Source organism: Drosophila sechellia, chromosome 2L (genome assembly GCF_004382195.2).
Source record: "Drosophila sechellia strain sech25 chromosome 2L, ASM438219v1, whole genome shotgun sequence".
Taxonomy (NCBI): Eukaryota; Metazoa; Arthropoda; class Insecta; order Diptera; family Drosophilidae; genus Drosophila; species Drosophila sechellia.
The window spans coordinates 10,670,840-10,940,141 of NC_045949.1; the positions used below are offsets into that span (position 1 = coordinate 10,670,840).

Here is a 269,302-nt window from a genome sequence, read left to right on the forward strand (position 1 = left end):
GTAATTACTTTATTAAAATTATTAGTATTGATTAGAACGCAATTATACGGAATTCGAATTACCTTAATATTCTCACATATCACTTGTTAGCTTATGCTGGCCAAATTAATTATACACATTCATCTGGTTGGGCTAAAATGGCAGAGTTAAGCTCTTTTCCCCTTACATTCAATTATTGAAAGGTATTATTTAAGTTTGCTATACGAAGAGCTGTAGGAATTTTAAGAGCCTATCCCAACCTTTTGAATCCCTCAATAAACAATATAATCCAATATATTATAACATATTAGAGCACGTATATAGATTGTGACCTACCTGAATATTCTCGCTTACGCCTCTTGTTAGTCTAAGTTGACCAAATTAATTATACACATTTATTTGGCCAACTTCCTTCCAGCGACGAACGCTCTATTTGAGTAAAGTGTTATTTAAGCAGAAGCCATTCATTCAGCTGCAGATCGTCCTGTATCTTCTGCCCTAAATCTGAATCCGACCCAGGTAAATAAACTTAAATGCTTTCACTCCTGTTTGGCCAAAGAGTTCAGATTCAGTCTGCCGCCATGAATGCACCAGATGCACACATTTCCAGATTTTTGTGTATATTTTACTTATGCAAATGGCATGCGACTCACAGGACAGTGCTCACTTTGGGCCAACACACACACCACACTCACACGTACACATACACGTGAGCCTTTAGTGGCGCTGTTTTAATTAAACCAGATTCTGTATTCCTCGTTGTTGCAGTGCATATTCTAATGCCCCGTAATGGGACCCATGTCGCCATCACATATTTCGTCCTTTTTTATTATTTTATTAATCCCCGCAGTGAAAATCGTGATGATTTTCATTCAGGAAGTATACTTATAGTATTAGTGCGAATACGGATCATTCAAAAATCTAGTTAAGTGTGGTTATTATTTTGAGACATCAAAGAACCTTAAATTCCTGGCAGTACAGAATAGTGTTGGGTAATCCTAGTTCAATTTGAGGAATAAGTTCGTTCGTTCGTTTAAAATCAATGAACTAGGTCGTTCATTTAGTTCAATCGTTCATTTTTTAAACTTGCTTAAAGGTGCTTCAAAAAAAAAAAAAATGTTATGAATTTATTTCATACAATGCTGTCATTGAAAATTAATATTATTTATTCAATTTATGTCAAAAACACTTATACATAATAATAATAAGAAATAATAAAGAGTTTACAAACAGATAATATAGTAATTTTAATGCATTTATTTGATTTCTGAAAAGAGAATAGAGAAGTTTATTAGGGAACATTTTCAATAACATATGATAAAATTATGTTTATACCTGTGATCCATCTACATGTTGCTATGAAGGAACATTAGATTTTCCACTTTATTAGGTTTTAGTAGCATCCGTCTTTTTCGGATGATTTCCCCAGCACTTGAAAATAGGCGTTCGCAAGGAACTGATGTAGCCATAAGGCATAGTCGCTTAAGGCTGTAAGAATATAGATGCGGATACAATTTCTTTCTTTGTTCCCACCAAACCAAAGGGTCAGCAGTCCTCGGTATAAATTCCTCTTCGAGGTATTTTTCCATCTCTTTCTCGGCAGAACCGGTAGTGTTTGCAGCCTTTGTCGTGTTCTTGAACTCACTGTCAAAATCACACCAAACCGAACTCTGATTGGCTGAATTAGTTTCAAACGCAGGTGATTCGAATTCATAATTTTCGCTGTTGAGACGAATTGGAGTTACTTTCCTTTTAAGATTACAAACAGCTTTTTCGTATTCTTCTTTTGACTTGAACCAACGACCTTTAAATCGAGGATCTAAAATGTTACTCTCTGCGTAGAGTTCGTTACTTTCCAGCTTGCAAAATCGTCGATTCATCTCAGCTTTTAGAACTGCCACAAGTGCAGCAACACATTTATCCTTAGGCGTTTTGTTATTCAAACAGTTCTGTAGCAAAATCGCAAGAACTATAACCTTTGAAAGGGTTACATTCTTTTCTGCTGATATTTCTTCTGTTACCTCCATGAATGGTTTTAATATAGGCAGTAACTCTTCTTCTATCGCCCACTCATTCTGAGATAAGTTTAATTCAGAACGCAGAGTAGAAAGTGTTAATATAAGAGCATCTTTCAACACAACAAGCCTTTCTAGCATTTTAAAAGTTGAATTCCAACGAGTTGACACATCTTGAATCAATTTGAGATCGGGCAAGTTCAATTGGGTTTGAGTTGACTTCAGCTTCTTAAGGCCGAAAGTGCTACGATTGAAAAACTCCACAATGAGTTTGACTTTGTTTTGTACAACGCTGATTTCGCGGAGTCCTTTTTGCACAATTAGGTTCAAGCTATGTGCAAAACATGGTATATGTGGCCAATTTCCTGTTTTAATGGCATTGACAATATTTGCAGCATTATCGGAAACCACAGCAGATATTTTGTTCTCTATACTCCATCTTCCAATTCCAAACTTTGCTATGCTTTCGTTTTGAAGCCATAGATACGCACAAACTTGTAAACCGTAGTTTTAAATGTATGCGAAAATTAATCAGCTTATTCGATAAGCGAACTTTCGAACTAAATGAACTAAGACCAACCTATCGAACTAAGTGAACTCAGACCGACCTATCGAACTAAGTGAACTCAGACCGACCTATCGAACTAAGTGAACTCAGACCGACCTATCAAACTAAGTGAACTCAGACCGACCTATCGAACTAAGTGAACAACGAACGAACGATCAGGGTAAGAGATCAAAATGAACGACGTGAACTAAGTGAACTATATTGAACTAAGTGAACTAAATTGAACTATCGAACTATATTGAACTATAAAGGCAGACCTAGTTCGTTCGTTCAGTTTGGTGAATAGTTCAATTTAGTTCGTTCGTTCACGAACGACACAACACTAGTACAGAAAGAGCTTAAATACTCGGTTGCAACAGCTTAAAAGCCAAAAAGAACTACTGAGAAAGGATATTTAAGGATAACTTCAGCTGCCACTGCAAATCTGTCAGACGCCCTTTTCCACCGCTCTATCCACGTTGTTGCCCATTGTACAGTGTTACACCCTTTTATTGTCCGATTCAGATTATCCGCTTTTCTCGGAACCGGCCGCTTACTTGTTTATCGTACTGTCAATTACTTTTAAGGTTCGGATCTTAACGGCGAGAACGCAACTGCTTTCCAATTAAGAGTAACGCATTGCGGGTAAGTAAAAATAAAGTGAAACGATAGCAAAGGATGGGAGGATGGGAACCCCATTTTCTGGCCTGGTCAAACTGGTGGTGGGGATGCATACACATGTCGTTGGGAGCTTCTCGGGAGACTGCCCCTGCCATCCAGTCAGCGCTTATGCAAATGGATTTTCAGCCAAGAGCGAAGGTCACTGCGTCCTTTGCGGTTTTCGAATGCATGCCTGGTTGGCATCTCACGCCGCTCCGGTGATCCGCTTCCAGAAACTCATTAACGGCAGTGTTGCCTTTTAAGTCGGCTCCTGGCTCCCGGCTCCTGGCCCTCGACTCCTTGGCCCTTGATGGCCGGGCCAAAGTCACAATAATTAAGTGAAGACGTTTGCGACTGGGATTAAAGTAATGGAACGTTTTTTACTGCCGAAAAGGGTCCTTGTGCATTTACTTAATCCGCTCAGGTCCCTAGTAGTAACTCCAACTGAACGCCAGTTGTGTGTAGAGTATCTTTGCTTCGGTGCTCGAGGGTGCCATTGAATCGCATTTTCTTGCTGCCTTTTTCACATTTAAGAATTTTACGGCATTATATGTATGTACCCATGTTAGTTTGCAGCGGGAAAAAAGCTTTGAGTGGATGGGAAAGCCGCTTAAACGCAACTCGAGACTTTTTAATAATTTACGTCGACTGAGGCGCGAATCAAAGAGCATTTGGAGTGGCCCCTCCGTTGCCAAGGGGCAGGTGTACACAAATAGAGATACAAAATAAAAAAAGATAGCATTAGACGGTGGGAGAGTGTTTCCCATTAAAGTTTATGCAAATCCCTTAAATGTCGAATGGACGTTAAGCAATCCGATGGATAAGGATTACTAGGCCGACGTCTGCGTCTTAATGATCCGGTAGTTGCCTTTTTTCTCCCATTTCTCGCCACTTCTCTTCCGGTAGCCATCCACCGACCACCTGCCGCCACCCAGCTCCGAGAGCATCAGGAATCCGCCAATTTTGCAGAACAGCAGGGAAAAGTATTGTATAGATAGAAGCGTATCGTTCCAGCCCCACAACATGCTCCAATGATTGCTGAACACATCGTGGTATAGCAGGGCAACCACCGTCAAATAGGCAAACAGTTTGCAATGGAAGCCAAGCCAAATGAAAACCAAAAGGCCAAATGACACGATGCTGAAAAGGGTCTGGAAAATTATGAAAAATTAATTAACCATTTGTAATAGGTAATGGTGCAACTTACCTCCAAGCCCTCGTCTATCCAAATGATGTACAAGCTGGACAGGCAGAGCCTTCCTCCGAGCAATAAAATATTATACTTTGTCTGGAACCAGTCCATCTGATCCCTCAGATTGATTTTGACAGCCATCAGCAGCAGCAGGGAGCCCACATCCAGGCTGTCGTTGAAGAGGAAGTAGAAGAACATGGTCCATATCGAGAAGAACAGCCGGTGGACAACTCTTCCGATGAGCAGCAGGGTCACTCCGCTCGCCTCCTTTCGCGTGCAGAGAATGAGAAAGATGGCGCCAATGGTCAGCAGGACATCAAAGCATGTGTAGAAGTGCCCGAAGCACTCGGTCACGTCCATCACAATCGCTCTTTCCCTGCCCACAAGTGGTGTGTGGACCACTGAATAGAAGACCTCCATAAAGTAGTACGACATCACCAAGAACGGCATATACTTCAGAACAATGGACCTGATCTCGCGCCTAAGAGTATTGATTGTTTTCGATACCATGTTGAATTCGTTTTTAGATTTTAATTTGAAAGTATCACCCCTCTCGAACATAAATGAATTTTTTATGCACAGCAAACTTTGTTATTTGATTTAGTTGCCTAGATATTGATGTTTGGCAAACATGCCTAGTTATTCTTATCAAAAATATATAAACTTCATATCATTATTCTACCTGTTTCATTCTTTTCCAAGAATCTAGCATACCCTTCTCAAAAGCTATAAAAACAATGAAACACAAACAGTGCTTTATGTAGCAAATATAATATTATACTTATTATTTTGTATAATTAGTATAAGTAAAATTGTTTGAATAACTATCACAGCATAATCTCATCTGTCTTGTAAGCAATAATTCACTATCCTTTCTTGGACTGTCTAATCCTTTGCCGAACCTCCCCTTTTTAATTAGCTTGTCATTATTAGTAAGCCCCAAATATCTCGGAGGCGTAATATTCGCAGGTTTTGGCCCTTAGAGGAATCTTTTCGTGTGATGAGGGGCGTACATTCAATTTCGTGCCGCGCCTAATTGTCAGTAATTGTAGTCGATGCCATTGGCAGACCACAGGGTTATATTAGTTAATTAGCCGCCAGAAGGTAGAGTGTCCTTCCTTGAGAATCTGCCCAAGAAAATACTTATGCACGACTTGTGGCTATCAGACGACTTCCAGGAATTCAAACCTTCAAATATTGAAGACCTTAGTCAAGGGTACGGGGTGTGGAGCTCAAGATTATTTTCTCATCAAGTAAATAAGTAACAAACACACTTACATATGGTAGAAAGTTTAGAAAGTGTAGTTATAACTTCAAATCTGCCTAAGCCTAGTTCCCAATATAATAAGGTAGATTATAAGTATAGTTATATCGAAGCAAAATAAGCAGATTAGCTAACATTTTCATTGGTGCGAAGCAGGGAAATAAACGCTTCAATACCGAAGTCATAATCTGACTGCGAAAACCCAGACAATCTATAAAGTGTTTGAGTTCACTTCGCTCGCTGATAGACACCTCATCGCCACTTGTTTTCGCAGAGTAAGGGTGCGGCAAAGTGACTGGATTCCAGTTTGATGCCAATGACTGTCAACAACTTTCGACATTTTGCAATTTATCTGCTTACACAGCAGAAATTAATGCCACAAGTGGAAAACATTGTAGCTGGTTCAAGGTAATGAGCAGTTGAGTGGGTAAAATTGTAAGGGCAAAGAAGATGCTCCAAAAGAAGAAAATCAAAAAACCAATCCATGTTGATGACATCTAAGCGCTTTCCCATCCCTTTTCCTTTCGAATTTGGAAAATGTATTTGGCAGATATTACGCCAAGGTCCTTGGCAAAGACATAGGCACAATCTAATGGCATGGAATGTAAGTAAAACTTAGTCATCAAGAAAGAATAGTTCTAAAGTAAAACAATGGCAATGACATGTAAACAAGATCGTAACCCTTAAATTTGACCCAGAAATATTCATTATGGCCATTCTGACAACTTGTTTATACTGTAACCATATCTCGGAGCACTAATTACTACCAAGATGGCAGTGAAAATAATGACAATAGCATTGGCCTTGCCATGGTCATGGATTTGCCAGGAACTGTTCGCCACTATCCTTCGAAATAAATGAGCAGGATGGAAAACTTGGTAACCAGCCATTACAAGTTCCCATGCCTGGGGAAAGTTTATTAATTGAGCCTATTAGTTGCCTTCTTCTTGTTGCCAACAACGACGTGATGAACATTTCCCAAAGAAATTTGTAATAAGCCAGCGGCATCAGAATTTTATGGAATATTTGTATATACCTCATTTAAGATTGCAAATATATATTAGGGCGATGAGACGCTCCTAGATTACTAAAAAATTCACAAACTTTTAGCTGGAATAATTTTGAAATAATATACTGCAGTTATGCTACAACGATTTTTATTTATTACTAGGAAAAATCAGTTTTCTTACTAAGAATATAAGTAAGCACTTCAAGCGAAATTATGATATCATTTTTTGAAAATCCTAAGGTGCACAATCTTCGAATCACTCTTTTGCAATTTTTCACTTTGTATAGATATTCTGGAAAAGAGCATTTGAGATGCTCGTCTTGTGGTGTTTGCTTAAACATTTTGCTCGGCAATCAAATCAGCTATGGGACCTTGGGGCGTGAGGAGACTGAAGGATGGGGGCGGCCAGAAAGGGGGCGTGGCTGCCGAAGGAAGCGACGAAGATACAGTTCGTTGATTTTGTTACAAATAATTTAAATCTATGTCAACATTTGGAACGCATCGCGATAATAATTCATTTTTGCCTTTCGCCGCAGCTTCGTGACAGCTAATCACTAGAGAGAGACGGCGATAGACAGACAGATAGAGAGAGAGATATAGGGTGCGACTGACAGGCGGAAAGGCAAATAAAAATGGACAATGACAGCCATTTTGAAAAATGGCGTCATGGTTGCCCGATTTCCGCCGGCAAATTAATTTTCCCATTTGACGTCGTCGACTTTGTTTTGTGTGCTAATTTAACATCTCTTTTTCACTCGACGGTTAAATTAACAACAACACGAAACCAATAGGTCGCTCATTATGACTGGTCTAAAATGAGGGCTTTATCGCGAGGCGCATAAATTAAATAAAATTCACCATCATGATTATCGATTGTGTGCACATGCGCGACGCCATCAATGGTAATTGTTTATTTGTTTTTCGATAAAATCATTTTAATTTCATTAGTTTCCGCTTTATTGTGTATTTTGCCATCCGAATTCCACATCAAGTTGTGCGCATACATTTGTCCGAGTTTCAAAAATATCGCTTTATCTGTGACAAATGTCAGACAAGCGATTTAACCTTAACTGTTCAATTGTCATGCATATTGTTATGAATTCAATTAATAATGAACATTATGCAGTTTTGTTGAGCCTTTCGGTAAACTGGCTTAAAAAAGTTATTCTGATTGGGCACGTTTTTATTAGTACCTGCAAATCTGATTAAATTATGAAAATATTATATATTGAACGTAAAACATAATTGGTGTAAAAAATATATATTACATTTTTCAATTCCTCCAATTTAGGCGTCTATATTATCTTAGCAACCGTATATCAGCTCCAGACAAGTTTTTCGACGTCTGAAAGGACAATGGCCGACTTGAGCATCCTGTTTGGAAGTTATCGTGAAACCTTCGGGGTCTGTCCATAAAGCAAACAATGCAACCCAAGGAGACCCAAATGACGGCAAGAAAATCTATTATACTTGGGAGTGCATGCGCATATAAAAGGAGTACACTCTGGAAGTTTTAATGAATGGAAATAATGGCGCCGCAGGTGAATAATCCGACACCATGTTTGTTTCTTGGGATGCAGATATTTTTTTCATCCTTTGCAACCTGTCTGTTTTATATCCGAATTTGCATTGTGTCTTTTTGTTTTAAGACAATGGTTAAAATGTCCTCTGGCTTTTAGTTTTTGTTTCCCTCGATTGCTGTCAGCAAAATCAGTCACAGACGCGATTGCAACTGACAGCACAGCAGGAATAATATTCGTAGAAAACATTTCAATTACAAAATTGAGCATTATCTCAAATTTAAAGTTGTATTTTTGTCAATTCGAGTGGAAAATATCCCGTTTTTACCTCACTTATGGAGTAAATAAAAAATGGGTCAATATGACGGCATTCTTTAAAAAATCCTCTTTAAGCACTAATTTCTATTCTTTAGAAATTTCTTAAAAAAGCGCTCAATGGTGATAACCCACTTACAGTAAATACGAATTCATAGCTGCAAAACAGGAAGTATTTTTTTCAATTTCACCGCGAATCCTGGGCAGATGTCAAGAAGGATAATGAGCCTAGATTTGGGAATGAGGCAATGCCAGTGAGCTCGGAATTTGCCAGCGTGGAAAATCAGCTTAAGGCGTGCATGATATTTGAATATATATGCATAATTTGTGCGTCCCCCTTTTTGGGGTTTTCAATGACTTTAAGATGGAAATTCCGCATCTGACTAAGTAGTAGAAAAGCCCATGGGATTTTCAAGACAAATTGAAAGGCATGACAATAAGACCTGTAAAAGTGTCACAGACTGAAGAAGGCTCTCCCATTTTATGATTGCATTGAATTTTCAATAAAAAAATTGGGTACAGCTTATGGGGTATTATCATGATAAACACGCAATTGAATTTATAAATGCTTATATTTTATTTACATACTTTTTACACAATTTACGAGTACTAGCAACATCTGCGGCCGTTAACCTTGGCAAAATCAATTAAATGCGCAATTTTGGATTGTCGTTAGTGTTATGAATATTCACGAACTCTGCGCCACTGTATTAATATTTAAATAGTTTGAATATAAATGCCTCCCAAAGCTTCTGACGCCGAAACCTCCAGTCGCTAATGTATTTTGGCACGAGAGGATCCACGCGACACCAAACCGGAAAGTATCCAGCCGGAAAGAGTTTGCTAGAGGGTTGTACATATGTATGTAGATGCGCCTGGTCCTCGTCTAAATTAACAAATAAATTATTCAGTGCCAACACTTGTGTGGGCAATGTTTGGACTACAGCGATGTGAATTAGGTGCGAATGACCAGGCGGGGATTACCCTAAATGCGAAACGGTGTAATTTGCTAAAAAGCGTTGGTCCTCGGACAACACTTTAATGCCATGTTTGTATTGGCCACTCTCCATTGCTGCAGTTTCGAAAAAAAGAAGAAAGTTGATCAAAATTTAAGTTGCTTTAATTGGCGATGGCTACGTTTTGAAACATTTACATCACAATTTGAAATGAATTTCAAAAATTCAGGGTCACAAACTTTATACAGTTCTTCTTTGTTGCTTTGTTTGCTGTTTGATCCTTTCTTTCGTCCTTATTTTTCTGAAAGTTACTGGCACAGCAGCAGCATTTTGTTTTGTCATCACCTGACAGTGGAGCAGCTGTTGCCGAGCCATCCCAAATCCAGTTCCACCTCCGATTTTGTATGCTAAACGTGTCAACAAGATTGCTCTACACACCGCATTGCAGTGGTGTTTACTTGGTAATTTTATCAAATGCGGTTGAGAGAAATCGAAACGGAAATTTGGATGGCTGAACTGAAATGAAGTTGAAATTAGTTGAATTCAGAGCACCGTGGTGCGGAACAAGATGGTGAATCCAGCGATTGTGCAGAACATGAAAAGCGCCAGGATACTTCCGCCCAGCAACTGAAAAATCCATTGAGCTACACATATTTATATACATATATATCAAATCGAATTACTTACAAATTGGAAAGGTCTAACATTGCCCCAGCCGGCGATAATTGTGTTGGCCGGGCTGCTCACGGGCAGCAAAAACTGATTGTGCAACGCGGTGGCAAATGGCAGCGAAAAGGAATTTCCCTAAAATTAAACATAAAGATTAGTGAAAGCAAACGAATCAGAAATTCCACATGTGAAGGAATCTTATGTTGAAGTGACTCACCGCGGTTACCATGGTGGGCAGTGCCAACTTGGCCACGGTGGTGGCCGGCGACAGCGTGGTCCAAAGTGTTCCAAGCAAGGCACCGCAGATGAAGTTCTTCATATTGAATCCCTTGGTATCGGAGGACATCGAATCCGCCAAGTAGGTGTTCAATCCACAAACAGAGGAACTATAGCTGAAGCTAAAGGCGGCGCCCAACATGAAGATTTCCGCCCAGGGAGTATTGTTGTTAACAGCCTTCCAGCTCAGAAGTGAATTGGCAGGACCCTCCTTCTCCGGCTGGCGGCATACATAGTACCTGCAGAATATATAGTTGGCCGGAATCGCAAAGAAAAGAATGGACATGCCGATGCCGGCTACTGAGAGACCAGATTCCGCCTTATGGTTTATACTATCCCAGCCCGTAAAGATGCGCGGCTTGCGAGTGGCCACCAGCACGAACATTAATAGAATCAAGCTCAAGGCCAGGATGGGATATATTCCCCAGGGACCAAGAGCCTGTTTTCTTTCACTCGCCGCCTGTTTGAAGCCCGCCTTGGCCCCAGCCATTTCCGCCAGATCACGCTTCACACTGCCACCGAGGAGTCCGAGGAAGACGACTTGCAACCAGAAGATCATGACAACGAGACCCAATAGAGCTGGTCCCGCCATTAGCATCGCAATTTCCAGAACTTTAAGGGACCTGGAAAAGTGTAGGCAACTTTAACTTTCGTATCCTTTCGAACTTCAATTAAATCCATAATCACCCCCCAAAACCATCGCTTATCACACCATTGGGATTGACGATGGGCGAAAGACTTGCTGCCAAGGAGGCTGCGTAGCAACAGGTTAGGTAAATTCCGATTACAGGACGCGTGGGATATGGTTTGCTAGGAGGCGGATTATCAAATTATTTGGATAAGGGATAGCTACTGTTATCAAGAACTCACGCTCCAACTTCGTAGGGCTTTTCTTCGGAGTTTAATTGTATCAAACCAGCCTGTAAGAAGTATGTACTATAAGTTAAGATTCAGATGTTAGGTATTTCATACAGTATCGTATTCCACCATCACGGCCTGGGAAATCTTCATCCAAAAGGCAGCGGATATTGTGGGATTCACCAAAATGGACACAATGGCCGCGGCGATGGTCAAGAAAATCTGTAGACTACAGAACACGATATTCTAAAGTAACGTACAACATAGCCATTTAAGGACCTACAATTTCAGACTTCCTCCGACCAAGGAGATGACAATGTAGGCCAAGCGTTCACTCAATTTGGAACTGTCCATCATGATGCCCATGAATATGCCGGAATAAACGAAAAATATGAGATCAGTGTAGTATGATACACTGATCTCCTTAGAGCTCGCAATGCCTGCTATGGGTATAAAAACCATATAGATGAAGGCGGCAGCTCCTCTGGCCATTAAATTTAGGATATATATCAGGTAAAGACATAGTGTTAGATAGATGAAGCGGCAAATCTAAAGGAAATAGGTTAATCAAATGCCTTTGAAAGCCATCCCATCTCTTACCAGTACTGGAGTTCCAATTAAAATGGGTGCCAGTAAAATGGGTATGAACAGAAGTAGAGCTCCTTTGTAGTGGTATTTGCAAAATAATCGGCGATCATCTTGCTCCTCCAGGGGAATATCCCCGGGCTTGTAATCTACACTACTTGTTCAAGGATAACCTTTAGTCGTAACTTGTTTGATTTTATATATTATACTTACGCTGCCATTTGGTACGACTAAAATAGTTTTCTCGGATGTTTAATTTTGTCTTAATGACTCACATGGAAATGGTTGCTATGCACTGAAGTTTACTGAACTAAATCTGTTTTCCGGTTTGTATATATATATATTTAGCTACCTACCTATAGCGTTAAATTATTTTAAGTTTCGTAAAATATTTAACCTATTAGTTGGGAGTTTTTATTGCAAAAGTTTTTTTCCTAACTGCCAAGTTAACTCACGTAGTGGGTCAAGGGTTTTTCGCTGGCCAAAAACTGCATCGCGAACAGCGACAGGGGAATTTGGCCAATAAAAACTTTGGTCGGCCAAACTGAGATGCACTGCATTGTGGGTCGAATCCCGAATCCGGATGGTGATTCCGATTCTGATGACGATGGCGATGGCAACTTTGTGGGAACCCGTGGCGCGTAACAACGCGCGGTCGTCGGCAATTTTGCGTAACTATTCGCCGTTCTGCTTCGTTAGTGGCTGAGCAGAAGAACGATTCCTTTCGCAATGGAAACTGTTTAAAGTTGCCAAAATATAAAAAAACAAGCATGTCACTGCAGATAGTGCTGAATTAAATGTTGCACAATCGTTCACCTGTGTCAGCAAACTGGTCATGATGCGTCTCCAAGTTCCCAAAATGATAGTTATACATACTAAGCATCAAATTACTTATCGTTTTAGGAATTTTGTTCAAATATATGTTGGTTGGAATTTTTCAAACTATGACTATACTATGAAAATCATGGTAATATGGCACCAAGATTTAACTTTCAGCAAGTATTAAATTCACTCATCGTTCGACGAAACCACTCATAATTCGCTGTCTAAAGGGGCGCCAACTTGCCGTAGTCGGTTTTTCTCGATTGACACTCGGTTATTTTGGCGTTTTAGTGGCGATGGCAACCAGGCGGACCGGCAAAGGATGGAATCCATGTACCAACTGGCAACAAAAAAGGGCAATGGCTAAGCGGAAGTTGATTGACTCCTTTGGACACTTTTTCCCATACGGAAGGTTGATAAACAAAAATGGCCGACAACGTTCCTTCAGCTTCATCCGGCGAGCATTGTTGTCATTTGCCTGAGGCGCTGTGACGAGCCAACATGACGTATACATAAAATAACGAACCACTCCTTGATTAGGGTTAACACGAGTATATGATGGATGCTTGGGTTTTATGGCACGGCGAACTTGAGATCAACACAAAAATCTCGGATATACATATGCTGCCTGCCATTGTGTTCTTTATTTCAGTTAGCTACAAGGTTTGGAATATTTTGCGCACCTTAAATTCTAGGCCAACTTGCGACATCGTCCTGCCAGGAGTCCCCATCCCGCCCAGCAGCGCTTTTGAATCTCGAGTAGCATTTCGCCTGTCACGCCGAGCTGGTTGCTCAGAATGGCGGCACATCCAGTGTTTTGGAGCGATATCCGAAGATTCTGTTGCTGAAGCGAACGACAATAGGCCAACTTGTCCGGCTGCTCCTGAAGTTCCAGAGCGATTTGAGCCGACCAGTTGGCTGTTTGTGGGTCCTGCTGCATCAGGATCAGTGGGATGGACATTAAGAATCCGATGGCGATTGTGGTCGCTGTGTTCATGGCGACAAATAGCAGGCAACTGAGCTAATGAGCTACTAGCTGTTCATTTAAAGCCAAACAGCTGTTCTTGATTTGCAGAACAACTTTAAAAGCAGCTGAAAAATAACCAATTGAAATCATATGCATTCTCGAAAATTGCACCTCAATATGTCAAATTATTTTATTGGTTCGTTTGAATCTTGGCAGATTTTTAATATAATGTTTTAATTTGTTTAATAAGTAATTTATGTGTGTGGGTGTAGTGACAGTTTTGACAATGCATTTTTTATATAACACCATGCTACGTACACTACATGCCTTAAAAAGTATCAACAATCTATCTACTAATTTAAGCAAATATAAAAAATCTAATGTAAAATAGTTGCAAAATACATGTCTAAAATAAAGCACTTTTCTGTAGTTTGCATTTATGTCCTTCGAAGGATTATTACAGCTCGTTTAATTTGTAGCCGAGTGTTACATCTGCTTTAAAAAATTATTTCTTTCATTACCATTTTTTAGGCTGGCCAAATTTTAATCAATATTTTTTCGGCAGGACTGCAAAGTGAAAATAGCCTTTAATATACGATTCGCCTATTCCCATTTTAACGCTTTATTTGCGCCCAAAGTTTTCGTTTGTTTTTAGACCTTTCAATTGCTTGTTAGCGGTTTTTTCTTTGTTCGGCCCTTTCATTATCGCCACCTCTGTTTTTTCCGAACACCGTCATTCTTCTGGCTGAAATTGCATTCAGCGTCCTCGTCCTTTTGGCCACTTTGGCCCCGGTGCAGCATCGACCTCGAATGATGCGCGCAATCGAGTGTAAATTTCTCCGTTTTATTATTTAATAACGTGGCTGAGGAAGTAACTTTTCTGCTATCTATATGATGGTTACTGTCATATTTACGCGCCCATTTCCCATTTTTTATCCCTGCCCTGCCAGGCTATATAAACGAATTGTCTGCGTGAATGTAAGTGCAAATTGGACAACTGGAATGACACCTACCCGCCTTTTACAGGTAAAAAAAAGTGTATAATACATATTTTTTGGTACTCTTAAATTTGGAGTAACTTGAGAGGTTGCAACGTTCATTTTGATTGGCTTAAAAATGAAAGGATTAAACTCGTGATAGACAAATCTCAGCGTGAAATTCATTCGGACGCACCCAGAGGATTAGGCCAACTTTTTTGCAAAGGCCAGTATGATGGGCTGGCTTCCCCGGTCCTTGTTCTACACCGTTTGCAGCTTAAGTGGAGTCTGGCAGTCATTCAAAGTAAGTGCAGTGGGCGCCCAAAGCGTACTTAAGCATTTAAGTAAATTTAAAAACTTGTAAAGCCCCATAATGAAGCGATAGGGCCGCGATGGAGTCCAATACTGTATCTAGGTTTTAAGCAGTGATCGTAACTTTTATTAATTAGTCGTACTATTAAATCAAATGGCAGGCAAACGAGCTTAACCCTTAAGACGCCTTTTGGCCCTGCTAACGATGTTCGTCGGTAATGGGCCAAGCATGTGGCAAACATCTGTTCTAGCCCGAAAACAACTCCATTAGGGGCCAAAACAGGCACAAAGGGCTATGTTCAAGCCAAAGAGCCCACCTGCTGATATTTCGGTTTATTGTTGATGTGGGTAGCGGCTGGAATTAAAAAATTCTCAACAGAAAAATTCAATTAAGGCTTTCATTTCTGTCACTCAGGTCAGGTAGCCCGAGGCCATTGTTCGCCTCATTAAAAGCCATTGTAAAATATGCGGTAAATTCGTTTTCAGGCATGGTTTTACTCGGTTTCAATTTAAATACAAATTGAAATAATTAATATTAATATTTATAATAATATTTATTTGTAAATAAGTGCAACGTTCATTGCAGTCCAATACGAGTTAACTAACTGACTTAGACAACTAAAATTCTGTCCTAAATAGAGAACGCGATTGCCGAGCGTCGCGACTATAGGATACCCGTTAAAAAGAGAGTGAGTTCGAGATTAAGATTTATGAATTTTAATCTAACTTTTCATATGTTTCTAATAGCAATCCGACTTTTAATGCACTCCGGATCACGAACACCCCGGCTCAATGGCGCGAAAACTAATGACGCGCCATAATTACTGCCCTGCAAATTACTGCTATTATTTCCATGGAAGATGGTTGTAATCGCAGCAACTATCCGCCGGCACACACATGGTGTTGCATCCGTATGTACGTAGTATGTACGTATGTCTAATGCCCCATAAATCTTCATTCATTCGCTTCATCATGCAGAAGCCACGGGGGCGACAATGTGCGCGTCATCAACATCATCGTCGATGTCGACTTATCCGCATCTTGGCGTACATTTGTTTCTCTTTCGTCCATTGTGCACCCGGGGAGGCGTCATTTATCACTGGAGTCCCTTAGTTGTCATATTTCCACTGCAGCCAACTGGGTGCAACTGGGTAGCTGGATAGCTGGGTAGCTGGGTATGATGATTTTTCACTTTGCATAGACTAAAGTTCGCTCAACGACAGTCGATCGCCTCGAATGATTGAATGAAGGACCTTCGCCTGATAGAAATCAGACATTAAAGCCATGCTTACACGAATATGGTTATGGATATTTATTGGGAATCATGTCGTCGTCCCACTCGCACACACACACACACGCACACCATGTCGAATCTTAATTTCCGCCGGAAATAATCCCATTTAAAAAGTGCACTTTTGAGCCCCAGCGAAATGGCATTTCGCATAATAATAATAAAAAGGAAATGAGCTCGAAAACAACATCCTCATTATGATATAGTCATTGTTAATCGTGAAAATGTCAACACGCGCCTCAGTCTCACAATGCAATTTTAGCTGTAAATAGCACAATTCGTTTAAAACAATAATTAGTTTTCGCTTCCTTTGTGCGCATTCAAAGCCATATTGCAGGAGTCCTTGTAGTCGAAGAGGTCCTTTTGCTAAATGATGGAAGCATGTAAAATACCCTTAAAATTGTTCCCTTTTCTAACCCGAACATGCAGAACACACACACATATTAATCATTTTTACACATTGCTGCCGCCTGAAACCCTACTTATAGTAAATGAATATTGTGTACAATATGTTTTATTTAAGTGAATTTTAAATGCCATGAAATTTACCAGCCCACCCAAGGACTGAAATATATATTTAATTTTCTGTGTGCGGGTCCACTAGCTTTAACAAATTTATTTACCAATGTGCGTGGCCTAAAACGCCCACAAGTTGGTAAATATAGACAGACGAGCGAAGTGCAAACAAGTGGCGATATAAGTACGTAAATAGGTATATTTATGTGTTTGTCCAAACATGAATGCTGACTGACCCAGCCACACCAAATGGGTAAACAGATGTAAAAAACAGACGAGGACGATTTGAGCCAATACACTAGCAGCAATAGTGTATCAAAAATCTAGTAATTAAAATTTTAAAAAATTCCTTGCTTAAAACAAACAACATTGCACCTAGAAATAGATCCGGATTTTCTCAAAATTAAAATTCCAGCAAATTCTTTTGCTGACCAGTAATTATAAAATACTTTACATGGTTTTACAATAATTTTGCAATCACCTTTAACTTGGCATTACTCATCTCTAGCCACTTTTCTTGCCACTTACCACAGGACCAAAAATTTCTGCCCCAACTGAGAAGCAGATCTGAAAAGTATGGTCTACAAGTTTGTTTGTGTGTGGCTTTGCTGCTGATGTGTTTACCCTTTTTAGCATGAGTTGCTCTTTTTTTCAGTGGCTGAACGTGTAAATTTATAATTAAACGCCAACACTTTCTTCTTTTTTACCCAGCCAGATCCCAAAAATTTGGACTTTGCCAGCCGTTTCCGCCTTCGTTTTCAATTTTCGTTTACATTGTGTGTGCTTCCTGGCCATTCAATGGTATTGTGACCCTTTTTTGCTTTGAAATCTTTCGTGTAAGCACTTAATTAGTGGTAAAAGTTAAACAGAAACCGGCGCAAACATGCCACACAGAATGAAAAAGAGACCAGAACAATAACAGCAACTGGGTTGTTAGAGCCCATCCCGCAAATGGGATGAATTTATTTCATTGGACGCAGATTAGATTAAATCGTACAGGCTTTTGCATTTCGGGCGTCGAAGGTAGGATTTTACTAGGGATTTTCCACCCACCACCCACCCACACATCTGTGGTTTTCCGGCCAAGTGCCAACGTCAGTGGTTTTTGGCCATTTATTTATGCGATAGTGTGGGCCATTTTGGGAAGATACTGCCATTGGCTGCATGGGGGTCAGCAAACATTAATGTTAATAGATGGCAGTTTTTTGGCATGTAATTTATTTTTATCAAGCTAATAATGTTTTTTAATAAGTGCCTTGTTATGTAAAATTTACCCAAGTACATTTATGGCCCAAATGCATGAAGAATGGGCAGTAAACTGTGGAGCTGCATACTACTTGTGGTAAAATCCGAGCTATAGCAAACAAGTAATTTAATAATTAAAATTGCCTGGCAATTTATCATTTAATATGTATAACATTTTTATAATATTAATTAATACATTTTAAATATTAATTTATATATTTCAAATATTAATATACACCTTTTTTCCACTTTAGTTTCCTTTCAGTTCCACTGTATTGGCCATATCCGCCTTAGCTGGCACTCACACAATGTAATGATTTGTATCTCAAAGCCATTTGCACGCATGCAGCCGGGTCGAATTGCAAAGAAGGATATTTTCCAGCAGCACGCTCCTGTGCTCAAAAGAAATTATGCTCAAAAGTGACTGACAACTCCCTGTTCCGCCGTCTATTTGCTTGCCGGGTGCTTAATTAACTTTCGCACTGTAATTGCTCGCAGAACTTTAAAACGATAAAAGTTTTTACGAGCTGCCGTTTTTGGCCTCTTTGTCTGCCAGGGAATTACAATACGAAAATGTAGTTTCGCATACCGCCGAAATACAATTAAAGTTGAGCAAAACGCCCGCACATAAAGCCCGAAACGTCCGAGCATAAATGTTTTGCCTTTGATGACAGCAGGGCAGGACTAAAAAAGGACGAAAAAGCTGTGGGCAAAGGAGCAAGGATCTGCGCCCGACGGCCAGACAGGTGACGAGTTGGACTTTTTTCACCGCCCGTGTCTCGTTTATTGCCGCCCTGCGGTTATTTCTCCGCAAGTAAACAACAAACAATTGCAGCGTAACAACGAACAACGAACAACATCCATTGGACTGGGAAACTTTTTGACTTTTCGTGCTAATGGTTCAATTTATTTGGCCGAGTTACCTCGACGGTTTCAAAATATATGACGGCGACGACAATGACAGGCATTCAACTTGCCATGAAACTATTTTCAGATTTTAATTGCAGCCGCTCACGGACTGCCAGGCTAAATTAGCTACTAACTTTATTTGCCTTTCGTTTTAAATTTGCGCCAAAAGTTAAATTGCACGGCAAATGGATTTTTGATGGCCTACCTGCATTTAGTTGGCATTTTCCGTTTCGCATTCAACATAATTACATTAAGTGCACGAGTTTTCAGTGTCCTAAACCATTGGCAAATTAACAGCAAAGTCAGCTGAAACATGTATCAATCAGTGCGTATTGCGTTCGTCTGGAAAATATTTGCACACAATTAAGTGAAAGGCCGGATAATTTATGATTTCATTTAAGCGACTCAACTGCGTGTAATTATGGGGACTCACAGCACGGCACACACACACACAAACAGACACACACTTACACACACGCAATGTACACACGCTGTGGTAGCTGATAATCGCGCATACGCCCCGTGTGACTGGCGCAACGAATTAGAAAGCGTAACGTATTGTTGTTGACCGTAGCAACCTCAGCCCTTTGGCACCGATTGTTATCCCTTTTATGCCGCGCGAGCACCAGTCAAGTGGCGAAGGTGAGGTCAGAGTTCGAAATTAAGTATACGCAGCGGTGTACTGCCTGCCACTCCCTCTGGAAACTGATGATGCGTGGCGTTGGCTTATTACGAGATCCGCTCAATACGGAATGCTTTAGCTGCCGATTAGACTTTCCGTGTTTTCGTGTCCAGGACAGGGCACGAAATTAATCGAAATTAAATTAAGCCCACGCACATTATCGAGCATTTAACGATGTAATGATTAAACAAAGGGCATTTTCAAGTACGGTTTACTCACATAATTGCACATTTCTGGCAGCAGGGAAATTTAATTAATGTCCTGAAAAATCAATACAAACAAGCAATTTAAAAAATAAAGGCAAGTGCGCGTACAGGGTAAATGTGGTTAAAATCAAGTTTTTATTCCAACAAAATACATTTCATTGTCTCTCATTGAGAATTTCGATATATACGGTTACAAATCGTTCGTTCTGCACTCTGAATATGTGAAAATCTATAACTAAATCGAAGTGAAATTAGTTGTGGCCCTTTTTTGTGTGGCTGATAATGCAATTTCAAACATGATAATGAGCGTTGAATTCAATTGGTTTTCAAGTGCTTTCACAGTGACAAATATAATTAGCTAATTGCAATAACAGAAACGTAAAATAACCCGAATAATAATAATATTTGCATTCTAAAACTAACAATGCAATGCAGCTTTGTGTCTGTTATCGCGTTCGTAATTTCGTTTCGTTTTACATTCGATAATTACATGGGCACCATTTTTATTTTCATTACATAAATATTTACGCTAGGCATAAAAATTAGCATTAAATATAGTTATAGTTTAGTTTACGGTATGCCAGATGGGAAACCACTAAATGCAGACAGTTGGAAAGTTTCACAATCATTTTAATGTTGTAATAAACGATAAATAAAGTTTAGGATGACGAAGCAGTACGATAAACTAATTATTTCATACAGCGGCTTTCCCATCCTCTCCCCAGATTTCTCAGATTTACACAAATGAGTTATGCTTAACTATGAATTAAGTTTTTTATATACAAGATGTTTTTTATAATTGTATTTCCAAGTGGCCACCTCTTAATTATCATGATTCGACCGTCGATCCCGGGCCCAAACATCGATGCTGCTCCAAGTGGCTGGTGATTCTCGCACGCAGGTTGCAATAATTGATATGCAGAGTGGATAAATTCGAGCAGGAATCGCGGCAGCTGTTGCTCCCGATGCGTCCGCCACCAATAAGCCATCGCACAACGGAACTGGCCACCATGGCCAGGAGGAGGACCATCCGACTGCTCCGCATGCTGCCACTGGTCCGGATCGCCCTGCTCTTTTGCATCGCCGCGGGGCTTTCGTCTATGGAGGACAGAACAGGAAGACAAACAGAAAGTGTGTGGCTGCAGCAGATACATTTGGTTAAGTCCGGAGTCCGGACCGCTCTTACCATTGATGACATTGACCACAACGCTGGCCGCTTCCGCTGTGGTCGGCATGCACGTATAGTTTCCGGTGTCCAGCAGCTGAGCATTGGCAATGCGTAATCTGGAAAACATGGAAACCAAAGCACAGAGAAACTTAAGGCAAACGTGCAGCTTAATTGCGTCAACTTTGCCGCTACCACCCACGACCCACCCGCTCCCTGCCCACTCCTCCACCTGAGATTAAATCAACTCCATCGATCAAAGCTCGGCATGCCAGCCATGAGGCAACTGGAAAATCTCGCACCTGATGGCACGTTAAATCCCCTTCGGCATTCCGGCTGGCAAGCTGAAGGAAAAAATTCCAGCACTCGAGAGTTGCGCACTTAATCGCTTGTTGAATCATTATAACAACCAATTCAATGTGTTCAATTAAATGCTTAAGAAATTGAGCTTCTTTTTAACTATAATACGTATTGAAACAAATTTAAATAAAGAAACGTAAGAAAAAGTAATTGCAAGTCGCGCTTTCAAAGATCATTTGTTCTAAAAAACAAGGCAACAATCTACAATTTAATTCTCTAGTTTCAATGGACTTTTATATCTTATTTTGAAAGTATCTTTGATCGTTTTGTTACTGTTAACTATGAGATACTTTTACCACACTAACTTAAGTTGTCCGTATGTGAAAAAAAAACCAATAAAATAGTTAAATAATAAATATAAAATAGTCCCGCAAATAGTAGTATATGCATAATTGGGCTCACCTGCTCTGGAGCTTCTCGGCCAGCGTGGACTCCATGGAGATGCGCTGCAAATCGATGGCCGCGTCATTCGGATGGGCCACGAAGGGGGTGAGGATGTAGGGGCCGCGGTACCAGTAAATTGGCCCAATATCCTGCGCCGACGTCGCCGGCTGCTTCACGTGGCAAGTGAGCGTTACGCTGCTGCCCACTTTGACATAGAGGTCCGTCGGTCCGGCAATAATCGCCTTGGCATCTGGCGGCGTTACTGCGATTCGCCGCGGAACGCAATGAAACGAGCACGAAATTGATTAATAGCATTACTAGGCGCTCCAACACGCTCCACTCATGAGGTTAGATGGCCGGTCGGGAATGGGCGGGCCACTGCATCTAATCATGCGTCCGGCGAACGCAAATTCCACTGGAACGCAATTGATTGGGTTCAGTTGGGATGGGGATAGGGTTTGGGGTTGGGGTTGGGTCTTCTGGTTGGAGACGGGTTGAATTTAATTGGGTGAATTGAATTGCCTGCAATTTCAGCACACATGCTAGCCCCCACATTTGTGTGTGCACGTTGGCTGCTGTTGGAGCTCCATGTTTGACCGGAATACCTTGGAGCTGCCAGGCAGACAGCCCAGATTTCGACTGATAATGAGCACCTACTGTGTAAACTGAGGCCCGACTGAGTAGTCCATTCAGGCGGTTGCCTCCTGTTATTAACTGGAACCAGCTTCGCCTTCAATCTGACTATATTGTTTATGGCAATGCTAATCTACAAAGGCTAAGACTGACCTCCAGCAAATCTACATGCATATTGTTTGAGTCTCAAATTGAAGGCTTGATATTTAATTTCAAATGATAATTAACTTCTATAGAAAGGTAATTATTATTGTTGTTGTTATGGTTAAACACATTTAGATTTCTTTTGATAGCTGTAGGTTTATATTTGATCTGACAAGCTTATATTTTCCTCTTCATACTTTTAAAAACGTTCATTTATGCGCTTCATAAAAGCGGCTTGTTTATTGGAACAAAATCGATTCTAACTTTCAAAAATCTAAAACACTATTAATTTTTGTATACTATATGCCCTTGAAGTTGTAAAAATCGTTTGATCGAATCAAATTATCGTTCTCTGGTGAACAACAAATTTTATAGTAACCAAACGCCACTTTTCCCGAGCAAAATTAATGAAAAAACTAGCACATAAAAATTTGTTGTGCCTTTCTGATGGCCTTGGCTTTTTGGGCAACTTGCCCCGACCGCCGCCTTTTGGCCATTTCATTGACCCATTGTTTGTCGATGAAGCTGTTGACTATGGCTGCTGGTCCCGCATTTTACACACATTTTAAGTGTTGTTAGCCGGTTGTTATTGTGAGCCAGACGCTGGGCCATTGGCCGATGTATTAGGACGTGCCATTAAATGTTGTTCCCCATACGTACAGTATACGTGTATGTTTGTACGTGTGGCTTTTCTAATATTGGCGTTGGGTTTTCCGGGTGGAAATGGGCGATGGGTGTTGGGTGGACGGGCTCAACGGCAGCTGCCGCAGACAGAGACAAATGTGTGGGGAGGAACTGAACTGAACTGAACTGAACCTCCATAATCCTGTTACCACCACCACTTTCACGTTATAGGCACTGAAAATTGGTTTAATGTTTTTTCCGTGCGTCGACCGTCCGTTTTTGGCCAACACAGCAGGCAGTCAACAAAGTCAAATGTTGACGTTGTTAATGATGTGCGGGGGGTTTGGGGCAGAAGGCTGCAGTATCCACACAAGTCGACCAGCCAGTCAGTGAGGCATAAAAGCGGATTTCGTAGCACCCCAAACTAAGCACACTGCACTGGATTCGGTGGCCAGAGTGAGTAAGGAAGCGATTCGGTTAGTTAGTTAACTTGGCATTAGTGGATCCCCATTGACGCCCTCGTAGATAGCGTCTTAAATGCCATCGACTTTCACTAGTGGCCGAGATTGGAAAAAGGGAAAATAAACACAACTTAATATCAGATATTTTCTAGGAGAGAAGTGTGGATGGATACTTAGGCTCTAATAAAAATCAGAACTAAGCTTTATTTATTGATAAATTGGACAAATCAGCCTCTTTGCACTGGCAAACTATTGCACTAAGCAAACTATTGCACTAAGCAAAACTATTGCACTAAGCAAACTATTGATAACTTTAAATATATATACTTTTGAAGGCCATAAATGAATTAATCAATGATACGTGACAAACATAAAGTGGATATTTAAAATATCAGCATAAAAACACTATATACTCCTGAGTAATATTTCATGGGAATACATTTTTCGCTTCCACTGGCATAAATCAGTGAATAATATTTCCGTTGGCGCTCCACGTGATTCGCATGACGACAGCGTACATATTTTTAACGCGATTTCTGGGTTGCAAATGATTAGCATAAATTCCGCAACTTGCCGCCTTAACTTGCCCCCTTTAACAGGTAGCAACATGCCTGTGTCGGCTTCCTGTCGCCGCTTCGTCGCTGTCCAAAAGAAGCGCACTCAAGGATTACTACATCCGCAGTGCAGTTTGGTTCCCAGGCGGGCAGGATGTTTTGCGCCACCGGGTTGCAAGTTGCAGGTTGCAGCGAAAGCAACTGCGGAAGCTGAAATGCTGATACGACTTTGCCTTTTGAGGAGATCTACACCCTTCGACCCTCGACTTCGTTATAAACTGGAGACACACTGCATCCTGCCGGTGGCAGGCAATTTGCCCTAGCTGCCTTTTATCCTTCATCAGCGGGGATTACGCGCCCATTTAAGAGGGATTTTAAACCGATGATTAACTGGGTGACTGTGCTTAAGTCAAATTTAATCGAATTGAAATTCTAGTTAATTTCCTTACAAATATTTACACTTAAAAGAGGTGAAATATGATTTCAAATAATAAATATTGGACTACTAAATTATCAGAAGTATCTAAACACCTAGGATCAAACATTCAATCGGACATACTAATTGTATAAAGGATACACTAAAAGATAAATAATTAGTTAAAAAGAAACTACATTTTTGTACATATTAAGCTATTTGCTAGTAACATTTTCCCTCGTGTAGATTTACTGATATTGGCCATGAAAACTTTGAACTAGAAACTAAACCAATCACTGCCAAAGTAGCAAACTCCGCCCGATTATTTCAATTAACTTTCACGCTGGTCAAGCAAAACTTTCTCTCTGCGACGGTGACGACAAACGAGAAGACTAACTGCTTGAGATGACCGAGGGAACCGGGGAATCCGGACGAACCGAGGATTCCCCGACGCTGAGTGCTGCCTTGCTCGCTTGGCTGCCCGGGCACGGCGAAAAAGTTCCAAATCAATTTTACGTACATGAATGAAACATGAACGTGTATGCTTTGTGGAGCAATTTATAGCAACACACAGCCGCAAACAAACAGGGTATCCGTATCCTATCCCCCGTCGACTTCTCAACTCGCAACCGGAAATCCATTGTAGAAAACTTGTGAAATGGCAGAACAATGAGAGGGGGAGATGGGGAGCTCTTCCTCAAGGCTGGTGCAGATGAAGGGGTAGAATCAGCCCCCAAACTATCCCCCCCCCCCACACACCTCCCTTCCACCATTGCCCTAGTGTGTATTACAAACAGGCAGCATATGAATTTAGTATTGAATTTAAATGCAAATTGCGTTTGCATGCAAAGCGTGTAGAAAAATAGACAAACCGAACTTTCCGGTGATGGGGGCGGGGTCGAAAGGGGTCGAAAGAGGGGCGGATGTGGAGCGTCGGCGTTTGGGAGCGGCACGAGTAACGGTACTGGCAGGTGCCAACAGTGGTTGCGATTCCAACAGCCCGACCTACAGCTCATCCACTTCACCTTTAAAGCCTAACCCCCCTAACACTTGCAAATGCCAGCCTCTATGCATACTAAAAACCGGAATATTTGATCAATTTATTTGCGGTCACTTTCAACGAGTCTCTTCATCTTAGGATTTTCCTATTTTCTATTATTCAACGGGTGTGCTTGGTAAAAATATTATGCTGAATAGTTTAAGAAGATATATCATGGTTACATTAGTTTAAGGCTTTTGGAAGTAAAAGCAACTCAAATCCCAAACCTTATATATCACCAATACCGATTTAAAAAGGATTTCCTATAAAAACAGCATGATCACCTTGACCTGGCATAAAAACCCTTGAATTTATTATATTTAATCCGAAAGTGATGTGTTAGTGATTACCCAAAAATGCCTCCATGGCCAGGATAAACCATTATGACGAACGACCCATCCATTGCCGCACAACGAAGGAGTAACTTTGGCCACACCCTGTGTGCGCCAACCATAACCGTAGATCTTTGGCAGAAGCCAGGAGAAACTGGCAAAGTTTACGGCCAATTTACAAAGCTCTTCGCCGTAGAGAAATGCAGAGTGTATAAAAAGTTGCCATTTCAGGTCGTGCGAATGCCAGCAACTCGCTGACAATGCGTATGCAACTGAAATGGAGGAGGACTTGCTGGCTGGTGAGGATCCATGGGTTTGGTTGGGTGGGTGCCGGAGTAGGAAGTGGAGATGGGGGCGGAAACGGAGCAGACAGGGATGCCTTACTCACCTATGACATTCAGGCGAAATGCCATCGAAATCTTTGGCTCCGTATTCACTTGGCATTCGTAGATGCCGCTGTCACGTGGCTGGGCATATTTCACATGCAATGTCCAATCCTTGGAGTCAGCGGTCCGCACCACCTGCTCGGGCGAGAGAGGGACAGATAGAATAGTGGATGGGTGAAACAGGATGCCAAGATAAATCGTTGACGGGGATGTGGGTGTGGGTGTGCGTGTGGGGCCACCGAGTCCTTGGTAAATTTAATCAATGCATACAACTTGCTTGGCCCGAATTGCATACGCAATTAAGCTGACTTTGCTTACAAGCCCGGCGGACATTAAATAAGCTACCTGTGCTGGGCCAAAGGATGATTTAGGAGAACTGGGGTGGGGGAACTGGGGTGCAGGGGGTATAACTTTGGCACAGATTACGTATACGCACCTTGAAACGCTCATCAGATGTGTAGGTCAAAATGCCTGCAGTCAGAATGTGCAAATCGCGTTTTCTTATCCAGGATACCTGCAATGGGATGAAAGAAAAAAAAGGAAAGAGGGACACCAAATGTTGTTAGTGCCAGTGCTTAAGTCAATTTTGAAAATTGCCTCCGGTCCTGCCACTCGGCTGCTTGGCAACTCGACGAAAGTATATAGATACGAAAATTAAATAAACCAAGCGGCAAAATGAACCAAGCAGCCAACTCTTAAATCTGCTGAAGGTTGCTCCCAAATACAGTGGCTCCTCGCTATGAGCGAAGCAAATGCCTTCCCATCAAACATGATTACACTTTAGCGGATAAGTGACACAACTTGAAAGCTAAATAGAATTCGATATTTCAACTGAAAAAAAAAAAAAAACGATTGCCAAAGACAATCAAATCCGAGCTGTAGGATTAACACAAAATGGTTTAGCTCTAAACAGATTTCACCGTACATTTCTTATTCAGGCAAGCTAAGAAAAGAGCAGATGGGCAGGAAAAATGGAGACAAGTGCGTGCCCCAAATGTGAGCGGCTTAAAGTCGCCCCAAAAAGAAAAACCAGGCGAATTGAAAGGAGAACCTGCCGCTGCTGCAGCGGGCAAAAAAGTAATCTTCCAGACGGCCGCGGGCAAACAAAACTTTTCGCATTCCCAGGAGCCGCCACAAAAAAAAATGGTAAAATGAAGGCGGGAAAACGAGGAAAACCAGGCAGGGGATATAAACGAAACTAAAAGAGTCAAAGTGGCGAAAGGAAACACGAGCGGCGCGGATGAGCTCGTGGAAAATGGATGGACCCACGAGGTGAGCGATAGTAAATCCGGATCAGACTACGCTAGTGAGCACGAGATGGATGGTGATTGCGAAGGATGGCATGGCTCGGAATCGGAGGGAAAGCAATCCTGGAACGCACTTGGGTTCAAAATTAACACAAGCCCATTTCTAATTAACAACGCCAAGGACACGTTTTAGAAAGGAGTTGGTTTGGAGTTTATATCTTAAGTACTATAAAATATGATTAACTATATGTAAAAAGAATGTTTTGCATAAGCATGTATGTATGTTTAAAGAAATACAACAAAATCGAAAAAAAACCTTGTCAAAAACATTTTCCCAATATCTATGCAATTAAATGTTAAATGTTCGCCTCCAGTTTGTTAGTCCGTTTTGATTGAAAGCAGTGCGCAAAATAGTCCTAGTCAAAGGAATCCAATACAAAATACCCTAGAACTTAAAAAGCTTAAAGAAAAGGAAAAACGGGGGAAAACTGAGGGAAAACAAGACGAGTTCGCAAAGTAAACTCGGCATTGGTCAAAGGCCAGACTGAAGGTTTTGAGCGGAAGGCAGAAACTTTCTCATTGAACCGGCAAAACAAGGGTGGCCAAAAGCCGGGAAATGGGGAAAAGCGACGGGTAAGTTGAAAGTTGTGACTGTGGAGAGGGGAAACTGCATGGGAAAAGTTAGCGCTAACTTGATTTTCAGCTTGACTGACGATCCAAATATTTTGCTTAAAAATGCATTAAAATGAAAATCGTTAGGGGCGAAATCTATTCAATGATAAGCTGGTAAATGCAATCACTTGCCGCCTGATTCACTCACCGATTTATCACCCAGATTGTCAACGCGGCAATTGATGGCCGCCGTGTGTCCCGTCCGGGTTGTAATATTCCTGGGCATTCCGAAGTCGAAAACGGGTGGCGGATAGGTGGTCTCCTCGGGCTGCTGCTCCTCGGCCTCTCGTTCATCATCGATGGAGTTTCCGAACTGGGGAAATTTCCTATTCACCGAGGCAATGTAAACGTAGTCTTTATCAATGCTCGATGGGGCAGAAACCATGGGCAACAGGTTGTCATTGCCATCCACCAGATGAGCTGTAATGCAAGAGAAAAAAGAATCATAGAACTTTTAAATACCAAGTTGCATTCTTTCAAAATAAAACCAGATAGCTTTAAGGTCTTGATGAACTGATTTTATTGCTTATCCTGAAAGGAGTTGTAAACAGCCATATAATGACCTCTCCTCCTTTGGACAGCAGACAGGAATAGTTGAAAAGGGAGAACATTAATTAAATGCCACTCAATGCTCAGGGAAAATGCTCTTTTCCCCCACAACTACGGGTTGTACGATTTTACTGAGAGCTGCACACCACAGTTTGGATGTGCACACTTCAATTAATTTCAAAAATGCACCATGAGATGGCATTTCACGGCTCGTTGGGATCAAAGGACAAATGCCGAGGCAGCAATAAAAACCAAAACAATGGGGAAAACGCTCATAATAATTAAATATATCACACTTGGCAAGCAATTTAACGATTTCCTTACTATTTTCCAAACGGATGACGCAGCTAAACAATGGAAATAGCTTTTAATTAAAATAAATGAGTGAATTTTAATTGCCTAAGTGGATATGGGGTAGTGGAATCCATTTAGCACAGGAAATACTCGAAGTTGTCCCAAAACTCATATCTTATAGCATTAACAGTTCCGAAAGATCTTATTTCCAGCAGGAAGAAACCAAAAGAAGCATTAAACTATCGTATTTTTTTACAAGAAAAGAAGTTGCTGAACATTAAAGAATCCAAGTATATTTCAATTTGCATTCAAAGTTCAAAATTCTCATTGCCAGGCCGCAACGTGCGCTGTTCAGAGTTCAAAGTTCGCGTCAAGTAACGCGTATAAATTATAAATCACTCAGCAACTATGCAGCACGGACTATCTTTACCGTTAACTGCAATCCACACCTCGCACGTGCGAAACTCCCATGCACCTCGCACTTTGCACTCCGCAGCACGTGGCAAAAAGCGAAAAATCATGTTTTCTGCATTTGAATTTATTTGACATTTTAATGAGCGCATAATGGCAGCGGAGCAATCGCCAAAACAGCGACGCGACTTGGTTGCTGATAATGGCCCGATTGCACCACCCACAACTGCCACAACCCACCACCCACCACCCACAGCCATCGCCGCTCTGCCACCCCATTCGCCATGCAGATCCGCATCCACATTCACATCCGAGTCCATGTTCACCTCCATCTGCAGCTCCTCCATCCACCTGTCACTGCCTCCAATCTCTCTAACTGGGTCACTCACTTTTGCCGGCTGCACTTGAATCTTTTAGGCCATTGGGGTGGCACTTGTGCATGTTAGACACAAAAATCTAAATTATTTAAGTGCCCACCCCCCGCTCGGGCACACTCATGCATACATATGCGGAATGTGAGTAGATGGGGGTGGAATGGCCACACACACAGATGCAGCGATTTACAGTGGGTCACATGTTAGCAATGCTCATTTTTAAAGCTTTTTCTTGCTTAAATAGTATGTGTAGTTAAACTAAATATAATTAGGCCGAAATTATGAATACGTTTTATATTCCTATTATATAGATCCAAATAAGCCGAGACTGTGTTGAATGATTACTGATAGTTTGGCTTGGCACTTTTTAATATTACGTATACGCCCAGATGTACGAACTGAACGAAAAAATAATAATATAATATTTGCCCATAAAAAATCCTAAAAAATGTTTGATTATATAAAAAATTATTTAATCAGTTTAAACTCAAAAACCCACTGCAATACAAATCAAATGAAGTCAGAGTTTCGCTTAGACAATGCTCACTGTACAAAATATGCGGCAAAAGAACTCTCCGCTTTTATGGAAAAGTAGTCTAAACACGAAAAAAAAGCTAGCAAAAAAATAAAACTAGATACGAAATGCCAAAGTGAGTGCAGCACTTTTTGCAGCTGCAGCCCGCGCTTCTTTCATCTGCCCCCGCTTCTGTTGTTGTTGCTGCTGCTGTTGCACACAGATACACTTTCAGTTTTGGCATCATTTAGATACTCGTGGAGCAACTGATGCAAATTTAATTTGGACACCTCGCAAAAAAATGCGCCGCATGAGGCGAGTGCCTCAAAAGCCGGCAAAAAGAGGTGCGCAGATGGGCATGGGGCGAGTATCTGGTGGCATAACTTGCACTTGAGTGTGTGTGAACTGCAACTAATGATGTTGCAGGCACTCGCATGCGGCTTTTTGATTTAACGATCGCAGTTCACTTTTTGTAGTTCCTTTTTTTTTGAGTTTTGTTGTTCGGTCCCAAAAATGTTCAGCTTCTGGGAAGCTTAATGGTCCGCTTTGGTTGGTTTAACCGATTGCTGCGGTTGATGGCCGTCATCCTACGGTTTTTTCCACCCTTCCGTCATAAACTTCATGCTTTGTTTCCGCCGAGCTACACTTTTATTCGCTTTAACTGCTGCGAAAATATCAACAGCAGGCAAAAAAAATATTTATATTTCACCCTCTGAGAGGGCTCATAAAAACCAAATCAAGCCTTCAGTCAACTAAAAATAAGAGGCGCTGTTTGTCGCTGAAATCGGCAGACGGAAAATCGGCTTTTCTTTTGGGTGCTTAGTTTAATTTGGCACCCTTGTCAGCATAATGATTTCATTTTACGGCAATAGTGCAAATTTATAAGACGATTTGGCAATGATAGGATGAAATAACGAATACAATATGAAGAAAGGTGCAGCAGATAGGTTGAATCAGTGTCGATGAACTTTTATTTCGGTTAAAATAAAAGCTAAATAAATAATAGAGATATGATTATTCAGGAATTCAGTTGCTAGATTGCTAAACATTTTCATAGAATAACAAAAAAAGCTACTGCTAATCCCTCCAATCCGCTGTTAAATTTTAAAGATGCAAAGAATGTTCTAGCCAAACTTAAAGCAAAACTTAAAACCTTCAGCTGTCAACTTTGACCCCGAATAAATCCAGGAAAATTCCTTACAACGATGCAATTACAGCTCCTTAAAATCACTTGGCTCGAAACACTTTAAGTATATTTTCCTCGAGGGAGTTGGTAAAAACAGAAAAGGGCTTTTGAAAAATTCAATAAGCAGCCGGTGCCATCAATGTCCTCAAGGATATTTTCTAGTTGTCTGTCGGTCCCGGCGACTGGTTGTGTGGGGAATATTTATTAAAATCGCAGTTCACCATTTTTATTTAGCATATCAAAGGAAGTCCATGGACTGTTGCCTAACATTCTTGTGCGGAAACATGTCCCAAAGGTTTAAGGTTTTCTTCCTTTTTTGCTGCCTCCTCTTTTAGCCCTATCAGCGGCTATATTTGTTTAAGCGGAGTAACATTTCGCACTGGCTAGACGAACCTATTCGAGGTTTAGGCCCATTGAAGTTGGCTGTGGCCAGAGCAAACGAGCCTGCGGCTAGGGAATCTCAACAAAATGGATTTTGTTTGGACTGCAACATATCGACTCAATGTATGTACGTACTTGTACTCATACAACACATGCTCGCGCAAATTTCAGTCCATGCAGCATGTTGAAGTTGAAAGTGCAGCATGGCCAAAGGCTGTTGGCGAATGTCTCGCTCGCATGAATTTCTATGTGGCAGGAAGATTAATGTCCCCAGTTTTCACAGACAGCTGCTGCAAAGGCGTCGAACGGGCATAATGGCCCATGGAGGCGAAGTGGAGCACTTCATCGCTGGCCAATGGCTATTAATTGCCAAGAGTTATGGGTTCTCTGGAAAATTTGAGTTGGTGCTTTGGGAAAATTAAAAAAAAAACAGTAAAACTTCAAGAAGTATAAAGAGCAATATTAGTCAAGGGAAATTGAATAATATTTCAATGTTGTGCCAGTATTGGTAGTACTTTATTTAACTATCTACTTAAGTAAACTTTTTAATAGTTATTAAAGCCTTGTGATTTTTTAACTCTATTATATGTATGAACAGTCCTGCCATTAGTCCTTGAAGGACTCTAAGCACACATTGAAGAGAATTCCAGTACTTGTAATCCTTTAAATAACTATTACTTCTAAGTTAACTTTCCCAATCGCAGCCCATGTGATTAGACTTTCGAAATCCTTCAGCCAGACCAATTGGTTTGAGCCCTTATCCTTGCTCTGGCAACTTTGTCACAAATTCGAGGCCGGCAAAGTTTCAATTTAATTTCATTAGCAATGCAAAAGGGAAAAGATGTTTCTGCCGCCTAAGCCAAAAGTGGAAATTTGATAAAAATCGGAATACCGAGATTGAACTGCTCTCAGCCATTGCAACTAAGTCGCACACAGCTTTTTGGACACATTTCTAAGCTCAAACATTGGCACACATAAATATTTACGACTATTAGTTTTTACTCGAAGATCAAAACTTTTTCGATTTACTCGCAAGTCACTGGGGCTTGGCAAAATTTGCATATCGATGCGAACAGGCGAACAGCAAAATGTCGGCGAAGAGGCGCCAAAAAAAAAACAATTAAAATAAATTTTACATAAGTCTTGGCACATTGCTATTACTTTGCGTAAATGTTTTCAATATTTTATGCTAAATCTTTCCGAAAACAATTTTGCTGCACGACTGGAGTTTGGGGCGAAAAATGCAAATTGCAAATTAAAAGGCAAACGGCAAGAAGAGAGCACTTGAAGCATGAAGCTACGACTTGAAACCTTGTAAATCACAAAATCCAAAAAAAAAAAAGATACATCCACTAGATACAACATCGTCAGCTCGAAAAGGTCCCTAAACCCGAATATGTCATGTTCTGTGTATGTAGGCCAGTCCCTTCGCCTGAATATTTATTATTTATGTAGCTCAACTAAACGTTTTGCCGCAGGAATTATGGCATAATATGTCAAAAGGCAGGCAACACGGCCCCACGCCTTAAATAACAAAGAACGATGGCCTCCTTGGGGACCAAACCTCACTCCCATTTGTGAATACTCTTTCTTGGAAAACCAAGGGTTTTCCTAAGCTTCTAATTGGTGACCCGAAACCGAAAGCAAGCCAAGCAAAGCTCGCAGTAAAGAAAAAAAGTCTCACATTACGAGCTACCAGCAGTGGCGCCAAAACAGATCCAATGCTAAATAAATATTAAGTCGACCCACTCGCAGGGGCAATCACTTCGCTGCTAAGCCGCCTGGCAGTCCAAAAAAAAAAACTCTATAAATTTTAAAGCCGCTATTAGCCGAGACTTAGTAGCCCTAATAGCAGCAACAATTCATAAATGCCAACGGAGGCCGTGGAAAGTGGATTTTTGTTGTCCGCCATGAATTGAAATGTGTTAAACGAGCGAAACATCTAGCCTGGCTGGCTGTCCAGTGGCTTCGATATAAGCTCCTTAATTTGTGCAAGCGGAAAACCCACCTTTAATCATACGATTTCGAGCCATCATATAAGGTGCAGAAAAAGTTTGCATCTATAATGTGTATGCGTGTATTTGGACAGAACTTTTCTAGGCGCTGGAAAAGTTTTAGTTCACCGCCAAAAGTTGTGAAAGAGCGTAGAAGTCGGCAAAACTTTCCGGCCATTTAAATCATCGCCTGGCAGGAGCAGAACAAACGCACAATTGAAAATCCTCGGCACACCTGTACAGCCATGGAAAAAGGCAAATAAAATGAATTTACATATCGATACTCGCACTTGTGTGTTTGGAAATAAATGGCGAAAAGAGATGGTTCTCCAGGCACTTTTATTCGACTTGAGGTTCCAAGTACTTCCGGTAAAGCCTTTTGTTCCTACTGGTTCTTAAGGTGCGCAAATAAATATAGAAAATATGGAGTTTAAGCTTACAATATTATACAATTTAAATATTGCAAAGTTATAACACAGAGCGAATGAATTAACATCAAATTATGATAAGAACCAAATGAAAATAGCTGCTGGGAGCGAAAATGCAAGCACCTGGCAAAACATTGAAAGTAACAACTTTATCAAATTCAAATGAGAAAATACTTAAATTAAACAGAATAATAAATTTCAAGCTTAGGGATTAAATTCGTGCCATAATTGCGTGTTAATAATTTACGCACAATTAGTAAACATTAAAGTTCCAATAGAACATTGAAATTAGAAAGCACTAAATTGCTAAAGAGCTTAATCAAAAAAAATCCATAGAAGTTTTGTTATTTTTAGCTAAGTAATTAGAAAGTATTTTTATTAATGTATTCGATATTTGCACTCTTTTCTATTCTATATTTTCACATTTTCTTATTTATTCTAGTCTGGCTCCCATCTCTAAATTGCAATATATATCGCCAATATATTTTGGAGTATTGGCATAGGCGCAGAATAATGGCTGGCAATTTGTAGAGCCTACTTTTAGGCACTGCCAGACAATGAAATATTCCTTGGCAAACACACACGCGCATACGCACACGCACACACACGTGGCGCACGGTTGTGTTGGTTTGGTCCCCTAAGCACCATCATCAGTTGCAAGTGTGAACAATAAATTGTCATCAGCTCGGCTCGATTCGACTTTGCTTTATTTCTTTTCAGTCAGTCTGCGCTCACCAATTTATGGCGGATTTCAATTTGTGTGTGTGTGGGGAGAGGCCGCTCACATAAGTATGCTCTACAAATTGGGGCACACACACACACACATATGTACTTGCGCGGTGGAAAAAAAGAAGAGCGGAAGTTCTGGAACAGGAAGTCGAGGGTGGGAGGAAGAAAGAAAAACATGTGAAGTTTTCGTTTGTAGCTGACATTTATTGCGCACATGGCACTTGCCATTGATTTTTTATGCGCTTTTGAAGAAGTTCGAGGCACTCGGAGGCCCGAATAAGTGTGCTACAGTTTTTCAATTTCCATTCTATTGTTGTTGTGGTGGCTCCCCATTATCAGTTGTGTGACATACTTTGCTTTATGGTGTCGCATCCCACCCACTAATGTTGTGCCCTGCTGCCAAGTGCCTTTTAATACGGTTAACGTTCGGCCGGAAAACTAATAAAAGTTTGTTTTTTCTTCGCCGCTCGGGGATGGCAATTTCGATGTCAATGTGGCGAAAACACGAGCGCCATTGACAGGCCAAAGTAAATAGAATTTACAAAGTTGAATGTTGAATGCCCCGCCCCGGCAGTAGTAGTTGCCTATGAATTTCCCATTATATTTCACTGACATTTCAAAATTGTGTTCTCATCCAAGTTTGTGGCGCCCGGAAAAAGGGGGCGGGGATTTAGCAGAAGTTTGTACGCATATATTGACTTTTCCTATGGGCATACGATTGTAATCGAGGAAGTGGACTTGAACGAAAAGCATCCTGTAGTTTATTAATTTAGTTTTCCTAAGCTCCAAATTTCCAAAGCCGTTCCTTGTTTCTCAGCCATGCAATAGTTTCCTGTTTGCAAAAGCCTGAATTTCTTTTACATTTCATAGATTTCTTTTATCCAGTTCCAGTGCAGATGAAATATAAAATTTTTGAATTTCTCTGATGAATTTACTGGTGGAGAGTAAATGAAAAACTCATAATTAAACCATTAGCTTATATTCCGTGATCTTTCTATACCGCTAACTTGGGTAATCGCCTTTCAGGAGCTTAGAACCTATTCTCATCATTCTCAATCCAGCCAATTTGCATTTTCCTCGCTTTTGGTATCTCGCTCAACTAATACAAATGTATGGGCTTGAGGCACAGACACATGCACAGCCACGAACGCGAAAGGCGAATGGAAATCAACTGGGGGCAGTCATTATGCCGGCTTTCACTTTCGCTAATGTGTTATGAGAGGCAGCAGAGAAAGTAGAAGACGCAGCCAGCCGCTTTTCCGAGGGCACAGTTCTTTGCTCGGAGGCGTGGAGAAGTGGAAAAGCGGGCTGAGTGCCAGTTAGAGTGTGTTTAAGCAAATAGGTCGGCACACACAGAGTCACACTGCCACACCAACACACCAGTAGCCAAAACCACTGACACACTCACACAGTCGCACTTTAACGCGCTTACATTGTAATCTGTAGAACGGAAAAACCACAAGAAGTAAAAGAAAAGTCGCACATCGAGGCGCTGAACTCTCGAACACCCTTTCATTCTAAAAAGTTTGTAAAACTAAGTGTTTCTTGCTGTTAAGTTTTTCAATTTAAAACCCATCGAGAATCGAATGGATAAGAGTAACATCATTTATAAAATATGTTCTTAATTGATTAATGACCTTAAAGAAAGGCAGCTAAATATTTCAATTAATGTCGATTTTTATAAATTTACTTATATTTTTCATATATTTCTAAACATAGTTACACTAGCCCAATTAATACTCTTTTTGCGAGCTGAGAGTCTTAAATAAAATTATACAGTGAGATCACAAAACAAATTACTTCCGTTAAGTCGAAAATTTGTAGTTTTTTTATATATCTTATTATTTTTAAACCTTCTTTTAATATGGAGGAGCAAAATAGAAGCGAGTAAAGCAAGTCTCACATCTTGGGGATGCCACTTTCGGAGTGTCCACTGTACTCGGCGTTTTGAGTGTGCATTGCAAAAGTCAAAGCAGGAATTAAACTCAAGCTTAAGGCAAGGCAAATGAATTTTTTTTTGGGGGAGGTGTGGCCTGATCCCAAAGGAGCTGCAACTTCGCATCCGGTGGGGATAAAAGTCATATGGACAGGCCCCAACTCACTCATACACACCAGACACACACTTGTATTTAATCAGATGCGCATACATATGCCCGCATTTGAGTGCGTGTATGGGTGTGTGATTAAATTTTTGTCGTATTTACACTTATTTCATTTTGCCCAACGCTTTGTTTACTATTTGCTTTGTTGGCGGGGAAGGGGGAGCACAGGACATCTTTTCCTCTTTCTGTGACGTAAAATTTGTGTTTTCTCTGCCGGCGCTGAGGCGCTTTTCTTTGGCGCCACGGAGCGTATGAGTGATTAAAAGTTTTAGCATTAAGCAAATTGCGCCTAAGCCTGGTCTTTGCCGGCTTTCCTACCCATATATACATATATATGTGTACATTTCTTTTTCGTAATGCCTCTAGTGGCGAATCCGTGTCGATGTTATGCTAATTATATCACGCCTCAATAAACAGCTGACAGGGAAACGTGCCGGGCCAATCATAAGAGATTTGACTTCGCCAATCTGGCGTATTATTTCTGGTTTCCGTCTGCCTTTGGCGCAAAATCTTTCGCTTCGATTTGGCCCATTTGAAGTTGCCCACTGCCGCCGCTCCAATTATTATGCAACAAACAAATCTCATTTTTCCATTCCGGCAGCTGTCGACTACAAGTTTAGCTAGCTGATAATACTTGGCCAGGCCGAAAAGTTTTAAATCGATAAAAGTTTGGTGCGAGCCAACATCTTGAGTTTTGGCCACGTGATTTACGTGATTGAAGTTTAACTTCAGCCCGATTGACTACAACAGCTGCCCTCGAACATTTATCACACAATTCAATTGGATTGCTACTAATAGCTTGGTATTTATTAGATACTCAGCAATTTATACTAATTTAAAGCATATTTTGTATCTCAAAAGCAAAGGGCTCTTCAATACCCCTTACTTTCAGCAGGAGGTACGAAAATAGCTCGACATGTACCAAAATATATTATAGAATTTATTACCCCCGGGCATATGAGCAATTCAGCTATAATTTACTCGACCCGACATGCATATGGTAATAGCATGCCAATCCAAAGCAGAACTACTAACTTTTATCTGATGTGTCATATGTGCGCTTACGGATGATTCCAGGGACAGGCATTCAAGTGGATAATTACATGTAATAATTGTTTCGCACACACGACGATGAACGAGGATGATTCGGTGTCCCCCAAGGAAGATAAGCGAAGGATGCCACGCACACTGTCGCACAGCCCATAAATAATAATTAAATGCGTGACTAATTACTTGTGTAATACGGCTATTATTAGTGCAGGAAAGCTGGAAAGCCGCAGAATGAGTAGAAAACTGACAAAAGAAGGAATACCCATTAGGCACTAGACACTAGACACGCCCACATTCGCAGACAGACAGGCAGACAGGCGGGGTCATAATGAGCTGGCAATAAGTCGTGTTATCACCAGCAAAAAAAAGGAGTTGAAATTCCACTCCTGGAGGCGCTAGGAGTATCCTGAATGCGTTGAATGTGTTGCCTTGACGATGATTAAGTTGACATCGACTGTCGACTTTGCTTTGGTTTCCTTTGGCCTGGTTTTGCTGCACTGAAGCAGTCCAAATCGCAGATGGGCGCACAAACAACATGTGTCCTGTTCACCTCGAGGCCTCTAATGAGCCTTGATTTATTTCATTTCCCCTGCCAAAGACACAAGGCGGCTTATTGAGCGGATCCTCGATGGCAAATCGGGTTGCCGGTGGCATGTGTCAGTGCAACAATTTGGCTTACATAACTTCAGTGTGTCTAATGGAGGCAGGCATAATTTCTTAATTATGTTAATTTAAGCACACTCTCAGTGTTTCGGCTATTTTTGGCTTTGCTTGGGGAAAATGGGTATGCAAAACAATTTACTGGTGGCATTTTAATGCAATTAAGGACTTAATACAAGATACATTTTGATCAAGACAGTATCTAGTTACAATAAAATTTGTATAACTTTTAAAAGGTACGAAAGAAGCCAACTTAAATGCACTTTATAAACTTTTTACTTGGAGTTCTAACTCAGTTTTCTTAAAGTGAAACATATTATTTCAAAAACTGAAAATCCTTCTCAGAGCAAACACCACTTGTAGCTGAGTTTTCTTTCCTTTTGCTACTTACGCAGCTTATAAAAATAAGTTAGTAGTAGAATTCACAAGAATTTGAAGTTTTATTCGCCCGATATGCCGCTTTTCATTTTTCCCCGAATGGCATTTCCCAATATTTTCTGTTTATTTGTCTAAGCACCATTCGATGCTATCGTTTTATTTTCTGAGATTCTGTTTACACTGACTGGCTGGCTTGAATTTCACGTGGACATATCCACTTTATTGACTTTTCACTGAAGCAGCTTGAGCATGAAGCTCAAACTTTTGTTTGCCATTCAACTTGCTACCCGATGCGAAAAATCAAAATTCAACCAGATAAATATGTTACTCGAGTGTGCCCAATTTGATTCTGATTTATAGCTTGACTTTCTCATTTATTTGTTTATATTCCCCGTGAGCTGACAAATGGGTTTTTATTTTTTACCAAATTCCTGGAAGCATCAAGCAAATTGGCATCGAGTGTAAGTAAAGCTGAGTTAAGAGACAATTACAATTGTTTTTTCATTTGTATTCCCAGAAAAGGTAACCTTACTTAGGCAGGGTAAAGTGAAGCTTAGACTAAAAAGAATAAAAGCTTAAGCCCCATAAAAAAACGAAAAGGCCATAGTAAGTTTCATTTTATTTTTATATTTATTAAGAAAACTTTGCTGCTTAATTACCTTTTTTTTAATTTACTAACCGAAATCTTAATGTTTGATTTGCCAAACACTTTCCAGCTGAATAATCGCTTTTGTTTTGATTACGTGTCGAAACGCTAAACTTTAAACGCAGCTCGCGGGGATCGGAGCGACATCGATGAGTGGCAAGGAAAATAAACAAGTAAGCCCACATAGGAAGCCTCAGGGAAAGGGCTTCGTACTCGTACATGTACATGTACATGATATGAGCGAAGCGAATCCACTCACACCATCCATAATGTAAACAAATCGCAGGGCAATAAATAAGGTGACCGAAGCCCGAAGCTCCGACATCGAAGACAGTTTGCTCCAGACCAGCGACGAATCCGTATGCCAAATTGAAATCACAGCCATGGATGGCCTACAATATGCGGTCGAATTTGCCCACGATGATAACCTACTGGGTAGCAGGCCATCGAATGTGGTAGGTTCAGATGCGATTATCGATGTTCGTAGCTAATTGACCGACTTCTCCCCCTCAGTCTCAGCTCTCGGAATTTCTGGCCATGCTCACCCTTAACGCAGCCGAGGAAGGCCAGTATGATGCCCCAAACTTTCATGACAAACTATTACAATTCAAAAGGGAAGCCGATTTGCTGGCAACCAAATTTGATTCGCCCGATTATTATACCCAAAAGGAGGAATTAATCTTCAAGGTCGTGTGCGAACTGCGGGGCATTGACCACGAGAAGTGGCTCCTGGATGAAATGGGACTCATGGATGAAGCTGCATTTGGCGATTTTCTGCGGGATGCGTTCGTTTGCAATGGAGATTGAGTAACAGCTGCTTGTTTGATTCATTGTAATAAACATTTGCATTTTGGAATTATTTCAATTCATTGAATTCATTCAATTCAATTAACTTCAACCAACCAATAAATCTTGAAATGAAATCAGCACATCACCTAACTGTCAGCCAGTCTTGCTTTAAGCCCCTGCTTTTCCTTAAGCCAACATCTCAGCCCCAGGTGCCGCACAAATTGTTCTGGTTTAGTCAACAATTAATGTTTATCTGCCAAGGCATTTTAATTTGGGCTATTGCTCCAATCGCCCCCACCCACCTCCGCCTCCCAATCGTTAGTTAGTTAACCCAAAGCCAAGTAAGCAAGACCAAGGGATTCCAATGCGATGCGGGCTGGGTTGGTTGCCTACCATACCTTCTTGGCCCGATATTAATTTAAACTAATGCCACAAGACACAACACACGAATAAACAAACAAACAGACAGCCGGCCAAAACAAAAGGAAATAACCGAAGCTTCAAATCCGAGACGTGTAATTTGCCAAGCAAGACGGGTTCGCAGTCGGCTTGGCGGGTTCGCAGTCGGCTTGGCGGGTTGCTGGGCTGTTAAGATGTCGGTCCTGACGACACACTGACTTAACATGTCAGCCCGCCCGGCTGATTATTCCGTTGACAGTGAGAATATGCTGGAGCCGAATGGGCGGGGCTCATCAATGGCGATGCCAAGTCAATTTGGAAGTGCACTGAGAGAAACCAACTGTACTTAAATTCATGATTTCAGGCAAATACAGGTTTATTCCAAAGTTTGTTTAATATGTTGTGATATCATAGTATTTCTATCGATTGTAAAAAGTGAAGCTTAAAGCTTGGCTGATTTTTTTCCAGTGCATCAGCTCATGCGGGCTTGGCAACCTTTCGTAATTTGTCAGTTAAACATGATAAGGTGAAAAGTGAGTTCTTTCTCATTGAAATTTCCTTAAACTGGCTGAAAGACAGCAAGACGGAAGCGCGGTCTTAAGATGTCTATGAAATTAGCCACTAAATTAGATTCCCAACTTCATTACCATTTGGTTAAACCTGTATGCTTTGCGCATTTCAATGAACTTGTGGCCGTTGGAATTTGCTCTTATTTAATTAAGCCACCTCTTGCAACACAATACCATGCAACATTCTCCATGCCACTCGCCCATAAATTCCGATCGAATTTTAAGCAAATAAATGTAGAGCAGCAGCTCGTTGACATTCGAAATTAATTTTCCCTTTTCGAGAACTCCTTGGAAACCTAGCCGGCAACCGCACTGGCACTCGTCGGCTGTCTGCTGTGGATAAGCCGTGTAATTAAGCAAAATTCACCGTCATTTGGTTAGCGGTTTGGTTTTAGCCCCGTGCACGCCACTCGAAGCCCCAGCGTATTAATAACGTCAAAGTGTTGCGCATGAGAATTTATTAAGATGCCGCCACCGTTAAAAGCAGCCACTTCTCCACGACGTCCTCCGTGTCCCGTGTCCCCCAGTTTCAGCCAGTTCTTCATCCTTCGTCAGCTGGGATTCCGGCTCGGCTTCAACCCAGTTACCCAACTCGAGAACCATGCCAAGGCATTCTTGGAGGCCATTTTGGCTGACGGCTTCGCGTCCATAATTTGGGTAATTTATTAAGAACACGCCTTATGCGAAATATTTAAAGTTCCGCTTTTCAGCGAAAATGCGCCAGGAATGTTACAGGAAAATGGGAAAAGGTTTTACTTAGTTAGTGTTTTTAGTTATGTGTTAGTTATAGTTATTAATATCAAAGCACTTATTTGAGCACTTTACCTGCATCACATTACTCTCCATTAAAAGGCAAAGTCAAAAGGGAAACATGTGTGCAGTTTTTTTCGGCTTTTCACTTCTGTGAAAATCTGTAAAATGTTTTATGGCAAACATTTGGCTGTAAAGTGCAGAGACAGATACAGATGGCGATCCTAAACTTCTGGCCAAAAGGCTCTAAAACTTTAACGCCAATAAGTCAGCAGACGAAAGTATAATACCGGCTTGGGTGCTAAAACAGCTGAAAAGACTATAAAACTGTCCAAAAAGACGCCGTAGAAGTTTCTTGCTTGTGTGTGTGTTACTGTGTACTTAAATAAAAACATTTCATGGCTAAAAAACATCTAACAATTGTGCGCGTGAACAAAGCTCTTAAATCATACGTTTAAAATTAGCCCCAAGCAAATTAAAATCCCCGACAAGCTGGGCGAAAAAAAGAAGAAATAATTATTTAATTATTTTATTACTTTAAGCCGCATTACAAATGAATAGAAAGCACGCGCCAACAATTAACAATATAAACAAAACAAAAAAAAACGACAACTGCCTGCATATAAAAAACACAAAAGGGAGTCAACATCCGTTTACTTACTATACTTAAGTGCTGAAAACAACCAGCTAAAAGGCCATCTGGCGGTGACAGAAAGAAACGAGGGGCAATTTGATGGAGTGAAGACTCGCTGGACTTTTATAAATGGCTTTGTGATTTTACATTGGGCATTTAAAATGGAAAAAAATGTGAAAAATTATATTTTTAATATTTGAGAAGAAAGTCTTTGGTTTCTTCATATCCTTAAAAACTTTTACTCGTATTAAATAGATTTTTTAAAGAAGTTTAAATGATTATATAAAGCAAGGTATAAGAGTTATAAGTATTATTTATACCTCTATTAAATGTTTATATAAATATTTTTTTTTATTTATTATTTTGGCAGTGTGCTCAGTTGGTCTGTGTTCGTTTGCAAAAATGTCACAATTGCGCTACCAAAAGGCGTTGCCGCAATTACCCAGCCATGAACGCAAACATGAACACAAAGCGAGAACTTGGCGAGTGATTCTGTGAGTGCTCGCATACTTTTTGCGGGCACTGTGTGCGCTTGCTTGGCTATTATGCCAGGGAGCCACAGTCATCGCATGGCTCTATTTTCTATTTCTGTTTCTATTTCAATTTCAGCTCGGAATCGAGGACGGCAGCGGGAATCGGGTAATGTGTGTGTGTGTGTGATCATAATTGTGGGGCCAACGAGTGCGGCGTCGTTGGGAAATCACAAAACAAACAACACAGACTCTGTTCTAGGCTGTGTTTTCCTTCCACCACCACTCTACAAATTTCCCAGTGTATTACCCCTTCACGACAATGCCTACTCAAAATGTCAGAGCTGAAAACTCTGCCAGTCTGCAGTTGAAAGTGTAAAATTTGCGGGTTGAAGGAGCTTAGTTTTCTCAACTGACAGCATTGCATTTTATTTAAATGTGTATTTTCCATTGCGTAAATGAAAATCGAAGGATAACAGGCTAAACAAATTTAAGCGGAAATGCTAAAGCAATCCTTACTCGACAGAAACGAGAAAAATGTCCTTGCCAAATGCATGCCGATGCTTCAGGGTTACAGTTAAAGGAAAGGGAGCGAAAGGGTTTAAGTAAAACAAAAGAAATGTGCAGGCATTTGAATTTATTTATATGTATGGAAGAGGACCGCAAAGAAATGGATTCAGAAATTCCAACGATAAAGGCTAAAAGTTTTCCCATGTCGCAGCTAGACCGGAAACGGAAGTCGCCTGGACGTCATGTATGCGGAAAGGTCGCCAAAGCTCATAAATATTCCTTAAACCATGTGAATAAAACCACATTTTTATTTAAAAGCGAATTTCAAAAACCGAATGTTCATATTCATTCATATGTATATACATTAACGCAGCCATTTTAAATTTTTCACCAACCTTTTGAGCTTCTTGATTAAAAATATTTATCATTATTAAAAGAAGAACTTTAACAATGACTCAGATCAATCAAGTTGAAACATTTTTGGGGAAAACCCGATTTCATCGTTACTGCAGAATGGTCAGCAGGAGCCAAGAAAATATGGGTCAACCAGATCTATTCCGAATGTATCAATTATGAGCAGCGTTCAATCAAACGAACCCCCGCCAAATCGACCGAGTGGCAGACAAATGGGAGCGAGTTGCTGACGGTTAAATTGGGCCTAGAAACACCCACCAAGATGGCCAGCAATATATGCTACCACATACGCCAAATACACATACAAACCGGCAATATAAAATATAAAAGCTATTAATATATATACCGATGCGAGTCCAGAAGTTAGAAAGCAAATCAAAGTGTGAAGGGATATCAACGCTTTGCCAATCTTGACCTTATCGGTGTGGGAAGGGGGGGTTGGGGTTCTGTTGGCCAGGCCACAAGCAAATTTACTGAATGGGCCGAGGCATTTTATTGTTTGGCCACAATAAAACTCCGCAAAAAAAAGGGCGGAAAATCGTTCATTATTCATTATAAGCATTCAGGCACAGCAATAATTTTCCGCAGATGTACATAGCATAATATATATATATGTACATACTCGTATAGCATACGTACGTAAAAAGAAGAAACTCAAGTCATTTATCTTGACAGGAATTTTTCCGTTTGGGCTGCTGCTCACTTGATAGTTAGAAAACGAGAAAGCCAAAAAAAGAGCTCCTGGCCCGCAACTTTCATCAATCTTTCAATAATGCTTGAGGGGCTCCAAAGTGCTCCAAAGGGGAGCGGAGAGTTGGAGGAGCCGGCGGAGCAGGTGGGTAAACACCTTTCAGTTCAGTGTCATGTAAATTTGTTTGCGCAGTTGCACGTAGCCAATAAAATACTTGGAAAATGTGTGCGGAGGCCTCCAACCGAACCGCAGGTAGGGGTCAAGAGTCTGCCATGAAAGACATTCAAAAGTAAATAAATCATGATGGTTTTTTCCCAGGTCCTTGATCTGCTTACTCCTACCACGGCTCCTTTTCTTTTTATTTCACCACTTTCTTTTGACGCTGACTTTAGTGCTGGGTTTTTGGTCCAATATCCGGCGACTTATTGATTCCTTCTCGTGGAGCCACACTTGGGTACTTTGTCCCTTTAAGGATCTGTTATATAACGTCTTGCTTCGGCGAAGTTAATGAAGTTATAGCTGCTCGTTCTTTACAGCAATATGTTTTCATTATGCTCTGCTGCTGGTGGAGCTGGTCCCTTTTGTATTTATCTGCCTGCCAAGGCAGTGAATATTATTTTAATTTATTTAATTGGCTAATGGACGACCCAATGTTTGTATTCTCCGAACGCTTCATTAGCCTGAGCGAAGCAGATGGCGGCATAAAAATGAAATCGTTATTTCATTTTTGGATTGTAAATTCGCCGAATTATGGCATTCATTTACACAAGCTATTCTAGAGGCTCATGAAATCAACTTGTTGAAATTAATTTAAAAGAGCATATTTAATATTTTATTTTATGGATAATAACTCAGCACAATTACAAGATATCAACTTTAAATATTTCGACTATTAGGCTAATTAAGTACGAATTCCTTTCTTCTTTTTCACTTTTTTGTCTTGAACAGCATCTCCATCTCCGATCGCTCTGTTAATTCTTAAATGCCTCCAGTTTAAGGACATTCTTGGGTTTAACTTATGATTTGATTTTCTAGAGTGAGTAACGTTGATGTCACCTAACCAAATGCGTACTGACTTCATGCCAGTGGATCGGGAAACGAATCCACCAGGCGGCGGTCTTTCAACTGAAATCAAATTCTCAATGTACTCCAGGAATATTTGAGACGAACGATTCATGGTGACGGACGGGCAACAAATGGTGGAATCCAATGGGAAACTTCGGAATTTATACAAACAGTTGGTCGATATGGGGAAATCGGTTGCTCATTTTGTGATTGTTAAAAACTTCTGGCATTCTGATTGATTATTTCAACCACAACCTGTTTTACAAGGTATTTCTAGTGTTAATTTTAGACCAGATTTTATGGTAGCTAAAATCAACGCATTTTATAATATATGTATAGACTCTTTATGTCATGCTATGTTTTTATAATAATGAATATAACAAGCTTCAGTTTCCCATAAATTAAAACTAAATTCATAGATTAGGATTTCAAGTACGTTACGCAATCCAACTTTTAATGAAAAACCTGCACCTCTATCACCATTTATCGCGAACTTTCCACTCAGCTCCTGCAGCGAATTTGTGGCTCTTTCGCACATTTCCCACATTTTGACAGCTTTTCACCGGAAAATACCATGGCGATGCTTATGAAAATTTCAGACGAACAGCGCTCCAAATGTTATCCACTAATCCTGCCCGGCGGGTTCACTCCCTCGGCAAATGGCCAGATTTGAACAGCACCATGTGGCTTGCCCCTTCTCAACAATGCATACCAATTTGAAGCCAGCGCATCGCCAAATTATCTGGGTCCTGTCAGGACCTAAATGGGGCCACAGGCCCATCGAATGTTCCACGTTAATTTGCATCTAATTATGCTCAACGCGGTGCATATTCGAAATCCGTACAGGTTGATTGGCGTGATTGCAGGATACATGGTATCTCAACCATATGGATTTGGCCAAACAGCGACTGCCAGTCAACTGGGCAATTTAAGATTTATACCTTTTTCAACGCTGTTAATTTTTAAATATACCAAATATGCCTTATGATTTACTGCATTCTATTATTGATTAAAAAAAAACCTATAAATCTTTCAGAAAAGCAATTCCTTCTAAACGGACTTTTTAACACTATTTTTTGAGTGGGAAATAATAAAAGAAAATTACTGCAACATCTATACAATCGAAGACAGAAGAAAGTGGATACTTCTTTGTAAAACAAGAACATCAATAAACCTGCAAGCTAGTGTCGAATGAGAAGAATATGTTTTGAAGACACTCTCCCGGGCAGTGAGGAAAATGAAAATGATGAGCCCGTGTGTTGCACAAACAAGCACAGCATGCTCGTCTCTAATTATATTTCGTTGCTCGTGCAACTTGTTGCAGCTAATAAATGGCAAAACAAGCCAAAAGAAAATACCAACATCCGATGCATTACTCTCAACGAGCGAACTGGGATCTGTAATCGAGACCCGAGGAGCATAAACTGCAAATTAAGCAAGGCACGTAACAAAAGTTGAGTCCCCGGAACGGCTGAGATGAGTACGGCACGTAGTCATACATACGAGTACATATGGATGGATATCTAAACTAAAACATCTGGCTGGCGCCCAGTTAACCAGCTCCCTTCTAGAGTTTCCCGCAGCTTTTCTCCGAACGAAAATCATTCTGCTGTGAAGTTCACCCCCCTCCCTCCCTCGTCGACCATTTACCGTGCAGTGCTGGGTAGTGTCTTCAGCTCGTGGGTGTGTGTGCTGTCATATAAGCTTAGTTCTCCACTTTCTTCTGGCTTGTTTGTTTTGCAGGGCAACTAATGAGGCGCATGTTGCTTAAGTGTTGCTCAATTACATTGAGTGCTAAGACGCCTTTGACGTTTGAGGTATTTACCATGGGAAAACTGCTTGGCGAAGATGAGGACTTCCGCACAGTGGTTTACCAACACATCATGCCCTCGAAAATGAAGCAATAAAAGTGAAGAAAGTTTTTCTCTAAAAACGATTTGTGGCATTCAAGTAAACTGTATGCACATAGGTGCCTCTTTGGCTTTAAAAGTACTTGACTGAAAGTTTACTTAAGTTTTGACGCTTTTTATGCACACAAATTCATTATGATTGTAATAACTTACTTACAACAGTTTTAAAAGAAAATGGTTTCTTTGCTCATAGGTTAATGCATTTTAAGTTAAAAACTAAATTGGCGTTTCAAAACTTGCAGCAATAAACAGTCTCCTTTACTGCCCAGCAACTTTGAAACAATTTCCTGTGTTTGTCAGCCGCCAATTCACTCGTCAAAACTTTCGGTCCAAAAAACTAACACAGCAGCCAAAAATGGCTTTTAATTGATTGCGCCAAAGAAAACTTCCAAGGAATTGGCAACATCCGACAGGCAAGTAATCGAAAAGAAAATAGAAACACAAAAGAGGACGACAAAGCACCAGAATGGAATCATTTCTTGAGCCCAACTGAAATCTTATTTCATTTGAAGACCAAAATTCACATTTATAACGAATTAACATGGTGCAAAATCAAACTCTAAAGATTTAAATAGCTTAGACTTTCGTATTGAATTTCTTTCATAAGCACTTTTCGTTTCATTTGCTTGGGCATTTGAAATGTTGACACTGGCGACATGCATAAAAAGTTTTCCTTTTTAAATTGCTCAGCAATTGCAAAATGATTGCACTTCTCGATATTGATAAAAGTTGCCAAATTGATGGCAAGTCTGCAAGAGTTTTGGTATAACTTTTGCCTTTGGTTCATAAAAAAAAGGAAATATTAAAAAAAAGGCAATAAACAACTGAAGTGGACTAGCAAATGTATACATAGTTAATTAAACTAATATAATAAAAAAACAATTCAGTAAATTTAATTTTTTAAAAGAAAGGTGTTTAACGCATTCCTAAGCTTTCACCTTTCACGAATTTCGTCTGCAAAGTTTGTATTGATTCAAGTTTGAGTTGAGTTTATTTTCCAAAAAAAAATATTCGAAAATAATGGCAATAATTCGTTGGCCAAAACGCACGCTCAAGTGCTCGACAAACTTTCCGGCCGTGTTAATTGAAAATCGTCTGCCAACTTTCCGACAATACGCGTCAAATGAGACGAGAACAATCAGGTGGCTAAGATAGATGTAGAAACCCATAGATGATGGCTTGTCAAGGCCAATTTGTGGTGTTGATTTATACCAAGAGGCTGCTGGGTATGGCATAGGTTAGGAAGGATGGGTTAGGATGGGATGGGCTTGGATGAGATGGTTTAGAATGGAATGGTATGTCAACGGCACTGCGAGGCGCGTTCAATCACAATTCTAATTACCAAGCTCCCCGAGGTAATTAACTTTGCATGCATTACACAAATTACACAAACAGTGCGAGTGCGCCGCACCGAAAGCTTTATCAACTCAATTACGAACGAAGGGGGTTCCCCTTCATTTGCTCAGTCCGTACCCTTCGTCCTTCGTCCTGCCATTCCGCCATCCCTTCTGGCAAGTCTGCCGTGGCCTGAAAGTGTCACAGAGATGCTTTACACAGATAAACAACAAATAAGCATTGTTTGTAATTTAGCGAAATTGTTGTTGCTGCTGCAGCTTCTCCACTATGCTCCACCAGGATCCCTTCGCGATTTGCCCAACGCCGCCATTTCCCAAGCTCCCACTCCCACCACCAGGAGCTCCTCTTATCAGTCGACTACAATCGGGAGTTGGGAGTCGGGAGTCCGGTAGCGTGGTGATGGGTGATGGGCGATGGGACCGACAAAAGGTTACTGCTAGTTTGGAGCACTTCGGATACAGTGGGCACTGCCATCAATGGGCCATTACGTTTTATTGTAATTAATTTCTCTGGCTGTGATGTAGCAGGAGTCCCTTGGAAAATGGACTTAAGTTTTGTTTTATTATGGATAACTATTTTTAATTATTAACTAGGAATTTTAGCAATTTATCAAGTAACTTAGTAGTATAATCCAAGTTTCTATATATTGAGTGTTTGCCTAGTTGCAATGCGTGTGTGAACCTATTTTCATACCGTTTGTAGTTAGCTTGTTTGCTATCGTGTCTTGTGCACTCTGCCCTTCTAGTTTCAAGCCCAGTATCGTATCCCTGACTCTGAATAGTTTGTGGAAATTCTGTGATGGGGGAAATGTATCCGAGTGCGTATGTTACGATAGGTATATGAGGGTTTTCCTGCACGGGGGGCGTGGTAACAACTTCCTTGACAGTTTAGCTTAATTACAATGTTGTAACTTTTCTTTAATATATAAACGCGTAATTTAGTGCTCATTTGCATCACATATTGTTACAACTTGGCTATGTGTACAAACATAATAAAGAATGAATATATTTCGTATAAAAAATGAGAGAACGATATTAAAATGAAAAGTTCACAAAAAACGTTCATTTAACTGTTCGGCATGCAAAACACTAAACTAAAGTCTAGACCCGACATAAACTAAACCCACATATCTTGCCAAACACAACCAGAAACTCCAAACAAACCCAAACAAAAAGTTGCAACAAAAGTGAGAAAAACGGAAATAAATCTAACAGAACGGCTTTTGGAGGCAACTTTCGCCCCAAACCCCCAAAACAAAACCCCCGAAAATTTATACCCATGTGTGCCTTGCTTTTTGATTTTTTTTTTTTTTTTTGGCCTATTGTCACAAGCAATACATGCCCCTACATCGTATATATTTGTATATAAAAGGCTATATATGTGCATCGCAGCTTACATATGTCAACTTTTATGCCACGTAAGGGTAATGTTTTCACAGTGGAAAAGATTTGCTGCAGATTTGGCCACACCACAAGGAAATCCAGGACACAAGATGTTGAGCTAAACTCAGACGCTTTAGGTGAAACAGCACAGAAAGCTAATATTTTTTCGGCGGAAATTTATGCCTAACGATTATTTCAGCTGAACGAATACAACTCACTCCAGCGACCGCAGAACAAAATCATTATTTACACATGTATCGAAATTGGTTTTTAGTCTAGTACTTGAGTGAATGGATTTCATCGTAATTGAACAAATGTGGATCTTTAAGTCTATCCAGGAGTTTAATAACATAAGGTCCTTCTTAATGTATTTTTAGGAATATTTTGCTTCAAATTGAACTATTTTTTCAGAGACTAAGGAACGTAGAATGTGTTTTCCAAGTAAATTAGAATATTTTTCAGCAACAGTTTTATCTATAAATATTTTAAAAATTATTATATGTCACATAATTCTCTTCTATGGCCTAATAAATTCAAGCACTGCCATTTACCTAGATTTCCCTTATATTTTTAAACCGATTCAAATGATTTTCGAATCCAGTTACGAACATGCAATTACACGGGGCAGCAGGATGGGCACATCCTGCTTATCTGCATCTGACTGCAGGAGATATGTGTGCGGCACAGCTACGATATGTGCCACATGTGCAACTCGCATTTGTTTCTGGCCCCAGAATATGGCATCCATTTTTTTTTGGCCCTTCGTTAAGTCATTCAAATTAGATTGCATTTCGGCCAACGTGCTTGGCATATTAGGCGAAATTAAATGCAATATCTATCGAGCGAAGCATCATGGTACTATCATCCAGCAAATATCACTTTAGTTCTAAAATGATATTTGGCAAAAGGATATACGGAAAACGTATGGCAAAGTTCAAAGTTCGTACTTGCTGGTTGCTAGCAAATTGATATTTTTAACTAATGGTAAGAAGAAATAAAACCGCTCCAGTAAATACATCATAACATATTGGTAAATAAGCATGAAAAACATCTGGGCTGACCTAAAAAAAAAGAAAAAGTGGCGAACAATTGTGGGGGCAGGACTGCTAGCCACAATTCAACACACAAAGGACATGCAGCCATGATTTTTATGAGCTTGTATTTATATGGTTTCCTTATATCCACGCCGTAATAGCCAAGGGTCCTGATTGCAGGACAACATACACACAACAATGCCATGAAGTTGTGCCCCACCAAAGTGGAATATCGGATGGAAAATAAAATTGCTTTCTCGTGCACAAGTGTACATACGATTATACAATTGTTCTTGAAGTTACCTCACCAGGCAATTTATGATTATTAAATAGCATTCATTTGTATCCTTGAAGGAATAATTAACCATTGTTTTCCTGCTTAAAAGGAAAGGATTGCAGCTACATGAAATCACTTCCAACTAAATTGAATGGTCACTAATTAAAACAAATGAACATACATCAAAATAATTGAAATCTGACTTATTTTACAAAGCAAAGTTGTAAAATGATTTCCTGTAATACCACTTAAAAACATATTGCAGGAAAGCCTTTTTTTATGAACATTTTTATGCGTTTTCTTAAACGAGGCAACAATAGTCACAATCGCCACTCTGTAATCTCCTTTGTTGCTACAAAATAATCGTAACTTTTATTAATTGGCACGACAACTGCCTATGCAGCATTTTTGAATTTTATACAAATTCCCCTTTATGGTCTCAGGATTTCGCACAAATTCAAGTTTAATTGTGCGGCCAGGCTGTGAGAACAATAAAATTATTTAACGATCATTTTCCAGCCTGCCCTCCCGCATTTCTTGTAACGTTCTGGTCAAGTTGAAGTCGAACAAGTGAAAAGTTACAGTTGATTTTTCCGGACCCTTCTTCAGTCAGGTGGCTGCTGCAGGTCCTTCGGGACTGGCGTATCCTGCCCATCTTCGCCTGCACCTCGACTTCGATTTGCTTGTCTGCACTTTTGCGGCTGACTTTTGCCCAAAACACGACTAGGTGTGGAACAGCCGGCTGAGTTTACCTTATGACGCCTGTTTCCCTCTGGTATTGCCCACATCAGCAAGTCACTAGCCAAGAAAAGTCAATAGCCATTCAGCAGAAGCAGAAGGAAAAGCCGAAGTTATATGGAGAAGGGAAAAACTCAGACAAAACAGAAAAGCAAGCACGAATGCAGGTGGCTAACAAATAGAGCATTTGTTCCCTTTTCTGGGTTTATTGGGCAGATTGAAAAGGGGAAGTGAGACGAAAATCTAAGGAAAGCACTTTAAACTACAATTGCAATGCATTTAAGACGAAACTATTGCAATGGGAATAAAATATCAGATAACTGAGAAATAGATTTAATATTAATATTTTTCCATGGATGATAGAGAACTTTAGACCAAGATTTTACCTTTTTATTCGCCCACAGATTGCACAGCATTATTGTTTTTTTTTTTACCAAAAGTAAGCAACATGGCCAAGTAATGTCTAGCATAAACATAAAAATCCATGGTGCGTTGGCCTCCTTCGCCCGAAAGCCACAAACACAACAGACCCGCCTCCTGCCCACCAAAAAGGAGGCGAAGGATGTGCCCCGGCTGGGTGTCTGCAGATTAGGATGGTCGCGATGGCTCGTCGCAGTCGGAGTGTCTCCTGTAAGAGTGCTCACTCTGCTCTTGGCCATGATTTAATTAAAGTCTACATGTGCTAAGTAGATTTTATTCTTTGCTCGCTTATTTGGTTTATTTGCCTATTTTTTTGCCCTAGTCTTCCGTTTCGCCTGCTGGCCATAATTGATTTAGGCATTTACTGCATTAGGCCAAAAAAGGAGCTCATATGAAGGAATGAAGTCAGGAAGAGAAAGTCCAAGATACCATATTTGATTTATCAAGGAAAATAAGTCTTTTTTCAATAGTGACTTTTCTGGATATATATTATGCTTTATACCGTCTGCCCTAACTAATTAACTTGTGCTTCCTTCATAGTCAATTTTAGCTTACAATTCTGATTAGTACATACGTATGTACATAGTACATAAAATTGTAATAAACTTAACTACGGGCGTTGCTCATTGTTAATTTAGAGCACATGCATTCATAATTCATATCTCAGAGTTGCTATTGAAATATGCCTTTATATCTGCACTATTGAATTAAACATGTGTGAATACGAGTGAGAGCTACTTACACATCGATTTAACTGCAGGATGTTGTTGGATGGCAGGACTCAAGTGTTGTTGCTGCATTGTCCAAGTTCTCGAAATGCTTATCATTATTACGAGAATTGGCGTTGCGATGCAACCGAAGCATTTTCCCTCCATGGCCATGGTCCTGCGAGCCGGATTTTACTTATTTATATTTATTCACCTCAAAGGCGGTTAGATAAGTGTAATTTAGTCCAACAAGCTTACGTATTTTGGTTTTACATTACTGCTAATGGTTTGGTTCCACAATCGATTTTGGAGTGCATTCTATAAAGAGAGGGAGGAAACATTTTCATTAACGCTATTATTTGTGAAATATTAATTAAAAGCAGTTGAAATTAATTTGAATTATTGCAGCTATTCCAGTGTTGCCTAACTTAACTTGAATCGTTGAAAAGTTATAAATGTGACATTTTTGAAAATGATTCACATATCCAAGAATATAATTAAATAGTTATATCTTGCAAATTCAAAGGGATTCAAGTCATATGGATAGTTGGCAATAGTTGGTATGTGAGCAACCAATTTCTTCCAACGAATTCGATATTCGCACAGCATTTAACTGCAGCAAACATTGATATTAACCGTAGGCCTTCATTATAAATGTCCTCCATTCACATCATTTATCCTGTATCATATTGCAAAGGCATTAATTTATTTTCTCTTTTTCAGAATGTGTGCATTTGTGTTTGTTAAGCCCCCATATATTGTCTGTAGTGGCAAGTTGCTTATCGCCACCATGTCACAGGAGCAGTGTTAACCAACGCATTTTGTATATTTACAACCCGCAAGCCGCACTCAAATAGTTTTTTTATTTGGCCATAAAACACATAAATTGTCCAACTGAAAGGTGTGTGCAAGGCTAGGCTAGCCTTGATCACTCACGAAATGTGCAAGTGCCAAAAACCAATTAAAATTTTAATTTCTCCACAAACTGCGCTTTGTTGCACTTTACAATCGTGCTTTACGAACGATCCAAGAGATATTGTATTCAATAAATATCGACTCCATGCCCTTCGACCCTTCAGATATCATCACCACAGGAGCACTTAAATGATTTCATCCGTTGCTGCAGTTATGTAATGGGTTGTTGGTTGTTGCGATGCCAATCAAACAATGGTGGTAAAATTAACATGGAATCAGCTTAAAATGCGCACTGCAATTGTTATTTTCATGGCAACGATTGTTAATTGAATTTAGTGGTTTTCGGATATGTTTTGTTACTTTTTGGATGATTTAAAGCCAAACTAAATAAATTTTCATCGCGATAATTGTGCATTTATGATGTTAGACCAGCCCACAAAGAGTCTGATGTTAATTAATGGTATATATTGTATTTATATGGCAGAGTCACTCAAATTCAAGAAAGCCCACTTATCAAGTTGTGTACTTCAGGCATAAATTCAAGTTAATTAAACAAACCTGCTTGCACATTAATCACCTGGATACCCGGCCAAAAAGCCACAAAAGCACCTGGAGACCACTTGATCTTTAAGAAGAAAAGTCAAGGCATAAAGCTCGAAAGGAAAATTCAATTAGAAAAACACGAAAGGCGGCGAAAAGAGCGAGGAAAACGGTTCGATTTAAATGTCTTCTTTTTTTGGGGGCAGTCCCCGGACATATGTATATACGAGTATTCCCCATTCAAGCCATTCTTTATAAGGTTATAAGATTAATGAGAGACAAGCTCATCTACTTCTATTCCCTCAAGCGGCACTTAATTAATGCCGCATGCAAAGAGTCCTGCGAGGTCCTTGGCCTTTATCATGTCTTTTTAAAGGCAGCTGCCAAATTGTCCAAGAAGTTTTCCTTTAAATTTCGGTTATGGTCGTACTTAACGAGTTTGCTTAAATAATAAATGTTGTAATTATACTTTATTATATAGTATAATATGCGCAACAAATGCTTTAAATCAAAGCCAGTGCTAACAAATTGATGCACATGTTTGTAAAAGTTTTAAAAGTCCAAAACTACACCAATTATTGACTGTCTGTGGAAAGTTCATTTATTGACTGAACAACTTTGACCTTTCCGCATCACCTCATTACATTTTTTGTGGTTTAGTGAATTAATTACCTTCCTTACTTCATATTACCACAAGAACTCATTAGAAATGAGGACTCACTTCAAAGTCAATCCGTAACACACGTGCTCATTAGGTACTTCCAATTTTTCATTCTGCCCTGGATTTCAGAGGAAAAATGCGAGGGAACTTCAAAAGCAGATAAGGCGATGGAGAACTTGGAAAAACTTCCATCTCAACTTGGAAAAACTTTGATTTAACATTTATTTTTGCACGAAACTCGCTTGGTTGTTGACTGGATTCCAGCCAGTTCAGTTGAAGTCTGTGAAAAAATGTGTTTTGTTTTCTGTTTCAATCCTATCGCTAAGCGTATAATTTGCAAGAAACCTGAGTAACAAATGCATTTTCGATTGGCATTAAATCACGTCGCCCGTCCGAGTTCATTTCCGATGAGAAATAAATGTTTTTCTCTGATTTATCTGTGCTCCACTTTTCAAGGGAGGGAAAAACGAGCCACGTTGAATGCGATAGAGCAGTGTAGGTGGGTTAATATTAATGTACTTAAAGCTGTTATTCGACTCACTTTTGGTGTCAGCATCAGCTGGGCGATTATCTCCCATAAATTAAACCATTTAAACATCCAAAGTTAGTTTTTAACAGACAATTGATTCTTTCACTGGCCGCTTAAAGCGGCCTCCGATTCGAAACTTCACTTTTGCTTCAAGAGCATTATACACTGAGCGAAATCGAAACCGAACGATGTTAGTATCGTCTCGCGCACAAGTTGAAAAAACAGATGCGGCAGTTGAGAAAGTTGGGAAACCGCGACACCGCTATTGAATGCGGCAACTGCGAGATATCCTTTCGTGGCCAAGACCACAATCTGCGATAAGGAGTCGTAGTCACATCCGCGCCAAAGGACGAAACACGTGCGACGCGACTTGAAATTCATTTGATACTGCGGCATCCGAGGCCGGAGCTTTTCCGTATTGTTGTTTCCTACGCGCTGCAAGTAACCGTTCCGATGTGAACCGAGTCCTGCCAGCCACGAACAGGACGACGAGTTGGTTGTTATTGTCACTCCCGCACTCCGAAAATGGTTGACTTTGCGGCGAATTCGGGAAAATCCTTGTATTTGAAGGGGCGACTGTCTCCAAGATGACCGTCTAAAAGGGAAATTATGCGGGGAGAATTTAAGCAACTAAAGTTAGAACTCAACTTAGTTACAACAATTAGGAAATTCCATCCAATCATGCCATTTCATAAGGAAACCTAAGCTTATAAATGTTTTAGAATTATAAATAAAACTTCTTCAACTTTAAAAGTGCTATTTTTTAAAAATACGGAACGATTTATTGTGGTGTGCACTGCTTTGAATGATGATACACTGCTTAGGGATTTCTCGTCACTGCTTATATGGGCACCAAAAATTCTGGGGAAATTTTAGTTCTTCGACTGCTTGCAAAACATGAACTGCTTAGTTTCGAGAGTACTGTTCTAGAAAAATTGCCCAGGAAATAAATATTACTGGTCTAATTTCTGGTCTGTTTGGGGAAATATTAACTGCTTTCAACCCGCTTTTCCAATTTAAACAAGTGTGTAGTGTAAGCCATGATGCCAATGCCAACAGGTGTGTTCAGAATCTTACAATTCAAATATACATATACCCGAAAAAACGTAATAACGCACAGATAAACATTGAGAAATACGACTTCACTTCACATCTTTCAATTCTATTTTATTTATGCAAAATCGTGTTTTCCATTAAATATACAAATGAGATTTAAAATCGAATCAAAAGTAACGCGCTATTATGCAAGTATTGGGGAGTCTACAGAAATGTACACACAAATGCAAGAAAACTATGAGTAAAAGTATAAAAATATTTGAATCTATTGTTTGCCTTCAAAATGCAGTTGGAATTGTTAAGTTCAGTTAACACAATAGAGTTAACACCTCGCGTATCGCCACAAAAAAACGCACTTTAATAATTACAATTACAAAATTTCAATGATAGAACTGTTCACAAAACTCTCATGCCGTTGTAAACGAATTTAAAAATAATGTTTTCTCAACTTGGAGAAAAATGTTTAAACACATGTTGTACAACAGAAAATTTCTCGTGTCTTTCACTAATTTATCAGTATCGAGGTTGAATTTACTAGATTGTTAGTGTACACTATCGGCATCCACAAAGATTTGCTCGTATTGCTTTTTCTTAATTAAACTTAACGAGAAGTTGTTGATGAATGTGAATGGCTTCTTGAGTTTCGACTTATAGAACATTTTCCGGGTTTTTAACTAATTGCGAAAAATTAGGGCTTCCTTCACTATATGACGCGTATTCTGTTTGCATCTGCTGATGATGTGCTGTTCGAGAAGTAAGCGTTCCTGACGCTTAAAATCATTTGAGCTTGGCGTATGCGTCGACCTTTTTGTGAAACTGGTTGTAGTACTCCAGGGCGGCGTTGCGCGTCTGGTTCAGCGCCTGATTGATGTTCTCGGGGGAGAGATGGCCACTAAAGAAAGATCACAATCATAAGGGATGCAGTCTCGAAGACATCAACGGCCAGGCAGGCAGGCATACTTACACAAGCACCTTTTCCTTGATGAGCGCGGCAGCATTTTCATAGCTGCTGGCGGCTAAATCGCTAACGCCAGAGGCAAAAGCTTCGATCTTGCCAGACGAATTGGGCACGTATTGGTCAATCTAAAAAATAGATAGAACATATTAACAAGGGAGCCAGTAAATCACACAGAGATTAATTCAAAACTGGTTTGGCCATGACCTCATCTTAATGCCGACTAAAAGACACTTACGAACTTCGCCACAACGGGCCACTTGGCGCCAAAGTATCCCTTGCCGTTCTGGTAAGCTTTGCAGGCCGCATTCCTCGCCAGCTTCCACAGGTCGCCGGTGGTCTTGATCACCGGCTCGGCGTACGGCGGCACATTAACTTCCGCCCATTTGTAGCCCCGCGCTCCAGCGCCCATGACCGTGTACCAGGACTTCTGGACATGCGGCAGAACTCCGGCATTCTTCAGCACCTTGCCGGTGGCCGATTTTTCAAACACGCCCTTGCCGTTCACTTCGGTATCGTAGCACAGAGCTCCGGCAATCAGGGCGATGATGAAGATGCTACCCAAGGTCCACTTGCAGCATCCGCATTTCTTTTTCTGTGCCGCGGCATTCTGTTTGTTCTTCTTCTGCTGCGCGCTGGTCTTCTCCTGGACGCTCTACATAGCAAAAAATTATTAACAATCTTAATTGCTGGGTATAGTTGATGATATTGTGGAATCATTTGATTGAGTTAAATTGTTTACCTTTTTTGCGGTCGGCGCTGGTTTGCCGCTCTGTTTGTTACTTTTCGGTTTAACCTGAGCCATTTCCTAACTTAATTTCAATGAGTTTCGATTATGAAGAGTATTTCTAGTTTTCCTCAGCTGTTCGCAAAAGATGTTTAATTATTGATTGTGATAACATTGCAATTGTGTTTGCTAAAAAGAATGACGAGACTTTTTGAGCTTTTAAACCGAGCTTTTTTTTGCAACTGAGCTCGATGACCTAAGATTTGAGAGTAAGCTAAAACCGCGAGTGGGGATAATTAAAAATTTTAAATACGTAGTTATAATTTCATTTTGTCCAGATCAAAACAATTAATATCCAATATTCAGCCTATGCCTAATACTTTTTAAGCTAACATTGTCATTTTATTTTAATTTTTTAATACATTTAAATTTTGCACAAACTTAATGCAGAAAACATGTTTTTATTCAATGTGATGCATTCCTGCTGTCCTCAAAAATATATATATTTATTGATTACTTTAAACGTTAAAAACGAATTTCTCAATTTAAAGTAGTATGAGTATTTTTATAATAGTTATGAAAAAATTAAATCTTTTTTTTAAATGTTGAAATGCAAACTTTCAAATTTATTGAAAAATAACACACCTTGCCTCTAAATAAAAGTATCATTTACACTCATTCTTTAAATTTCTGTGGACAAAAGAGTTGAATGAACTACGGCTTATGCCCTCTAAATTTCGTCTCTTTTATGCTTTCGAAATGAAAGAAAGAAAGAATGATGGAAGGCCAGCGAGAATCAGGGTCACAGTGGACATGCCACGTGTTGAAGCAGCCCAAATCTTCAAATGGTTCTCTTTCGCCCCCCTTTTTTGGACCATGGGATTGGGAATCGTGGCGTTGCGAGATTTTCAGGTGAGCGTGCGAAACTGCACCACTGTGCAATAATGAGAGTGAGAGTGCGGAGGAGAGGCGAAGAGAGGAGGAGAGTGCGCACAAGCAGGATGAGCGAGGGGAGTGGGTGAGGGAGCGGAAGGCGAGTGGCCAATCGCAGCTGGAACACATCAGTCAATAGGAAAATAAAAATAAGCGTCAGATCAGCCGAAAATTGGGTGTACTGATAAGAATGTTACTGATAATGCGTCAATTTATGATGCCCGATGGCCATGCCCACTCTCATTTCGAAAGCAACACGTCTGCTCTGCGCGGAGAAATTTAGCGGCAACTGGAACCCGCATGGCAACGCTATGGGAAAAGTGCAGCTATAGCTGCCACCAATACCAGTGCAAAACGGCGGAATACACAACCGTTAAAGATGACACGCACACATATGCACGAAACGCACTTTGCACTACTGCAACAGCAACAATAATTGCGACAACGCGATAATTAAGGTGCGGGCCATTAATTTATGCTCACTCCAGGCTTCAAAAGCCAGTTGAATTGCGGAGAAATTTCGGACGAACGCCGGCTAGCGCTTTCCATCTCTTTCCCGCAGCGACGTCGCGTTGGCAGCGTCCCCCTACAGAACTCTAACTTCATTACCGACTAATTGGACGGCTACTACTACGTGAAGAGTTTTACTTTTGTTAGCTGCAGTTTTATAAGCTCAAGTCATTCTTTTTAACACCGATTGCAATTAATTATTCACTTTTGGACGGCAGTTCTACAAGTTTATACCTTCGTTTTTCTTTTCACTAGAGCAATGTGACCAGAGTACGCAATGTACCAAACCACTCAACTGAAATAGTGTTACCAGAGATGTGCACAAATTTAAATTTATATACAGTCTTCCTGATTTCACTTAAGTTTGGATAAATGGTTTAAAACGGCTAACAAAATAAGTATATATGCTATATACTAGTTTTCTAAGAAAACTATGCGAGATAAAAGAAGACACATTCATCATTCAGCTTTTATCGAACTGAGGTCAGAGCCTTTTGCTTGGAATTGTGGGATATACTTAAGTCGCACTCACCAACAAAACCTCCTTTAAGTCATCTAGGTGACCTTCGTTTCGCTTGCTTCCCTGCAGTTCTTCGTTCAGAGCCGCCACATCTTGTAGAAAAGAGTGATACACAGTCGACGTAGCCAACTCATGGGTAGACGTGGTCCAATTGTCGTCTGGGAAAAGTTAGGAATGCGATATTAGATAACACATTAACGATAAGCGTGGGTGTTACTGTTAAACAAAACTCCAATTAAATGGCTTTTCACAGCTGTAGATCGTACCTATAGCTTTCAGTAGCAGTAGACTGGGCAATTGTTGCTTCTTGTAGTTCATGCGCCACACCCTGAGGCAATCGTCTCTGCCGCTGCTGAGCAGACAACTAATACAGCCTTCGATCTCATTAGTCTGCTTGGAGCCGGCGCTTATTTCCCGTAAGAGCGTAAGGAATATGTTGGCATGCCTCACAGGACTGTTGATATAGTTTTGCTACACACAGGAGGAAGGGAGGTCAGTGAAACAATGGGATAACAAGCAATGGTTTTCATCCTTACAAGCAACAAACGCGCACTACGCTTCAAACTTTGCTGCCATTCCTTCGGCAGGTTGTTATATGGTGCATTCAGCGCATTGTAAGTGGCAAAGAACTCCTGCTGGTTGATCTGCAGAGGATCCGCCGTCTTCCGAGCAGCAGCTGCATTCAGAGCCCGCTCCATATACTCGACCACAAACTTGGTGTACTGCTTTAGCTCCAGGTTGGGCAGCATCAGGTTCTGCCACACGCGAACACCCTCGTTTAGCGACTGATAGCCACCTTGTCCGATGGCCCACAGGATGCTCAGGCAGATGTTGCTGCGGTTCTGATAGGAGTTCCTTAGCAACGCAGTCTTGGCCAGGTTCCTAGAGCAAATGTTCGGCCAGTTTTGACCGATCAACTGTAGGATGAGCTTGTAACCTGCCACCGTCTGATTGTTGTTTAGATCCGTTGACATGCTATCCAGCAGCGAGTAAAAGAAATACTCCAGGTTTTGCTCGCCCACACTGCCCAGAAACTCCACAATCGAGTACTTAAGCGAGGCGCTGGCCAAGTTGCTGGGATACTGAGCCGAGCGGCCGGAGAAGATGGGATCGCAGTCATAGGACAAGGCTTCATTGAAGTATAGCGCAATCTGGGGAATAACGATAGGTGAGCAAGGATTTAGATAAATTGCCTTAGGAAACGTACATGGCTTAACCAGCGCAGCTCAGAGCCAGGACAACTGAGCTTCACCTGCTCCAGTTGGGCAGCAAAATCATCCCGGGTGATGTTCCTCAAGGCCAGCTCCAGGGTCTTTGGCTTAGAAGCGGCTGACGACGTGGTCCTTTTCTGGGTCGAGGTATTCTTTGCGGTATGCTTTTTAACTGGCGACTTATTGGCTTTTGAGGAAGATGAGGCACTTGAACTAGATTTGGCTGGGGAATGGGACTTGCTATTGTTATTGTTGCTGCTGCTGGTGCCGCTGGAGCCGAACAAATTGCGATACCGCTGAGTTGGCACTGCGAAGGGAATAAAAGGGCAGGCACAAACATGTAATCGCATTGCCAGGTGCACTTTTTGAAAGATTCTTACACAGCTCCTCCAGTTTGGGTAACTGGGCCGCGATGCGCTTCTGCTCGTTGTGCGCAGACACCTTCTTGTCCAGGTTCTTTTGCTTGCGCGACTTGGTAACCACCTCCCATTGTTCCGACATGTTGCGAGCAGTCTTTCAATCGATGGTATTAAATGAAATCGGGAAATGCAAGTGGCCGGCAGAGTAAAAAGCAACAAGCCAAGAGTGTGGCCAACGCGACTTTAAAATGATGTGGCCTACTTTCAGTGGTTGAATTACCGATAGCTTTTTAATGTGATTTTAAAGCAGCTGCCTGCTTTTTGTTGTAATACATATATTAAATAACTAAATAAATGTAGCTATGTTTTAAATGTGTTTGTAGAGCTGCCAATTGCAGTTAAATTGCAGGAAAAACAATTTTTCTTACCAGGGCTGCAACTCATACCAAAGTTGTAAGGCCTCTGCGATATATACTACATTTGCTGCATTGGTCACACTGTTCTGCTTGTTTACATTTACAAATAAAATATAACTAAACTAAAATATAACTAAATCATAGTTTCTATATATAAATAACAAAAATGGCTGCCTCGCGCTCACGGCGTAATAATGCCGGCAACAAAATAGCTCGTTTGCTCAATGAGGAAGAGGAGGACGACTTTTACAAAACGTCCTATGGTGGATTTCAGGAGGACGAAGAGGATAAGGAATACGAGTGAGTACTTATCATTTTAGGAAATTTGAGTGCACAAGCCATATAAAATCCACTCTGCAGGCAAAAAGACGAAGAGGAAGATGTGGTGGACTCCGACTTCAGTATCGATGAGCACGATGAGCCCGTTTCGGATCAGGAAGAGGCGCCCGAGAAAACAAGGAAACGCGGTGGCGTTAACACAAAGGCCTATAAGGTGCGAACTATACTTAAAATACTTAATAATCCTGTGATTATTTGGAGTTGTAATGATTTCCACAGGAAACAAAGCCTTCAGTCAAAAAAGACACAAAGGCAACACCGGCCCTGCACAAGAAACGACCTGGTGGTGGGGTAACGAAACGGCGGGCACGTCCACGCTTCACGGTCCTCGATTCCGGTCGCAAATCCATACGCACTTCCACGGCCATCAAGACACAGGCTACCAAAATACGCCTCAAAGAATTGGACGATGCCCGCAAGCGCAAAAAGAAGAAGGTGCGTGTGGAGGACTACATGCCCACGCAGGAGGAGCTGCTGGAGGAGGCCAAAATAACCGAGGAAGAAAACACTAAATCTTTGGGTGGGTATCTAAAGCAACCAAGGAAGCAGCTATTTTACAATCTTCTGGGGCATTCACAGAGAAATTCCAGAAAATGGAGCTGGAGAAGAAGAAATCACGTCCCACCAAGCGCACGTTCTCCGGCCCCACGATACGCTATCACTCACTAACCATGCCAGCGATGCGGAAGCCCACTCGCGGAGCTAACCCTGCGGTCGATTCAAAGGATCTTGCTGGGAAGTGCGAACGCACATTCGTCACCATCGAGAACGATTTTAATGACAAGGTGTTTCAGAACCTCTTCCGCCACAAGGCGCCTCCCAAAGCCAGCAATGGCATCTGTCCAATCACCAGGCTGCCAGCCCGCTACTTTGACCCGATCACACAGCAGCCATACTTCAGCATCCAGGCTTTTAAAATCCTGCGCGAGGCATACTACATGCAGCTGGAACAGAAAGGCGGCGGCAGCGAGCAACCCGAGCTGGCCAAATGGCTGGAATGGCGCAAGCTGGTCAAGGAGAATCGTCTGAAGGCTTCAGCAGCTGCCAACAAAAACGGAGATAACTAATAATGCTACCAATTTTATATTTTTCGAATAAAAAGTTATACGAAATTTTCGAAACCTTCTCAATGAGAAATCACAAACTACTCTTTGGACAACCCTCGTCAATTTCAGGCAGTACCAAACGATTACCTAATATATTTCATACAATTGCGACAATGGAAAAGTAGTACATAGGGTATTTCCCAAAACGTTATCTTTGAAAAGTATTTATAATCAACGCACAGTCTGTTTTGATTTTATTTATCAGCAGCATCCGGTTTATTGACTTAAGATGTTGATAACACAGTTTAACCAAAAGAAAGTTTATCTTGCTAATCTAATTTATATAAAACCCATTTATTACTTTTTAGTATCTAATTTTAATTGCCGCTCTATTTAAAAGTTTAGTTGTCTTAATAATAAAAGCGTCGCAGTCTTCTATTAAGAGTATTTAAACGAATTTTTTCGCTTAATTTGCGTCAAATTGATAAGCACACAGTCTCTCTGTGCAATATATAACAAAATCTGGAGGAAATGAGGTTGTTCCGACACCTAATACGTAATGCATAAGTATAAGTACTTGCTTAATTTTGAGACATTACATTACATATGTTAATTATGAACCCATTTTATTCTCTATTTATAATCTATTGGCGAAGTATTGATCATTTCCGAATGAAATTGTTTTTCAATCCGAAACTCTTACAGGGAATTAGTTCAGTGGACCCTGCCGCAACCTTGTCGCATCTGTATGTTTTCGTCGACTTATCAAAATCAACGCACGCGCTGGCTATTTGAATTGTTTGAACGGGAACGGGACAAGGTATTGTGTGAGCAAGATTTAGTCATACCCGTGAGCTTAGATCAAACGAACGTTGTGCGATTAAACGGAGAAATGAAGAGCTGTGCGGCGATTGGAGTCCTCCTGGTACTGCTGCTCCAGTACGAAGTGGTTCGAACGGACAGCGATAGCAGCGACAGCAGCAGTGGAGAGAAAAAGCACAAGCACTCCAAGACGGAGCACAAGTACAATTATCCTGCATATCCCAGTCCGGGCTATCCTCCGTATCCATATATGGGAGGCTATCCTACATATCCCTACAATACGTACATGCAGTATCCTCCGTATCCCCAAATGGGAGGCTATCCTTCATATCCCTATAATCCGTACATGGCCCCACCACCACCACCACCGCCACAGCCGCAACAAGCTCCGCCACCACCAATGTATCCACCCGTCCCGTCCGGATATCCAAGCGGCTATCCACCGCAGGGGGGTCCCGGACAAAATCCCGGTAACAACCCAAATGCGATCCCCAATCAGCCCCAGCCTCAGCCACAGCAGCCTGCTAGCGGCCCGGGATCAGGGCCTGCCCCGAACTATCCTCCAGGTGGCTCGAGCGTTATTAATCACTCCCTTAAGGTCAACAAGGAATACAACGAGGACGGTCACCACCAATCTTCAACGTAGTCGCAGTCGAGATACAATGTTACTTCAAACTTTAAACGTCGGATTGGGCCTCAAGTTTCAAGTCGGCCTTCAATACAATGTAGCAATGTCGAATTAATTTAAACAGTACTTGAAGTATCACAGTCTTTGATTAAATAAAAGATAGAAATGTTCTCTTACCATTGTAATTAAAGACATAACTGAAAAGGGGAAACGAGATATTTTAGTATCACATATATTTCATAATATAAAAGGTACTTTGTTATGTTTTATACCAAAATGTACAAAAGCATGTATGTACATATTGGGCAGTCTACTTTTCCACTATGGTGCTGTGGTTGTACAGGTGCACATGGTAGACGTAGCTGTTCATGCATTTCTGGATACTGAGCACTAGTGGGTCAAAGGGATGCCAAATAAAGGCGCACAATTCCCGTGGTGCCAGAGGATTTAAATGTCGGCGGGCCGTGGCGTGCAGTCTAAACTTGATCGAATCCGTGGCACGGTCAATAAACACAATAGGTTCGTTGGAGCAGCGATGGGGTTGCTCCAGAGGAGACACGTACCGACTGTCGTATCTAAATTCGTTGAACTTTAGATAGGGCGACGAGGAGAGGCTCTGGGAGCTGAGTGGAACGCTGGGGTTGAAGCGCAAGGCCGTATGTCGATCGACGGAGACCGATTCATTGGTATCCGCAAATGTATGCCTTAGGAAAAAATGCATGGGCAACGAAGGTGCATCACCGAATTGCAGCGATCGATCATTGCTCATATAGTCATTGAATTGCAGTAAGATGTGCAGCAGGTTGATGGAATATTCCGGATAAACGCCAACCACTTCCTCGCCAGTTATGGTGTAGAATACATATAAGCGGCGCGGTGATGTAGCCATGGGCATGGTATCGGTATCTTTTGGACGCTCTTCATAGCGCAACATCAGAAGTTCATCGTTCACCAGATGCATTCTCTCCATGATCATGTGCTCTATCTAAATAAGGTGTGTAAGGATGTGAAGACCGTTGTCACTCTTTATGAAGTTACTTACATACTCAAAGTTTTTATAAAACGACTTCTGACTATCCGTCGGGTTGCCACTTTTATCATTAATTTGGCGGTACTGGAAACTAAGGACGCGCTGTTTAATGTGCGTTATGGGCAAAACTGTGGTGGCGTCTAGGTTGTCAAAGTCTGTGGTAGCCTTCTCGATAAAGTCCCTCGGCCGGGGACCAATCGTCTCCTGCTGGTGGAACTTACCGTCATTCACCCAATAGACGTAAACGCACTGATGCAGGCGGGACATCATCATCACTGTTGAGCCAAACACGGAAATCCCATGATTGTGGGCAATGACGATGGAGTCGTTGGGCAGGATTAGTCTATCTGTGACGACGCCGAGCTTCAAATCCACCAGAAAGAACACATACGAGAAGGCATCCACTTTGTCGAACAGATCTGGGTACCGTACGTAGTCTTCGACCGGCAGAGCGCCGCGCACAACGGTCATGGCAGCCAGCATGGCATAACGACCGTCTTCCAGGAACACACTGAACTCCCGATGCAGATAGTAGAGGCCAAAGTCGCCCTGGCATAGATTCAGCGTCTCTTTTGTGGGAAATAGGCGTTCAAAGATCTGGCTCTTGAGTATGCTGTCCTGGCTACTAAAGAACTCGCCACTGCCCACATCCGCCTGGCGAATCAGTTCTCCCACCGCCGCACAACTGGAACCCCCGTAGCTGTATATGAGCAGGCTGCGCTGATCCTGCGAGAAGGCCAGCAATTTCCTGCCATCCGGCGTGAACTTGCGCAGGTAGATCGGCGGAATGGTAATCGAGTCAATGGTCAGGCAAGGTGTGATGCACTTGTAGAAGAGACGTTCGTAGGCCAACAGCGGCATTCTGCCCGGCTGTTGGCCCACGTTGGTGTATCCGGACTCGCGGTTCTGCAGCAAATGCACGAGGTTCTGCGATTTTAGGCGCTTCTCGTAAGCCATTCTCACAGATCTTGGGAAAGTTCTGTCGAATTCCTATTCCTATGTCAGCCGGCTTCTTCTTCCGATCGGAAGGTAACTAAAGTGGAGTGTGACCGTAGTTAGATTACAAAAATATACTCTGGCTACAAAAGTTTAGTTGTTAAACAAATAGAAGTATAATAATAATAATAATAATGCTTTTCAAGATTCAAATAAAAACGTTATTTATAAATAAAAGAATGCAATACACTTTACTTTACTTTGTCTTAAAAATGTGTGAAAAAACAATCCACGAAAAGCAAATTTAGATTTATTTTGTTTTAAAACAAAATTTTTCTTGTGTGCTTTTAAATACTCTAAGTATATTATGTATTTCTATACGATTAGCCCCTTTAATTACGACATTGTTTCATAAACATATTCATATTTGATTTACAATATTACATATATTCTTTAATTTTTATAATTTTACCCAGAAAAAGCTTGTTTACTAATACGAAAGTGCTGCAAGAAATCTGTTTAAAAATCGAAGATTTCTAGATACTGAAAATCGTTTCTCAGTCGTACACTTTCAAAAATGTCCTTTCAACAAAGCCGAGCAAACAATTTTCGTTTTAGTTTCGAAATTTCGATTCAAAGCTAGGGTTTACATTACCTCATCTTTAGCTTAAACTAATACCGCGCAAACGTTCTAACGGTTTTCAGAAAACAATGCATTTTTTCGAAAATTTTCGGAATTTTAAATTACTATTTCACTTTATTCAGAGTCGAAATGTTCGCAGACATATAAATATACACATCTGTGGGATTACGTTGCCCATTCCAGTGACTGCCAAGTGGAAACTATAGTAAGCTTAGACATTGTAGCCCACAATGTGACGCTTGCCGATGCACTCGCCGATGTAGAACCAGAAGATGACCTCGGCGGTCACCAGGGTGTTAAGCCAGGCCTCGCGAACGGTGAGGTTCTTGTAGGCGCCGGTCTTGGCTCCCTTGATGATGTTGCCCAGTCCCTGGCGGATGGCCGGAATATCGGCGGGCGTCGGGGGTGTTAGTTCCACCTTGGCGTACTTCAGGAACACGTCCAGTTGGGGCCTCGCCTGTGTGAGGAGCCCTGCAAAAAGTGATCATTACATAATTTTGCGATTGACAGGCGCCGAAGTTGGTGTAGCCATTCGATTGCATTCGATTCACGACACTAACTGTTCACAAGTCCTGATCCCTTGGTAGCCAAACTCGCCATCTTTTCAATTTGGTTCTGCAAGCAGTTGGAATTATACAAGAGGAAATCAACGAAATGTGCGGAAAACTTACCTATTCAGTGTGCGACGAAACAGAGATGTTATGCATTGGGTCCAGGGCTGGAGCACTAGTTATCGATCGGCGAATAAATACCAAAAACTACCAAATATTCATTTATAAAGTTAATACAAGAAACTGCAACCAGTAAATTTTAAATAACGTTATTAAACTAACTGAAGCTAAGGTTAAAATAAAACTGAATATATGTTTATATTTTAAATATTCCTTTCTATACAGTAAATAAGCAATATGAAATGAGTAACTGAAAATTCCGTTGCTTAATTTATTGAAATATCGTAATTAAAATAAATATTACGTTAATATAAAAATACCTTTTTTCCCACCGAATCGTGCAGTAACAAGTATATTTGTCTGATTTTCGTCTATGATGAATCCCTGTGGTTTTTTCGAACCACAAAGCTTCGGTCACACTGCAAAGGTGTGGAAATCTTAGTTTCCACAAAACGAGCAAATATTTGCAGTTTTCAAGCCCCAAATTGGCTAATTAGAGTTCGCATCGGATCGAATTTGCCACCGAACCCCCGAAACGGAAGTGGCTGCTTAATGTTTGTTGTGGTCCCAGCCGCCAAACGAAAAGTGTGACGGGCGGTGAGTGTGCGAGGTGCTGTAAAGTGAGGTGGACTGTGTAAAACTAAGCTGCGCCGTTCAAAATCAAAATCGCAGCAGCCACTACGATTAGAAAGTGTGAGAGATACATTTGTGTGCATTGTTGCGTTTTAGTGCGAAAATCTGAAAGAGTCAGCCGTTCCGTCCCACACATATGTATGTACATTTACTTGGGTGCTGCTGCTGCGGTTCGTGCGTGTGTGTGAGTGCGTGACGGTATAATTTGCGTTGGTGGGAGGCCCCCGACCGATATACGTATATGCACCTATGGAATAGGTGCCCACGTAAAGGCCCCAGGTCGTAGCACCCAGAAACTGCCACCGAAAAGGGGAGCATTATCGACTAATCTCGCCGGAACTGCAAGGTGCATCTTGAGGGGGTGACTTGGGCGTTACGCCCTTATCACCTCCCTGTGGGTATCGTTTCCGTGGGGTGTGGTCCAGACGTCGAGTTCGCCAGTCGCGCATATCGCAAAACAATTCAAATGGTATTTTGGTGATTGTAATTAACACGTCTTACATGGATACGCGTCTCGTGAAATCTTTTGCAATAACTATTCTCAGTCTTATTCATAGACGGATTAGTATAGTGATGACAAAACTTCTTTTAAACGAATTTTGATAGATCCAATGAACGTTTTAAGCGTCTACTTTTACGAAAATTTATAAACAAAGCGACAAACGACAAATTGGGGACTAAAATTTAATCGGTGCCTTCAATTGATAATAATCATAAAATTATTTAAAACCTGAACGTTATTTTTATTATTGATCTTAATTAGGCATGAGATTATATAGTAAATCAGTGAATAAAGGGTTTTATATTTTATTAATTTTTAATGCATTAATTCATATTAAATCAATATTGATTATTTATTAATTCCGTTTTCAGTCGATGAGGACGCGCTAATTTACGGGTGTGCCAAGTTGGAGATAATTGTCAATCGCGCCCGACCATGCCGCTGCCCAAACGATCGATAGAACCCGTACATGTGGCCCGCTCCGTGTATCAGCAGGATGAGCTGCAGTCCGTGGAGCTGGAGACGGTCACCAACACCACGCTGACGAACATCATTCGCCAGCTGTCCTCGCTGTCCAAGCACGCAGAGGATGTGTTCGGTGAACTGGCCCGCGACGTGGGCAACATCGGGGATCGGGCTAACTCGCTGCAGGCGCGCATCGATCGCCTGGCTATCAAAGTGACCCAGCTGGACAGCACAGTTGAGGAGGTGCCCTTGACGGACATTACCCGAAAGAAGGCCTTCAAGTCGGCCAAGGTGTTCGATCAGCAGATCTTCTCGCGCGCCACCATGCCGGCGCCCATGATGGACACATATGCACAGTGCGACAAGCCGCCGCCCCTCGACAAGCTCAACGTCTATCGGGACGATGGCAAGGATGGTCTTAAGTTCTACACGGATCCGAACTACTTCTTTGAGTTGTGGCGACAGGAGATGCTGAAGGATACCGAACGTGTGATGCACGACAAGGGCAAGAAGCTGAACAGACCGCGGCAGGAAGGTGGAGCCGGCGGAGCGGCTGGACGTGGCAATAAGAAACAGAAGACCAAAATAAGGGTGCCGCACAATACGCGCGAACAACAGCGACAACGTGCACTGGTGCACGGCGAAACATTGATGCCCAACAACGTCATCTACCGCACACCGAATTCCATGGTCAACGAAGAAGCTGGATACGGAAGTAAGTACTTGGCGAAAGGGATTGGTCTCCGTGTGAGCCAAGTATTCAGTGCGAACCAAATTCATAGGCTGTTATTGGAACGTTCGTTTCGCGCACTGACTATTTGCACCTGTCTTGCTATTGAATGGTACATATATTTTAATTATCAATTATGTCCTGTCTGCCCGTGTAGTTCAGCTAGTCAAAATACAGACTGTGGGCGAGGCTGACATCGATTTGCGGCATAGCACTCTCGATGCGCACCACCAAGTTGTCGGTAATATCCAAGACGTAGGTACGATGATGGGGCCACGTAGCTTTCATTTCCGCCCGGCTGACATCCCACGATACAGATGTACCCGCCATTCATTCACCTACTTCACTCAAAAGCTCGCTAGTTTTCGATGCGCCTCAAAACCCAGTTCGAAGATCACTAATTTGTATTATTTTGAAGTTGCTGTTAATTGAAATTAACCCACACAATCACGACCCAGAGAAAGGTGACCGAAACAAAGTTGCCAGAGCTTAAAACATAAATTAAATCCATGTTACTTAACAAGAATTCAATCCAAAGGTTGCTTAAAATCTCAGATACAGGATATATTCGCTTTAATTTATTATTATTACACAATTTTGCTGTCAGTCTAGTTCTCCTCTAGTTCTCCTGTAAGTTAGCAAGACTTGCGACCTTGATTTGTCTCTAATTTGAATTCAGTGACTTTTTCGCAATGAAGTTCGCCTTGTTGATGGTAAATACGGTCAGAGAACCTTAAAGTTTCATTCTCCGAATGGTCGATTATTATTCGCAGCTTTTATTTATTTGCATGTTGTTTTTATGAACTACTCTTTCATTGTTTTTGGTTATGATATTAATAAACGTGAACATAAATAAGCATTGTAATTACGAATGGATCAATCGCGCATAACCATCTCATTTACAGATACAGTAAAGCCTTATAATATGCTTTCGCATTTGGAGAATAACAGTAATGTCACCAAGCAAACCGCCGTTGCGATTGCAGGTTAGACATCCACACACCTTTTAGCAAGCTCAGTAAAGACTGTATATGTTCTTTCACACGCTTCTATACCCATTACCTTTTACTAGCAATCCTTTTTGAGTTCCTTTAGCATTTGTGTGTACAGAGAACACTCTCTTTTTCAAACTATCAGTCGGAATGGCGATGATTTATGAGTTTCATTGGTCATGCAAAGTGCAGATTAATTATCTCAAAACACTGTAAACTAGTCACCTTCTTTCTAACTTGCAATTTGAATGTAATGTGTGTGCACATTATGTTTACGATGCATCTGGCATTTTGCATAATACTTTAATTCATTTCATACTCGCGATTCGTGATTGAGCCGCAGTTTTTCTTTAGGATCCTCCTATCTTTCTGTTGTAGTTCAGTCAATTTCCATATCTACGTCTACATGTCACTCTGCAGCTTTACTAATTCCTTTCTGTCGCCACATCTTATTCTACGAAAGTATCTCTAAATTGATTTCTGTGCAACGAGCTAACAAAGACTTTTAATCGGATGTTTGTATATTCATCAAAATTTATATTCGAGTCCAGCGGCAACAGCGGTCTCAACTGCACAGAATTTTGAAATTACTTGTAATTACATATATGTCTTATTGTTCCTCGAGTGTAATTACAAAATAATTGGCGTGTTTTTAAATGAGATGTGTGTCCTGTAAAAACGTTAATTTAAATGGCTCTAATATCTCACATTCGTTTTTCTAGATATGGGAGTGTACGATACACGTCCGCCTCGTCCTAACTCGATCGAATTGAACCGAAGCTATCAGTCCGAGCAGATCGATGGTAGCACCTACGAGCAGCTTCCTCCGCAGATGGGCAATCAGTATGCTGCCACCTTCGGCAACGGCATGGGTGGCCCCCAGCAGATGCACATGCAGCATCAGCAGATGTATGACGCCGGGATGTATCAGTCGCATGCGCTGTACGGCCAAACTGGACAGGGTATGATGTCGCCGGAGCCCATCTACGGACCGGGAACACCGTCGCGTAACAAACCGCGTCCGTCGCAGCCGCCACCGGCTCCGCCGTCGAATGGCAGCGGTGGTGGTACGCCCACAGCCTCCAATGCCAACACTCCGACAAGAGGCAGAAGTATGTCGACCAGTCGGGATGCCTTGCCACCGCCTCCACCAGTTCCAGACGTCATTTCACCAATGTCCGGCATGAACGGAGTCAACAGCGGGCATATGGCGGCCAAACTGCTTGGCCGGGCAAACAGTTCGTCGGGAGCTGGATCTCCGCAGATGACTCCCAACAGCGTCCAAAATGCCAACGATATGGTCATGACGCAGCTGAGCAATACTTTCCACAGCATCGGTATGGCGGGCAATCAACTGAACTCCCTTAGCGACTTGCCGCCACCGCCGCCGGTTCCAGATCAGGTTTGTTGCTCACTGATGGCTGTTAATAAATCACAATTTGGTTTAATTTGTGTCAAAACCTTGCAGCACTCGCCTAAGATGTCGCCACCTAATGCCGCGCCACCACCGCCGCCGCCACCGCCTCCAGTAGAGGAAGGCATGGGCAGTGGCAACCAACACACGCTGCGCCCGCACCAAATTCTTCCCAAATCACTGGCCAATGGCGAAATGCAGCAGCCCGGCCAACAAAATGGTGTGCCTCACATTGTCGCACCCAAGAAGATGCTGCCTCCATTCCATGACCCACGCAACGACTTGATGAAGGCCATTCGAGATGGTAAGTAATTGCAATTTTAGTTTCGAATGCAAAAATATCATCAAATTAAAATTAATCTTTCCAGGTATTACTCTACGCAAAGTTGAAAAGTCGGAGCAAAAGGAAATTGAACGAAACGCGGCGCCATTGGATGTGGCTTCAATCTTGGCCAGACGTGTGGCTATCGAATTATCCGAGTCCGAGGATTCGGATAGCGAAGACGACAGCGAGGGCTGGATGGAACCGAACGAAACATCGGCTTGATCCCTGATTAACTCGTTAAAGCCTGACATAATTCTAAAAAACAAAAAGAAGAAGTAATTCCAAAGAGAATTAATCCATACGATGGTCGAAACCAAGCGTGGTATGAAATTGGATTACACAAAAGCACCAAAGCTTTTCTACCACCCTTTATACAATATACACCTAATCCTAAATAATATGTCTAAAATCAAAAGTTTAATTGAATTGTATATACACCAACGAGTAATTATCGTTAAATTAATCGCTATAGTGAACGCATTTGCATTTTAAGCCTAGACGACAATCCATTGAAAGCGATTTAAACGACTTGCTAATTTTGTTCACTTCTTTGGAGTCAAGGTCTGAGTAGAAATGGGCTATTGTATCATAGTAGTCGGTGTTTGGATATTAAATTATAAATAATCGATATTATCACTGAACTCAATCCTACCCCAACTTGCAATCGATACGATTAATATAAAACATTTATCCAAAATGAAAATTTAGAATTTTGTAAATACGAATACATTAAAATATATCGAACTCCGTAGCATTTCAGTATACTCAACCAGCTATGAAATTGTATTATCCTTGTGAAAGTTAAATACCTGTATAATTAATAAAATATGTTTCACGAATATAAGCAGCTATGGATGTGTGGTTAAGTAAGCAAACATGGATGTATGTAATTTTTCTTTACATAAACTAAAATATATAATACAAATAAAGTAATTATATTCAAAATTAATGAGCATGTCTTGATTGATAACTTTAAATGTTTGCTTGGGAATTTAACAGGTTAGTCCTTTGGTCTTATGCTTAAATACCAGAATCTTAATCCTCAATTTGGATTTTGTTAGAAAAAAGAGCAGTTAAGCATTTCAAATACGTAATATTCAGCCGTAAATGCTGAAGTGCTTAGCAAAAGTAAGAAAGTATTATAAAAATAAAAATGTCTGGGCTAGTTTCATATATGGCCTCTTAGTAAGGATTAGTATCCATTCTAAACTATATCCAATTATAGATAATAAAACTTCTTTTCGAGCGCGTTTTGCGGAATAGAGTGCAAGTTTGTACCCACGAGGGTAGCTAGCTTCTTAGCGTACTGGCAAACGGCGGGCACTCGTGTGGTGCCTGACCAATTGTAGTACAAGTGGCACATCTTGTACGTAAGTTTTTGCATTTTCTCCGGGGAGATACCCATGCTGCTGTAAAGAACGTTGTAGCTGGTCGGCGACACTGTACCCTGGCGAACTTGTTGCGAGACCAGATAAAAGTCGTATCGCTCGGGCAGAGTTATAACGTCATCAACTACAGTACCAGGCGGAGGATTTTGACCGTTGAGGAAGAAGCGCGTGTTCATCGATCTGGTTACCACAATATAAGCTAACTGCGGTGGGTTTAGCTGCACGCGGGCGTATTCGGTTTTTAGCTTCTCAATAATGTCCTTCACTTCAAATTCAAAAAGCTGCTTTAGAGAGCCAGAGCTCACCCCGTCCCGATAAAATACGATTCGAGATGGCAGCTTCTTATGCTCTAGTTGATATTGGCGCAGGGCCTTTGCTATCATAGGCCAAAGGGTGTTTGCGAGCACATCAAAGGCACTGCACTCCGTGACCGTGCTGAAGTACGTGGAGTTTTGCTGTAGATCCATTGAGGCAATCAATGCTCCGTAGGCCCTCTTGCGATCTCGTGTGCTCTTCGCAATGTCAAAGCCGATCGTCATTAGCCCGGACAAGGGCAATTCGATCATCCAGGGTGTATATCCCAACTTGCAATTCAGTTGTATTGCTATTTTGGTGGCAATGCTCATAAGGCTGCGGTTCTTCGCCGTTTTCATTGTCACAACTTGAGTTGGCACCGCCCTGTCAACGTATCCTCTCTTTTTGATTGATGAGTATCTAAAATAAAAAGGTTTACTTTAGTCCTAGCATTTATATTAACTTAAATTTTCTAAAATTTAAACATTTTTTCAAGAAATATAATCATTAGGTTTAGATTTGTATATTTAAAAGGAAATAAATACCTTTCGGCGTTATCATTGGGTACCAGGCATAATATAAGTTTGGGATCCGAGCGCACACAATCATCCATTGCTCTCACATAAGTTGCAGTGCGATCATCATAAATTATGAATCTGTTTATAAAACGATAGTTAAAGTGGATATGTACACAGAAAACAAAGCACGAAACCTCTCTTTACGAACTAAGTAAAGACGTAAGGTAAGGTACACGTGTTTTTTCATAAAATCTCACTCCTGGGGGCTTCGAATTCGAAGACCCATTCCACTAGCTGCTCTATACAAAGAGTCAAGCAAAGTTCGGAGTTCATGGGAATTCCTTTGCGGCGCGATGACAGCCCATCGATCGAGGCCATCGCTCGGAGTGGTGAGCATTCTCTGGCCTCTAAAGTGCCTTTGCCAATCAGCGTTTTCTCCAGCAGGAACCCTGAAAAAATTTGTAAGTATAAACTTGCAGTGCTAATTTCCATCAACTCACTTTCCATTCTGAAACACGATGTTCTGCTGTCCAATTATCCGGCCTTGTACTTCTGTGACGTCCTTGTCCAGTTCCATGTTCCAGTCTCTCAAGACCTTCACACTTTCTGGAGTGTTTTGTAAGCGGTGGTTAAAAGTACGCAATCGATCAATGCGTTGTTTGGGGTTCATTCGCGTATAACTACTCATGGCACGCATAAGCCTGTTAATTAAACATTAAATTTTTATGGGCGTGCGCCTTTATAGTACGTATCACCAAAATCGAAATGGCCATGTCCGCCTGAACGCCTCGATCTCAGGAACTATAAAAGCTAGAAGATTAAGATTAAGCTCACAGATTCTAGAGGCATAGGCGCTGCGCAAGTTTGTTGACCCATGTTGACACGTCCACTCTAAAAACTGAAAACCGCCCTAAACTGCCACGTCAACACTTTTGAACAATACTTAGATTTTTCTTCGTTTTATTGTTTGTCTGGCCAATTTTTATCGGTACGAAACGCCAAAAACGGTCACGACCACACTTTTAAACAATTTTTGAAGTTTTTCTCATTTCACTCCTCAATATCTATCAATATCCCAGAAAACTGATGCAATTTAGGGTTCCACTAGCTGTCTATCTAACATTAGTATTATTAGTTATTAGTTCTAATAATATTAGTCTACTGGAATAAGGAGGTAATGTCAGGTTTGCAAACAGTAAGACGTTTTTGTTTTTGAACCTATGTGCGTGAACTCGTGGACTCCAAACAGGTCAATCATACTCAAGAATCGGACGGACTAGCCAAATTAATATAGTTTTAGTCATGCAAGGATAGGATACACAATTCTAGAATATAATTCTTGGGTAAGAAATAGATTGTTTGCGACACAAGAGTTTGTTAATTATAGTTTAAAAATGGTTTAGTCTTACTGAAAGTTTGAGCGCATCTCGGCATTGAGCCCAGTCACTCGGCAGAGCTCAGGAATTAGTATCACTAATTCGCTGGCGTTAGTTTTTAGAGCCTTGTCTCTGTTTTTGGATATCAGCAGCGGCTGATTATGGTCGCGAATGCGTATGTTATATTTCTAAAGAGAACAAATGTTGGTAGGAACAAGACGCCGATGTATATCCGTGGTAAAAATTAGACTTACAGTGAGATAGTATTCCACGAAACTGATATCCCTACCCTTGCAACTGAATGTTGATTTCGGAGTTTGTCCAAAGTCGACATCATTGATACGATAAGTTCGGTTATTGTAATCTGTAAGGACAATCAAGTCCAAAACATTTACCCGTACTTCGTCCTGATGACGAGCCGGATTGTGTGAGCAACGTCGCATTATGTCGTAGATCGTCTCGGTGCGCATAACTTTGTGAGTTATTTCGGTGCCCAATAAAATATCTTTTTCGTGCTGGCGAATCGATGTCTCGTAGCCCGGCCATAGCTCCATTTTGAACTCCCTTATTTCTATCTAAAATAAATCATATTTGATCAAATAGCACTTAAAAGGTAACCAAAAGAAATTACCTTAGCTCGGGGATCAAAGAGATTACGGCCAACTAATTCTAAATTTAGTCCCTTCATGGAGCGACGCAAAATTAGATTTAAGACTTGCAAAAAGCGAGGCTCAGCACACGATATGAATCCAACGAACTTTATGGATATCTTGTATTCAATGTCCAGCTTCGACTTTCCGCTGAGCACCGTGATTTCCTGTTCGAATTTCCTGGTGGTGAACAGTTGCAGCCCGTCGAATACATAGCCTGATCCCAGAAGGTTAGCATGATTGGACAAAACTCCCATTCGGACACGAGGATTCTCAATGCTCGGCTCGAACTCCACGTGATAATGAACGATCCGCCATTCCGGCTTGGTTTTTAATCGGAAAAAGTTCGTCTGCAGCTTGACCGGGACGCCATCGTTTCCCTTCTTGGATACCAACTCAGCCGGGCGGGTATTCAGGTAATCATATTGGTCACCCCACGGCCTTCGCTCTGGCGGGCCACCTTTACGCCTGGGGGCTACCTCGTAGGCTCCTCTCTCTCTTGAAGCCTCTACTCGGGGATCCACTCTCGGGTCCCCTGATGAAGAGGCTCTAAATACTTTCACCCGCTGCATGAAAGCATTATTAAATGATACATATGAATATATAAATTTCTTTTTTATTTTAAATTATAAAAGTAGATATAGAGGACGCTGTCTGCTAATGGAAGAATGACTGCACACGAGCTCCACCTAGCGGCAGTTATGAATAATTGACGCCGATGGAAACAAGAACATAGAAAAAAGAGAGAGATCGTGCGAGAGTCAGCAAGAAACACGAGACAACAAAAAAAAAAAAAACACAGAAAGACTCAACATTCTACATTGAAAACAATGAATTACCTTTTTAATATTTATTATTAAAACAAAAAATATTAAGGGGTTTAATCAAATATGATTCCTAAGGTACGACTGATTTCGAGCAATGTTGATTGATATGGATTTACTTATGTTTATCCAACAACAATTTATATCCAAAGCATAAAACTAACGGTCAAGCTACGAAAATATTGTTACTCATATCAAAGATGAAGCCGAAAAACAAGATGGCCCAACATAGTTTTTGTAGTATGCTTCGTCTGAATATGATAAATATCGGAGAAATACCCGTTACTCGTAGAGTTTCTAGGAATCAAATAGATAGATATATGGTTCTAGGAACCATATAAACGTCGAGCATGCAGATTCCAAAGACATAGACGCAGCGCCACGCCCACTCGGACGCCCACATACACATAAAATAGTTTTGTAGTTTTTTAAAGTCACTAATGCAAGGGTATATAAGACTCCGCTTGCCACAGACACCTTCCAGTGTCAGGTAGAGTTTCTAGGAATCAAATAGATAGATATATGGTTCTAGGAACCATATAAACGTCGAGCATGCAGATTCCAAAGACATAGACGCAGCGCCACGCCCACTCGGACGCCCACATACACATAAAATAGTTTTGTAGTTTTTTAAAGTCACTAGTGCAAGGGTATATAAGACTCGGCTTGCCACAGACACCTTCCAGTGTCAGGTTTTAAATTGAAATTCGTCCACGCAGGTGGACTTTTATGAAAACTTTTAGTGGTTATACTAGCAGTACATTAAAAAAATAAATAAGTGAAACGAAACAGAAAATGCTATGCATTTACTTGGAAATTCAAATTGAAGGCGTTTGAGGAAATATAATAGATTCCTTTTGAAAAAAGTGCTTGGTCGACAAGAAGATTTTATGCATTCGAGCTCAAATTCATAGGGGTTTTTTGTTTGTTTATTCGACTTTTTGTTGTAGTGCTTCCATTTGGTGTCAAATTCCAAAAAAGTGCACACATTTATGTTTATACACAAACACATTTACGATTTAAGCACATGGATGTATTGTGTGTGCGACATAACGGTATTATAAGGAATTTGCTTTACCGCAATAATTTTTTCCTAGCTTGAATAAGTGTTTACATACCGGCCCATCACCACTTCCTCGAGAAGTAGAGGAACCATCTTCGTTAAGTGGACGCCTGCGTCCACGTCCCTGATCATCAGCCATGGTTACTTTTTTGCACTCGCGATCGCTTTAAACTTCCCAATGGAAACTGAAAGAGAACGTTGAAAACGACGCCTTGGACTCAGTGTGACCAAAAGATCGGTAAGCTTTTGGGATGTATCGATATCAGTCTGCACAACTGAAAACAATTGTCTTTGCCTTTTATTTATTTTTTGGTTTTTCGAACTTTGCAATACATACGTATACAAATACAAATACATATATATATCTTAACTCTAAAAGTACATAACGTGCTTATAAAAATAATAGTGTTAATTTACTTATTTTAAAATTATAAGTCATACAACCCCCCTAAAACAACTAATACATTTTATTAATTAACAACATTTAAAACGATTTTTATTAAAGTGTAATGTTTTATCATAAAAGTTCAACCGTTGCAAGAGCCTTAAATACCGTAAATACTATATAAGGTATTTTCTAAAATATAGAAAACAGCCACCATGCTACGCAAGTAAGCAAGTAAAAATGAAAGATATACAAGTATTTCAAAGGTCTCTAAAAGACTTTGATTATTTCAAAGACTTTCAATGTTTTCTGAATATCAAACACAATGCTCGAGTGCGTGCCACGCATATAAAGAAAAGGAACTCAAGGTTTAATCCATTGACTGACCTAAATGAGCATAAATTTCGACTAAAGTATCGATACACTAAGGAAAACCTTCGCAGAATTATTGAAATTGTGCGGGATGACTTGGAAATTGAATATTTTGAGCCGTTGAAGAGGGAGCAAGTTCCAATAGATCTGCAGATTCTATCCGCCATTCGCTTATGGGGTGGCACAGAGGTACAGTAAACATTTCTGTATGCCAGACTCGCGAATTTGTATGTACATCAAAACCGTGTGAACTGACTTTCAAAAGTGCCCGCCAAAAATGAAAATTAATATTTGTTACTGCCTGTTTTTTACTTATTTAAGCACCCCAAATTAACTGCAATGGCCCATGGCGTAAGTTTACGCACTTTGGCAAAAATAACTAGGCGCGTGGCCTCTGTCTTATCATCGAAAGCTTCTAGGTATATCCGAATGCCGGCTACTCTATCGGAAAAGGAGCGATCAGGATCAGCGTTTCAAGCCATTGCCAATATGCCGCAAGTCATTGGTGCTTTACTACAGACAACTGTGAGGTTTCAACCAGAAAACTGTGCCACTGATCTAGATGGAGAGGAGCTATTTCCCGCCTTTACCACCAAGGAGGAGGAGCTTCACATCCAGATTGTTTGCGATGCGGCTCATAAGATAAGGGACCTCGACATCCGAATGATCGATGAGCAGTCCATGCTCACCGACACCGAGATGTTCGGTCTGTCCAAAATAAAGGATCGATTCGAACAGAACGAGTTCCGGGGTCGTATTTTGCTGGGCAACGAAATGGTGCGCTGCTCCTCCTCCCTGTTCACACCGGTTCGATTCCCGAGGAACCAATCCGAGGAGCTGTATAACCACGCCCACGCGGTCACCTACGCATCGGCTAGAAAGTGTCTCAATCTGCTGATGAGTCGCTTCGGTATCCTTGGCACCGAAATCCAGGGTTCGCATGGATCCGCAAAGCAAACGATTACGGCGTTGGCCATACTCCATAACATGGCCATGGAGTGGGTCGATCCAAGCATTGGTAAGCTAACTAATGCTATAGATCCTAAAGTGCTCATACTTTATTGATTTACATTTATCTTTTTAGATACGGAACAGAACATTTCACCATTTAATTCCACTTTTTTCAATTCCATAGGAAGGTCACCAAAATCCGGAGAGGACAACAATCGAAGACAATTCATTAAAACCCATTTTGCTTGCTAATAGAGTTCATACAAATATTTGTACTCGCAGTATTGCAATTATTAAAAATAAACTATTTGTCGATTTTCCTCAAGTTTTTTTCCGATTTAAAATCGGGCTAAACGGGTAAAGCGATAAAAACGGGTTATTCGGGAAGTCCCCTATTGGCCGAACAGCTGCTGCGTGCGCAATCGGTATCTATCGCGAGGTGGCACTTTGAGAGGCTCACGCTGCCATCTCCAAACTGTGCACATGGATATTCTGTTCAGCAATAAAACAGTAGTTTAGTTTTTTGTTGTCATAGGCTGTGAAAAGTTTTAGTGAACGTTTAAGAATTACACGCTTAACTGGAAGCTACCAAAAATAAGCCAATATATTTATTAGACAAAATTGTGCATTTGCTATTAGTTATATTGTAGGTATATTGTGCCTCCGCAAGCATTATGAATATAAAGGATGTGTGATCGATTTGCATTTCAGTTTTTGCCTCCATTTTACATACATTTACACCTGGTGCATTTTTCGTGCTGGCAATGTAATCACACCGAGCTAGCTGACGACAAGTGCCAGTGACCTAGATTTTGGGAGTCCTGCGCTTGGGTAGAGTAACGACACCACCACCGCCACCGTAATCCTGCTCCGTGCCCGTTAATCCTTCCAGCTGCAGCAACAAAGTAAAGGTCACAAATCGCGAGGCAAGTAAGTTTTTGTACATATGACCTGGTTTACGGAGTGGCAGCTGCTCGTTGTAGCCCAGGGGGATGGCGGGGTTAATCTATATTGTATATTCACCGCCAGATTGGCATACTATGCATACTGGCTTCTCTCTATCTATCCACCAGATATGATTAAACCGCATCCGTAAACTTACGTCCAAATCCGATCAGAAATCATTCACAGCATTTAAAACCTGTTTGTAGGCCTTTTTTTGGGTTAGCGGAGTCAGAGATCACATCGAGCTTAGTACGTACCCCTCAACAAATATATGACTGGGTGACCAGGATCTGACATGCGTAACAACAGCGGCTATCATATCCCAGCCAGCAACAGTCTGAACAACAATGGAGCCCCTTCGCCACGTTACTGCAATGCGGACAATACGTTTTGCTGCTATAGCTACGATAACTGCAACCTGATCGCTCCAGCGTGGGGCAATCGCCAGAACCAGAATCAAAATTCAGTGCCCAACCAGAACCATAATCTGCCGACAAAGAGAATTCCCACCAAGCAAACGGCCAGATCGAGCTACCTTCAATCGGCGGCCAATTCGGCACCGGACTCATCATTGTTTACCGATGCATTTGGCCAGCCATCGTTGGTCAGTCAGCGGATAGCTGGCAACAAGAGCTGCGAGTACGTCTATCAGACGATACTGCGATCGGAGGATCTGCATTCCAATAGGAAGTACAAGCAGGCAAGGTCATATGCCGCTGACAAGGAGCAACAGCAGCAGATGTTGTTGCAGCCATCCATCGTGTACTTTGATGCGGAGCTAAAGAAACGGAAAGACCGAGGGGGACGCGTGTCCACCGATTATGTGGACAATAGTCCGGACCGATATCGGCCACTCAATTCTCCCTCTCCAGAGCCGACCTGGGATAACATACTGTAATTTTGCAAATGCCTTTTTGTTAATTGTCCTGCTTGTTGAAACTACATACCTCCAGTACACGCACACACACACGTATTTTGTTGTTGTTGTGTTCGAGTCTTAAAGTTACAATTTGGAAAACTACCGATAGATACCACACAACACTCTAGTTGCGAGTACATAACTATATACCCACAGACACTCATTAAACATACATAGATGTGTAAACAATAAACAGATTCCTTTGTTCACCATGTTGTAAATAACCGCTTTCCATTCTCGTTTTTCAGTTTGGAACGCCCGGTCCAGTATCATACGACGAACCAGCACTATCAGCACTATTTTTCGTACTTCTACAACCGTGGAGCGGAGAAACTGTCCAAGCCAACATTTGCCGCTGCCAATAGCCGCAAAATGCCAATGAGCAAATTCCAAAAGGCCGGCGCCAGTCACAGGGATTCGCGAGAAGTCGATGGACGAAGGGACAATTCCGAGGACAGGACCTGGCAGGGTCAAAAGTATGAGAAGCACGTGCTAAAGGAGAAGCTCCCAAGCAATGATTTAAAAACCGATTACCTAGACAATTGCTGGGGAGACCCTGGAAGCGGAGATGAGTACAGGGACATTAAAGATAGCTATGACCCCGTTGTTGTTATTGACAATGGGCTGGAGCAGGTCGGAGTACATCGGCGATACTGCAGAATAACCGAAAAGACGGTCCTGGATGGCTCCGGAGACACGCTGATTAATAACAACAATAATGAATTAAAGGTTATGCGTAAGTCGACGGATCAGCCCATGCCACGGTTGCCCATGACGCCAAAAAGGGCCAAAGGTGGGGCCGTGTCTACCAAAAAGCCAATGCCCACGGTTCACCGAGTCCTGCTGTACAGCACTCAGAGTCCACGGCTGGGCCGCAAGCAGCAGTTCAGCAACCAGCGGCTAAGTGCAAAGCAGCAAAACTCCAAGGCACTGGGTGCAGGTGACGAGAGACAGACGGTCCTATTGCTGGAGCCGGAACACAAACAGGAAGACCACCGCAGTGCCATTGACTTCGATCGTAATGACGACTTCGACGAAGATGATGATCTCGACAATTGTAAGAATAGTTAACCTAAGACCTAATTGTTTTTTATTTATTACTTCATTGTTTTACCAAATAATAGTATCAAATTTCGACGAAAGCGACACGGCGAGTGTTTTGTCAGACACTGAGGACGGTTATCGTGCCCATGCCTTCAAGCTCACACACTCTGTGGATCGATTTTCATCGCCCCAAAGCACGCCCAGCTTCTTGTCTTCGCAGTCGTCGGAGGATGATCTGAAAAATCCGGATTCCCTTCTGGTTCCCAGTTTGTTCCCCTACGTGCCCCCTTATTTGTCTTTTTCGTCGAACACAAAAAGAGGTCCACACGTGCCGCCGGATCTTCATCGGGTTTTGAAGTGGCGCATTACAAACATAATGCCAAAGGTAGTTCGCTTGATTCTGGCCAACAGCGGAATGCGAATGCTAAAGAGTGAGTTTCTACATAATAATCAGAAAGCAATTAATATGTATTTTCGCAAGTAGAAACCAACGACTGGATGGGCGTATGGGGCAAGCATTTAAAGTCACCGTGTTTTAAGGCAATTCGTTCGTATCAGAAAATCAATCACTTGCCCGGTTCATTTCGCATCGGGCGAAAGGATTCGTGCTGGAAGAATCTGCAGAGGCAGATGGGTAAGCACAGCAACAAGGAATTCGGGTTCATGCCACGCACATACATTATTCCCAATGATCTGGGAGCCCTGCGCCGGCACTGGCCGAAATATGCCCAGCGAAATACTAAGTGGATTATAAAGCCACCAGCTAGTGCTCGGGGTGCTGGCATCAGGGTTATCAACCGATGGGGCCAGATACCCAAGAGAAGGCCTCTTATCGTACAAAAGTATGTAGTATCTAAGGATCGAAAGCTTCGGAAACATAATTTAGCATTAAAATATTTCAAATTTATTTTACATAGGTATATAGAGCGACCGCTTCTAATAAATGGTAGTAAATTTGACCTGCGTCTGTATGTCTTGGTTACATCAGTGAATCCCTTGCGAGTGTTCATGTACCACAACGGATTGGCACGGTTCGCTTCAGGTAAGTGAATATATATCTTAAATCGAGTGAGCCGTATATTAACCCATAGGAAACTATACTCTATGTATGTTCAGTGAAGTACAGCGCTAAAACGGACACTTTGAATGACCGGTGTATGCATTTGACCAACTATAGCATCAATAAGTTTTCCTCGAACTATTCGAAGAACGAAGACGTCAATGCCTGCCACGGACACAAGTGGACTATCAAGTCGCTGTGGACGTATTTGGCGAATCGTGGAGTGCGTACCGACTGTCTGTGGGAGGCGCTGAGGAGTTTGGTGCTTCGGACAATTCTTGCTGGCGAGAATGGCATTAATAGCATGATTAGAGCAAATGTTGAATCAAAGTACAGCTGCTTCGAGCTATTCGGCTTCGATGTTATTCTGGACTCTGATCTGGTTCCTTGGCTGTTGGAAGTCAATATTTCGCCCAGTTTACACTCGGAACTGCCCCTAGATGCTCATGTCAAAGCGCCTTTAGTGCAGGGCGTTCTTAATACAGCGCTGTACAACGTAAGTGGTGGCATTTTACAAATGAATTTAGAACGTATAATTATATATATGATATGATACATATTTTAAGGTACCTCCAAAACTATCGCTGGATAAGCAAAAAGAACTGGCAGCAGAATTTTCCTTTCCCCCGGGCACACAAATGTGCTACGACAAGCGGCTTTACATTAACTATTTGTCGCGCGAGGAAAAGATCAAACACAACACATTTACCCGAAAGTCTATGGAAGACCGGAATGAGGTACGGCTTAAATTTGATACTCCTAATGGATTTGTTGCTAATCACACTATAACATTTAATACAACAGTATGTGGATGCGATCCTGAATAATCTGACCCCCGATGATGTGAGGTGCCTTATCATAGCCGAGGATGAACTAGCGCGATGTGCACCGCTGGAGCGCATCTTTCCAACAGATCAAACCCATAAGTACCTTAAATACAACGACACTCCGCGGTATTACAATCGCCTTTTGGATGCCTGGGAATCGCGCTACGCTAACAATCGCACAGAAGGGATAGCGTTGTTGCGCGATTATTGTCAAAACAAATATCATCTTCAAGTCCCAACACCTCCAGCCAAAAAGGTGAGATCTTTATTCATCAATAGTGCAGAAGCTTTTCACAAGACCCATTTAAATGAATCGTAACCTATACAAAACAAATATGTAGGTCGGGATATTTTTTTAATAATACTACAAGTATCTTAAGTTATTATCCTATTTTGTTTATAATATACCTAATTTGTGAAAGCAAGTGCATATTGCACTGTATTCTATACATACACTAAGTATTTGTCCACGTTTTAATTATTTTGTACACAAAAATACTGTTCTAAAAATCAGTTAAAATACTCATAAATTCTCGACTACTTTTGTTAAATTTTGAGGGCTGTTGGAGATTTATACAATCGTTCTTTTGGCGGTGCCGCGCTCTTTGCCATAGTAAGTCTTATCTGTTGACCACGCAGAGTCATCGTAAAATAAAATCTCGAATATTAGTAGATAGATGAAAACCAGTAAGCTTGCTATAATATTTGTACTGTCTTTATTTAAAATATATCCAGGACAACAAAGTGTATTTGTCATCTCTACCGGTTAACTACCATAACGTAAAAATCTTTTGTTTTCTTTACCAGTAATGCATAGGTAAATAACGAAGCTTAAATTAAATTACAAGTAGAGGGATGGTCAAATAGTGATGTTCTCTTTTGCCGACAGGCCCCATATGCTTATAGTTCTAAATCCAGATGTTCTATGTAATTGAAATGTTCCTATAGCAATAACTTTAAACCGAAACTGCTCACCGAATTCATATGTATTTCATTGCATTGCGTTGCCTTCTTGTTTGTGTTTTTCTGTTCGACGTTACCATCACTATAATTTCTTTTTATGTCTCTGCGTATATGAAGTATATTGAAGGTGATCACACTGAATATTCCTTACACCTGAGTCCAGAACAAGACATTCTTCCAGCGTCAGGTGGGTCTTTAAATGGTAATATACCTCAATCGGCTCTCCATAACTAGCTTTTCCAACGCGCCGACCTCAAATCTTTCACAAAAAAAAAAAAAAAAAACATTCTAATAAACATATTTATGCAAATTTTCCAAACCGGACCATCGCAAAGAAAACTGCGCCTGAAGATTTAAATCCATAGCGAATGTAGTGTATTTCGAAGAAAATTTCCATATAACTATTATATTATACGGTTAATAATTCCACGGACTTCTTACCTTTATTTCGAACTCATTTGACCAATAGTTAACTCACGAAAATAATATATAAAAATGCTTATACCTTCGTTAATATTGATTGGTAATGCAAAATATGTTTTTTCTTTCCATCTAGCGAAAAACGTATAGTTAGAAATTTATCGTTCAACACTAATATGCAGAGAAAAACATTTTAAATATTCCTTTGTTACCATTTTTTGAGTTGCCCAGTTTATAAAATATAAAAAATACAAAATAGCTCAAGTTTAAAAAATAAAAGTATTTTTGATAGAACATTTAAAAACATAAACATTACTGTAAAACCTAAAAAAAATATTTATTTTAAAAAACGATATCAGGCATTAAACATTCTTATTATTTAAGTATACCTGCAATGTTAGCTTTCGAAAAGTCAAAGATACACTGCGCATTTTCTAAATGATTTGCCATCTTGAACCATCACTCATTTAGTGGAAATCACGATCACTTTTGGAAATCCAACATTTGTACATTGCTGCTGCAGAAAAACAACTCAATACTCGTGTATTATTTGTATTTATCAAAAAACTTTCCCACATTTCGATACCTTGCAAATCATGTCAATGTAATCCTTTTCTTTTCAATTTATAAAGAGTTAAACGAGTTTTTTATTGTCGAATTGTTGATGCAATTAAATCAATTTGTTTTGCTGTAATTGTAAATTTGCAGGATTACTTCATCAAGTTTATGAGATGGATTTTAAAGTGACAGTCGCTGCCATCGTATTATTGGTAGTCATTATTGTTATTGTTAGTGCAATTACCTTAGTCTTAATAACACATGTATATATTTGATATTTAATATTAATAAATTCAGATGTACTTGTAAATAGGCTATTCAAATACTTAAATCAAAATGTACCCTGTTGGGACATTACCAAAATTGCATAATTCGTAACTAAATTGTGATCTTTTTTTATAATAGATTGGACTAGTGTTATTGCTAATACTGAACTTAATATATAGTTCTTAGTAATCAGTAAATATGTTGTTATTGATTAATTATAGTGAACTGCCAATTATTTAAATCAACAATAAATGAGGTGTTTACAAAGTGAAATATTAATAAAATCCAGTAAAATCGCGGTTTACCTTATAAAGAAAAACAAAAATATCCTTTTTATTGACTATATTAAATGGATTATGGTCAAGGATTAAATAATCTGATGAGTGGACTGTCTGCAGTGGGTATCCAAAGAACTAAACGCCAAGTTCTTAAAAGGCTAATAATAATAGTTCGGGTGTTCTTCGAAAACTTTTGAAAATTATTTATTATTATTTATTTAATTTAAAAAAGTGATTTTTATCAATACAGTAAAAATCCAGTAAGGGTAGTAAGGTTTTCTATTCAAATGTAAAGATTCTTTTATTACATTTTGTGAAAATAATGAAACAGAAAATTTGCTGAAAATTTGTAGACGACATCTTGAACAAGGTTGCCTTAGCAATTGCTAAAACTATAAAATAAATAGTCTCAAAACAATCTGTTTTCACATTAAGCATGTAAAGAATCGCTGGCTAGAATCAGCTTAATCCATCAAATTTAGTATAAAATATAATAGATATTTTTAAAAACTATGATTAACTTTATATATCGAAGGGTAAGTACATGTTAAAAAGTACAAAATCAATTCATCTAATTAAAAAAAAAGAAAAGTTGTTTTCGTGAATTTCTTCTATTTTTGTATTGGACAGTACTTACATGTAAATAAACAAGTTAATAAACTTGCTATAAGTATAATTTCTTAATTAAAAAATGTATTTGAATTTAGTGTGTAAACGTAGTACATAATTGTCAAATAGAGAAAAATCAATCCGATATTATTTTGTATTTTATATAATTTATAAGTAATACATAAGATTACAAAGTGATATACATATGTATCCCTTGTAAAATCTTAGGTGCACACCTAATTTTATTACGACTGTTTTAATTCTATATAGTTTCCCTTTGCTTGCCACTTTTTGTCATGCATGCCTGTGATCCTATGCACTGGCCGAAATTTGCGTCTAAATTATTATTTCAATTGGTCGTTTTGTATAGTAGTTGACAATTATTGATATCAGAACTTCGGAAATCCGATTGTATTTTATATTCGCTTTTCTCTATTTAAAATTACCCCTTCAATCTATGTATACATTTTCGTTAACTGTTCAATTTTTAATTTAGGACTCGAACGATGAAGAAACAAACCTAGCGACGCCAAATACTATAAAAGATGAAGTCGAGTCCTAGCAGCTGCATTTAAGGCGATGACCAGGTGAGCCGAACCTCTTTAAAGTTCGTTTCCTCCTGCAAGAACTCACACAGAATCTCTCTTCTTTTATTAGACTTTGATGGAGTGAATGTTGAAATTCCATTAGAAGGGATCTTTTCAACTGATCAACACTCCGTTTGGTCCGCAACAAAACAACTTTGATTTATGAATTCATTATGAAATGAAATATTAGGATTAAAACAGCATTGCACGTGTTCGGAAACAATTGAAATTTATATGTAATTGTGCATTGGAAAAAGTTGCAGTGAATTATTAAATTGTATATTGTGTTAATTGTAAATTGTGTTAACTTATTTACTAAGCTCTTTTCATACGAATATGCATTTTCCAGCAACGGAACTTTATAGTCAAAAAACATTTACATATTTAAAAGAAACAAAGATTATTTCAGATTGGTAGAACAATGAATGTGCAATACCTTTATTAAATTCAAATGTCAATATATCAAATCGTAAAATTGTTAGCGCATTTAATGCAAGTCATAGTTTTACAAAAAGTACAATTGATTCTGCAGTCCTGCTGAAGGCGCGCGATTAATGCTTTCGGCTACGAGGAAAGCCAGTTTGTGGGCGTACTGGCAGACAGCGGGGACCCTTATGGTCCCGGAGTAATTGTAGTACAAATGGGTCATCTTATAGGAGAGCATCTGCAGCTTATCGGCGTCTAGTCCCATGTTGTCAGAAATAACGTTGTAGCTGGTAGGCGACACTGTTCCTATCCGAACCGCCTGGGACACTAGGAAGAAGTCGTAGCGCTCTGGCAAGGTAATAACGTCATCGACTACAGTGCCCGGAACTGGGTTGCGATGCCCAGTAAAGTAGCGAGAATTAATGCGCTTGGATACAATAATAAATGTCAGGCGGCAGCCCTCCTTTTTGCCAGCTGTTTTGTAAATTTCGTCGAGACTGCTCTTTAGGGTGTTCACCTCGGTGTTTACCACCTGGTAGAGCTGACCATCGCCAACACCGTCGCGGAAGAAGAGAATGCGCTCTGGCAAAGAACGGTGTTGCTCCTTATACGACCTCAGGGCGCACGCCATGTTTAGCGACATCTGCTCGGACAACTCTTGGCCCTTCGTGTGTTCGTTTACGGTGGAGAAGTAGCGGAACGACTCCTTCTGGTCCATGGTTGCAACAAGAGCCCCATATGACTTGTTCTTGTTCTTCGGTGAATGGCAGACATCGAAACCAACAGTCATCAGACCGCGGAGGGGGATCTCTATCTTCCAGGGAGCTCCCATCAATTTGGCGTTCATCTGAATAACCACCTTCGTGGCGACCGACGACAGCCCAGCTGATTTTTGCTGTCGAGGCGCGATGACTTTTAGTGTCACCACCTGCGATGGCACCGGTCTGTCCACGCACGTGCGTTTTTTAATGCAGCTATATCTGTGGAATACGAGGGAAAGTAGTTAGTTGGGGTTAATCTAGCAATCCTAATTACTTCTCTTCATTCGGAGTTCTGATGACAACCATCACTATCTGTGGATCGTTAGCTGCGGCGTTGTCGATCGCTTGGGAGTAAGTGCCGTTGCGGTCATCCGGAATTTCCTCACTGCAAGGAATGGCCAATTATATTAAGCATTTATCATAGTTAGTAATACATACTATATTGGTTTGGCGATGTTCATCTTCATTTTGCTGGCTATGCTGATGCACATCTGCACGAATTCCTGGGTCTCGCGCAGATTTCGAGCCGGAGTGATCACGTACCACCTATTGATGTGCACGTTTCTAAACATCGAACAGTTGCGAAACTCCTGGGTCCAATCGGCGCGATTGTCGCATACGAATATTTTGTTGCCGAATACTATTTTTTCCGGTGGCAACACGCGGGCTGGAATCTCCACCAAGGCGCTGTCAAGCTCGATGTTCCAGGACTTAAGGGTCTCTACACTCTGTGCACACGACTTTAAGCGATTGTTGAACATGCGCAGGCGTTCGATGCGGCGATCTGGAGGGCTCCTGGTATGTTCATTCATGGCCCTCAACATCCTGACGATCATAAAAACGGTGATTTAAAAGCATCCTTTGGATCACAACAGATTCCATTAAAACATACCTAAAGTCAGCGCGCATAGCGTCCGTCATTCCCGTAGCCCGTGCCAGCTCGGGAATGATCATTATGGGCTGGTCATTGCCACCACGAATGTTTTTATCTGTCGGACGAGACATGACCAGAGGTTGCTTGAAGTCGCGAATGGTTATGTTGTATCGCTGAAAAAGATTTTTCTTATAGAAAATGTATTACGCTTTTGGTTCGGATATTACCTTCTTATAGTAATCCACGTACGAAATTTCACCGTCATTGGTTTGAAATTTGCACAAGGGCGTCGATTCAAAGTCAACATCGTCAATGCGATAGGTTTTGTTATTGTAATCGGTTAGTATCACCATACCTTTTATGAAGTATTTAAATTGGACTATACGAAAATTGAAAGAACCATAATCATACTCACCCATTACTGAACGCTTAAATGCACTTTGATAATCGTCATTGTCACGAATAGCATCGGATAAAATATTGTACAAAGTTTCAGTTCGCATCACCTTGTGGCATATCTCGGTACAAAGTAATATATCATTCTCGTGCTGGCGAATCGAAGTCTGATAGCCAGGCCATAGTTGCAAGCGGAAATTCTCCAAATTAATCTAGTTTTTTAAAATTACCAAAGTGAGAGTGAGGATAAATGTGAGTGCAGAGGGCAAACCTGAGCTCTAGGATCGAAGTAGTTGCGCGAGACCAGCTTCAAGTCTAAGCCCTCCATGGCCCTGCGCATTATGAGATTAAGGATCTTAAACTGCTGGTCATCCGTAGATTCCACAGATCCAACAGCCTTGATCTTAATTTCAATGTTTTCGCCAGCACGACTCTTCGTCACCAGTTCCAAAACATAGGGGCTACCTTGTACAGCTTTGAACTGATTGTTGCAGAACAGGTTGCTTCCGTCGAAGATATAACCACCCAGGAGTCTTTTATGTTCATACAAAAGAGACCGACGCATTCGTGTAGTCTCCACATCGGGCGTAAAATCGACGCGGTACTGGTAGATGGTCCAGTTTGGACGCGTTAATAACTTAAAATAGTTTGCCTGCACGGTAATATGAGTGCCAACCACTCCTTTCTTGCTGGTCATCCCTTGAGGACGTGAATACACCAGATCCGTTATTAGCCTACGGCCGCGCACGGAGCCACGCGGATCGCCTGAATTAAATTAATTCGTAAAACGCATTGAAAAAAATTGAGGAGAACAACAGTTTCTTTGAGCTGAAGAAAAACAAATAAAACCACTCACCCTCGGAATTGGGAATTTGCACCTCCCTCATCGGGGGACCCACTTGAGCATCACCGCCACCACCATTGCCTCCGGATGCTTGATTCCTTTCCGTGTGGGAAGAGTTCGACGACTGACCCTGCGAATGAATTGGTTAAATAATTTATTACTTAATTTTATTACACTTATTTTGTAACAAAGTATTATTTAATTAAGTATGTATTTGTTTTTATTGTCACATGCATATTAGAAATCTATGTTATTAACAAATCATGGCACAATGATGTACATGCTATTCCAACTTAACGTGTTACAGACATTTTTGTAGTTCTTTTCGGCCACTGTTTGCATTACATATGCTTCACATATACAGCTAGTATGATACCGTTTTGTAATGTACAGGCAATGTACGTACAATTATGAATAACATTTATGAATAACCTTGAATGGCCTCGTTCTTATTTGGTTTATTTTTTGTAAAATGCATGTACATATGTATTTTTTTTAACCAAGAAATACCAAACAAATAATAAGAACTAGCATATTTTTATATATAACTCATTTCTAAATATTCACTTATGTATGTATATTGTATATATAAATATAATGTGCATATGCATGTTTTCTTCATGAATCATTAATAAAATATGCAACTTTTCACATACATGTGATTAGCATGCTGATCTTACATAGACATCGAAATGGGATGCATATTAAAAGACATGGCCAAGCTTATTTTCCACATGGAAATAATAAAATATGAAAATGCCTACCAGCAGAGGAGCCAAGCCGCGATTCGCCTCTTCATCGGGCTTTCTTCCACGACCACGTCCACGTCCACGAGCAATTCCAGGGTTTGGTGGTAAATTCATCTTTACACTAATTACAGTTGCACTTTCTCACGACCTACTCGTCACAAATGCCGTTCAGTGAATAAGAGAACAGAACAGTTTTTAGACGCCCAGGGATGTGATTTATTCCTTAAGTTATCGATCGTACTTAAAGCGATTATTTCCAAATTTTCGGACACATTTGCAAAGATCTAGCTTATTAGATGCAAATACTTGCTCTTTATTTATATATTCTCTATATATCAAGGCTTAAAACAAAAACAAAATTAACATGAAATTATTGATTTTAACGTTTTAAGGCTTGACAGGTGTAATTCCATAATTCCACTATTTTTAAAGATCTTTCATATTAAAATGATAAGCGTTTTCTTATGTTCCTTTGTGCAATTTAAATGTACAGTGGCGTAGACAAGTTCACATTCGGCCGTTATTTCGGTATGTCATTATATTGTATTAAACTAAATACAACAAAATGTTATATTGATTGTGCACAAACTTGCAGAGCTTTTAGCAAACAACTGGAAAACGACACATAAATACTAAAAAAAGGGGCGTTTTTTCCTTCGTCCAGATGGCATAGTAAATTAACAGACTTTGAACATTTTGTAATAAATTCGCAGTCGTTGTACATAGTTGCCATTTTCGCACTGATTCCCTTAATTTGCCTAAGATAACGTTATGAACTCATAATAAATATTAACTCCCTGCTGCTCGCAATAAAAAATCGGTCTCTGCCGAGCGCTTAAAAGTCGCTAGCATTCAGTCATAACAGTTGGACCTAAAACATGAGCATGTGCATCAAAGGGTCTTTTGGTTTCCTACTCGTAGCTCTGATTCTCGAATGTGCCAATGCGCATACGTGTCCGTTGCCGTTTAGTCTAGTCGGAAACAAGTGCTACCACGTATCCTTGCAGGAGGTGGGTACAATACATCGTACAAGCATTTTATTTAGACACAACAATATTATTTCAGACCAACTGGCATGTTGCCGATCGAAGCTGTCGAAAACTTGGTGCCGAACTAATGGTGCTCGACAATCAAGAGGACAAACTCCTTACAACCAACTTCCTAAAGAGTATGGGGCTATCCTTCACCCAAAGCTGGCATCATTCCGTTTGGGCTGGCATCAATTGCTTGGGTAACCGGCGCACCTTTCTACTCGCCAGGAACGGCGAAACTGTGCCGTACCTTAATTGGGTACCACGGGAACCGAACAACGCTTCTCCCGAAGAGGATTGTGTTGGATTCGCCAATTACAATGGAGCCTTTGGGTACCACGATATAGAGTGCAAGGTTCAGTTTCCATTTGTGTGCCAGAGGACACCAGCGGAGGAATACCTCTGCCTTAAGCGGGATATCTTCGTAGAGGTCCTTTTGTAGTGCTTTTCAACTCAAGTTATCATGAACTTATGAAACCTTGCAAATAAATAAATAACAATCTTACCTACGAATTTTCAGCCAATATCACCACATTCATCACTTTTTTTGTTGAGCATTATGATATATTACAAAAGTTTAAAGACACTAAATTTCTTATTGAAAGTTTCGGCCGTTGGTTTTTTTTATTAACATTTTAGGTTGAAACGCATTCTAAAAGTCTAAGACTCTAGCTTCACAACGGTCGTCTTCTCGGACACGTACAGACCGTCAAGGAACTTACGGATATCCTTGTTCTTGACGGTCGTGGACTGCTGGATGAGGGCGGCAGATCCGGAGACAGACTCAATATCGTTTCCCTCCACGATAAGCTCGTCCTTCTGGGCAGTGGAGTTGACCACTGTGACGCCAGGAGCCATCTCCACACGACGGATGTACTTCTCGCCCAAGAAGTTACGGATCTCAATGACCGTGTTGTTCTCGGAGGTGACACAGTTGATGGGGAAATGGGCGTACACAGCACGCATCTTGTACTGGAATCCAAACGTGACTCCTGGTGAGAGAGAAATTTCAATTAATTGTATGGTACTTAGAATGCAAATGTCTTTAGGAACCTAATGCCAAATCTATTTGTCCAACACACACTGAAAATATTCACTAACTATCTAGCATTTTAAAGCAATTTGTAAGAAAATGGATATGTATGAATGGAATTTAGTAACTTAGTTATTATTATTAAATTCCCGTGTGGTTGACAAATGAAAGACCTGGCTATGAAGTGTTCCTGTTGTGTTTACCCTAGCAGTACGCACCCTTGATCATGTTCTCGATGTGACTGCAGACGGTACGAACGGCGGCCAACTCCTTCTTGGTTCCGAACCACTTCTCCACCTTCAGGGTGCGCTTGTCGGGCATGTACATGTCCAGAGCCAAGTGCTTGAAGCTGCGCTTCAGGGTGCCGCGGGTGCCGGTGATGGTCACCACACGGGCCTTCACCGAGGCCTTGATATCCTTGGGGATCTTCACGCACTGGTTGGAATTGATGGTACGCATCTTGATGACACTGTCGGCAAAAACATTAGTTATTAGTTTAGCAAGGCTACAAGTGCTTGTCACAGAGCATTCCAAACACCGAATCGCAGAGTTCACATCGGGCTAGTAAAACATTCGATGCATATTGTTTTTCAATTTGTTTATGGATCATCCATCCCAGCGGAAATGGAAAAACGGCGGCTCTTCAGTGCCACACGCCAATAGCCGTTTCAGTGGATCACTCGATACGATGTTTTGGGACGCCTTTTCACACAAAACTTACGCTCCGTTAGTCCCTCGTTTGTATGACACAAATTCTGGATGGACTCCTCGCTGAAAGGGGTGGTTTTGGAGATATTTTGGGTTAAAATTTCAATAAAAATATAACGCGGAACACACTACTCACCGGAAACGGGGAAAAGAAAAGAAGGGAAATTTAATGTGGCTGTGTGAGGCGCACAAAATGAGCTAAATTTTGCGCGCCATGTGCCGTTGGTGTGCTGTTAACGTCTTGCATTGTGCTGTTAAGCGCGGCAGTTTCTGTGTTGAGTTACAGTAGTCTTGTTTATTTATTAAGTTTTATTTGAAAAGAAGGCTAAAATCAAGTCAATTTTGGGAAAGCGGCTATAAAATCCATTGGCAAAGCAACGAAATGATGAATTTAATCAGTAGTTTGTGTTTTAGCCGATTTTAGAGAATAACACACCTGTTGCGCTCAACATAGTGTTTTTCTTTTTATTCAAATCTTTTTATATTCTAAATATTTTTGGGAATTGGTATGACCTTTTTTATTATACTTGAATTAGCTCAGTTACTGTTTATATAAAATTATCAACGTTTCCTAAAAGCCACTGAATATCCCTACTAACCGTTGCGATGGTTGAAAATTAAATGTTCTAATAAAGTTTTATTGTCTCTTTATCAATATACGCGATCTTATCGTGCAACGTGCATAAGAAGTAAAAGAAATTATAATAAAAATATTACTTACATGCATGTTTTCAAATGTTTCTTGTGACAGACGATTTCGTAATACCCCGCCAAACCGAAACATACCAAAAGAATACAGAGAAAGTGAGATTATCTGGTAACACTTAGCATATGGCGGGAGCGTGGGTATATTAAGCATCAGTCGGCCAAATCTGCAGATTTGTTTGTAGTTTTATATCAAAACAGTGGCAGCATTTTAAGTTAGCATTGCACCCGAGTTAGCCCGCCCCAGCACAGTTATCAGCACGATGACTCTTCCGCAAGCACAGCTAGACTTTTTCACGACGGCGACCAGTATGCTGGAATGGCATTACAATCTGGAGAGAAATAAGCCGGGTCTGCTGGAAGTATGCACTGGATACGGATGTTAACCAGCTTCTCCTCCATGTCTAATGATACGTTCTTTCTAGCTGACCGGCGTTAGCCAGCATGGGCGGGCCACGATGAGCGGACTCAATGACTACGATTACCAGACCCTTTCGTTTTTGAAATCGGATGGAACACATAACCTACAACAAATGCGAACGGTGACCAAGTCGGCTATTCCCAACGAGATTCTGGAGCACTTTAAACGTACGTATCCTGGGCATCAGCCCATAGAATTATCCGTTCCAATCTCCGATCCTACCCGTTGCAGACATAAAATGCCACTGTACCATGGGCCTCTTTCCGGAAATCGGACGTGCCTGGCTAACTATCGATTCAGAAATCTACATCTGGACGTTCAATCAGACGAGAGATGTGGCGTACTACGACGGCCTGAGCCATCTGATCGTAAGCGTTGGCCTGGTGAAACCAAAACCCGGCGTCTTTGTGCAGGACGTCAAGTACCTCCTGCTCCTCACTACGCCCATTGAGGTCATTGTCCTGGGCGTGACATTTGGTGAGGGCTCGTACAACGAAATGCAGCTGATGAACCGGCCAGTCTTTGTGATTGCCACCGACAACGTGTCCATCAGCGTCATCAAAGGAACGGACGACGGCCGCATCTTTTTGGGCGGTCGCGATGGCTGCCTGTATGAAGTTTACTACCAGGCCGAGTCCAGTTGGTTTGGCAAGCGATGCAAAAAGATAAATCTCTCCCAAGGACTGGTCTCCTATATGGTTCCCAGTTTTCTGAAGGTCTTTTCGGTAACTATTGTTTTTTATATTAAAAAATGTCCGTAACTATTTAGCGCGATTTGTTTGCAGGAAGTAGATCCAATCGAACACATTGAGATCGATAACAGTCGCAAGCTTCTCTATGTCCTTACGGAAAAAGGTGCCATTGAGGCTTGGGACATAAGTACGAGTTACACGACAGCTCGAAGACTTGGTCGGATCACCCAGAACGATATTACGAATCAAGCAGTTAGTCTGATCACGTAAGTGCTAGTTTCGCAAAGAATTTAACTGTTGTATGGCTAATAATTACCCATTATATAAACTTTAGGACTGTGGACCCGTCCATTTTTAAACGTGTGAAAGCCATCTGCCCTCTGAGCGCCGACGATGCCGGCAAACTACATCTTGTGGCCGTTACTCAGTGTGGTGTGCGGCTCTTTTTCTCCACAACGTCGCTAAATGTGAAGCAACAATTTGGTCCCGCGGTTCCTTGCAGTCCAGGTGAGAATACAGGACTTGGTCAGCCAGCAGTTCAGTCACCACTGTCGCCAAATGCCGAGGCTCCCAATGGACTTTATCTGCTCCACGTGCGTCTACCGCCCGGCTACACCCCAAATGCCACCACCAACAAGCCCAAGCAGGTGCATGCCGCTCACTACACGGAGGGAACCATGTTGATGATCACAACGCAACAGCATGAGCAGGATCTGCTCTGGTCGCTCAGCTCTGCCCCATCGGTTAACTTTACCTACCTGGTGGAGTCGACGGCTCTGGAGAGCCTGGATGGAGTTGTCTGGGGATTGGCTGAGGTGTATGAACCGTCGTCGCCACTGCGGAAGTCACCCCTAAACAGTGCCCGACACTCCCGCAAAGTAGCCCTGCTCACCAACCAAGGCACACATATCATAGAGGTGCTTAAAATGGTGGACGTACTGCGCCAGATCCTTATGTCGTGCAATGGCCCACATCACGAGGAAGTGAAGATGTTCTTCCAGTCGCAGAATCAGCGAGAGGCATGTGTCACGGCTCTGCTGCTGGCCACATCGGATACTTATCGTGGCAGTAATATTGCTTTGTGGGCCGCTCAGGCTTTTATGCTGTACGGTGGAGAGCCATGCTATCAGCATCAAAAGTTCCTCAACGCCAGCAACCGCAATATGGCTAATCAAACACTGGGTCCGAATACGACGAATGTTAGGGAGCGTCAACCTATGTTTATGTCCACGCCAATGCCAAATAGCGTGGCAAATAGTCCAGTTGGTTTTCCTGCATCGCAGTTCAATCAGCCCATAAGTCCAAGTGAGTTAAGCCCTTCCAGATTGCGAAAAAATAAACACATATATTTTTTTATATTTATAAGTTGGAAATATGCAGCCACCACAGGCGGCGGTTAGTAACGAGAACTCACCAATCGTTTTCTCGGCCAAACACGACGGACTTTACATGTATGTCTCCCGCATGCTGCATTCTGTTTGGCAAATGCGCTGTGTAAATGAGCAGTTTTGCTCCAATCTAAGTCAGAGTGATTGTGCCCTCTTGCTATCCGATCTGCGTTCCCTGCGCAGCTTTCTGGAGGTGCATTCTGTGCACGACATTTCCTGTAAGTCGAAAACTTTTAAAAGCAAGTTTAGGTACTTAGTTTTTAATTATACAATTGTTCCAGCGACTACTACTCGAGTGTCATTTGATAACCATTTGGATAGAACCAATTCATATAACACCATCATGATGGGCAACACTTTACTGCCAATTCCTGAGCAACGGGTATTGTCCGAGCAGGCTCAAGTAGAGGAAACACGTTCGCTTTCCGCTCTCAACCTATTTGTCAGTAAGTAAAGTTCGGATATTAAATCATAAAGCTTGAACTTATCTACCGTCGTTTCTAGAACATGCCTGTGAGGTTATATCCCTGTGGAACATTCTAAATTCGCATTCCTTCCAACTGATATGCGTGCAACTCAGTCCGGAGCATCAGAAGTTGTTGACATGCTCCACCTTCCGGGATCTTCTGATTACACGTTCCGAGGTCTGCGCATTCTTGATCATCTCGCTGATCAATCTGTATCTGAAGGACGCGGCGGGGGTATCCGATGTGTCCAAGAACTTACGTGAGAACTGCCCCAACCTATACAGGCATGAGGATGACGTGACCTACAAGGCCACCGAGTTGTTGATGAATGCAAAGAATTGCACTTCGGCCAGCGAAAAGGAACATATGCTGCGAACCACCCTGCATATGTGCAAGGAAGCTGCTCCCACATTGCCACTGCATAGTATTTGCCAGCAATTCATATCGGCTGACTTCTTTGAGGGAGTGATCGAGCTTTCGGCTGTTTGTGCCTCAAAAAGTGATCCAGAGGAGGTTGGTGTTCATTACTATAAAAATGGGGAACCCGCCGAAGATCGCGAGGGTTACACTTGCTTTGCTACAAGGTAAGTTCTTTAGAGGTTTCTTCTTTTTTTTTTTTGGAAAAAGTAAATATTTCCCCTTCTTAGGATGGCCTACTACAAGGAAGTGCAACTTATGCTGGACCATATCTACCAGAGAGTATGCAACAAGTCGCACGTTCAGGATAAATCGATAAATCTACTTAATGGTATGGCTAAAGCATCCGATGCGAAAAACGGTGCTACGCAAAGGATTCCAAAAATAGTGGCCCAGACCCTGAAGGTGAAAGACCCGCTCATTCATATAACACTCTACGAATGGCTGCTGGCCCACGACATGCTCAAAGAGCTTTTAGACGTGGTCGAGCCGTCGTTAGGAGAGTTCTTGCGGCGCAGTGTGTCGCAAAACGTGGATAATGTCGTTCTTATCGATTTGCTGTGGAAGTACTACGAAAAGAATGGCCATCATTCCCAGGCAGCCCATATATTGGACAATTTGGCTATGACACGCAGTGATAACATAAATCTGGAGCAGCGCATTGAGTACTTGGTGCGTGCTGTTATGTGTATGCGAAATGGTAACGTTGGCTCTTCACTAAACAATGGAATATTCCTGAAAGAGCTGGAGGATAAGGTACTTTATAAGATCTTTGGAAAGATGTGGTGACCTATATTTAATAACATAATTTCAAAATTCAGCTGGACATCGCACGAGTTCAAAAAACAGTGCTTGCCGCAATGACAGAGCTGGCTAGAGATCAGCTGAATGCCGCTACGGCTGTTAAGGAACTAAACTATGCGTTGTACGATATAACTCAGCTTTATCAGCACTTTGCGGAGCCCTACGACCTCTGGGAGTGCCAATTGTCCATACTCAACTGCTCGCATCACAACGACCCCCTACTGATCGAGTCCGTTTGGGGCAACATTATCAACAGCGTTGTGGATAAGCCGGGCACAACTAGTGAGCGCAGCAATAGGTTATTCACGAAAATCGAAATCTTGGTAAAGGAGTACGGCGAGTCTGGAGTTTGCTTTCCGTTCGCCTTTCTCATACGGGAACTGGAAGTTAAGGCCTGCCAACTGCGATTGCCCGGGGGTATAGTGCCAGAAAAACTGGTGAGCATGAATCTGGACATTGAACTGCTCCTGGAATACTATTCGAGGTACGTATTGAAGGGTTTTCGCAGGAATAAAATTGTTTCAAGGCTAAACTTCTAAAAACTTTTAGAATGATTTCAATGAACGAACGAGTGTGGGCCAACGAAGGTAATGAGTGGCATTTAATACAATCCGTCATACGAGTGGTTTCGCTTCTGGCAGACAACTCACAATCTATTTGGTACCGTTCAAAGTAAGTGCAGTGACCTATAATGCAAGCCGATTCGATTTACTTACACTCACATTTGACTTGCAGACGACGAATTGTTGGCAAGGCTCAAGACATAGTGGCCGGCTGCCTGAATATTTGCTATCAAAAGCCCGACACTAATCGTCTTCAACATTCACTCAAGGAACTTCAGAGTCGGCTGCAGCGGTTGTTGATTTGAAGCCGGCGCCCTGCGTAAAGTTATTTTAATTACATTTTTGAAAGTGCTGGACTAGACGTTAAGTTTGACTGAGATATATATTGTATTTGTATTAAACATGTTAAATAAATTGATTTCCCCACAGATCGTTGTTCGGATTCCGAGATGGCATGTAACTCATGAGGTGTCCATCATTTTTAGATGAGCTTCCGTCAGAATGCACTTCGTCATATGGCAGGAGCAAGGCACTGGATGCTCCTCTGTGTTGGGGTCTAGCAAATCCACCTCCAGATTGTATTTACGCATATCGGCAGCACTGCGCTTCATTGTGATTTGAAATGCAATGGGTGACTTCTCCTCCAGATTTTCGCAGGATTCCTCGGGCAGGACGACTACACACTGCTTCCAGTGCGTTGGCGGGGAGAGCGGCGATGTGCTTAGAACAAATTCTTCGCCAGGAAACCGTACATCGAACCAAATGCAGAAGCCCTGGTGATTGCCCGCCTTCTGGGCTGTTATAACCTCCTTGAACTGAATGCTGTCCAAATCGCTGGCCTCCACATCCAGCAGATTCATCCAGTGAAAGACGACGCCCTCGTGCAGAAGATCTTGCGGATTTAGATGTGTAATCTCCGGCCTGGATGACTTTTGGGTTCTGAGTTTTCTGGCAAACGTGTCCATTTTGATGCCGTCCACGTTGTGCCAATCATCGAAGAGCGATGGTACCGAGCAGGGCGCCACGAAAATGGTGCACTCGCTGGGGAACAGGAGTCCGCCCTCCTTGAGGAACTTGTCCCGGGCCAGGAGAACAGAGTCCAACATGCCCTCGTGTAGCAAGTAGAAGCCCATCCACTCGGACACAATGATGTCCACCTTTTCCGCCTCGGCAGGCAGTACGAATTCCTCAACACGTGATTGGATCACCTTCACCACGTTCGTCAGGCCGTTATCCTCAATCAAATCGAGGGCAACTTTGGTGGCCACATTGGATGCCTCTACGGCGTAGACCAAACGGGCGCCGGCTTTCGCACAAAAGGCGGACAGAATCCCCGTGCCGGCACCAACATCCATTACGATCTTGTCCTTGAACAGATCCTTATTCCCCAATATCGCATTGTAGTAGGCTTCTTGCCGAGGACGATCCTTCAGCATGAGCTCGTGGATCTGCAGTTTGGTCACTATGAGTACAGTTCCAGAACATGTTTTATAATATTATTTACCTCCAAGTTTTCATACTCATCGAAATAAGCGTTCGCCATGATTTAAAGTTGCAGTTATCAACACATTAACATTAACGCATCAAGTGAATTTTTCAAAACAACGTGCTAAATAGAGGTGTGTAAATCAACTATAATAGTATTGATATATCGATAAATGCTTCTAGATTTCAGATTTTTTGGTAGATTTTCGGTGACTTGTACTTTCAGTATTTTGCAACACTGGAAGTCCGCCAATTTTCCGACGCTCTATTTAACCGCGTCATTTTCAGACCAGAATTCTGCAAGTAAGCTGAATAAATACTGTGGACTTTCGAAGCATTCCTGTAATACCTCAATTTGCACCAAATGCCATCAACCGATTTCGCCGACATTCCAGCTGCCAAGAAGATGAAGATCGACACGTGCGTCTTGCGATTCGCCAAACTCACCGAGAATGCTTTGGAGCCGGTGAGGGGATCCGCCAAAGCGGCGGGAGTTGACCTGCGGAGCGCCTACGACCTGGTGGTGCCGGCACGCGGAAAGGCCATTGTCAAGACCGATCTGCAAGTGCAGGTTCCGGAGGGCTCCTACGGACGCGTAGCCCCACGATCCGGGCTAGCAGTGAAGAACTTCATTGATGTGGGCGCCGGTGTGGTCGACGAGGATTATCGCGGCAATCTCGGCGTCGTCCTGTTCAATCACTCAGATGTTGATTTTGAGGTGAAGCATGGCGACCGCATCGCCCAGTTTATTTGCGAGCGCATCTTCTATCCGCAACTGGTGATGGTGGACAAACTGGAGGACACAGAGCGCGGCGAGGCCGGATTCGGTTCCACCGGAGTCAAGGATCTGCCGGCAGCCAAGGCGCAGAACGGCAACGGAGAAAAGGCTGCCGAACCGGAGGGAGCTGCTCCGGCTCCTGTTGCCACGTAAACGAGGAACTATTGCCGCATTCCTAAGTCCTTCACGGTCACTATCAAAGAGTTTCATTCTGTATCCTTAAGTGAAATATGTTAATGTATGGGTAATTTGTATCTATTAAAACCGCAAATATACGAAGAAATGTTTCCAATTGTGTCCTCAGATTGACTGGTGGATGGTGGTCACTAGATTTCCTGGATATGCATTGCATACTCTTGGCGTGTTATTTCTAAAAGGCTTTTATTTTTCCTTATTTAAAAAATGTGAGCTGGGTTATTGTACTGCTACCTTCAGGCAGCTTAAACATTTCAAACAATAATTGGTAAATAACTTTTAAATACTTTTTTAAGAAAGGTAACTTCTAAGTAAACATTTTTATAGATTTTCATCAAGCCAACCAAATATAATTAATAATTGTATTTACATCGCATACTAAAATGTCTTTACTAAGGACCTTTTACTAAAATGTATTAGGATGAATTTATAAGCCATTCCTATATTTAGGACATAAATGGGATGTGTCTTCATTTTACTGACCATCCATCCAGATTTATGGATACATATGTACATATGTATAGCTGTAACTTGTATTGCATATTTAAGTAGGCATGAAGTGCCGCGAAAGGTTAACGCTTGGTGCTAACTATATTCTAGTAACTAGAAGTACTTACTTCCAACATATACAAACCGCTCAGATCTTCATAAAAAAGGAGTTTGCTGAACAGCAGAAGTCGAGCAATTATGTTTTTGCAAGAGGAAGCCGACTTGGCTTTATGGGCTTTCTAGTGGCTAGGGATACTTGAAGCAACCGGACAGGCGCAGTGAGTTATGACCGAGTAATGAGAGCCAAGAAGCGCCAACCGTCGATGGCCCACAATATCAGTTCGCGTGTCTCAAGTGCATTGCTGCACAATTTACGCGGCCGATTTTAATAAATTCAATGACTCCAATTTTTAATTAGACGCTGGAAGGTGCGCTGCGTGCTATTAATTGTTTTGCAGCCATCCTTGGTTGCCTTTTGGCGCAACGGTTCCGCTTGACCCGCGACGCATCGAGCGCTCCGGAGGTCAGCCGCGTGCCCATAACGCCCCAGTTGGAGGCACTCGCCGCCCACCGATCGGCACTGTGCAACATCCAACCAACATGCAGCGCGAGTCGCGTTTGATTTTGTATGATAACTGGTATAATTTATTTGCTTCAGCTTGTGAAAAATAGCTATAGTTCATTAAATGTATAAAGTAAATCAAGTTCATTCTCATCGTGCCTATTTTGTAGAAATATGCTTCTGTTTCTTTAAGTTCATCATTGCATACGGCCTAGGTGTTAGAACATGTTTTTGTGTGTCTCTTGCTAAATCGCTTACAACTAATTAAATAAACAATATGTACAATGGGAGCTATATACTACGTTTTCTATTTGCTTGTTTCGTGTGGTTGTTTTTAATCTTTTTTTTAATTCTTGTATAGTGTTGTGTTTGTGTGTTGGTTTCAAGTCTTGGAGCTCTTAAAAGGATGCATAGTTCTAAATGTTGAATTTTGAATTCCTCTGTGCATGGCCGCAGATAAAGTAAACATAAATTAATAAAATTTGAACAAAGCAATGGGGGCGCGTCCAACAATTCTGCCGTATCGTAGGATATTATATTAAAATAAATAGCCTTTTACTTCGATTTGCAAAACAATAAAATTGAATTTTTAAGTTTGCTTCACATTTTGCGGAATTCTATTAAATATACATTTACTGACTAGCAGTTAAAAACGAAAAAAGTCATAGAAATAAATAAAATCAATGCAAAATTGCGCTTTGCACTTAAGTACGTAAACGAAAACTCTCTCATTAAATTGACTAATAAATTGATTAATGTTATACAATTATGATTTGTGTGTTCGTGTGTGTGTGTGTGTGTGTGCAAATGGAAGACTTTGCGATTATTGTTGTTTCTCACTTAAAGTTTACAACTTTAGCTAGCCATTAAATTACATATTTATCGTTTAATTTATACAATAGGTATTCTCTCCCAATCCAAGGCGCCTGTCAGCCTGTCTATTTGTTATTCTCTTATTCCTTTCTTAATTGTTGAAAGCTTATTTGGTTCAGCATTTTAGCAGGTGAAATGCAATTTAGTTAGCATAAATACGTATGTGGACGGGACCGCTGCTAACTAGCTGGCGTCCTGCAGTCCGCTGCACGGCAACACTGGCAGCAACATGTTGCTGCTGGGCGAGCTGGCTGCTGCCGCCGGCGGAGCTGCAACATCGCTGCCCTGATTGCTGCTGCTGCCGCTGCTGCTACCGTTGCTGCCGCCATTGAAGATCTCCGACTTGATGCTGCAACTATTTGTGGCCGATTCCGTTCCTGCTCCTGCGCCTGCTGTTGCTCCCGTTGCTGCTGCCCCACCCGTTTGCAGTGCCAGCATTTGTTGCGCCTGCGCAACGCATGCAACACACGGGCACGGCCCGCCCAATTTCTTCGCCAATATGGAGCGCAGCTTGAGAGCCGGCCCCAGCTTCATGCCCAGCGAGTTAACCAGGTGATCCTCGGTTAAGAGCGGCAGGCCAGTGCCATCGATGGACTGATCACGAAACGACTGCAACGAGAAGAGAGTCAAAGAGAAGAATTAGTGGGGTGTCTACGGAAGAGTCGGCAGATTTATGGTGGCCATGGTCACTTGCACAGTGGTTCGTGGCTGGCAAAATAGACTGTATAATTTAATTCCCTTTTCAAGTTAGCTTATAAAATCTTTAATTTGTTTAAAATATTAAAATAAATTAATAAGCACTTCATATGAATATCAGATAACGGCTATCATAAGATTAATCATATACTTATACTTATTTATGCATATTTATGAAATAAATTAGTTCTTTTGATCCACTGTGCTAACCACGATAAGTCGTGGGCACAGGGCATCCTGTATTGCATTCTGTATTCTCTATGTGTGTGTCTGTGAACTTGTGATTAATGCGCGGCTTTTAAAATTGTTAATGAAAAACGATTTTAGCCAAAGCTGCCTGACTTGGCTGCCGCACTCGCTGCAGTAGCATTTTCATATTTGCAACGCACGATCGATCGAAAGTGGGCAGAGAGTGGGCACCCCATTTACCCCTCGTTCTCCTCCAACTCCTCATCCTTCGCCGAGCTGATACCCACTGCCACGCCCCCTGCTGCTGCTGCTGCTGCAAACTCCCCTTTGGGCAAAACGAAGCTCGCGCCACATGAGATTTCTATTATAGATTGGCCCTGATTGAATTCCACGTAGCTCTCTTCAACAGGGGGCCAACCTGTTTCCGCGGCAGCTGCTGCTTCAGCCGCTGCACTGCAGCAACATGGACTAACAACTGCCACTGTTTTTTCAGCTCCCCAGCATATGCCCCGTTTGCTGCAGCACTGCTTTGGACACGCCTTTATCGGACTGCCCCTTTTTAATGGGTGAGAGCAGCCACGGCCACAGTCAAATCGATTCGATTCCGGGCAACGGCGGTCATCTCTATATATAAGGGAGGTTCGGACAGCCCGGGCAGCTCAGCGTTGCAGCGATGTGGCGGATGCGGATGCGGCTACTCACTGGCTACCTGGTCCTGCTGGCCCTCGGCCAACTGCCGGAGCATGGCGCTCTGGGCCAGAAGTATTACATGAACTTTGCCTTCAACAACAATAATCCGGATGGCGAAGGAGGCACCGGCGTCGATGGTGGCGGTGGTGGTGCTGGTGGTGGTGCCGCTGGTCCCGGCGGTGGACCCGGGGATCATTCACAAGATGGTGACGGTAGTGCTGCGACGGATAGCCCCAATGACGACCACGCTACATCTGCTGATAATAGTTTGGCTACTGATGGCGATGCCATTGGTAAGAAGGAAAGCGGCAATGGTAGCGATGGCAAAAGCGACGCCAAAGACTCGAGCGGAGGCAATGATGCCACGCCAGCGAATGGTCATGACGATGACAACGATGACAGCGACAGCAAGGATGCCAAGGATCGAAAATCGAAGGAGGAGGAGGCCGGACAGGAGGGGAAGCGCAACGATCACAGCCATCACAGTAGCTACGAGATCAGCATCGACGACAGCTTTGGCGGGCGGTACGTGCGGTCCATTTACGAGAGCAGCGAGAGCCACGGACATTCCGGCAGCAATGCCGGCTCCAATCAGCGGGACAACGGAGCCCGTGAGAGCAGTCAGGAGAACCAGGAGGCCAAGGAAGTGGTTAGCGAAGCGCCTGCTCAACGGGCAGCTCTCGCCGCTGGCAATGTGCCGGATGGACCCGAAACTGGAGCCAAGGACGATGACTACGAGGAGATGTAACACCACCGGAAGATCCTACCGTAAGTCCCTCGGTCGTGGGAAAAAACGATCTACCCTAATTTTGTCCTTGTCCTTACCTTTGGCAGGTTCGTTCGAGGATCTTTGGAAGTACGCAGACACTTCAATTGATTTTATCATTAAAATGCCAATAAAATTGTAATATCAAGACTGCTTTTTTTAATGAGTAGCAAGTGGAGGGATATAGTTAAGGCACTTTGAATCAAATAAATAGAACCTTATTGGATTAAAAGTACTTTCATATCGATTGCATTAATAGCAAGCTTGTAAGGCCAAGTCAAAGGGGTTTTATATTATATTATTAACATTATATTAAAGACATTTCTGGTCACCCGAATTCAAAATCTAAGGACCTGTTTACCACACAGGTTCACAGGATCCGTTTATATTATGATTAAATATCTCAATTTATTTAAAAGATCTGAGTTTCTTTGAAGGTAGAATTAAAAGCTTCGACTTGAATTACATACTATTATTTTTAACTGTGACATCAATTAAAGGTGCCACCGGCAAAGTATCCAGAACGAAACTAATGGCAATCAGGCAAATCAGTCAACACATTTAAAATTATAAATTTTAACAAGGTTAGTCACGAGTCAACAGAGCGAGGGTATATAGGGAACCCAACTACCATATAGAAACCTTCACTTCGGTTCCGGTGGTGCCGAAGAACGCAACTATGCTGACCTCCTGCCTGTGGACAACTCTGCCGTGGATGGTCCTGGGCCAGACGTACTACATGAGCTTTATTTTCAACAACTATGGGACATCTAGAATAAGCGCGCCACAACTTGGATTCAATGGTACAGCAAGAGAGCCCATTGAGGGGGGCAATCTGAAGATCAGCTCGGAAGAACATTCAGGCGAGGGAGATACTCTGGAGGTCAGCTCACTGGAGCATTCGCGGGAGACCAAACATAACTCAAAAAAGGACAAGGCAATGGAAACACTTGAGTTGAGTTCAGAGGATCACTCGCGGAAGAAGATCGAAGCCAAGAAACCAAGCGTAGAGGACAAGGACTCCAGGGATTCGGGTGAGACGATGACCACCCGGTCTACTACCACACAGATAAAGTCCACAACAAAGAGAAAAACAAAGGCCACAACATATGAAACTCCCGAAATGGCCAATGAAATCACCACAGAATCCACAATGACCACTGCGATTGACAAAGAAAAGCCAACTGTAGAAATTTACACGGAAAGCCCCAAGGATAAGTTTACAGATCCACCGGGAATCGGAAAAGAACCACCAGATTCCAACACACCAGGTTTTTCCGTAAGATCTTGGGACTCGGTAACACCACACCCATCCGCATTCTTCGATTACCCAGAGGCCACATGCAGCGAGGATATGGATCTACACGAGGTATTTGGCATTAGGCTGGAACGAGATAGGGGCTTGCCCACCAAGATCTTGTGCACATTCAAAAACAGATGGGGAGGTCCTTGGCTGCTGATGACGCGGATAGAGCTCCCAGTTCGTGTTCACATGCGTCACTGGTTCTTGGGCTATCTAACTGCGGACTACAAGGACATGAACATTAATTTCTTGGCCCTGGCCCATATCATGAACTCCATGCGCACAGCCATGTTAATCCTTGGCCAGGATAAGGACAACAAGTTGGTCTATAATCTGTACGATGATGTGGTCATATCGGCCTTCAATGATCTCTTCATGATGCGAAAAGCCGAATTGGTGGAGGCCAACACGACGGAATTGCTATTTGTATCCGTCGGCAAGGTATTGAGTTCGTATGCGGGCCGCAATCGATCGTGTCCTTTGCAGGTCCTTGGCAGCTGGTGGGGTCACCATTCGGTGCAGGATATGTACCAGGGATTCTTTTGGTGAGGATTTGGAGATCTTGATTTACTTACAACAAATAATTAATTCAAATAAATCATATTTTTTAGTATTTTCCCCAAGGATCGCATCATAACCAAGCCCGGCTATGTGGCAATTTTTATAAAACCCAGCCTTTTCCCGGCGAATAACACAGCTCTTTACGATCATCCCATATCGACACGACGTCCCTGGTCAAACAGCAACTATAATACTAAAATTTTAAATGAAACAGAAAAAAATTCGAAGGCATATAAAAAAGAACAGCAATTGGAGTGGGAACGAAACAAGATGGCTGTGCAAAAGGAGCTGGATCGTCGAGCCAGGATCTTTGAAGCTATTGACAGGCTGAGGATGGAGGAGGCCCAGCGGCACAGGGGGAGGTAGCGTAAGTAGGGGGTTTTGGATATAGGGTCAGAAACTAGGTAGGGGTCATCCCCATTACTCAAGAGAGCGAATATATAAATTAATGTTTAAGTTCTACTCATTAGATTAAGCTTATAAATACAAGTCCAAGTTGTGTTTGTTTGCGTTTTATTTTAGGTTTTAGCTTTGTAAATACATTTAGTATCTATTACTATATTTCTTCAGGTGACAGTGCGTATACTAACCTTAATAAGCTTGTCTAACTTTCCTTTCAAATGAAGTATTCATTTCTATTCGTATCCGTATTCCCACAAAGCGTTGGTCAAAAGGTAAAGAAGAAATCTAAACGAGCTGAAAAACGAGCCAAAGACCAAGAGCCAACCGGAAATTGGTGGCTTTTACTCCTATGGGCAGCTCTTAGACTCTGTCATAATTTAGCTCGGACAACATAAAAATAAAAAAAAATGAGGGGAATCGGGAGGAGCAGAGGCTTTGATTTGGGTGGCTCTGTGGTCATGGTTATGGTTAGCCAAGTGGATTCTAAATTCTGTGCCAATAATTGACAGAGCCAACAATAGCAGCAACAACAAGTTGGCATTAACTAGAGCCCAGGAAATGGCCAGAAAGCCAGCAAAAAAAAGAGCACAACTTGGCCATAACAATACGGGCCAAAAACAGATTTGAATTGTGGGTCTCTCAGGCTCTCGGCTCTTGACTTTGAACTCCTTGGCAGAAACAGAAAAAACAGCAAAAACTAAGGGGCCGAGGCCATCTGTAGATCCATACACGCAAGGTAATTGGACTCCAGGTCTCTGGTCTCCATTCGGTTGAAGGCAATTTAAGACAACACAGGCCAGGAGGAAAATGGGCGGAAAATATGGAAATATGCAAATCATTTGGCTGCATCAAACAAAAGACTTTGTTAGCGTTAGAAGACCCAGTTTAGTCTCATATTTTGCTGGCCAAAAAACACGGTAAGCGGTAATATAAATGAATGCAAAAACATAACTCTGAACTTTAATGGCTTTCGCAGCTCGTATCTAGTTGACAGACACAAAAGATTCAAACTAATTGATTGAATATTTACATACATATGTCCAAGAATTTGCAATATTTGCCATGAAATCGAAGAGTTCACTTGAGATAGGCATCTTACGACTCCACCCAAAACCCAAAACCCAAATCAAAATCAAATTCTTGGTCTTTTCAATCTAAATAAACTTTATAGTTCAAGTTCGGCTTTTTGTCTGACTGTGGTTTCTTTCTGTCTCGGAAAGGGAAGCGTTGGTGACCCAAGTTGACCATGGACAGATGGGTTAGATATCAATGAATGTCCAAGATCAATTTGCATACGTAGTCGAATGATTCGTCAAAAGTTCGCTTCGTTTTGATTTCAAAGTCAAGCCAAAGAACTCGTAAATATTTTCTCGTTTTATACGACTTTTGCTTTGGCTCGGCCCCTTCATTCTTTAATAGAGCTATAAAGTTCAGGTCCAATAAAGTTATTTTGTTGTGCAATATTTACATAGAATTCAAGTGGGTTTCAATCATAAAGTAGGCACATAAATTGGTTCTTGTTTTGCTTAAAATATACAGATAGGAAAGAGTTATCAAATATACGTTTTGCTAGCGAAGGACTATTGGATGCGTGTGATGATCGAGATTGGGCTTATAAAGAATGATGTTATATGAAGGAGGTTAAGATCTAATAATATTGACAGAAATCAATTAATATTAATCGTACGAATTGAGTACTGATACGAATTCCTAGTCTTAACGATATTCCAATCACGCACCCATCTCCAATATGCATATAAATGGATCCATATTGAATGAACGAGCATCTGGGGATAATCTCAAGCTCTGGAATTTTGTTGCTTGCAAAATAAATTAATAGCAGGGTCAGCGTAAGGCGCGTCAAATGTGAAACGTGCCAGGTCTTCATCCGCGTCCTCCATCACCATCGCCATCCACACTCGCCTTCAGCTCGAGCCCAAAAAGTAAAGCCCCGAAAAACCCGAATCTCGAATCCCGAATCCGACGACTTTTTGCCCAAAAGACACATCACACTAATAAGCAGCTACAAAAGTGCTTCTGGCTGCTTCTGGTCACCCAGCGGACGATCTTCTGCCCTCCCCCTTTTCCCAATTTTTTCGCTGCCCGCCAAATACATTTTAATTTGAAGAGCCGACAGTGCAGTGCGCAAAAATGAATTCTACCCCGGGTTGAAAGGGGTCTTCTGCTCTGCCCAATTGTATTTTCTGGGCTCAATTTAGTTGTACGGATTTTGACCTGCTTAACCCTAAAGCCAGCTATCCAACCAACCAGCCAGCCAGTCAGCCATCCAAACAACCAAGCCGGGCAAATGGTGGGGCTGCTGGAGAAGGAAGGATGGATGATGATGATGAGGGGAGGGAGGATGACAAGAAGCGAAGACAACAATTTGAATTCTAAATTGAACAGCTTTTTGTGCTACCTATGCCCGGGAGCTCGCCCAGCCGCCAGTTGAGTGGAGCGCTGATCGCAGAACGTGGGCCGACCTGCTGCCAACTTGCAGAGGTTGAAGCTGTTGTTTCTTTGGCTTTACCAGAAATCCAAAGTCGAGGCTTCGACTGGGGGGGGGGAGTGGGTCTAAGACTGAGGCCGAGCCTGAGCCTCGCCGTCAATTGCGCCCAACTACCTACTCATTGTAATTCTTCATGTCTGGCCACGTCCCGGGCCGGGCCAAAAGCAAAAGCGTACCGAAAGAGCTGGCCAAGAATCGGAGCCGGTCCAGAAACGGCGACCTGATTGCCGGCAGTGCCAGCAAGTACCCAGTTCCAGTTGCCCATCAGCAACCTTTGGCTCAGTTCGGTCGCTCGTATCGGTGGCTGGCCGGCCGCCTCAAGCAAAAGAGAAAAGTGACATTGCAAGGGGGTATGCTCGACTAGCAGATACCGCCTTATATTTGATTTAAAATTTTGCAAGCTAAAAATGCATATTTTCATATAACACATTAACGATCTCTTCTGGCTACTATTTTCTATTCAATTTAACATTAAAATAAAACTAAGCCTAAATAAATGTTGATAGCACCTATAAATATGATCATAAACTTTATTATCAAATTATTGTCCGCCTTACAGGGTATCGAATAGTTGACCTGTGGGCTAGTAGCAACGTGACTACACTCACTTGTGTCTTTGGCTTTGATTTTGGTACCGAGTATTTAATGATATTTTACTCTTTTTTTTTTATTCAGCCCAGCAAACCAACAATTACGCTTAATGCCAAACATCCTCTGCCAACCAACAGTTTGCCTGCCCCAACAACCAAGTTCCAACTTCAAACTTCCAAGTTCCGAGCTCCCGAGTGCGGTGGCTGCGGTTTGATCTTGTTACGCATTCGAGGCACTCTTTAGTTTGTGTTCTGGAATCTGTGTGCTCTGTATTCTGGGATCTGGGATCGGGATCTGCAATCTGAGGTAGCATTTGATTGGCATGTAGAGCAGAACAGCCTCGACTAGCTAACTTTTTTGTTGGCCAACTATCTAGCTGGCCATCGAAGATTGGTGAAGGGCAGATGCTAAAAACCCGCGCTGCACTTTCCACCGAAAGTGTTGGAAATTGCCAGTCTATGCCATTTATCCTCTGATTGATTTACCAGCTAACTATTCATCTTCGATCGAAAAGAACTGTATTCTATATCAATCAGACAACTGTTGCAGCAACAACAGGCGACTCCAAAGTGCCCGCTTATTATTTAAATAATTTAATAAATTATTGAACACTTGCCCACAGGGCGAGCAATGAAGTCGGGCTTTGGATCGCGACTTAGACCGATGTAATAAATAAGTTTTATTTTTATTTCACAGCTACTGCCGCTGGCGAACCAAAGTAGCAAACGGGACAGTGGGTGAGTTGTGCAAATTGCTGATAAATACATGGATAAGAGCTGTTTTTGGTCTGGTTAGGCTAGATATTTAGGCTAGACTTTTAGGCTAAATGCAAATAAAAAGAACAAGGTCAAATTGATTTAAAAAAACATGTTTTCTTATTGTATGATTTCAACTGTTTTTCACACTGCTGTTTAATATCCCAAACGTGAAACTTTGTCCCACTGTGCACAATGAGGCCAGCACAGATATTACATCTTAAGGTCAAAATATTAGCAAATTTCATGTGACCCGCTCACCGAACAAAGCCTTTGGCTAAACCAAAAAAAAAAAATAAAGAAGGCCAGCCAATCCAATCCAATCCATCGGGGGGAATTCAGGAGAAGGATTGCAGGTCCAGAGTAGATGGGGCTGTTAATTTCGCTGCAGAGAGCGGTAGGCACATAATCAGTTTATTTTGTTGCATTGGTTTTCTTTGGGCTCAGCAGTAGGAGCAGGAGCAGGAGCCAAAGCAGAAAGAAGAAGAAAAAGTGCCCCGGGTTACACGCCAAAGATACAATTTTAGATTATATGGCCAACTGCGCGCATGCGCATAATAATAATGCATGCAACAAGACGAAGACGACGGCGACGACGATGGCGATGGCGACGAGTAGCCAATTGCTGGCAAGGCTCAGGCAACTCCAATCCACTCCAGTACACTCCACCAAGCCGCTCATGACCGAAAGCCAGGTCGTCTTTACGTTGGCTTCCTGTAGGGGCACAAAAAAGGCGTGCAAGTGGGTATAATCATCATCAGCTTTGATAACACACCACGAGCGACGTTGGCTGCAACGACCTGCCTGGGTCCTAGGTTTTGAAGACCCGGGACCCAAGACCCCAGACCCCAGACCCTAGACCCCAGACCTTAAACACCAGACCCACAGACCCGGCATGATCTGCTGCTTGGCATTTGACTTTCGGGCCGACTTCTCTGCTCTTTCATTTCTTGGTTGTTTTATTTCGGTTTGGTGTGGTGTGGTGTTGTGTGGTTTGGTTTGGTTCGGTTCGGTTTGGGTGCTTCCAGTCATGCGCTGGCTTCAGCTGCGAGTCCGAGTCTTGACTTTGGTCCCGAGGTCCCTGGGGTCTCAATGGGGCTGCTGCCTGAGTTTGCTGACTGTCAGTTAAATGGCAGCTCTGTTGCCGTGGCCACCTTATAACCTCCGCCTTCTGCACATTTCATCTAACCTCTGCTCCAGTCCGGCGTGCACAGTGGTTAAAGGGTCAGCCAAAAGGGCCACGATTATTATTCTGCCTATCTACTTTAAAAAACACAAATGGCTCAAGATTGAGAAGTATTCCAAAATATGCCCAGTGTTCAGGGTAACTTTATAGCATAGTAAATACAAAATTTCCAATAAATGGTACCCTACTGTGCCACAAAAAGCTCCTCTCGATTGCGATCATTTGCTTTCGTGCTGTGATTTCTGCCCCCAAACCCTAGAATGAATTCAACTTTTCCTGGATCCTGGTTCAGTTTGGTTTTCTTCTAAGTGCCACAGCAGGTCGAATTCGCTGGTTTCAAGTTCCAGGCCCAGCAGCAGCAGCAACATCATCAAACAGACGACATCATTATCGTGCAACATTATCAAAAACGAGGGGAAAGAAAACGCCAAGCGCGAGGCAAGAAATTGCTTGTCTTTGGCCAATTTTTGGCTCGTACATTTCGTAGGCGGCCGAAAAGTGGAAGCCGGCAAGAAAAACCGCCAAGGAGAAAAAGGGGGAACAAAAAAAGGAAGCTCTGCGAGCGAACCAATATATTGAAATATGGCGGTAAGCGGGCAATTTAAATGTGGGCCCCTCAACGCTTCCACCCGCCGCTGCACGGAATGTGGTTTTAAGTAATTCATGGATTAATGGTAGCATATTGGTCTTGTGGCCCGCGATTGAGCTGGAGAAGTTGCAGGAGTTGGAGGAGTTGCATGAGGCGGATGAGGAGGAGGTGGCTCCGTTGCCGCTGTCTCTTGAGTGAATGGTCGTGTCTGTGGCCGAGACCAAAACTGCTGTCTGTTTTTCTGTCTGCGGGGCCTTGGCCGTGGTAAGAGTAGGAGTTGCATGTTTAGCACGTGCCTTCGGTTCCTCTTGTTGCACACTGATGTTGCTGCTTTTGCTGCTGCTGCTCGTGTGCGGTAGTTGCTGCCGTTATTGCGCTGCTGCAGCAGTGGTTGTTGCTGGCTGATAATGCGTTGACCGCCAACGCCGCAAACTAGATTGTTACGTTTATAATCATTAGGCAAGTCGGTGATTTGTTTTCCTTTGCCTACATTTTTTTCGTAGCACTGATTCTTTGGGCTATGAAAGTTTTTGGTTTTTGCCACTAAAGCACCGTTAATATGAGGTTGCTATTCTAGGCAAAACGAACTGGAGGGTACTTTTGAGTAGCTAAAAACTTTTGAATTTCATAGAATTATAATAGAAAATGGCACATCTATGGTATAGGTGTTTGTTTTTTTAGGGAAAAGATCTTTGAAAGCGATATATTTAAGTAATTACATATGTGAATTTATGACACGGATTCAAATTTGAACTCAGCTAATTAAATTAGATCCGAATTCCGAACACTTCCTTACTTATCAAAAATAAAACTTAATCAAATCCTCTTTAGTTAAGTAACAATTTGAAGATTTCTTTCACATCCCCGTCATTCGGCTTAACCGAAAATGAATTTACATTTTGGTTTTTGTATTTGGCACATAACGCCTAGTCATACTTCCTGTACAAAAGAAGAAAAACCCCAACTCATTGGCCACATAACACATTTCGCCGCACTCTCCACACGCACACAGCAAACTCGAGAAACCAACAAATTGCATTTTAATGCAACTTTCCAAATCAATTTTCAGAAAACCAAACACAGAGACCAAACTGCATTTCCCTTTGAAAAAAAAGTAGGAAATGTGAAGGCGAAAGGGGAAAACTAGAGATATGGCCAGAGGGATATATCGGGAACTTGGGTCGCAGTTGGCCAAAAGGCCAATATAAAAATAAATAAAACTTAAGTCAGCCATGTGACAGTTATGGATGAGAAGGCTGCACAATCCACTCCACACCAAGCCACTCCACTCAACTCTACTCCATTCCAAGCCTGGGGAACCCAACTCGAATGTCAAGATCCGGACTTGGGGACCCCGGCCTGAGCCAAAGTAACGAGTTGGTTGGGCAATAAAAAAATCTAACTTTAATACGAATTAAGATAAACAAATAATGAGAAAGGGACCGGATTGGTGGTGGTGCAGAGGGGGCACCATCTAATCGAATGTTTGTAGATGGCAATGGAGACCTCCAGGCCCAAGCTCAAGTGACAAGTGCGAGTCTAGCCTGGGGGCTTTTGACATTTGCTGAATCTGAATCTGAATCCGAGACTGCGACGAAGACGATGATGATGATGATGACTACGTGGATTTGCAGTCACTGTTTGTGTTTACGCGAACGATGAAACCTTATGCCTAATAATAGGGTCGACTTTGAAATGCATACGAAAGGGGGAGATACTGGCATTGGTATAGTTTGCCTCGCTTTTTTCTGTTTTTTTTTTTTTTATTATTTGTCGGGGGCGTTAGCCACGGTGCAAAATGTAGAGCTACGGAGTTGATCTCCATGTTGCCGATGCTTGACATTTATGTGAACCCAGTGCAACAATAACACGTTGGTGTACCACCAGACAGAACGACACGAAGCCAATCCAAACCAAACCAAGAGATCCCAGCGCGATCGTCGTGGGCTAGAAGGCAAAGTCAACTCGTTCGAGTCATGAATCTTATGACGCCTACGTGTACTTTTGGCATTTGGCATGTCAAATACAATAAGTACTAGGGGAGCCCCAGTGCCAGAGATCAGAGTACTGCGAGTACATCTCGGTACCCAAGATGGAGACGGAGACCCAAATGCGGAGCCTGGCGATGATACTTTGTGTTCAAGTCTGCGTTGGCCGCTGCGTTGACTCTTTTTCTTTCTGACAGCTTCGATTTGGGGCCCAAAACACGTTTTGCAAGCCAAGGGGAACATTCCGGGTCTGTCATTAACCGACAGAAACTAATTCGCTCCAAATAAGTTCAAGGCGGAATGCTGATAGATTGACAAGGCGAATGGGTTTGGAGATGTTTGCCCGGGTTCTTGCCACAATTGGCGAATTCGTCATCTTGCGTTTCTTGAGAAGTTGGATGGAGATGTCGGTAATGACTTGATTGTGAACTTTGATTGTGGGGTCAAAGTTGTACACTCATTTAACGAAGTTGTATTGGAAATCAGTAGATCTCAATTATATCAAGGTATCTTGAAAATTGTTAAGGCATTCGACACTAACAGGTAAAATATTAGTTTGCTAAATACAATAGTTTAGATTTTTGTGAATCGAACCGAGCAACGATTTGAGTCCCACGACTTCCAAATCTGCTCCTCTGATCTGACCATCTACTATTGATCGAATTTCTAACCTCCTCTTGGGTTTCCACGCATTCCAGGCATCCAACCCACCTGCTCTACCTGCTCAGTGCACTTAATCAGCGAATTATTCATGACAAACTGAGGAAGGAGGGGTTTTGAAAAAGGGAGGCGGGACACCCTCCCGTAGCTCGTGTCTCTGATCACGCATAGAAATTATTATTGTGCTTTAATATAGCCATAAATCTGAACATTTAAAATGCAGAAAATATCGCATCCTGCTGCGTTTGGCAAACCAGAACTGGAAAATGCAGAGGATCGCTAAACTGGGCATTGGTTGGGTTGGGTTCGGCTCCAACTTATGACTTCATCTGCATTTTTATGGCGAATACCCTGGCGATAATAAACCCTGGCAGGGATCGCAAAAGCCACCCATGCGTGCTCCTAGAAAAAACAGGGGGGACAGTGGGGGTTCCCACTTGAAGGAGGAGTTCCACCGAGGCAATATCAATAACACTTGCAACTCTGTCCGTCGTAGGTACGACTGCAACATGATGCGACAACGTTGTTGTCGTCGGACAATGTCACTGAACCAGTTCTCAATGTCTTCATATAGATTTCCACGGCCTGCGAGAGTCAACCTCTGCACTAAATATTTACAACCTCCACAATATCTCAACGACCGACAACGACGACAAAAAAGACTGAAAAGTCTGAAAGAAAATAAAAAAAAAAGAAGGTAACAGAAACGAGGCTGGTCTTTTCTATCGCCTGGCCTGGCGGAACAAGTTCATGCAACTGCAGCAGCCGCAGCAGCTCCAGCTCCAGCTTCAGCACCACAAAAGGTGTTCAGGCGACCAAGACCGAGCCCAAGAGCAAGACCAATACCAGCCAAACATCCAAACATCCAACTACCAACGACCAGCGACCAGTGTCGTTGTGGCCATAAATTCAATTGAATATTACGCCAATTGCCTTTTTGTCTATCGCCAACGTCGCGCGTCGGGGAGGAGTCAACATGACGGCCTCCAAACTGGTTCCATCATCATCAGTGTGGACCGATATGTTGTATTTTAAGCAGATTTAGTTCATCTTTGAATGCACGCTAAGCCGCTTTCGGCGAGCTAATTAGACGACTTTGAAGGCCCCATCTCCGCCAGCTAATATGCATCAAAATGTGTCAACACCTGGTGCCGCGTTGTCCTGCCGACCATCTCGACCGGCTTAATTGTTGGCTCTCCTCGATCCAAGCGAACTCCAACCGCACCGTACCGAACTGAACTGAACCTAGGCCATGTTTTCACTCCATTAACGCGTTGTGCAGTCGCCGCAGAGTGCAGCCAGATCCTGAACTGGGTCTGGTAATGATGCCTGACGTTGACCGATCGTCGACCGCAAAAGCCAGTCGAAGCCATCGCCAGAAGCCGGGGGAAAAGCCAGATCCAGAGCAACAGCAACAGCAATAGCAAGAGCCGGCCCAGGCTGACCGAGCGATCAAAAGTCGTTCAACTTGCCGGAACTGGTCGTAAAGATCACCTGGCCAAGAGCTGCCTATGTGGAGCATTTTGCTCTCGAACTTGGCCAACGCAGCTCGTACCTGGGGATCTGGAGTGGAAGTCAAGTAAAGGCTGAATCTCGCATGGCACAATATTAATGGCCGCCAGAGAGTTCATGCCGGTCATGGTGAGTTCAAATCCCAAAACGTAGTTAATCTTCCCAGTTTTTTATTGATTATCGACAGGAAGTTCACAACCACAGAAGATTCATTGGGCTTTGACTCCTGCGATGTTGTACAGCATTGAAACTAATCATTGGATTCCAAATAATCTACAAGGACTAGCGAATTAGAGGATGTCATATGGATATGAAGCAACTAGTTTCAAAGACAGGTTGAAAAGAAGTTTTAAGAGTTAAATTTTTTTTTTTTGAAGAGACTATCATTCCTAAACAATTTCCTTGATTAATGCCTTAGTTGTAACGGGTATTGTTTAGTAGTTAACTTTCTAAGATCCGATTTATTTACCCCTGCCAGCTGGGCCATAAAACTCAATTAGTTGATGCAGAAAGCCTCCTTTCTCCATCGAACCTCCTTGCTTAATCAACTACAAATGGGTTAAAAGGGAGAATGTTATGTTTGATTCGGTTTTGTGGGCCTACCTGAACGTATTCGGCGCATATATCAATTCCGCCCACAAAGCCGCACACATCGTCCACAGACCAGGAGTTAACCTCCTCGCTCTGCGCCTGACATCGTCTTCGGGCCTTGGCAACTCCTGTACCGGCTCCTGCTCCCGATCTCGCTGCAGAACTCTCACCCGTTCCCGATCCCGTGCCTAGTGTCGCGTTGGCGTTGCCAGAATTGATATCGTCGTGCTGCTCCAACGGTGGCGGGGATGGTGTGGATGTGGATGAGCCTGTGGTGCCTGTTGTTGCTGTGGTGGCCGTGGAGCTGGCACGACGCTCTGCCTTGAAGCGCTTGGCGGCCGGCGGCTGCGAGCTCAAATCCAATGGCGCCGCCGACGCAATCGAGGAGCCACCGCCGACGTCACCGATGGGCGCCACCGTCGTGGAATCATTGGTGGAACGTGGACTAGACTGCCGCGAAGCGTGATGCGATTGCTGCTGCTGCTGCCGTTGATGTTGCTGCTGCTGTTGTTGCTGTTGCAGCTGGGCCGAGTAGATCAGAGCGGGTGTTACAAATTGGGCTGCCTGATGCAGTGCGGCATTCAGGGTGGAACTGGAACGTGGCGTGCCCGCCGCACTCGCACTCGGCGACGAGGCATTCGAGCCGGAGCGCTGCTGTTTGCTGCGCAGAATCTCCTGGATTTCGGCATCTTTCACAGCACGCGCCTGAGGAGATCGGGTTGAATGAAATGGTACAGAAAAAGAGAAGGGATTAAGTAAAACAGAAAATAATTACTTGGATTAACGAAGCTTAGTGGGTGTAGTAGTAGTAAGTATTTCTTACTTTGCCGTTAATAAAGCGGTACTACCTACAGGTGGCAAACAAAATATCCCATTAAAGAGGAACCCCCATTATTTGGTAACACTTTTTGTTGGCCACCAATAGAACTACTTTTTAATGCTACTCACCAGTGTCAGCAGTGCCTGGGTGCTGCTCATGTCTATCAGCGGCGGGAAAATACCAGACGAGAAGGGCAGAAAGTTGGTCATAAACGGCGAAACACTCGCTGCTGCCACCACGGCGGCCATTTGGCTCTTGGCCTGCTCCGTGGGCGATGGAGCGGTGGGTGGTGGAGCCAGTTGCGACATGGACGAACCACCGCCACCACCACCACCGGCTACTGCACCACCCACACCTGCTCCACCGGCCACACTCACTTTGGCCTCCTTGGGCAGACTGACGGCAGCACTGTTCGCCGCCGATGCGGCCGATGGAGAGAGCTTCTTGGCAGTGGTCGCAGTGCTGCCGGCGGAGCTGCTCGTCGACTTGGGGGCGTTGCTTGGGGCAGAGTTTGATCCTCCTGCTCCTCCGCCTCCACCGCCGGCTCCTCCAGTGGCTGTTGTCGCAGAAGTGCTGCCGTCGTAGTAGGAATTGCGTCGAGTTGCGTTATTGCTGCACGGAACGAAAATTTACAACTTAGTTAATAGTTAATAATAAAAATGCATCATCATTTTAATATTTTTACGCGCTTTAGAAGGTTCTTCTCAGTTTCTAAGTATGTTTTATCATATCATATTGATCTTAAGTTGAAATAGAGTTATACACAACATTCCCACATTTTTTCTCTGTGGGATTATTGCCTCGGAAAATATAAAGTTATTTCAGGGCGAACTCGAAACTTACTCATTGGGATTGGAATTGTTGTACTTGGCCGCCAGGCATCGCATAATGTCCGAATAGTTGCGGGTGGAGAAATCCGTGGCATTCGAGGCGGCACCACCGTCCGATTTGGCGGTGTTGCTGCTGCCGCTGATGTTGCTGCTGCTGTTGCTGTTGCTGCTGCGCAGTTGCTGCTGGCTGGCGGCAGCCTGCTGAATGCTATTTAGCAAATTCGTTGACAAATTGTGCAGCGGCATGTGTGTGGCTGCACTTGCTGATGCCGATGCCGATCCCGATGATGATGATGATAATGATGATGTAGTGGTTGCTGTTGCCATCGATGGGCCACTGGGCGGACTAAGGCGTTGTTGCTGCTGCTGGGACTGTTGTTGTTGCTGCTGGTGGCTGGGTGAGACACCACCACCAGCACCACCACGATACGATGACGACGAGGGCGTGGCGCTGCGAGATCTGTCAGAAAAAAAAGTGAAGAAATATGCCAAAAATTCATATGGATTAGTTATGTTAAAGAGAACATTTAGCAGGTTTTGCATAAGTGGGAGAGTGTGACATCAGCATAATATATTTACTATAACCTAACCCCATGATTTCTTGTAAATTTGCATTTTTATTTAATTATCCCGCCAGAAAAGGTGTCGCATACAATTGGATTATTTGTCATTCCGCACAGCATCCGAGCCAAGTTCTCTTGGCTTATTTGACATGCTAATGAGTGGCTTCCGTGAGATCTTCTCTCCTATGCATCCTATAAAAGCACCCAAGTCTTTCAGGCAGCTGCGACTACGATTTACGTCTTGTGGAAGTTTGATATTTAGTTTAATTCTTTGGAGAAGTGGCAAGACTCTGGTCATAATGCGATTACAAATGCGATTTGACATGGGAACTGTTTTGCAAGGAGTTCTCTGGCGAAAGGAGTCCAATAACTGGTATCCAGATGAGAAGCCTGGGAGAGTTCACACTTGGTTTTAATTCCAACTGGTATACAGTTGTTGAAAAGAGTGGCTTATAGATTCCATTTATAAACTATTTAAATTGTAAGTACAATTAATGGAAGTGGTAAATAAGGTAAATAAGTTATGTACAATTCCATTGTGATTATCTTTTGCAGAATTAAAGAAGAAACACAAGAATCAAACTATTTATTCCACTACAATGTATCTTCTTTACAACCTGTGTATCTCTCATAATTCTTTTCAGTAACGTTCAATATTGTTAGGACGATCACGGAACATTTCCCAAACAATTTCATTTCACAGATGCTCTCGGTTCGAAACGAAACATTTCATGTTAACCAATGTTGAGCATTTGTGGACTACAATCTGGCTGGCATGGCCATAACTCATATGCAACTACCATGCCACCAGCCAGGCGCAGTCGAATACACCACCTTGCCCCTTGCAGCAATAGCAGCCACCCATTAGCCATTCCCAGAGCACTGCAACACGAGCCAAGCCAACTCAATGCTGGCCGAAAAGAAAATAATCAGCATAGATTTCTGGCCAGATCCTCAGTGGCGGCAGCGGTCACCTCCTAAACCGAACCATGCCGCAGCCAGTGGCAGCTGCAAGTGCCTGCTTCTATTTCAGCTTGTCGATAGCGCTGTGCTGCATGCCACCAGAGCTGGCAGTTGGGCTTTTTAACTGTTAATGTCAATAATATAATATATGAAATATTATTATATCGAAATAAGAACGCATTCTTTTATAATAGATTCGTTGTTTATAAAGTTTATATAATTTATAACCTATATTTTCCTTTCTTTTTTAACTAATAAGTTAAGTTTCTTCTGGCTTCCAGCTCCATTTTGGCTAGGTGTTTTTGGCCACCACTGGTTGCTATGGCAGAGTAACTCGTGCTGCACGTCGTCGTCGTCGCTGGTCGTTGGTCATGTCGTGTCGCTCTTTCGGAGGCTGCGGCACCAAATTTATATATAGCAGCTTGCCGCCTAACTTGCCCCCTCGTACCGCACCGCTCCGCCCCTCCCCATCCATCCCCCTGCCCCCTCAGCTGGCTCCCTGCGTTGTTGCTGCTGTTGTTGTTGCCATTGATTTATCGTGATCTGTTGGTTGTCGATTTTTTGCTGTTATTTTGTTCGTTTGCCGGTTCGGCGTTGTTGCCTCTTTCTGCTTACAACAACTTTTTTTTTTTGTTGCTCTTTTTTGTCTCATTTTTTTCTGTTGTATCTTTTTTAGTAATTTTTTTTCGGTTTTGTTAAAAATGTTGATTATTGCAAATTGCTTTGGCGATTGGTAGCAGCTACTTAGTTGTGTTTTGTTGCTTGTTCTTGGCAATTGTTTGAACAGCAACCAGAACAAACCAAAAAAAAGTAGTGGAGGCAAAAAAGCATTGCAAAAATGGTTTATGGTGGCGATTATGTTTTGGCTACTGCCACCGATCGCCCTCCCAGTTCCGACTTCACCCAATCTATCGATGTGTGCCTAACGGTTTGGGTGCTCTGGTTGTCTAAGATCTTTAGATCGGTGGCATGCCTAATTGGTTTTTATTATACAACCGGCAACATGTGCCCGCCTCGGTATGCAAATGGTGTCTATTGTTACGCCTACACAAGACCCCAAAAGTCCCTAATAAAAATAAATGTATGTGAATACGCTGCGGTTCGAAAAGAATTTGATCCAAAGTTACTAGACCGACCTGATATTAATACCCTACAGTCAAGATCGCATATATCAACAACTTTTTAAACTTTTATATTCATTACATTTTAAAATGTAATACAATTTTTACTTCGAACAGCACATATATTGTTTTGAAACGCACTGTATGCATGATGTCGCATATGTCCAAAGAGTATTTGTTGACGTGAAGTTTCGCATACAAAAATAGCAACAAAAGAACTTAAAAACCCATTGGACCAAGCCTAGGGAAACGTCTAGCCAAACCTTTTAGGACTTCCAATTCTTTTAAGAACATCTATTAAATATGCAAATAATGTTATAAATAAAAAAAAATACAAGCTGAATGAAGCAGACAGACATCGTATTTCTGTCAATGGGCACCTAGCAAAATCAAGTTATGTCTATAACTATATTTATGTAGCATTCGTGATTTTGCCAGTGGATACATTTAATCAGTTGTCTTCGACAGGTGAGAAGAATTCGCATCGAATTTACATTAATTCTTCAAAATTCTATAGTCTCATGGAGTATTTATGATATAAACACAGTCTTCAAACCAGTTATTTGTCCGGCCCTAAAACATTCATTTGTCATATCGCATTAAAGCTGGCTTAATAAGCCACTCTAATTTGAGTATAAACAATTATAAATTGTGAAAATGATGCGGCTTATCCAATCTTCTTACATACGACCACCACAAGCGAATTGAATCGAACTATCGACTATGGTAAATCCGAATCTGTCGTGGTCGCACCACTCAATTTCCACACCCCAGGTGCCGATAGACTAGCATGTCTCATTAATATTAATATGGTCAGCGGTTCGCCCAAATCATATAGCCCAACTAGTATCTTTGTATCTATGTATCTTTGTATCTTCCTGCTAAGGCCTAAGGCTTGTTAAGGTATTTCGTTTTGGTTTTTTTTTTCATTTTTTGCGCTCGGAAGATAAATTGGCTTTAATTATATTAGTTAATATATAATCTTTAACACCATTAATTTAGTTGCGCGTATTAATTGCTGTTGATTTCGCTTGTCAAATCACATTTAGTCGCCGTCTGTGCCTTATTAATTTTTTTTTTGTTTTCGTCTTATTTGTTTTTAAATTCAAGTTTTTCAAGTTGTTTTTCTTTCCTTTTCTTGGCGGGTTCTTTGTTATTGCCTCTTTTTGACAGCAAAAGCGTGCTCTTGTGTAGACACATTCGTGTTGGCCGCTTTTTTGTTTCGTGGTTTTGATTAATTTACCATTGGCGGCTGCGAACAGAAGCCGCATCGGTTGGGTTTCTCTTCGAGGCATTAATTTATTAAAATGTTAATTAATTTGTCAGGCGTTGAATTCGCTTGATAAATAGTCCAAAATAGTGGCGAGTTCGAATGGGAAAAGTATCTCTCTTGACTTTTCCAAATCAACATGGCTTAGAAATTTACGTATCTTAATAGCAATTAACTTTCCATGTAAGTCTCCAGAATATGTCTGACAAGGATAAAAAAGATGAACCGGAACAGTTGGATGATGATTCCAGTGACGACGATGCCAACCAGACCGATGCTAGAGATCAGTATTCCAATCCTACCATCAGTGCATCACCCTCGATTCTGCGACACCCTAACGCTCCCCGGCCTGATATTTCGAGTGCCCCCTCGGTGGTCATTGCGTTGCCAAGTAGCGAGACGGTCGTCGCGACCGAGGAAACACCGGAGGAGCGACTCCGGCGAAGGATGAGGTTTCTCGAGTTGCGGCGTGAGCACTACAACTACGTCAGTCACAGCGAGCAATGCAACATGGCGGACACGGAGGATGAAGATCACGCGGAGAGTCACCCAAAGTATGAAGAGAATTGCAAGCCCAAATAGATAATTGGTTTTAAATTAAAACTACCGAATTGAAACTACCTTGCAATTAAATTGGCATTAATTGGCATTAACTCACTTTTCCTAAATCTCTCCCTATAATCACTATGAGTGGACAAACCAATTTGTTGTGCGATTGGTTGAGCGCTGCTCTAATGAATCATTTCGCACAGATCACATGGGTCACGGTTATATCACGAATCAGTGATGCAATGAATCAATGATTCAATAAGCCATGTCTGTCCGTAGTACCCCCTACTTGTGACTCCCGAACTTCCACTTCCACTTCGACTCACCTGGCAAATGAGCTGACGGTGAGTTCGCCGTTGTGGCTACTGCTGTTGCTCCCTGGACTCAGCCGCTCCCTCTTGACGCTGTGGCCCAGACTTGGTTGACTCGATTGATGGTTGTTGATGATGCTGCTGCTGCTACTGCTACTGTTGTTGTTGTTGATGGTGTTGTTGTTGTTGTTATTGTGTATGGTGACCATCGGTGCATCCTTGTGATTGTCCATCTTCTCATGCTTGACCTTCTCCAAATAGAAAGCAGCATAGGCGGCAGCCACCGATGCCGTGTTTGCATTGGTGGTGCAAGTGCTGCCGGCGGAGGAGAACGACATGGATGAGGAGGATGTTGCGGAGGCGGGTGCACTTAGTTGGCTGGTAGTGGGCGTGGCAGCCTGACCGGCTGCACCAACACCACCCGCACCACCGGTCGCCGCTTCGCTCAGCTTCTTGGCACTGCTCTCGATGGCTCCATATCCGCTGAGCAGCGATCGTTCGCTAAGCATTCTGGCCGTTTCCGCAACGGTGGGATATCTACTACAGGGACTAACCGAGCGACTCCTCCTGCCCTTCTTGCCCAGCTGCCGCAGATCGCTGGCCAACCGCTCGAGATGCTTCCGCTTGGTGGCTGTGGAAGCAGTCGTGGCCGCTTCCTGGTCGTCGTGGGTCGCCGGTTGGGCTGCGCTGCGACCGCCCACAATGGCGGTGGTGGCCTTGGCTGGCTTCTGCTGCAGTATGTCGGTGGGTGCGTTACCTGCAGGGAAAAAGTGTAGGGTTAGTTACTCGCAAAGTTACTTGCTTGTTATTGGTATTTAAGAAATACAAAAAGTATCTTTTAATTTGTACTTGCTATAACTGGAATATTTCTTACCCAGCAAAAACCTGTATATTAACTTATTTATTTAGAAACAGGAATAACCAATTTGTAACCGTGCACGGAAACCAATAAGCACACACAATAATACACTCGCAATGACACGCACCCATAGACTGAGCCAAATACATGGTGGTGTAAAAAGCTCGACGAGGCTTGCGTCGCATGCAAATCGGCCAAAGGTTAAAATAACTTATAATATGTTAACAAAACCATTGACCTGCATCGTTGAACCCCTAAGCTAATTATCGGGGTGAGCCAGGGGGCGCGAAGTGCACCTCAGCGCTGCGTACAGTACAACACAGTGCGATTCGACCAGTTACAATGCCCGGAAAAGGCAATCATTAAACAAACAAACAGCAGCAAACCCAGACAGTCGCGGCAAATCCCCCAGTCAAATGGGGAAGCTAAGGTGTCAGCAACAATTCTAGTTGGAGTAGATAATTTGGATTCATCAGGGGTGAAATTGGAGTATTCATCAAAGTCATATATTATATTCATGGGCAAAATATTCTGATGTATCTTTAAATTCTCAATTAGTTCTTCTAGTTCATAGTTCGACTAACAGATACCCGGTTACTCACGTTTAGCAACAATTTCAATAAATAGGGTACCATGCATAATAGCACACAACCACTAATAAAGATATCCAAAGGAAAAAAATATATATTTAACTGGGCAGGGCAAATAAATTGTGTATTTATTTACATATTTATTCTCAATTTTTGGATCCGCAACAGTTGATTATTTACATTGCTTCGTACATAAATAATATAATTGCAAGTTAACTGGCAAAAATTAAAAAGCAAATACGTGTATCAATGCGTGCACAAGCATTGACCTTTAGCTACACGATGGATCAGGTGGTGAAGCTATCGGTTCTCTGCCCGTAGGTGTAAATTGATGGAAGCCACACCATTCCCTTGTTCCAATCCCAGACTCAGACCCAGACCAACCAGACACCAAGCCATACTCACACCTAGGCCCTGATTTGGAGCCAGATCCATTCGGTCGCATGTTTGGGAGCCAAAAGCACACAGCATAAATAATTAAATGAAATATTTACAAGCGAAATTAACAACAATTTGTAGTTTTAAACTCGTTACGGATCCCCGCTATCGGAACCCGAATCCAAACAGAACCAGAATCGTGGTTCTAAGTTGCATTGGTTTTGGTCAACACAACGAAAGCTCCCCTGCCGATTGCCACCATATCAAATTTCACCCTTCATTTTGGATTTCGTAATGTGCGTATATATATGCTGTTTAATAATTTGCCTGTGCGTTATCATAAAATTAAGTTTATCATTGGTTAGCATAGAAATTAAGTTGCGGGTATATAAAGCCAGCATAGAAAATACAATATACAAGCGCCATAAAGTGGTTGGAAAGTGGAAGACGAACGTGTTTGAATAACTATGGTTTTTTTGCTTGGCGATTTTGAAAATATATAAACTTAATATTAAAAGAATTTAAAATCTTCATTATGAATTTAATTCTTATGGTACAATTTTGGGCTACTTTCGTACCACTGTGCGCTCGAACGCTTGCTCGTTCCGGTCGTTCGGTCAGCGTGCTCCCCATAGACCCCTGATTGGCATCGCTTGGCTCCAATGGTGCTAAGTGCCGAATGTCGAATGGTGAAGATCATCATGACTGCGATGATGGAGGAAGGCGTACCCGAATAGGGCAGTGCGAGAAGAGGGCGGGCCAAGGACGGGCGGGGTAGAAACCTCGACCCAACATGTGCCATGCGCGACACTGTTGACTTTTTCCACTTGGACGTTATGTTTCCTCCCCACCGTGCCCATACCTGAGTGTATCTGTATCTGAGTATCTGAGCGATCCGCACGGTGACAGGCCGCATTTCGGTTCGCCGTTGGGTCGACAAGTGTCAATAGTACTAATAGACGGTGCCGACATCGAAACTTAGGACCGAGCACGTTCGCACCATAGAAAGTGGCGGAGCGCGGGTGCACAGCGATTGGATTTGGGCTTGGGTTCGAGTTTGAGTTCTGACAGCGGTAAAGTTCATTGCCATTGGGTGCGATACAAGTACTACGTATACGAAGTGCTGGCAAACACAGCTGCCGGCCGACCCGTCATGTGACCATTTTTCATGCGCCAAATAGAAGTGCGAGTGTACTGCGCCGCATGAACTAACAACTACGACAATTTGCAATTGATTTCTGACCCGCACACAGCTGCCGATGAAGGGTCACATATTCGTCCGTCTAGACCTTGAGAAAAAGTCCACAAAAATCGAAATAAAAAATTAAATCGAAAAAAAACCCTAACCTCGCTGATGCAAACAATCGCTGTCGATAGCTAGATTTCATGTCCGACTGTCAGCGTGGAGGATCCGATCCACAATTGGGGAGTGCGGCTTATCAGCCGAATTTTATTGTTTCTTTTGACCTCATTTGGAAACCAAATAAGCGCCAGCTGACTGCTGGCCCCCCTTTGCCCTTTATGCAAACTCTGCTCCGTTGTTATCGGCATAGGGTTCAACCTTTGTTCCCGACTTTGTTCCGAAAGAAGAGTAAATAAACCGAATATATATAAATATATATGTATACGCGAGTATCAGTAAGTCAAGAAGGTAATACTAAAGCACACTGATAAATAGGGTCTTTCTGGACGTGTGGTACGGGTTGTCGTATCAGGGCAGCAGCGGGAATTGGGAGCGATTCGGCCTATCTACGGCACAAGGCCCTGAACCGATTTCGTGTCGAGTTCGATTCGATTTAGCCTCTTCAATGACTGGCTCTTTATAACCCCTATATCAATATTATGTGCCTCGTTCTATTCTATTCCCTATATCAGACAATCGTAGTTAGCTAGCTTTACTGGGTAAGGGAGCAGCAGTGTGTATTTGGTTAAATTCAGTTTTGTAACCCTTAAAAGTCGTTCATAATACAAAGTTCATTTAGAAACAAGCTTATCTCCAAAGACTTTCCCAATTTTGGTGATATTGTTCTCAGCTTTCTAGTTCCATAGTCTCAGCTTTCTTTTAGTTTGTCTTGGTAACTAGCTACTTATACCTATGGCTAGTAGTGATTAGTGTAACCTTAGTGCTCCAACTCAACCGTTTCTATTCGCTCTATTTTTGTCACATTGCTTATAGATAAACATTTATGGTGGCCTATCAGTATCTGTATCTGCATCGCTCTACTCTGCTTCAGTTTCAGCTCGAGTTCAGTCAGTTTCAGTTTCCTTTTTACGTGATTTCTTGTATCTCAAGTGTTGTGCTCTGGTCGCGGGGTCTTATCGCCTTGTTTGTCCAAGTGCCAGTTGAACTATATACATATGTATGTATGCTCGTAATGCTGATGATCATGATCGTGATGATGATGATGATGTATGTATTCCTATATAGGGGGCTTAGTACTCGTATATGGCCTTCTCATGGTTCACGATGTTTTCGTCAGCGTGTGTTTTCCCCCTTGCTTTTTTTTTTGTCGTTCTCAATTCTTTGGTACGTTTTTTGTGGTTTTCGAAAATCATGTCGCATTTATTAGATCATCAAAAGGTGTTAAAGATTGTGGGGCACGTTTCAATGATAATATTTGGCCTGGCCTTTTGTACGGCATTCTGGAGCTCTATTTCAATTGTTTGTTTGTCGCACTGGGTGAAAGTAATTCAAAGTTCATTAGAGATCTTCCATCCAACTGTTTGCCGGGCTTGCACCGAAATGTAGCCAGTTTGTTGCCGATCATATACCTTTTTCTGATTTGTCATATCTGTTGGACGAATCCCTTATCTTTATGGGATAGCAGTCTAGGTGGAATTGCAATTTGCGAAAACAATAGCGTGTGGAAATTAACCGAATACAAATGAAAACAAAACGTCCAAATCTGTTCAGATACCAAAATTTTCATCGGTTTAATGGCCTTTTAAGTGGTGTCAGTGTGATTCAGTGGTTCAGTGATATATTTCAAAAGTTCTTGAATGTCTTTTCCCAGCTTACCGCTATTAATTGATTAGCCAGTCAGCACCATATCGCCAAGTGACAGACCTAGGATTGGCTTAAGGAAAATCCAATAATAAAATACACAGATAGCGAACTGGAACGGACGCCAACTGAAACCATTGGACAACCGCAAAAAAAAAGTAAAGCGCTCTAACGGTTCATAACACTGTGTTCCCCACAGGTCCACGCCAAATTGAAATTTCAAATCAAATCAGAGCGCGGCGCAAGACGGAAATGGCAAATGATTTTCTTCCAACATTCTGCGACTCCATAACGGACAGCCAAAGCGAAAAAAAATAGTACAAAAAAAGTGGTCAAGAACCGAGGGAAAAATTTCATAAATTATTAACACCTCTGCCATTTGAACTGGACAAACTGGTACCCGTTTCATGGATATGTGCGAGTGTGTGTGTGTGTGAGTGTAAGACGCGCCTCTCTTTGGGCTTCTCATTGAGGTGAGCTGGTGCCTGGGCCATGTCTTCGGACTGCATAATTGCTTTAATGGAATTTGATTTTACCCAACCTCTCAACACGATCGACTACAGACGAGTGTCAGACCTATCGTACCGAACGGAAGGCCTTGGCTCTGAAGAAGAGATAAATGCGTGAATCACGGACTATATATCCCCTTATATGGTGGAGTTCCCGGAGTTTCATGCCCTCATTTTGAAATAATCGACCGACTTAAAAGGATTGAACTGATTAATCTTCAAACGCTCATAACTAGCTAATTGCAATATTAATTCTTGAAATAACAAAGAATTTCTTGGAAATTACACTAATAGGGTTAACCTTTTAAATGTAAAGAAGTGCAATTCAATCGATCCTTTAAAGTTAATTAGCTTAAATAGTACACCCATATTTGCATCGTGTCACGGAGGCACCACTAGACCCCACCTTGTCGTTTTTTGGTCCATTGCAGATGATGTACAACCACTATTAGCATTAAAGTTTATTATCGACAACGACGCTGGTTCTGAATTCCTGCAAAACAGGTGCACCTTAGCATACACACACATGCCGCACACATCTGTGCACTCGATTGCACAGTGAGGCCATCGGAGGAGGCCTTTCAACTTTTAGCTAGAGATTTCTCCACCTCTGCCATATCGCACTGGCCAAACGAAACCAAACCAAGCCAAACCATACCCGCACCATCCGATCCAAACCGATCGGAACCCAACGTCCCCTACCACATGGTTGCATGCAATGCAGGCGGCGGCGCAATGCATTTGGCCGCTAAAAGCGCCTTATTTGGTTAAATTGGTGCAGATTGCTGCCAGGCCAGCTCTAAATAATAATTAGCACAGGTTTCTTCATCTACTTCTCCTGCGTCGTCGTCGCTATCTCACTTTGCCCGCTTCTTGTTCGCCTCGCCTTGCTGCGCTTTTGGTTTTGGTTTTTCGTTTGGTTTTGGTCATTCACCACCAGGCGCACCGCAAAAATCAAAAACTAAGACAACGACAAGAAAAAAAAAACTAAACTAACCGAGAAAAAAACATCTTGTTGCATGCCACATACGGGGTGAAATTTCCTTAGAAACTTCGTGCTTGCCTGCTCTGGTTTTAATTTGATTTTTACTTGATTTCCCCGCCACTCTCCATCACCATCACCATCGCCATCACCATTGCCAGCTTCAACCTTCCCGAGCGCCTTCGTCTGCATCTGGTGGTGGCCGAGGTTCAGGTTCATAAATTTACTAGATGTTCGCCCGATTTCTTGGCTCCGCGTTGCATGTTTAATGTTGCTGCTCCGTTGCATATTCGCGTGTGCTGCATGCCTCCGTGGGTTGCACTCGCAGCCCCAACAATGTGGATGGTTCTGCTCCTTCTGCGCCACCCCATTCAAACCATCAGTTCCCTTTTTGCTAATAATTATTTTCCTGGTCTGCGGATTTATGACGCTGAAGGATCACTAGCTATGGCTTAACGATATGTTAGTGTCTTAAATCAATTACTATCTCAAAAAGGATTATACTCTTTGTCCTCTTTCTTCTTTAAGATTTGTGCTTAAGTAATTTTGTTTTAGTGACAATAAGTAGATTTGAATTGTATTTAAAACCAGTCCTTGTTCGATTCTCATACAAAAACATCACTAACGTTTTAAAAATAAAATCATCAAAGTTTTAGACTTGGTGTAATTAAATATATACCAGAGGAAATGGGGAGAAATAAAAAACAACGTATAAAACAATTTGCCAATTGATGCCGATATGATAGTTAGAGCGAGACCCCAAAGAGGAGCAGGCGGGTTGAACGGGAGGCGAACCAGATGTGCGCATGCCTCAAAGGCACCTGCCAAGTCGGGCCGCATGGAATGGAGTACAGTGGAGTGTAGAGTGGAGTGGGGTGGAGTGGAGTGGAGTGGCAGATCGGCTTGATTCCCGTCCAAGTCTGGGGCTAAGGCGAGGAAATCAAGTGCAGATTAATTAAATTCGATAATTAAATGAACGGGCCGCGCCGGGGCTAGCAGATCGTGTCTGCCGGCAGCATCGTAGTGATGTGTCTGTGTCCGTGGCTGCCGCTGTTGGTTTTAGATGAAAGCTGCAAAAAGAAGGCCCCAAACAGCAGCAGTGGTATAATAATAATAAAAAAAAAAGAAACATTTGCACATTGGCTGCACATTTGGGATTGAGGTTGAGTCTCTGGCGACGGGTGATGATGGCGTTGGACCAGCCACGACCAGCGACTTCTTCTCCTCCACTTTCTTGGCTCTCCGTCTCCGGCTAATGCACTTCTGTGATTTTAGGCGCAGCGAATTAATGCGCATCGCTCTATAAATTTGTCAGCAATTAAACGATCCAGTCGCCCGACTGGGCCACTAAAACTGTTTGCCCAACTTTGGCCAATCTATCAGGGTTAGAGTTGTGCTCTAATATGCTTATCGATGGGGTCGAGGTTATGTAAAGTAACCCCTACTAAAGCTGAATTACCTAATTCTCTTATTTTTGTAAATTCCTTAACGTAGAGTATCCCAAGAACAACTTCCGTCAAAGAGAGACAAACTGCTGAAGCTTACTTGTGTGATATTTTATGGATTTCTAGTCGATAAAAGCCACAAACTTCCGAACTTCATCTAGTGGATGGACTTCCATGGTCGCAGAATCCTCGAATGTGCAACGAATTTCTGTGGACTTGATTGATATTGGGCGATAAAGAAACCGCTAAGGAGCCGCTCTCAGAGTCTCTTTAGACTCCTGCTCTCTGTCAGCATCCGTCTATATGTTTCTCTATCTCCATATAACATGTGTAGCAGTTGTAATGTATAGCTGGCAAAATCGGTGCATGTTGCACATAAATTTCATACGAGTTCAAGCCCAGTTCGCCACAAATTTATGGCCCAAGCGAATGAGGAGACGACTGCGACTGCGACTGGGGCTTGGACTTGATCTTGGTTTTGGCTTTGGACTATGGATCGGATATGTTTTTGGTGGGGAAATGAGTGCTCTTTGGGGCGTGTTTCCTTGTGCTCTGCTGTCCTGTTAACAAGTTCTGAGTGTTGCAGCAGCATCCGCATCTTGTTTAATGTGTTTGTGGTGGCCATACGTAAGGCCGTTGAAAGCTAGTTAAAGGCCAAAGATTGATGGCGCAAGGTTAGAGCGCATATAAAATGGCCATCGACTGGAAGTCATCAAAATAGTTGAAAATGTGTACTCTTTAAACTTGACACTAATTTGATTCTATTCCATGGAAATCCATTTCATATCAATTTCGTTTTATTAGGACTTTGCTAAGTGTCGCATTGATAACGCTGCGTATACGTAATGTGACTTATTGCGGAGGTTTTTTGTAAAGTGTGTCGGTTTAGTTACTTTGATGTATTTTGTATTAGGATGTATTTTGAGTTAGTTTAAAAAAGTGTTGATTAAACTTGCCTTTTATTTAGTTGTGTTTTTTTAACGGCTTACTTGGCGTATGCTTAATTTTTCGCCCAAGATCACCCTTTAGAAGCAATTTATTTATGAAATATTTCCTTTTTATTAAACCACCTGGCGCACAACATCTACAATCGTTTGTCTGAACGACTTCAGCACTTATCATTTCACTTCACTCCCCCGCCGGCTGACTTGGCGTATACTTAATATGCAATTATAAATCTTAAACACGATCGCCCAGAAGGCAGTGAACAGTAATTTCCTGCTCACCAAGTATATGGGTTATTCTGTGCGCATATTGTACGTCGCTGTGAAGGTTTACATATGAAAAAAACATACACATTTGCTGCCGTTTTGCCAGTAGAATGGTGTGTACCAACGAGTTCAAGCAGTTCAAAACCTTTGCACGCGAACTTATCGCACAAGGCGACTTCGTCTGGTTAGAGTGAAACCAAAACCAAACCGAAAACAATGCTGTTCATGCAATTAGGATCGGGTGGGGTACGAAATAAAATGTTGAAAATGTGAGATCATAAAAAAAAACTTGTAAATTAAGGATTTCTGGCTAAAAGCAAATATGGCAATATTTTGTATTTTTTTTTTTTGACTTTGTTAATATTGTACATTTTTGACTCCTTTACGAACGTGTGTTCTTCTTAGTTTTGCCATTCTTTCCTTTTTTTTTTTAATTCATGTGGTATGTTCCCATTTTGCCCCCGAGGTGAGATTGGTGTATATACATATTTAAAGTAAAACGCAACGATCGCAGAGCAAAAAGTCAAAGCGGCAAAGCGGCGGTCGACGCGTACAAAATGCGAAAGCAACAGCAACATATAGTACACATATAGTACACAGATCAGCCGCAACAACAACAACAACAGCAACAACAGCAGCAGTGGCAGGAACAACAAAATCAGCCGTGGAGAGTGTATACACAAACGTCAAAAAAGTCAACTGCGCCGCTGCCATTTGATAAGAGGCCACAAGTGTAAATATAGACGACAACAACAACAGCAAAACCAAAGCGACGATGTCCACGACCGCTGACTCTCCTTCTCACTCTCGCTCTCTCTTTCTCGCTCTCTACCCTCTCAAGAGGCGGAGAGGTGGGTACTCTTTTTTAGATCTCTTGCATCTCCCTCACTCGCGCTACTCGAATTGATTGATATTGCCATTTTGCCTTTGTCGCCATTTCATTTTTGCTTTCAGCAGTTCACCAGAGTTCATACATACATAAGCACACACACACATATATAGTACAGATATATATATGTAGGTGCATGTATAATGCGTGCGTAGGTGGCAGAGGATTGGGGGGGCATATATATACTCAATCCCAACTACGTGCTGCAATGCCACACGAGGTGGCGATTAGGGGGGGAAAGGCGTGCCGAAATCGCCTGCATTTAGCATTTAGGGTTAACCACAAAATGGGTCAACAACATACACACACACTTGTCGATGGGGACGACTGAACCCTGTGAGTCAGATAAGAGTTTGCCGTAGATCGACAGCTCCGGACGGACGATGAGTCAGGGGTATGTCAGCATGCCAATAATCAGCTGGTGATTAAGAATTAATATCAACATATTTGTATTTCAAAATAAACATATATATAGCCATTATAAGAGATTCGGGGTGAAGCCAGGGTTACACGAGTAGCTGCGTGTGCTACTATGTGCAGGTGCAGAAGCCGCTTAGTTTTTTTTAGAAATATTTTAAAATCTGCTAACATATAGAGGTAACACTGAACTTATATTACATACAGTTGGTTCTATGCATCAAAATTTCAAATTATAATAGCTGCTTCTCAAGGTTATGCACTCAAAAGAAGTGCCGCATTATCTTCAATTTCTTGTCCTTATATAACCCCGGCAACGTATCAATTGAATTGCCATTTCTGCAAGTGACAAAAGATTGAAACGCCGTAATTTATGCAACATAAATGGCCATAATGACAGCGACGTAAACAATCAGCGATTTATATGGTGTCTTCAATTTTCTTTTTTGTCGATTATTTTATTTTTTTGTTCTCTCCCCAACACCTTCGACCATAAAGACCTAAAGAATAAATAACGCGTGCACCATACAATTTAACAGCACAATATTTGCATAATAGCAGCGCGTGACAACAACAACAATAAAGGCGCAATGGGGTATACCCCACAGTGGGGAAATAAGTATGTAAGTTCGTTCAGACAAAAGATCGAAAAAATGGGAGTAATGGAAGCGATCATCAGAAACAGAGAACGGCAGTGGCGAATGCAGTTGAGAACTAATTAGTTTGATTAGTTTAATATCAGGGATTAACTATATCAAGTATTAATATAATCAATCAAGTGTTTCAATCTAACAATATATCTTCAAACTACAGTACAAAATTCCTTTTAGCTAATGATCCTTCAGCTGGAATTGAGGAAGCGCGGCAAGGAGAAGGACTCCTCCATAAATTGCCAGTCCAAACAACGGCGCTTCAATGACGGATTGACAAATCACACACACACACACAACCAGACAAAAACCCAAGGCACCCAAGACTTGGGCAGACTTTATGTAAGTATATATATTTTTGTGACAAATTTATTACTGACTTTGTGGTTCCCCCCCTAGCCACTCGATTTTGTTACTGCCTCTCTGATCATCATGATGATGATCGTGGCACGTGAAGACATGCCAAAATGTTTATGGCTTTGGCCAAGGTAATAATTTGCCAACAACAATTTGGCGCGCACAGACTGCAGATGGCAGGAGGCTGTCGCGCGATGATCATAACGATGATGATGATGGGCACGATGATGGCCCATCATAATGACGATAATTTGCATTTTAAATGCGCGACAAACTGCCAGAAGACAACGGCCACCACCACCACTCCCGCTCATCCTCATCCGCATCTTTTGGCTGGCCATTTGAATATAGTCGCAGTCAACTCACATATCTAGGCATAAAGTACTCCCATCGGTGCAGGTCTCCTCCTCGTAGAAGGAGTCACCATATTTGGCAACGCACACAGGCCGAAAACGAATACCCCAAAGAAGTCACAAAGAGATCGTTTGCCAACTGGCAAGCTGGCAAACTGGCGAGCCATACAAATTTGTCACACGAAATTGGTGTTTGTGACAAATAGAGAAAGGTCCGGAGAATCCGGCAGGGTTGGACTAAGATGAATGCGCTTTCGAGGCGACAAGTGATTGAACTATTATGCTGCAGGCCCAAAATCACCAAAGGCAAACAGGGGATAATAAACGTTTAGGCCTTCTCTCCTCATATGCATATTGTACAGTTTCGTAGGTTTTGCATAATTCCCCCCATGGGTTCAAGTCGGTTTTTAGAATTTGGACTGGGTAGCCAGAAGTTACTCCGCCTCCTCCGATGAAAGTTGCTCGTGTGTGTGAACTATTAGTGAATGTCCTCAAAAGGAGTGATGGCTGAGGATCCTTAAAGGGAAGTTGGACTAAATGGAGGAATGCCTTGCGGATCTCAGTTGAGCGGAAATAACAATATAAGTATGAATACGTTCTTAAAGAATATAACAATGAATGTTTCATTTCTTATGATATATTAAGCAAAATGATCTAATTTATATAATAACGCTTTTCCTTATCAATTTTCAAAGAAATGTTATTAATAATAGTGATAAAGAGAAAGACGAATGAGGCCATATAAATATTTATTAGCCAAGAGAGCTGACCTTTGACAAAGCCTATAAATCACGTAACATGGTAAATGTACATACCATACACAGCAAACTTTAACTAGCCAGATAGCTGGCCCGAAGATCACTTACGAGAAGCCAGATAAGTGGAATGTGAACTTAGACGGCACAGCCTACAATGATGCACGAGATACACAAGATATCATTATTATCTGCTAGATAAATCACTATGCTCGCAATATCCGGCCAAAGCAGATAACGATCCCCGTGAAATGGCAAAGTTGTAACCATTCACACACAGACACACACACGCGCGAACATTTTTAATAGTTTCTGCAGCTCTTGGGGCAAGCCACAAAAATCCACAGAGACCAACTAATTGAGACATCATCAGCAGATGCAGCAAGTGGCCAAGGGGGAGGAGCCACAGGACTGAGAGGAGGCTAAGTAAACATAAAAAAGAATACTTCTACTTCAACTCCAACTAAAGGAGGCAGAAGTCAAAAGTGTAAATAGCACAGAAAGCGCCAGAGGAAGTCGAAAAGCTCAGCCAACTGCACTGCAAAAAAAACTTGTTTAAACAATAACCCTATTCTTATATGTGTTAACAGTTTTTTAAACCTGTAAACATTTACTATAAATGTATTTCCCTTCTTCTTATTATATTGATCCCAACAAATTCCTTTAAATTTGCAATACTTCTTATTTTTCTTAGTGTAAGAACCGAGAACAAAAAATCAACAGGAACGGCAACTATTTAATGGCAATTTTACAGCCTGCCATGTTCTATCCTTGAGTCAGCCTGCGCATCCCAACTGGTGCCCTCCGTTTGCAGTCCGATGATGAGGATTAGATGCCAAGGCAGGGGCCAACCGAAATGCCAAGGTGATCGCGGATCTGGAGTCTGTTAATTTTTTGTCATTTGCGGTGGCAAGGACAAGACAGGAAACCATCTGGTCCGAGGCCGTAGAATCGTTTAACGATGGCACTCTGTGGCAACTCTGGCAGCAACTAATTTGAGGTTACAGACGTTTGGGGTCGTAAAAAACGAAGGGACCGAGTGAAAACTTCATTAGAGGCCACATAAAAACATTTTGAAGAGGGGCCAAAAAATAAAAAAAAAAACGCTGGCAGATAAATAATGTGTCAGAAATTCAATTTGGGTAAGAGATTTTTGGCCAAGCTGACTGGCGACTGACTGATTGACAACTCTGACTCCGAGCGTTGACCTCTGCGCACTGGCCTGTGCTCACAATTCGGTTGCTTCGAGTACGTGATCGCATAATGAATAACTTTCAAATTGAATAATCAAACAGACTCGCACACACCCATCGAGATCCGTCTGTGTGTTGGGTGTCATAAAGCCAAGTCGAGGCCGGCACAAAAAACATGGCCCAGAGTGTTTGCCCGAGTCTGGCTCGCTTGTCTTGGGGTCACGCGCATCGTGAAGGAGGCAAACAAAAACAGAACGAATAGCAAACGAAACGGAAAAATTCTTTAAAAGCCGTAAAAAGTTTGACAAGATCTTAACTGCGGTTTCACCAGGAAGAGAGAGAGAGTGCGATGTTTTCAAAATTTATAGATTCTGAAATATAAGATAGGATCCAGTGTTGGGTACTAACATTTAATTGAATTCTTATGCCATGCTCATTAAATAAAGTAAGTAACAACAAGGAGTATTATTGCTATCAACATCGTAATAGTATCGTATCCCATTTCGTACTAATAGGGTAATTAGTAAACCCTATAGGGTATACCCACCTGCTCATAACTTCCCGATTCGAGCTCAGGGTTTTTGAGGTCGCTTGCGTGTGCCACAGCCGCTCTCCAACCTCCCGTGCATATCCCCCTTTACAAATTGCTTAAAAATGTTAATAAGCAAAGGCATTTTGGGATACACACAGCACTGGCCGATCCCCGATCCAACCCGATCCTATACTATATGGTGTGTCGCCCTCTCCCTTTCGCACTTACGCACGGAGCGTTCGTTCTTTTGTTTCTGCTAACTCATCAATGATTTTGCTCACGTTGCGACATTTTGTCAATATCTGCGCCAATGATCGTCGCCGTTTGGTCTGACCTACCCCTAACCCCCCTGGACACCCACCATATGTCCCCCGATCCCCACCAGGCACTATAATTTCAACTTTTGCTGCTTCTTCTTGCCACTTTTGAGCAGGGCGCGAGCGTCGTTCAATGATTTTTTAATTGAATTCTAAAAGCGTTGTCGATCCTTTGTTGTTTTTGTATCTTGGTAGCTACGCTTTGGTATCTTTATATGTGTATAGTCTATATGGGTTTAAGTGAAGAGAGAATCAACCTTGTGGTATGTGACTTTTATAAAGGAAAAAAAAAAATGAAAATAAGTAAAATTAAACAAAATCTGCTTTTTTAATGGACAAGGCGCAAACTTTGCATGGTGGTAATGTTGTTGTTGTTGTTTCGCTGATTTTATTGAGCGGCAGTTGGTGTGTTATTTTTATTTTTGTTTTTAATTTTTTCGCGCGCTCTTGGACTTGACAATTACATGGACTTTTTTTCATGGCATTTCAATGACGTTCGTTAAATTTGTTACAGTCATGGTTAACACAGACACAAACACACACTCATGCCGATAAAGAGAGACAGATACACTTGAAATTTATGGGCGCCTAACGTTTTTTTTTTTTTTGTTAACGTTTGTTTTTTCGTACCTCGTTTTTGTTTTGTTTTTGCCCATACGGCAGCAGCTCAGTTCAAGTTCAATTGTTAATGTAAAAAGCTGCACACACACTTAACAGCAACAACAAACAGGCAACCCCAAATGCCATTAACTTGTACGTTTTTTATTTGTTATTATTTAATTATTATTTGCCATTTCGCTTGACCAGATTGTGTAGGCAGGTATTTCACGAACTATGAAACAAAGAAATGAAAAAGAAACCATCGCAAAGCGGAGACCCCAAAAGCAGTAGAGACCTTTTGATATCGCTTAATTAATATCAATTACTATGCAATTAGAGATCGCTAAGCTAAGCAGTCGGCATTCAGCAAAAGGTCACTGGAAATTGATGAACTTTTGGCTTTCTACCCTAAAAGGTGCGGTGGGATCAAATACTTAAGATTGGTCGAAACCGAAACATTGATGGGGCGGAGATGCTCAAATTATGCAAACAAAATTAACTTATCATACTTGTAGATATTTCATAGTTTTTAAGCAGAATTGCTTAATCATTTTGGACCCCCTACGTTTAGAATATAAACGTAGCCCCAACAATACGGAAAAAATCGGTAATTATCGTGTAAAAATTTTTCTTTGTATTTAAATGTTTTCTCTTATTTGCTTTTATTTATGTAATTAATTTTGTAATAACAAAAGTTGGAGAACAAATATGATATGATACAATTAGACAAACAATCGTTCTTCATTGCAAAATATCATATATCTCACTTATCTTCATGGATTGCAATTCAGAGTTCTAAATAATCGTATCGATTTAATCGATTTTCCACTCTGACTTATCGATGATTATCGTCAGTAGTATCGTCTCCAAAATCACAAATTCACCGATTGCTGGTAGAAATGTCGATTGTCTCTGTGCGCGGGTGTGTCACCCAAGCCAATTGAACACTTCTGGATGACAACCACTAAGCTGTGAGCTCGACTTTGACTGAACTCGGCGCTCCAAACCTGAGTGGCAGCCAATAATCAGTATCGCTGTTTGTAAGTACAAAGTAAATACTGTCCTTACTTCACTTTGGGTCGCAGCCAGTCGGAATTTTTCGATTTTTTTATTTGCTTTGGGCTGTGACCGCGACGCGTATAATTTACACGTTTTGCTCATTTGCGATTCTAGACTCGCAAGCTGCGACCGAAACAGAAACAAAACAAATGAATTTAAATCCACACATGCCCCCCAGTACCGGGTACAGTGAAGTCTTGAACATAAAGAAGTTACATTGCGGAAGCTTTTCTCGCCTTCTCAACCAAGGGCCTTATATTAATCTGATAATTGCTGGTAACTGTCACCAATGTATCTTAGATACATTTATTTTATTCAAATAAGTATAGATCATTCAATGGCCACTGTTCTTCGTACTAACTGGTTACTGGAACCTTAACCGAATTGAGGAAAGAGGGATAGCTACTGCGTCGGCGCGACGGCTGCTTTATCTGCTCCTCCTCTTCTTCTTCTCCAGTCTGAGTGAAATTCCGACAAGTGGCATAATTGCGCCCTGCGGCGGCTACCGTGCTAAGAGGGCATGGGCATGGGGGACTCGGGAGGGGCGTACCCAGGCCAAGTGGCCATCGATATGCGGGAAAAAATCGCAAATCATAACCACGGCAACAACAAACAATAAAAAAGTGCAGCAGCAACTCGCAACGAGCAACGTGCAACGTGCTATGTGCAGTGTGCTTCAGCTTGCATGCCACGTAAGGCAATTCCAATGCCAAAGAGCAACAAGTGTGCGTGTCCCAAGTCGTTTTGACTTTGCTCCGAGTGCAAAGTTGAGCACACATAAAAAATACCGGAGGAGGTTGATGGGGAGGTGGAGGAGATGGCGGATCACAGAGGGCAGAGGGTGAATCTGCTGCGCAGTCGCCTTTAAAAGTCATCGGCGACTTACTGCACGCCATCCATCCGCATACAAAGCGTATATAGGACCTAAAAGCATTATTTAATTCACATAACTGATGCTCTACCAAAAAGGATATGCTTGTCATAAAGTTTTTACAGAGTATAAATGAAATTGTTGATTTGTACTTCCGCTCTTACGAACTCATCATCTTAGCTTATCCGAAGATATTTGCATTAACCCCTCAGTAATTATTATTATATTCATTCACCAGCGAAGTGTATTTACGGTTCGCATTAATGCAATTGTTAGCTGCTTATTAACCCGACTTCATGTTGGGCTCCCTCTGATTTCTGCCTGACTGCGACTCATTCTCGTTCGCCATTCTCGGCTCCAGACAGACAGCAAGTCAACATTCCATGGCCACTCGCAGGGCATAAGTTCGCGTCAAAGGTTTCGGAGTCAAGTCAAGCAAAAGCAAAAAGAGGTCCCAGCCAAAGCAAAGCAAAGCCAAAGCAAAGCAAAAGCAAAGCGAAAGCATCAAGTTGAGCGGAGTGCCAACGAGTGAAAAGCGCAAAAGGCAAACAAGAACACGGCGGTTGCGGATCGGATCGGCAGCGGAGATGGAGATGCATTATAACCTTTGCCAGCAGCACGGCCAGTTCATATTGATATCATGGGGGTACAGTGAAGCCTCGCAAGGTAAGAAAAAGTACTTACTCTTTAAATTGCGTTCATATCTGCAACTCCTGAGTACTTTCTTTACCCTTTCTGCATGTATAAAAAGATTTTTTTTAGCAAGATGAAAATCTCTTTATCGAGCTTCAACATTATCTTGCACCAGCATTGGTATTAGCCTGGCCGCCGTGGAGATGCGAACGGGTCGCTTCTGTATTGGGATGGATGGTTGCCCTTTCCACGGCGACTTGCCGACGTTGGGACTGTGTGCGGTGCTGACTCGTTTTGCATTTTAATTTTGCCCGGCAAGCGATCTTTTTCATCATTATCATCATCGGCGACGTCGTCTTCGCCGCCGCTGTTCGGCATCAGTTGCTTGTTTATTTTTATTTCTGATTATTTTAATTTTAAAGCTGCTGCAGCTCGATACGTTTCTTTATTTTTTATCGCCACTTGTCGGCCATTTGGGCGTTCATTTGTGCCCGCATACGTCCCTTAACGTTTGCCATACGTGGTGGAGCTGGAGGAGCCGGGAGTGCCAGCGGAGCCGGTCAAAGTCAAGTCAAATCGAGAGACGCATTGAAATTGCGGTTGCCTTTTTTATTCTGGGAGGGGAATTTAATTTTATTTAATGAAAATTTGCATGCTGAATGCTTAATTTGCCGCTCACAAATATTCGATGAACTCGTCGAATTCAGGAGTGCTTTCGGCCATCCTTTTTTTTTTTTAGCCTGGTCAAAAGGTTGTCAACAACTTGAAAAGGGAAACCTCAGGTACAGTTTTTCTGAAGTATATAATACAAGATCTTTAAACACGTTTTCGATTAACCGTTTTCTATCGATAAATAAATAAAACGATATCTCATTTATTCCCGAATTATAAAGATTATTCCAGTTTAAGGAATTTGAAATAATGCTAATTAGTCCAAAAAATTATACAGACATGACCAAACGTATTTCTAAATGATTAGCAGTATAATGATAAATTTGACTTTAAAATCAAATGTTGAGGGAAGAAAACCATCAAATAACTTATGTGACGGGGATAAGATCCACATTAAGCATAAAAGCAATCTTAAGATCCAATTAATTATATCAATTTAACAACCACAATCTGACGTCACAAAAAATCCCAAATCTGCGTGCTCAGGTGACTGTTGTTCGATCATATTTTTTCGCTACTTCAAGTCAGCCTTTTACTTTTTACCGATTCTGTGTATATATTGTTGTTTCGGCATTATAACTCTTTGTGTTTCACAATGTGCATGTCGAACAGAAATTCTCGTTTTTGCATGCTGCCTGCGACTGACCACCAAAGCAAAAGCAAAAGTCAAAGGTGAGACCAGATACGGAGCCATGACATCATGGCTCATATACTTGACTTCCCGGCAAGTGAACAACCGAACCGACCCAACACTGGTCAATCTAATTAATCTATCACGGAGTAGCAGAAAAATGTCACACGCCCATAAATAATGTCCGCTGAAATAAAACAAATCCCGAAAGCAAAGGCAAAGGTCTGGGTGAGACAAATTTACGGCAGCGACAGCGTTGAAAAAGTAGTAATAAAAACACACAAGTTGGCCCGAAACCGAAACCATTTGATCATAAAATGCAGCAGCGGAATAACAGAAACAGTAGGCCACAACTCCACAACTCTTTTGGCCAAGGCGTTGACAGCCACCACAATGGCCATCGGCCTTTCGGCACAGTGTCCAGTACGAAATATAAGAAATATAAACTATCAAGTAAAATAAATAAAAACAAATGGATTTGCTGCAGGCAAGTCGTTGGATTTGGTTAGTTTCTAAGGTACCCTGTGACTCATAACTGTCTATTAAAACGGCTTGTTGTTCTGCTCATATGCTTAAAGCAAATATTGATATTGTTTTGACTTCAGATTCTTGCTCAGTGGCTCAGCTTATAAACCCAACAGTCTAGTATTTATCACAGGGTACTAAAGAGCTGCCCAGAAATAATAGCGTAAAGCGATAGCTAAACTTTCAACAGCTTTTCCCCCAATCCCACTATTGTTGTCATAATACTACGAAACACTCCATTTTGGAGTTGGGAATAAAAAGGAGGGGGGTTGGGATTTGTGAGGGGGAGGAGCATGACTTACCGGAATAACACCAGGCTGGCCATACTACTGTTGTCTCCGTATCAATTTCCTTCATTATGGGGGCTCAACATATTGTCAAACCTCCGCCGCCGTCAACCGATTCGATTTGCCCTCTCTTTCTGGCGATCCGCGGCTATCTCTTTCGCTCTGCTGGCTGCTGCAAGTGAAGTGAAGGCAGGAAATAAATAGTGGTAGTAAAATACAGTGAAATAAAGAAAAAAAAAACAGAAAAAGATAGATATGCGGTAAAGACAAATCATGGGGTTTATAAAGTTATTTTAACACTTTACGCTCGACCACTTCTTCAATTAAGTTGCCAGGTTTTGTTAGCCGTTTCACTTGTTTTGACCATTTATGCTGCTAATTTATCTCTGTCCGTATTGTCCAAGTCTCGGTAATCATTATGGCTCTATGTAGTTTTTTTTGTATCTATGTATCCTTGTGCGATTGCTTGTCTTTGGGTGTTTGCTTAATTAATTTGCTGTTTGTCAAATGGTTGTTGCTGTTGTAACGTAATGTCCGTCATTCTTTTCTTTCACAAAAAACAATGTGATGTGGGTAATCAAATTATATTAACTGCTGCCACAATCAATTTGTCGATGGTCTTATGTTTGGCAATTACAGGTATGACACGAGAGGTAAATTGATTAATAAAGGTTTAAGTTTGGAAAATAGGTCGTTAAATGTAATATATCATAGTCTTTTTTTGCCGTGAAAGAATAAAGATTTAAAATAAATTATATCAATGGATTATGTTTTGGAAATTTCATCATTTTAAATTCTGCCTATAATTTGTGTGTACAAAAACAACAAGTTAAAACACTTATGTTCAGCACCTACCAAAAATGACAATCAAACTTGTTTCGAACCTGGCTAAAACTGTATGGGAACTTTAACCTTTTCGGTTTGAACAAAACAAAGAAAAAGTTTAAGGTCGCTCGGTTGGCTTTATATTTAAACAGCTTTTGCATTTATATTATGCATTAGTTTCTCGTTCGGCTTCAGCTTCTATTTCTTTAAATTATTTGATACGAGAATGTATTGTGGATTTTTTTCTTAAACTCAAATTGAGATTAGAATTTACCTTTTTGATTGTTTCGACGTTGATTGTGGCCCACCAACTAAGTGAAGTGACAGACTGACTAATTGTGTTGTCAACTTGTCGTTCGTTTGGAAAAAGGTGAAGTTTTTTTTACGTTTGCTTATATGCAATTGAATTGTTTAATTAATTTTATTTATTTGTTTAGTGTTTACTTTTGAGCTTTATTATGAACTGTTAGAATCGTATAATTTATAAACTCTTGACGAGGCGTAACCAATATTCTCTATTTGTTGTATCCTATATTTGGCTATAAATGATTTACGTTTGCTAAATTTCAACTTTATAGCTTTGCTTTTAATTTTCTCCACAATTAAAATGTGTGGCTTGTAGCTTTGAACTTTTAAAGCATTGTTTATTTAATTTAGCTTGTGACTTTTGACTTATAAACTTGATTTTTTGCGTTTCACTTTCTGTCGCTCAATTAGCATAAGATTCGGGATTTCTTTCTTCGCGGCCTTATCACTTATCTCGCTCGCACTTTCCGCCCATCTCTTTCATGGCTTTCAGGTGCTGTCTCATTCATTAATTGGCGGTCACGTGCACAGCTTCCCAAAACAGATTTGTATCTCTGTTGTCAAAGTGTCGTTAGACACGTGAGTTTGTTGTAAAAAAGGGAAAAGCCACGAACAAATGTCACAGTGATTTTTTATCTCTTCACGGACTATTTTTAGCTGGGATTAGTTGCGCTGTATTTGTGACATTTTCCGGCCCGTTTTTCCTTCGGTCAAAACTGATACCGTTACGGTTATGTGGTGCGCTTCCACCGTAAGCACTTTTTCCGAACTTTTTTAATCTTTCATTTACACAACGCCCCCACACACATTTCACCTTATTCGCGTTCTATACGCTTTTTTTATCAATCCTCTTGATTTGTATTTTCTCTATTTACGCGCGCTTTGCGCTCGCGATCATTGCTCGTTGATCTTGCCGATCGCTGAAATTTCGATCACTGATAATACCGCGGCTCTTGTTATTTATATTCGCATTCGCACGAGTTGCCCGCCGCACGAACGAAATCGTACTGAACGCAAGTTCGAGAGAGCATGAGAGCGCCCCCCAACAAAAAAGAAAACAAAACGGGAAAAAAGAATTAGTCATCACGCCGACGACTCAATACTCTCGAAAAAAGTAACTTTGATATACATATATAAAATAAACAAGTACAATGAACAGCCAAATAAATTATTAGTTAATATTTGGATTAAAGTTATACAAAAAACAAAACAAAACAACAAAAAATAAAAATTAATAAATAAAATTATTAGCACAAAAAACAGACGGATCTACCCTATAACCCATATTTCTATGTTCGATAATTCAAATTGAAAGTGAATATTTTTTTCGAAAGATGTAAAAGATTTCCTCCTTACTACATTGCAAACAGTTGGTCAAAGTATAAATGCTCTTTAAGAAGTGTATAACAAGCATAGAGGCAACAACAAAGCAACAGATACTCCTACTTCAAGCCCCAACGTCGGGGAGCCGGAAAAACAGCTGTGTAGCAAAACAAACGGAACGAAGAGAGCGCAAGCTAAGAGAGCGATGGGGCGCTTTATCAGTACAGTAAGCGCTGTGCGCATGCGACAGGTGCTTATGCTTTGTATAACAGTGTTTCTTATAAATAATATCATATAAAATAAAGGATGTCATTAATCATTGAAATTCATCAAAGAAGTCAAATAATCTAAGTTAATATTAATTTAGGCGATCCGCACTAATACATAGAATATCTTCTCAGCTGCTTTCTTATGTAAAACTGAACAGGGTCTTATCAGTACAGTGAGTACTGGATCTACAATCAAAATATAGATTTCAGTTTGGTCTCCACTGAGTATTATGCTCTTTGGTTTCTTTTGCTATTCCCCGCTCCCTGACCGATCGGCCCCAGTCTCTCTCTCACACACACATCGAAAAGGGTTCACTGAAGGTCAGCTGGTCAGAGTTCAAGTGGCAGTGGGAATGAGCGAGCGAAACGCAGCGATAAAGTAAAGTCATAGAACGAACAACATCAGCGACTTTACAACTTCGGAAGACCTCAAAAAGGGTCGAATGTGGGGTGGGGAGGCGCGGCCGGTGGGCGGAGGGGTTTTTTTTTCTACTGATGGATAACAAAGTGTAGGCGTGTTTTGTAACTGTATTTGTATACGGAGGCATATCTGTGTCGTCGCTGGCCATTTGATACTTTGGCCTCGTCACTCGTCAATCAACACAAAAACAAAAAAGGGGGGGAGGGAGGTGGGTGGATGCAGTGGGGGGGAGCGGGACAGGGCGAGAGTGCAGCAGACATATTGCAGTTGTTCGCATTGTCGTGTTGTTGTTGTTGTTCTTGTTGTCTGGCGGTGTTGCGTTGCACTTTCCTATTTGCCCAGTTGTTGTTCGATTGAACTTCGCAACAAAACCAACAAACGGTCGAATAGGAAACATATGCATATTAATTGCCCATATCGCATTATTCTAATGAAAAAATCGCAGTTTTCTTTGGTTTTATCGCTTCGAAAACGTTAGTTATCGAAAGACAATTTCCAATGTAAATCGAAATCGATTCGCCTCCAAACTGAACGACCTGAACAACCTTAAGAGTCGCCGACGTCAAACGAAGGGATCGCATATTGCGGACCGTATTTCCAGTTTCGAAACGCTGAACACCTAATAAAAGAACTAGGAGAAAGGTTCCCTAATACAAGCCTTAGATTTTGGAATAGGTAATATGAACTTGGTATATGTATTAAGGTATATAATTTGTTTTATAAACAGCACTTTTTTTCAATTTCCTTCTTTTGGGTTATATGAAAGTGATTTCGGTATAGGATAAGTTGTTTATTCGGTATTTCAAAGTAGCTTTGTGACATTTATGGAGATGATTATGTAGAATATATAATCTTAACTTTTATATATGTTCAATTCTTTATAGAAATCAGAAAAGTTTGAGGTACTTATAGGGTGTACCGTCTCCCAAGCTTGTGGGAGAAATGGCAGTACCCTGTGCCAGGGTATATTAAGAAGTATATGTATATATATATAAATATATAGGCATGGACGCGATCGCATTTATGTATATATAGCCAGGCTACAGATGCGAGATCCGCACACTTAACCCAAAGCGAGACCAAAAAGGCGAACAGAGGCGACCGGGCCATGACGGGATCTCGGCGACGACCGACGATGCGACCTGAGTTGGCGGCGAAATATTTTTAGAACTTTGCGACCGACGGCGACGACAACGGCAACGGGGGGTGGGCACCGGGGGAGGGGGGTGTTGGGGCGGCATGGGGGCAAAGGGGACATGCATATATTGTGGTACTTCGGTATCTGTATCTCTGGCAGCCGCAGCTCAGGTCTGTTATTTTTTGCTCGTATATTTATTTTTTGCAGGGCGCTCGGCGAGCGAGCGAGAGGTCAGAAGGTCTGTGATCTTTTGCAAGTTCGCTTGAGCGCAAGAAAAATTCTCCGAACTGCCAAGAAGAACAAAAGGCAGCCTGGCCCGTCCAAGTATCTGTGAGATACATTTCTGCCGCTCATATGTACGTATATACCTATATATGTGTGATATAAGCATCGTATATTTTGGCCAGGCAAAAAGTCAAATGACAGCAAACTTTCGGTTAGATAAATAGGTAAATAAATATAAGATATGTATCTCTATATCCGATGGATATGCGCAGACCACAATGTACTTCGGCGTAAATTGGCAAATTTTTCTATAAACCATTAAAACCCATAAAGATGTACAATATTTTTGCAGGTCGATCTTTCACGGGAACTGCACAGTTTGCTGATACCTAACCCGACTTGATATGTATTTCAGTTCAGACACAAGTGTTAGCCCACTTTTGTTTTTGACACATTTCAGATTGCACTATTTGCCCAACTACTTGTCAACCACTTTTTATTGCACTTGTAAAGCAGCAGTAAATCATCGATATTCAGTTGTCTGGAACACACACTGTCATTTAAGTTTCAAAGTAGAAAGGTGTTATTATTTGGTGGGGGTTCCTAAATCACATTCTTATGAGCAGCAAATGCACAGCGTCTCATAACGATATGAATAATTTTGCCACAATTATATAAGCGGGGCAAGCATACATATAACGTTCGACATCCACGCAGTACGTCAATGAATCAAATATTTGAAAATGTGAAGAAAAAAGTTACAGGTCGAAGAAGGTACATATATCTCAGGCAAATAATAAAATAACAACTTCGACTACAGTTGACAACTCGAGGAGAGAGATACCACAGAGTGCCGCCGCCAGGTTGGCTGATGAGGGGCAAGTCAAGGTGTGTTGAAGTATTGCCCATGTCTTCTGCCGTATTTGTGTGGGACGATCACCAAACTTTGCCAAATCGCAGGCCCCTGAAAGAGAGGTAAAATCCACGGCGACAGAGATGGATGCAGATGCCGCTTTTGTGGCACAACAAATAAAGGGAAAAGACCAAAAGACAGTTCGACAGTTCAAACCAATTGACTCGTTTGCCAACACGCGTCTCCAGAAAAAGAGGCAACAACAACTATCGCCCAGAACTTCCAACATCCACATATTGTGACCACAGAAAATTGGTAAAAGCTGCACTGCATATGGACAGAGACCAAATATCGGGGATAACAGGTTCTTAACCTGTCAGCATAGCAGGCCAGTAATCTGTCTTTTTGGGTTTATTTTATTAGCTATTGGAGGGGGGATGAAAACGTGATCACCAATATGATTTGTAGGAAACTAAACTCTTTCATTTTACGAAATTAGATGTTCTTTTGTTCGAGCTAAACTAGCTTAAGTCGCTTTAACTCTTATTTGATGACTTGATTTTCAGTAATGAAAGTCCTGGAAAGTCTTTACTAGTTGAACTGCAAAAATTGAAGTTTCCGGGATCACATACCCTAAGAAGCAGAACCTCAAGTTACTCGCAAGTTACTTTGTGTCACTGCTGGTCAAAAATGTCATCAGTTTGGCACTCCGTCAGTCAGCCAGCCATTCAGTCCAACAGTTCGTCAGTCAGTCACCTCCGAGCTATATAGAAGACACATACAACACACGGGCGGCACACACTTCCAAACGCAGACACTTGCAATTTCTTTTGCGTTTTTGTTGTTGGCTTTTTTGCGCGCATCTAAAAATAAAGCAACACTGAAAATGCTAATGCCAAGCGACCGACCGATCGACACCGACATCGACCGATGCCCACAGACCTCAAAAACGAACGCCCGTTTGCCCTCACACAGATACACACACGTGCAGGCGCGCACACACAGATACGCGAGCGATCGGCGACACACACACACTCACACATGCAAGCATGTCCCCAAAATGACAGCGACATATTGTGCGCCTCGAGTTCACTTCATTCGAGAGTTTGAACCGATCTGAATATAGTCAGCGTGCCAGGGTGTGAGTGCGAGTGGGGGTATCTGGCGCACATACGTGGATATAGATACATGTAGACTATATACTCAGATGCGCGGCACACGCTGTTCGGTATCTTGGCTAAGTCTGTCAATTGCTAGGATATACAGTGCGTACCGGCACATTAATGCAACTGAAACATTCACCGATCCCGGATGTAGAACTAAGTGAAAATCTTACAGATCCCGATGCAATGCACATCTAATTATAAATTTATTAAATAATGAAGCTATTCATTCTTTTTCTTTAGTTCCTGTTACGTCAGTGTATCCCAACTAATGAGTATTAATTGTAGTTTATGTCCTGGACAAATGGCCGTAGCCCGCATTGCTGTGGCATACAAAAAGTATTTATCTTTTAGTCATTTTCATTTTTTGTGAACCAAAACTACAACTCAACTCTGTCAGACGACAGACTGACTGCAGAGTCGTTGGCTTTGGGTTTGGTCTTTGGGCTTTGGGTCTTGGGTAGAGGGACCTGAGACTGAGACCTGGGATCTGAGACCAAGTCAGGCCAAGTCAAGTCGATGTCGAGGCGTGTGGGCAGCATCAGCGTGTTGGGTTCACTTCAGCTTGATATTTTTTATTTTTTTCGCATGTTTTCTTCATTTTTTGCACCAGTTTAGGCGAAGCCTGTCGTCGGCGATGAGAACATGGCAAAAACATGGCAGCTACAAAATCCAGCGACGAACGAAAACTTTTAAGGCGAAAAGTGCTGGCCGAGACGAGGCAAAGATCGTTGTGGTGCAACCCAAAGGGGTCAGGTCGGTCGGTCGGTCGGTCGTGTGGCAACTGTACACGAAAAGTGACACCTGCAAAAGGCCGAGTGAATGGAGGTCAAATATAAACGAGGCGGAAGCGGACAACCAAAGTGTTTATCCTCATGACTGACATGTTGGTTGCGTGCTGCAAGATCGGAAAGTGAAGAAGTGAGGGCTCCAAAAATATCCTTCCATACTTGCACTGTTTGTCACAGCAAGTGGGATACGTGGTTACTTGAAGATACTTTTTATTGAAATTATGTTATTTATATTGGTGGTTTGGTAGAAAATACCATAAGAGGATAGCATTTCATAAGTGTCATTGCTTTTGAAGTATTAAAGTTTAGCAGTACGACCACATCACCAAGAATTCCTCCTTTCTAAAGCCCCATTGACCCCCATCACAGCGAACTGTATATTTAAGCAGTTAAACAAGATCACACCTCACCCACTTATCGTGAGCCATCTTTTAACTCTTGACCTACCAAAGCAAACACGCTCAGATTAACGAAATCAATTCCTCAACCTAAACAAAGCAAAACCTGTAAGCCATTAAGAGATAAAAGAGCCTAGGTATAAATATTTATATTAAAAATCAAAACAAAATCGAAAATTATAGAAACATATGCAGAGATTAACACGTTTCTGCTATAAAACATAAAAGAAGCGAAGAAACCGCAACAACAGATTTGTAATAAAATTAAGGAAAAAGTAAATGAACATTAAACGGTTTAGGTTTGGCTCGGCGATTGGTCAATCCGAATGATAATTTATGCGACTGTAACCAAAAAGTTTAGCTCTATAAAAAAATGATAACAACCATACGACGTCAGACAAAATTGGAGTAGACTAGATTGAGGCAAAAGCACGCACAGCCCTGATGGAATATGATGTTCGCCTAAGATATAGCTCAGTTTTCTATGGAATAAAACATGAAGATCGAGGCTTTAAGTCAGAATTTGTGGAAATTCTCGAAAATCTTTCTGACCTTTTGGGAAGTCTCAACTTCCGTTTAGCCGACGATTTGTGAATGGAATTTGCCGGCTCATTGAAAAGTGTATCGCAAAAAACACGCCGATGGTGAGAACTGGCTCAGGTATCATCATATAATCAGGCACATAACTGCTTGCCTCACAAACTTCTCTTGTCACTTGATAGAGGACCAGCCAAAAAAAAATAAAATAAAAACAAAATGTGGAAAGAAAATCCCCAAGCTGGCATCATAAAATATATACAAAAATAAATGCTAATAATAACAAATTCAACAGTTTCCTGCGGCTCACATCACAATTTCGCCGTTTCATGTCATTAGCGGACTCCAAAGTAAATATTTGACGAAGACAAACAAACCTCTGCCGCACAGCAACTTCATCATCGCCTCGTAATAACCCGTTCTCCCCGAATTAAGCAGGAAAAATAATAATAATAAAAATAATAATAATGAAGAGCAAGTGACGATCACTTTGAGGGCATTGAGGGCGTTTTTAACTTTTATTTTTCTTTGCTAAAGATCGGCTCCCTCTGCTTTCGTTGTGAGATGAGTTTGGGAGTTGAGTAAACCGATCGGCTGCGGCTTTTTTCTTTTTTTTAATTTTTTTCTTTTTTTGCCGACTGTGACATTTTTGTCACAGCAATCCTCGACCGCCGCGATCTCAGCAATCCTCGACGAGCAGGGGTAACTTGAAGTTAACTTTATGTACTCGCCATTATATTCCGTCAGCGAATTCGCGCTGCGAAGATCATAAGACCATAATTGAACTGATTGGCAGTGTTTTGTTATGGTCCCCGATTTTTTGTACCTTTTTCGGATTTTTTTCTGCTCTGGGGGGACTTGTAGTAGGTTTTCATAATTTGATCTTTTGACAGATCAAAGATCGCTGCTTGAACCTAAGGTTAATCACTGACCGCAGCACCGCACAATATGGCTGTTATTTCTGCTTGGATTCGCTATTTGTTTGATTCGAGCCGCCGCATGAAATCATATTTCTCCATAAAGCATCCACTTTGTCTGTCCCAGCTTCCACAGATGATCGAGTGCCGATCTGGGCGCCCACACTCGATCGCATGTGTGCCTGACTATATATATGTATATATACATATGAACATATATATATTTTTGCGGCTGTGTTAATGATCGCAAATGTCGTGATTTTAGTCGAGTGGGTTGAGTGAGGTGCTGAACTTTAATTAAACGCGCACCGAAATGTGTTTTTTCACATTCTGAACTTTGAGACATCAACTGCATCCACAGGGCAAAATGCATTGCAATCGCTGCGAGATCGGTTAATCAACAGATGGCCTGGCCTTATGCCTCCTATGGGGGTTGTGAGACTAAACGAACCCAAGGAGGACCTTCAAAAATTGACACACATCAGAGATGGAAAAGTATTTTGATTTAGTTGAGACAAATGTCATATTTATCGGTTATAATTAAAAAGAGATGTCTTGTATTGAACTCTTGAATTTCTTTAATTAACTTAAGGTGCAGCATGAGCACGATAATTAATGTTAATAATAAATGTTTTGAGTTCAGCACTATTCGGATGAGCATAAAAAATCGATTCTAAAAGTAATTAGACCAAAAGCATGCGTACTTAAAAACCTCTCAATTAAAAACTTATAGTCTTACTAATTTAATTGAATGAGCCACCTCTAAACTAAGTGAGAACTTGACTAAAAAGGTCTCTAAAGAAAACATGCCACAATAAGGCAAACTAACAAAGAAATCAATTAGACATAGGCCAAGAACACATGGACATTACCAGCAATAAACTTTAACTGAATCACAAAGGTTTGGAACCACTCAAAAATCGAAGAGGTAAAATCGAAATGCGAATCGGGAAAGAAGAAAAAGTGGAAGCGCCTAAAAAAATAATGTAATCAAAAATGCGAAATGCAAATGAAATGCAGGTGGTGTGCACACTTAAACACACACCTGCACTTACGACGACAACTGTAACAATAACGGCCATCGGAGGTATGTACAACAACAAAAGGTGACCAGAGATTGAAGTGGGTGGCATTTGGAGTGGGCGAGGGGGCGACGAAGGTGAGTGCGCTTATCAGGCCCAAAAGCAAACGCAAAAATGAAAAAATAAAAAACAGCAACAACCACAAATGCCGGATATGAGCGCCACTTAAAAACTGTAAAAACAATGAACAAGCAACAAGTGTTCGAGACGACTACACCGAAAATAAAGCATCTACACTTTCAGATTCGACGTTTAAATTGATATTTGCATTTTATAAACTTTGATAAGTGAACAATTAACAGGGATAAACTACAGCATTGATAAGAGGTTTGCTTTTATTATTTCTTTTTGAATTCGATTGCAATACTCTTACGTTATTTTTAGTTTTATAGTTCAATTTTTCTCTTTCATTCTGTGTGACCGTTCAGTTCGATACCTTGCAGAAGCTAAACAAATGGATCATCTATTTGTTCCGCGTGCAGACAGACAGACAGATGAGTACAAACAGACCAGCAAAGAGAGCGTTAAATTTGCACTTACCGTTCCGCAGAGAGCCACAATCGGACAACAACGAAGTCTGCAAGAGGGAACAGGTAGCCGATTCACAGGCAGGCCAATTAATGAACGCGACAAAATGGCAAATAATACTTTGGAAAATGTCCACGGCATGACCGTTAAAGTCAACTAAACAAAAGTACGGGCTGGCCTGACACACAAGCTTTACATTCCCTATTAAGATGTTTAGAATAGCTTATGATTTATCTAAAAGTTTGCAATAACTATTGCGTTTTTTACAGTTCTTCGATTTGTTCTTACAAAGTTATTGTCTCTAAAATATACATTTTTTGAATGACTTGAAATTAAATTCTCATTGATCTTAATTCAAATTATTAGGACACCAAATTTTAGTATTTACCGAATTCTTTTCAACAGCACTTCAAAACGTATTTTGACCACCCTGTAGAGGCTTCACTGTGTCCACGCGGGGGAGTAGCAAATCAAACGCACAAAGGGAGAAAGGAGAATGATGAGTGCGGGAGCGGGAGCGGAGCAGTGAAGAAGAAGGTGGACCGAAACAGTTACCCACTAATTGCAAGCATGCGTCGCCGCAGCTTTTTGTCACCCGTCGACGGACGACTGTATGTGGTTGTAATTGTAATTGCGCCTGTATTAGAGTTGCGGCTCAATCAAATGTCTCGCTGCGCAGCATTTACAGTTGCTGCTGCGGACATTTGCTGAATCATTTGTTTATAGCCGAATCAGGAGTGTGTGTTTGTATTAATTACCGTTTTAAGCTGCCTCCTCTCTGCTTCTTCTTCCCCTTCTTCTGCTTCTTCTTCTTGCTAAATGGGAATTGGAATTCTTTGCTGTCAAACACTTCAATGAAAACTTTTATGTGGAGCAATTGATAAAGCCGCGCTCACGCACACACTGACGACACGTTGCTGCCGGAATCTACGCACACACACACACTGGCATTTGTACGTTAAAATTAAGTACAATAATTCACTTGTTGTTGTTGCTTTTGGCTTGGCACTTGTCGACCGTTTTTTGCGGCTCGCTTGCAATTAAACAAACAATTTCTCTCCTGCAGTCGCAATAACAATATTCATCGATCGCCGCGTTTTGATTAAATTGTTTGCATTACGTTTTCTATTATTATTATTATTCTTCGAATGGACTGCAAGCGCAAGAAAGCTCCCGCATCGAACCGCACTCGAGAGCTTCGGAAAAATAACTGTGCAGCAGCAAGCGATCGAAATCGACTTTGGGGCCTATTTTTTCCACAGCGGAGCGACAAGTGGCGATTACAGCAACAACAACTGGTTGTATGAATGAATTTCTGCTTTAAGAGAGCGGAAGAGAGTCAAAGAGCGGCGCTCTTTGGATTTCTCTTCAGCGTGCAGCAGGTTATTTTATTTATTTTCTGCTGAGTGATTATTATCATTATGAAGTGATCTGATTTGCTGCTGATATTAAAGCAAGACCGGTCAATAATTACACTGGCCAACACACGCTAATGGCTTTTTGAGTAGTTATTGAAAAAATTACTCATAATGGTATTACTTTTATACTCTTGGTATGCGATGTTTTGAATTTATGTTATACTAAAAAACAGTTATGCACAAATCTTTAACTATTTTAGTCGAGTAGTGTTCGATTTCTTCGTGTCCTTAAAACTTAGCCGTGTAACCCAGTGTAATTATAGATTTTACTAGATGAATTCCAGCGGAAGACAACTAAAATGCTTGAAATAATGATATGGTACGTGATTAAAACAAGAGCAAATCGTGTTCCCGATGGGATCATCACAGATCCGCATCCCCCATTAGGGCGACAAGATGAAGATATCGTTCAGAAGAGGCACAATGTATGAGGTGATAATTCACTTGTACGTCACCCGCTCGCATTTGCATTCGCCATTCGATTCCACCATTCCCGGTCGACTAACTACGGTTATCCTCAATCAGCTAATTTATTTCCCTGGAAAATATCGCCCCCACCTCGAGAAAGGCGAACGATTTTCCCTGCCAAGGGGCTCCACCTCCATTCAAATGGGGGAAACCAAACAATTAAGCAAACAAAACGACAGCGACCACGGCTGCAGTCTCCAACTGCAGCTTCAGCTCCAGCTCCAGCTCCAACTTCAGCTCCAACTCGCCAGCTCCGACTTGATAGCCCCTCCAGATAGAAACTGTCAAACAAAACAAACTACACGATAGAAGCCAAACAAAGCGAGGCTTCCAAAGTGTGCTGCGTTTTAGTACCCGGTAATTGCGGGGTATATCATTGTAAAGCAATTTAATTTAGAACCCTTCACCATATATAGAACGATATATTTAAACTAATATATTTAACCAAATATACATTTTGAAAACTCTTGAAACACAATTTCAAGTTCATACACGTTAGAAAATACATATTCTAACTGCTAACTTTCAAGCCCAAGCCCTTGACCATGCATACTAAAAGGTATCTGTTAGTCTAATTTGCCATTTCACAAGCTTTCTTGTTTATTTGTTGCCTTGCCTTAGTCTTTTGTTTTAGCCTGGCAAATGGTAGGCTAAGTACAAGGAAAGGCGTCAATGACGACCGACGAAGACGACTGACGTCGACCTTCGGCAACTACGCCATCAAAAAGGAAGTTCAAATGAGAAAAAAAGAGCTAAGTAGAGAACACTAAAAATCGAGGCCCCAAGAAAAGGACCGGGAGATGAATCGAATATAAATTAACTGCCATGAACGAGGTAATGGAGCAACAATAACAAGACTAACAGTGGCAGCAGAGAGCGAAAAAGGATATACTGCAAAAATGTAGCTTACCTATTAAACCTAAAAAATGTTAATATATATAATATAATAACTTGTTTTAAAGGATCATACATATTTATTTACTTACCAGTAGCATTCCAATGAAATACTCTGAATTTCTAAACAAGGTAATTACTTTTCCGAGTGCATCGAAGAGAAAAGCTACAATGAAGGCTCCACAAAAAGCCAGAAAGCAAAACGACAACGCGCCGATGCTAGTGGGCGTGTACCGCTCCCCATCCGCCCACAGCTGCCGCTCCTCCTCCTTCTCCTCCACCCCCCTTTCCGCCTTGCAAGCCAAGTGCAATCTATGGCAGCGATCGGCCAATTACAAATGGTTAGGAGATGCAACAGTAACAGCGAAAACAGCAACAGCCACAATGGCTGGCGAGGTCAAACAGCAATCAATAAAGGTCAGCGACTACCGCCGGGGCACGCCTGAGTGCCTACCGTCAATGCCGCTTTGCTGGATTGCCGGATTGTCGGATTGCTGGATTTCCCGATGGCCAGATGATCGGCAGAAGGGGTAGGCTCGAGGTGCAGAACCAGCTCCCAGCCCACACCCAATCCTCCCTGCCCCCCTTTCGCAGTCACTTGCCCATTCATGCGGCCCACGATGAAGATGCTTTATGTTGCAAATTGAAAGCTGGACATCCAATCGACTGAAGAAGAACAAGACGAACACGGCGAAGAAGACGAGGAAGAACAGTAGACGTGGAGGCAGTGCCATGGGCAGTGGCAGCAGGAAGGTGGGAAAGAGAAGGCTGGCCGACAAATGTAGACAGTTGCGACTGCGCAGCCGCAGCAGCAGAAGCTCAATTCGCTGAGGTTGCTGAAGAAGCTGCGTCAGAAGCCCAGAAAGGTGGGAGCGAGAAGGAGCTATGCTGAGGGAGGGAGAAGAGCGCAACGGTGGAAGATTGCTTAACCCATTATGGCCTACGAAAGTATGATTAGCTGAATTTATAGTATAAAGTACATTTTATGAAAATTAGTATGTACGTTCTTTTTTGAATATTTTAGAGGTCCTTGATGCTATTATTAGCATATTTGAGATATTTTTAATACTTGAAAACTCTTTAAATATTAAACAAATATCTTTGCCACTTCGAATATGCTTTATGGCCTAAAATACAATGACGATATTAAAGAGAAATTAATTAATAAAGATATTTGTTGTTTCTAACAACCCACCAGTGGGATTCCCTTGGGCATTATTGGGATAATTAGCTTAATGGCGGATGTCGATGACTGTGGCATTAGGCGTATGTTTCTTGGCTATTCCTTGGCTGCCCCCTTGACTGTCGGTGCCCACCGACCGGCCAACTGAGCGACCAGCGACCCTGTCCCGCCCCCGCAGCTGTTGCTTCCGAGGTTGCACAGCTCCCGGTTCCAAAGCCGCGACTAAAGCCATCGGTGATGATGATGACAATGATGATGATGATGAGGATGCTACCAAGTGGCCTCTGCCTTTTTGAATGCATCTTGTGGCGGCTGCTATCTGCCTGGCCGTGGCATCCACAAGATATTTTTAATGGCCCAGCTTCCTTTTTGCAGATGCTCTGCTACTTTGCTTCTGCCGTTTATTTGTTGGTCCGATTTTTGTGAATGAAGTTGTTTTAGATACACACACACACTCATACTCCACTCCGCTGGCAGAGAAGTAGCACCATTATCGCACTGACATGTCTGCTGGATGTCGCTGCTGCCCACCACCCCCTTGTTGCGACCGCCAGCCCACCGCCAGCCGCCCACTTGGCGGTGTGTGTCACCTGTTGATGGATTTCGTTGTTTGATTAACATGAAATGGCATCGCATCCAATCCCAGCCGATCTTGATGCCTTGAGTGGAGTAGAGTGGATTGGAGTGGATTGGAGTGGATTGGATTGGAGTTGAGACGCCGACTCTAAGTGACTCCGTCCCAGTTGGATCGCCTGGCGGATAGTTAGCCAAATGTCGGAGATTGATGAGGTGGATGGGTTAAGTGATGGCCCCAAGTGGAATGGCCAAGGAAATTGTGGCTTTTGATGGATTTCAATGTACTTACTCCTTGGAAGCGTTTATCTAAATAGCCCGCAACCTTTGCGGCCAATGATGCATTCATTCCAATAAAAACGAGTTAACATTTTAGAACTTGTTCACTAGTTGTTACAATTTGTAACCAAAAAACATGTTTAACTTATTTTAATACCTTACATGTTATAGATTTAAATATAAATTCAAGTAAATATAATTAAATATAATTTAAAATGTAAAATCCCACACTCAGTTTTGTAGACATTTGTTGACAATAAAAGTAGGTAAAACCAGGTACGACAAACACATGGCATGTCATAATTATAAATTACTTAGGGAATACGCCTTTTAGGACTACCTGTGTCGCATCCTGGCCACTATAAATTCCCTTCGACCCAAACGCCATTAGTACATTCAACACCAAACTGCCAAGCAGTCAAGATGTCGAGCTCTAAACTGGCCCTTCTTATTCTGGTCATTGCCTGTTTGATCCTCATCGCATGGGCACGACCCAGGTCGAGATCTTCAATATTCAATGAGGTCACATCGCTGCCGGCGGAGAGGAGAATGAGCAACGAAATCATGGACCAGATATCGCCCATGAGAAGGCCACACAGAAGGGACTATTTCGTAACGAGGCGTCCGCTCATCAGCTCTAGGATGATGATGTCCAGAAGCCCCTTCCACGAACGTCTGTACACCGATCCAGTGCCGGAGATTGCACCAGGTGGAGCCAACTACTTTGGCAATGACGTCCTGCCGCTTTCAACCTACGAGATCCTGGAACCAGAGTCATTGTATTAGCAATAATCTCTAAGCACTAAATATGTAAATGAATTAAATTAAATTTAATTTTACAACTGACAATTTGTTCATATAAAGAATGAAAAATATAATTGATAGTTTGATAAATAAAATTCAAGATAACCCACATTTATTATAGTCGGATTTATGGACCTGGGAAAACCCCACTGAAGCTCTTATGTTACTTAGTTTCAACTAGTTTCCCAGCGATCTCTAGAGGATCTGCCATTCAGCTAATCGAAGCCAACAGCTCCGAGGGACGAACCCATTTCGCTAACAACAATCAACACTCGTATCATCAACAATCCGAACAAACTACAACAACATAATCAACGGCAGCAACAAAGCGCTTAAATACGCAACGAGCAGAGAGGTCGAAAAAAAGTAAAAATAAGAGTCCCTGTATCGAGGAGGTGCATCCCAAATGCCATGTAGGAATCCATGTAGGAACATTGGGTTGGCGTGTGTATCTGCGAGTGGCCATATCCCCCAAGGAATTAATGTTTCTGGTTGTCGTTCTGGCCAGAGGACAAATCTCTATGGCCGGAGGCGGAGAGCGGCTGGCCGAGCGACCGAACGCAACAAGTGTTCCAAATCAAATCGGAAGCACAGGCCATGGCCATGGTAGCTCCGGCTGGACAGGCCAGGCCAGGCCAGACCAGGCCGCTCCTTTATGCCGCATATGTACATGGCTTTTTGGTTCAACATGGCAAAAGCATTTGGAAAATGTAATTTACAACGCTCAACGCGAAGCAGCGACCACTTCGCAGGCACATATATATATATATATATATGTAGGTATATATATTTGCCCGGGGAACTGGTCAACTTTGGTCGGACTCGGTCGCATCAAGAGCCACTCAACCTCAAAGTTGAACGGCATCGGCATCACCTGCCACCGATCTCACACCGGCTCTCATAGCCACCGATTCGCCAGCGAATCGCGCTCGGATTGAAATCCAAGAAGCTAAAAAAAATAAAGGAAACAGGAGCCTCCGGGCAGGAAAAGATTGATCGAGTTGGAGATACCCTATAACCAGTAACGAAATGGGTGGCATATTAGCGGGGTTGTGATACTGATGAATTGCTAAAATTCGCTGCTATCAACTTTTTTCTTTTCCCAAATCCTGAACTAGCCCAATCAACCCATCGATACAGGGTATTCTGAATGAAAAAAGTGCTTAACTAAGAAGAACAAGTGAGCGCAGATTTTAATTTTAACCTTTTTGGTCTCGTTCTTTCCACTCCACCTCGATGGCTTCTGTGCGCCCAACTTTTCCTGGCTGCTACATCAGTTTCTTCGTACTTTTTTTTGCTGTTTTTTAATTTGCTGCACCGCTTCATAGAGCATTTTTCATTAAATTCCTGAATTAAGGCATTCCTCCGTGGCCTCCCATTGGACGCTGGTCATGTTCTGAAATAAGAGCAACATAGCAACCTTGTCCAAGTCCAAGACGACGACATGGTGACGACGATGCCGGCAATGGCGATTGTTTAGGCCACGGCCAAGTTGCCAAGTGGCTTTGGCCACGACACTGGCTACCGGTTACGTTGGGAGTTCGCCACACAATTGGATCACACGTTGAAAAATTGTTTATTACGTTAATGGGCTACTACAAATTATTTGGAAAATAACACCATACACTTATGATACTGAAAACATTGCAATTAAATCAAATTGCTGGTTTATGGCTAAGATGCATTTAAAGTTTGAATTTGCTATTATGTATTCCAAATTGCTATTTTACTTGGAATAAATATCATAATTGAAATATATGAGCAGTGTATTGTTGTTTGGAATTTCATATTTATTTAGTTGCTATTTGTGGTCTCTGCCCTTTTGAGGCATTTTGAGTTTGGAGTCACCATTTCCGAGATTAAGATCTCGTAAAAGGATTGAAATTAAATCAGTGTCAAAAATGCTTTATGATTGTCGAATATATTTGGTTTTCCATTGAACAAGGGATGTGTTTGAAAATTAATTAGATACATTGCCTGTTGCTTTGAAAATATAGACATAAATTACATTTATATTTATATAATTTAAAAAGAATATACAAAAAGTTGTAGTTAAAGTACTCTCGCAATGTTAAGCCTATTCAATTTACGAACTTTCACTGTTGCTAACTGAAATCCATATCGCCGGCTGCAGAGTTCCATGACATGAGGCCAGAACAAATCCATGTTCGGATTCCCTTCCCGAGATCCCCAGCCAGGCCCAGCTGGTATCCAGCACAATTCACTTAAGGCCACCGCTTTGACTGGCCCCCAACCAGTGGCCCCACGAATCCAGAGCATTTTTCTAACTTCCTTTTACCAATAGAACAAAACCAGCACAAAGCGCCGCGGATAAAGTGGAATGACAACAGGAGGGCTGGAGGAGATCGGTGGGCCGGCGATCGGCTAGATGGAGCAGGAGCCAACCGGTGGCGACCCAAAGCTATGCGAGAAAGAAACGGGCGCGAGATCAAGCCAGGTGAAGTCAAGTTCGAGTCACCGGTTGCATAGTTGACCAGATCGGGAGAAGCGAGAGCAGGAGATCTTAAGACTTTGCCACTCCATTGACCAGAGATGAGCACGAATCGTGACTGGATGATGGCGGATATGGATTTCAAATGGTCAATATATGGGAAACAAAGGTGGTTAATATAGATATTTTAATGGTAATGGAAATAGTAATCCAAATAGCAATAATTTGTTTTCTTTGAAATGTTTTCCTTTCCTTTTCTTTTGGAACAATCTTAAAAAAAGAATTTATATCAAAATTTGTATTGAATAATTAGTTTTTTTTTATCACTTATGTGATCGTGTCACGCGGTCATCTCCAGTTGGAGCCACCAACTAGATACAGATATGCGCAGGCGCAGCCAGCGGCAACTGGACTGCTGCGCTTCTGCTGCTGCTGCGGTTGCTCCTGCTGCTGCTGGTGCTGCTGCTGCTGCGACTGCGCGGTTGCAGATACACTTTAGGGGCATGACATGACTCGCATACGAATTATTATAAACGATCTGGCGCAAAAACTAACAAGCCATGGGGCCGGGACTGGACTGGAATGGAATGGACCTCGCCGGCTGCTCTGTGGGATGTGGATGTGGATGGATGTGCTCTGTGCGGAGGCAGAGGTGCATGTGGATGTGGATGTGGATGCGGCGACCAAATGGGCGGCAAGGTGACGGCGAAGGCATCGGGAAAACGGGAGGCGGTCGGTCGGTCGGGTCGGGAAGGTGGAGCGACGGACGAGTTATGGTGGCCAATTGCAAAGTTAATGGAGTTTGGCTACTCCAGCAGTGAGAGGAGCAGATGGAGCAGGGGGATCGGACTTGAGCTTGGGGTTGGGCTTGGGATCGGGCACGGGCACAGGCACGGGCTCGGGCGACTTGAGCGGATGCTGGCCGAGAAGATACAGCTACTGGTTCGCGACTCGGTAAAGATTGAACTTAATTTTGCACAAATGCAATTTATAGAAAATTGTTGCCACTTGTTTTCACGTTGATGGCACTCGGGCACCGAGTAGATCATCGGGCGGGGTGGAGCCGGCTGGAGATAATAAATGCAGGTAGCCATTGGATTCCTGGATTCTGCCCGATGCCTGCAGCTTGGCCATTATTTAAATTTTTTCCCCTCCGCTGACCATGCTACGTTTTGCAAAAATTAACAATTAAAATGTCTAATGGTAGAAAAAGTGAGGCGCGATAGAGAAGGAGAGCCGGGCCGGATCATAAAGACGCCCATCCAGGTAGGTCGACATAGGTGACTCCTTCTTGGAACTTCCACTCATCAGGCGGGGCAATTAGTTTTCCCTTTTTTGTATCGGGCGCAGTTCATCTGGGGGATTCGCGTAGGATCGATGGAATCCGAGCAGAGGAAGTGGAAATGAGCGAATGGATTAGCGCGGTATGGTTTATTGGCGAGTCGCGGCCATAAAACTGCGTCCTAATCCATCAACGAACTCCTGGAATCTTCTCGAATCAAGGGTCCCGAAGGACAGGTAACCGATACCTTGTTACCTCTGCATATCGAGCTATAAAAAGACGCACTGCATCCTGTAACCCAAACAGTCTTGATTGCTCGCAGCATTTGTCACAATATGCTAATTGTTCGCTATCTAATCGCCTTGGTCTTTTCCATTTTCATGGTGGCCACATCACTAAAGATCGAGGAGCGCTACCGGCGGTGCAATGGCTACAAGATATCCACTCCGGATCGGTTGGTCATCAAAATGGAACGACGCGGCGGAAAGTGTCCAACCACGTTCCTAGAAAAGAGGCGTCTAAAAGTTTAAGATAGATTGCAGGATGGATCCTTAAGACGTAAATCAGTGATGGAAAATTAAAGCCTCAGAGGCAATTCACAATGTATCAAATTCAGTCAAGTGAAATTTAAAAATATAATTAAGATTTACTGAGATCACCTGCTAAGCAAAATTAAACAAAAAGTAAAAATATAACTTTGCAAAATTGTAAACTAGTGATTGGCAAATATATATATTGATATTATAAGCTCCAATAGTTTTTAAAAATAATTCATAAACATTTTGAATAAAAATAAAATGTTTTAATAAAAAACCAAAGTGTTTTGATTGAATTTTAGTAATATAAGTAATACTGTTAACCAGTAAATGTTTCTACCCAATTATTTCTTAAAAGGAATAAGTTTTAAGTCATTTTTTTCAACATTCGGGCGCATTTAGTTTATTTATAACGTTTATTTAGAAAGGTATTTTACATGTATAGTTTTGTGTAGGTATTAGATGACACCAAGTTTGCAATTCTGTTTGTTGTTCTAATTACTTGTATTATACATTAGCTGGGACACTTAAATTTACAAAAGCACATACATTAAATAATGCAGTTTTAATATATAAATAGCTTATCGAAGCATTGTATTTTATTTTACCACACCATATGCAAAGCGTAAATCAAGAAACGAAATATTTCAATTTCAAACTTTTGTGCTAATATTCAAATAAATAGGTACATCATTTATTTGTTTTTTTTTTGGCAACTACAATGGAACATTTTTTCATACGTTTCGTAGACATTCAAAGGATAAGTTGTATATATATTTATATATATATGTGTATATGGATATAGTTGAGTCTTAGCTTTAGTTTAATTGCACTAAACATTTGCGTTTATCCATTATGCTAATCTTTGTGTTTGGCTTATTTTTTTTGGTTTGTTGAAATGCTTGAATTGTTAGTTTAACCAAGAGCTCTGGGTTCCGGATAGTCTTGCCGCTGTCCGGGAACTTACTTCCTAAAGCAGGAGATGGGATTAAAGTAGCACTGCCGGTATCTAACTTGACGTTTGCTCTCGGGCAGCCGATAAAGTTCATTCACATTGCCGTAGGTGGGATTCCTCAAATAGGCGCTGTAACTACTATCAAAGTTAATCACAATTTGTCATTATCCGCAATGGTTAATAGTGCTATCGCCTTACGTGGGTCTGTATTGGGCAAAGAGCATCTGCAGCCGGTCCATGGGAATATTGGGATAGATGGCCTGGGCTGGCATATCGTAGCCACCACCGTAGGCGCCTCGCACGTCCTCCGCTTCCTGGCCATCCAGTCCATCGGAGTCCTTAAAACCGATCGAATAAGCCACATTTGCTACACGTTCTGCCAGGATATTACTCACCGGTCCTGTGTCGGCACCCGAAGGTCGTGCCTCGCTGAGGGCAAAGAGCAGGGTGAGGAGTAGGCCGTAGCACAATAATATCTGCACGAATTTCATCATTTTTAAACGCTTCTGCACTGAAAGTATTAAAAAAAACACTAATTCAATTATTGTAAATAATTCAATGTCCATATAGTTATGAACTGTTGTAGCATTCCAATTAATGCAAATGCTTGCAAAACTTCAAAGAGAAACCTCCAGGACTTTGTGCCCGGCTAATGCCGATACACAAAGGTTGTCAAGTGGCGAGTGCAGGTAAAAAATCGCCATGAAGTTCAGCTAGCCATAGTTTTAATTAAAAGGTCGTCGGTATTCAGTGGAATTGCCTTTATACGCATATTTATTATTTTGTAACACTTTAGACACCGTTCAACCTGAAACAAAGCAACAAAGCCAGATGGCAGTTACTCAAAACACTTGCTGCCACAAACGTGACGTGCATTTGTGCCTTTCTGACGCAGATTGCAGTCCTCGGAGTACTGTTTTTCACCTTAGCCCAGCTTAAGTGCATTTCCGCAATTAAAAGCGGATATGGAGCTGCAACTTAAGCGTTGCAACAACCGCACCCACACGGTCATCCACTTATGCGTTGCATCCGTAATACAATGGTCGATAGTGCAACGTGTGGCAGCCACACAATGGCCAGGGTGCATGGCCAAACTTTAATTGATTTCATCAGAAGCTGACAAAAGACGTGCTGGGGTTCCCTTCATGTGAGTGTATATGTATTAAAGAACTTTCATGGCCAGTTTCGTAACGTGTTGTCAACTTGGTAAAAGTGATTGATCAAACAAAGGGTTATACAATCAATTCTTTAAATCTATAAAGGGGAAAGGTCAGAAAGTATGCAACAAAACATATAGCACAGTATCCATTGCAAAAATCAAACGGATGTCATTATGTAAGAAATTATGAAGAAATCAGCTTTATGATGTAATTCATCAACAATTCTCTATGTGCATACTAAGTACGATAGTACTAATTAGTAAACAAATTGTATTTTATTACATTACCCCCTACCACCTTATGAATTAAGCATGTTAAGTATTTAGATGAAAGGTAGAAACCAAAGCAATCTAAATGACAGAATATCCCAAACACGTTTACTAAAACTGCAATCAGCAACTAATTACTTGAATTACATAAATTATGGCATCATGGTAATTTAAGTGGGTGTGAAATCAAAAGGAAAACCTCTCCCGCAGGACATGAATACATAAAGAGCCCCTGTTTTGAACATAAATCGCCGCTGGGACGGGGAAAATGAGGTCATTAAATGACTTTCAGTATCGTCATCATAAACATCTGCATGCAACAGGTAAGCGAGAAAGCCAAAACCATCGGCGTGGGCATAAAAAGCCATATAGACATGGCCCATCGAGGACCTCATCGCTGTGTCCCGTAAACGTTAACGACTTGTCTCATTTGCTTGCTGCAGCTCATAAAATGTTGCTGGCTCCTAGATGGTCCTTAAATTTCAAGCTGCCGGTTATGTGAATGCATTTTGCGACGGAGTTTGTTATGGTTTCCCAAATCTAAATTGCAAATTAGCTCTTTGTTTCGCAGAAATGATTAAACAATTTCACATTGACTGGAAAATGTAGTCAAGCAGTTTGTAAATGGCCATATTTCCTAAACTATGACATTTATTATCTGCTGAGATTATAATTTCTGCTACTTAAAACATTGATAAATATTGGCTCATATGCGAACATTTTCGTTTATAAATTGGCAAAAGTGCATGCGAATCGCTTAAAACACTTTACGCAGAGTTAATTACAATGCCCACAAAGCGGCCAACTAAACTTTGAGCTCATAAAATATTTGTTAGATTAAGCAGCTAGTGGGTGATAAATAAAAACTAATGACCAGGTGTCCAACTTTTGCCCACCCAACGCAGTGGCTTTAGCTGGATCAAATGGAATAATAAAAAGGCCAAAAGCAGACGGCCCAACCCTAAGCCAAACATAATCAGGACACATTTATTGCCACCGATAAATAATGCTCGAATGTTAATTGGAAATTTAATCTCGCCGCCGTGGCAGCCAAAGAGTTGCAAGTACTAAAATACAAAGCGTTGAAAAAAAAAAATAAGGAAAGTAAAGTGCAATTTCACGTGGCACTTTAGACTCTACATTATTATTATCCTGCCAAACTTAATTCCGGTTTAATTTCGAGTTCCGTTCACTTTTTTTGTCAAATTTTTAGCCTGTGGCAATGGAAACTTTAAAATTAGCCAAGACCGAATGTCGTTGGGCAAATATTTGCCGGAAGGACCTGGCGTGGGCTTCATTAATGTGTGTGTCTGACAGGAGCCGGCAGGACGATGGCCGTGTCCTTGGCCAAGTGATTTATCTGGTCATATGATATTTTCGAGGCGGCAAATTAAAATTACGTCAGTCAGTCACCGAAAACTGGAAACTTCAGACATCTTCAAATTTACGTATCAAGAGGTTTGAAATGTTTCCTCTTTCCCTTCCAGGGATGTGGAGCACTTGAAGTTGTATCGAGTTTCTGGGGGGATCTGTTTTTTGTGGTTACGTTCCGGATTTGCGGAAAATGCGGTTCGATGTTGAAGAGTTATTTACCCAATTAGATTTCAAGTTTAAAAGCTGCGCATTCTTTTGAAGTGAAACGTTTTCGAAAATATGTCCTAAAGAATTTGTGGTTAGGAATAAATTTAGAATAGTTCAATTGCCGCAGGTCTTTGGTTGAATTTTCTAGTACTTTTTGTTTGCGCTACTTAAATATTAATAAAAAGATGTCTATTTTTGTTTATTTAACCTGATTATCGTAGCACGAAGCGTCTTAAGCAAACAAGTAGCTGGCGCTTCTCCGCCAGATTTCCCCCCCTCACATTTCAGCGGAAAATTATCTGCCTCATTGATGCCCTTAACCCGCAGGAAAATAGCCAAGAAATCCGTGTGCGTATTCTAATAAATATTAAATGCAATTTGATTGCGGTTTCGGCGGGAATCGACCGAAGCCAAACCAGAGCAAGTCAACTGAAGTTATTTATTATCAGAAACTCGAATCGAGATTGAAGTTCAAATCAAATGAGGTGAATGTTTTGTGCGCGCTCCTGATTTTTCTACGCTTCATAAATAATTCACATAATTTTCAATGAGCAGCGGAAGCAGTTCCTCCTGATTTCGTCTGTCATAAGGTGGCTCTGGGAAAGTCCCTGAGGAAATTGATGCTCTGGCATATTCAAAACAAAAAGAAAAGCCAACAGGGTGGTAATATATGGCCTATGAATTGCACATATATGTATGTCAAAATGTGGCAGTTTTGCAAGGGCAAAAAAGCAACCTTTCTTTACCTTCAATGCCGTAAAGGCCTATCAATTTGCAGCAACTTTTATGAACTCAATTTAGGAAGAGCACCTTTGACTCAATTTAAACGAGAAACAAGCAAATTGACTTCAATCATTCATTGAAGAGATTTTTTAAAGGATATTCCAGATACTGGGTTGCACTTTTAAATTATTAAGATACCTATTTATTTAGTTATTGTCCACTAATATAGAAAATGAGTTCTAAATATTTTAGTAATAACAAAAAAGGTGGGACAAGAAATTATTTAAATAAATTTTCATTGTATTAATATTTTACTATTTAAATTGTCCAAGTTTTCAACCTTATTATTTTTCTATTATTATTATTTTATATAATTTTAAAAACATCTAACATAAGGATTTATATTTCATTGATATTAACATATTCGAGTGTAAAGAGTGTAACTTGTACGATATGATAACAGCGGCTATAATTCTTTTGCCCTGCGATATTTAACCTGTGGCACAATTTCCGCGCCCACAAATTAATTGTGGCAGACACATAACTGCCCAATTCAATTAATCGCCGAATTCCAATTGGCGAAGGTAAATAGTACAATACTCACCGATACTTTTCGTCTGGATGAGATTGGGAATCGCCGACAATGGAATTGACGTCGGTAAATGAGAAAAATCTGGCTCCAGGAGATTCGTAAATCGGTAATTTGCAAACTATTTGTGTTAGTTTTTTGGCCTGGATGTGAAGTTTCGTTTGGTGGGATCTGATCCTATGGTCGCGCTAACTTGTTGCAGCTGTCGCTCTATTGATGTGAACGCCAAGAAGGGAAATTGGTAACTCGATGTTGGCGATGCCTGCCACTGGGCTTTATATACAAAATAGCAAACAGCACCCAGGGCAGCGACGCCGGCAGCGGCAGAAGCAGCAGCAGCAGCACCAGCAGCAGGAAGCACGAGCTGGCGGAACAGCCAGGAGGCTGAGGTGGCGGCCCACCGGGTGGGGGTAATTCGTTAGGGGGCGTCTGCTTAGCCAAAGCTTTATGCCTCATGTCAAGCGGCACTGCAGTCAGCAGGAATAACACTTGTTTATAGTACCTGGCAGGCGAGGAGGGTTGATGAGGTGCACAGATCCTTGAGAAGATTAACACTATATGGACGCAACCAAAAACAAGATAGTCGAATAAAACATTATTCAGGATCGAGGTTCATTTTATTTGCATGAATCGTAGGGATGCAGAACTACCAAGGATCGAAATTTAAATTCAAGTTAACTTAAAGCAGCACAGGAAACTTTTAAAATGCCTTCAAATAAACCAATTAAAATGTTATAATACGGGCTTGAAACTTTGCTAGCAAGAAATAATATTCTTATGTACTTATAACCATTTCGTTTATAATTTCCCATATTTTCTTGAATTTAAAACCTAAGAGGAAAAAAACTAAATGACATAGAGCATCTCCCAGTCGTATACGCCGTCAAAAAATGCCAACAATGGGGCGTATGAACAATGTGCGTCTTATTAATTCACCACACGGACATGGACACTGTGGGTTGAATACGTGGACCACCCGAGGGCACCCCACCATCCCCCCATCCGCTTGGCGTGGTGAGTAGCAGCGAGTAACGGCACCTGTTGCTGATTAACCCGACTCGTACGAAACCTGTTGCATACTTAGCAGCGCAGAGCACAGTATCTATGACGTTGAGATTACACACATAAAACGAGTCGAAATGCATTTGGACAGTAGGCGGAGTAGGCCTTACATCCGCCATTGATTTATGGCCATTGATAGGAAAATCGCGCCATGTGCGAAAGTGGCATTATGACATAAACACACATAAAAATAGATACCCATCGGCGGTAATCTAATAATATAAGGTTGTATAGCATTCGTGGAAAATTAAGCACTTCCGCCAGAGAAAGCAGTGCACGTTAACTTTGTAGTACTAAAATTAAAGTAATACAGATGAAGATTCTCATTTCCTAAATATGCCAACAATATATATTTTTTAATTCGTTAATACAATTTTATCGATTACCGGGTATCTGTTAGTCGAAAAAATGAATGTGTGCTTTTTGAAATCGACTTTTGCTCCCGATTCCCATCAATTGACGCTGGCAATTAGATGTACATAAAAGTCTATTAATGTGTGCTCCAACAAACTCATTAATGGCCACTATTGGCCAATAAAACTTTGCCTATCAACTTCGCAGCCAAGGTGGCTAGGCAATAATCGTGCTTTGCACACTTAAATCGATAGCCCGTTTAGTTTAACTGTTCATTTATAGGAAGACTGTTGGCCTACAGATAATAATATGCATTGACTTTCAGTTTGATAGTTGGCAAAAAGTTCAAGCAACTGATTTGCATTAAAAAGGCGGAAAGGTTGATTAAGGAATTTTGTACCTTGAAAAATGAAAAGAGTACCGAAAAAAATTTAAAAAAATGATAAAATCTTAGATAAGTGAAGTAAAACAAAAAAACCTAAAAAGATAATATTACGTATACGAATGTTAGTTATTTATACGAAACAACGAAACAACAAAAAGACAATATTACGTATACGCATGGTGGGCATGCCAACCTTAAACTTTATACGCAGTAAAGGCGGTACAATCAATGAACCCCTGATCTTTACATTTAAAGAGATAAAGCTTCAGATATCAGTTGATAGTGAAGATACTTCCGCTTGGAGCACGCCCACAATTTGCACCCGAAAATAGATCGTAAAAGAACACGAACTGAGCGCATGCGATGGATTTGCTGAGGATTGCGATTTATGATTATGTCAATCAGCATTAGTCGGGATAGCTAGGATTACCTGTCTACCTGAAATTGCCCTCAAATATACCCACAAAATTTATACGCCCGTACGAGTATGGGTGTTTGAATTAATTTATTTATGAATGCCGTTGGACTTATCGCTGGTGGTTTATTTATAACGCAGATTCACAGTGAGTTACAAGTGCACAGATACATTTACAGATACAGATACTAGATACAGATACCGCTAGATACAATTACAGAACTCGAGGATTTCAGTTAATGGCGCGAACAACTCTCACAACAGCAGCGCAGCAATATCAAAACATATATTTTTGAAAACACATCTCTAACGATCAGTTGGGATTTGAAATGTTTGTGGTTTTTAGTCCACTCCAGAGACGGCTTATATGCTGTATTTTTATGGGTGTTTGTTCAGTGTTTCTTTGTTTAAAAGCAGCTGACGGCATTGAAATAGCAACGCCAGTAGGCTCGGCCACCGCCGGATCCGGATGGTTGGATACGCCGGGTGCCAGCTGGGGAACCGGAATGGGTGGACGTTCCAGATCGCTCTGCGCCCGCTCTTCTCTGAAAGCTCTTTGGCATTAACTGAAATTTTCTTACATATCGCGCTGCTAATTTTATGTCTTATATTGCAATTTAGGTTTTATGTTCCAACTTACTGTTTCGCCAGTGGCGCGATTGATCTGGTTCAAATCTTTGAAATCATAATCCAACAGTGTTCCCGCATCGTCGTCACTGTACATGCCTAAAAACATACAACCTTTCTTAGATCTAATCCTTGTGTGGATAAAATAACCATCACATACCATCCTCCCTAGCTTGATGATGCTCCATTCCGTTGTGGGTATCGCCGAATTTGCCACTTAAAATGTTTCTATCTCCGAAGAATTCGCCGATTCTTTGTTCACTCCTCTCCTGTTCGAGGGCATGATGCAAAGCAACCATTAGACGATCCAAAAGTAATGCTGCGCGCTTGGGTACCACCATCTAAAAGTGTATAAAAGACAAAATACCAACAAATATTAACCAATATATTATTTGGAAAATGCGACTTGCTTATAATTGAAATGTAAGCTTAGGCAATTCTGTCTGCACTACTGTAATTTTCAATTAGTTAAATGTTTTTTTTTTCGAGGTCTTTAAACCCACTTCCCACGCATCCCAAACCTGAGCCCACGAAATATTTAATTTCTGGATAAAAGTGCTTTGGCCACAGTCTGTCCTCGTTAGACGCCAACACCAAATGGTGTGCACCTGGCATAATCAAAGTGATGTGACGTCAGCTCGGCTTTCAAGGGGAAATGTAGCTAGGGGTCATAGCCGAAAAGCAATCAAATGGAAAATATACAATTACAAATTGTGTGTAAGTTGATAGGGATTCAAAACAGACAGTGACCAACACGACCCACGCGAAGATTCCTTCTTAATTTTTTCGCTTTCTAATTTTCGGAGATTTTGCTTACCGGATACTCGTCGTAGCCCTCGTCGGCTGGGGCACTGAAAATCTCCTCCGGCTGACTGGGGGCCGACCTGGATCCGCCCGCCCGCTTGTCATCCTCCGGAGTGTTGGCCTCCGGCAATGTCACCACTCCGGCTGCACTGCCGCCGATGGTGAGCAGCTTGTCGGGGGATCGTTTGTCGGTGGCCGGATACACCATCAATTGCCGGCACATGTGCAGCTCAAAGTTCTGGATGAGGACGAGCATGATAATCAACGTGGCTGGTAGGTGATAGGTTCGGCATGGCGGAGTGCCCTCCTTGCCGGCAAGACTCGTGCAACTTCTCCGCCTCCTGGCAGTTTGGCGACCAGGTGGTTGATGCATTCTTGTGTCTACGGGCGGGAAACTAATTAATGTCAAGCCTGTCCTGCGTTGAACACTTTTGAAAAATCAACTGAAGCGTTGGCTTTATGCGTTCGACGCTTTTATAGCAGCCAATTCCTTGGCAAATCACTAGTTTTTTTTTTTCATTTACTTTTTTCGTTGTGCTACTGCTTTTTTACAGTAATGAAGCATTATAGACGCTTGTTAATCGGGATGGAGCTGGTCCAACAGTGAAATGCTTTTTTCATACTTTGATTTACGATTGCCGCACCCACTCGGCGTCCTTGTTGTTGCTCCTTGGCTGCGGCTCTTGCTGTAATTACTGAACATCAAAATCCATGTCCTGCCTGCAGCCAAGTTATTAACGCACACACACATGCACACATATCGGCCATAAGTGGGTGGCATAATGTGTGTGTGTGTGTGCGTGTGTGTGTTGGTTGCAGCCTGTTGCGCTTTTTCGGTAGGTCGGTTTAATGAGCGAAATGTGAAAGTCCTTTTTCGGCCCAATTCGCCAGCCCACTTGTTGCTCGTTAAGCCCGAAAAAATGAGATGCTGGGCGGAGGGATTGGAATGGCCACGAACTCGGTTGACTCCTCGCTGCATGTGTCCTTTCACTTCGTCCCTATGTGGGCGCCACTTAAGTGTTTTGCATGCCAGCCTTAAAATGTGGTGCATCCTGATTTAACGAAGGATTCTTGCTGGATTACTGCCTCCACAAGTACAAAATTAACCTTTTGCGATTCGTAAGTCGTTAACTGATTTTATACTATTCTTAAAAATTACAACACGGTAGGCTTTAATGATGGAGCCACACGGTTTCTAAACATTTCTATGACTTTTATATCCTATATTATACAAATTAGCTTTTTACATTATTAGATTTTTGAAGTTTTCCTTAATTGTATAAAGCACATTGTGAAGAAGAACAATAAATTAAAGCTTAGCTCCACCAAAACAGCAGGATATATAAGAATCGGAGTTCATTGGCCATGAAACATTTCTAATCTATTAATTGCCTACTGTTGATTTCAACATGCAAATAGTAATAAAACTCCGAAAACAAGCTATAAATTTTGTTATAAACATTTTTTATGTACAACATACTTAAAGACTTAAGTAAGCTTGATTTAGTTTGAGTGACCTTATAATAAGTAAAGGTACCATTTTTAGTTTACGTTTCCTTAGTTTGAGTGACCTTATAATAAGTAAAGGTACCATTTTTAATAAATTTATTAAAGTAAAATGATTTATTGTTTTATTTCCTATGTAATATTTTACATTTTACAATAATATCCTACTATAATAAATATTACAAAAAAATTATCATTTTAAATACAAGTTTTTATCTTCAGTAAAAGGTTCCCACTACAAGTTCCACCAGATATTTTCTTAGCTTATCCAAATTGCAACCGAATTCTATTCCGATTTCTCAGAGTGTAGTTTTGCCATCGCAGCATCCCTGGAGCATCTGACACTAGCACGCGCATGCGTCCAAAGCACCCACCCGAGTAACGGGACTGTCAAAACACTGGGAGAGCGGGAGAGAGAGCCAGTAACCCAGTCAACTAGGAGCCTGCAGCCTCCGAGTCCTGCGGAAATCCAGTGTGCGATGAGAAGCCAACTCAAACGGAAATAAGTCTGCAGTAATTCGGCGTCGCAAGCGTGGCAATTGTGAGCTCGAACAAAAACAAAAACACCAGAAACGCAGCAAAAAGGACGCGAGACGAAGGACGAAGGAGATGCAGGCAGCCGAGCGAGGCAGTCGTGTGAAAATTGTTGTATCGAAAGTGCATAAAATGTGGCCCACAAACAATTAGCGGAATAAGCAGAGCACGAAGAACAAAACAAAAAGTCCGACTAACTAGAAAGCAAACAGGATGTCAAGGACTTGAGCACGAGCGCGAGGGGGAGCACGAGCGCGGGCGAGACTATCAACAGGACTTAGGGCGCATCAGGACACGCAGCAAGTGACGCCAAGATGCGTGCCTACTACACGGCAAAGGATATGCGAAAATACGGCGATTTGAGCTATGAGTAAGTACCAAAATGAGCAAGTCCCCCTTTCTACATCAAAGGATTCCAAAAATGGAATGGATCTGGATGGGGGTGATGGCGACAGGTTTGGGGCAAGGGACAGGTGTGTCATCCGGCTTGTTTGCTTGGAGCTTTCAAGCCGAATGCCATTTCAACGCTTATCCTTATCCTTCTGCCCCCCAAAACGTTCGATTCCTTTGCTTGCCCGTGTGTTTTCACGAGAAAAATGCAATTGCATGTGTCAATTGAAAATTTGTTTTTTTTTTCCAAAATCGTATGGATGGGAAAGAAAATTCGTTGAATGAGATTTATTCTGGCCCCGTAAAAGTGGGTTATTCTTCTCGTGAAATGGGATAAGTCATTGATATTTATTTTTTAAGCTCATTTATTTGCCTTCGATTTAATAATTTAAGTGGTATACCAACGGATTGGTTTTTACTTATGGTATTCCCATTCTGTATCTTTCGCAAGGACACGGGTACTTGTTATGGATAATCATTTAAAATCTTTTTTAACTATTTAAAGTTGTTTTTTCTCAGTGTCTCCTATATTTCCTACACTGCAACACCTTTTCGTATGTTCATTTATTAATGCCTTATTATTCATTATTTATTATATTATTATTATATTACATATATTCATTATATTATTCATTGAGCATTCCGAGGATTAATGAGATCGTCCTGGCTTAAATTTAAAAACACTGACAGCATCACGTTCTCCTGTATTTCTTGAAACGGGAACCAGACTTCTGTGGGCTGTGATGGTGGCTCGAAGGACCTAAAGTGGTTGGGGCTTGGTCTAGGTGGGCAGCGGATTAAGGACTTTCGGCTGAGTGGCTACTCAGAGAGCATCCTTTGCCTCGGGCAGTCATTATATAGTTTGTTGCCTTAATTAATGGCTGACAGCATACAAAACTGCTAAGCACTATAGAGAATACAATGAACCTAGCAGAAGTTTGCGGCAAACATAGAAAGGTCAAGGGGGTGATGGGGGGAAGTGAATTAAGAAGGCAATGACCCGCATTGACTAAGGAAATTATTGAAAAGGATTATTGGAGAGATTTTTAATTAATGATAGTATACTTACCAAACATATGAATCACAGCATTCAAGTTCTTTCTATAACATTTCAAACACCTTTCCTAGGCTTTTTCTGTTAGACATACAAATCAATCTAATCGTTTCCTTGTTGCTATTCAACAGGAGCAAGTATCTGCTGGATCCGAAGTTTATGACCAAGAGGGATCTGCAGCAGTACTATCGCTACTACAACATGAACAAGAACCGTGGACAATTCAAAAAGGTTGTGATTGTGATCTTCGCCCTCTGCGTGTTTTCCTACCTGTGTGTGGACTACAATCTGAGGACGAAACTACTACGTTTCCGTGATGGATTCGACTTTATGGCCCGCATCGAGGACCACTATGGAGGAAATGTGACAACGGCCTATTTCGTTGACACGACGGGCTGCCGGATGCCGCACTTCGAGGTCACCGACGACACCATTGCCCAGTTCATTTTCAAGCCGCGTCCGTACAGCTGCAACAGAGCTCTAATCCGGACCAGCGACACGATTCCCGGACAGCTGCACCTCAATCTGGAGGCCAGTGAGCTGCTAGCATTCTACAACATCAGTGACCTGTCCACCGTCAATTGCAACTATACGGAGGTTAAGCGCAAAACCGATTCTAGTAACTCCCACAGTCCGGCAATGAGTTTCAAGCTGGACAAAGTAATGAAACTGCCTCTCAGCTCGGAGTTCATTTGCATGTGGTGCTATGATACTTTGGACAAACTCTTCTACAAGGACTGCCATTTTTTTGCAGTCGATAAGCCAAGGATTAGGCCCCCACTTAAAACTGGAACCGAAAGGGTGAGCTTCAACAAGAGCAAGGAGGAGCAGGAACGGGTATCCGTTATGATACTCGGCATGGATAGCCTGTCGCATCTAAATTTCCTGCGCCAGATGCGCCGCACAGCGAACTACGTCCGTAAGCATCTGTCCCACGTGGAATTTTGGGGCTACAACAAGGTGGGCGACAATACGTTTCCCAATGTCGTGCCCCTCCTAAGTGGCCTGGATGACCAGGAACTGAATCTGGCCTGTACGCCGAAGACATTGCGATCCTATGATAGATGCTCATTCATTTGGAAACGCTACCAGCAACTGGGTTATCACTCCATTTTCGCCGAGGATGTGGCAATGCTCTCGGCATTCAACTACAATCAAAATGGGTTCCGAAAGCAGCCAACGGATTACTATCTGCGACCCATGATCATGGAAATGGAAAGGACTGTGGCTTTCAAGAAGGACCTCAACATGCACTTGTGCATGGGCAGCCGGAGGACGGCGGATGTGCTGCTCGAGTATATGAAGAAACTGGTGCCACGGCTGAGCAGGGATCTTTACTTTTCATTTTTCTGGACGGTGGCCCTAACCCATGACTACTTTAATTTTCCTTCACTGCTGGATGAGGCCATGTTGCAACAGTTGATGCAGCTGCAAGATTCGGGAGTGCTCAATCGCACGGTGGTTATGTTGCTATCCGATCACGGACTGAGATGGGGTTCCTTTCGTCGTACCTACCAGGGCATGATGGAGGAGCGCCAGCCCCTAATGATGCTTTTGTATCCGCCATGGATGAACGAACGTTATCCGGAGGCCATTGCCAATCTTAAGTTAAATGCCCGCCGGCTAACCACACCATTTGATGTGCACGCTACGATGTTGCAGCTCCTGAATCTTCACAATCTGGAGGCGGATCAGTTGCAACGCAGATCCGCTGAGATGGACGAGCCGGATAGCACGCTGCCCAGAGGCATCAGCCTATTCCTGCCCATCCCGGCTGCTCGGACCTGCGAGCAGGCGGGGATTGCCGCCCACTGGTGCACCTGCCACCAGCGCCAGGAGCTGCAGACGAACGATCCACGTGTCCAGCGGGCGGCGCGTTATCTGGTACGCCTGATTAACAACCGACTGAAGGATAGCTCCCAGTGCAGGACCCTATACCTGAACTCCATACTCCAGGCTCTGATTGCGGCCCCCCACTCGAAGATTGTGAAGAACATTTCCACGGACTACGCTGTGGACATCACCCTGCGACTGCAGACAAAGCCCGGACTGGGTGTGTTTGAGTCCACGGTGCGGATGACGGGCTATACGACCGTACTTACGGGCACCATTAGCCGACTGAATCTGTATGGAAGCCAGAGCTACTGTCTCAACGATCCGGCGCTAAAGATGTTCTGCTATTGCCACAGATAAGGTGGCAATATAACTGGGAGCTTTCGGGGATGGGGAGGATGTGTTTAACGTCAAAGACTTGAAACCCATTAACGTAGCCTTAGTTATAAAACCTAGTTTATTTCTATGAAATAGCCAATGTTTGTATAAAAGTACTTATCCAATTTTAGCCTTTGCCGTAAGGAGTTCCCAGTCTTAGGCACCTACGTAGTCACGGTAGTTGAGCGGAATTTGTTTATTTCCCACTAACTTAGAGGACAATAAACTGAATGAACTAATAATCGTAATAACCGCAGAATTACTTTGTGTATGTAAAATAAATGATAAGCTATTACTGACTAGCGAGGGAAGTGATGAGCATATAAATAAATAATAGTAACCAAAATATGTAGCACTTAGCACATTGTAGAGAATAATTGAGTTGTTATATACATATATTATGCACTTTTTGTTTAGTATCTCATGATTTATAGCCTTATGCTGAGTTAATATATGAATAATAGGATGAACTTTTTATAAATGAGTCAATTAGGAATATCGCTTTCTAGTTACAAATTTATTTAGATGCTAAATTATATTTAGACACGTACTTTAATAATTTTCATAACATTTATGAACCAATGCACATGTATATTTTTTGGTGATTGACAATTTGAAAAATGTAATAAATCTATAAAAAAATCTAACGTTTTTATTAAACAAGACAATATATATGAAACAATGAATTGTGCTCTAAACTACTTTACCTATTTTATTTCATAAATTCAAATCCCGATAGCAATAACTACGATATTATCGATACTATCGAATAAATAAAATTTTCAGCTATAGTTGCTACAGTGCTGTCGTTATTCCAGCTAGATTTTTGGGGGCAACAATTTTTGCGACAAAATATTTAAATATTAAATAAAATTTTTGCATATTTATGTTCGTTCGAGTTTAATTTTGTACTCATAATATTATCAAAAAACAGTTTTTTGCAAGAGAGCCAGATTAACGAGCTCCTGAAAATTCCTTTGTCGGGAAAAATGCTTAATTGCCAACACAGACGCCTGTTGTTATTGTCTATCGTTCTTATCAGTTCAGTTTCTTCGTTTAATTTTTGTTTGTTGCAAAAATGGTTTAAATTAGCAGTTTTTTGCTTTTTGAGCACTCATTAGAGTAGGACAACATGCCGCCCACGGAGACACTGCGTCCGGGAGAACGCGGAACAGCCGGTGGACCGGGAGCAGGAGCACCCGAACAAACCTACATCGTCAGGCAGAGCAACAAATACTATGAACACCGAGATTCCCAGGCTACGGCCATGTCGGTTGATTACTCAGGTCAGTGGGTGCTCCTCGCCGGCCGTGGTCACCTGGCTCTGCAGCGTTTGGGACAGGACGATGGGTCTCTGCGACGACATGAGAGACAGTCGAAGTACGAGGTGTCCGTAGCGGAGTTTGCCATATGTCCCAGTCGCAAAGAGTACTGCGCCATAGCGGTAAGTATATGAAAATATCTACGTATAGGCGGCGTTTATCCCAGTTTGCTCTTTGACTTTCAGACTAGCCAGCACATAGACATCGTTCGCTGGGGCACTGCGGAACCGCACTACGAGATGTCCTTGCGTGGACATACTCGCACAGTGACCGACATTGACTGGCACGGCAAGGATCCGAATCTGCTGGTCAGCTGCTCAATAGACACCTTTTCTCATATTTGGGACTTAAGGGAGCCCAGGAAGCCAGCCCTGTCCTTGAATGCCGTGTGCATGTGTAAGTTTCTATCAAATTTTTTAATCCTTTTCATATCCAACTTAAAATTCTTGCAGCTGGTGCTACCCAAGTGGGTTTCAATCGCGTTTCGGGTAACCTTTTGGCTGCCGCCCATGATGGAGATTTACGGATCTGGGATATTCGCAAGGGTAGTTGCCCGACGCACTACATCACAGCACATTTAAATAGAGTGCATGGCATCAATTGGAGCCACAAAAGGGAGACCTGCTTGGCAACCGCCAGTCAGGATGGAACAGTCAAGTACTTTGATGTGTGTAATCCTCGCAGGGCCGAGAAGATCATTACAACCATGTCGCCCGTGTGGAGAGCAAGATACACGGTAATTTATATAGGTTTAATAATTTTGTTATTTATTTTAAGAATATTTTTTTTCCATACAGCCTATTGGCAACGGCCTGGTTAGCATTGTGGTGCCACATTTGGGACGCGGAGAGAATAGTTTGCTGCTCTGGAGCAACAGCAAGCAAACAGACCCTATTTGTTCCTTCGTGGGGCACACCGATGTCATTCTTGACTTTGCCTGGCGTCCAAATCGTGAGAGTTCCAATGAAATAGTAAGTATTTCAAGGATACCACAATGTTCTTACTTATGCATTGAGCTTTAATTAGGAACTGGTCACTTGGTCCAGGGATCGCACGCTTCGGGTGTGGAAGATCGATGATAATATGCTAAAGCTTTGCGAACCGTCTGCGGAAGAAATAGAATCCCGTTTTGAGTCCGATCTCAGTGAGTTAAGAGTGCCCACTCCTCCAGAATTCCTGCATCCACGATCGATTTTGGTTGCCGCATCGTTGCCCATATCCACGGGTGACGGTGCTTGTAATACCTTGCCCATGGCTCGTTCCCCGAGCTTTGGAGGCGGCTACTATCGCAGAGAGGAGCCCCACATAGCCAGATCTCTGACAGATCAACCCACGTGTTCGCTGCACCACGAATTCTCGCTGCTCAACACAAACATGCCTCATGTGGAGGTAGACACACTAGATGCCATAAAGCGGTATGCCTGCTTCAAGATTTGCGCCGGTGGACACACGGTAATTTTACAAGTGACTTTCACGACATCGTATCCAAGCCCTAGTGCTCCGCCGGACTTTCAGCTTTGCCAGGGAACCACTCTGTCCAGTGAGGTTAGTGGCGTTCTGCTAAAAGTGCTCCGTTGCAATGCATTGCAACGGGTCAAGAAATCCCGCACCTGCCTGGAACAATGCCTACGTGCTTTGGTGGCGGCTATGAAGAAAAAGGTGGCCGCTGTAGGCGGAGCGGATCGTAGCCAACTGCTCCTACAATCCCCTCGGCTGGAAGGAGCTTTGTCAAGCACCCTGCACGATGCCTGCATTCCATATCCGCGGACGTCAGGGGTCCATTTCAATGCCATTGGTATGCTGACCACTTTCGCCCAGCCGGTGAACAACAAAAGGCTGACCCTGCGGCAACACACAGCATTGACTCCGCGGACTTTCTCATCGATTAATGGTAGTGGATTGCTAGGCAATGTGATGGCCACCGCCCAGCGGGAAGCTAACGCCTCATTTTACCTCCAGGAGAGGATGATTTCGGGAAAACCGGGCAAGCAGCGAGCCATCCGGCAGATGAATGGAAGTCCGGTGGTTCACGTATACGACACAAGTAGCTTACTCCACATTAGTCGTAGAATGGCTCGGGAGTTCTCCCTCGATAAGTGCAACATAGCAGACACGTGTCGTAAAAATGGTGAGATCTGTCGCCAACATGGGCGCGTGGACTTGGTGCCCGTTTGGCTGTTGGCGGAACTGATAGCCACACCCCAAGTTCCACATGAAACACTCAACGAGCTTCTGTTCTACAAAGATCCCTTCAAGAAATACCTGCTGGAATCACTAATAATGCATTATGCTACCTCCGGTGACATACAGACAGCTGTGCTGCTGGCCTGTTTGTTTGACAAATGCCCCACGGGTGGCGGTGCCATTATGGAGAAGACAGTTCGACTTCCGCCGCAGCTTAACTCGCAAATTTCACCGTATCACACGGTCCTTCCGCTTGACATCAAGTCATCTTCTTCATCGAACACGTGGCAGCAACTTAAGCAACTACGCAGCAACTCTTGGTCCGACTCCCTGGATTTGGAGATTAAGCAAATCCATACTGATGCATACGCTTGCTCATTGATTAGACGCACTAAGATGCCACTGTTTGATCAATTTAAGCGCGCCTATGCTGAAATTTTATTTGGCTGGCAGTTGCTTTCGAAGCGGGCTTTGATCCTCAAGCATACGCAGAATACACCGCCTCCTATCCAGGGTGTGGAATTCGTTACCGAGTGCAGGAAGTGTGCCAAGCCCAAACGGACGCCCAAGTGCGAGCCCTGCAAGCGACCCGTACTCTTCTGCGTCCTCTGCCGTTTGCCTGTGAAAGGAGCAGCCAATGCGTGTCTGGCTTGTGGCCATGGCGGTCACATCGATCACATGATGCAATGGTTTGAGGTGGGTATCTATCACATAGCAAAAGATGTATGGATTTAAACATAAATTTATTATGTTTGTCCTGTTTCCCTTTCAGAAACACAAGGTGTGTGCTACCTGTGGCTGCAAGTGCTTGGAGCGCACCTCGGAGCTGCTGGCCCTACTCAGCTGATTCAGACCTTCAGTGTTGTGCATTCCTTTCAGAGATAATCTTACTTAACTTTCTTTCGTCTGTGTGGATATCAAAATAGTTAGGTGTTTTTTAGTCATTAGGCGAACAATTTTTGTACGATTTGCATACCATTGAGAAATATATGACCACTTACTAGCCAAGCTAAGGGTAAAAGCTTTATGCAACACATGACCAAAATAATGTGGTTATGAGAATTCAAAAAGAACTATTTCTAGATTTTTTCAAGTACATACATTTATTCTTTTTTATTATCGACTTTTGCTTTCTGTTTTTTTTTAGCTTAAGTTCTAAGATTTACTTGTAGTTTTTGCATTTGCAATCTAATAATTTTTTTGTTTTGTCCGTCATAATAAAGTTTGCTTTAGTTTTGAAAATCATTTTTAAATAAGTTTCTACAGCTCCTATTCTTGTATTTGTGTGTTTTCTTTTGTTCATTAAGCGTCATAAATATAAAAATGAAAATAAAAGGGAACGCAAAAATAAAATAATAAAAAAAAACAATATTGCAATTTAGTAGGCGAATCATTCTAAAGATAATACATTTTTGATATAGGGACATAAACATTAGATATACGGCCTTACTATAAACAAATCACGCACAAAACAAATAAACAATAAAATGAAAGGCATATATTCAATTTCAACTCTTTAAGGGATGAACTTGGCTGAGAGCTTTTTAGCAGACTAACTTCTTTTTGGACTTAACTACAAGCGTGTATTTATAAATGTAAAATGTGTCATAGATTAACTATCTTGGATGGGGATCGGATGGGTAATCTATCAAAACCAGCCACTGGCCAGGTTGTAGTTCTCTTGATATCATTTCAGCTGATCGCGGTACGTTATGATTGCCTTCATCAGCAGACGGACATTGCTGAACTGCGAATTCTTGGGGCTGTTCTTAATGAACTGCTGACAATTGCGATACAGCTCGGTGAGCACTTTAGGAGCGTGCTCGCGGGTAATGGGATCTGCCATATTGATGGCCAACAGTGCCTCGTTGAGATATCTACAAATGAAAAGGTGCATCATCAATGCAATGTAATGTTTTGTTACTTGTTTTGTTCTCCTAGCTCACCTCTGCTTAAGCTCATTGTGATTGGTCATGTCAGCGGATATTTGCTGAATGAGCGACAGTAGAACCTTTTGCTCCAGTCTACATCCCTCTGGTGCGAATGCCTGGTTGCTGTCCGTGTGTCGGAGAGTGAACTCCACTAGGCCCAAGTCGTTGGCCAGTAGAGCCTGATGGAAGGCCTTGTTGATTTGTCCAGCCAGCAAAAGCTGCTTGATGCTGTCCCTGAGGTCGTAAGGTGGTGCAGGCGTAGCTGCCTGCGAACGCATTGCCACGTTCTGGGCTTCCATGTGCTTGCGTAGCTCTGATCTGATCGTTTCCTGGACCTGACGCGCCAGCAAAATCTCTAAACTCTTCACTTCTCTTTGTGTCTCGAGCATGGCGTCCGTGAGTTCAGTGCGGTGCTTATGCAAGCTGCTCTCGACCAACTGCTTAAGCATGGACAACTTATTGTTTATCTCCTCCGTATTGCCACTCCCGGCTTGGGGCTGTGGCATGTGCTGCAGGTAGGTGTTGAACTGGACCATAACTGGAATTCAAAAGAAGGAGCTTTATGTATCCCTTATGATTGTAATGATCATATACTAACAATCTTTTATGCCCACGCTGAAAGCGTCATGCAGTTGTTTAAACATGTTCTGCGAGGATTTCTCATAAGCTGGAATCAAGGTGCTGCTCATGGACTCAATGAAGGCGGTTTGAAGGCTGGTTTGAACACCAATCAACACGGACTTGCCAAAAGTGTCCAGAAATTGCTAATAGAAATGAGTTAAAATTCGAATTATAAGCATCTTGGATGGACTTGGAGATTGCTTACCTTGCTCTTGCACACCTGGGCAATATTCTCCTTCACCGTTTTGTCGAACACACTCAGCTTCTGCACAATCTCCACTTGCATTTGGGCTTGGAGCTGGTCCATGTTGGCATTCACGCGAGGAATCAGCTGGCGCTGCAGTTCCATGTTGAGAACGTTGCCAATGATGTCCGTAAAGTGATTCATGACGTACTGATTTAGTACCTGCAGCACGGAGTCGCGAAGCTCTCGGTTTTGACTCTCACTGTAAAAAGTATACTTGGATTGTGCCCCGGAAAATTTGTTATATGTATCTTACCGCGCCGCCAAGAATTCCGTCAGTTTCTTCTTATGCTCGTTTTCGTATCGCTTGAGATACTGCTCCATTAGCTTGGAAAGTTGCATCTCAATTTTATATGCTAGCTGACTAAGATTTTTGGGCTCCAATGAAGTGTCTTGTTTGCTATGCAGGGCCACCGCCGCTTCTTGCTGCTTTTGTAGCTTGTTGACTTCGTTCTCCAATTTGTTTATTTGTTTGGACTGGGCCTTTACTAGATCTGCAAATAATTTATGTGAAAATTGTTATTATTTGAAGTACGTTTTAAACATAATGTTACGCTACATCATGCGATAACCTCTTTTTAATATAAAATATTTAAAATTTCTGATTGAAGACCTGAACCACTCACCTATGAGTAGTTCCATTTTGGCATTGAGCTCTTCAGTTCCACTTGAACCATCGCATGCTCCGGCCGCGTTGTTGCTGCTGGTGTTGCTGGTGCTAAGAGTTGTGGCCGTGTTGTTGTTGCTATTGCTGCCTACACTTGTGTTATTATTGTGACCTCCACCTAGCGTAGGCGGCACATTGCCATTGTTGGTATTCTGCACCGCTTGGGACATGATCTGGGCAGCATTCTGGAGCTCGGCTGAGTGGGATGACAGCTTGACAATGGGCCATGTTCCGTCAACAGCTTCTGGGAGCGGTGATGAATTTGCCAGCTCTTCTTCCTCATCGTCATCATCGTCGTCCAGATTCTCTAGCTCTGCTTCGTAGGCATCGGCATCGTCCTGTGTGGCCATTATCTCCTGCACCTCTCGACTCGGACTCGAACTGCCGCTGGCCAAGTTCTCAGCCACATTCCGCTCCGGATTGCGATCAATTGCAATGAACTTCTTGCGAGCGTCAAGCTTTTCCTTCAGCTTTTGTTGCTCCCGATCTTCGATGAGGGTGTTGTTCATTAGGTTGAGGAGTACCTCGGCATTGGGGTTTTCGGAAGTCTTGGACGTTACCGTGGCCAGCATGCGTATGGTTTGCAGAACCGCTGAATCAATGGATCTATCCTGACCGCTGCTGGTGGTAGAGCTATCAGTTCCTATGGAAGTTGTGGTGCTGGTAGATACAAAGACAGCTGCTGCCGATGCGGTTCCGCTTGCACTGAAGGCATCTGGAGTCATGAGATTAACCTGCTGCGGATACGCGCTGCTTAGTTGCGGGGACTCTGACTTGACCGTCTCCTTAGTGGCGTCCTGCAGGATGGCTGAAGGTGCAGCAGCCGCGGCTGCCGCCACGGCCACTATGGCAGATGAACTGCCCGTTGAAGCTCTCTTTGCGGATTTTGCGAACAATGCATCCAGCTGAACAGCACCCACAGTTCCGCTGTTGGGGGATTCCGGCTCCTCTTTGATTAGCAGATTATCTTCTGGCGTCTGTGATCGCTTGCTGCTCAGACTGCTCCGCTCCGGCTTTTCAGCCACGCATGGCTGGTAGATTATTTGACATTCCTGCAGGCTCTTTGCCTGCACCACAAACATGTGCAGCACAAGGGCACTGGTGGAATTGGAATCGTCATCGAAGTCATCGGGCTCCTCAATAGGATAGTAGCTCTCGATGGAGTTCTTGACGCGACGCATACTAGCGTTTACAATAGAAAAAGAGAGAATCCCCGAACTCAGCTTAAATTCGGCAACATTCTGAATGCGTTTGGAAGTGTCGCAGCCTTCTCCTTCGCTATCGCTAACTCTATTCTCGGAGTCTGCGCCGCCAGTACTGCCAATCTGCATTACATACACGGCCAGAGAGTCCAGGCAAGACAACACCAAGTAGTTCGCACTGCGATCTATGCCCGCGATAAAGTTTCTGGGCTGCACAGATGACGGACTGGCCACCACATTGATAGTTTGGAGGCATTCCCATAGCGAGCAGTTCCAGAGCTTGATTTCGGTATTGGCATCGCTCGTAGTGATCACGTGCTGCCAGTAGGATCTAATGGGAAAGTTTAATATAATAATTATATTTAATTATATTATATAATAACTACTTACTCTTCTACAGGTTTGTTGATATTGTCGAGGAAAAAGAGTGAGCAGACCTTCTTGCCATCGTGTGGCTTCCACTCGTGCAGACAGCGATGGTTGCGCACATCGAACAAATAAATTTGATAGAAACGAACCAAACCATCGGCGCAAGCAGCAGCCACAGTGGTGCCATCCGGGGACAAAGCGGCGCACGTGATCAACGAGTCCTCCTCAATCTTCAGATATCCAGATTCTAGGGCTGCAGGTTGGATCTTGCCGCGCTGTTAAGGTAAAAGCCATTAATGATATGTTTGGCGCAGAACAGTAGCACAAACGAACCCCATGTTCAGAGACAATCATCTTCACTTGAAAGCATTGAAATTGAGAGCTTCGCGACCAAATGAGGAGCTGATTCTCATCGTCATCGTCGTTGATGGGAACAGTGGCGCTGCTGCTGCAGACATAGGGACACCAGGAGACCATATCGTACTCCGGCACATAGTTGGCGATGGGGTCCTCCACCTTTAGCACTAGATTGCAAAGCAGGTTGCCTTCGATTTGATCGACTTTGTAGACAAACAGGGAGCTGACATCGATTACAGCTAATATACGCTCACAATCCGTATGGGCAAACTGCAGATCTAAGACCTCGCCGCTCATGCCCTTGATCAAGGCTCTCATGCTGGTGGCTATGTTGCAGACGCGCACCATGCCCTCCATGCCGGTGGCTTTGTTGTTGACTGGGAGCATAATGAAGTATTGGTTAGTCACGGTTATGATAACATAGCTTCTAAATCAATTTTTAAATTAACACAAGGTAAATAGGTTCATAGATATACATAATTATTAAGCCATTATTCCCAGAAAGCTTTATAAAATATTGATTGATAAATTCTAGAACCATTCCTTATTCATAAAACTCAAGAATTGCGAGAAAAAGTTGACATACATAAATAAAATATAATTGGACATGAAACTGCCATGGGATATAAATTACTTACCATTAATGGCGTACGCCAGGTGCTTGCCATCGCGGTGGACAGCGACCAGGTGACCCGGATAGTAGTACTTGCGCTCCCACTTGTAGTCGACGATGTTCTTTAGCTTGACCTTGGAGGAACCGCGTGTGTGAACGCCGCCGGATGTGAGGACCTTGGTCTTATTGGATCTAATAACGCGGCAGCACTGCTTCTCTTGCGCTTGGAAGTGTCTGTTAAACACAAAAAAAAAATAATTAAGCAAGGGCCTTCTGTTGGATAACCGGTGGTACGCACATGACTTCCATCTCCTGAGGCTCCGCCGCATTGCCGTTGGCGGCAATCGGCTTGTCCTGGTCGGCGCTGTTGCTCATCCCGGATGCTGCGTCAATGGCTGAAGCAGTAATGCGGATGCAGGCGTCTGCTGGCGGTGGATGGTACGCGGTACTTGCTTTGCCACACCTTGGCGACCGGTGGACAGACGGCGGCGGTGAGGAGGAGGCTGACAAAGGCGTCTTACGAAAGATTGGCAAGTGTGCAAGCGCGAAGAGCGCGATTAACATTGACACATCGGCTGACTGCAAGTGGGAGGATGATACGGCATGGGGGTACACATTATTAATTTCGCCAGTTGATGAACAGCAACGACTCGCACACCAACCTGCCCTATCAATACGCAGCATTCAAATGGTCTCCTTTACTCCTGCTAAATGCACCCGGCCGGTACTTGGTAAAACTGGCCTCCAGCAATTGATTGTCTAATTTGCGAAACTAAACCATTTAGTTGGCTGCTTCTCGTAAACTCACAAATTTTCGCAAAATTTTTTTTTTTTTTGCCGCAAAACTATAGAGGTGTGTAGCGGCGTGTGCTAGGGCAATCGATGGACAGCGTCTGTTATCGGCGACGCGGATGCCAGGGATGGACGCTCAGCGAAACGTTCTTTTGAAATCAAGAAAACGCGTTTCGGTTGCACTTTCGTTTTATTGCATTTTAACATCAACTTAATACATTTATCTTTATTCATAGAGATGTATATCCATCAAAACAATACACATTGATTACGCAGCGACGTAATAATATGTTTACATAGTGTTTCAATATCACTTTTTCTTTTCATATTTCATTTTGTTTCGTTTCTCTTGTGTGATTGTGTGTGGGTAGGTCTTTGAAAATGTATAACAAGTTGAAGAAAAACTCATATATCTAATGGTTTAAGTATGCAAAAGATGTGATATATGCCGGTATGTCTGATAAATTCGAAGTTAGCATATACATACGTACACAATCAGTGGTCCGAGTAAATCAAATTTGTCTTCTGTTTCGGTAGAAAGAAATTTTGGTAATTGTAGATAATATCAAGTGTTATTGTGTACACTATACAGATAGAAAATGTATTAAGATGTATATACTTTTTGAAAAACCTAAGCTAAGCTTTCAAGGAAATGAATTTCTTTATCGATTTTTTACCTTTGACTTTTCTAATACTTAAACATTAAGCCTGGCTTCTTTTTAGGTTCGTTTTTTGTAGTTCTTATTTTTGAGTTAGTTTTTTTTTGTTTTTCATTTTCATTGCCGGAATGAATAGAAGGGACATTTTCGAGGCATACACAAAACATTAATAAATAGCAAACGGAGAAGTAAAATGCCTTCGCAGCAGGAAATATTACAGCTGGGATTGGACCACTTTGTGGCAGTTTCATTAATCACTAGGGTGAGGGTGAGATACGGAGTGCGGAGTGGCTGTCAAGCGAAAGAATTGTGTGTCATTTACTCGTAACAATTAGGAGAAGCGCATATACATATATCTTTAAATATACATATACATACATATATAAATCGATCTGCATAAATATCTATAGAGGCGGCATTATTGTTGTTGTTCTCGCATGATTTGTTTTGTGTTCTTGAGATTTAACTAGCCTACAAATTAAATTAGCAACTTCAATGCATAAACGGACGAGCTATCAGATCCAACTCTGGTGTTTCTACCCGCCTAAGACTGAGCAAGCTCTTGGGTAAGCAAATGGTAGTACATAGAAGCTGTTGGAACTTTCAGATCTGGCGAATATTTATCTGCAGACTGTGTAAATATTTTCACAACGATATTTTACGAGCCTACTCAAAGATTTGCCCAGTCTTATCGCTGTGTAAGCACCTCAAATCGTAAATTGTGCTTGCAACATACAGAAACAACAAAATAAGTGTTTAACATAATGGTGAATCGATTTCTTTTAGTGCATGAACAAATGAATTAATACTAATAGCATGAATTCATTTCAGCTATTTGCCGTAAATCCGAGGATTTCATATTAAACTTGGTCGTTATAAATTTTTCCTCCGTTTTTCAGTTAGTATTCAAATTTAAGGGAAACTTATTCGTAGTTTTCTGAAATTTTCTCGACCAATATGTATTTAATGCAGTCTAATGTGCAGAAAAGAGGGAAATATACTAATAGCTTAAAGAAGGTATAAAATAGTATAAGGAATGTTAAATTTTGGTTCGAGACAATTAAAATGGTTGCAAAAATACACAGGCAAACGAAAGTCATAAATCGCAGAAAAATAAATCGATTCACCCTCATTCACATGATCATTTTCGCTGCTTAAACGTTGGTATAAGCAGCTCCTGCCGAACCAGAGGATCCGCCGGTCACGTTTGCTGTCACCGGTGCGCAAATCGAGGAGCTCGTTCGCCCTGTACTATCACTGGCATTAAGTCCCTCCAGCTTGAGACGCATCTCCTCCTTGCGCGTCTGGACGCTCAGAAGTTCGTCACTTAAATCGTTGCAAAGGTGGAGCAGTGAGTTGTTCTGCTCCCGCAGCCGTTGCAGCACTTCCGTGGTATTGGCCTGACCCTGCTTGAAGGACACGTGGCGCAGCGAGTCACTGATGGCGGTTACCCGCTTCTCAAAGCTCTCAGCACTGGGCAGCTGACCAGTTTGGGTGGTCAAACCCACAGCTGGAGCCGGCGGTGGCGGTTGCTGGGGCGGCGATTGCGATCCACGTGGCGTTTGCGGCTTTCGGTAAACCTCGAACGCAGAAACTCGCTGCTGTGCCTGCTGAAGAGTGATTCTTGTGGGCGGCACCACTGCTGCCTGTGGCGGTGGTGCTGCCGGCGGCAATGAGTGTAGCTGCTGCTCGTCCACCTATAAGGAGTACAGAGTACAGATTAGTAAGACAGTCATACAAATGGATGCGTTATTTATATAAGCTACTGAATTTGGACACATGACACTAGTGGAGCTACGGCCAATTGTAGTGGAATGCTTTACGAGTTGCATACATTTAGGATTGGACTTACGACGTTCGCGGCGCCTTCGTCGGCAAAGTGCGTGAAATCGGCAAACCCCGTTGAGGTTTGCATATCGAAGCTGGCCTGCGCGGTGATCTTAACAAAAGGGGTTGCATATTTATATACATTTCACAGGTAGGTAGTTACGCAAAATCAAGCAAACAAAAAACACAAAACAATATAGGCAACTTCGGTGGCCCGAAGTTTATGGTTGCCTTTGCAAATGCTAAACAATTTTTCAGACTCTTAAAAGTGACTGAATTTCCATTTCAATGGATTAATTCTGTAGCAAAAACTGTATTCGCCTTCATTTGCAAAGTACACCACAAATATTGAAAACAGAGACAGGACACACGGAAAGTTTTGGAAGTTCCTTAGTCTGTTATAGCATTGAAGGGGATAAGTGAAGGTATACGAAATACTATCCCCTACAAGGCTTTAATGACCAAAGCATATAAAACGACACAGATTGAAATACGCAGATAAGATTGTAAATTGTTGGTCCATAGGACATAACATACCTCCGCCTGTTGGGCACCGCCCGTTGCGCCTATTTTAAACTTGTTTAAGTCCAGACTGCTGCTCCGCGCATGACGATGTGGCCTCGGCGGTGGCAGGGGCGGTGGCTCCTTCTTCGACGCCAAAGACGATGCCACGTAGGCAGCCTGCGGTTCCGGCGGCTCACTTGGCCCAGTGGATCCGATACTGGGCTCACGTTGCGGTGGCGGTGGCAATGCACTGTTCTTGGCCGGCAGCTTCTTGGCTTGAGGCCGTTGGATGGCACGCAGATCGCTGCTATCGCGGTGGGAGGAGCCAGCGACTCCCGATACTCCGGGTAGAACAGCAGATGACTGATTATTGACAGTAGTCGAAGAGATGGCCTTGGGACTATCCTCGCGCTGAGCCACCGCGCTCTCATTGTCGTTGGATGACTCAGCTGAGGAAGCGATGGCGGTGCCTACAGATGGGATAAGGAATAATTACATATATTTTTAATACATTAGAGTTCTAAAACAACACTGTATCACCAACGCACATAATGGTGCATAAGAATACATTTTATAGAATAGGGTAGTTCTTCTACTCACCTATGGGCGTCACTCTTAGTGGCACTGGGTGCAGGATCTGCGGATTGGATACCACGTCTTGGGCCGAGCGTTTCATGTCAAACAGGACTGGCTTAAGACCAGGACTAGAGGCGCCAGGAGCGGCTGCTCCGGCAGCTACAACAGGTGCTGCCCCAGTGGTTGACTGTACCGAAACAGCACTTGTTGTTGGAGATTCGCTAAACTTTGTCCACTGACTGGAGACGTTGGTCGAGTCTACAGCGTTTGCCGTAGAGGAAACAGTTCCCGACACAGGTTTTTCCACATTCGGCGAGTTTGAGATGCTTCGGTTCTTGCCCAAAGAATTCTGCGGTGTTGCCTCACGTCTGGAACTGTTGCTAGCCTGCGAGGACGTAGAGATGCTGCTCAGATTCATGATGTTCTTGTCGCTGGGCACATTGGGACGCGGTTTGCTGGTTGCACTGCCGCCGCTGAGATTGCCTGCTATGATTGTATTGTCCGTATGGTCGTCCTCATCCTCATCATTTAGGTGCAGGAGATCAGCCTCAGGTGGCTCCTGAGGCAGCGCCGCCGATGACGAGGATGTCACCCCCTGCCCACTGCCGGACACAGCCGCTTGTAGCACGTTGGGATGCAAACAGTGGGGCAGACTTGTGGGCAAGGGAATGTTGTTGCGCCTTAGGACCACCAAATGCATGGCGGCCGTGAACTCAGACAGACTTAGCGCTCCATCGCGGGTAACATCACACAGCTGCCAGATGTGACGCAGCTCCTCCACAGGAATGCGGCTCTTTTCAAAGAAATTTCTAAAAAAAAAAAGTAATAAGAATAAAGCTATAAATGCTCCTCAAGCAAACTAACCTTGCTGCCTGGCCGGAAAGCAGACCATGCGGATCCCTTTGTACCGTCCTGAACTGCTTATTATAGTACTCGCGCTGTTCCGGGGTTATCTGGTAAATGGTCACCAATTCGCTCTCGTTGTCTTCGTCGTCGCTGCTGTGGCGATCGGAAGACTCTTCCTCCGTGCCCAGCAGCTGGCGATGCTCATCGCCCAGCAAACCCTGCCAGAGGGTGTCCTGCGCCCAAGGCCGCTCAGCCACGCTGTTGGTGGGCGTGGGGCTGTCACTGTTAGTGCTCCAGGCTTCTGGCGATCCACCAGCAGTACCGGCTCCTCGTCGACGCTAAAAGAGATAAGGCATGGACGGGGATCGGTCAATGGTAAGCTTATTTACAAATGTCACAAGATAAGATAGAAGTACAAACCCCGACATTTTCGCGGCTGCTGCTGCTGACGACCCCACAGCCATCCGTACCTCGTCCATGGCCTGTCGCATCGTCCACTGATTCGTTTTGCTCAACCTCGGAGTCGGTGCTGGGCACATCAGAGGTGTCTTGCAGCTGCTCTTGCTGCGAGTTACGACGCAGTGAATTTCTGCGATCTGTGGGCGGTGGTGGTGGCAAGGCAGTCAATCCATTTTCGACAGCCACTGGAGCTGTAACCGCCTCCTTCCAGCTAAAGTGCGGTAATGGAAGCGGAAACGTGGCCAAAATCAGCTCCTGGCGCAGAGGCATGGCCGCCTGATGAGCAGCGATTAGCTTCAGGCATGAGTAGAACTGTGTCCGCGAGATGTGTAGCGCCGTGGAGGGTATCCCCGCCAGACCGGTGATCTGTAAGCCCAGACCCAGATAATTAATCACTCACGATCACACAAATTGGACCTACCTCAATCACTGTCTCGTTGGCGATGTCCGCCGAGCGAAAGAGCTCGGTGGCCTTAAGCATGGGCACCTTGCCCGTCTTCTCCACGTCGCAGCATTGGAACAACTCACTGTAGAAGCGCGTCTCCGGCTCAGTGAGGGACACGTCCATGCCTGTCGCCTACTTGTTGCCGCCTCTGGTTTCGTTTACCAAGCCGCTGGTTAACGAGCCACGCCCCGTTCGTCCGTCCTGGACCCGGAATCCAATTCGTTTGTTTACTTCCACGCTTAACCCAGCAGGCCAGTGCCGACCCCGCTGCCCCGCGCTGCTTACAACCAGAAGTCTGATGATTTTCTGCCTTTGGCCCCCAAGACGGAGTTGGAGGAGGTGGAAGCTGCGAGAACTGCGGTGGCGATGGTTTCGCTAACTTCTTGGTGCCGCCACAACCACGGTGGTTAGAGGCTCCACGGCACTGGTCGAAGAGGGTACACCTAGTGCCTCAAGCTGCTCGGCTCACAATCAATTTGGCTTTTGTCCAGGTTTTTTTCGCAAACTCTTTTGCACTGTGTGTGCGCTGGCTCTCGATATCGATACGTTGCGATATCGATTCGATTAGACAGCTGTCGCGGCAGCCCTGTACCTGTTAGCGTTTCGCAGCCCTAGTTCCCGGCAAAAGATTGGTTCCGCAGGATTGATGTTTTGTAAGGTGGCTTACCATGTTCATTTATGTTTCAATATGGATTAACTATAATATAATTGAATGGTGTTAAATGAAGACAAAATCATGTCTTTTTTATTTTAAACGATCTTTTTTTTGACCATCAACAAATTTTCTGTAGCCCTGTGCCACTGACGTCACCAATTCGCAAAGACTTTCCTGCGTCACCTTTCGTTCCGTCACAGTGATCCCCACTCTGTTATTGTTGTCCGCGTCTGAACTGTTGCGACGCAAAAATTTAAAAGGATTTAAAAGTTTTTATAGACTTATTTTAGTTAATAAACAGTCTCTGCGCAGTCAAGGATGTTCTCCAGGAAGAAGCCAGAGCCAGCGAAAAGAAGGCAACACGATTTATCGCAGGTGAGAGGAAAAACAAACAGTCTAGATCCGTCTATTTATTAATTATGAGTCATCGTTTGGACTGTCACTCTTGTTTCTTGTTTAGTTCGGTCTTACGGAAATCCCAGATGATTTTGATCCCAGCGCTGGATATGGTGAGGACGATGGGGGTGACAGCGATTTGGAGGCAGAGCTTGCGGCCATAGCCGGCGGAGGAGGAGCCAAGCCAAAGCCCAAGCCCAAAGCAAAGCTGTTACCCGCCAGTGATTTGGACAAAATGATAGCCGACAGCTTGCGTGATGTCAGCGATGATGATGATGATGACAATTTGGAAAGCGATCCGGATCTCCTAGGCGAGCTGAACGGAATTGGTGGTCTAGAGGAGGCGGAGGAAGAGGAGCCTGTCGCACAACCGCCAGCTGCCACTGAGGAACCCGTTCAGACCTTTCTGCCCACTACGACTGTGGACACATTAAGCATTATCAAACAGCGCCTGGAAATTTACAAGCAGGCTGAGGCCAATGCCAAGACTGCCGGCGATGCTGGCAAAGCAAGACGTTTTGGAAGAGGCCTCAAGACTCTACAAGATCTGCACAAGCAGGCAGCGGCTGGCAAGTCTATCAACGTGGATGACATTCCACCTGAAGTCAGTGTTAAGCCAATTGGCGGGCAAGCTCCTCCAGCGCCTGAAGAGGAATCACCAGCTCCTTCCACACCTGCTTCCCCTCCGCCTGTGCCTAGTCGTGCAGCTCCCGCTCCTCCGACGCCCAGCACCCCGGTGGAGCCCACTACATCTGTGGCTCCCACAACTCCCCCTAATCCTCTCGTGACGCAAATGCGCAGTCGCCAGAACGACTACAAAGCTGCTGCACTGCAATCTAAGCGCAGTGGTGACACAGCTACAGCCCTTCAGTTTCTCAAAGTGGTCAAGCAATTTGACGTTGTTATAAAAATGTGTGAGGACGGACAGGAAGTTGATTTGAGTGACATGCCACCTCCACCAGCTGAGTTCCTTGAATTCCTAAAAAAAATGCAAGAAGGAGCAGCCGCAGAAGCTGTCGCAGAACCTACTCCTGCCCCAGAACCCACACCTGTTGCTCCTGCTCCTGTTCCAGCAGCTGCAACAAATATGTTGGAGGCTCTCCAGCAACGTTTAGAGAAATATCAATCTGTAGAAGCGGCAGCCAAGGCAGAAAACAATAGCGGAAAAGCAAGACGCTTTGGAAGGATTGTGAAGCAATACGAAGATGCCATAAAGTTGTACAAGGCAGGCAAACCAGTGCCTTACGATGAACTGCCTGTGCCACCCGGTTTTGGACCTCTGCCTACGGCTGATGCTGCTCCTTTTGCGCCGACACCATCGCTGCCCACTTCGCCTACATCTCCACCGCCAACAGCAAGTACTTCCGCAGGAGGAACACCCTCCAGTTCCAGTGTGACGACACCTACAGCTCCTCGGAAAGCGCCTTCGCCTCCTAAGCCCAAGGAGCTAACCACACGCACGTCTGGCAATCAGCAGAAGAACAATATTGCCGAGCAACAAATGAAACTGCTCCTCGAGCGCCAAAAGGAGTTTAAGCTAGCTGCTATAGAGGCCAAAAAAGCGGGAGAAATAGATCAGGCGAAGGAGTACCTAAAGATCTTCAAGGGATTCGATTCCCTTCTTAATGCAGCTAGTAGTGGATTGCCAGTGGACCTCAGTACTGTAAGTTTTGCATTACATCTTCTTCTTGTATGTCTAACTATTTCATTTTCTCCAGCTTCCCGTTCCGCCCTCACAAAGAGATAATCTAGAAGCCTCCTTTGCGATTGTATCCGCTGAGGAATGCGATCCGACAGATGATATCTGCGAAATTGGTGTTCGCATGGAGGAGCAGCTGGCAAAGCAACTGATGATGTGCAAAAATACCCGAGATCATCACAAGGCTATGGGCGATGTAGCAGGCATGAATCGGTTTGAAAATTTAGCCTTAACTGTGCAGAAGGATTTGGATTTGGTGCGATACTCGAAACGAAAGAATGAACCACTGCCAAAGTTTCACTATGAAAAGCGTAGCTTTAACATTGTGCATTGCAACACAGATCTCACAGACAGTGAGCTTGAAATTGTAGTGGTCCGGGGAATCAGCTACAACGTGGCCAATCCTAAGGACGTGGATACTTATGTGCGCGTAGAGTTTCCCCTGCTCAATGTAAGCTAATGACCTACATTCATAGTTTCACCAATAATTTTTATGTTTTCTTTTTAAGGATGAATCTTTCAAGACTAAGACCAATGTTATCAGAGACACCAGCAGTCCTGACTACGATGAACGCTTCAAGGTTGACATCCAGCGGTCTAATCGCCAGTTCCAGAGAATCTTTAAGCGGCATGGCGTTAAGTTTGAAATATACTCTAGAGGGTAAGTAGCCCGTAAAGAAAAGAACTAAGCTAGCACAATTATTTAATCCGTACTAAGAAGCTTTCCATGCATATTAATCTCAACTAACGGAGGCGGTATATGATCTTATTTACGCGTATTAATTTCCCAAGGAATGCTAAGTAATATCTGATGAGCAGTAATCTGCCAGATTATGCAATAGCTTTAAAGTAAATAGGGGTATTATTATTATATATATATATTATTATTATATATATAATATATATATTTGACATAGATCATTTTGCGAAAATTTAAAAAACTGTTGATTAGTTACATACCTACTACATATTTTTATTTTGAATAATTTAATTTTTCCCCGTAGTAAGCATGTTCCTTTGGTCCTGCTAAACAGTATCGTACGAGTCACGGCTTCAAGCACACATATATTTCACCGTATATGTCTACCCATTGATCTTCATTGATTCTCACAAGGAACATTTTAATGAAATATTTTTAAAAATCTTTACGCCTCAATTCCCAACAATTCAAACCAAACAAAAATGTCATCCAATGCTACGCATTTAACATAAATAGCTGCAGTATAGATTGTTGTGGACTAAGTCGTAAACTGCCCCTGTGTTGTTTCAGAGGGTTTCTGCGATCGGATACGTTGATCGGAACCGTAAATGTCAAGCTGCAGCCATTGGAGACCAAGTGCGAGATACACGACACATACGATGTAAGTGATAACTACTATGACATAATAATAGAAACAAAAATTTAAAGTTTATATTCCCAAAAACAGCTAATGGATGGTCGCAAGCAAGTGGGTGGAAAATTGGAAGTCAAGATACGCGTTCGCAATCCTATTCTCACCAAGCAAATGGAGCACATCAACGAAAAGTGGTTGGTCTTGGATGCCTAGGGCTAGTCACAAAAATTAAAAGAAAATACGAACGCGTCCCCTTGCGGTTCTTCTCGATTAAGTCACTAAGTTATTTGTTTGTAAATATCCCTCACGGAAAATTCAATTTATCTAAGTATGTACGCTTTTGCCGATTCCTTCGCAGGATGAAGGCATATATATATTACGAACACAACACATATAATGTACTATAAATATCTTTATATATAAATAATATATGTATATATGATATTGCCGGCTTTAAGGCGAAGGCGCAAGTCCAGAAGATTGTGCCGGTGAAGTCAGTCCATTCCAAGAGAGACAGATTGAGAGTAGGAGCGGTCCACTAGCGCCTAGCCGAAACCTGATTATGTTAGCTTTCACTTTGCATAAATATGTTCTTTTGATTCATAAACTGTTTGTTGAACTACAACTCCAGATATTCGACTATTTGTGAGTAGGGGCTGGTTTCATTAAACACATCCACACCGCGAACTTTATAGAAACCTGCCGACAAAAATAGTTTCAGTTATGAAAGATGGGAATTCTGTAGATTCTTCTCACCATTAACGGATCCCTTGTCGCCGGGCATATACTGAAACGACGGATACGGCAGGTGCCAGCCTTGTGAAATAAGCATCCAATCGGCAGAGCGGCCCAGGTTATCGCGTTCCTTGAACCACACCTCGTAGCTGAGAAGGCACTGCGTGGATTTGGGGTGTTCCATCCAGCTAATGAATACCTCACGCTGAGTAACCTCTACGATGGAAAGTTGCTGCGGTCTTCGCAGTTTGGGCCAAGATGCGGAACACACCCGGAGCAGCATTGCCCATGGCAGTGGAATGCTGGCGGAGTTGATAACTAGCTCGCTGTTGTACTGCCAGATTGGTCCCGTCTTATAGAGTCTAGGTGTTTGCGATCTTCGCATTGCTTCCCTTAGAGTGGCGTTTGGATAGGCCGGACTTCCCGCCTGCCGCCATATGTAGTACGGATCCGTTTCCTTTGGTACCAGGAGCTCGGTGACGAAGGCCGACTCATTCGCTATGGACATGTTTAGCGTGTACTTGTGATGGAAGGCTGTCATCTTTGGACCCGCCTCCTCGGGACTCAGAAATATTGTGGCCATGTACTGACCAGGACCGCCCAATCCACCGGACACTGTACGCAGGACCTGGACGCTGTGCTTAGTGTCCATATTGACCAGTTCCACGTCCGCGGCCCGGCTGCCCAGCTTCGCCATCATTCCCAAAGCAGCGTAGACGGGTTTCTGAACAAGCTGCGAGTGCGGTGGCTCGGTTTCGTTCATCCTGAAGTGGGCTAGAAGGGTGCGCTGTGTGAACTCGTGGGGATGGTAGCTCAGGAAGGCGTTGTCGTGACTAATGGACTCCAAGCGACTCAGTGGATCACCGGCTAGCTTGGCATGCCAGAATTGCATTACCGTAGATATCACCGTGATTCCATACCGCACATCCGCCTGAAACTCCCGGGAGGTGCTCCAACCGGCCACAGGATCGGCTTCACTGGAAAAGTAAGGATTTCAATAAGAATAACCATGTATTTCTAGCATATCTTTTAAACTAGACTGATAACTAGGCTGTTATTTCTTACTCATTGGCCACCGGCAGTTGCTTGAGATTGGGATACTCCTCATAGATTTTGGCCATCAAGGAAAGCGAGCCATTTACGATTTCCGTGGCGGTGCCTTCGATTCCCTTTCGGTGGAAAGTCAGTATGTCAATAGGACAGTAAACCACTCTTTGGCTGCATAGCTCCAATAGATTCCAGCAGAGCGGATGATTCGAGTCCTTAAAGAGTCCTGCAGGGCCACGCAGGGAGCGATACATGGGCAGCGGGACCTTTCCATCCTGGTTGTCCAGGTTTCCAGCTTTACTCAAGCCCCGACGCACAGCTTGAACGTAATCCAAATAGGTGTGTGCCGTAAAGTTTTGCTTGTTATAAACACGAAGGTCCGGTTCATTCCATGTCTCGTAGCGCCAGTTGACCAATCTGGAGGAGCCATGTCGTGCTAATGAATACACAGGAATCTGTAGGTACGCCACCTGAAGTAAATGTGTGAGCATTACTTACCAATCTGGTGGTTAATCGTGGTCTTAACCAAGTGCTCCCAGTAGAATGATTGCTGCATGGGGTTTTCCGAAAAAACCCCACCCAGATTGCCCATCCACTCCAGAACGGGGGACAAGCGCAGTTCCTCGTGCAGGAAATCAATGAAGTCATCGAACTTGGAGAAATCATAAATCGGTATTCCGCTTGGGTCGTACTGCCAGAATTGAATCAGCTCCAGTAGCCAGTGGATGCGAATGTGGGTCACCGCGCCCACCGGCAATGCTGCAATCTGGCGGAGATTAAGTCGAAGGGCTGGATCGCCCAGGGCGGCGCTAATCCCCTCGTGATCGATCCGTCCGGCTGGACAGAAGCCCACGCCCGTCCAGAAGTGCGGCATTGTGTGATAGACCACATCTCCGCTCGTGTAGTGGGCGTGGATCCTGGCGAGCGTCGTCAGAACCAGGAGTAGCGACAGCATTCCGTGCGATGAGCGATGCGCTCGACTTTCTCTGCGGGATTAATGACGGCTTTTGTTTTGTCTTCGATTTGTCGATGCCGCTGCTGATAAGAGTGGCTCTCTCACCTTCCCTCCTATCTCTCGGTGTGTCTGTATCTGCCGGAGTGAGCTAAACCAAAAGCTAAAGCCGTGGCCGTGACGTCACGGGCAGTGCGTCACAGTGGGTTCAGTTGGAGCACAAAGTCATGCTTAGCCCAAGAGATATGGGAAATGAAAATGATTCCATTAAACCATGTCTACTTTTCTCTCTCATTAAAACATTTAATAGTTTAACTAATAAAACATGTTAAAATTATTTTATAAAACTCTGATTTAAGCTGAAAACTAACTAAACTTCCTAGTACGCTTAAATTATTATATCATTAAAAATATAATTTTTTGACTGAAGAATCGGCAAGTCTGTTTCCTAAGCTTCCGGCGAACGATTTCCTTCCTCGACCCACAGTGAGGCGTGTGCCGAAAGCAACAGCGTGCCCGTTTAGCACTCTCTCGTCACGAGTCTCTCTCCCCAAAAGGTAAAGGAAGTAAAGCTGGGGAATGACACAAAAAAGAAAAGCAACAGCCCGAGCCGCATTGAATTGCAATCCCTCATTGGGGGTGGAAAATAACGTGGATGTGTGTGTGCGAAATGGAGTTTATCCTTGTGAGGGTGCTATGGGGGCGGAAAAGCGGAAAAGGTGTGACAAAGATAACATTTCACGCATCCCAGTGATAATACACCCATAACACGCTCATGTTACATATTACATTGGAGGGTGAACTGGTCCTGCAATTGGTTCGCCATTCAATTTTATATTTATGGGATTTGTTTTGCGGGGATTACGCAGGACTTAAGGGAATCCTTATATGGAAAAACCCCAATGTCGCTGTAGCGAAATTGAATAGGATTTGAGAATCTTATGGATTATGGGAAATAAAACAATATAATTACTTATGAATAGGAAAAGGCATCATTAGTCTTTTAAAAATATTAAGAAAATAGTATTCAATAAATAAATAACTCTTTCTATAAATTAATAAAAATTCATCCATGGAAAAATTGATTCATCCGTTTCCCCTCCATTGGCAATATTCAATAATCCACAATGGCCAAGCAATTACTCTAATGGCAAAGTCTGACCCGTGACCCCAAGTGGGCCCAGGACACAATCAGATAGCTAGGAACCCACTTATATGAACGCTGGTCAATCCAGTGAGTGCAATCCTTTCGTCCTGTCAGTGCCACGTTGGCCATGTCCCCGAACACTTGGGTAATTGAAATGCCCACGCAAAAAGCGCGATCACATCCGTATCCGCGAAGAATCTCGCCGTACCGGATGCCCGTGCTAACCCGGGATGCCTTCAGTAGAGATGCACCACCTATGCCAGCGAGGAGCCATGATCATCCCGTTTTCGAGGACATTCGCACCATTTTGTCCGTGCTCAAGGCCAGTGGCTTGATGCCCATATACGAACAGGTCTCCGACTATGAGGTGGGTCCTCCGACCAAAACCAACGAGTTCTACTCGTTCTTCGTAAGGGGCGTGGTCCACGCCCTGACCATCTTCAATGTCTACAGCTTATTTACACCGATATCGGCGCAATTATTTTTCTCCTACCGCGAGACGGACAATGTGAACCAGTGGATTGAGCTGCTGCTCTGCATCCTGACTTATACCCTTACGGTTTTCGTTTGTGCCCGCAATACCACGAGCATGTTGCGGATAATGAATGAAATCCTTCAACTGGACGAGGAAGTTCGTCGCCAGTTTGGCGCCAATTTGAGCCAAAATTTTGGGTTCTCGGTGAAGTTTTTAGTGGGAATCGCCGCTTGCCAGGCTTATATAATCGTGCTCAAGATATATGCCGTACAGGGTGAGATCACACCCACCTCCTATATACTATTGGCCTTCTATGGCATCCAGAACGGTCTGACCGCCACGTATATCGTATTCGCATCGGCTTTGCTCAGGATTGTGTACATCCGGTTTCATTTCATCAACCAGCTACTGAATGGATACACCTATGGGCAGCAGCATAAGCGTAAAGAAGGTGGAGCACGAGCGAGGCGGCAGCGTGGTGACGTCAATCCCAATGTCAATCCTGCTCTAATGGAGCATTTCCCGGAAGACTCACTCTTCATATACCGCATGCACAACAAATTGCTGCGTATCTACAAGGGCATCAACGATTGCTGCAACCTGATTCTGGTCTCGTTTCTGGGCTACTCCTTTTACACGGTCACCACCAACTGCTACAATCTCTTTGTCCAAATTACCGGCAAGGGCATGGTGTCGCCCAACATATTGCAGTGGTGCTTCGCCTGGATATGCCTACACGTTTCCCTGCTGGCTTTGCTGTCACGTAGCTGTGGTCTGACCACCACGGAGGTGAGCAACTACATCGCAGATAAGATCTCAATAATCATGAGTGTTTTTATTTCAAGGCCAATGCCACATCGCAAATTCTGGCGAGGGTGTATGCCAAGTCCAAGGAGTATCAGAATATCGTAAGTTATTGGCAAACTAAATGAATCAAAGTAATTCGCTAAGGGTTTCCTTTCCAGATCGATAAGTTCCTCACCAAGAGCATTAAACAGGAGGTGCAATTCACGGCGTATGGATTTTTTGCCATAGATAACTCTACGCTGTTCAAGGTATCTTATTGATTATCAGATATCTCCAGATATAATTCAAGTATCTCTTATTTATTATTATTAATGTACTGCAAGTTCACGGCCACTGAGTTCTTTGTATTTTCTGATTATTTTCAGATATTTTCGGCCGTCACCACATATTTGGTTATCTTGATTCAGTTCAAACAGCTCGAAGACTCGAAAGTTGAGGATCCTGTACCAGCACATACTTGAATGTAACCTATATCAAAAATATTTGATAAATATGCATCGCGGCTATCGAACTTTTCTCTATTTTTATTAGCATTACAAATATTACGACAATTTCACTAATCGCATATACGAGAGAGTCGAAATAAATCGAAAGATCTCAATTTGTCAAATTAAAATGATATAGGCTGCCCGATAATACACTTGCCTGATAATACACTGTAAATGCATTATGTTGATTCTTAAATGAAGAATTTCAATATTTATGAAACCGACGCCATAAAATTACGTTTAGTTGTTCACCATTAGGGGGGTACAAATAAAAACAAAAATGGGTTTCTCTAGTGGAACGTAAGGCTTGCGCTGCTTTCACATTACTTTTCTAGTACTTAGTATAAAATGGTCCTAACAGTTCAGCACTTTAGACTTGCGACGCGTTTCCCCGAACAGGAATGAGCAAATACGGTCCAAAAGAAAAGCCCCGACAATATCCAGGATCAGGGCGCCGAGTAAAGTTTTACGGAACTGAAAATGATAATATTATACAGTGTTTAAGAATAAAATATACTGAAGTACTTACATCCGCTGGGAAGTCAATTATCTCAAAGAATTCCGTCAGTTCGGGCGCCAGGCCCGTGGACAAAAGAATGACCAGTGTAGCGGAGGCTCCGATGGCATACATCAGCATGCGATTGGAGCGCAAGCTCTCCATGAACGGATAGCCCTGCGTAAGTTTAAGTTTAGTATTTTGCATTGCATGATATGTCAGGGAGCGTACCTTGTAATTCACCGCAATGGTAGCGACTTGTAATGATAGGCAAATTATGTAGACCGTGCTGCTAACAATGTTCGGATCGTATTTGGTCTTCTCCTCGGCATCCATGTCAATGTACAACTTCACTTTGCCCTCTCTGCGAAATAAATTATCGGTTGAAATGCTTTCTTTTCTTAATGTTCTAGCCAAACACACCTAGGCGGTGCCAAAATGTTGGCTTGGCTGGTCAGGTAGTAGAGCGTTCCAAAATGCACAGCAAACTGACTGAGAATGGTTGATATCGTGTAGAAGTTGAAGATATTTGGCAGTGGCGCTACCTTGGATAGAGTTTTCAGCGGCTACATAAAAAACAAATATATTTTTTTTTAATTATTCTAATTAAATTTAAGCGCTGTTTTACTCACCTTTGCTCGTGTGATGAACAGGAAGCAGGCGGCAATGAAGATGCCCTGCATGGTGGCTTGTGTATCGCTGAACTTGATTCCATCAATGTAGAGCACGGACTGACAGTAGGCTTGAATGAGGGCGTTCAGAGCAAGGATCTTAAACATTTGAAGTGTGGTGACCAACGTGCAACGACCCTGCTTAATGATGTGGTTAACTAAAAATAAGAACACACTAAGTCGAAAGGTAAATATAAAATAATTCAATGATACCCACCGCACATAATTGAAGAAGACTTGCTGGTGAATGGCGCCGCAATAGAGGCATCACCCAACTTGACCATAGTTTGTTCTTCCATTTCGCGGAGTGCATTTTGGAGGCGAGCCTGTGTCTGATTGAGATGCTCCTGGCGCCGACGCAATGCCCGCTCCCTGGGCGTCAACTGTTGATTGGCATTGGCTTGTGCCTGAGCTGCTAAAGCAGCTGCATTGGCCGTCGCCTGCTGCTGTTCCTCCTCGGTGCGTTTGCGCTTCACTGGAGCACTGGTCAGTAGTGAGACGCCTACGTTGGCGTGCTTAAGGGCTCCCACATCGTTGGTGCCGTCGCCGCACATCAACGTGCAGTAACCCAGCTGCTTTAACTGTGTGATTACCAGCTCCTTTTGCTTGGGTGCGAAGCGCGCACAGACTGTAATCTGTGGCAGTAGTTGGCGCATATATTGCGGCTGATTCTGTTGCAGATACTGCAGTCCCTCTCCGGTAATGCAGAGATCATGCGTGGCTAGCAAATGGGAGAGCTTTTTGCTACCAGGCTTAGTGTCCAGTTCGTAGGTTTGATCCCCGTCAATAGATACCCAGCTCCAGTTGTTCCTACGTTCCTGCTCAGGCGGGGTGAGAATGATCAGCTTTTTGCGGGTGAAGCGCAGTTCGCGGGCCACATGACAGGCGGTGAGCGGGTTGTCGCCCGTAATCATGACCACCTTGTGTGAGGATTGAATAAGCTCCTTGATCACAGATTTGGAATCGGGCTTCATGGGACATGAAATAATCAAGAATCCGGCAAAAGTCAGATCACACTCCACTTCCTCACGCTTCATTTCCCTAACTCTCTGAGCGCCCAGGGTCCCGAGATCCTTAATTCCCAAAGCCAGGACGCGTGCCCCACGACGAGCATATTCCAAATAGACCTTAAAATAAAATCTAGTTGAAAGCTGTTATGTTTTATGAGTTTCGATTTACATACCTTCTCATAGTCCGCGGGCACCTCGCGCAGCATCTTTTCAATGACCTCAGGAGCTCCCTTTACGGCTCCTATGTGTTTCACCTCATTGGAGTACGGAATTAGATGGCCAGCTAGCACAGACATTCTCTTAAGTGCCGATGAAAAGTGATAGCGCTGGATGATCTTCAAAGGCTTAAACTGTGGTCGCTTTGGGATGACGCTGTCCATCTTGGTAAGCGTCCAATCTACAGCTGCTAGAGTGGCTTTCTCAAGTGGATCTCCGACTAGTCCGTCATCAAGCAAAGCCAATGAATGGCAACAGGCGAGCACCTGAACCGTGTTTCCCTCCGCCTGCTCAATGGGGACACAGGCACCATTGGGAGCCAGTCCTGCAATACCTTCCACCATCAGATTATCCGTGGTCAGTGTCCCCGTCTTGTCGAAGCAGCAAATCTGCACTTTTCCCGCGAACGGAATCCGAAAGGGTTCTGTACAGAAGACGAATAACTTTGTTAGCTGGATCAGTGATGTGTTTACAGCCAAGGTCAACTCGATGGGCAAATCGGGTGGAATTATGGACGTCAGAATGAGCGTACACTCCAGGAAAAGTTTGTAGCGATTGCGCTCCGGGTCCTCGCTGCCCTTAACCCACACATAAGATGCTGCGGCTACGGCAAATACCATAAGGAATGCGATAAATGCGAAGGTCTCAACGTTGTTCTCCGTTGCGCGATTTGCGCCGAACAGGATTGTCCGCAGAAGTTTGCCCTGGGATGTGTTAAATCCAGTACGGATGACATAGCCGATACAACCACCGTCTGGAGCACGAAGCGATTCTTTTGTCGGGGCAGTGTGCTGGACTACTTTGGTGCCACCAAACAGCACAAACAGCTTCCCATCTCCTTCGGCGTCCATTTCAACGTCCAAATTATCTAGGGATTCCAATGATTCCTTCATTAGTGGCACCGATTCGCCAGTAAGCATTGATTCATCCACAATGCAAGAGCCTCGAAGAATGACCAGATCGCAGGGCACTATGTTGTCGTTTTGGGAGCGCGTTATAGACACCAAGTCTCCGGGTAGCAGCTCATCGGATCCAAGGTGACGCCACTTGTTTTGACGAAAGGCGTATATCAGGTAGGGTTTGTTGCCCATTTTACGGATCTCGGACATGTTCCGCAGCTGCTGCTTAACAATAGTGCACTCGAAGGCAATTAGCATGAAAAGCGTGAACAGGGAATAGTACCAGTAGTCGTCCATGCACCACAGTCCCACGGAGAACACTTGGAACACAAAGAACGGCGCAGTGGCGCGTTCTATGAAAAGTTCGTGGAACTCAGGAACTACCATTTCCATTTCGTTGTTTCCGTAGGTTTGAGTAGCCCGCTTGATGTCCTCCTCAGTTTCCAAACCTCTAGATGAGGAATAGGTGCTAAGTAGTCCGTTTACCGGGAATTCTACGGCGCGGAATGTCTTCCGATCCTCATTCCAAACGTATTTGGTCTTTTGGAAAACGAAATAATACTGCGTTGAGCCATCCTCCAGCTTGGAGGACCTAATGGGGACTATCTTCGAGTTGCCATTGTTGGCAGTGGGTACGACTTTGGCCAGCACATTGGCGCCGGGGAGCTTTACACTTCGGCAGGTGAGAAAGGCCAGCACGTGAACGCTCCAGTAGCAGAAGAGCAGCGTCAGAATGTGCAAAAAGGCAATGGCCAGTACGCCGATGAATCCCACGTCATTCCAAGTTGTTAAATTATCCGTGGTTGTTTGGTTATCGGAAGTTATCACATTGTTATTGGTGACTTCGTTCTCCTCGCCACCAGTCACGTTAATCCACAGGTAGAATGCCGACAGGTAGAGTGGCACGAAAGGCAGCACTACACCGGTCAACGGCGTGGGTATGCGCACATGGAGGCTCACATATTGCACCAGGTCGTCCAACTTGGTTGTCTCTTTCGGCCTGCCGGACTGCAGAGCCATTTTTGTGCCGTACGATTCCCCGTCTCCGGCGGCTCCTCCTGGGTTGGCTGCTCCAGCTGCCTCTGTCATCGGTTTCTGGTGGGTACTCCTACTACTGCGCGTTTCCTGTGTGTGGTTTTTAGAAAATCTAAAGCACTCTTTATAGTTGTAATGTCATAGCGGCAAAAAAAATTGTGAAAATTTAAGCAACGTTGACAGGCACCAGCTGTTGTCGTATGCTATCGATAGGGCCGATTCAGTGTTGGAAATCCAGTGTCAGCGATATGTTATCGGATTTTTAAATTCAAAGTCATTTTGTTGTCTGTAAATTAAATTCTCCCGAACACCCAATCAGCATAATATATTAATGTCATATGTACTAAATATCTAAATATTATATTAACTATTACATTTTTGAGTAAAATCTTTTGTTTTACTTAGACCAGGTTAGTCTCTAAAACAATTTAGTATAGCTTAATAAATTACAATTAATAAATTACAATTAATAAGCATCTAACCGTATTGCAACGTTTTACTTTCCCAAACTAAGAAATTAAAGCCATCTAAAGTGCTAATTCAACTAAAGCAAACACCTGTAGATTTATTTGATGCAATAATAAAATAGGAATATTAGCACAGTCTCACACGCATGCACAAATTGACATGAAGCGCTTATTCATCCACACTCTCCATCGGTGACTGGACATTCGCATTGGGTCCACCGGCGGCGGCATACGCCTTCTCCATGGCGGCCTGCGACTCCCGCTTCGGCGTGGTCCGCTTATGCTGTGTGGTGAAATTTACGTTGATCCGTCCGCTGCCACGAACGGAGCTCATGGGCGGACGCATGATGGGCGTGGCCAGGCGACTGGCGCCCCCCGACGACGGCGGATACTGCAGTGTATCTGGCTTGGGCGCAGCTTTCGCCTCCTTGCGTACATCCACCACCAGAGCTTCGCGCACCGAGTTCTCCTGAAACTGCTTAACACGCTCGCGCATATCTGTCTCCCGCTGGATCTCCTTCTGGATCTCCGCCCGCCGCTTGTTATCGTAACGTTCAAGTGCCTTCTCATCCCGCTTCTTGTTGCGCTCCACAATGAGGTCGGCGATCTCCAGGCGCTTCTGCATGAGTGCCTCCTTGTCCAGCTTCTGGAACATCTCAGGCCATAAGCCCTTCTCCTTTTTCACCAGCACAATGCGGGCTTCGTTCTTGAAGATGCGACAAAAGCTGTAACAGATAGTTACTCCATAATATGTGTGTCCTTAATTACAGAAATGCTATAATGCTCATCCTCACATCATGCTGAATCTGATTAAACTCTACTAACTCACCTGGCCATCTCGTCGATCTCCTGGGCCAGATGACGCTCAAAGAAAATAGGTGGATTGTTGAACTTTAAGTACTGCGGAAGGAGAACAACGTCCGGCTTGCGGGTCACCAGACGATTGAGTTCGATGGAGATCTTGATGTCCTCCTCCGTCTGCGAAATCTGTACCATGATGAGTTGCTTGGCTTCCCTGTTCGTTTGCGCTGCTATGGCCGTGGTTCTTCTGCTGCTGTTCTGCGACTGACAATAGGAAGGAACTTATGTTTTTGAGCTGGCCGGAACTGGGGACTCTACGACGACAACTACGACAGGGCAAACTACCCGCCCGACTGTTCACTTGCAGCGCATATTGGTCGTATTTCCCCTCGATTTAATTTGAATATTAACCGGGCTTCGAACCACCGAAACGAGCCGGCTGCGTTTCCCATCGACCAAACAATGATTGGTTGTTTGGATCCCCCAGGACTCGCTAAGCTCCCTGCCCACCGATCCACCTGTAACTTTCCCTATGCATTTGCATTTCTTCGGCAAGACAAGACACGGTGGCCTAGTCCCGGAGCAGCTCATTGCTCCAGGCTGCCTGCTCCCGCTCCTCTGATTGAATTAGTCGCGGCTCCTGCACGCGAAACGAACTTCCATTTGCTATTTGCATAGGAATAGTCATCCATCAACAACAGCTCCCAGCGACATTGATTGGCAACGGGCTACTGGTTTTTACGCCTCTGACGCCTGAGCCTTTATAACCTTCTATTTGCCTTTATGATTCTTTTTTTTTTGGGAACACGTGCAATTGCATGATATTGAAATTCAGATTACTTGGAATAAGTACCTGTCGTTCACCCTAAAAGTTTTTATGTTATCAACCTATAAAGTGCATGTGCCTGCATATATTTGTATTACCTTGTATGTATGAATTATTTTAAGCATAAAATGTGACGTTTTGTTAAGTATCTTGAACAAATTACCGCCCGATTTCTTTAATCTATTCGCATGACTTTTAGATATATAGAGATACTTTTAAAAACAGCAATAGCATGACGATTCAATATTAAATTCTAATCTCTTGTTGAATCATTATAACAAACCAATCATGAATAAAAAACAAATATAAAATACTCATCAAACATAGAAGATAAACTATGGAAACCAGCTTTTTTTTTTTAACTTTTACAAATGACTATTTCTTTTCAACTTAAGTGTAGATTTATTTAATGATTTGAAATAATGTAAAATGTCAACGTTGCTATGGGGATAAAATGCTAACATAAACTTGTATCCATTTTCAGCGTCGTCTGGTTGCCAAGACATACAATTAATTGGCTAATAATCATTTACTAAAACATTTTAGTTCCGCAAATGAATTTAGGCGTCTGATTACCATGCGATTGACCTTATTTCACAGCATTTATTGAACTCTCAGGCAGAACTTTGGCCACTTTCCGTGGCTCCTTGATCGTGGTCTGGGGGCACTGCATCTCGCTCCAGCCGACCGGAACCATGGGCACGCGGGTCTTTCGGTAATCACTGGCATAGGCGATGACCACGCCTAGTTCATTTTCGGCGGTGGTGAGGAGGAAGGTCTGCTCCAGTTGGTTGATGACCCTCGCCAGGATGACATCGCCCGGTCGGAAGGACTTGTAGATATCGACGCGATCTTTTTCGGTCTCCCGGACATCCTCCTTGCGCAGGAGTCCACGGTAGCTGCTTTCCAGCAGCACATTTCGTACACAGAAAATGGCACACTTTGCGAATTTTGGAGTTGTGACGAGAACTCTGGCTGTGACCACGTCTCCGGTGGCTGGTATGGTTAGATGGAAGCCGGGCTTATGCACACTAACCACCTGGCACTGAAATGGAGATTAATTGGTTCACAGCGTCAACGAAATGCCGGGATTACTTACGTTATCACCCGAATCTTCGATGTTGACAATTCCAGACTTCGAGGCGTAAACGTAGCCATTCTGCTCGTAGGTGCCTATGCCCAGAACTATGCTATCCTCGGATCTGCAGAGTCGCTCCCCGGGCAGGCAGACTACATTCTCATCCTGCTGTTCACTCATTTATAGGCTAGAGACAGTTTTTATTTTTATAAATTAAATAAATAATAAAGCTGCATCAACAAATGAAAACACACGTGCAATGCAGTGTGACCAATGTGTGGCAAGTGTTAAAATGCTAGCGACAACTTTCTTAATATCACAAGATTTATATTCGTCTTATATCATTCCTGCTTTGCTATAATATACTTTATTGTCTTGAAAGTACATTTAGGAAAATATACTAATTTTTTAACTAACTTCAGGAACTTGCCTGAAATTTTGTTTGTGAGTATGAAAAGCTATGTCGACCTTTTTGTCTGGTGTGCACTGCTGGCGTAAGCGTTTTCCAACACTACTACTGAGCGTGTTTACGCCGGTGCCGCCAATAATTTTCCGTTTTTCGTTTTTTCGAGGTTTTTGTATTAATTTGTTGTGCTAGCAAGATGCCCACATCCAAACTGCAAGCCAACATGAGTTACCGCGAGGTCATACCGCGGAACCTCAGTCCGGCGGAGTGGATCGAGGTGAAAATCAACACGGGTGAGTTACGCGCAAGATTGCCAAAGAAGTTCTGAGTAACCAAATGCTCCCTTGTGAAATGTAGGAACCCAGAGCACTTTGCAGGATTTCAAAACCTTCGAAACCTCCGGCGGCTATTGTTACAAGAATACGAAAAATGTTCAGACCAGAAACCGTTTCATATATTGGTAAGTGCAAATCAGAATCGTTAAAGCAGTTTCACATGGCCACCGATTTGCAGGCGGACATACCAGGATGTCCTCGAACTATCAGAGGTCAGCTTGGACATCTCCCTGCAGCGGAACCACCTGCGTCTGCGGTTCACCGATTCAGCTGTGCTGAATGTATCACTCACGGAGCAAAATACATCCGTCACCCTGCTGGTGGTCACGGTCAGCAGTGTGCATCGCTATGTGTTTCCCTTGAAGATTGCTGGACAGGAAGGCGGCGCAACTTCTCCCGAGGATGTGCTATCCCAGTCCATTTTCTACGACGTCAATGACAAGATCAATGATCCCAGCACTTACTATGTCACGGATGGCTTTGCAACTATGCCCAACGTGGCTGTATCGTACCTCACTCAAAACTCCCAGTCAGCCTACTTTGCGGTGGCGTATCAGAGCAAACTACTGCTCCACGTTATGAAATGCGCCACCGGCCATACTATCACCCACGAAATCAAGGAGCCGAAGCTAATGCCATGGTTTCTGTCGAATCTCAAGGGTGCCCTCACGTAAGTGGGTAAAGCTAGATAAATGGGCAATCCTTAATGTTTTATAATCATTGTAGCGGCCGTTCTGAAACGTTGGAGGCAGCCACGTCCATGGCTTTCAGTGAAATCGAGGGTGAAATTTTCATTCTGGTTTTGTATCGCAATAATGAGTTGCGTCTATGGTCAGTGGATAACTTGCAGATTGTAGCCAGCATTAACTGCTCCCCCGAACTGGGACAGGACTCAGCAGCTCAAGGACGTGAGTATTAAACATTATTACGATTTTGAATTATGATCTAGATATAATGCGCTTCTATTCTTTTCTTTAACAGCTCAAAACAGCCAGCTCCGAAAAATAAGCGATCAAAACTTCTGTCTATTTCTCTCGCACAATTCCCGAGCTGAGTTTATATGCGTTAGCATAATGCCCGATGCCGACGATGCCAGCGTTATCAATTTGGTGCAGAACATTGTGCCGGCGCCGCAAACGGATCTGGTCGACTTTGATGCCACGTCCTCGCACATCTGGGCCCTTTGGAGCAACGCTGAAGGCGATTTCCATGTCTCTGCAGCATATTTTGCATCAAATAACGCAATCAAATGGGTTTCTGCTGCTCTAGAACCGCCACCGGATCGGTATTGTCTCACCATGGAGCAGGGAGTGGATCCACGCGAAACTTACTGCAGCTACATCTTTCATCCTGGTCGATTTGACCGAAATGTAATTGCCAAGGCTTTATATGTGAGTATAACCAAAACATTCTTTATTATGAATTATTGGAATAGTTTAGTTATTTGAATTTTTATATCGTAGATGTTCAGACGTGTTAACCTGCAATTCGACGTAAAGCAACTTTCCATGTCAGTGCTCAAGGAGCAGGTATGTCAGGCCGTGGAAGATGAAATCCAGAACGAACTGAAAGACTTTGTGGTCACCGACGAGGAGTACTTGGAGATATCCACTCGGCTGTGGGATCGCTTTTACTCCTGCTGCGAACAGTATCACATTAAGCTTTCCGAGCCGACAGGACTCGCCGTTCTTGGTGGAATGGATGCAGTATGTTTGGTTAGAAGGCAATCATTCGCATTGCTGCGCCCCTGCGAAGTCCTCGAGCACCTGTTGCTCATTGGCGAGCATAACGATGAAGTGGCCACTTATGTGGCGCCACTATTTCGCAACGATCCGGAAATGGCCAAGGGTTTCGTGGAGCTCATGAATGTGGTGACACTGCTTGATAAACTGATTTCGGAGGATATTAAAATCCAGCTCGATAAGCAGCTTTACCAGCGAGAGTCTCCGGTTGAAGTAATATCAAAGCTGGTGGCTAGGATCAGTGTAATCGATGATAATGGTCCGATAATGCCATCAAACTGTGTGAGGCAAATCCAACAGAAGCTGCACGATTTACCAAATCTTGAACCCGCTTTGGAAATGCTGCTCGATGTGCTGTGTATGATTGATCCAGATGCACCGCCGCATGGTAACCAACTTATAAACATATATAATGTTTGAAAATGATTCATATATTTCAATTCAACTTTATAGATTATTCCCTTTCTACGCGCTTCTTGCAGTCGTCTGGGGCTCTAATGGGTAGCGAATATGGACTTTCAATATTGTCCGAAACAGTGAAGCAAATGGCAATGATACGGTGAGCTTTCATAATAGTTTAATAAACTTCGAACTTGGTTTATAATTTATTAAATAATGTGTTCCTAGGTTTTCTGTTTGCCGAAACCTTTTGGTATTGCAGTACTTGGCTTATGGTCAGAACGAAATGGAAAGCGAAAATGTTTTAACAAATGTAAATTATCTGAACTCGTATTATACTCTGGTTTGGATTGCCGAGACACCCATTTCATCAAGTACCCCAGCTGGATTGTAAGTAAATATAAAATTTATTGCATTGCACAGTTCTGACTTCTTTTTCAATTTTAGCGAGGCTTCTATTCAACGATTGAGCCGTGCACAACTTTTCAGCGGCTATAATCGACCATACTCCAGCCATCTGAAACATAATGGCAACGATCAGACCACTCTGCTCCGACTGTTCCTGGAATCCAAAGGTCTGTTCAGCGCCTTGACTATGCTGCTGAAGAATGACAGTTTTTCGCTGCACTCGGAGCAATTGAATCTACGCCAATCTTTGCTCCAACTAGTGGGATACATCAATAAGATGCTGTGCGTATAATATATGGAAAAATTGATCATTTTTTGATTTCCCAACATCTCTTAGTTGGCCCGGGTCTCCGATTTACGTATTTCCGGAATGGTTATTCGGGACCTGTCATCACATCGTTGTTCAGGACTACGTGCGCATTTTATCAAACTGGTGTTCCGCACAAAAACATGCCAGTAAGCATTATTTGCTAGATTTCCCAACTGTGAAATTAAACCTTTTTTCCGCAGGACGCTTTATGCTAGCCGTATCTCTATTGGATTGCGGTGAGGCCCACAAGGCCGTGCATCTCTTTCACGAGGCAGAGTCTGGCATTGTGGAGGATGACTTCCTCTTTGAGCACGTACTTAAAAATACCCCTCTATACGGCAAATTGCAGGATAGCGTTAGCCGGGGCGATACAATTTCCCCCGAAGACAGAAAACTGGCAATTGTTCACTACTATCTGAAGGTCATCCAGCTCTTTGAACAGCATTCCGCACTGGACTACATTATTCAGCTGGCCGACGTGGCCATTAGGGTGCTGCAGCCAGATGATCCTCAGCTGCCCATGTTCCAGTCAATAGTTTTCAATAATCATCTGCAGTTGGGACACTACATGGAGGCGTACACCGCCTTAGTCAACAATGCAGATATTTCAAGGCGAAAGGATTGCCTTCGTCAGTTGGTCATAACGCTGTTCCAAAACAAATGTCTGCCCCTGCTTATGCAATTTTCCTACATTGGGTTGCAAGACGAGTTCGAGAGCATTGTTGAATCCCGGGCACGATCAATGAGCATTGATCAGAACGAAGTCTACAACTTTTTGTATGCATTCCATACGAACAAGGGTAACATGAGAAAAGGTTTGCATACAAATTACTTTATTTTCTTCAGTCTCATTAATAATTTGTTTCCGAACAGCTTCTACGGTTATGTATGAGCAGGCCATGCGGTTTCAAGTAGACAGCGATGCCCCAAACGCACTAGAGAGACGTTGCTCCTCGCTGTTGATTTGCCTAAACTGTTTGCACCTGGTTGACAGCCGCTACAGATGGATTGCCAAGCCTGCTCTTGGTGATGAGCGGGTGATTACCATAGATCAGGATAACGACGATGGTGAGCCCAAGGGTGATGAGGACAAGAGACGCCAGGACGTGGTTGTTCTAGAGCTGGCTGATATCCGAAGGGAACTGGTGCACGCAGAAGCATTACGCGAGCTTTCCTTCTACCGCAAAGATGCAGCTTCCTACGAGCGGGCCACACCCGAGGAGCTATCATACCTGCTGGCTAGTTGTGGCCTGTACACCGCGGCATTGAAACTTTCGCGGGGACACTCTTTCTCTGTGCTCCCCATATTCGAGAGTCTGACATCCGCTTGTGTTGCTGCCACTGAGGAAAAGACGTCGGACGTCTGGAACTGGCTGCAAAACAACGACATGGCAGGTGGGGATTTTTAAAAGTGTATGATAAATAGAAGCTCACTATATGTCTTATAACAGATCTACCTCATCGAAGCAATGCTGCCGATATGGCCTGGACTTTGCTTCAAAAACTGGTTGTGGATAACGAGGCAAGAGACTCCACCTTGATAAGAAAGAGCGTGGTTCAAAGGCTTCTCGGGATGAACGCATTCTTGCCCCAGTGGCTGATAAACTCCTACAAGTTATCCCACTCCCGGGAACTGCTTCACTTACTCGTGAAGCACAATCGTCTGCTGGAAGCAGCGGATCTGGGATGTGAAATAATCGCCGGCATGCTGGGAGCAGGCAGCGAGTATTTCGAATTCAAGTACTCGGTGAACGTAGCAAGCCCACAGCTCTGCTTCCCCATCAGCACGATCGATTTGCTGCTGCACGGTTTAAAGATTAATGGCAAGGATGATCTTGAATATGAAATGGTAAGTCATACATATAAATTTGGTTCTACTCGAAATACAGTCCAATCATACTCAAAATCTATTGCTATTTTAGGCTTACTTTAAACTCGAAGAAGAAGTTCAAAGATACATTGAGACCATAAAGCGCACCACCGATGATAAGATAAGCATGGCCGTTCTGCAGAGGCGAACGGGGCTTCAGCAAGATCATTAAAAGTTTGTTTTAATCAGTTTATTTAATAAGTTTTTTGAATTAAATGCTAAAGCGTGTAAATCGTTTAAAAATCGTCCGTCATGACCAGCTCAGAAAGGAACTTTTTGTAGATGTTCATAAACTGAGCGACGAACGCTTCAAGATGAAAAATGTGCTTGGCGCCGGACTGCATCCGGTGCTCGTACTCGGTGGCGAACTCGAGCGTCTTTGCCTTGATGGACATATCACAATTGTTTACCAGCTGCTCGACCAGGCCGCGGAATATGAGATTGGGTGGAACGCCTTGCGTGAGTAGCTCGTACAGGCGTTCGCGGATCTTCTCCAGTTTGGCAGGCGTTTGCTCACTGATAATCTGAGATGCTGTCTCACGCAGGAACACCTGCCAGTCCAGGTCGGGAATCTCCTGGTTGGCGGTAAACGGCGCCTTGGCCACCTTGGCGGCCTCCAGCATCAGAAGTGCTCGTCTGAGATTACGCTCCGACTTGTCCACAACCCGTTTGGCCAGCTCCACGGGCAGTGCGAGTCCCTCCCGCTTGCAAGTGTTCTGCAAGATGGACACGATCTCCGTTTCGTTGGGAGCGGCCACCCGTATGCCCAGGCAACGCGACCGTATGGCCGGAATGATGCGAGATGTGGAGTTCACCGATATGATAATCCGACACGTGGCCACATACTTCTCCATCGTTCGGCGCAGAGCGTGCTGTGCATCCTTGGTGAGCTCGTCGCCTTCCGAAATTACAATCACCTTGAATTCCCGCTGGCCACTGATTTCAATTTGGTGCGTTTGGGCCACCTGCTTGATCAGATCGATCACCACCGTGCGGTCGTACATGCCAGCGTCGGAGGGATTCACCTCCAAGTGGTAGTTGCTGCTGACCGTCATCACCTCTACCTTCCGATTCGATGGCGTGGTGAACGTCATGGTCTCGCTCCTCAACCGTTCAACGCCGGATCCGTACATCTCCCGCAGCAGGCACATGATGCGTGTTTTTTTGCCGGCACCCGAGGGTCCGTAGAACATCAGATGCGGAAAGTCGCTCTGCTTGCACAGGTTGCGCAGGTTCGCCGCTTGATCCTTTATGGAAAGTAGCACAAATAATAAAATAAGACACTGTTTAATAAGAAATACTTGAATATATGGGCCAGCTACATGGATGCGCCGGTTCCATCATTGATTTACCTTGTGGAAGTCCAGCTTGGACAGCTCCCGCGGACGGTATTTATCCACCCAAAGTGCCATTGCGTTTACGCTTGCAAAATACGATTATATTTGGTTGTATTTTAAGTCACTTTCTGATCGTAAAAGTAATTTAACAAAACAATTCAATGCGCGCCTTTTCCTCTGATTATTTCTAGTAATGCGTCAAGAATCGATGTTTGTAATGATTATTGTCGATTTCTACGCTGTTGATATCGATGTTTAGCGGTTTCATTTAATTTGCTAATTTTCAAATAGTTATTTCGGCTTTCATGACTTATAAAATTAAGTACTTCAATAGATCACAATTAAAATTCATTTAAAAGTAAAATTATTACATTTACACTGTTTTCGTGCCACGACTAAAATCAACCGTAAAATGAGTAAAATTAATGGATTTCAAAAATAAATTATTATGAAAATGATTAAAAGATAAATAAATAAACATTTAAAAATAAAAACATTTCTTGTGTTTCTGTAATAATAAATAAATAAAATAACCGATTCAATACTACTCATTTTATGTATGGCAACGCCATTCCACCGTTTTTACCGGTAAAAATTGGGCCGCTAGCAAGTGTGACCGTGGATTGGCGGTTTTAATTAGTTTCGGTATTCTGGGTAGAAAAAGCAGCTACCTTACTGCATCCATCAGTTTTTTTTCGCAAAACTTAAGTATCTTGAAAGTAAAATATCCGTAGAATTGCACAAAATTCGCGACAAGAACGCATGGAGAACGGAGTGGAACATGGTGTGGACGAGGCAGGCGAGAACCAGGTGGTGAGCAGCTCCGATGGCGAGGGAGACTGTGATGGTGATGGAGAAGTGGAGGGGGAGGTGCTGCAGCCGCCGCCGCCGCCGCAAATAACAAACGAATGTGTGGGAGAAGGGGTGCAAGACGAGGAGGGAGAGCGTGCACCAGCTACGACGGAAGCTGTGGACGTCACTCCGGACCCTGGGCCACCGCCCCTGGACGGTGCAGCACCTGTAGCCATACTGGAGGACAACATGTGTGACAAGGATGTGGATAGCGATGCTGGCGACGAGGACAACGACGATGAGGTAAGCGAGATACCTTAAGCTATTTGAAAATGTATAATATTTCCTAATCAACCCCTTTAGACCAAGGAGAACTACGAGGGCTTCAATGGAACCGGACGCACCGTCACCCTGCAAACGCTGATGGCTGCCAATGTCCTGCAGCCGGGCCTGGGCCTAATGACCATCGAATATCTGGGCCAGAAGTTCGTTGGCGATCTGCTGGCCGACGGTAAGATCAAATCCCATGAGACTGAGACAATATTCCTCACGCCCAGCGCCTGGGCGATGCACTGCAAGCGGATCATCAATCCGGAGAAGAAGAGCGGCTGCGGCTGGGCCTCGGTCAAGTACAAGGGGAAGAAGCTGGACGCCTACAAGAACACGTATTTGCGAAAGTGCGCGCTGCAAAAAGAAACACCGCTGGATGATTGTGAACTGGGTAGGTAAAGCCCACTTGATTTATAATCCTTGCTAATTCCATCGAATCCATAGATGCTGAACGCAAGACTGACACCCCGGAGATTGTCGTCAAGCGAACCGTTTTCGCGCATAATACCGTTTCGAATCGCAACGTAGTGCAGTGAGTAGACCAAATGTTTTTTTTTTTAAGTATAGTCTTTTAGTTTAAATCTAAATGCTGGATGGTGAATATATACTAAGATTGGTATTTTAATCCAATTCTATTTACCCACAGCGACGCCAACATGTTGATTGAATCTGTGCCGTTTACTTCAGTGGGCAAACTGCAGCCCTTCCTCATCACAGTGAACTCCTCTGCCCTCCTGTTGGCGGATTTCCACTCCCACTTGACGGTGCGAGAGGTGTGCGGCTATCTTGGTGGCACCTGGGACATGAACACACACAGTGAGTTCGGCTCGGCTTGCGATTTATACTACATAGGCATTTTCTACATGTTTGGTCTTTTCAGCTCTATCCATCACTAAGACATATCCTTGTCGCAGCACGCGCTTTGATCGACAGCGAGCCGGCGAAGTGGAGCGTGATATTCAGAAGATGATGATTCAGGATCAACTGCTGTTGGTTGGATGGTATCACTCGCATCCCAAGTTTCAGGCGGAACCTACGCTGCGCGACTGCGATGCACAGTTGGACTATCAAATCAAAATGCGCGGTGCCAGCGATCTCACCTATACGCCCTGTGTCTCCCTTATTATATGTACGTGGTATTCAAATGCCCTTTTAAATTCTGTGCAAATACTTCAAGTTCGGCTTTAATCGAAAAATACATTCTACCCTACAGCCCCTTACTACGATGAGAACCCTACCCTGGAGTCGGTGGTCAAGTGTATTTGGATAGTTCCACCCAACGAGAACCGACAGTCGATGGAGTATGGCCGACCAATGCTGATGCAGTATTCGGTGCTGCCGGACAAGGAGATACCCGAGGAGGTGCGCTCTGAGATACAGTTGTGCGTGGACTACTACTCGCAGTACCGGAGCGAGATGGTCAAGTTCCGGAACATCTATAACAACGACGTTACCTACAACGAAAAGCTGAAAAACACACTCTACCCAAAGTTTCCCTCCAAGCAGAGCGATAAAGCGCTGTGGAACTGGATATGTGCAGTGCTGGATTGTGAGCAGGAAGACGACTTCATTCCACCCAAGACTATCAAGATCATCGACAATGACGAGCTGGAGGTTAAGGAGGAAGAGAAACCTGTTGTCCTCATGGATCTAAGCGGCGATGTCAAGATAAATCCGCCTAAAGAGGAGCAGTTCAATGAAGCTATGGGTGCTTTGGAGGACAGTGGGCGCAAGGTGGAGGAGGAAAATAACGCACAGGCGGATCAAAAGGCAAGTGAACTTAAGGTGATGTCGCTTCAGGAGCAGCTCTGCATGCCGTCCGGTCTGAATATGAACCCCGTGAGAATGCTATCGCCTCTGGCCACGCCCAATCCTACGAGTCTGCCGCCAGTGCTGCCCAACTTGGTAGCTCCAGTTTTGCCAGCAACGCCCAGCCAGCTGCTACCACCCCAAGTTCCCGCAGTTACTGCGCCACCTGCCATCACACCTGCAGTGACGACTTCGGCCCTGACTTCCGCTTTGAACGCCTCGCCCAGGGACAGCCCAATAACTATCCAATCGAACTCCGCCAGTCCCGCCAAGTTTGAGGTTCCAGTTAGGGCGTCACCGTCGCCCGCCAAATCGGATACCTCGTCACACGCATCCACCTCCCGCACACGCAACTCGCCTGCGCCCAGTCCGGGCAAGTTTAGCGTCAGCGATATTGCTCGGAACAGCCCCAGCATTACGCCGAACAAATATGAGGCAGCTGCAGCAGCTTTGGTGCCTCCGGCTGCCGCTTGTCTGCCCACGGCCAATGATCTGATGGCTGCTAGTTTGGCTCAGCTGGCGGGGCAGCTTCCTCCGAACTTCCTACAAGGAGACTTGGCTGCGCTATTCCAGCAGCAGCGCAAGGATTACGGCAGCTCCTCTCTAAACCAGTTGGCGGCGGCAGCAGCCAAGGTGGGTGGCTCTAAGCAAAGCAATGCCTCTGCATCGTCCGGTTTGAATGACCCCAATGTGGCAGCAGCGGTGGCTGCCTACTCGAATAGCTTCAATATGCCGCTGCCCACGGGTGTGGGAATCGGAGGCAGCGGAAACAGCAACGCCCATAGCAATAGCAAGTCCAAGTCGGAACGATCATCGAAGTCCTCGTCCTCATCCTCCTCCTCGAACTCCAGCTCAACTTCCAATTCGTATAAAACGAAATTGATGAAGGAGCTAGATGAACTAAAGAACGATCCGTTAAAAATGAGCGAGCTCATTCGGTCTCCGGAATATGCAGCACTGCTCCTCCAGCAGGCGGAAGCCCTCGGAGCCACCACCCTGGGCACCTTGGGTTTTGGATCAGACTACAGCTATCTGACAGGTGCCGGACTGGGAGTGCCTGGTGCTAACGCTCTGACTGGAGGTCAATCCTCGAACTCTTCATCCAGCAAGTCCTCGAAATCTTCGCCAGCAGCAGCAGCCGCAGCTGCTCTTAGTGCCGACTACAACAACCTTATTCAGGCATCAAAATTGCTCGGCTATGACTCCTACATGCAGCAAAGTAAGCAGAGCAACGACCTCAACGCGTTCCTGCAGCAGCATATGGCAGCTGTGGCAGCTTCCTCTATACCACCGCCTCCACAGACTGCCTCCAGTGGTAGTTCCAACAGCAGCTCGTCCAAGAAGCAGCAACAGTTACAGCAGCAGCAACATCAGCAGCAGCAGCAACAACAACAGCAGGCGGCTGCGCAAGCGGACTACACGGCACTGTTGCAGACCTACACCAAGTTGTTTGATCCCAACAACCAATTTGCAGCGGCAATGTCCTCCAACAAGCACATGGCAGGAGCCCACAATGAGCTATCCGCTCTTCTCTCATCGGGAGTTGGAGTCGGAGGAGGTGCGAGCGGAGGTGGGTCTAAGCAAAAGCAGAAGGACATTCAGAGTGATATGCTAAATCAGTTGCTGCAGCTGGAGAAGCAGGATTCGGAGATCAAGGCATTGCTTTATCGCCAAAATAAAGCTGCGGCCGACTTGGACGCCCTGTTTGCCACGCCCTCGGGAGCCGTGGTGGGCGCTGGGTCCTCAGCAAATGCCATGAAGTCGGGCAGCTCCTCCGGGAACGCTGGGGTCTCCGGAATGTCTTCACCTTCATCCCTATCCAATCAAGCAGCATACTATAATGCCTTGGCACAGGAAAAAATGCAGGACTACGCTGCCTTCTTTCAGCAGCAACATGGCAAATACGGCATACCCGATCCATTGTCAAAAACCACACTGGCCGCTAATAATATGTTCATGACTCCATCGGCGTTGTTCAAGATCCAGCAGGAATCGCTGTCGGCGATGATGATGAAACCACCGAAGTCCACGACGCCGTCATCGGCGCGTACCCGGGAATCATCGGCATCTCCTGCTTTGGAGCGTCTGACGCCCACGAAGTCGGCTAGCAGTGGCGGTAGCGGCGGCGGAGGCAGCAACTCCAACTCTGGTGGCAAGTACAACTTCAGTGCCGTGGACCTGGCCATATCGAGTGTGCCCTCGAACACACCATCACCGGCCCCCTCCGACGGTAGCAGCAGTTCTTCGCATCGACGACCCTCGCCGGACATAAGCCGCCTCTACGGAGAGTTGGCACCGCCAGGAGCGCTGCTCGGCAGCGGCGGAGTGCCCAAGAAGCGCATGGAATTCGCATCGGTGGCCGATTTGGCTGCACCGCCGCCGGCCAAGATGCCGAAAAACAACATGGGCGATGATATCTTGAATCTGTCGCACGACTAGGATGGCTGAATCGGAATCCTTGCCAGCGCAATCGAAGTCGCAGTATTTTCCCAACAGTATATATTCCCATACGTAATGCCGCGTTTGCATCCATTTGCAAATCAAAGTCGGTCATTTTAATCGCCCAATCAGTATCTCCCGGGATAATTATTTTAAAATGTTCGTCTTCTTTTTCTTAAGTTTATGAATTTCTAAAAATGTACTTTGTATACTTTGGATTAATTTTTACAACTAGGATATGCCGTGCATATCTCAATCGAAACAATCATCCTCCGTATAGATTTCGCCAGTCCTACGAGTGAATTTCCGCTTTTATTCACCACCTCACGAGCGCTGTATGTCCTTAAACGTATAATTTAATGTACTCTTACTAATTTAGGTTTAATTACCGCATAAAAGTACTTTAAGTATTTTAATATACAGACAGCGCACACATCACTGTGTATTGTATTGCCTACCGTATAAACTATAACTTTGAATCTTTGCCGCAATAAATTAAACGACTAGTTACTTAGTTTACAGCATCTGGGTTATATTCTTTGTTGCAGGATATGAACTTATTGATTTAGTTGTCAATTATCAAGTACGAATATTATAAACATTGTTTACGCTAAGCAGTATGGTTTGATATTATAAAAGTGCTCGGCTATATTTAAAGAAGTATAGCCCATTTTTAAACCAGTATAACCGCTATGCTAAGCGAATCACGTATGCTTTCCAGTGGTTCTATTTAGTTGGTAACAAAATCAAAACAATCCGCACGCATCAACAACTGGGGGGCAGGTGTTTATCTCTGGTATCATTCGCCGCATTTTAGGGGACCGGCCTTTGCACGGAGACTAGTTTCTCCGGCCAGTATTCAAAACACTCGAAATCTAGCGATGGAGAACAAGTGGCCTGACTGGTTCGAGCATATATAAGTAGGGGTCGCCTATGATCCGTAAACTTCAGTGCTTCTATAAACCGCCGGAGGAACAGACATGTCGGAATACAAGGTCTATCGCTCTATGAATATAATAATTCTGTGTTGGTGTATAAAAACGAGATAAACGAAACTTTCTGTTTCTAAAAGTTAAACAGATTATGCAGATAAGATATTAGAACAGTGTATCTATTTTTATATCTTTCACAGTAATTGTGGGATATGAGTTGGTTTTCTAAACTAATGCATTGCGTGGCAAATATATACATATGTTACCAACTTGCGTGCTTCCTAATTCCCTTCGTTGGTTATAAAAAAACAAGTTATCGACTTGAATTAGTTTATTAACTCCATTTTATTTTGTTGGTGTTTGGTGATCAAATTTGAAGAGAAATGTTACTCAAATGTATTTATTTTACATTATAGTACCTCTCGGGTTTTGGGTCTCACTTCTCATCTGAGGATGAGCGGTATCCCAACTCCTTGCCAGTGGGTCAGAACTCACCTCAAGTGTGCCCATACAAACTCTATGCGGAACAGCTATCCGGAAGTGCCTTCACTGCGCCCAGGACGGAGAATGTGCGCACGTGGCTCTACAGGAAGTTGCCCTCTGCCGTGCACCTTCCATTCCAGCCCTTCAAGGGTGCGGAGTACTTTAGGCAAAACTGGGATGAGCAGCCACCGAATCCAAACCAGGTGATTATAATAGTTAGATATCAATATAAACTTAAATATATTATTTTCCTCATGACTTAGCTTCGTTGGAAACCCTTCGATCTGCCCCCAAAGGATGGAAAAAGTGTGAACTTTGTGGAAGGCTTGCACACGGTTTGTGGAGCAGGAGATCCCAGATCTCGTCATGGTCTTGCCATACACATTTACTCCTGCAACAGCTCAATGGATAACTCGGCTTTCTACAACAGCGATGGTGACTTTTTGATTGGTAAGATGATCAGTTGTTATCCTTGAATGTTAGAATGTAACTCATATTTTAAATCATTGCTTTAGTGCCCCAGCAAGGAGTCCTAGATATAACCACAGAGTTTGGAAGGATGTCTGTCGCTCCAAATGAGATCTGCGTTATACCACAAGGAATACGATTCGCTGTAAATGTGGATTCTCCTTCTAGGTAAGCAAGAAGCTTACATAATGATCACTGAAATTAGTCCATTACGGTTTTTTAGGGGCTATATCCTGGAGGTCTATGATGGTCACTTCCTTTTGCCAGATCTGGGTCCCATTGGTGCTAATGGTTTGGCCAATCCTAGAGATTTCCAGACTCCTGTGGCGTGGTTCGATGATCGTGATGTAAAGGGTAAATATCAGCGCATGTTTAATAATAAATTAAAAAGTGATTATGAAATATATTCTTTTAAAAGACTTCCAGGTGATTTCGAAATTCCAAGGTCGCCTCTTCGTGGCCAAGCAAAATCACAGCGTCTTCGATGTGGTGGCTTGGCATGGTAACTATGTGCCCTTCAAGTACGATCTGTCCAAGTTCATGGTGATCAACTCGGTTAGCTTTGACCATTGTGATCCCAGCATATTCACCGTGCTCACTTGTCCCAGCTTACGAGCTGGAACTGCCATAGCCGACTTTGTGATCTTTCCACCCCGCTGGTCAGTGCAGGAGCACACCTTCAGGCCACCCTATTATCACAGTAAGTGCACAAGGTACTATCATTTCCATCTCATGGTCATCTTTATTGTTAGGGAACTGCATGAGCGAGTTCATGGGCCTGATTCTGGGCAAGTATGAGGCCAAGGAGGATGGCTTTGCAGCTGGAGGAGCGACTCTCCACTCCATAATGACGCCACATGGTCCAGATGTCAAGTGCTTTGAAGGTGCCTCAAATGCCAAGCTGGTGCCGGAACGCGTAGCCGAGGGAACTCAGGTGGGTTGGATCATTGATAGTCTGGAGTGAGGCTTAGTAACCTAGTTATGCACTTCCTTGAAGGCCTTCATGTTCGAATCCTCTCTAAGCTTGGCCGTGACCAAGTGGGGCGAGGAGACTTGCCAAAAACTGGATGCCGCATACTACGAATGCTGGCAGGCGCTGAAGAACAACTTTCAAATAACTAAAAATTAGCATATTTAACTGAAACAAAACACGCTATGATAAAATTACAATTAATTTTATTAGTAAATGTTGTTAATTGGGAGAAATCCATTCGGAGAACTGAGTACCTATTTCATTGGATGTAAAATATAAATAATTAAAAGACTAAGCTTTGTAACTGGACGGAAAAATTGAACTGCAATGTGTTATGATGGAGTATTTTTCTGGAATTTGTGGAATAATGTAAAATATTGTAAAAGAGATGCTGCGAATTCGGCAACACATAAACCGCAATGGACGCCAGTAATTTACATCGATCAAGGAGCTTAAAGATAAGTATATAGAATTGAATCCTTATAGTCTAAATGTGATACTAGGCGCTGATCGAGGACCTCGATTATTAAACACTTGGCTGCTGTTCAATCGGCAAACACATAATTGATTGCAGTTGACCTGCGCGGGTTCACTGATCTTTGGAAACTCGGATGTTCCATGTGAATTAGTCACATTGTCGTCCGATCGACGGCTATATAAACACTTGGTGTCACAATTGCAGGATCCCAATCTGTAGTTATTTGGAGCCGGACTACAATATTGGTGTATTGAGACCTCCATGCTCTCTCGCGTCCCAGAGCAGTAGGTGTCCAAAGTATCCACGGTGCTAATCAGATCCGGCGTTAACTCGGGTTGCTGACGTTTGGTCAGCCAATAGGTTCGCATGTCGCCTTTGCCCTAAGGATAATATTGAACATGATTAACTCGTAGGAATCTTTTGTAATTAAAAATACCTTTATGCTGGTCAGACCCCTTTCAATGCACACATAGCTACCGATCAGCTGGAGCAGCTGGTAGGTGGCTTCGGATATATGAATTCTCATGGAGTCACCGGTGCTCTCCATCCGACTTGCTGTGTTCACCGTGTCCCCGAATAGGCAGTATCTGGGCATCTGATTGGGGGATAAGATGTACTTCAGATATATTATATATATCATGGAATAACCCTTCTTTCTTGCCTTCTGACCCACCACTCCTGCTGCACAAGGACCAGAGTGAACTCCGATGCGTAGCTGAACTGTTTCGGTGGGCTTGTGCCTGATCTTCAGATTTCCCACCGTCTCTAAGAGATGCAGAGCCAGTGAGGCTATCTCCCCAGCATGACGGCTTCCATTCTGCAGTGGTAATCCGGACACAACCATATAGGCATCGCCAATTGTCTCAACCTGAAATGGAAATGAGTTTCTAACAAAATATTCACTTGTGTATGTGGTTACAAACCTTATAGACATCATAATTGGATATTATCGAGTCGCAACAGGTGTACCAATCGTTCAGCATCTCCACCACCTCAAAGGGAGTGCTGGTGGTGCAGAGTTCGGTGAATCCCACTATATCACTGAACAATATAGTGACACAGTCGAAGCACTCGGCCTCGACAGGATCTCCTCGCTTCAGAAGTTCAGCTACAGGTCTGTAGTAGATGGAATTATAAATGATATATTATAGAGCTATTGAACCAATCACCTTGGTAGCATCTGATAAAGGAGCATATCTGTTTTCTTCTTCTCTTCGTACAGCAAGTTAGTACGCTCCTGAACCAAACCCTCGAGATTGTAAGCATATTTCTCCATTATCGATAGCATATTGTCGAATATGTTGGGTTTTCTGGAATGTGAGAGTTAGATAACGAAAACCGTATCACATATTTGGTGCTTACAAGCCAGCCTGAAGCTCCTTCAAATGCATGCGAACCAGTCTGATATCGGGCCTGACCTCGGGATCTTCATCCCAGCACTGGCACAAGCATTTACGAATGTAGTCCGGAATGTCCAAGTGAGTGTGCGTCAATGCAGGTCGGAATACTCCGTGCTGCAGCATTTCCGGACACTTGACAAACTGAATTATTTCTGCAGCGGCACAACATATATGTATTTTATGCATCTATATAATCGTAGTAGTTAATACTCACCCTCCTTCGAGTAGGCCGTGTCACCCCAAGGTCCTTTGCGGCCAATCATCTCGTAGAGCAGAATGCCAAAGGAATAGACGTCCCCCTTTTGGGATCCGCGTCCTGGTCGGTAGGCGTCCCTCAAAAGCTCCGGCGCCATGCAGAGGGCACGTTTCAGTTCCAGTTCACTCCTGCAAGCGTCATAAAACATTATCAAGTAAAGTTCGATGACTTTTTTATATTTTATGAAAGGATTTTCCAGCTTAGAACGGCAGTGTGGTACTTATTTATTCTCTAGTAGTTTTGAACCAAAAGTAAAGTGAACGAAAGATCAATAAAACCGGACAAATGTACTTACTTGTTGGGCTCTTCTTGTCCAGCTTTCAGCTCGTGCAGTCCAAAGTCCGAGATTTGACAAACCCAACGGGAGTCGATGAGGCAGTTGCTGGAACGCAAGTTGCCATGGGATATAATCTCCGAGTCGTGCAGGTAGATCATTCCCTTAAGTATATCGGACACGAGGGAGGAGATGAACATGTGGTCCAGGTGCAAATCTTCGTTGGCCAGCACGTCCTCCAGACTGCCACGTGCACAGTAAGTGGTGAAGATGATCACGGATCCGTGATCCGTGGACGCTCCAATAAAGTTAATAATATTTTCATGTCGCACCTGAAGGATTAAGTTATTGAAATGCATTTTGTCTGATTTTAGCTTAGGTGTTTTACCTCTCGCATCAGTTTTAGTTCCTTGCGAATTGATCGGGTAATGTCTACGCTCTTCTTGTGTATCTTTTTCATGGCCACAATATTGCCACGAAATAGAGCTGCTCAGTAGGTTAGATCTATTAACTATTACTATCTATTATTATAATTTAAAACCATGTTACCTATATTTGTAAAGGACCGCTTGTTGGGCTCACCAACCACTAAAATGCTTTGACGGCAGATTTGAAACTAAAATGTTGATATTTAAAACAAAAATAATCGTAATAAAATTATAAATATGTCACCTACAATATTCTTATTGGTGGGATTGTTGTATTCGCCGAGATTTATGACGGTCACATCCTTCATGTCCACTTTCCACAAAAGACCTGCCAGAGTCTGTTCATACCTGTAATGCCTTCAAAATAGATACATTTAAATATTAATTGATTTATTTAAAGCATGAAATTATACTTGATTAGCAGAGCAATAGCCACAACAACAACGAGGGCACAAAGTGGACCTGATACCAGGTACCGCCAGTCGAGTTTCTTTCGGGGACACAGTTCGCCATGAAAACCACATAGGGGTTCTGCGAGCGGAGGACGACCATTCAGCCACTGGATGGGTCTATCGTTCTTTATGTAGCGAAATTCCTTGGGATTTCAATATTGTTATTAGATAGTTAGTATGTAACTTCTTGTTAACTCACTGGAATAACAGAGTTCTTGTCGTAGGCAAAGAACCCAACTGGCTGCATGGACATCTTGGCTAGAGAACCTATCGAGGTTCCACTGCCCATATCGTTTTGCAGAGTGATGACAGTGTAATTACCCTCAGCATCGCCATTAGAGTCTATGTAAACCTAGAATATGATAAATTAGGTTAGATTAAATGGTTAATAAGGATTTAATGATATACTTACATCAAATCCTTGTATGGAATGATAGGACCTGTTGAAAATGTGACTCATTACCAGGTTTCCATCGTAAATATCACCGCCCAGTCTTAAAACTTCTGTTATAGCTCGAACATAGATCATAACACTGTCGTAAAGATGTAGGCCATATATGGGGACCTATCCATATAGAAAGTAATTAAATGGTTAAAAATTAAATGATATCATGAATAAAAAAATGGAAAGTTTTAAAAAAAATATCCCATTTTCCTACCGATATGTTGTCAAAAACACGTTGATGATATGGCACCAGAAATGGAGTTTTTCGCGCATAATCTTTTATTTTCGAACAAATGTCGCTGCAAGCATAAATGTTGAAAAATAAATAAGTTGTTCTATAAATTATTTCAAATATTTATTCGGCATGCAAAGGATAAACGTCAATTTAATCTTTCTACATATTTAGGGAAATTATCACATAGGATCCACTCGAATGTTTTTAGTATTATCACTTATAGAAACGCTTATTAAATCAATGAAATTATACATCTTTATCTTTTTCTATTGGAATACTCTAAACCCATGCTTTAAATTAGACACTACTTTGAGCAAATGAAAAACTCCAAGAGATTTGTAAAAAACTATCAGCTTAATAATCGATTAACAATTGTTAGAAAGACGCAACAAAAATACGCACAGTTAGATAACTAAGAGTCAGATAAATTACCGAATATGGGGGTTTTGTGGATATGTCATGCTTATTTTTATAACTGAACGAAATGAGATTTTGTCCAGCGATTTGCTCTTTTCTTTTCTAATATAAGGATCTAAATAATCTGGAATAGATGGTGCATGCATTAGAATTCTAGCTCGGACTGCCGATCCGCACAGTTCACTTACTACGTTCCATAATGTTCACCCTTCGATTGGAGTCGTAGATCTCGTCGTCCACGGAAACCACGATATAGTCCCCACTCTCGAGCAGCCGTCGATTCTGGAGTCCTCGCACAAAGTCCACCATGGCAATGTGCTCCCCAATGAACACATAGACTGTAATGAGGATTTCGTTATATATACATATATAAAAGTTATGTCAACTTAAGTCAACTTACTGCGAGTTGTGGCATAGGTTTCCTCAATAATTTTATCGATCTGCGAAAGTGTCTTTGTGGTTGGTATGTAGTCCGAAATATATTTAAAGTGACTGATGGTAAAGTTCCTTGCTTCCGCCAATTCCTGTTTCAAAAATCTTAATTAAGTTCGAATATTCTTGACATTAGACTCACCTGAATGGCACGGGCTACATCCGAGCCCCAAATCGGTTTCGAGCTGACTACTATGGAGAACTTATTCCAATGGAAGGCGTTCAACAGACTGATAACACTTTTTGAGACCTATAAAAACATAATTCCTTTTTGTAATAAGGTTAACTGGGATTTTATTAGGAAGTTACCTTGGAAGCCGGCGCTAAGGTTCTTGCAAAGGTGTGAAATGTACTTTTGTTTGAGACAATTGGATCGGAGCATTTCTAGGGAATAAAAAAAAGATACTATATATGTGCAGCAAGTCTTAAAAAGTTTCATTACAATTGTTATTGCAAAACTTTCTAAGAAATTTTAACTGTAAACCTACAGGTCCAAAATAGCAAATGTAATTTGTGCAACTGGGCTCTAAAGTTGTGTAGTGTCTTTTGTATACAAAAGCAATTTATATGGCTTTTGGTTTGTTGCACTTGTTTATAGCAATGGGCAAATAAATTGTGAATCAATCTACCAAGCAAGAACAATCTTCGTAAACTGTGACAAAATAGTCTTTCATAAGTAAAGGGCAAAGGGTGCAACTCTTGCATTGAACACCGGTGACCCAGATTTGAGTAATGGGTCTACTAACGAAGGATAGCATTGGTGTGTTCCAGGCGGAGGCCAGCAGCGCCTCTGTAGTGCAGCTCTCGTCGGGACCGATGAATGCGGTCACGCCAGCTTCCCGCATCTGTGTCATCGCCCTGGAAACGGAAACGGAAGCAGAAGCGGCAACGTCAACGGCAACCGGAAAAGAGCGATATTTCAGATGTCAACTGATACATGAGTTATTTAACGTAATAGCAGCCGAATGAATTACCTCAAAGGTTTCACGCGGTACGCGCTCATCTTGTGACCAATGTCAACCGGTTTGAAAGCCAACTTCTTGCCCGGCAATAGGTTGGGATTCTTGTTCACATCCTCGATGGCAAGCGGCAGTCCGCCCAGCGTCACCTAATGTAAATAAGGCCAATTAAACTCAGCGATGAGTAGTGAATAATAACACCAGATCCTGCAACTCGGGATGCTCTCCCCACGCCAAATGGCTCTTAATTTATTCATGTTGTGCCAGCTGTGGAGGACCAACGTAAAGCATAACATAGCAATGGAAAACACTATTATGTGCACTTGGTTTCACCCGAAGGGTGTGGCTAATTTAAAAAATAAATAATAAATTTAGCTTATCCGAATGAAGCTCGACCTTTACTAATTTCAAGAGAAGAGATTTCACAAAGTTGAAAGCAATTTTTATAGAATTCGACAGAAATTCCAGGATGTTAAATTGCATTTCCTTTGCCTTTGGTCAGTTATATTAAAAATGCCTAAACTAAACTTTATTAAAATTCCATTTGCTGCATTAATAAAATGTACACGATAACATTGCTTATATCAACTAAAAAAAATTTCCAATTCGTAGTGATCTAATACTCTCCCACACAATAGAGATTAATTTTTTGAAAATGCTTGTGGGTGGGTACCCCAAACCTTTCACTCGGTGAGTATAATCATCTCAAATCCGAGCAGTTCATTGATTCCCCGGACGTAGGACCGCAGCTCGTGGTCTCTGCTCTCAATGTGCCTGTCAGCCAGCATCTGGAGATTGAGTCTCACAACCGAGACCAAGCTAGTAATGGCCAGGATTAGCAGGTAGGTCCACAGCACAAAAGCCAGGATGACGTGCTGCAGACAATTGTCGGTCTCTAAGCACACCTCCTTCGCAAGAAACTCCCACAAATGGCAAGGGAATAGGCTTAGCCCCTGGGCCACCTTCAAGGCCCAGGGCACAATCATCACGGGACTACATTGTTGCCACACGGACAAGCCAGCTGTTCGCAGCCTGCGGAAGAAGCACCCGAGGGGTCCTTTGCTGGGCAGGTGTATCAAACCGTAGCCGTAGAACATGGCACCCATGGCAAAACCGGAAAACAATGGACTCCAGGCAAGCTCCGCTAGTTCGGCCCCCAAAAACACTCGGGTCATAGGTCGCTGGAGCTCCGGCGATTGGTCAATTTGGATTTGAACTTCCAGCAGCGACAGCATTAGGGTCAATTGGAGCACCGTGAAAATGCAGAGGCTGCGATGCGAACGAATCACGTTGGACATATAATCACGCATTTTTAAAACGAAAAAATATAAGATCTTTGAATTTTTAGGGAAATTAGGCCAGACAGGTGCCGAAACTGGTTCTAGCTCAATTTTTTTTGTTGCGGATCCCATGGGTGTACCATAAAAAAAGTTCGATTTAAAAAAAAAGGTTTCCTTATAAATTTGTTAAATTAATTTAATAACTCAAAAAGTTTCCCCTTCTTAAATCGAAAAGTTTATTTCCCTATCAAAATCAAAAAATTTGAACACATTTTTTTTCTATCTCCGACCTCGTTGAATAATCATTCAAAAAAGGCTGTGAAAATTTCCAACACATGTACATACATACATGTATATACATATAAAATCATTAAAAAGTCTTTAAGGTTCAAAACTTCAAGTAATCGGAATCCTTGGTAACCATTCATTTCGGTTAGAAGAGATTTAGAAAAACCATATGTTCACAAGATTAATTAAGCTTTTTAATTTCAGTGAAAATTGTGGTTTACAGATTTAAAGATTTCGAGCTTACCCCACTCCTGTCACTTAATTTAAATTATATTTTTGGAAAGGGAAAATACTGAAGCTTTCGCTTATCGCAGCGCGATACTCTGCACAAAATATGTTTGCTGGGATTTTGTTAAGCTGTTCTTATCATTTTAAGGAGCGCATAAAAACACTATTTGTTGCGTGCTCGTTGCTGTATAAAGAAAACAATTTTTTTACTTGTTAACTTTTAAATTAAACCTTAAAGAAAATAAATTTGTAGAATTTTCCAGATCCTAATTGAAATTTAAGTTTAATGAGTCAAAAACCATAATCTATTAGAGCACTTTATATAGTATATTAAATGGGTTATAAGAGCAATTAAAATCCTGAATTGTTTTGTGGTTTTTCCCCAATGATTTCGATGGCAGTTATTATTCAAACAGTTAAAATGTGTTGTTAAAAAATAAATTGTTAAATCTGGGCTTTGCAATGGTTGACTTCATTTATAAATTATGAAAATCGTGGCGTATTTACGAATTTTATTTAATCCGAGTGCTATTAACAACATTGAAGCGTTTTAATGTAAAACTCTTAAAGTACTCCAGTTATCTCTCATTAAGAGAATTTAAATCCGATAGCTTGTTAAATTCGTAACCTTATAATTAAGCTACTTAACGCAAAATTGTATTTTTCTAAAGGAGATTCTTTAAGTTCGTGCTGTGAAGTCACTGGAAGTGTTGCAGACTTCATTAATCTGATAAAAAGCATTTAGTATTGATTGAAAATATAAATATAAATAATTGATTAATTATATTTCATTCGCATCATGTTTTGTCTGATATGGATAATCAAATTTAAGTGACAAAAATTACTGAAGTGATTGAAACCAACAAACTTAAAACGCCAAAGAAAAAGCAAAAAATCTGTAAGCCTAATTAACAGGCCTATGAACATCCCTATAATTTTAAAGCTGTCATTAATTATCTTGTACCGAAATTAACTAATTGCAATTAAAACGTATATTGTAGTTGGTGACTCCGTTCCTCATGAGAATGTATACTCCCAAGGGTCTTTTTTACACATTTTTAAATGAAATTGCTCCCTTGCTCTATATTTCATTTTGTTAAGAAGGGAGCAAGAAGCACATCCGTATAATATATGAATATGAATTACTTACGAAGCTGTCATAGTAACTGAGGAAAAATGCTGAGATGAGGTTCAAACTACAGTTGGTTCCAATTAGTTTAAAAATGCAGGCATTAAGCCCTTCTTAAATATGTTTATCTTTGAAGTTAGCATAGAGGAATAAGCCCGGACTTAAAATTAAACTCAACGCGATGGAAAAGCAAAAGCCATTCCACCTCAGAATACGAGAATTTATATTGGTCGCTATAGTTGCTATTCTTTCCTTTTTTTATTGCCATGAAAGTTCGTCATATTGTATATTCCACAATAATTGACTTCCGTGCCTAACAGTAATAGGATAAAAAAATAAGATTTTAAAGTTAAAGTATTTTGATAAATCCTATTACATTCCTGCTTTTCTAACCATTAAGGTGCTGTCTTCCATTCTTTATAACCAATTAATATTTATTTAATGCTCTGAAGGCTAATTTACTCAGGAATGAGATTGTGCCAAGGGGAATTATAAATGCAAGATAAACAAATGGTAGAAGGTTCTACATTTACATGAAAAAGCTTACTTTCTGCAATACAAATAAATATTTGTGGCATAATTATACAATTTCTGTACAATTCAGTTAATACAGTTGGAATATAGTTTAATTTATGAGCATCCGATAAATGGACAATGGATCTCAATAAATGCCAAAAATACATATTTTTATGATTCACATTTATTTCTGTATATCTCACATGTCCGAAAAGGACAAAAAAAAAAAAAAAATTTAAATCGCTTGGCTTTTGCCAATTTATGAAGCGGAGCAGGACTCTTGATGGATTTGCTTTTAAGCTTTGTATTTGGTTAGTAAATAAATGGAAGCCATGAGCACACTACTACCAGCATTTTGCCTTTTTCCGGGTTCCAATTAAGTTCGGTATAAAAGAAAATAGAAATAGAAAAGATTACCGGCCTATCAATGGGATATAAAAGAAATGCATTTATCTCCATTGTTCCCTATTTTTATTCATCACAGAACAGATAACCGCTATCAATCCTCATCGAAAAAACATCAGAAAATCAAAACAAGTTGAGCAGGAAAAGTTTTGGGAAACTAGTTCGAATTGGAAACACTTTACCTTATCTACTAATGGGCCAACAATTTTCACAGAGAAGTTTTTATTTCTTAAATAATTTAGCTGCGTTTAATTTTATAATAATTTGAAAACATATACATGTACCACTTTTATATAACAACTTCCTTTTTAAAAACAAGATATTTCTAGATGCTGTACCATTAATTTTCACAAATTAAATTATTTGATCCGTTTAGCCAGCTTATAATCCCTAGCGTGGTAAGAGTATTTTAGCCAAATGCCCCAAGGGACACATGATGTGTTTGATTAGGGCAACAGAATAGTCCCTTCAATCATCGTGCTGAGCCATAAATGTTGGCATATTTTTGGGACAGGATGCGTTGACTTGTGCTCCAAAATGAGATAGCCATTTGAATTGCAAATGTCACAGGTCGATTAATTATGCATGCACATACACAATTACCACAAGACGAAATTCACAATTAATTTCGATAATTTTGCACGAATTTAAAACCGTCTTAACAGTTTCCCGATCTTCACGCCTCTTCACTCACTCGCATCTGAGAATATTCAGCCAGGAATCCAATATTTATCGTATCCGACAGTCGGCGCATGGAGGAGGCGGTGGCTCCGGCGGCCAGAGGATTGTTCCGCTGACAGCCGAACAGGAGGAGCACAAGGATGCAGAAGAATGCAGCGGCGGAGGCGCAAGGACCTGGCATCCTCGAAGGCAATAAAGTTTTATTTCACACGCAACTGAAACTGACACCGACACGGCAACTGACAATTCCAGAATCCGACCCCACTGTATCAAACTGACTTTGGAGCACTTAATGGTCGTGGATTTTCACATGGTCACGGAAGCACTAGATGCCCCAGCGAACAGCAGATGTCATTTGTTTAGTCAAATCCCATGGCTCGTTTATCCCAACAGGTGTGCGTATATCTCAGCCTGAGAGTTCAACTTGTTGCTCCGCTTTTCCGTGCTCCGTGCCGGCAAATCAACGCGCCCGTAGTCCGTGGAAGACTGTGTTCGTGTTATCCGTGGACCTGCTTTTATAGCCTCCGTGCTTCGTGTGCCTCGGCGTAGTTCGCATTGGTTCCGGACTCCCGATCCGAAGAGAAGCAGTGGGTGGTTTTTGGGTGGCCAGCAGGACGCGCCTGAATTAAGTGGTCTATGAATGACAGCATCGGCAGAGCCTCGGGGATCACGAGCGGGACAAGTGGGCGTCTGATGCCGTTGGTCAGTTGGACAATTCGACAGGATGCTAAGGACTTTGTTTATTTGTTCCTCTTGGCAGCCAAAAATGATTCGTTTCAAGTTTAGAGTGACCCCAGTGATGACTTGACCGAACATCACGGGTGTTGAGCACATTTCGTTTCCTGTTCCTGATTATCATCGAGCCAATTTTCATTCCCCAAATTGCAATAATACATCCTCATGCAGTCTGACAGTCAATTATGGGAATAATCTTCTGTTTTTTGGGCTGCCGAATTGCGTAGCAGGCTTTGGGTTTTCAGGACTAATGGTCCTGGCAGCCTTTTAATACTTTTGTTTGTTGACGAGTCTTCCGACGTTATTGTGCATAAATCTTTTTAAACCCTAACTTGACATATTAAAGTGCTTGAGCTTCGTGCAACAAAATGGCGGATAAACAAGGAATGCTTAACCTATATTCTATTGTGAGAGTAAGAACACCCTTTATCGTGCTGCGTTGTAGATTTTCAAGTTCAAGGACAGCGAACTGTGAATTTCCGTGGCTATTTTCGAGCTTGCCGGCGTAATCCGTAATCCAAGCTTAACTGGCCGCAAAGGGGTGGATGTGGCTTTTAGTCGGAACTCGAATGGGGGAAATGCTTTGGCTTATTGTACCGAGAATTGCGGAAACTGAGACTTATTTTGAATAGAGGTCTTTCCTGTTAACATTAATTACGTTTTGACAAATATCTCCATTCCTTTGGTTTCGATTTCCAATTTAAGAAGCCATTAGGACTCTCAACGGGCCTTACAACACAGGCTATCGTTTGCCTAGCACCTGTCTTGGGTTTTAATTTGTAATGCCATGTGAGAAGTAATTTGCTAAATAAATTTGCGATACAGTGCGGAACAGCGTTGTTATGCCATAAGTAATTGTAAAGACTCATTTTTAATCCATTGCTAAGAGCACATAAACTTTAACGGATAATATTTAAAACAATTTAAGTTTTAGTTTTTAAAAGTATCTCGAATCTATGAAGTTAATGCACTCAAATTTCTTCAAGTGTAATTGTACTTAGGCATATCGCACTGTAACCATACACCCATTCACATTGTATTTGAATATTCACCTTCTATTTGTTTTTTGCGTTTCCAAAGGTCCAAGTTCAATTTCAATGCCGACTCACAATTTGATTCCAGTTGAGCCGACATGTAAGCTGATTGAAATGAAAATTTAATTTTAACTTCTCCTCGTTTCCAATGGTAAGTTACTCCTTTTGTGAGTTGTCCATAGAAGCAAGATTATGTGACCATGACAACTTCACGTTTGCAGAAGATAATACGGAATTGGCAACGAGCTGGCACTTTCTGTGGCGTAAATTATGCATTGACAGGATAAGTTCCTCTTTCCATTGAAATTAAGACAGGACATGAGAAAATGGGTATTGAACTTTCGCAATTGAGTTAATACATTTAACCTCACTTAATATTTAATTTCACAACCATTTTCCAAATCTATTTTCACCACATAAATCACGTATATTCTCATATTTGTCATAAATTGCTACATCATTTCAATATGTAAACCATTTTCAGCCGGAAAATATTCTTTTATTGATATTTGTCAATAACTTCCTCACTTCCAGGGAAAAGAAATTCAGTTTGATATAACATTTTTGTCTATTATATGAACTTCTATTGTGTGATTTTGTTTCTGCTGCAGTTGAATCAGAATAAATAACATATTAGTGGTCTTTATAAAATTTGTTAAATTGTTTAAGAATATCAAGTGGATATCAAGCACCATAAATGAACTTTCACCTGGCAATGTTGGTTCAGTTGAACGTATTCGCACATGTTGAAGATTACGACACACAAAAGTTGGCAGGAAAGTTCACTCAAACTCTGCTTTTCCTTGAATGGCTATATAAAATCAACATTAAACTTGCTCTCTGTGAAAAGCCATGATTTTTTATTAAAATACCAAAAGTCAGTACGAAATGTGGAAAATAAGGCGGCATACGTCCATGTCCTTTGCAGCATTTCAATACTTTGAAATGGTAACTTTCTAGGAATAATAATATACATTTATAAATATTTGGATTTAAGAAAATTATTCTTCTTTTCATTTTTACTTGTGTATTTTGGTCTTTGCGTTGATTTATATTTCTGGTTGTAAACTTATTTATAAATGCTGATTAACGAATTTAGAATGTGCTCATGGTTGTGAATATTCGATTCCCTTCACTGGTAATGGGCGAGTGCCTCCTTGTTGATAACGCCCGCATAACTGGTGTACTTCGGCGAGGTTCCATTGAGGGCGATGAACTGCTCCGCCACCTCCACGGCAACACGGACCTGCGCCTCCGAGGTGCTCGCGCCCAGATGCGGCGTGGCCACCACCTTGGGATGACTTATGAGGGCCTTGGTGACCGCAGACTTTGGCGGCTCCTCGGGATAAACGTCGAAGGCCGCGCCGGCCACTTTTCCACTCTCAAGGCCATCGAGCACGGCCTGCTCGTCGATGATGCCGCCTCGGGCCACATTCACCACCTTGACGCCCTGTTTGCACTTGGCCAGTGTCTGCGCCGATATGAGATCTAAAGTGATTCAGCAAAGAAATCTATATAGTTCCGCTTGAATCTTCTTTTTTACAGCTCTTAAATATTAATCTCTCATAAAAGGCAAATTTTATAATTTGCAGGAAGTAATCTATCAATGCGCGACTTACTTCTGGTGGCTGGAATCAGCGGCGTGTGCACGGTTATGTAGTCCGCCAGTGGCCAAATCTCCTCCAGCGTCATCTTTTCGATGCCCGCCGCCTTGGCCTCCGCCTCCGTGGTGATGGGATCGTAACCAATAATCTGCAAAGCACTCAGGGTTCGATTAAAATTCCACAGTAAGTAAATACCCCATCTAAACGCACCCGCATGCCCCAGGTCTTCATCCGAATGGCGACCTCGCGTCCAATGCGTCCCAATCCGAGAACGGCCAGGGTTTTTCCATACAGCTCTGTGCCGGCATAGAGCTTCCTGTCCCAGCGACCCTCCTTCATGCTCTGGCCGGCTGGGACGACGGGACGGGCCAAGGAGCCAATTAGGATGCACGTCAGCTCACAGGCCGAAATGGAATTGCCACCCGGAGTGCTGAAAGCGACCAGAGTTTAGTTAAACATTCCCTAAATGCCTCGGTAGACACTGGCTGTTGCGCTAAGTTGAGCGTTTCTGGTGGGCAAATGGGTGGCGTTTGTTGTGACTAGACAGCATTATGCAAATTCCGCCAAAAAAGAATTGGTTGAGAGGTGGGAAATATGGCAATTTTCGCGCTTGGCTACCAGTATTCCAGGCCATCTGACATGGATGTGGCCAAGCCAGCACTCACCACCCACAACCCTTAGCCACCCAAACACCCACGCAACTCCATCGACACTCGTCGTCCCTTAATTATGCGTGTCAAACGGCGTCAATTGACCCAAGTCATGGGTATTCTGCCAATCCTGCGACTCGGAATGCGCATAATTATTTGGGCGCTGCGCCATCGGAGATTACACTATGCTACACACCATAAAACACTGCTAGTTTGAATACCCATGCCTATGACCATTATTATTTTTATTGAGATTACCCCAATTTTACTGAACAGTAATGAATTCAATGTTTCTTTGCTATTGATGAATCTGCCATAAAGGGCTACATAAATTCATTTCCGCGAACAACAAATCAATATTATTGTTCCATACATCAGAACCAGTGTAAAATTCCAAATAAACATGAACTATAAACAGAATGCTAAAATATCTATGAAATATAGTACATGGCAAGAGCTCTAATTAACCATAAATAAGTACTTTGTACTGTTTGTATTTTCTATATCAGTACCCTCATAAATGATTCAGACTTTCTACTTCAAATATAAGTTGGTCTTGTGGCATAGTGTTCGTGGCTACCCTTTTCCCGCCGTGCAATGCACCGGGGGCTTACGGAGCACTTACTTCAGGACAACGACATTTTGCGCCGTGGCTGCGGGAACATCGATGTTGTCAACACCCGCCCCCGCCCGGCCAACGACCTTCAGGCTGCCGGATCCGGCGGCCAAAACTTCCGCGGTTATTTTCGTATCCGAGCGAACGATGGCTGCGTCGAAATTCTGAAATGCGGTGTAATTTAATAATTGGCAACTGTGTAAATATAAATATTTGTCATATAATTTCTAATTAAATTTAACTCATTTCGCTGGTCATTCTCGATGGATTCCATCACAGCTTTCACCTGAAAACGTGATTGATACCACCTAGCGCCTGTACTTTATCATAAACAAAAGCGATTTGTCTGGCATATTTATGTTTCTGGCTAAGATTATTGAACCTCTTAATATTTGCCGGCAATTTGCGCTCTTACTGGAAACAATTTATTTAATGTTGAGGCAACATCGTCTGATCGGCCGTTTGATTGATAAAAACTATTGGTCCGATAATAATAAATGGTGAAAACAATGTCTGGCCCAATTATACACAGCAGATTATTGCCATTTAAAAGTAATAGTTTTTTTTGGTAGAATAAAATCTAAAATTGCATTCCGAAAAGTGGAATGAACAAGAGAGAATGATATAGTCGAGATACTCGACTAGCAGATACCCGTTACTTAGTTTGTGAGAGTGCGAACGTAAAATTACTACGATTCTTTGGTATATCGATAGAAATTGTCAAAAAAAATGTTAATATTTTCATACGCAAATATATAATCATACTACTATTTACTTTATATGACTTCCTGCTACCTGTTACATAGTTTTCAAAGAATATAGTATACCCATTTACTCCAGGAGTAACGGGTATAAAAAACAAGTTGGTCTGCTTAAATTCTTTTTCTCTCTGCGAACGTGAAAAATATTTATTTGTCAAGTACTTATTTTCTGACCCTTGCAATTTGTATTTTTGTTATTCAATAAAATGCCCAATTAAAAGTATTTGTCTCTAAATCATAAAATTCAAAACATGCATTCGTGCCCATACAGACATGAATCGGTTTAACTAATTGAGACAAACATGCTTGTCAGAATCTAAAGCTGTTTTCTTGCAACAGAAAACAAATTTAAATAAATTATGAGAGTAATTGATTTTGATTTGAAGAAGCCACAATATATATATTTTTTAAATTATTGTTTATTTAATCTTTAAAACTGCAGTGAAAATATTCTCATATGCTTAATGGTTTAATGTTTGGAGACATAAGATTTATAAAGGCTTTCTATGTTCAATAACAATTTATAAAGGTTTTTTGTGTTCAATAACAAACAATAACAATTATGTTTAAAAAAGGGGTCAATTCCTTATCATTAGTTGTAACTTAGTTAATTAAAAGTACTTTATAATAGAATGAGATAAGAATCTCCATACTGCAGTAGTTTTAAAATATACTTTCAAGTTGATGTGCTAAGATTGCTTAGTTACAGACTAATTAAAATGTTATTATTATGTAACGCCCACGCGTACTATCATATACACATACATATACAATCCACCCCCCATATCTCAGCTCATTGCACATGTTTTTAAACCGCACTTGAATCATTTGAAAAGCTTTCATCCCAGCGACTTATCTCGTTTATATGCATGTGAACGTATGTATGTGTGTTTACTTATTTCTCTGTACTGAAATCCCTAAGCCACTTACCTTAACTTCCTGACACAGTTCCTCCACGGGGAGCTTCAGTTTGTAGGTAACCTTGTCAAAAAAGAAGAGAAATATATGGTCAACAACGTTGATTAAATTGTGCAATCAATTAAATGCACCTATTTTCTGTTTGTTCACTTCTAAGCGCTTTTACATGCTTGCAAATTCACATACAGTGTGTACTCGATGATTAAATAGATAGCTTAATTGAATTCAATCTTATATTTAATTACATTACTTTAGTTAAATAGTTTAAATATATTACAAAATTGTTTCCTTTTGTCTTAAGTAAATTTTCTGCGTGGTTGTAGACAGTTTAATAATTATTTCCATCCGAGGGCGTTCTGTACTTTTGAGCACTTGTATGGGTGTAAGCTCTTGCTTACTCCAACAAATAATCGACTGTCACGTCAGGGGACTGGGGAGCCTTACCTTAATCCCATGCTGTTCCAGCAGCTCCACGCAGGATTTGTCCACAGCATCGCAGACCAGCACTTTCTTTATATTGAGGGGCATATTTGGGTGGCTAAAGAATATACACTGAACAATCTGGACAACCGGTCGATTGCGTTAATTTTTGCAAATTACTTTCCGCAACTCACGATCTGCGCCGCCGAGCAAACAAATTGAACTGACTTCGAGAGCGGGTTCCTCAGGCCATCGAACCTGACTTTAAATGACTCTCGCCGTTGCAGTGCGATTGTTGTTTTTGTTGCGGCTGATAACCAAAACCGCATGAGAGGATCGGAGAGCGCCATTTGGATCTCAAAGTTCTCTCCTTCTCATCACGCGATTTGTTCTTCGTGAGTGTGAGTGTGTGTGAGTTGTTTTCGATTTTTGCCCGCAAAACAACAATTTTAACCCACGGACGACCCTGTGATTAAAAATGATTTTAATATTTCAGCTTTTGTAAAAAATATTGCAAGCTTGCTAACTTTAATTAAATGTATTATACTAATATTTACTTTATGATAGGTACTTACCCATATAATAAAATTCACGACGAATAGATAAGACTGTATTTATTTTTAATATTTTTATTGTATTTGCTTTTATTTGCAATTTAGCTTTCATTTAACTACGTATTTTCCAAAAACATATTGTGAACAACATTTGAATGCGGAAAATGAAAACGAAAACAACAAAATGTCGTCAAGGTGATGGCAGGTATTCATCCTTAACATTAAATTAAAGGAATCTTACAAAGTTGTTAACAAAATAATTAGGTAACAAATTGAAATATCATTAACTATTTACATACAATTTTTGAAAATTGCTGATTGGATTTTAGTTACCGTTTTTCTCATTTTTTACAATATGTATATGTTTTGTATGTATAAAATATTCTATATAAATTGGGAGCGGTGTTGATATTTCCACCAATAGTTCATTTTTATTTTTCCAGGGTATTCGGTGTGGGGGGATCTTTGGTTAATAATATATTGATTACGGAAATTTCATGCGTGCTCTTGTCAATCTTTCCAGTTCAATTAGGTATTTAGGCTAAAAAAATAAGGTTTGCTTTTCTTATTTAAGTGGCTTGAAAAGTAGAGAAGTTATTACCGCTAAATTTAATTATATATAGGCGTATCTTTAAAGTTTCAGTATGCTTGCTATAAAACTTGTTTGTATGTTTGTGTTTTTGTTTTTATAGTTTACTAGAGTGTCAACAAATCGAAATTGCTTGGTTTGGTTTTCATTTGTTTTTAATAATCGGAAATAAGAGTTTATTATTACAAAAAAATTGCTATACTTTTGAAGCAAACCAGTTTTACTTCTTTGCAGACCTTTGTCCGTCTGCCAGAAGGTTATGTAATGGAATATATGAATTTATCAAGTTTAGTTTTCGAAAACTTTCAAAGAACTTGAGTTGAGAAATTTAAGGCATCTTACAAAATATCTTCAACATATTCCTATCAGATCTGATGAAATTTTCATGGCAAAGTTCACTTTTCCGTTACCAGAAAGTATCTAACAATATCTGGGATAATCAGTTATTTTTTAATCCATATTATTTTAATTAGTTTTTGGGTTTCACGCTTACAAAATGCCGGCTGATGTATCTGTATCGGTTTAAATTTTGTTAATTATGGTAAGAACATACATATTTATATATGCCTCTCCATAAATGTGTGTATCTTTTTTAATATATACCATTATAATATATTGAATTACCAGTTCTGTGAATTATGTGCAATATTCTAACGTACACACTTCTCATCAACTGACCATTTAAACTTAAGTATTCCGCTTGTCCCCTTCTTAGCTGCAAATGATCGTATCTAGTTTTGTTTTTAACTTTATGCTAGTATTAAAAAGTAATATTTCATTTAGGTTTAGCTAATACATAGAGCATTTTGCTTTGCCACTTTTTACAAGAAGTGCTTGTGTATCGTTTGCTGCTTTCCGCTATATATATAAATTTCAATTTGTTCCTCGTTAAAGCGCCTCCAGTGCCTTGGCCAACCCCATCCAAATTCTCTAAGGGATGGGAGGTGCTCTCCCAACTGACCTTTTAAACCCTCCCTCTCCTGAATGTGGCTAACAATTTCAATTAGGTATCTGTATTTGTCGTGCGCTGCTCAAATTTGCTTTCTGAAAATTAGTTATATCACCTTGTATCTCTTATATAAAAAAGTAATAGATTTTTGCTTTGGGCAAATGGCCCCTGTCACTAAACTCTGACCCCGTGTTCCAGGATTCAGCTGTATAGTCTGTGGACAGTAGGATGGGTTCTGTGGGTGTGCTTACAGATCAAAACTAGCTAAACATCGACTCTTAATCGAGGTGGCGATCGATTTGAATGCAGTGCGGTTCATCATTGTTGGGCGCTAGCTCAGTTCGACAACTAATGATCGACAAATTTAGCATGGTGGTTGGAATTGTAAAAGGAGTGCTCGTTCGGAATGGGCCAGATCAACGACTATCGTCTCAACATTACGTGTACAATTCAAAACTGGAACAATAATTTTGACGCATTCGACTTGAGCGATTGGTGGTGGTCAATAATGATCTAATGGGGCGGCGGAAATGCAGAATATCTGGAGTGGAGTGCTGTCGTGTAACTCGATTTGATGGTTTATAAGGCACTGGTAGTTTAAATCGCTATACCTAAACCTGGATCCATTGTCGATCCTTATCCAGGTTGCAGGTCCGTTCGCGGCTAGTTCAACTTGAGTTTTGAACTGAGGTCGCGAACTGTGCGCTTTGGCAGGTGTGTGGCATGATATGGTGTGGCAAGGTATCTAGGTCGAAAGTATTGCTGTTGGAAGTAGAAATTGTGTACAATGCGTTTCATTCAAGATCAATACAACAAGTGTTTAACAACTTAAAAAAGAATAGTATAGGATGTACGGTACTATAAGGTCGTATTTAATGGCAAGAATCAATTAAGAAATATTCATATAAAAACTTCAAGCTTATGCTTTAAAATTTATAGAATAAATACATTATGGATATATCAATTTATTTCAACTCATGACCATATGGCTTTGAAACGCACTGTAGGTGTACATTTTCTGTGTAGAGGAGGAAAAGCGCTGGATGCGAGAAATAGGTATCGGTTTGAGATTAAAGAGATTTCAATCGGTTCACAGACAATTGAGAGTGTATAGGTGTGTGTGTGTGTCGAGTGTGTGAGGGTGTGTTTGTGTGGCTCGACTTAGATTAAGACACGTTCACTAAATTATTAAAGCTGACACTTATTCATGTACTTAGTCAATCGATTGCATAACAAATACGAGACCCATTGGGGGACCAACAAATCCTGTTGGCTGGTTTCGGACTCCCTTTCTTTACCTTTTAATTTTCCACTGTCGACTAGCTTAAATCTTAGGCTTAGACCATTTAATTTAAATTCACATTACTCAAATAAAATCTGATTACACTTAGCTATAGCATTTAAGACACATAAGGCCCCACTTGGCATTGGGCTGCTTCCTTTGGTTTGCTTTAACGTTTGCTTTAACCGCCACTTTAACCGCCACTTTAACGCTCACTTTAACTTTAACCAGCTACTTTGTTTGTGTGTGTGTGTTCCTGTTTGTGTGTCTGTATCTGTGTTGCTGTATCTACCAAATTGATCTGATCATCGAATGGAACATTTACAAATGTGTCGTGTGTTTTGGCACTGCTGCACTTGCTCTCCCGCGGGGTGGCGACTGAAATCTCTTTAATAGAACCGATCCGTGCTCAGGATATCCTCTTCGTCCTCCTCCACGATGATCTTGTTGCGAATGGCATGGGTGACAGCTTCGACCTTGCTCATGGTGGGACTGAGGAACTCCTCGCGCAGGGATCTTGGTGGGTGGGCAAACGATGTATCCTGCACGGAGTAGCGATACTGAGAGTGGGACTGGGACTGGGAACGCGACTGACTGGTGTGCTGTGGTGCGGCTGTATACGAGTGGCTGGTGTACTGGGATCGAGGCTGGGAATAGGACTGCGGCTGATGCAGCAGTGGATAAAGCTCTCGGCGAGATTGGGGCCCTTGATCCAGGTTGCTCTGCGAGGAGGAGGATAGCCAGTGTGTACCCAGGGAGGACTGGCGTGGCAAATAGGACACGGGTGCTCTATTACTGGGCAGGGAGGACTGGCGTGGCAGACCTAAAGGTCTGGACCTGGATCTGGACTGTGATTGTGACTGAGATTGAGATTGAGACTGAGACTGAGACTGGTGTATCATGTCAAGATCAAAACTATTGTCGCGTGCTTCCATCAAACCTGGCACTCTCGCATCGATCTGATCCCACCCCTATATCCACGATTCCTACATGGCATTAAGCATTCTCCTACTACTCCCACCACCTCTGTGCGGACTGTATTCATCGCGATCGACAACGGTGGCGCCACGCGGCAGATCCCGCGGGTCGTCGATCCTGGTCGAGGGTCCGTAGCGTGAGCTGCTCATCCGCATCTGGGCCTCCTCGCGCTCAAAGTCCGGATCCTCCAGCAGGCGTCCGCCCCTGGACAGATGGCCGTGGTGGGAGGCGCCGCTGGGACCGCTCCTCATCGCCGGATACTCAAAGTTGCGCTCGTCCAGCAGCTCGTCGCTATTGAGATCGTAGTGCATGAGGTCCCGCTCGCGCCGCTCGTACCGCTCCCGTTCGCGGTCCCGCTCGTAGCCACCGCCGACGCCTCCGCCTCCGCCGCCTGCGCCCACTCCACCGCCGCGCTCCTGGTGGCGTACCGAGGTCGGTTGTCGGCGGCTGTGCTGGTAAGAGGTTCCTCCTGCAAAACGCCCAACACGGCAATATGTTAGTGAAATTGTTGTCACACAAAGGCATTTAAGGGTAACGAAAAACGGAAAACAGAACCAGAACTAAAGCATTCAAAAAAGGGTCAATAGGCGAAAAGTTGGTTTCAGGCCTTAGATATCCAATACCGGAGATTGGTCATTTGGGATTTTGTGTTCAGTGCGGTCTCTAATTAAAGGAGATACCTCAAACTGATTTAATTTACAAAGGAATCTAGTCATATAGGAACCGATAAGAGCTTTATAAGATTGGTATATTAAATACGTTTTGTTTTTGAATCGTTTTTACTCTATACTTGGGACAATGGTATAATTACCAAGAATTTAATTAGAAAATATAATTTAATTTAGAGGAAGTACATTATATAAAGAACTATTTATGTGGCTTACTACCTGGTAACTTTTCTATGTAATAAACACGTGAGCATCTAATAAGCAAATGCTCATTTGTTCAGCTATTCATTGGTTAATAAACTTGTAACTTTAAAACGTTAGTAATAAATAAGACATTTGGTTAAACCTTCAAAGTAGTAACAAATAATATTTAAATTCGCTGAAAATAGGAACAAAAAAAAAGAACAGCAGATGATCGAAACCTAGCGTCAGTTATGCATGGTACATTTAGGGAAACGAGGATAATGGAGTGGGAAAATCGCTCAAAAAATAATGTAACGCAAACACATCGTGGGGGTTTCGGTACTCACTAAACCAGATCTAAACGATTAGTTGATTTGGTTTTGCAACTTGAAATGGTGAAACATAAGGTTCGACAACAACGGAATACATGTACATATATATAGTATATATTATAACTGAGCTGATTTGGGTTGAGTTGAGCTAGGAAAACACCCGGAAGAATGTGAGAAATCGAGTAGAAGGGGTTGGCGCGGATTGCGGCAGTTTACAGGCGCACAACGCCCGGTGTAACTAAAAACAAGTACAGAGATCAGTCGATAAAACGCACGATTGGAATAACAAATATTGGAATGGGTGAGATCGATTAGCTAGACTTGATTGATTGATGAGACGGATGCTTGAGAAGGTTTGGCACTACGATTGCAGTTCGTGCAGTTCGGTTTTAATCGGTTAGTAGAACTCAAACGGCAGAAAGATATTCTTAGTCGGCTAACATTAGTGGGCAATCGGGGGTGGTTTAATCTCGAGGGTGTGCGCACACCTCATCACATGGATGTCGTGGATGTCTTGACTTGGCAAAGAGTTGTACTGGTGGAGATCGTCGGAGATGTCGGTCGGTGGGTTTAGCTAGTTTTGCTAGTTCCAGTTGATTTGGTTTTTGCTTTTGGTTTCAATTCAATTTCAATTTCAATTCGGGTTCAATTGTCTTTGGCATTTTGTACTGTTGATGTCGCAGTTGTGTTGGTCGTGGTGCTTGATTTGGATTTGAACTCGTTTTGATCTATAGCATTGTTGTAAAGGGACCGGGTATGTCACGTGCTGTGAATGCTGTAAAGTGTGGTCACAAAATAGAAACGATAGAAAATAAACGAAAAGTTGAGGATACCAGTGATGTTGTTTCTGAGCTATATGTACAAAATGTGCCTAGAAAGCGGGAAAGTTCTAAGTAAATGCCATGAGCTGCAGCTACATACAATCGAGATGGGTGGAGATGTGAGCCGGTGCCGAAGCTACTTTTCACCTCGGTCTATGTACAAAAGAGAGTTACAATGGGCTACAACTTCAACTGGACTGCTAACTTGGGACGAGGTGGTTCTAGCTAAACTTTCAGTATTATCAAATGCTATTTATCTTCAACTCGATTTCTGGGGGCAAGTGATACTTAATGAGTTTACGTATATATTATCGGTACAAACGGAAATGAAACGAAAAGAAACAGTATTAACGAAATTTACCTTGGTCCCAATCGAACTCCCTATCCCAATCTCGTTCCCGCTCTCTCTCCCACTCGCGAGCCCGTTCCCGCTCCCACTCGAGATCCCTTTCGCGATCCTTGGAGCTGCGATCTCTGTTGAACTCCCGATCCCAGTAATCCCGCTCCCGTTCGCGCTCCCTCTCCCTCTCCCTGCTATCGCGGTCTCGCTCCCGACTTCCCTCGCGCTCTCCGCCGGACATGCCCATCCTGGGATCCTGCTCATCGACAAACTCCTCGCCATCTACTGCTCATCACACGGTGCCCACCACCACGTGTTGGATATCGGGGGAGAGAGAGCCAGAAGGAGAATCGATTGGTTTTATTTGGTACAGTCATGGGAATTTGAATTTGAAAAAGACAAATTTTAGAATTGTATTTTGTATAAGTGTGTTGAGTATGTTGAGAAGCAAATGAAAATTGTTTTACTGCTGATCTGATGTGCATACATAACATATCCATCGCTATGTACACACATGCTGATATGTATTCTTAATGGGTCGTCGGATCGATTTCGTTTGAATTGGGTAGGTGAGAGGCAATAATGGGTGACTCTGATTTCGATATCGATATTGATATTGGTTTGATTGAAATTTCGCAGCTGCTTGGGCATGGGCGAGGACTTTGGTGGAATCACGCGTATGAACATGGCAATGCGACCGTAGATGAGCCCGATAGAGCGGGTAGGTGTTCCATTACCTGGAGGCGTCGGTCCCAGCCGTGCGGGATCTGCGGAGGGCGAGGCCTCCTGCGGCAGGGGGCGGGCGATGGGCGGCACTGCTCGAATGTCCGGGTGGGTGGCCTTCCAGTACGTCTGCAAGACATCATAGATTAGTTTAGATACATCCTAATGTGCGTATACGTAATATTTAAAAATTATATATGTGCTAAGCGTCGTTCAGAATTTTCTATCAATTAAACCTGATCTCGAATGACTTGAACCCACCTCCAAGTACTCGGCAATGTGCTCGCAGGCGTCTTCCAGCTGATTCTCGTCTAGGATTACATCGAACATATCCGGTGGACATTGGGCTAGCTTCTCGGCGGCAACCATTTGAACGGAGAGGTTTTTCGCCTGTGACTTGCCACGTGATTTGATCAAACGCTGTAAAACCTGCAACACCAATATATTGATAAGTATACTGATAATAAAGAGTAGCCATTGTATAGCTCACCTTACTACTACTAATCTTTAAGTACACTATTGTTGGCGCTAATGAAGTTTTCGCTAGTTGTGACGGATGATTGATTGTATCACAATCGAGCACGACCAGCTGGAGCGAGCGGGCCAGCTCGAAGATGCGCTCGATCTCCTCCTGCACCTTGCCGAGGCAGTCGCTCCGGCTGGAGGATCGCTCCATGATGGCCCGCTTCGAGGGATTGTTCATGATGGAGCGCTTGGCCAGCGAGATGTCGGCCATCACCCGGGTGATGATGATGCGGCCCTCGAAGCGGTGCTTGAGGAAGTCAAAGAGGGCCTTCTGCATCATGTCGGTCACCTCGTAGCCCTTCAAACTGGGCCCCACCAGGACAACGGGACGCATCGAGGGCACCACGTCGTAGGGACTGGCCGTCTCCTGTTTCTTGAAGAACGGCTTTCGCTTCTCCTTGTTGGCCGCCGCCGCCGGTGTCTTGCCGTGTCGTCCTGGTCCCATGGAATCTGATTCGTCACCTGAGCGTTAGTATCATGGCAAACAGGACGAAATAATGGCAAAGGATGAGCGAGCTTATGATTGGTACGAGCCAGTGCGATCGATCAGTACGAATTGCTAGGCCAATTTTAGATATTATCGTAAATACGTAAGACGCTTGTGGGTTAGTTAGTATATACAGTGTTCTCGAATTGATCGGATCCGTGGATTTCGGTGTGCTCGTGTTTTGTGCTGGGCAATTGTGTCGGTCTACGGCAGGTTCGCAATATCAGGTTGATTTGAATTTTTATCTCGTTTTTATGCTTTTTTCTTTTAAACCGGTCTACGCACCATTTAATGCTGTTTAAAATGCCAACTCGAGGGTGAGGTTTCTTTCTATAACTATCTAACTTATTTCTACTCGAATATGAAGTGTTCTGTTTGCTTGCAATTTAAACAGATTTCTATAACTAAGTACGGGTTTAAGTTAGCAGGACATACAGGACATATAGCCATTTCGACAAGAATCGGGGTTTTACGGACAGTTGAAACGAATTTTGGAATGAGTTTGTCTGATTGATTCAGTTTATAGAATATTTTACTTACGAAAATTGAAAAGATTCAGTTAAAAAAATTAAAAAAATTAACTGATTAGATCTGTTCTGATAAAGTTTTAAAGTTAATTTAAGAATGTATCAAGCTTTATCAACTACAGCTGAGTAGCTAACTTTTTAAAAACTTTCTTTCTGAAAAACATTCATCTAGTTCAATGTTTTGAGTAGATTTGTTTTGTTTTTGAAAATCCTGAAACTCCCCAAAAGAGCTAGCGATATTTTAGCGATTGAAATGGATTTCTGAGATTCTGATGAGAGACGTGGACAAACCTTTGTTTTTCTTGCGCGGTGTTGTACTGTAGGGATCTTGGGTCGCGTTGTGGTTGTTCATTTGGTTAGTGTTGTCAACCGTTTTGTGTTAGATAAAAGAGAGTTTGAGTGCATTTAATAGTGTTCACATTGGCTAATTGGTTAGTTTACAAGCAGACCATGAACGAGGAGCTTTGATTTAGACAAACTAGGACGGAGAAAATCGTGGCTATTGAAGCTGGTAAGGTGTGTACTTTTGTGTGTTTACAGTGGTGAAGTTGGGGCTAAAACCGGAATATCAAGCAGTCTAGGCCGATCTGCTGGAGGATTCGGCTTTCATGCTGGGATCTAGGGCTAGCTCTAGGCCGATACATGGGCCGTTTGCATAACTAGGGACGGATTTGCATCGGATTGCCGGGTGAAGTCGTTGATATAAGTAAGCATTAACTTGCACTCGGTTTATATGAATGTCACATGATATATAATTAGATCAAACACAAAAGTACAAAATTACGGGAATTTAGCTTGGCCCACATTTTCTTTTTTTCTTTTTTTTTGATATGGTCTGGAATCTGATTTGGTTCGCTTTGAAATGAAAATCATAAAACACGCGTCCAATTACAATAAACATCGATGAGCTCGAGTCGGGCTCGGCATCCGTCTGTCGGACCTATGGATGCTCATAATCATATTGGGCTCCTCGAAGGGAGTACCTCTTTTGGCGATTTACAAAAGTAAACACATTACATAGAAGACATCGAAAAATATATATAGATTGAAATTAATTCGATTCACAGAATTGAACAGAAACGAAATAAAACCTCGCCCAAAAGAAATCAGGAGAATGAAATGTGTGTCATACCAGGTGTGGGGGGTGTGCTACCTCGAGATGGCTCCGCACCTGCTTGTCCGCCCGCACCAAGATTCCCGCTCGACGAGCCCTTTGTGCCATACAGTCTTGAGGGTCTGGTTTGGTTCTACGATACAGAAGTCATTATGGATCACACTTGGAAGATGTGTGGATTGGTTCTATCATATCCAACCTGCATGCGAATGTTGTCTAGCTTAGCGGGGCTGGGTATGAAGCCCACATCACAGCCCTCCTTGACCAGCCGGCCGATCCACCAGTTATTGTCGTACTTCTCTTTGATGTGCAGGAACTCCCGGATCTCGAACGAAACTGCTCCGCCCTGCACCGGCGAATCGTCGTCGATGGCGCCATCGTATGCTACGTTGGTTCGCACAGCGAACGCCACTGGTTTGCTCTGAAATTACAGGGTATTACAGAGTTTGGATTTCTATTTGTATTATGACCAACACACTTACCCTCGCTTTATCCAACTGGCTTAAGGCCTGACGTTCCTTTTCTCGCCGAAGCGATTCCTTTTCCTCGTCTAGCGACAGATCGGATGACGGTTGTGAGTAGTTCGAGTCGGCAGAACCCTGGAAATTTTCAAAATAAATGGGATCAGAATAGACTTTAATCTGCCTTAAAAGTGCCGAATTAAAGACAATTGAATTGGACCGGGCATCTGAAAATCATAAAAAATTTAATTGGATCGCTGCCAAAATGCCAGCCCAACTCAAATATCCAAACAATGCAGTAAAATGTGTATAGTTTTCAATATTTCTTCTTGCCGCACATGAAGCAACAGTTGGTGGCAAGTACATGGCCAATATAATGGCCCCCGAGAAGGCTGAGTAATTTGGCATGAGCCAAGGCCTATTTTTATGAGATTATAACTAAATTACATAAAGTTCTTTGTGGATTTGTTTCGTTTTATGCTAATTATTGTACTCAAAAAATACAAAACCTGTATGGAATATGGCAAGTAAAATCGAATTTGTTTTGTAATGCTTTTTAAATAAGAAGTATTTTCAAATCAGACTTCGAATTGAATGTTTAAAAATAGATAAGATTACAAACACGATGACATTTATTTGAAAATTGCATTAAAGAACATGGATTATGGTCCACCCCCTAGATGTTTGATTAGTTGTAGCACCTGTGTGAATAGTTTGTTGTATCCACTCTGGTAGGAGGGGTATCCAAGGCCAAATCGAGACTCTCGATGTTGGCCACCCTGAACGGAGGGTGCATCCGAGGAAGAGGCGCGCTGCACCATGGGCCTGTCAGCCCGGTAGTCTTCCTCGAACGAAGATATTTTGGCGATGTTTCCGACGATCCTGTGCGAGGACAACAGCACCACCAGCACCAGCAGATGGTGCGATGCTGATGAAGTTGGTGATGGTGGCGTTGGTGGTGGTGGAAAGGAACGTGATGGTGACGGTGGCTGGCAAGGCGTTGAGCTGGCAATGATTACGTATCCGTATTCCACGACAACTTTTATTCCTATACGTTTTCGGTGAGTTTGGAGTTGGCTGGTTTAGTTGGTTACAACTACACTTAACACTTTATGAAACCAACTGGTTTTGGAGTTGTAAAAAGACTATAAAAGCGATACGATTCGGGTAATCAGGCATATACAAAATTTCTATTGAATATTACACTTGAATATTTTCTTTTGGCAGGATTTTGAGAGCTTTATTGTTGCACTTTGTTGTATGATTAACACTGACATTGGCAATATACTTTGCTTAACTATTTTAACCATCGGGTCAGACGGTGTTCGATTTTGACACTGACATAAAAACACCGTTACAAATTGTGCGAGAGAGATAGCACAACAGCGAGAGAGATAAAAAGGGAACAAGCGAGAGAGAGAGAGAGAGAGAGAGGCGATGCGATTGTCAAACGGTTTGGAAGCCACAGGCGAAATAACTTTAAATTGTTAACTGGAAGGGATTTCCGCAGCCCTTGGTCACCTTAATTTCAGCACAATTTGCATACGACTGGCGAATCGGATCGAAATTGATTCCGCATCGATGGGGATTTTTGGCCCCAGGGAAGTTAAAAATAGGAATTTATGTCAGTGGCGTCGGGTCGCGGTTCTCTGCTCACATCACTTTTTTTTTTCCTTTCTAGTATATGCACACGAAATGTGCTGGAAAACTCGGGCAGAGGGGGTGGTACACATAGGTCGCGAAAACTGATTTCCGTTGAACGTGGCGGTGTGTTTTTCAAATCTTCCTTTGTTCCGAGAACCAACCGACTCCTTCCGATTTCGAACCCCTTGACCTGGCTATATCCTCAACCGATTCGCGGGTTATCTTTTACAGGATTTCATTCGATTCACATCCTTTGATTTCGATTCGCCTTTCCGACATTCAAACGGTTCTACTCCGCACGCAAACTGAATCGTTTCTGTATTTGGAAGGCGAAAAGTCCGCTCCGCTCTGGGAAAACTGTGTAGAGTTTTCTCGTTCCCTTCCAGTGCGTAAATGCTCCACTCGTTTCGGGATATATGTATATATTTATATGCTTGTGTGAACATTCCCTCACACACACCATCAAAAGTAGCAGCCCGTGAATGTAAACAAAATTGGTTTTCAAGTGCATATGCAGCAGACTCGTCCCACTGTGCGACTGGAGTTGCTTATGCTGAAATGGGAGAAGCGTGGAGCTATCCGCCCCCACAAAATCTCCATCAAAATGAGCGCGCTGTCATCGGCGGTCAGTGGTGTGCCTGGAAAATCGATAGCACCCGCACTTCTCAAGAGGGTAAGGGGGACAAAGGGGTAGTGGCGGTCCACCTGTTGGCAACCCCGATAATTGTCTGCGAGCGCCAAAACCTCCAAAAGAAAAGGGTTACAGCTGTTGGTCGCAGGTCTCTCAAGCACACACATATATTTTAAGTTAATCGTAAAATTGACATTTAAGATTTAAGAAATTTAATTTAATATGCCTGTAATTGATCTCTTATTTTACATCTTTATCCTAACCACTTTGAAAATTTGCAAAGTAGGCTACTAGCTTTAGTAGCAAAAATTCATACATTTAATAGATGTTTTAATTAAATTTTGCTTTAATATTATGCTTTCAACAATACTAAAAATAATCAATGTTTTGGTAGGCAAATGTACTAGTTCCAAATTTATATAAATACCAAAAACAATGGTAAAAATAAACAATTTTTTATTTAGCTTTTTTCATTATTCGTTAAATAAGAATTAAAAAGAAAAGTGTTCTATGCCTATTTGAAAAACCACTTTAATTTCGACTTTTTTTATATATATTTTTTATCACACTGTGCCCATAACGTAAACATTCCGTTTTCCATTTCCTCACTTAAAGTGACAGGATGCGAGAGAGTAGGAGGCGGAGAGAACAAAAGAGCAGCGGAGCGTGCGCAGATATCAATTCTCCACTTTTGCTCCACGCATGCGTCGGCATTTATTCTTCTCCACTCTCTTTCTCCGGCTCTCCCCATTTAACGGTTAACGGGGAAGGTCGCGGGCGATGGTCCCAATTTGCGTTTACACATTTCCAAAAGGCAATATGTAAAACAAAAGGGGATCCCCCTTTAATCGCTGAATTGAAGTGAGAATGGGGGGTCGGGTGTTGTTTGGCTACCTCGGGTCGATTCTTTGTTTACCTTTCGCCGATTGCCCAAAAGCCCCATCATACTTTGCAGCGGGCAAAGTGCCCAACAACTAGTAATGAACTTTGGTTGCCATCGACACCGCACCGCCACCCACAGCCACCCACTTCCAACGCTCGGTGGGTTAGTTTTTCTGCGTGTGGGTCAACGCTCTGCTTTCGGATTCCAGTGCAATTTCCCCCTCAGTCCCCTGGCAAATATTTTCATGGTCAGCCCGAATGTTTCCCACTTTTCCGGCATCGTCGATGACCGCGCGTCAGCAAATGGCTCCTCACCTGCCGTTTGGCTTTGCATCGCTGTCAGCGTTTTCAAAAGGCTCAAATAACAATGATTCCCAATTGCAATGCACGCATTAGAAAATAAATAGTTAGGGTAATGTAGAGTAATGTAATTAAGTGATAAAAAATATACATTTTAAAGTGTAGTCTCTGTAATTAAAATAACTCAGAATAGACTGAGTTAATCGCATACAAAGATTTATTTATGTAAAATGCATATTAATACAGACACTGCTTGTATTCCATTTAAACATGCTAAAATAGATATTTATGCGAATTTTGCAAAGTTCTTTAGTCTAGTTGCAAACGCATAACAACAAATTAGTGGCTTCTGAGTATCTCAAAAGTATCAACATTGACTATGCTTACAACTATGCAAAATTCGAAGATGAGTAAGAGGTGTGATAGCCTCTTTGGCCCCCAAATTGTCTGTGGGAGAACTAAGAGTATTTAAATTTAAAAACAACCGCACGAGGTGTCATAGAAATACAGTGCGTACTATAATTAAATAACAAAAAATAAATTGAAATGCAGGTGAAAAACAAACCAAGCCTCTTATAAGATAACCACTTTATTCTAATTATTTTATTACCAAGGCGACTGTTATTACTATAAATTACAATATATATATATATGTATTAAATTTGTTGCATTAAAACCATGCAAGTTCCTTGCTTCATAGTTTCGTGCTCAGAAAAACTAGGCGTATGAGTAATCTCGCATCCCTTTGCTTGAGGAAATCACTCATCCGCCGCGTTGGCACTACATTCTGATACGCACTGTATTCACTCCGCGTATGTGTGTATTTAAATGGTCGTGAATAGCCTGACAAGCTGGGCGAGCAGTCTGCGAGCGATCGAGTGGATAAAAATATACGGATTCCGCCCGGGCCCGGGGGCACATTAAAATAAGGGGTAAGATTAGGATGGCTAACCGAACTATTACTTTCACTCACCCGGCGATTCTTATTCCTGAAGGGCTTGTAGGACTTGCCCTTGTGCTTGGCACCCAGGTGAAGCTTCTTCATGGCTCACGATTTGTTTTGGAATCACAAACGGTATAGGAACACAAGCCGAAATTTATGGTGAGCGTCTAGCGCGATTTGTCCCCTCTCAAAAGTCAATTATGCAATCATTTTTGGAATCGTTGCTGCGGTCGCACAACAAAATAAACAAACACTTTGCCGTTATGGCCACTAATCGTCAAATGGCCAAGAGCCCCGCACACACACACACACACAGACGCAATTACTCATCGAATTGGGTCACAATTGGGGGGCTATGGGACTTAGAGTCCGTCACATGGCAGCGATTTGAACGAACGCAACGCCATCCTGCTGGAATCTATATGCTTGATGGGCTCTATGTTCCGAGGGGGTGATCCACTTTGGCCAAGCAATGTGGAGCAGATTCAAGCGGTTCGCGGCGGTGACGGCTGAAAATGCGACCGACCGCACAAGACAGCAATTTCGACTGACAATATTTTTGGCACCCGCGCCGCATCCATTGACAAAAATGCCCGCGAGAGAAGCCAACGGAGACGATCTCTGAGAATCATCTAGTAATGGGAAATTCAAGAGGTGAATCGCTCGGAAAATGGCTTGCAATAATCCGTTTTATGACGGCTGCAGTAATAATATATAAATGCAGACGACACATGTTCTATTTGGTTTTTAAAAGGAATCCGGAGGGCAGAGGCACAAAACAACAAAAATAAGTATAGGGTGCAATTACAACATAGACGGTTTTAATTTGAAATCATTCTTCACATGAAATTGGTTTGCCACTAGTACTGTTGACCCTGGATTCCCTGGCCCAAGCCGCGCAGTTCCTCCATCAAAGCCGCCATTCCAATGCGCTGGTGGAATTGTTGCACCTGCTCCCTGTTGGGACTTCCCACGTAGCGGGGCACCTGCTCTGTGTAGGCGCCGGCGGATCCGTAGGCAGGGGCCTGTGCCTCCTGGGCACAGGGAGCTGGGGCCAGATTGGGCTGGCAGCTGAACAGGTAGTTGGTGGGGCAGGGTGGAGCCGGATAGCCAGACGGGGCAGCGGGTGCAGAATAAGCTTGAGCTGGAGCTGCATACGGGCAGGAGGCACCGGCCAGGGCCACAAACGCAACGAGGGTGAGAGCAACGATCTTCATGTTGAACAAAACGATTTACAACTGTCGATTTAGATGCCGAAGGTGGCATTCTTATAGCGTCATGCGTTGACTTAAATAAAACTCGGCAATAAAACTCGGCAGAGGCTTCAAGAACTGCAGTGCCATCACATAGCAAGCAATTTAAACGGGGCGAAAACTGGAAACAAGCAGACGATTATCACCTAATGTGGCAAAAAATTACTGTCACCATGCAGTCTGTCTCCGTTTTTGCGGCTTAATAGCAGAGCAATTAAATTATTACGTCCAAAGTGCCAATCGAAAATGAAGTTGCTCATTTTTTGGACCTCAGCTGTTTATTGACCCAGTTCTTTCAATACAATATTTGAGTATTACTTAAGCGGCTGTTCCTTTTCGAAATTTTATAAAACGTATGTAACATTAAATCTGCTTATACTTCGCTTTTATAAATGGTTGCCTTAAAAATTAATTAAAGAAATCATTTAATTTTATCGTAAAACTATTTATGTAGTACAGCGACACCTAGCGGCTACTCTCAGAACAGATCAGGTCTCCTTAGCGAGTACTCAAACCACAATCTAGATTTCGCCTTGGAGACTTGTTTATGGTATTTTTAAGAGTTTTTTCCTTAAACATATAACTTCATTTTACGATAAAAATATGCTTATAAAGTTTTCAGTTTATTAATGAAGTTATTAGTTCTAACATAAAATTAGTTCGAATAAAAATTACAAAAAAAACTACGCAATTTGCAAATATTCTAAGACATCTTTATAAGTAGAAGAAGTATTTAGAGATCATTTAGAGAGATCATTTTGCCAACCTGTCTGTTTCAGTTTCTTTTACCATAATTGAGCAATAAATGGAAATTTGTATTGCAAATTTATGTCATCTTTTAGTCATAACTCAATTTGACCTGCGTCCATTTAGTATGGAAATCCTAATTGACCAAAACGAAACAGTCATAAACATGAATGTAGAGTGCATAAATTGCAACCCGTTTTTTTAGTGATGTTCAATGCAAATAAGAAACTTAGTTTCCTGGAAGGATATTAAGAAAATATTGCTTAAAAAGATATATTTGCATAATTGGTTTAATTCGATAAGCAAGATAGATAAGTAAAACAGTTGTGTACTAACCCATTCTCTTGTAAGCTTAAGATGTAATATTTATAATTATGATTGATGACTATTCAATTTAGGATCTGTGGCTCGTTCAATAATTCCTCCTCTAATTGTGGCCTTAGTTATACAATTTGCTGATGATAACAAACAGTTTCTCATGCAACTGTCTGTCCAAATCGAAAGCCCCTCTCAAGTTGATATTGTTTTTGGATCTAACTGTGGCCGCAGGTAACTTTTCCCGCCGAAAAGCGAATACTCCCCGTATACTTTAATTTGAGAAGGATCGCGACCGCTGGATTTTGGGTCGGGCAATTACGCACATGCACCATATAAAGCACACCACATACGTACATACGTATGTATAAGATCGGACCTAAATTTTAATCATAGGCTTTGTGCCGATCGCCTGCCGCTGGCCTTCAAAGTGGGGCACCTTCGTTTCGGAGTGGATCCATCGAAATTTTCGGGCGTAGAGCCGTTTTGATTGCCCCCTCTAACGGTAAACAAATACCTGCCCCTGTTTTCGGTGTGTGTACGTGTGTGTGTGCGATCCAGACATGGCCCCAAGATATACATCTTAACCGGAACTCCAATTGAAGGTAGTCCAGGTTGGGGTAATATTATATAGAATGGCCTTGGGACATACGCATCTTAGGTGCGTTTTAATTGGTTATTGGTTCAGCAAATGATCAATGAATATTTAAGACTTAGCCATTGTTTTATTGACTAAGCATACAATCCGTGGGCCTTCACTTCCCAAATATTTTATGGCCTTCTACTCCTTTGTTTTCGTTCAACTTTTTTTCTAGACGCTTCGCTGAGATCAGTGGCTTTAATCGGCATTGGCTCGAGCCACCTGCCTTCGCTTAGACAGCGACTAAGACTGACCCAGCTGCTCCTGCCGTTTGCTCCTTTGACTTGGTCCTGCGGCTGAGGAGGAGGATCCAGAACAGACGCACAAATGGGGACAAACACCAAGGGCAAAAAAGCAGACAAGCCAATAACATGTCTCGGTACTTAGCGGATGGTTCGGCGCCGGATACACCATGGTCGCTGGTCCTTGGCCCATGGGCATCATCCTCCTCCAGGCACTGAGAAAAAATGTTGCTGAGCGGGTGAGCCACTTTTTAAGTAGATTTGGATGAACTTCAAGTTTAAACTTAATTCTTTTCATCTTGTAAATGAACCTGAGACATTGAAAATATATTTAAATAACTTTAGTTTCATATGTAACACATATTTTTTGCAGTGCTTCAAGGGCTGGAATAGCAGTCGCTTCGCTGCAGCCTAATACTTTTTACGGCATCTAAGTTAATCGAGCCGAAAAAAAGGACTCCGATGTGTTGCCACACTTTCCCGCCGGTAATTTAAGACCCTGTTTCCTTTTTTACCACCAGCAGCAGTCAATTATGAGCTGGTGATGGAGGACGAGATGGCACGGGGTATCCTCGAATCGCGAACGTTGACGAAATGCCGAGCTTTGTTTTAAATTAAATTTAATTAGCAGCAACCCGAGCGAACGAAACACCTTCCAGGTGCTCGCGATTCCTTATAATTCGTGCCTTCGGAACAGGGCACGTGTCCTCGTTTTGTGGCCAAAAACAGAAGCAGCTGCATCGGCTCCAACGCAGCGGGGTTAACAAGGCCCAAATGGGAGTGGGAATGGGAATGGCGGAGATGCACATTAAGTGGCCGAGGATGAGATCCGTGTGCAAGTAGCGCTAACAATGCCGTTATAAGTGGCCCATTAACACGGTGTCAACCGCCATGGAAGAGCAATTTCTGTCGCCATTGCCATTTATCGATTTTCAAATTCCATTCAAGGCGTTTTTCAATGGGCAGGAGCGGATGGGGAAGCCCACTCCTGCCAGGATATAGGATACAGTCGCGCTGAATACGATTAATGGGGCCAACTAGGCAGTGGGCGGATGCATCCTGGACCAGGATGTGCGGGTTGAGCCACTTGTGTGTCGCAGATGCAATGCGAACCCAATCGAACTTTATTTATGGGCAGTTAAAACGGGGGCATGCATAAATGCTTACTGGAAACTAAGAATAGTTTGTAAACCAGTCCATTGGAATTTTAATAAATATTTAATTTAATCACCTTCTAGGGAACTTAACTTATTGTAGTATATACATCCCATATTGTGATTCCAAAGAAATTATATCATAAAATCTACTCAGTATAAGAATCCTGTTTTTGGGTGTCAAATTGTTCTCTGTTATCTACATTGTATATCTTCCATTTTTTCTTATATTAAATTCAATAAATCATTAAAATCATTGCTTATTCGTAGTATGTTTATGACTAACGTTCCTACCTGTTGGTTCCGCAATTCTCACGGCGTACAAAAGTGCTGCAGTGGGCTCCTCGATGGAGCTGAGCTATAAGCCGCGAATCCTTCTGGCTTCTGGGATCAATTTGAAGACGTTTGGCTTAGTTTCATCTGCAAGGAAGAGGAGTAGAGATAGTCATTAAGTAACCAAATGGCAGGCCGAACAGGAAATCGCAAATAAAAGCAAGAAGAGCGGCGATCGGCACTACATATAAATATTTATGTGGCTATGTTTGCGTACATTCTTCGACTCTTGCAATGAGAATTTCAAAGTCAAGGTTAACACAAACATTTTCGCATTTCGTTTCTCCGGCTTGTCTCCTCTTCGCAATCGCTTCTTATATTTTTTCCCATTTATTTTTTCTTTTTTTTCCCCCTCTGTGCAAGTGCACGTGTGAGTATCTGTGTGTGGGTCTAACAGCTACATACGCTGCGCATGCGCACTGCGCAGTTCGAGTTCGCACTGCTGGAAGTGCTGTCCCGTCGTCTGTGGCGTTGTTGTGTCTGCCTCCAGTCTGCCAGACGACCGCAACAACAACTGCAGAGTGTCCTGACTCTAAAAAAAGCGACCCAAGTCGCCGCAGCTTGCCGCTCACTTGATCGGTTTCAAGTACAGGCTTGTGTCGGGAACTTTCGGCACTACGCCAATATTACACTGGCGTTTATTTGAAGTGCAGTGATTTTCGTTGAGTAACTATCTTTACTTTGTAGAGAATTTCAGTTACTAGAAAGAATATTCTGTTAATAACCATCTGTTACTAGAAAGAATCTTCTGTTACTAGAAAGAATCTTATGTAACCAGAAAGAAACTTCTGTTATCAGAAAGACAATTCTGTTAGTAGAAAAAATGTTCTGTTACTAGAAAGAATACTCTATTGCTAGAAAGAAACTTCTGTTAT

General features: G+C 42.4%; 47 protein-coding genes and 1 long non-coding RNA gene across 88 annotated transcripts; 21 read left to right on the forward strand and 27 right to left on the reverse strand.

Annotated features, from left to right (window-relative positions):
• Positions 1-1,105: 1,105 nt before the first annotated feature.
• On the reverse strand, positions 1,106-2,638 carry LOC116803585. Its single transcript, XR_004363676.1, has 2 exons — positions 1,315-2,638; positions 1,106-1,246 (listed from the first exon to the last, which is right to left on the reverse strand). It is a non-coding gene; the product is annotated as an uncharacterized LOC116803585 (long non-coding RNA).
• A 1,168-nt stretch (positions 2,639-3,806) lies between these two features.
• On the reverse strand, positions 3,807-5,005 carry LOC6612082 (uncharacterized protein T02E1.7). The gene is made up of 2 exons (XM_002036563.2): positions 4,409-5,005; positions 3,807-4,352 (listed from the first exon to the last, which is right to left on the reverse strand). Exons 1-2 carry the CDS (start codon positions 4,952-4,954, stop codon positions 4,032-4,034), a joined length of 867 nt encoding a protein of 288 aa, XP_002036599.2. The 5' UTR covers positions 4,955-5,005; the 3' UTR covers positions 3,807-4,031.
• A 4,598-nt stretch (positions 5,006-9,603) lies between these two features.
• On the reverse strand, positions 9,604-12,164 carry LOC6612083 (protein I'm not dead yet). The gene is made up of 9 exons (XM_032727585.1): positions 12,059-12,164; positions 11,861-11,999; positions 11,544-11,809; positions 11,375-11,489; positions 11,273-11,322; positions 11,090-11,212; positions 10,344-11,025; positions 10,145-10,261; positions 9,604-10,084 (listed from the first exon to the last, which is right to left on the reverse strand). Exons 1-9 carry the CDS (start codon positions 12,064-12,066, stop codon positions 10,001-10,003), a joined length of 1,584 nt encoding a protein of 527 aa, XP_032583476.1. The 5' UTR covers positions 12,067-12,164; the 3' UTR covers positions 9,604-10,000.
• Positions 12,165-13,283: 1,119 nt separating this feature from the next.
• LOC6612084 lies at positions 13,284-15,373 on the reverse strand. The gene has a single exon (XM_032725265.1). It carries the CDS (start codon positions 13,662-13,664, stop codon positions 13,359-13,361), a length of 306 nt encoding a protein of 101 aa, XP_032581156.1. The 5' UTR covers positions 13,665-15,373; the 3' UTR covers positions 13,284-13,358.
• A 4,504-nt stretch (positions 15,374-19,877) lies between these two features.
• LOC6612085 lies at positions 19,878-57,032 on the reverse strand. Its single transcript, XM_032726055.1, has 9 exons — positions 56,657-57,032; positions 54,258-54,317; positions 54,035-54,177; positions 28,337-28,608; positions 26,706-26,783; positions 26,272-26,404; positions 21,700-21,943; positions 20,959-21,056; positions 19,878-20,870 (listed from the first exon to the last, which is right to left on the reverse strand). The coding sequence occupies exons 3-9, from the start codon at positions 54,171-54,173 to the stop codon at positions 20,602-20,604; spliced, it is 1,233 nt and encodes a 410-aa protein (XP_032581946.1). The 5' UTR covers positions 54,174-54,177; positions 54,258-54,317; positions 56,657-57,032; the 3' UTR covers positions 19,878-20,601.
• Positions 39,626-40,813, forward strand: LOC6612086. The gene is made up of 4 exons (XM_002036567.2): positions 39,626-39,699; positions 39,756-39,844; positions 39,955-40,339; positions 40,398-40,813. Exons 3-4 carry the CDS (start codon positions 40,268-40,270, stop codon positions 40,689-40,691), a joined length of 366 nt encoding a protein of 121 aa, XP_002036603.1. The 5' UTR covers positions 39,626-39,699; positions 39,756-39,844; positions 39,955-40,267; the 3' UTR covers positions 40,692-40,813.
• A 914-nt stretch (positions 57,033-57,946) lies between the features above and the next one.
• LOC6612088 (transmembrane protein 214-B) lies at positions 57,947-63,249 on the reverse strand. 3 transcript variants are annotated; one of them, XM_002036569.2, is made up of 8 exons: positions 62,937-63,249; positions 62,553-62,863; positions 61,882-62,496; positions 61,612-61,816; positions 61,358-61,503; positions 58,894-59,310; positions 58,665-58,783; positions 57,947-58,592 (listed from the first exon to the last, which is right to left on the reverse strand). In XM_002036569.2, the coding sequence occupies exons 1-8, from the start codon at positions 63,055-63,057 to the stop codon at positions 58,478-58,480; spliced, it is 2,049 nt and encodes a 682-aa protein (XP_002036605.1). In that variant the 5' UTR covers positions 63,058-63,249; the 3' UTR covers positions 57,947-58,477. The 3 variants fall into 3 exon arrangements, with proteins under 3 accessions (XP_002036605.1, XP_032576224.1, XP_032576228.1); XM_032720333.1 differs by lacking the exons at positions 61,358-61,503; positions 61,612-61,816; positions 61,882-62,496; positions 62,553-62,863; positions 62,937-63,249 and adding exons at positions 59,398-59,517; positions 61,060-61,082; XM_032720337.1 differs by lacking the exons at positions 61,358-61,503; positions 61,612-61,816; positions 61,882-62,496; positions 62,553-62,863; positions 62,937-63,249 and adding an exon at positions 59,398-59,525 and having other exon boundaries at positions 57,949-58,592.
• A 155-nt stretch (positions 63,250-63,404) lies between these two features.
• LOC6612089 (vacuolar protein sorting-associated protein 72 homolog) lies at positions 63,405-64,807 on the forward strand. The gene is made up of 4 exons (XM_002036570.2): positions 63,405-63,631; positions 63,692-63,824; positions 63,890-64,190; positions 64,250-64,807. Exons 1-4 carry the CDS (start codon positions 63,498-63,500, stop codon positions 64,735-64,737), a joined length of 1,056 nt encoding a protein of 351 aa, XP_002036606.1. The 5' UTR covers positions 63,405-63,497; the 3' UTR covers positions 64,738-64,807.
• A 642-nt stretch (positions 64,808-65,449) lies between these two features.
• LOC6612090 (proline-rich proteoglycan 2) lies at positions 65,450-66,351 on the forward strand. Its single transcript, XM_002036571.2, has one exon. The coding sequence runs from the start codon at positions 65,465-65,467 to the stop codon at positions 66,182-66,184; it is 720 nt and encodes a 239-aa protein (XP_002036607.2). The 5' UTR covers positions 65,450-65,464; the 3' UTR covers positions 66,185-66,351.
• A 31-nt stretch (positions 66,352-66,382) lies between these two features.
• Positions 66,383-68,229, reverse strand: LOC6612091 (DET1 homolog). 2 transcript variants are annotated; one of them, XM_002036572.2, is made up of 2 exons: positions 67,209-68,229; positions 66,383-67,151 (listed from the first exon to the last, which is right to left on the reverse strand). In XM_002036572.2, the coding sequence occupies exons 1-2, from the start codon at positions 68,151-68,153 to the stop codon at positions 66,477-66,479; spliced, it is 1,620 nt and encodes a 539-aa protein (XP_002036608.1). In that variant the 5' UTR covers positions 68,154-68,229; the 3' UTR covers positions 66,383-66,476. The 2 variants fall into 2 exon arrangements, with proteins under 2 accessions (XP_002036608.1, XP_032578095.1); XM_032722204.1 differs by having other exon boundaries at positions 67,060-67,151; positions 67,213-68,229.
• Positions 68,230-68,860: 631 nt separating this feature from the next.
• On the reverse strand, positions 68,861-69,513 carry LOC6612092 (ATP synthase subunit g, mitochondrial). Its single transcript, XM_002036573.2, has 3 exons — positions 69,447-69,513; positions 69,336-69,390; positions 68,861-69,246 (listed from the first exon to the last, which is right to left on the reverse strand). The coding sequence occupies exons 2-3, from the start codon at positions 69,373-69,375 to the stop codon at positions 68,987-68,989; spliced, it is 300 nt and encodes a 99-aa protein (XP_002036609.1). The 5' UTR covers positions 69,376-69,390; positions 69,447-69,513; the 3' UTR covers positions 68,861-68,986.
• A 325-nt stretch (positions 69,514-69,838) lies between these two features.
• On the forward strand, positions 69,839-74,774 carry LOC6612093 (wiskott-Aldrich syndrome protein family member 2). 7 transcript variants are annotated; one of them, XM_032727678.1, is made up of 7 exons: positions 69,839-70,043; positions 70,953-71,761; positions 71,934-72,035; positions 72,682-72,762; positions 73,491-74,170; positions 74,237-74,486; positions 74,551-74,774. In XM_032727678.1, exons 2-7 carry the CDS (start codon positions 71,017-71,019, stop codon positions 74,727-74,729), a joined length of 2,037 nt encoding a protein of 678 aa, XP_032583569.1. In that variant the 5' UTR covers positions 69,839-70,043; positions 70,953-71,016; the 3' UTR covers positions 74,730-74,774. The 7 variants fall into 7 exon arrangements, with proteins under 7 accessions (XP_032583569.1, XP_032583572.1, XP_032583573.1 ...); XM_032727680.1 differs by lacking the exon at positions 69,839-70,043 and adding an exon at positions 70,195-70,425; XM_032727679.1 differs by lacking the exon at positions 69,839-70,043 and adding an exon at positions 70,480-70,548.
• A 594-nt stretch (positions 74,775-75,368) lies between these two features.
• Positions 75,369-80,854, reverse strand: LOC6612094 (protein piwi). Its single transcript, XM_002036575.2, has 8 exons — positions 80,676-80,854; positions 78,715-79,299; positions 78,338-78,658; positions 78,117-78,271; positions 77,208-77,408; positions 76,965-77,156; positions 76,735-76,845; positions 75,369-76,609 (listed from the first exon to the last, which is right to left on the reverse strand). The coding sequence occupies exons 1-8, from the start codon at positions 80,757-80,759 to the stop codon at positions 75,727-75,729; spliced, it is 2,532 nt and encodes an 843-aa protein (XP_002036611.1). The 5' UTR covers positions 80,760-80,854; the 3' UTR covers positions 75,369-75,726.
• A 356-nt stretch (positions 80,855-81,210) lies between these two features.
• Positions 81,211-82,653, forward strand: LOC6612095 (putative nuclease HARBI1). 2 transcript variants are annotated; one of them, XM_032727685.1, is made up of 3 exons: positions 81,211-81,566; positions 81,699-82,395; positions 82,513-82,653. In XM_032727685.1, exons 1-3 carry the CDS (start codon positions 81,246-81,248, stop codon positions 82,578-82,580), a joined length of 1,086 nt encoding a protein of 361 aa, XP_032583576.1. In that variant the 5' UTR covers positions 81,211-81,245; the 3' UTR covers positions 82,581-82,653. The 2 variants fall into 2 exon arrangements, with proteins under 2 accessions (XP_032583576.1, XP_002036612.1); XM_002036576.2 differs by having other exon boundaries at positions 81,212-81,566; positions 82,462-82,653.
• A 137-nt stretch (positions 82,654-82,790) lies between these two features.
• Positions 82,791-91,103, forward strand: LOC6612097 (tubulin polyglutamylase TTLL4). Of its 6 annotated transcripts, XM_032727674.1 has the most exons (13): positions 82,792-82,974; positions 83,040-83,258; positions 83,480-84,167; positions 84,441-85,249; positions 85,317-85,667; positions 85,721-86,078; positions 86,154-86,278; positions 86,353-86,792; positions 86,863-87,033; positions 87,101-87,379; positions 88,204-88,273; positions 90,715-90,805; positions 90,876-91,103. In XM_032727674.1, exons 3-12 carry the CDS (start codon positions 83,569-83,571, stop codon positions 90,726-90,728), a joined length of 3,216 nt encoding a protein of 1,071 aa, XP_032583565.1. In that variant the 5' UTR covers positions 82,792-82,974; positions 83,040-83,258; positions 83,480-83,568; the 3' UTR covers positions 90,729-90,805; positions 90,876-91,103. The 6 variants fall into 6 exon arrangements, with proteins under 6 accessions (XP_032583563.1, XP_032583564.1, XP_032583565.1 ...); XM_032727672.1 differs by lacking the exons at positions 90,715-90,805; positions 90,876-91,103 and adding an exon at positions 89,215-90,165 and having other exon boundaries at positions 82,791-82,974; XM_032727673.1 differs by lacking the exons at positions 90,715-90,805; positions 90,876-91,103 and adding an exon at positions 89,215-90,165 and having other exon boundaries at positions 82,791-82,974; positions 83,040-83,254.
• Positions 91,104-91,208: 105 nt separating this feature from the next.
• Positions 91,209-95,033, reverse strand: LOC6612098 (protein aubergine). Its single transcript, XM_002036579.2, has 9 exons — positions 94,871-95,033; positions 94,119-94,236; positions 93,534-94,027; positions 93,282-93,474; positions 93,094-93,221; positions 92,885-93,039; positions 92,431-92,817; positions 92,267-92,377; positions 91,209-92,211 (listed from the first exon to the last, which is right to left on the reverse strand). The coding sequence occupies exons 1-9, from the start codon at positions 94,967-94,969 to the stop codon at positions 91,311-91,313; spliced, it is 2,586 nt and encodes an 861-aa protein (XP_002036615.1). The 5' UTR covers positions 94,970-95,033; the 3' UTR covers positions 91,209-91,310.
• Positions 95,034-95,535: 502 nt separating this feature from the next.
• On the forward strand, positions 95,536-96,399 carry LOC6612099 (C-type lectin 37Db). Its single transcript, XM_002036580.2, has 2 exons — positions 95,536-95,865; positions 95,921-96,399. Exons 1-2 carry the CDS (start codon positions 95,734-95,736, stop codon positions 96,326-96,328), a joined length of 540 nt encoding a protein of 179 aa, XP_002036616.2. The 5' UTR covers positions 95,536-95,733; the 3' UTR covers positions 96,329-96,399.
• A 78-nt stretch (positions 96,400-96,477) lies between these two features.
• Positions 96,478-97,756, reverse strand: LOC6612100 (60S ribosomal protein L9). The gene is made up of 3 exons (XM_002036581.2): positions 97,641-97,756; positions 97,138-97,388; positions 96,478-96,878 (listed from the first exon to the last, which is right to left on the reverse strand). Exons 2-3 carry the CDS (start codon positions 97,376-97,378, stop codon positions 96,547-96,549), a joined length of 573 nt encoding a protein of 190 aa, XP_002036617.1. The 5' UTR covers positions 97,379-97,388; positions 97,641-97,756; the 3' UTR covers positions 96,478-96,546.
• Positions 97,757-98,457: 701 nt separating this feature from the next.
• On the forward strand, positions 98,458-103,512 carry LOC6612101 (nuclear pore complex protein Nup154). Its single transcript, XM_002036582.2, has 12 exons — positions 98,458-98,694; positions 98,758-98,920; positions 98,985-99,478; positions 99,539-99,711; positions 99,780-100,750; positions 100,812-101,051; positions 101,115-101,279; positions 101,338-101,884; positions 101,948-102,473; positions 102,539-103,005; positions 103,071-103,193; positions 103,257-103,512. Exons 1-12 carry the CDS (start codon positions 98,596-98,598, stop codon positions 103,387-103,389), a joined length of 4,101 nt encoding a protein of 1,366 aa, XP_002036618.1. The 5' UTR covers positions 98,458-98,595; the 3' UTR covers positions 103,390-103,512.
• On the reverse strand, positions 103,453-104,702 carry LOC6612102 (probable protein arginine N-methyltransferase 6). The gene is made up of 2 exons (XM_002036583.2): positions 104,589-104,702; positions 103,453-104,532 (listed from the first exon to the last, which is right to left on the reverse strand). Exons 1-2 carry the CDS (start codon positions 104,625-104,627, stop codon positions 103,546-103,548), a joined length of 1,026 nt encoding a protein of 341 aa, XP_002036619.1. The 5' UTR covers positions 104,628-104,702; the 3' UTR covers positions 103,453-103,545.
• An 81-nt stretch (positions 104,703-104,783) lies between these two features.
• On the forward strand, positions 104,784-105,639 carry LOC6612103 (deoxyuridine 5'-triphosphate nucleotidohydrolase). The gene is made up of 2 exons (XM_002036584.2): positions 104,784-104,872; positions 104,965-105,639. Exon 2 carries the CDS (start codon positions 104,976-104,978, stop codon positions 105,498-105,500), a length of 525 nt encoding a protein of 174 aa, XP_002036620.2. The 5' UTR covers positions 104,784-104,872; positions 104,965-104,975; the 3' UTR covers positions 105,501-105,639.
• A 1,014-nt stretch (positions 105,640-106,653) lies between these two features.
• On the reverse strand, positions 106,654-160,579 carry LOC6612108 (pneumococcal serine-rich repeat protein). Of its 5 annotated transcripts, none has more exons than XM_032727714.1 (7): positions 149,700-150,737; positions 148,616-148,772; positions 128,897-129,638; positions 124,118-124,564; positions 123,403-123,886; positions 122,467-123,159; positions 106,654-108,075 (listed from the first exon to the last, which is right to left on the reverse strand). In XM_032727714.1, the coding sequence occupies exons 2-7, from the start codon at positions 148,668-148,670 to the stop codon at positions 107,650-107,652; spliced, it is 2,847 nt and encodes a 948-aa protein (XP_032583605.1). In that variant the 5' UTR covers positions 148,671-148,772; positions 149,700-150,737; the 3' UTR covers positions 106,654-107,649. The 5 variants fall into 5 exon arrangements, with proteins under 5 accessions (XP_032583605.1, XP_032583603.1, XP_032583601.1 ...); XM_032727712.1 differs by lacking the exon at positions 149,700-150,737 and adding an exon at positions 160,135-160,579 and having other exon boundaries at positions 107,650-108,075; positions 148,616-148,769; XM_032727710.1 differs by lacking the exon at positions 149,700-150,737 and adding an exon at positions 160,135-160,579 and having other exon boundaries at positions 107,650-108,075.
• Positions 109,015-109,946, forward strand: LOC6612105 (accessory gland protein Acp32CD). Its single transcript, XM_002036586.2, has 2 exons — positions 109,015-109,809; positions 109,876-109,946. The coding sequence occupies exon 1, from the start codon at positions 109,025-109,027 to the stop codon at positions 109,787-109,789; it is 765 nt and encodes a 254-aa protein (XP_002036622.1). The 5' UTR covers positions 109,015-109,024; the 3' UTR covers positions 109,790-109,809; positions 109,876-109,946.
• On the forward strand, positions 110,340-112,097 carry LOC6612106. Its single transcript, XM_002036587.2, has 3 exons — positions 110,340-110,358; positions 110,446-111,655; positions 111,722-112,097. Exons 1-3 carry the CDS (start codon positions 110,340-110,342, stop codon positions 112,035-112,037), a joined length of 1,545 nt encoding a protein of 514 aa, XP_002036623.2. The 3' UTR covers positions 112,038-112,097.
• On the forward strand, positions 127,370-128,666 carry LOC6612109. Its single transcript, XM_032727715.1, has one exon. The coding sequence runs from the start codon at positions 128,220-128,222 to the stop codon at positions 128,601-128,603; it is 384 nt and encodes a 127-aa protein (XP_032583606.1). The 5' UTR covers positions 127,370-128,219; the 3' UTR covers positions 128,604-128,666.
• A 3,990-nt stretch (positions 160,580-164,569) lies between the features above and the next one.
• Positions 164,570-165,046, forward strand: LOC6612112. Its single transcript, XM_002036593.2, has one exon. It carries the CDS (start codon positions 164,615-164,617, stop codon positions 164,975-164,977), a length of 363 nt encoding a protein of 120 aa, XP_002036629.1. The 5' UTR covers positions 164,570-164,614; the 3' UTR covers positions 164,978-165,046.
• Positions 165,047-169,044: 3,998 nt separating this feature from the next.
• Positions 169,045-169,475, forward strand: LOC6612113. Its single transcript, XM_002036594.2, has one exon. It carries the CDS (start codon positions 169,065-169,067, stop codon positions 169,257-169,259), a length of 195 nt encoding a protein of 64 aa, XP_002036630.1. The 5' UTR covers positions 169,045-169,064; the 3' UTR covers positions 169,260-169,475.
• Positions 169,476-169,662: 187 nt separating this feature from the next.
• Positions 169,663-174,778, reverse strand: LOC6612114. 3 transcript variants are annotated; one of them, XM_032727466.1, is made up of 4 exons: positions 174,558-174,778; positions 170,616-170,731; positions 170,419-170,558; positions 169,663-170,349 (listed from the first exon to the last, which is right to left on the reverse strand). In XM_032727466.1, the coding sequence occupies exons 2-4, from the start codon at positions 170,712-170,714 to the stop codon at positions 170,229-170,231; spliced, it is 360 nt and encodes a 119-aa protein (XP_032583357.1). In that variant the 5' UTR covers positions 170,715-170,731; positions 174,558-174,778; the 3' UTR covers positions 169,663-170,228. The 3 variants fall into 3 exon arrangements, with proteins under 3 accessions (XP_032583357.1, XP_032583356.1, XP_002036631.1); XM_032727465.1 differs by having other exon boundaries at positions 169,663-170,355; XM_002036595.2 differs by having other exon boundaries at positions 169,663-170,358.
• Positions 174,779-176,858: 2,080 nt separating this feature from the next.
• Positions 176,859-178,607, reverse strand: LOC6612115. Of its 2 annotated transcripts, none has more exons than XM_032721846.1 (4): positions 178,203-178,607; positions 177,546-177,726; positions 177,399-177,484; positions 176,859-177,303 (listed from the first exon to the last, which is right to left on the reverse strand). In XM_032721846.1, the coding sequence occupies exons 1-4, from the start codon at positions 178,560-178,562 to the stop codon at positions 177,166-177,168; spliced, it is 765 nt and encodes a 254-aa protein (XP_032577737.1). In that variant the 5' UTR covers positions 178,563-178,607; the 3' UTR covers positions 176,859-177,165. The 2 variants fall into 2 exon arrangements, with proteins under 2 accessions (XP_032577737.1, XP_002036632.1); XM_002036596.2 differs by having other exon boundaries at positions 176,859-177,324.
• Positions 178,608-180,156: 1,549 nt separating this feature from the next.
• LOC6612116 lies at positions 180,157-183,977 on the forward strand. Its single transcript, XM_002036597.2, has 2 exons — positions 180,157-180,599; positions 181,805-183,977. Exons 1-2 carry the CDS (start codon positions 180,544-180,546, stop codon positions 183,864-183,866), a joined length of 2,118 nt encoding a protein of 705 aa, XP_002036633.1. The 5' UTR covers positions 180,157-180,543; the 3' UTR covers positions 183,867-183,977.
• A 927-nt stretch (positions 183,978-184,904) lies between these two features.
• On the forward strand, positions 184,905-188,483 carry LOC6612117 (GATOR complex protein Wdr59). The gene is made up of 6 exons (XM_002036598.2): positions 184,905-185,328; positions 185,392-185,602; positions 185,659-185,942; positions 186,004-186,177; positions 186,233-188,086; positions 188,163-188,483. The coding sequence occupies exons 1-6, from the start codon at positions 185,017-185,019 to the stop codon at positions 188,235-188,237; spliced, it is 2,910 nt and encodes a 969-aa protein (XP_002036634.2). The 5' UTR covers positions 184,905-185,016; the 3' UTR covers positions 188,238-188,483.
• Positions 188,484-188,608: 125 nt separating this feature from the next.
• Positions 188,609-194,261, reverse strand: LOC6612119 (enhancer of mRNA-decapping protein 4 homolog). Its single transcript, XM_002036600.2, has 11 exons — positions 194,057-194,261; positions 193,693-193,973; positions 193,420-193,628; positions 192,758-193,158; positions 192,446-192,699; positions 190,813-192,386; positions 190,443-190,680; positions 190,148-190,388; positions 189,920-190,085; positions 189,337-189,859; positions 188,609-189,267 (listed from the first exon to the last, which is right to left on the reverse strand). The coding sequence occupies exons 2-11, from the start codon at positions 193,956-193,958 to the stop codon at positions 189,078-189,080; spliced, it is 4,062 nt and encodes a 1,353-aa protein (XP_002036636.1). The 5' UTR covers positions 193,959-193,973; positions 194,057-194,261; the 3' UTR covers positions 188,609-189,077.
• Positions 194,262-194,357: 96 nt separating this feature from the next.
• On the reverse strand, positions 194,358-200,055 carry LOC6612120 (ralBP1-associated Eps domain-containing protein 1). Of its 2 annotated transcripts, XM_002036601.2 has the most exons (7): positions 199,479-200,055; positions 199,019-199,423; positions 198,617-198,936; positions 197,777-198,561; positions 197,210-197,646; positions 196,698-196,784; positions 194,358-196,542 (listed from the first exon to the last, which is right to left on the reverse strand). In XM_002036601.2, exons 1-7 carry the CDS (start codon positions 199,623-199,625, stop codon positions 196,000-196,002), a joined length of 2,724 nt encoding a protein of 907 aa, XP_002036637.1. In that variant the 5' UTR covers positions 199,626-200,055; the 3' UTR covers positions 194,358-195,999. The 2 variants fall into 2 exon arrangements, with proteins under 2 accessions (XP_002036637.1, XP_032569800.1); XM_032713909.1 differs by lacking the exon at positions 196,698-196,784 and having other exon boundaries at positions 199,479-200,054.
• Positions 200,056-200,354: 299 nt separating this feature from the next.
• LOC6612121 (coiled-coil and C2 domain-containing protein 1-like) lies at positions 200,355-204,216 on the forward strand. Of its 2 annotated transcripts, none has more exons than XM_032727595.1 (6): positions 200,355-200,532; positions 200,618-202,216; positions 202,272-202,703; positions 202,762-202,913; positions 203,469-203,613; positions 203,680-204,216. In XM_032727595.1, the coding sequence occupies exons 1-6, from the start codon at positions 200,476-200,478 to the stop codon at positions 203,797-203,799; spliced, it is 2,505 nt and encodes an 834-aa protein (XP_032583486.1). In that variant the 5' UTR covers positions 200,355-200,475; the 3' UTR covers positions 203,800-204,216. The 2 variants fall into 2 exon arrangements, with proteins under 2 accessions (XP_032583486.1, XP_002036638.1); XM_002036602.2 differs by having other exon boundaries at positions 200,356-200,532; positions 203,523-203,613; positions 203,680-204,064.
• On the reverse strand, positions 203,920-206,549 carry LOC6612122 (alpha-L-iduronidase). Its single transcript, XM_002036603.2, has 4 exons — positions 205,867-206,549; positions 205,387-205,804; positions 204,343-205,298; positions 203,920-204,285 (listed from the first exon to the last, which is right to left on the reverse strand). The coding sequence occupies exons 1-4, from the start codon at positions 206,321-206,323 to the stop codon at positions 204,206-204,208; spliced, it is 1,911 nt and encodes a 636-aa protein (XP_002036639.1). The 5' UTR covers positions 206,324-206,549; the 3' UTR covers positions 203,920-204,205.
• An 819-nt stretch (positions 206,550-207,368) lies between these two features.
• Positions 207,369-209,219, forward strand: LOC6612123 (gustatory and pheromone receptor 32a). The gene is made up of 4 exons (XM_002036604.2): positions 207,369-208,731; positions 208,788-208,850; positions 208,908-208,997; positions 209,115-209,219. Exons 1-4 carry the CDS (start codon positions 207,595-207,597, stop codon positions 209,208-209,210), a joined length of 1,386 nt encoding a protein of 461 aa, XP_002036640.1. The 5' UTR covers positions 207,369-207,594; the 3' UTR covers positions 209,211-209,219.
• Positions 209,220-209,257: 38 nt separating this feature from the next.
• LOC6612124 (manganese-transporting ATPase 13A1) lies at positions 209,258-213,618 on the reverse strand. The gene is made up of 7 exons (XM_002036605.2): positions 211,588-213,618; positions 210,622-211,531; positions 210,366-210,562; positions 210,157-210,299; positions 209,965-210,097; positions 209,767-209,910; positions 209,258-209,711 (listed from the first exon to the last, which is right to left on the reverse strand). Exons 1-7 carry the CDS (start codon positions 213,616-213,618, stop codon positions 209,592-209,594), a joined length of 3,678 nt encoding a protein of 1,225 aa, XP_002036641.1. The 3' UTR covers positions 209,258-209,591.
• A 479-nt stretch (positions 213,619-214,097) lies between these two features.
• Positions 214,098-215,642, reverse strand: LOC6612125 (dynein assembly factor 4, axonemal). Its single transcript, XM_002036606.2, has 2 exons — positions 214,861-215,642; positions 214,098-214,756 (listed from the first exon to the last, which is right to left on the reverse strand). The coding sequence occupies exons 1-2, from the start codon at positions 215,025-215,027 to the stop codon at positions 214,201-214,203; spliced, it is 723 nt and encodes a 240-aa protein (XP_002036642.1). The 5' UTR covers positions 215,028-215,642; the 3' UTR covers positions 214,098-214,200.
• Positions 215,643-216,036: 394 nt separating this feature from the next.
• LOC6612126 (exosome complex component CSL4) lies at positions 216,037-217,014 on the reverse strand. The gene is made up of 2 exons (XM_002036607.2): positions 216,758-217,014; positions 216,037-216,703 (listed from the first exon to the last, which is right to left on the reverse strand). Exons 1-2 carry the CDS (start codon positions 216,914-216,916, stop codon positions 216,248-216,250), a joined length of 615 nt encoding a protein of 204 aa, XP_002036643.1. The 5' UTR covers positions 216,917-217,014; the 3' UTR covers positions 216,037-216,247.
• Positions 217,015-217,247: 233 nt separating this feature from the next.
• LOC6612127 (nuclear pore complex protein Nup160 homolog) lies at positions 217,248-222,449 on the forward strand. The gene is made up of 14 exons (XM_032727594.1): positions 217,248-217,435; positions 217,500-217,602; positions 217,656-218,147; positions 218,204-218,385; positions 218,459-218,868; positions 218,941-219,607; positions 219,673-219,778; positions 219,847-220,008; positions 220,066-220,308; positions 220,364-220,482; positions 220,537-221,151; positions 221,210-221,731; positions 221,788-222,185; positions 222,259-222,449. Exons 1-14 carry the CDS (start codon positions 217,339-217,341, stop codon positions 222,376-222,378), a joined length of 4,236 nt encoding a protein of 1,411 aa, XP_032583485.1. The 5' UTR covers positions 217,248-217,338; the 3' UTR covers positions 222,379-222,449.
• LOC6612128 (replication factor C subunit 3) lies at positions 222,382-223,736 on the reverse strand. The gene is made up of 2 exons (XM_002036609.2): positions 223,559-223,736; positions 222,382-223,453 (listed from the first exon to the last, which is right to left on the reverse strand). Exons 1-2 carry the CDS (start codon positions 223,616-223,618, stop codon positions 222,443-222,445), a joined length of 1,071 nt encoding a protein of 356 aa, XP_002036645.2. The 5' UTR covers positions 223,619-223,736; the 3' UTR covers positions 222,382-222,442.
• Positions 223,737-224,193: 457 nt separating this feature from the next.
• Positions 224,194-229,437, forward strand: LOC6612129 (MPN domain-containing protein CG4751). The gene is made up of 6 exons (XM_002036610.2): positions 224,194-224,638; positions 224,699-225,056; positions 225,110-225,197; positions 225,312-225,481; positions 225,546-225,794; positions 225,879-229,437. The coding sequence occupies exons 1-6, from the start codon at positions 224,306-224,308 to the stop codon at positions 228,911-228,913; spliced, it is 4,233 nt and encodes a 1,410-aa protein (XP_002036646.1). The 5' UTR covers positions 224,194-224,305; the 3' UTR covers positions 228,914-229,437.
• Positions 229,438-229,804: 367 nt separating this feature from the next.
• Positions 229,805-232,078, forward strand: LOC6612130 (homogentisate 1,2-dioxygenase). Its single transcript, XM_002036611.2, has 8 exons — positions 229,805-229,908; positions 230,262-230,531; positions 230,592-230,778; positions 230,844-230,964; positions 231,020-231,150; positions 231,215-231,496; positions 231,549-231,730; positions 231,794-232,078. Exons 1-8 carry the CDS (start codon positions 229,894-229,896, stop codon positions 231,923-231,925), a joined length of 1,320 nt encoding a protein of 439 aa, XP_002036647.1. The 5' UTR covers positions 229,805-229,893; the 3' UTR covers positions 231,926-232,078.
• LOC6612131 (guanylate cyclase 32E) lies at positions 231,956-244,797 on the reverse strand. 4 transcript variants are annotated; one of them, XM_032714088.1, is made up of 24 exons: positions 244,714-244,797; positions 242,086-244,652; positions 237,561-237,694; positions 237,333-237,444; positions 236,896-236,970; positions 236,729-236,836; positions 236,555-236,678; positions 236,343-236,492; positions 236,170-236,278; positions 235,717-235,801; positions 235,470-235,622; positions 235,257-235,409; positions 235,019-235,200; positions 234,854-234,962; positions 234,727-234,793; positions 234,566-234,663; positions 234,199-234,509; positions 233,862-234,031; positions 233,610-233,799; positions 233,417-233,557; positions 233,171-233,363; positions 232,909-233,115; positions 232,684-232,842; positions 231,956-232,627 (listed from the first exon to the last, which is right to left on the reverse strand). In XM_032714088.1, exons 2-24 carry the CDS (start codon positions 242,251-242,253, stop codon positions 232,250-232,252), a joined length of 3,576 nt encoding a protein of 1,191 aa, XP_032569979.1. In that variant the 5' UTR covers positions 242,254-244,652; positions 244,714-244,797; the 3' UTR covers positions 231,956-232,249. The 4 variants fall into 4 exon arrangements, with proteins under 4 accessions (XP_032569979.1, XP_032569981.1, XP_032569978.1 ...); XM_032714090.1 differs by having other exon boundaries at positions 242,086-244,446; positions 244,551-244,715; XM_032714087.1 differs by having other exon boundaries at positions 242,086-243,571; positions 243,860-244,715.
• On the reverse strand, positions 237,729-239,577 carry LOC116800223. Its single transcript, XM_032714091.1, has one exon. It carries the CDS (start codon positions 238,955-238,957, stop codon positions 238,229-238,231), a length of 729 nt encoding a protein of 242 aa, XP_032569982.1. The 5' UTR covers positions 238,958-239,577; the 3' UTR covers positions 237,729-238,228.
• A 72-nt stretch (positions 244,798-244,869) lies between the features above and the next one.
• Positions 244,870-249,033, reverse strand: LOC6612132 (D-3-phosphoglycerate dehydrogenase). Its single transcript, XM_002036613.2, has 6 exons — positions 248,835-249,033; positions 248,403-248,453; positions 246,721-246,875; positions 245,656-245,875; positions 245,461-245,593; positions 244,870-245,329 (listed from the first exon to the last, which is right to left on the reverse strand). Exons 1-6 carry the CDS (start codon positions 248,916-248,918, stop codon positions 244,974-244,976), a joined length of 999 nt encoding a protein of 332 aa, XP_002036649.1. The 5' UTR covers positions 248,919-249,033; the 3' UTR covers positions 244,870-244,973.
• Positions 249,034-251,753: 2,720 nt separating this feature from the next.
• On the reverse strand, positions 251,754-264,283 carry LOC6612134 (voltage-dependent L-type calcium channel subunit beta-3). 14 transcript variants are annotated; one of them, XM_032716574.1, is made up of 10 exons: positions 263,774-264,281; positions 259,365-259,481; positions 259,082-259,303; positions 258,922-259,015; positions 256,720-257,204; positions 256,491-256,658; positions 256,244-256,358; positions 255,528-255,791; positions 253,175-253,631; positions 251,754-253,021 (listed from the first exon to the last, which is right to left on the reverse strand). In XM_032716574.1, exons 1-10 carry the CDS (start codon positions 263,843-263,845, stop codon positions 252,574-252,576), a joined length of 2,442 nt encoding a protein of 813 aa, XP_032572465.1. In that variant the 5' UTR covers positions 263,846-264,281; the 3' UTR covers positions 251,754-252,573. The 14 variants fall into 14 exon arrangements, 11 of the variants coding, with proteins under 11 accessions (XP_032572465.1, XP_032572461.1, XP_032572475.1 ...); XM_032716570.1 differs by lacking the exon at positions 263,774-264,281 and adding an exon at positions 260,045-260,228 and having other exon boundaries at positions 256,720-257,216; positions 258,901-259,015; XM_032716584.1 differs by lacking the exon at positions 255,528-255,791 and having other exon boundaries at positions 256,720-257,216; positions 263,774-264,280.
• A 252-nt stretch (positions 264,284-264,535) lies between these two features.
• Positions 264,536-264,992, reverse strand: LOC6612135 (vitelline membrane protein Vm32E). The gene has a single exon (XM_002036616.2). It carries the CDS (start codon positions 264,958-264,960, stop codon positions 264,604-264,606), a length of 357 nt encoding a protein of 118 aa, XP_002036652.1. The 5' UTR covers positions 264,961-264,992; the 3' UTR covers positions 264,536-264,603.
• Positions 264,993-269,302: the final 4,310 nt, after the last annotated feature.

Bases quoted from the DNA above. Each gene is read 5' to 3' on its own strand.
- LOC6612082 (XM_002036563.2), bottom strand. From the start codon at position 4,954: ATGTTCGAGAGGGGTGATACTTTCAAATTAAAATCTAAAAACGAATTC. The intron at 4,353-4,408 runs GTAAGTTGCACC...ATAATTTTCCAG, and splicing joins GGATAGACGAGGGCTTGGAG to ACCCTTTTCAGCATCGTGTC.
- LOC6612083 (XM_032727585.1), bottom strand. The intron at 11,810-11,860 runs GTAAGAGATGGG...TATTTCCTTTAG, and splicing joins TAATTGGAACTCCAGTACTG to ATTTGCCGCTTCATCTATCT. The intron at 11,490-11,543 runs GTAGGTCCTTAA...CGTGTTCTGTAG, and splicing joins GTCGGAGGAAGTCTGAAATT to TCTACAGATTTTCTTGACCA.
- LOC6612084 (XM_032725265.1), bottom strand. From the start codon at position 13,664: ATGAACACAGCGACCACAATCGCCATCGGATTCTTAATGTCCATCCCA.
- LOC6612086 (XM_002036567.2), top strand. From the start codon at position 40,268: ATGGATGGCCTACAATATGCGGTCGAATTTGCCCACGATGATAACCTA. The intron at 40,340-40,397 runs GTAGGTTCAGAT...TCTCCCCCTCAG, and splicing joins GTAGCAGGCCATCGAATGTG to TCTCAGCTCTCGGAATTTCT.
- LOC6612085 (XM_032726055.1), bottom strand. From the start codon at position 54,173: ATGGCCATGGAGGGAAAATGCTTCGGTTGCATCGCAACGCCAATTCTC. The intron at 26,784-28,336 runs GTGAGTGAATCA...ATCCCATTGCAG, and splicing joins ACAATCTGGGTGATAAATCG to GTATCCTGGATAAGAAAACG. The intron at 20,871-20,958 runs GTAAGAGCGGTC...TGTCCTCCATAG, and splicing joins TGTGGTCAATGTCATCAATG to ACGAAAGCCCCGCGGCGATG.
- LOC6612088 (XM_002036569.2), bottom strand. From the start codon at position 63,057: ATGTCGGAACAATGGGAGGTGGTTACCAAGTCGCGCAAGCAAAAGAAC. The intron at 61,504-61,611 runs GTACGATCTACA...AACTTTTCCCAG, and splicing joins ACTGCTACTGAAAGCTATAG to ACGACAATTGGACCACGTCT. The intron at 58,593-58,664 runs GTAAGTATGCCT...ATCTTTCTTTAG, and splicing joins ATCAAGGAAAAGGTGCTTGT to TGGCCATCTCTCCCCCGAGA.
- LOC6612089 (XM_002036570.2), top strand. From the start codon at position 63,498: ATGGCTGCCTCGCGCTCACGGCGTAATAATGCCGGCAACAAAATAGCT. The intron at 63,632-63,691 runs GTGAGTACTTAT...TCCACTCTGCAG, and splicing joins GAAGAGGATAAGGAATACGA to GCAAAAAGACGAAGAGGAAG. The intron at 64,191-64,249 runs GTGGGTATCTAA...GGGCATTCACAG, and splicing joins AGAAAACACTAAATCTTTGG to AGAAATTCCAGAAAATGGAG.
- LOC6612090 (XM_002036571.2), top strand. From the start codon at position 65,465: ATGTTTTCGTCGACTTATCAAAATCAACGCACGCGCTGGCTATTTGAA.
- LOC6612091 (XM_002036572.2), bottom strand. From the start codon at position 68,153: ATGGCTTACGAGAAGCGCCTAAAATCGCAGAACCTCGTGCATTTGCTG. The intron at 67,152-67,208 runs GTAAGTAACTTC...CACCTTATTTAG, and splicing joins TTTATAAAAACTTTGAGTAT to ATAGAGCACATGATCATGGA.
- LOC6612092 (XM_002036573.2), bottom strand. From the start codon at position 69,375: ATGGCGAGTTTGGCTACCAAGGGATCAGGACTTGTGAACA. The intron at 69,247-69,335 runs GTTAGTGTCGTG...CACTTTTTGCAG, and splicing joins GGGATCAGGACTTGTGAACA to GGCTCCTCACACAGGCGAGG.
- LOC6612093 (XM_032727678.1), top strand. From the start codon at position 71,017: ATGCCGCTGCCCAAACGATCGATAGAACCCGTACATGTGGCCCGCTCC. The intron at 72,763-73,490 runs GTTAGACATCCA...TCGTTTTTCTAG, and splicing joins AACCGCCGTTGCGATTGCAG to ATATGGGAGTGTACGATACA. The intron at 74,487-74,550 runs GTAAGTAATTGC...TAATCTTTCCAG, and splicing joins GATGAAGGCCATTCGAGATG to GTATTACTCTACGCAAAGTT.
- LOC6612094 (XM_002036575.2), bottom strand. From the start codon at position 80,759: ATGGCTGATGATCAGGGACGTGGACGCAGGCGTCCACTTAACGAAGAT. The intron at 78,659-78,714 runs GTAATTTCTTTT...GATTTATTTTAG, and splicing joins TCTTTGATCCCCGAGCTAAG to ATAGAAATAAGGGAGTTCAA. The intron at 77,409-78,116 runs GTAAGACTAAAC...TTTAATTAACAG, and splicing joins GAGATGCGCTCAAACTTTCA to GCTTATGCGTGCCATGAGTA.
- LOC6612095 (XM_002036576.2), top strand. From the start codon at position 81,246: ATGAAAGATATACAAGTATTTCAAAGGTCTCTAAAAGACTTTGATTAT. The intron at 81,567-81,698 runs GTACAGTAAACA...TACTTATTTAAG, and splicing joins GCTTATGGGGTGGCACAGAG to CACCCCAAATTAACTGCAAT. The intron at 82,396-82,461 runs GTAAGCTAACTA...TTATCTTTTTAG, and splicing joins GTGGGTCGATCCAAGCATTG to ATACGGAACAGAACATTTCA.
- LOC6612097 (XM_032727672.1), top strand. From the start codon at position 83,569: ATGCGTAACAACAGCGGCTATCATATCCCAGCCAGCAACAGTCTGAAC. The intron at 86,279-86,352 runs GTAAGTGAATAT...ATGTATGTTCAG, and splicing joins ATTGGCACGGTTCGCTTCAG to TGAAGTACAGCGCTAAAACG. The intron at 87,034-87,100 runs GTACGGCTTAAA...TTAATACAACAG, and splicing joins CTATGGAAGACCGGAATGAG to TATGTGGATGCGATCCTGAA.
- LOC6612098 (XM_002036579.2), bottom strand. From the start codon at position 94,969: ATGAATTTACCACCAAACCCTGGAATTGCTCGTGGACGTGGACGTGGT. The intron at 93,475-93,533 runs GTTTGCCCTCTG...TTAAAAAACTAG, and splicing joins ACTTCGATCCTAGAGCTCAG to ATTAATTTGGAGAATTTCCG. The intron at 92,378-92,430 runs GTATGTATTACT...CATTCCTTGCAG, and splicing joins AACATCGCCAAACCAATATA to TGAGGAAATTCCGGATGACC.
- LOC6612099 (XM_002036580.2), top strand. From the start codon at position 95,734: ATGAGCATGTGCATCAAAGGGTCTTTTGGTTTCCTACTCGTAGCTCTG. The intron at 95,866-95,920 runs GTGGGTACAATA...ATATTATTTCAG, and splicing joins ACCACGTATCCTTGCAGGAG to ACCAACTGGCATGTTGCCGA.
- LOC6612100 (XM_002036581.2), bottom strand. From the start codon at position 97,378: ATGCGTACCATCAATTCCAACCAGTGCGTGAAGATCCCCAAGGATATC. The intron at 96,879-97,137 runs GTGCGTACTGCT...CTCTCTCACCAG, and splicing joins CATCGAGAACATGATCAAGG to GAGTCACGTTTGGATTCCAG.
- LOC6612101 (XM_002036582.2), top strand. From the start codon at position 98,596: ATGACTCTTCCGCAAGCACAGCTAGACTTTTTCACGACGGCGACCAGT. The intron at 99,712-99,779 runs GTAAGTGCTAGT...TATAAACTTTAG, and splicing joins CAAGCAGTTAGTCTGATCAC to GACTGTGGACCCGTCCATTT. The intron at 100,751-100,811 runs GTGAGTTAAGCC...TATATTTATAAG, and splicing joins CAATCAGCCCATAAGTCCAA to TTGGAAATATGCAGCCACCA.
- LOC6612102 (XM_002036583.2), bottom strand. From the start codon at position 104,627: ATGGCGAACGCTTATTTCGATGAGTATGAAAACTTGGAG. The intron at 104,533-104,588 runs GTAAATAATATT...ACCAAACTGCAG, and splicing joins ATGAGTATGAAAACTTGGAG to ATCCACGAGCTCATGCTGAA.
- LOC6612103 (XM_002036584.2), top strand. From the start codon at position 104,976: ATGAAGATCGACACGTGCGTCTTGCGATTCGCCAAACTCACCGAGAAT.
- LOC6612105 (XM_002036586.2), top strand. From the start codon at position 109,025: ATGTGGCGGATGCGGATGCGGCTACTCACTGGCTACCTGGTCCTGCTG.
- LOC6612106 (XM_002036587.2), top strand. The intron at 111,656-111,721 runs GTGAGGATTTGG...CATATTTTTTAG, and splicing joins ATGTACCAGGGATTCTTTTG to TATTTTCCCCAAGGATCGCA.
- LOC6612109 (XM_032727715.1), top strand. From the start codon at position 128,220: ATGTCTGACAAGGATAAAAAAGATGAACCGGAACAGTTGGATGATGAT.
- LOC6612108 (XM_032727714.1), bottom strand. From the start codon at position 148,670: ATGAAGGAAATTGATACGGAGACAACAGTAGTATGGCCAGCCTGGTGT. The intron at 129,639-148,615 runs GTAAGTCATGCT...TTTTCCCTGCAG, and splicing joins GCCAGCCTGGTGTTATTCCG to GTAACGCACCCACCGACATA. The intron at 124,565-128,896 runs GTGAGTCGAAGT...TTTTTCTGACAG, and splicing joins ACCGTCAGCTCATTTGCCAG to ATCTCGCAGCGCCACGCCCT.
- LOC6612112 (XM_002036593.2), top strand. From the start codon at position 164,615: ATGTCGAGCTCTAAACTGGCCCTTCTTATTCTGGTCATTGCCTGTTTG.
- LOC6612113 (XM_002036594.2), top strand. From the start codon at position 169,065: ATGCTAATTGTTCGCTATCTAATCGCCTTGGTCTTTTCCATTTTCATG.
- LOC6612114 (XM_002036595.2), bottom strand. From the start codon at position 170,714: ATGATGAAATTCGTGCAGATATTATTGTGCTACGGCCTACTCCTCACC. The intron at 170,559-170,615 runs GTGAGTAATATC...ATCGGTTTTAAG, and splicing joins CGGGTGCCGACACAGGACCG to GACTCCGATGGACTGGATGG. The intron at 170,359-170,418 runs GTAAGGCGATAG...TAACTTTGATAG, and splicing joins TTTGCCCAATACAGACCCAC to TAGTTACAGCGCCTATTTGA.
- LOC6612115 (XM_002036596.2), bottom strand. From the start codon at position 178,562: ATGCATCAACCACCTGGTCGCCAAACTGCCAGGAGGCGGAGAAGTTGC. The intron at 177,727-178,202 runs GTAAGCAAAATC...ATACACTTTTAG, and splicing joins AGGGCTACGACGAGTATCCG to ATGGTGGTACCCAAGCGCGC. The intron at 177,485-177,545 runs GTATGTGATGGT...GTATGTTTTTAG, and splicing joins TCATCAAGCTAGGGAGGATG to GCATGTACAGTGACGACGAT.
- LOC6612116 (XM_002036597.2), top strand. From the start codon at position 180,544: ATGCGTGCCTACTACACGGCAAAGGATATGCGAAAATACGGCGATTTG. The intron at 180,600-181,804 runs GTAAGTACCAAA...GCTATTCAACAG, and splicing joins TACGGCGATTTGAGCTATGA to GAGCAAGTATCTGCTGGATC.
- LOC6612117 (XM_002036598.2), top strand. From the start codon at position 185,017: ATGCCGCCCACGGAGACACTGCGTCCGGGAGAACGCGGAACAGCCGGT. The intron at 185,943-186,003 runs GTAATTTATATA...TTTTCCATACAG, and splicing joins TGTGGAGAGCAAGATACACG to CCTATTGGCAACGGCCTGGT. The intron at 188,087-188,162 runs GTGGGTATCTAT...TTTCCCTTTCAG, and splicing joins ACATGATGCAATGGTTTGAG to AAACACAAGGTGTGTGCTAC.
- LOC6612119 (XM_002036600.2), bottom strand. From the start codon at position 193,958: ATGTTAATCGCGCTCTTCGCGCTTGCACACTTGCCAATCTTTCGTAAG. The intron at 192,700-192,757 runs GTTCGTTTGTGC...TTACCTTAACAG, and splicing joins TGATTGTCTCTGAACATGGG to CGCGGCAAGATCCAACCTGC. The intron at 192,387-192,445 runs GTAAGTAGTTAT...CTTTCCCATTAG, and splicing joins ATCAACAAACCTGTAGAAGA to ATCCTACTGGCAGCACGTGA.
- LOC6612120 (XM_002036601.2), bottom strand. From the start codon at position 199,625: ATGGACGTGTCCCTCACTGAGCCGGAGACGCGCTTCTACAGTGAGTTG. The intron at 198,562-198,616 runs GTTAGTTTGCTT...TTTTTTTTTTAG, and splicing joins CTTTCCGGCCAGGCAGCAAG to AAATTTCTTTGAAAAGAGCC. The intron at 196,785-197,209 runs GTATGTTATGTC...CCTTTTGTTAAG, and splicing joins GCGGTGCCCAACAGGCGGAG to ATCACCGCGCAGGCCAGCTT.
- LOC6612121 (XM_032727595.1), top strand. From the start codon at position 200,476: ATGTTCTCCAGGAAGAAGCCAGAGCCAGCGAAAAGAAGGCAACACGAT. The intron at 202,217-202,271 runs GTAAGTTTTGCA...CATTTTCTCCAG, and splicing joins TGCCAGTGGACCTCAGTACT to CTTCCCGTTCCGCCCTCACA. The intron at 202,914-203,468 runs GTAAGTAGCCCG...TAACATAAATAG, and splicing joins TTTGAAATATACTCTAGAGG to CTGCAGTATAGATTGTTGTG.
- LOC6612122 (XM_002036603.2), bottom strand. From the start codon at position 206,323: ATGCTGTCGCTACTCCTGGTTCTGACGACGCTCGCCAGGATCCACGCC. The intron at 205,299-205,386 runs GTAAGAAATAAC...TTACTTTTCCAG, and splicing joins CAACTGCCGGTGGCCAATGA to TGAAGCCGATCCTGTGGCCG. The intron at 204,286-204,342 runs GTGAGAAGAATC...TTTTGTCGGCAG, and splicing joins CGACAAGGGATCCGTTAATG to GTTTCTATAAAGTTCGCGGT.
- LOC6612123 (XM_002036604.2), top strand. From the start codon at position 207,595: ATGTCCCCGAACACTTGGGTAATTGAAATGCCCACGCAAAAAGCGCGA. The intron at 208,851-208,907 runs GTAAGTTATTGG...TTTCCTTTCCAG, and splicing joins CCAAGGAGTATCAGAATATC to ATCGATAAGTTCCTCACCAA. The intron at 208,998-209,114 runs GTATCTTATTGA...GATTATTTTCAG, and splicing joins ATAACTCTACGCTGTTCAAG to ATATTTTCGGCCGTCACCAC.
- LOC6612124 (XM_002036605.2), bottom strand. From the start codon at position 213,618: ATGACAGAGGCAGCTGGAGCAGCCAACCCAGGAGGAGCCGCCGGAGAC. The intron at 210,300-210,365 runs GTGAGTAAAACA...TTTTTTATGTAG, and splicing joins TGTTCATCACACGAGCAAAG to CCGCTGAAAACTCTATCCAA. The intron at 210,098-210,156 runs GTGTGTTTGGCT...TTTATTTCGCAG, and splicing joins AACATTTTGGCACCGCCTAG to AGAGGGCAAAGTGAAGTTGT.
- LOC6612125 (XM_002036606.2), bottom strand. From the start codon at position 215,027: ATGGTACAGATTTCGCAGACGGAGGAGGACATCAAGATCTCCATCGAA. The intron at 214,757-214,860 runs GTGAGTTAGTAG...TATCTGTTACAG, and splicing joins GAGATCGACGAGATGGCCAG to CTTTTGTCGCATCTTCAAGA.
- LOC6612126 (XM_002036607.2), bottom strand. From the start codon at position 216,916: ATGAGTGAACAGCAGGATGAGAATGTAGTCTGCCTGCCCGGGGAGCGA. The intron at 216,704-216,757 runs GTAAGTAATCCC...TCTCCATTTCAG, and splicing joins TCGAAGATTCGGGTGATAAC to TGCCAGGTGGTTAGTGTGCA.
- LOC6612127 (XM_032727594.1), top strand. From the start codon at position 217,339: ATGCCCACATCCAAACTGCAAGCCAACATGAGTTACCGCGAGGTCATA. The intron at 217,436-217,499 runs GTGAGTTACGCG...TGTGAAATGTAG, and splicing joins CGAGGTGAAAATCAACACGG to GAACCCAGAGCACTTTGCAG. The intron at 220,309-220,363 runs GTGCGTATAATA...AACATCTCTTAG, and splicing joins GGATACATCAATAAGATGCT to TTGGCCCGGGTCTCCGATTT.
- LOC6612128 (XM_002036609.2), bottom strand. From the start codon at position 223,618: ATGGCACTTTGGGTGGATAAATACCGTCCGCGGGAGCTGTCCAAGCTG. The intron at 223,454-223,558 runs GTAAATCAATGA...CTTTCCATAAAG, and splicing joins CCAAGCTGGACTTCCACAAG to GATCAAGCGGCGAACCTGCG.
- LOC6612129 (XM_002036610.2), top strand. From the start codon at position 224,306: ATGGAGAACGGAGTGGAACATGGTGTGGACGAGGCAGGCGAGAACCAG. The intron at 225,482-225,545 runs GTGAGTTCGGCT...TGGTCTTTTCAG, and splicing joins CTGGGACATGAACACACACA to CTCTATCCATCACTAAGACA. The intron at 225,795-225,878 runs GTACGTGGTATT...TCTACCCTACAG, and splicing joins CTGTGTCTCCCTTATTATAT to CCCCTTACTACGATGAGAAC.
- LOC6612130 (XM_002036611.2), top strand. The intron at 231,151-231,214 runs GTAAATATCAGC...TTCTTTTAAAAG, and splicing joins CGATGATCGTGATGTAAAGG to ACTTCCAGGTGATTTCGAAA. The intron at 231,731-231,793 runs GTGGGTTGGATC...ACTTCCTTGAAG, and splicing joins GCGTAGCCGAGGGAACTCAG to GCCTTCATGTTCGAATCCTC.
- LOC116800223 (XM_032714091.1), bottom strand. From the start codon at position 238,957: ATGGGATCCGCAACAAAAAAAATTGAGCTAGAACCAGTTTCGGCACCT.
- LOC6612131 (XM_032714088.1), bottom strand. From the start codon at position 242,253: ATGCCAGGTCCTTGCGCCTCCGCCGCTGCATTCTTCTGCATCCTTGTG. The intron at 236,837-236,895 runs GTAACTTCCTAA...ATGTTTTTATAG, and splicing joins CCTTAGCGCCGGCTTCCAAG to GTCTCAAAAAGTGTTATCAG. The intron at 233,800-233,861 runs GTGAGTATTAAC...GTGCCGCTGCAG, and splicing joins CACGGCCTACTCGAAGGAGG to AAATAATTCAGTTTGTCAAG.
- LOC6612132 (XM_002036613.2), bottom strand. From the start codon at position 248,918: ATGCCCCTCAATATAAAGAAAGTGCTGGTCTGCGATGCTGTGGACAAA. The intron at 245,876-246,720 runs GTAAGTGCTCCG...GGTCGCTTTCAG, and splicing joins CAAAATGTCGTTGTCCTGAA to CACTCCGGGTGGCAATTCCA. The intron at 245,330-245,460 runs GTAAGTCGCGCA...GAATCACTTTAG, and splicing joins GCTGATTCCAGCCACCAGAA to ATCTCATATCGGCGCAGACA.
- LOC6612134 (XM_032716570.1), bottom strand. From the start codon at position 260,164: ATGGTGCAGCGCGCCTCTTCCTCGGATGCACCCTCCGTTCAGGGTGGC. The intron at 253,632-255,527 runs GTAAATTTCGTT...GGCGTTTTGCAG, and splicing joins GGAGTTCGATTGGGACCAAG to GAGGAACCTCTTACCAGCAC. The intron at 253,022-253,174 runs GTAGGAATCGTG...GTCCAGATCCAG, and splicing joins AGGAGAATGCTTAATGCCAT to GTCCAGACCTTTAGGTCTGC.
- LOC6612135 (XM_002036616.2), bottom strand. From the start codon at position 264,960: ATGAAGATCGTTGCTCTCACCCTCGTTGCGTTTGTGGCCCTGGCCGGT.